At 40.8% G+C, this 288,358-nt stretch overlaps 3 protein-coding genes, 1 non-coding gene and 1 pseudogene across 13 annotated transcripts; 2 read left to right on the top strand and 3 right to left on the bottom strand.

Moving 5' to 3' along the window:
* Nucleotides 1–57,106: 57,106 nt before the first annotated feature.
* LOC124985804 (mortality factor 4-like protein 2) lies at nucleotides 57,107–76,057 on the bottom strand (annotated as a pseudogene).
* A 31,625-nt stretch (nucleotides 76,058–107,682) lies between these two features.
* Sec23ip (SEC23 interacting protein) lies at nucleotides 107,683–151,867 on the bottom strand. Of its 4 annotated transcripts, none has more exons than XM_047553548.1 (19): nucleotides 151,616–151,866; nucleotides 146,601–147,133; nucleotides 143,705–143,915; nucleotides 142,788–142,981; nucleotides 139,470–139,559; nucleotides 138,432–138,552; nucleotides 136,669–136,758; nucleotides 135,695–135,836; nucleotides 134,204–134,412; nucleotides 133,735–133,853; nucleotides 132,989–133,141; nucleotides 130,585–130,680; nucleotides 126,708–126,905; nucleotides 122,262–122,417; nucleotides 121,794–121,896; nucleotides 119,894–120,079; nucleotides 119,083–119,242; nucleotides 118,431–118,532; nucleotides 107,683–109,344 (listed from the first exon to the last, which is right to left on the bottom strand). In XM_047553548.1, the coding sequence occupies exons 1-18, from the start codon at nucleotides 151,776–151,778 to the stop codon at nucleotides 118,451–118,453; spliced, it is 3,006 nt and encodes a 1,001-aa protein (XP_047409504.1). In that variant the 5' UTR covers nucleotides 151,779–151,866; the 3' UTR covers nucleotides 107,683–109,344; nucleotides 118,431–118,450. The 4 variants fall into 4 exon arrangements, with proteins under 4 accessions (XP_047409504.1, XP_047409502.1, XP_047409503.1 ...); XM_047553546.1 differs by having other exon boundaries at nucleotides 119,083–119,245; nucleotides 151,616–151,865; XM_047553547.1 differs by having other exon boundaries at nucleotides 107,683–109,340; nucleotides 119,083–119,245; nucleotides 151,616–151,865.
* Nucleotides 151,868–158,955: 7,088 nt separating this feature from the next.
* On the top strand, nucleotides 158,956–195,696 carry Mcmbp (minichromosome maintenance complex binding protein). 2 transcript variants are annotated; one of them, XM_047551917.1, is made up of 16 exons: nucleotides 158,956–159,282; nucleotides 168,755–168,840; nucleotides 169,407–169,547; nucleotides 169,641–169,682; nucleotides 172,180–172,281; nucleotides 176,400–176,544; nucleotides 178,989–179,140; nucleotides 180,407–180,507; nucleotides 182,293–182,465; nucleotides 182,789–182,912; nucleotides 184,540–184,657; nucleotides 187,263–187,428; nucleotides 188,332–188,465; nucleotides 190,079–190,243; nucleotides 193,187–193,275; nucleotides 193,829–195,696. In XM_047551917.1, the coding sequence occupies exons 1-16, from the start codon at nucleotides 159,225–159,227 to the stop codon at nucleotides 193,953–193,955; spliced, it is 1,923 nt and encodes a 640-aa protein (XP_047407873.1). In that variant the 5' UTR covers nucleotides 158,956–159,224; the 3' UTR covers nucleotides 193,956–195,696. The 2 variants fall into 2 exon arrangements, with proteins under 2 accessions (XP_047407873.1, XP_047407871.1); XM_047551915.1 differs by having other exon boundaries at nucleotides 182,293–182,471.
* Nucleotides 195,697–196,299: 603 nt separating this feature from the next.
* Nucleotides 196,300–278,579, bottom strand: Inpp5f (inositol polyphosphate-5-phosphatase F). 6 transcript variants are annotated; one of them, XM_047551913.1, is made up of 21 exons: nucleotides 278,262–278,572; nucleotides 261,453–261,533; nucleotides 235,875–236,011; nucleotides 229,799–229,927; nucleotides 229,332–229,499; nucleotides 229,160–229,216; nucleotides 226,613–226,811; nucleotides 225,909–226,088; nucleotides 224,527–224,594; nucleotides 218,744–218,868; nucleotides 217,939–218,016; nucleotides 216,630–216,750; nucleotides 215,346–215,474; nucleotides 213,296–213,413; nucleotides 211,553–211,751; nucleotides 202,672–202,743; nucleotides 201,590–201,663; nucleotides 200,896–201,024; nucleotides 200,211–200,298; nucleotides 198,369–198,501; nucleotides 196,300–196,685 (listed from the first exon to the last, which is right to left on the bottom strand). In XM_047551913.1, the coding sequence occupies exons 1-21, from the start codon at nucleotides 278,356–278,358 to the stop codon at nucleotides 196,575–196,577; spliced, it is 2,493 nt and encodes an 830-aa protein (XP_047407869.1). In that variant the 5' UTR covers nucleotides 278,359–278,572; the 3' UTR covers nucleotides 196,300–196,574. The 6 variants fall into 6 exon arrangements, 5 of the variants coding, with proteins under 5 accessions (XP_047407869.1, XP_047407866.1, XP_047407867.1 ...); XM_047551910.1 differs by having other exon boundaries at nucleotides 196,300–198,501; nucleotides 278,262–278,571; XM_047551911.1 differs by lacking the exon at nucleotides 202,672–202,743 and having other exon boundaries at nucleotides 196,300–198,501; nucleotides 278,262–278,571.
* On the top strand, nucleotides 250,926–250,999 carry Trnar-ccg (transfer RNA arginine (anticodon CCG)). The gene has a single exon. It is a non-coding gene; the product is annotated as a tRNA-Arg (tRNA).
* Nucleotides 278,580–288,358: the final 9,779 nt, after the last annotated feature.

The raw sequence follows: 288,358 nt of genomic DNA, 5'->3' as shown, positions 1-288,358 counted from the left end.
ATGGCCTTACTGCGTGCATATCTTTCAATCTCAAGAACAGTTAGAATTCAGTATGCAATAACTAGATTTTGCTAGACTTAAAATAGTAAAATATGTAGATTGAATTTAAAAGGTTGAGGAAGAACTTAATTTTTTTTCCAGACACAAAAACCACCCTTCAGAGCACCCAAAGACTCACCTCTTTTTCCCAAAGTTGCCACTGCTGCCCCTGCACCCCTCATTTCTTAGCACCGTGATGTGGATAACAACCCAGTGGGTTGCTCTCTGCTCTCTGGAGAACAACCTCCCGCCAAACAGGTAAAGGACCCATCCATGCACCCTGCTTCCGGCCTAGCCCCCAGCAAGAAGCCAGGTGGGCAAGCCCGTGGTGGTCAAGCCTAATGAACCTCCAGGCCATCTGGGGGATTGCATCTACTTGTTACATGCCCTGCGAAACTTTTCCTGCAAACAGTTTGACTCCTCAGAATTGCCCCCAACACACGCACACAACCTCTACTAGGGATGGAACCCAGGGACGCTCTACTACTTAGCCCATCCCCAGCCCTTTTTATTTTCTATTTTGAGACAGGGTCTCTATAAGTTACTGAGGTTGGCCTCGAAATGCCCAGCCTCCATTCATTTCTTCTTACTTGCATGGTACCAAAATAGCTTTTCCCACCAGACCTAAAGAGAGGTTATTTTTTAATTTATATTTAACACTGGCCCCAGCTTCATTCTTAAAATGTTTCTTTAAATAAGCCCTAGCTCCCTCTCTACAGCATGATTTCTAACATTCCAAAATAAAATGCTATTGTTCACTGTGAGCTTATAGAAGGAGAAAATTCAGATAACTGAATCAAATATAGGATTGAAGCAGAGGGAAAACTTTGCCCTCCTGGGTTCTGTGGCTGGGCCTGAGAATTAAACACAAATTAAGTGGAAAAAAAATACAAATTTCATCTCCTATTTTTACCTGTACCCAGAAGCCTTCACAGGAAAAATGACCATAAGAGGTGATTAGGACAGAGAGTTCAGATAGTTTTTTAACCAAAAAATGTTTGTGATGTGACAAGAGTAGGTAAAGGGGCTTAGACATCGAGGGTGTCAAGTTGTGGGAAAGGGATGAGGAGGTACATGGGCAGCCACGGGAGGCAAGGTCGTGTTGGCGGGGACGCCTGGCAAGGGCTTGCTGTGCCAGGCACACAGAAGCCAAGGCAATGGCACCAGGTTTGTGCAAACAAAGAGTTTTATCGGAGGCTCTGAGACAAGACAGGAGGAGCGGTCAAATGTAAGGGGCTGAAGGGCTCAGATAAGGGTAAATAGAGGGCTGACTGGAGGTCACTAGAGGCCTTGTGGAACAGCCTGCTCCCCAGCCAGTCCAGGGGCACCTGTGGATAATTCTGGTAGGTCTTCCAGCTGTGGACGGCAACGCTCCCTTCTGATCTAGGCCCACGAGGCCCTGTATCCGTTCCACCTGGCTCCTCAGAGGTTTTTGGCTGCCAGGGGCTCTTAAGGTCATTTTAGATCAGGTCCAAGGAGTCTGCACCCGCATCCTGAAAAGCCATGTAGGCGTCAGTGGGTTTGTAAATACCAGTCCATTTCAGCATCAGCTCCCTGACTCTGAGGATAAGAAAGTTCTCCTTTTCCTCCTCAGGCAGGCACCTTTCTCCTGGAAAATTTTATGATCTGTTTTTAGATAGAAAGGGGGGTGGCATTCCAGCATCTGCTGTTTCTCAAGTGGCTTCATCTCAAAATAATCAACATGCTGAAGCTGTGTATTTAGGGTTCCGTGTTCTGAACCCCTTCTAGACACAGAGGAGAGCTGCTGACTTGTCTGGAATGGTGGTGAGGCAGGTCACCCCTGAAATCAGTGTTTCTAGGTTTAAATGTCACTCAGCTCCTTCCCAGCTGGGTAACTTTGCTTAACCTCTGACTCAGTCTCCCAATCTGTAAAATATTTCCAAACACAGCCCTTGGCCCTGAAGCAGCTGTGGGGACCATGGACTCCACATGAGCGGTGCGCACAGAAGAGCTCCGTGAACCGGATGCAGATCCAGGCTCTGAAGTCCATCCACCTGCCTGTGGGAGGAAAACCCACGCTTCCTGGAGCTTTGGTCTTAAGTTATGTTCTATCAGAAAATGAGACCCCAAAGTGAGGCGCTGCGACACGCAAAGCTGAGGAAACAGGCTCAGAACTCAGGTCTCTCTGATCTCGTCTTGTGTCTGCCCCCAGCGCAAGCAGGGCCTGTCTCCAGAGCTCCCGTATCTGTCTGAGAAATCCTCTTCCAAAGGAAATGCAGTTGTCTTCAGCTCTCTCTCTAGGAATCTTGTCACATGGACAAGGCAGATTGAGCCCCAAAGAGAGGAGACTACATCCTCCCTCCAGACTCTTCATCCGTTCTTGTGAGGGCAGCGCTGACATCACCTGGGAGACCTTTGCTCCAGCCGAGTTCTGCCCCCGTCTTCCCGTAGCCTGTCACTCCTCCTCCGCGTGCCTCTCCATGAACCCGGCTCTGAGAGGATCCCCAAGATCGAAGCAAGCAAGTGCAAATTTCAGAGAAAACACAGCAAATTCGATGAGCTCTTAGAAAGCAAATCCCCAGCTTTGCAGTCTCCCTAACCATATTGTAAATCCCTGAAAAGTGAAGAATCGCAACTTTTTAATCAAAATTTAATTAACACCTTACACACAATAAGCACTGGATGATTTGAAATATAAATGAAAAAAAAAAAAAAAAAGTGTGACCCCAGTCACCCAGGTACTGGGGAAACCGACTCCTCACTCATAGAGCCAAATCCTCCAAGCTCTTGCCCAAGACCACCCAGCCACGATTCTGCAGAACTTCAGTCCTACATCCCCTCCTCTTCTGTTCCCCCTTCCCTCTCCCGATTGGTATGTTTCTATTCTCTGGAAAATCCCCGTTGTGAAAACAGAGAATTCCTTTATTACAAGAATGATCCAGAAAAATACTGAAAAATGAGTGCCCTCTCTGCAGGGGTTCCTAAATTGGGGGTAATTATTTCCACCCTCTCCCACATCGGGACACAGCCTGCGGGCTCACACCAGGCATTGTTTCCACAAGCCCAAATCACAACCCTTCCCTGACAATCTCATCAAGATTTCATTTCACAGGAGCTCCAGGCTCACTCCATAATTTAGAAGTTGCTTTCCTACCAAAAGGAGCATCCTTTCCAAATCTGCCTTGAGGATTAAAATCCAAGGCCTTCACAGCTCACACCTACAAATATCAGAAAAGGTTCAAGTGGGGGGAAAGAAAGAAAAGGCTCAAGTGCCTGAATCCCAGAGATCTTGGATGCTGTTAAAAAAATTCTGCTGCCTCAAAGAAGACCCGATAGTCAAAACTCAAGGGCGTTGTGTTATTCCATTTAGCTGTTTAAAGAGCGTCGTTTGACTTTCCAGCATTGGGAATCAGCAGCAAACACAAAGGAGTTAAATTCAGTAGCAAACAGTACAGCAAAATTACCTTTATTTAAAGTAAATAAAAGCAGGGAATGTCAGGGGGCCTCTGAAAATTCAGACCTGAACTATGACATCACCACCTGAAGGATCAGAAACTGATATTCAAAATCAACTTAGAGAGAGGCCATCTTTGGGGACCAGGAGGGAGGAGGGCCTGGGAAGTCCAGGATCCACTTATCTGCCACAGAGTAAATGGGCTTAACACTCTCAAGAGTAAGGAGATCAAATAGGGGAGGACATTAATTAATCTAACAACTCTCTATCAAGCCCCCAGTTACCATGCACCAGGCACACACCCAGGTGGCAATGAGCAAGACGCATTCCTTGGCTTCGTGGAACTCATGGAACTCGCAGTCTGTAGGAATCGAGCTCTGGGGTGGGGGTGGGGCTGGGAGGTAGAGTGCTCCGGGCTCCATCCCCAGACCCCACGCTCTCAAAAATCCAACTCTAGGCTCCACGTGATGACTAAGGGTTTGTGGCCCTGTACTGAAAAAGGAAAAGCTGTGTAGCCTGGAGCACACAAAGCCCAGTGGCAGGAAGAGCAGCCAGCACCAGGTTCTCCGCGTGACGCAGCAGCACGACCCGACGCTTGCGTAACCGGGACCTGGGGCTGGTACGTGCCTGCTGTCAGGGTGGGTGTCTAACCCTCTAACAGGGGTCGGGCACCCAGCTCTCGCTGCTTTCTTCACTTCTGCACCCGGTATACAACGTCCTTGTCATGACTTGGCGTCCAGGTGGGGCAGAGGCCATTGGCTAATACTTACTGATCCCTTCTTAATACTTATGTCCCCTCCATCAAAGAAGAAAACCTTCTTATGCCTAACTGATTCTCACTTGCCTATAGTTTTCCAAAAATGGCCTATTTGGGGTGGTATATTCTAAGCCCCTTCTTTGTGTTGCCCCAAAGGCATAGACAAAGGTTTACTTAGGACAGCAGATATACACTCGAGGGAGAGGAGGGCAATCCCAGGCACCTCTGGGCAAAGCAAGGTAAGCAAGCACACTTGAGGGAGAAGGCACCATCTCCACAGGGAGAGGGACCCCCTTATTTCTTAATGAAGGAGCATCTAACAGGACATGTGGCCACCTGGAATAAATACCGCGTCTCCAGGTGCCCTCACGTCAGGCTTGTTCACGAGACTCAGTTCTGGCCAGTGTGAGAAGAGTCAGATGCGGCCTCAGGCTAGAACTCCTGGAGGAAATGGATCTGCCCTCTTCTCCCTTCCCAAGGCTGGAAAGCAGACACACTGAGGGGTAACCTTAGACCCACGGATAAGGCTATACCCTAGAATGATGAAAAAAAAAAAAATAGAAAGCTGGCCTTTAGGGTCTTCTCGGGGCTTGGACTTTATATGATAGAAACTAGATTTCTGTTGAGTTAGGCTGCTATGAAATTTGGATCTCTGTCTCATTCAGTTGAACTCACAACCCGATTGATACACTGTGTAAATTTTCCCTTACAGGATCTCAAGCGGAAGACACGCATGTTCATCGCTGTGGTAGTTCCTATTTCACATGACAAAGTAATACACTAGCAGTTGGTCAGAAAGCAGGGGTCAACTTTCCATGACCAGCCTTCCAGCCAGAGCTGCCAACAGTGTCCCCAGAGCCTAGCCTCCTGGGAAGGCCTCCTGGGACCAGCCTACCGGGACCAGCCTCCCAGCCTTAAACAGCAAAAGCAGCGCACAGAGCACAGAGGATGTGAAATTGCCCATGACGCAGGCAACAGCGGAGCCACCGGGGTGCCCACCAGGGTCTGCAGGACCAGAGCTGCGTCTCGTCTGAACAAGACCTGAGAGGTCACTGGTTCATTCCTTCCTTCTTTCCCTCCTTTCACAGCTGACAGCTAAGTGACTTGGCCAGAATGCTCACAGGAAGTGTGGTGTTCTTGCTAATCCATGGTCAAAAGAAAAGCTCTAGACAAACCTAACAGATTAAACGGAAGGACTCACAATCGAGGCAGCCCTCAAACCAGACGAGGTTCCGAGAGCTGGCCCCACAGTGTGAGCAGCGAGCTTTTATGGTCCCAACTCAAAGTAAAACTAAAAACTTACCTATTTGGCCACAGGTAGGCATTTGCCTCGTTTGGGTATGAGCCTGTGGATTGTGTCTAGTAAGGGTTAGATGGTTTCTGACTGGCTAAGCTTGGGTTTTGTTTTACCTTCACATTGAAGTGGGTTTGTGGGTGCTAACGCAGGCACCCCGGTGACAGAGAGAGTCTCAGGCTTATCCCCTCTTTATTTGCTTTAATAACACGATGCTGAGATGACCAACTTGTCCCAGTTTTGTAGAACTTTCCTGACATCAGCACTGAACATCTTGCATCCCAGAAATTCTTCAGTCTCAAGCCAACAGGGACAGTGGGTCACCCTACATGAGGCATCCCAGAGCATGGACACAGGCCTCCCTCTGGTCTCCTAAAATCCCGTGTGCATTTCCTTTATCTGTTGTCCCATTCTCACAATATATTGTGACCATAGCTGTGCACTCCACCCCAGCATGTCACAGTACCTGCCACCACCCAGAGTAACAGAGGGCTTCTTGGATGGGCTTATATTCTTGGGGATGCCTGTGAATTTCGCACTATTGAAAAGTCATCCTTGGTGAAAGAGAGACGTGCACTAGAGGGTCAGAAGGGAAGGGATTGACATATTCAGTGAAACACATTTGCAAGTTGGAAATAATGAGAAGAACAGATCAAATGGGAATAAAAAGCTTAGACAGTGGCATTCCAAAAACTACCATTTTGCAAAGCCTGGAGGGTTATTTCGATTTCTGACACTTCCTGCTGTAGAAGTCGGGAGCAAGACTATAAGGCAAATTATTATCAGGCATGCTTCAAAAGACAGAGATGCAAAGTCTGGACAGTGAGACAGACCATTTCTCATTAAAAATGGCTCTGAGTTCCCACCCCGCTGCCCTTGGGACCTAAATCAAGCAATGACTGTTGTCTCCAAGGTTGGCACCTGTTACTGCACTTTAGCACACCCACAGAGCTGTCCAGAACTTCTAATAACCCTGCAGCCAGGAGTTCAGGGAGGGCATGGATGCCTGGCCCTGTACTGAGCACATAACTGGTGTCCAGTGACAATCTGTGGATGTCACTGATATTTTCCCAGCCCCAGATAATCACTTTCTGGACAGGCAGGATAATGCAAGGGTACAAATCAAGAATTTGGCAGGATGGCCTCCCCCCAGAGGAGTGGGGGGGTCCACTTCCTGATCCATGAAATGGAAGATGTGAGGACTCAAGGAGTGACATGCCAAGTATCTGGTGTCCCCCTGGCATAAAGTACATGCCATGAAGTGTTGGTACATCTATGACTCTGGCAACGAGCTCTCTCCACATGGTAAAACTGAACGGCTCCAAAGCTTATTCACCAAAACATTAAGTAGAAAGGGTAAGGTGCAGAAGCATGGTCCCATTTATGTACGGAAGAATGTGAGGGTGCACTGGAAGCTCCTAGAACGCGGCCTCCAGAAAGGAGAGTGGAGCTAGGATAGCAGGAAGAGGGAGAGCAGCAGAGGATGCAGCGGGAAGCCATGGTCCTTCTCCTGACTCCTGTGTTGCTTCGATCTTCTGCAGTAAGAATGTAATCATGCCTCACTGGGCATGGTGGCACAGGCCTGTAATCCCAGTGACTCAGGAGGTTGAGGCAGGAGGCTCGGCTCAAGGCCGGCCTCAGCAACATAGCAAGAGCCTGTCTTAAAATACAAGGTAAAAAGGGTGGGATGTAGTTCAGTGGTACAGCGTTTGCCTAGCACGTGTGAGGCCCTGGGTTCAATTCTTAACACTGCCAATAATAATAATAATAATAATAATAATAATAATATCATGTCTCATTTGTGGATTTAAAAAAAAAAATGATCCCCCAAATCACGCTAGCCAGGGTTGCCCTACTCAAAACTCAACCACATCAGCACCATCCATCCGCCCAACATCTCCAGGGTGACTGTGGCATGCTTGGTCTCACTGGGCCCAGGCTCCTCATCCTGAGCACTATTGACACAGGGGCAGAATATTCCTACATCACAGGATGGTCAGCAGCCTCCCTGACCTCTACCCCACTACATCCTAGTAACTTCTCCCTGGTTATGACAACCAAAAATGTCCCCGATGCTGTCGAATGTCTCCTGGGGCTAACTCACCCTGGTGGAGAATTGACATTCCGCCCACTTTCTGAGAAAGAATCAGAGATTGCCACCTTTTTGAGGCACTGCGGCCTTGATGTCCCTTGCTGTCCTGCAAAGCCCAGCATGAGCCCAGGGCAGGAGGAGAGGCATCAAGAGAACTAAGCTGGGCCATGGGCTGTGTCTGCTCGTTCTTCCCTCTGAGAGAAGAGAACAAACCAACATCATCATCCACACCCTCTCAGTAAACAACCGGTCCCTCAGCAGACTTTTTAAAACGTTCCACGACATTTGGTTTCTACACAACCCTTCCCAGCACCTGCCTCTGCTTCTCTGCAATCTCAAAGAAAATGTCACCTCTTTCCCAGGGGTCCCAGGTAAGGATGATGACAGTTTACGTTTATATTGTCTGTGCTGCCGGGAGAGGAGGTGAAGAGCTGATTCACACGGAACTTTTGAGAAACCACTGGAGATCAGGGCATCAAAAGACCCTCTCCAGAACAGACTGGGTGGCTGCAGGGCAAACTGAGGACAAAGGTTTCTATCATGGAAAAGCAGAGAGCATCCCTTCTCTCCCCCTTCTCCCTCCTCCCTCTCACTAAAGGAAACTGAGCTAAGGTAGGACTCTGGGAAAGAAGCACTAAGAACTTCCTGAGATTCGGTCCCTAAGGAGGAGACACTAACCTGTGAAAGCAGCCCTCATGGCTGGAACCCCAGTCTGCTTCAGTTCTGCCAGAGGTAGGCAAAGTTATTCTCCTTCCTGGGCCTCAGTTTCTTCACTTAGGAAATGGAGTTAATCCTCTACCTGTTCTATTGACCTCATAGGATTATTCTAGGAAGTCGCTGAGACAGTTGTGTTGGCCTTTATAACCTGTACACAACCTCACATGCCTCTGTGGCCCTAGGATTCGACTAACAGCCATGAGCTTACCAGTCCCAAGGGATGAAAACAATGAGAGCTGAGGAGAGACACCTGGAGAGACTCACCTGGCCATGTGGCATGTCCCATGGAATCAAAGTCAAGGTTTCACCGAGATTCATAAGCTCCGGCATTACGACCTGTTTCCAAGACCTCCCTGTCCTCTCCCTTCAGACAGCTCAGTAAACCCTCAACCACTCAACGGGGATGAGAAGCAAAGGGAGAGCGGGAACCTTCCAGGAGACAGAAACTGCTTTGCTTGCTGCCTCATCCTTCTCTCCAAAGGACCATGGCCTCCTCTGACATTCCAGAGAGAACTGCCATATTGAAACCCCAAACTCCTAAATTAAAAACCCATGTCGGGGAAGCAGACACCCTATCAGCCACCCTCTTCCCCACACAGCCTCATTGTCCTGCTTCATTGTTGAGTTCAAGAGGCAGAAGCAAGGTTGTCTCACAGAGGTCGTCTGACTTGATAAATGGGCCAGGCAGGTGCAGAGGAGGCCACGGGACTCTGACTGGATGTCCAAGGCCGCCCTGCTCAGGCAGAGGATGGGAAAATGGCTCAGACTGCTAGAAGAAAAGTGTTTTTATATCTGAATGGCTGCAAAAGGATAGAATTTCACCTTTGTGAATGAGACTAGATATTAGACTACTAACAACCACCACTACGATTTCCTCCTAACAAAGTAAACCAGGTACCTGCTAAATGTTTTCCATATCTTCTTTCCTTTAATTCTCCCTAAATGAGCAGGCAGATGAGGACTCGTAGCCAAGAGACTTGCCCAAAGCAACAGCATCTGTACGTGGCAAAGCCAGGAGTTAAGCACGGATCTGTCGAGCCCCAAAGCTTGACCTGAACTACACCATGCACTGCTTTCAAGCTGCTGAGCTGTCTCCCCAGCTATGAGTTCTGGGCTACATGTCAGTCAGTCACAGGAGTGTAAAGTCACAGAGCCCACCCACCAAGCTATTTATTCAACAGTCCTGCCAGGGTTGATTTCCCTGATCTAATTCTTTGTCTTGGTCCTCTTCTAAACTCTATTAAGGGGTCAAGGGAGGGGTGCTAGACAGAATAATGAATCACCCTTTTGGAATGTCCTCAATCTGGTGGACCATGAAGAATTAACTCAAAGTTGTGTCTCTTTTCCTGTTACCTAAACATGTGCCAGGTGCAGTGACACATGCCTATAATCCCAGCATCTCAGGAGGCTGAGGCAGGAGGATCACAAATTCAAGGCCAGCTTCAGTTTTTAGCAAGACCTTATCTCAAAAAAAATAAAAAAATAAAAAAGAACTGGGGATATAGCTCAGTGGAAGAGTGCCTCTGGGTTCAAGCACAGAAAAAAAATCTCAGCATGTTATAAAGAAAATCAAAAGTAGCGTGGAGTCTTTGAAAAACTGAATGCAAAGAACAAACTTCTGGACAACAATTCAGAAGGAAGAGGGTACGGGAGGCTGGAATGTAATAAATCAAGAATAAAGCACTCAAAATAGTTAATGTCAATAACTATATGATGATAAATTTGAATATCAAGTTGAAATTGGTGACTGTTAGGCATAAATCACCAAAACAGACTCCTGAAGAGGTAAAAGAATGGAACAATATCCATAGAATTACTGGGGAAATGTGTCCACTGTCTACCACTATGGTAGGGACCTGGCCCAAATGTATTGGCCCATAGATTCCACCTGTCCCTTAAGATCATCTAATTCCTATTCTATTCAAATTATAACAGCACACAAGAGAAGATGAAAACAATTTTCTAAATTATTTTAGGAAGTAAGCCTAATCTTGATCCAAAACACATTTTTCTTAGAATGCAAAGAATTTTTAGCCCTACATTACTAATAATATGGATGGAAAAACCTTACCTTATATATAAACATTTTGAATTTGAACATATTTTTAGATGCACAATGAGCAAGTTAGGCTTATTATGGGAATCTTAAAAATGATTAAAAGTTTTAGAATCCTTTTATTAATGCAATTCAGCCTATCAATAGATTAAAGAAGAAAAATCCACATATCTATTTTTTGGGGGGTGGAAGATGTTACTAGGAATTGAACCCAGGGGTACTTTAACTACTGAGCCACATCCCCAGTCCTTTTTTATATTTTATTTAGAAACAGGATCTCAGTAAGTTGTTTAGGTCCTCGCTAAGTTGCTGAGGCTGTCTTTAAACTCATGATCCTCCTGCCTCAGTGCCCTCACCAGTCACTGGGATCACAAGTATGCACCACCGTGCCTGGCACATATATCTATTTTGATAGATAGCATTTAATAAAATTCTAAGTAAAATACAAATTTTAAACATCCTAAATTGATAGACTATTCAACATATACCAAAAGTAAACATCACAGTAAATAAAGACGTACCACTATCATTCAAAACTAGGAAGGATGCCTGCTATCACTATTCTTCAACATCATTCATGAGGTTTTTAAATTATAATTTATAGATTTTATTCCCAAAATCTAAGCACTCAACTAGAAACCTATTATAACAAAAAGCATTCAGTAACACAACTGGCTATAAGCTAAAAATACAAAAATCAAAGCTTTCCTTAGGTCAGCCATAAGAAATTAGAAAACATAATGGGATAGTTGATCCCTTCCAAATATTTAAAAATATCCATGCCAAAGAATAAGTAGGTAAAACAGAGGCTGAGTATGTAACAATCAAGAGGATATTAAAATAACTTATCGAATCGTTTCTTGATTTATTTTAATACATCCGTTTTTAAAAATTCTCATTGGGAGATCTGTAAACTGGGGTGACTCTGGCACTTTAAATTCCTACTGAGCAAACCAAAGCCCAAGGTAAACAGTAAATTGAAAGTAGAAACCACGTCGGAAACCATCAACTAACCTCTCTCACGAGGAACCTTCCACTCTAACAAACCAAAGTGTTTTCTTTGTCTTGCTTCTGCAAAAATTTTATCATCGTCCCTTGTCCCTGTCCCTTGTGGTCCAGTGCTACTCCAATTCATCAGTCACCGATTGTGCATATAAAATCCTTTTACGATCTGAATGTGCTTCAATTTTTCTCTTATCACAACACAGAATCAAAGTTTGGTTTTCTGTTTTGGTTTTGTTTTGTTTTGTTTTGTTTTGTTTTGTTTTGTTTTTTACTACAAGAGACCTTAGAAATCAACTAGCCCGACTCCCTTGTTCACCACTAAGGAAACTTACCCAACAAGATGATGCTCTTAAAGCCTACAAGAAACTGGATGAAAATTGGAATCCGCGCTCAGAGTGTTCTCTTCTCACTGTATTTTACTGCTTTCACTAGAGGATTTTAAATGCCAAAAAGTTTGTTCAAAATGCCCTCTGATTGAGAGAAATAATTTCCAAATGCTACAGAGATTAGAACAATATGTGATTGTTTTCTTAGGTACCTTAAATTGTCTTGGTGAAATAAGGGTCCACAGAGCAGAACAAATGGAATATGCTCTTCTCTCACACCAAACTGTAGGCAATTAGTGCTTCTCAATAGTCATTATACCTTTTCTGAAACAATAAAACCTAGTGACCGTGATGCCTGGTAGCAGATTGCTGAGCATCTCATCTGTAAACGTCCCAAAGTGTCAGTTTAAATCTGGGCACAGAATTGTGATTATAATAAAAAATGCTTTGAATTTAAAACCATCTACCTTCAACCATCTGGAGAAGCTCCTTTATTAAATGTGTTTCTAGCATTGGTCGAGTCTCATGATGATTCATTTTGGAGAGAAAGGAAATTCATCCCTGGCTCATAAACCTGGTTGGAAGGCCTTCCAGTCTGGGGTTTAGTAACAGCCTGAGAAGCAGAGGGTGAGAGCTGCCGGCTCTCCTGCATCTTTCTAAGATGGTCACCAGAGAGCCCAGGACCATCACAGTCTCAGATGCAGTAAAGAGTTAAAAGCAACTTACAAATCAACTCCAGAAAGAAAAACAAATCCAGGAAGAGATTAGCTTATATGAGCATGAGATTGCTACGAAGTGACAACAAACCCTATACAAATAACAAAATCTAAACACTTTCTCACCATCGCCTTTGTGAAAGAAAGGAAGGATGCTATTTGCATAAAAACCAAAGATACAGCCGTTCCTGAAAGTCTAAGTCCCAAGCGTTTAGCTCACTGTATTTTTCCAAAAGCATCAAACACAGTTTAGGGGCAGATGAGAAAGAGTTTGAACGTATCCCATACCGTCTCCTTCTGGGAAAGCCGCTTCTCCTTTTCTACATGCAGTTGCTCAAAAGTGAAGTCTGGAAACAGGTGCATTGGGCATTTGATGGACCTTCAGCACCTTCGGGTTAAGAGAACCCCAAATTTCCTTTGAGCAACCGCACTTTTCCAGTTCTCTCTCCCCTCGCCACTCCCTGCACCCCACAAACACACAGACACCATAGTCATATGGCTAGACCACCAGCACAGGCTCCAGGGAGACAGGCTGCCCAGGCAATCAGTGCCCTGGGGAGAACCGGACACTTCCTCCAGGAAGACCTATGTCAGAGGCCCCCTCTCCAGACTGGACCTTTCCTACCAGGGCGGAGTCAGAATGGCTCCCACTGCCGCTGGCGTTCATTGGCATCAGATCCGCTTCCACTGTCCCTTCCCATCTGCTCCTGATTTTGGAAGAAACAGGTACAGCAAAAGGAGAACATACTTCAAAGACAAACTAAGCCCCCCTCCACTGTACTGCCCGTACCTGGAGGAGGGGAAGAGTTTAAATCAAATATAGACGAGAGTTTCAACCTGGACAGGACTAAGTGGAAAGGAAGAAAGAGTATAAAAATTTGCCCAGAATTTTATTAAGGGCCAGGAAAAAGGAAATTGACAAAGTACAGCTAGAGGCAATGACTGCAAGAAATAAAAAAACTATTTATTGTTTATATTCCCACTGAGTTTGACAGGTCATAGATTTTTTTTTAAACAACAAGACCACAGGAAAACAAGAAAGGCCATCAAAAGGCTATAATTTTTTTTTAACTCTCAGAAAGATAACAGGTGGAGTTAGATCACTAGAAAAATCAGAACAAAGAACATTCTACCCAAAAGATTTGACACCAGTGAAGCCAATCCTGAGAGCCCCAGAGAACTCCAAAGTGGCAGAAGAGAAAATCCAAGTGCAGGAGGCAGTTGGGGGTTGTCAGAGAGATTTATCCAAAAACTGCATTCTAAATCACAGTGACAGATCTAATCGGGGGTGCCAGAAGCTGTTGAGGGAGGTGGAGGTGGAGACGGATTTCAAAGAGGCTCAAGGGGACTTTTGGAACTGATGGAAATGATTGCCATCTTGATTGGGATGGTGGTTCTATGGCAGAAAGACTGTACACCTAAAATCGGAGCATTTATTATCTGCGAACCATGCCTTCCTGAAGTTGACATTTAAAGAGAGAATTAAGAAATTGATGAACTAATTAAGAGGTATGGATCTTATTTGGATCCTGATCCCAATTATTTAGATAGGAAATTCCTAAAAAAAGGAATTTATAGAACAAACTTGAAAAGATGAACATTGCCTAAATACTTTATGACTTTAAGGTATTATTGCTGGTTTGGGGTGGGGGTGATGATGGTATTGTGATACGTTTAGAAGGGAAATTCTTATTTCTTAGATATTCATACAAAAGCATTTACAAATGAAAATATACAATGTGTGGGGTTTGATTTAAGGTTATTCAGGGAGTTGATATAATGGAAGGAGGAATACGGGGAGGAATCAAGATGGGCCACAAGTATAACGATGGGGTGATGAATATGTGGGGCTCATTATACTCTTTCCTTTACCTTTATACATGTTTGGAATTTTCCATATTAAAAACCTGCAAATAATTATATTTACATGTAAAGATCTAAAGGAAATTCAATATAGCATATTAAATTGGAGATGCTTTTTTAGAATTGATTTCCTTTTTTTCTCTATTTTCTATCTTATCAAAACTGTTTATGAAGTAAACACTGTAGGATTTTTTTCACTGTTTTAATTTCACCCATCCTTGAAGGACTAACTCAAGTTCTCTCTCCTCCACGAGCTTCCCATGACCCCCACCAAGCACCTGTGGAACCACCTGACCCCTTAGCACTTAGCGCGTGTTATCTTAGGTAATTCATTGCTACACACTTTTATTGTTGCAGCTCAGGAGGTTCCTAAAACTTCTCTCAGGTTTAATTTTTTGCTAGAAGGACTCACAGAACTCAGAAAGTCAGCAATCACAGTTGATTGAAGTGACAGAATGTAGTGAAGGAAGAAGACACCCAGGTAGAATCCAGAGGCCTGGCATGAGCTTGCAGAGTCCTCTCCCCCAAGGTCATGCAGACAATGCTCACTTCTCAGTGACAGTAGGTGGCAACAGGGATGGCAACCAGGGAAGCTCACCTGAGTCTCTGGTGTCCAGGGTTTTTACCGGAGCTTAGTCATGTAGACCCCTCTGTGGTTGACCTCCGTCTGTGGCCTCCAGAGGTTAAGATGATATGGAATAGCCCAGGGTCCCCATCAAAAATGACACTATGCTCCCGTCTGAATGCTTGTCTCCCCAAAATGCCTATGTTGAAACTTAATCTTCCATGTGAGAGTATTAAGAAATCAGGCCTTAAGGAGGACTCTGTCCTCATGCATGAGATCAGTGCCCTTATAAAAGAGGCTTGAGGGAGAAACAAGTGCCAACTTTGAAGAGCCCCCACCAAACATTGCATCTGCTGGAACTTTGATCTTACACTTTCCACCCTCCAGAACTGCAAGCGATAAATTCCTGTTGCTTATGAGTTACCCAGTGTAAGGTATTTTGTTAGAACAGCTTAAATGAACGAGGACACACTGTTAGCACACTGGTATGACCCAAGGCCTCCAGGTAAACAAGGACACTCTTCAGCAGGTAATTCCAGGGCTTAGTGGCTATCTCCCAGCAGTTGGGCAAGGGCCAAACCTTTTGGGGGGCAAGGTTAACTCTTTACCGTTCAAATATCTTCTCATTCAGATTGCAGGCCTTCAAGAGCAGAAAAATAGATTTCCTGAATTCCTATTACTTGGCACGTGCCAGGCAGAGAAAAGGAAAATGCTAGCATCGAGGCCCTTGCCCCATAGACACTTGGTGATGGAAGGCCGACCAAGTCTGCCCAAAGTGAGAGAGGCAATGGTTGGACTTTCCGTGATCGGAGACGGACGAAACCTGTAAGATGGGAAGAAAGCAATTCAGCCATCTGGGTGAAAAGGTATTTTGTAAAAGGAGGTAGAGCAAAGCTATTTGAACTGTGAGGCCTCCAGACCAACAGTGTCAGTGTACCTGGGAACTTGTAAGAGGTACAAATTCTAGGGTCCCATCACACACCCAAAGGCGGCTAAAATGAGGAACTTGAGATTTAACAAGCTCTCCAGGCAATTCCAGTCCACACTAAAATTTGAGGAACACTAGCACTGAGAACAGTCATGTGTTCTGAAACTGTCCATGGCAGGGAGCGGGACACACTTAGGGAGATGGGATTGGACCATGGGGAATATCCAAGAGAACTCTGCTCTGTTTTCACTCTTGACCCTTCTGGCACCAACGCGTGGGGCTTCCCTCACACCAACCCATTCTCCAACACTCCAGGTATCAACTGGGGATCCTGAAATCCAATTCCAGTTGAACACGATCCATCCCAGAGTCAGCAACAGACCCTACAGGTGTAAGGGCTCAGTGCCACGAGACTGCTCTCACTCCGGATGCCAGTCACAAGTATCGGGTTCCCGGGTTCTACACATCTCCTAGCTCGGCTATAAATTAAGGGTTCTTATGAATCCCTCCCTGGGTTCAATAATTTGCTTAAAAAGCTTGCAGAACTCAAGAGGCATTTTACTTACTTTTACCAGTTTATTACAAAAGATCCAATTTAGGAACAGTGAAATGGAAGAGGCACACGGGGCAAGGTTTCGGAAGGGTCATGGAGCTTCCATGCCCTCTCTTGGCACCTTGGTAGGGAAACTTCATTCTTTAGAGTTTTTAATGGAAGTTTTATTAGGTAAGCATGATTGATTAAACCACTGGTGACTGAACTCAACCTCCAGCCCTTCTCCTCCCCCAAAGTGGGGGATGGGTGTGCTGACAGTCCTGACCTCTAATCACGCCTTGGTCTTTCTGGTGGCCACCCCCAGACATAAGTCATCTCACCAGCATACCAAGCACATTCACCACCCTGGCCACTTCGAGGACTTCAGGAGCTGTGTGCCAGGAACCCAAAGGAAAGTCCAAATACATTTCTTATTAAGCCACAGGAACCCATAAAGAGCTGGTTGTACAGTTGGACACTTGGACACAGCAACCCCTGGAGCAGAGACATCATGAAGATCACAGCTTGAGGCTCAGCTTCACTCAGACACGTGAAGTTCACATAGTCACAGAGCTGCTGCCCAGGAACGCTGCACTCCCATGAAAGATCGGGGCACAGAGTCTTGGAACGGGAACAGAGACTATGTCAAGGTCTTTCAGCTTCCAGAATGAACCACGTTGTCCTGGTTGTCTGCTATCTCTCCTAGGAACCGAAATGGGCTCCTACCAAGTGTCACACTCTGATCTCTCAAACCAAGAAAAGAGTACCAATCAAGGGTGAATCGACTTAGCAATATTTATGAAAAATTAAGGTGTAATGTTTTATTAGTGGTAAATCACTATTTGGCCTGAATTTACAGCTTGGTTTAACAGCTCACTTTTCTCTCTCTTCAGGGTCTCATTTGCACCCAGTTTATTAAGAAAAATAGATAGGAGCAGGGTAATTTCCATAACAATGATCTTCTCTCATGCTGAAGACACTCTTAATCAAAGAGCTGACAACATAATGGACTGCTCGTTAGATCTTTCAAGAATAATAAGCCCCAGCCAAGTGAAGGGGTTCTGCCTGAGCCTGAAATCAAGGAGAGCACCAGCAAAAGTGCAAAGACTGTGGCCATCCTCCTGTCGGGGTGACGTACTTGGCATTTGCAGATGATCGCCAACTTTGCAAGCACAACAGCCTTAGCTTGTGATGCTTTATACAAGGAAAAATGAATGATTAATTTGGTGTTTTCATTAGGCAGCCTAAAACATGAGACTCACTGTATGTGTTTTAAAGAGGAGGTATCAGGAAATTAATGGTGAGTAAACAAACCATCCCAACACTCAGCGTCTTTTTTGGGGTAAGGGGGAGGAAGAGGGTACTAGGGATTGAACTCAGGGGTACTGGACCACTGAGCCACACCCCCAGCCCTATTTTCTGTATTTTGTTTAGAGACAGAGCCTCACTGAGTTGTTGGGCACCTCACTTTTGCTGGGGCTGGCTTTGAACTCGTGATCCTCCTGCCTCAGCCTTCCACACCGCTGGGATTACAGGCGTGCACCACCACACCCAGCAAAACTCAGTGTCTTAAAACCAACAGTTATTATTTCTCATACCCCTGGGAGAAAGGGGATGGCTATTCTCATCCAGGCTCAGCTGAGATGGCCGTGTTCTGCATGTCTCTTATCCTCCTGGGAGCGGCCGTGGTGCAATCTTCTTACAGCAATGGCTAAGGCACAAGAGGTCAAGCAAAAACCCACAAAGGTACAAGGATGAGGCCTGAACTTGACATTGTCTCTTCTGCTTCATCCTTTTGGTCAAAGCAAAGTAGAGCAATAAACCCAAAGTCCAGAGGGAAGGAAATATGTCCCACATCTATGGAGGACATCTAAATCACATGATTAAAGTACACAGATACAGAAAGGGTAAAAGTAGGAGCCAATAATACAATCAACAGGGAGCAATGCATTTTTCTATAATGCACATTAACTAAAATTCCCTGTGATTGGTGAGAAACACGCTCACCTGTCCAAACCCAAAGAATGGACTGAGAGACAAAGGCACAGAAAAAACAAGGCTTTACTTTAATTAGACCGTCTTGCAAGGTCAGGGTCTAGGCGAGCAGGCACCCCAGATTGTTATGATCAGCATTTTATTCCCTAATGTGCAAGGTGTGGGGTAACAATCTTCCGAAACTTGCCTAGATTTTACTGTCTCCTATCAGATTATTTAAAGAAAGACAGCCTTAGTTGTTCCCACCTCTCTTTGTTCTCTGGTGGTTGGTGGGAAGGCCTTTCTGGAATTGAGTGCATTATGGCACACATGAAGCTTATCTTTGTTGGTCAACCCGGCCCCTTTCCCCTTACCTCCTCTGTCAAGGGACTATAAATCTGTCACACTCTGATGTTAACTGCTGGTAACCACTTCTTCTATGTCTTCTTCGACTAATTTTCTTACACTCTCAGTAATTACATTTAAGAATAAATACTGTATTCTGAAAGTAGACCACTGGGCTTTCTATTTCTCACAGATGGAACACAGGTCCTTGGTTTGTTTTTGTTTTTGTTTTTTTTCTCAATAATGAAACTATTTCCTTAAAGGGAAAAGCATTTGCTCTAAATAATTTTTTTCAGCCTCATCTCTGTGAATGCCCTGGTTTACACAATTCTTCCATTGAAACTCAATTGGCCAAGTTACTGACTTCCAAATAGACCCTATATTATAACTCTACGCCTTGCCTTTGCTGAGAGTGGTTCTCAGTGTGGGCTTGCAGACCAACAGCATCAGCATCATCTGGAAACCTAGAAAGGCGAATTCAAAATCTTTTTCCAAGACATACTGGATCAGAACCTCTAGGGGTGGGGCCCAATAATATATATTTTGACAAGGCATCCAGGGGCTCCGAGGCATGGTTAAGTATGAAACCCCTGGTTTGCTGTACCCCTCCCGGCCTCCTTCCCTGAGGACATGAGTCTGCTCCTTTATTAAGGCCAGCAGAGATAACCCCATAGAATGCTTTGTGTCACCACCTTCCTACCCAAGACTTGCTTCCCTACTTCAGAGCCCTCACAGCGTTCACAATCTATTAAGGAGATACTTTTCTATGTTACTGTATCTTGACTCCACACACCTGTAGATGCTAATCAGCAGGCCATCCACCAGGGAACTGGCTCCTATCCAGCCACACACCTTACTTAGGGCCCAGCTTTGGGCAGGTGACTTGATCTCTCTGAGCCTCGTTTGCTCTTGCAGATCTGGGACGGATGGGACCTGCGCACTCTAGGACATTTATGCAAAAACAAAAACAAGTTAATGAATACAGAGTACGTGGTACGAAGCCTGGTCGAGCCTTTCCAGCATGACGTCAAGAAGGCTAGGGCAAGTGTAAGAGACCCGGATGTACCACCAACACATGCCACTAAGATTATTCTGAGCTAAAGGCAGTTGAGAAGTCGATGCAAGGCACAGCTCTGTGCCTCTCCCCCTGTTTGCCTAAAAAGCAAAACAAAAAGTTATAAATTTGTCCCTCCTCCCTTCTACCAGAAATGACAGATCACCAAAGCCAACTTTAGACCCTTATCAGAGGAGTACACACCACAAACTCGACTGACCAGCCTTTGTCTCCTGAGTTTCTCATCTCTCTGTGTTCCCACATCCTGCTGCCCCTAGAGATTCTAGTTCTTTTGCCTTTGTCTTGTCAGTTCTCCAAAAATGCATTTTTTTTTTTTTTTGTTAAAGATGCTAGAAAAGCCGGAGTCCTTTTTCCCTTCTGCCCCCAGCCCCAGGGGGATTGAACCCAAGGTTCTCTACCACTGAGCTACACCCACAGCCCTTTTTATTTTTTGAGATAAGGTCTTATCAAGTTGCTAAGGCTCAGCTCAAGCTTGCAATCCCCCTACCTCAGAATCCTGAGCAGCTGGGATCTTAGGCACGCATCACCATGAGCCAGAGTTCTAAGGAAAGTCTGAGATCAATTCATTTCTCCCTCAGTACCCACCTATCCCCCTCCCCCTATATATATCTGAGATACACATGTCAATAAACTTCTGTTTGCTTTTCTCTTGTTAATCTGCCTTTTGTGGAGGGATCTGTCCCAGCTAAGAACTGAGAAAGGTAGAAGGAAAAGAGCTTTTTCCTCCTCTGCACAGGACTCAGGCCTCTTCAGCTCTATTGGGGTGCCTGATCCAGGGCAGCTGAACACATTAAACCACTCCTTAAACATTTGCTCTGCTTTAAATATACTCAGAACTTCATTCTCTGGACTCCGGCTCCCTGAGAAGTTCAAGGTCTTCCCGTGCCATGCATTATTCATTCCCACTCCCTTCACTGGTCACGAGGGTAGAGCTCTGAAGGACAGCAGGCCCTGGGACATAATGGTCAGCCAGCTGACTCCAGTCCCTGGGCGCCAGTCTGAGAAATACAAAGCAGAGAGAGGCAAAGCTCTCCATGAACGTGGTCTCCTGACCCTCTTCCAGCTGGTTACGTTTGTTGCTGTTTCTGCGCTGGAGATTGAACACAGGGCTCAGCACATTCAAGACAAGTGTTGTACCACTGATCTACACCCCATCCTCTTGAACTGGACTTGTAAGAGGCAGCGAGCCTCTTGCTCTAGTGTAAGAAGAGTGGAGCTGTGGACGTTCAACTGTCCTGCCAGAGCCATGTGAGGACACAATGATTTCCTACGTGGGCATGAACTAAATGCTAAGTTATCCCATCTGAAATAATCCCCACTAAAGAGGGATGCTGGACTAGAGCTTTCTGAGATGCCCTAGAGGTTCAAGTTGAGAGACAGGGACTCAGACAGGGAGACTCAAAATGCCCTTAATGAGGAAAGACAGAATTCATTGCACCTAAGTATTTAGAGATGCAAACTCTGGTTAAAGCCATTACAGAGAAAAGATCTGTGTATTTAACCATAATTACTTTCATTCCACGCTAAAGAAATGCTAATTATGAAGACAGTTTTGTAAAGAAATCATTATGTGTTGGGGAAAAGGTTTAATCACTTCACATTTGGAGACAAAGGAGTCATTTGCTAGCAGAAAAAGCAGGTGCCAGAACCGGGTTTCTGGGGAACAACGTAAGTTCATTTAAAAAAAAAAAACTTATGACAATAGCCCTGCAGAAATATTTATGGCTTTCAGAAGGATGTCCATACACTTTTAATTGCAAGTACCAGAAAAAGAGCCAGTAACCAGTTTTTCATTTCAAAAGATACAGGTTGGAAGTGACAATGTTATTCTTCTAAGCCCCACGCTCAGATCAAGCCAGGGTGAACAGCAATAGTTGAGAAATCGTCCACCTTACTTTCTCATAATCCAATATAAGACCCACTCCCTGCCATCCTTCCAAAATGACCCCCTAATTTAAAAAATCCAAAGCTTTCACTCTTTTCTTTGAGCTATTCCTTCACTAATGAATGATCTCCCAATCGCAAGAGTCTAGATAAAATCATTTCAATTGTCCAGAGAACTTTGTTCTAGACAGGAAAAAACATTCCTCTCTACCCCATGTGTTCTCCCAAGTAAAAATGCAATTAATAAGTTGTTGAGTCTGTATCTACTGGCACCAGGTACCAAGCTAAAGGTTATATTCAAAGTTATCTCCCAACTGTATTGAACCAACAGATTTGGAATCACTCTAGCCAGATGTTAGACATAAGCACAGTTGTGTGTGTTGCCAGAGAGAAGGCTTAACTCTTCGTTTTTATGCAACCCAAGCTCTGCTTCACCTTGCTAGACTAACTGAAGATGAAAATCCATTCGGGTGATGCCTGCCCCTGGTCTGCATGCCTGTCACCTGCTGGAGACTCTCCTTGCATGTGGCACCTGCTCACCAGTGCTGTTCCCCAGTGACACATTGACTGGGCCCCTGCGTGATCATCTGACCTCCCCTACCAGGTCCTGGTAGTGCCTGTCAGTGTGAAAGGCCAAATACCTGCATTGATTAAGGGGATGACTTTATTCAAGTCATTGCTATAAGGAAGATGTCCATTAAGGTGGAACTCCTTGAAGGAAAGAGAGAGACCTGGGCTTTCCAGAGGCAGCGGAGTCCTCTTCCATTCTTATGACAGCCATGAAGAGGGTGGAGGTGACTTTCATCTTGGAATATGCTAGAACATATAAGAGCAGAGTGGTCATCTCCAGTAAACCCTTTCTCAGAACACAAAAGGGTAAGGGATTTCTCAATCAGCACTGGTTTTTGAGAGTATAGCACTCAGAAAAAAATCAACATTGTCACCAGTATCCGAGTCCCCACCATCTCACCAAAAACTCAATCGGCTCTTCTGGTGAGTGAATGACAGGGCTTTTACCTGCCACTCAGAGAGGAGAACCGACACTTAGAGAAGGGCTGGAACCCTCTGAAGGCGCTGGCCAGCAGGGCCCGCTCCCGCCCACCATCAGCACACCCGCCTCCCTCAGCTTGTGCAATCATGGTCTCTCCTGCCTGTAGATTCCCTTAAGCATTTGCCAAACAGAAAGCACAGAACTTGCTTTTATCTAGTTTGGAGACACTGTAAGGTTTCTTGGAGCCAGTTGTGCACAACCAAGAGTGGTGTAACGAGGTCTTAGAGGCTGCTTTGGCTCAAAGCCCTGACTCTCCATTGAACCTGCAGATGCCTGAAGGGTCACTAAATGCAGGCTAAAAGCTTGGCATCTCTGCCTCCATTTGCATCTGTCTCCTTTGCTCTGGGTCCTCTCCTGCAGTCACCTTGGTTTCCAGGAACAACAGGTCTAATGGATAGACATCTTGTGACAAGAGTCGAAACTGCCCCCCAACTAGCAGTGACATCACCTGTAAGGCCTCCCCTGACCCTTTCTGAGATGACTGTCACCTAGACCAGTTTGACTAAGACTGACGAACTCTGCAGGTTTCATGCCCCCTTCTGTTCCTCCCCTGTTTAGACTTGAAGCTTGTGTCCCTCCCACCAGAGACAGGGCTGAGAGTGCCTGACCCCTTATCTTCCTGATAGAGCTGTATTAAATACATTCCTTTCCTCCCCTCCATTACTTTTTTGGTTTGGTTTCTGGGACAAGTGGCCAGACTGATTCAGTAGGACCCTGAGAGTTGGGCCTCTGGCCTAGGACTCTGGTTATAGTAGGGGTCCCTTCCTAAGAGAAAAGAATTAAGATGACTGTCCCTCCGGTGAGGCAGGGCAGGCAAGGGCTGCCCCATGGAGGAAAGGCCTGCACTGGCAGGTCTGCCTCTGCTCTGAAGGACCTTATAGAGACCCTCCTCTCCTTCTCACTTCCTTTGGTGTGCTTCTGCTTGGAGCCACCACAGACAGGAACCAGAGTGTGTGGCTGGGGGGAAAAGAAAGGAAACCATTCAGGAGTAGGGTGTCTCTCTAAATGAAAGATGTCTCATTCAACAGGAGAGCTGCCCAGAGTTTGGGACAAATCCTATCATCAGAGAGGGTTTTGGCCAACTTGGCACTCCAGGACAGATTGCTCTTGGAAACCTCCCTCAGGAGAGGTTTATAGTGGGCAAGCACTCAAAATCTGAGCTCCCCATCCATACCATCACTCCATCTTCATCTCCTATCACTACTTCAGCAGACCTAGGAGCTGCCCTCAGGATAGGTTGCAAGTCAAAAGAGGGACAACGAATCCCCTAAAGACAGTCTTGGTGCCCACTCCTGATCGTCATGATTCAGTACCTTATCACTGACATCATCAGTACTTCAACAATCATGATTGGCAGGAACTTTCCTTCACAAATAAACCAAGGTTCTCTTCCAGTGGGTTCTCCTTCTGCCCGAGCTTGTGTCGGCTTCACTTCAAGTCCTGATGCCCTGACACCCCTGTGGAATGACGGCCCTCAGACAACCCTGACCACTAAACTAAAAGACAGCATTCCAAGTACGCACAGGCCATTGTCACCCGCAGGGAGGGTTCAAAATGGATAACTGAGCACACTAAAGTCCTACTGTCAGTATCAACTCTTTCAAAACCAAAATTGTTGGTTTTGTAGTCTGCCTCCAACTATTACATAATCACCAAAAAAATTAATTGAGCACCAACTGTATATGTGGCAACACTGGTCACTAAGATGTGACCCTTATCCTTACAAGTGATCTTCTGAGGTATGATTCACATACCATTACAGTCACTAAAAGTCGTTTCCAACTTTAAACCACAACTTTTTGACTAGCCAACCTGAACAGTGAATTCACTCACTGAGTTCCCTAGGAACTTGACAACCAGGTGATTTTAAAGAATAGACAAAAGCACAGTGCTTACAGTTACGAGACAACTAGACTGACGTGTGGCCCACCAAGGCCTCCCACCTCCCCACCTCCTCCCACACCTCCACCCCCCACACCTCCGCCCATGCTCCCTGGGATCCACCCACCTGGATCTGCCCTCAGTCCCTCAGCATCAAGCACTTCCTACTTCCGGCCTTTGCTCCTGCTGTGCCTCTTCCCGAAGGCTCCTTTCCTAGGTGTTTGCCAGGTCAGGGCTTATGCGGGTCACAGCCTCAGCGTCCCCTGCCACTGAGAACAACACTTCCTGTTGAGAAAGGCCCTCACCTGACATCATCCAAGACCCCACTCCCACGGCCCTCTGCCCCTCCCGGTTCTTTCTCTTTGTTTATCCACTTACTCTCCAGTCTCCATCTCTCAAGGCAAGGACTGTCTCTGTCCTTAACCCCCAGCACCGTGTGGGAATCCAGTAGTGCCCACAATGAATACACCTGTCTAAATGTTTTCCTCACTCAGATTTACATGAAATTTGGGTACCTGAACCACCCAACTCCCTGTGACTTTGAGCAGATCCAAAGTTGTTTTCTGTCCATGGGCCACCTCCACCAGCAGGTGTGCCGGCCTCGGAGCAGGCAGAGTCCTGGCCAGACTTTTTGCCCCCACCATTTTTTACCAGTGCATTACAGTTGCACATAATGGTGGGGTTTGTTATTATATATTCATACATGCACACGATATAATGATAATATAACAATGTAATTTGCCTAATATCCATCCCCAGTATTTCCCCTTTCCCTCACCCCCTCCCGCTCCTTGGCTCCATTGCTCTCTTCTACTGATCTCCCTTCAATTTTCATGAGATACCCTCCCTCCCTGCCTTTATTTTCCTTTTTTTCTCTAGCTTCCACATATGCAGGAAAACATGTGACCCTTGACCTTCTCGATTTGGCCTCTTTTGCTTAACATAATGGTTTCAAGTTCCACCCATTTTCCCACAAATGACATAATTTCGTTTTTCTTTATGGCTGAATAAAACTACATTGTGTATATATACCACATTTTCTTTACCCACTCATCTGTTTATGAACACCCAGGCTGACTTCATAGTTTGGTTATTGTGAATTGTGCTGCTATAAACATGGGTAAGCATGCATCACTCTAGTATGATGACTTTAATTTTTTGGGATAAATATCAAGGAGTGGTATAACTGGGTCAATATGGTGGTTACCTTCCTAGTCTTTTGAGGAATCTTCATACTGATTTCCATAGTGGTTGTACTACTTTAAAATTTCACCAATAGAGCTGGGCATGGCGGTGCATGCCTGTAATCCTAATGGCTCGGGAGGTTAAGGCAGGAGGATCGCAGGTTCAAAGTCAGCCTCAGCAACTTAGTGAGACCATGTCTCTAATTAAAATACAATAAAAGGGCTGGAGATATGGCTCAGTGGTTGAGCACCCCTGGATTCTATTCCTGTTACCAAAAAATAAAAAATAAAGGATAAAATAGAAATAAAATAAAATCCCACCAACAGTGTAAAGGTGTTCTTTTTTCTCCACATCCTCTCCAGCATTTATTATTGTTAGTATTCTTGGTGACTATCATTCTGACTGGTGTGAGATGAAATCTCAGTGTACTTTTGATTACTTTTCCATAATTGTTCATGATGCTGAACATTTTTTCATATATTTGTTGCTGGCCAGACTTTTGACTTCTCTCTCATCTTAGAAGGTCAGGCACCTTTGCTCCAGCCCAAGGTTCTGCCCTTGAAGGGTGACTTGGTCGATGCTACGTAGCTGCTTTCAGAAGACACACATCAGACTCACTGCCAGCCCACACTTAGCAACTCTTTCACATTTGAGAAAAAGAATGTTGATGGATGGCTGCCATTCATTCTTCCCTTTAATTTTAAGTGCCATCTTTAGAATCAGCCAGACACTTGGATGGGTAAATGGAGCCATTTTTGTTTCCCATATAAAAGTTTTTACTAAACTCTACCTTTTACTATTCTGTTGACCTACATAGAAAGATAACTGTGAGAAATAACCCTAGGAAACTCATTAGAACATATTATTACATATTCCATATGAATGTGTTTGAGGATATTATTTGCTGCTTCACACTGGGCTTCCTATTGAAGAGCCACGAGAGAAATTTCTCAGCTCCCTTGTAATAATAGCCATGCTTCTCTGAACCACAGGTTTCTTTTTAATCTTTTACATGCCATGAATCTTATTTATTCCTGTGCTTGGAGGCTAAGAAGCTCCTAGGCACACTTTGGGGGCCATACCATGAGCACTTAGATACTCATCCGACCCTGGACTTCATCAGATTTTTCATACCCTTATTTTCCTTTGACCCCAATATCTTTACTCACTTTTTAAAAAAATATTATTGAACTAAATGTATTGTTATAGAGGGTCTTATATCCATTCTGGAACAAGGTAAGGGATCTCTATAACTGAAGTTAAGATTTTGACAGTTTGATACCAATTTACACAAAACAGGGACATAGAGACACATTTGGGTAGCCTGACTTAAAATGTAGACCATGGAGCATTCCCAGGATGAAGTTCTGAGTTTCCTAGGGTTACCCCCAGGACTGCTGAGACTTAAACCTAGCCAAAAATCAAGGTCGTGTTCTGTTGCAAAAGATGTTCTATGACACCAGGGGTGAAGCAGACAGAGTGGTTTCCAATATAAGCACCAAGTCAAACTCCTTAGGTCAAATGTTTCCAGTTGCAGTTGTTGATTTGTGATAGAGCTGCTTCTTGCATGGTAACTCTGTTTTTAGTGTGCCTCATGTGTGTTCCATGCATCCTCCCCACGACCCCTATCCCTCACCTCCCTGACCTCCAGAAACCTTCTGTACATACCCTTTATCAATATATGCCCCAATATGGTTTGAATGCATGTATTGGAAACTTAATCTTCAAGGCAACACTGTTGGGAGGTGGGGCCTACTGGGATGTTTAGGTCATGAGTGCTCTGCTCCTATGAATAGATAACGTTATTATAAAAAGGTTCATGGAAGTGGGTACTTTGTCTTGCACCCTTTGCCCTTCTGCCTTCCACCATGTGATGTCAGCAAGAATGCCCTCACCAGGAAAATCTTTGCCACCTGCACCTCAGATAGAGCATTAATCTCCAGGATATGTGAAGAACTCAAAACACTTAACACCAAAAAACAAATAACCCAATCAACAAATGGGTTAAGGAACTAAAGAGACACTTCACAGAAGAAATACAATCAGTAAACATATATATGAAAAAATGTTCAATATCTCTAACTAGAGAATCGCAAATTAAAACTACATGAGATTTTATCTCGCTCCACACAGAATGGCAATTATAAAGAGTACAAATAACAATAAATGTTGGCAAGGATGTGGGGGAAAAGGTACACTCATACATTGCTGGTGGGACTGCAAATTGGTGCAACTACTTTGGAAAGCAGTATGGAGATTCCTCAGAAAACTTGGAATGGAACCACCATTTAACCCAGTTATCCCACTCCTTGGCATATACCCAAAGAACTTAAAATCTGCTATAAACACTGTGTTTATATCAGTTCAATTCACAATAGCTAAACTATGGAACCAATCTAAGCACCCTTCAACAGATGAATGGATAAAGAATATGTGGTACATATACACAATGGAATATTACTCAACTATAATGAAGAATGAAATTATGGCATTTGCTGGTAAATGGATGAAACTGGAGAACATCATGCTAAGTGAAATAAGCCAATCCCCAAAAAACAAAGGTCAAATATTCTCTCTGATATGCAGATGCTAACACACAATAAAGGGTGGGAGGAAGGAAGAAAAGTGATTCATTGGATTAGACAAAGGGGAATGAAGGGAAGGGAGGGAGGATGGGAATACGAAGACAGTAGAATGAATCGTGCATAACTTCCCTATGTTCATATATACATACATGACCAGTGTAACTCCACATCATGTACACCCACAAGAATGGGAAGTTATATTCCATGTATGTGTAATATGTCAAAGTATACTCTACTGTCACGCAAAAAAAAAATTAATAAACTATTTTAAACATTAAAAAAGAATGCCCTCACCAGATGCCTGCACCTTGAGGCTGAACTTCCCAGCCTCCAAAATTGTGAGCCAATAGATTTCTGTTCACCATAAATGGCTCAGTCTGTGATTCTGAGTTATAGCACCACAGAACAGACTAAGGTACCCCAAACTCTTTAGACTTTTCTCAAAACTCTTCCTTTGTTTTTCTCTGAAAATCAGAGGGCCTTGCAGGAGCGGTGGGAGAAAACCTTCCTCTGCCCCGCCGCAGGCTCTCCAGTTGCAGCTCTGGAAATTAAACCCACAAAAGACAGATTAACAAAGCAATAACTATCAGAGTTTATTAACACAGGCATACACAGAGGAAAGACTCAGTGATGAGTAACTCCAAGGTGTGGCTAGAACTGGGGGCTTATTTAGCAAGGTAATGAAGAACAGCAGATTTGTCAAGAAGTGACAAGACAAAGGGAAGCAAACTGTGGGAAAATAAACACTGGGAGAAATCAGCAGGAGATGAGGTTAATTTAGTAAGGTTGGCTTCCACGGGTCCACCTCACTGCCGACTTTCCATCTTTCTCATGGTCGTAAAGCTTCCTTGGGAGAGGGATTTACGGCAACCCTCATTTCTCTGGAGTTTCTGCTTTTAGTCAGATAAGGCAGCTTCAGGGAGGCTTCTTTCTGCTTCTGTTGATCTTCATTTGCCTCCACTTCGAAGTCATCCTATGCCAGAGTGGCATGTGTTGGGGCGACGTGATCACATTCCATCCCTGGAGCAGGGCCAGCATCTTGGGAAAGTTCAGGTGTGCCTTCCACATCCATGAATGTTGTGCAGGGAACATCCTCTGTGGCCCTCAGGAGACAGCTCCGGCAGCAGTCCCTCGCACTGATGCTGCTCTTCCTTCTGCACATCATGTCCCTGATAGCCTGGGATGTTCTTGGGAATGGAACGTCCGTCCATCATCAGACTTGATGGCTCCTCATGGCTGTCACCTGCCAAGCTCCCAGTCACTCCTCCCTGTTAACTGAAGATGGCAGCACCTGCCCCCACCCCCGTCCTCCCTCTATTGCCGTAATTACCTTCAGTGATTTCATCACACTCTCGGATACCCCATCCCACACCCTGGCCGCCCAGGTTTTTCTTGGATCTCAGCATCAGCATGCTCAGCGTCTCTCCTTGGCTGCCTCACAGCCGGAGTCGCTGGCAGTGACTGCATCACCTTCCACATCTCAAAGTCAAGCGTCCAAAGCTTTGGCCGTCCTCTGCTACCCTCCCACTCACCCTCTGTCCTCCTCCCACTCTAGGGAAGGTTTCCTGGTCCGCTGGCCCAACTGCTTTCTCACTATCCAGAACCCCCACCGTGTTAACCCCGGGCCTGCAGAGGAGCACTTCTGGAGAGACTCCCGCGCTGGGCACAGTGGACTCACTTCTGCTTTGTGACCATAAGTGTGAGCCGTGCATTCAACCCTGGCAGGAACTCCTACACCTCCCCAATAAGCCCCCTTCCCTTTCTCTGAGATTATATAAAGTGGAACAATCCAAGCCATCAGTGAGCATCGCCTGAGTTTCCCTGACTACTTCAGACAGTGACAGGCTACAAAGGGTCCAGTCAGAAATCACTCAGAATGGGTCCAGAATGAAATCACTCAGATTTCATTGGCCAGCAAGGGTCCTCAGTTCCTTCTGCATTCCTGGGGCTTCCTGGGAGCATTCACAGGTACTCTTGCATAGTCCTTTAGGGTTAGCCCTCCTTTCTCCTCTCAATGGTGTCTGCCACCCAAAAAGTCACTTGAGAAGTCAGATCCCTGTGGCTGGTCATGACAGGATGACCTTCAGTAATGCCATGACATGTATAGTGTACTGCTTGCTCAGGACCCCTCCTCATTCCCTGTCATCAATACCCCAGCCTGAGACTCACTCCACCTGGGCTCAGCTGATCACATCTTCCATTCCCCAGCAACAGTGGTGCCCAGGATTGGACATTGCCCCAACCCTGGTCACTCAGATCTCCTCAAAATGATTGGGAGGGGAAAGATCTCTTTCCCCAGAAGGTGTATATCTGAGCACGAGCAGCCATTTCTCCATCCAGGTAGAGGAAGCCAGTGTTCCAAGGGAAAGAGAGCTCAAGGACCATTATCCGAACCCTCACATCCACCCAGGCCTGAAGAGAGGCACAGGGACCCATTGATCCCCCTTCCTGCGGGACCTGGTTGGATTTGGTGTTCTTCCATTTGTAACCAAAACTAAACAGCATCATACAGTGAGTTGGTCATAGCAAAAGTGCCACCACTTGACATTCAGGCTCTGTTCCCCACCAAGGGCCAGGTCTGCTTGGAAGTCCTTGGAGTCTTCACCACACCCGAGCCACACTGCATTCCCACAGAAGCAAGGGTGGAGTGTCCCCTGCTGTACTAACACCGAAGAGCAAACGCACCCCAGAACCTCACAGGTTTCTACAGCTTCCACGGGTGGCCACCCTCCAGGAGACCAAGACCAAGTTCCTCATCTGAACTGGAGGTAAGTCCGCAAGGTGGGAGCCATGCTGTGCTCCAGGCTCTCCCGCAGTACAGCTCAACACCTCGCCCCTCTTCTCCCAGCAGCCGTCTCTGCCACCATCAACCCGGTGCCTGGAAGTGCCTGCCTTCCAGGTGAATGCATTCCGCCAGCACTCACCCACACACAGGCTTCCAAGGAAAAGGGCTGTGGTGTGTGTTGAAGGAGACCTTGAACGCAAAGTGAAGAAAATAACAAACAGAACAAATGAACAACCTACTTTTGCCTTCAAATGCCAGCCAAGAAATAAAAAGACTCCAGCCCCTATTTAAAAACATAGCCAAACTTCAATTTCACATGATTGACTCTGGTGCCCAGTTGGTTTCTGCCCAGTTCCGCTTCTGGGGAATTGCTCCTCCTCTCTCTCCAGAGGCTTGGTAACTAGGAACAGCCATGATCATGCAGGATGAGCCCAGCCCCACCAGCCCCTGACCACAGATCAAACCCAGAAGTTTGGAAGGAAGACCAAAGAAGCAGCTCATCCTCGAAGAAAGGAGGGAAGGAAGGGCAGGTTGCAGGAGTTGCTGCAGCAATCCTCCAGGTGCTGCATGCCTAGCCCTGCTCCGCGCCGAAGCTCCACGTGTCTCTGCGTGTGGGTTTGCGCAGACCCCAAGGAATTCTGTTTGCTGAAACTAGCTCTAGTGATATTTGTCACTCGCAACCAAAAGAGCGTTAATGAGAAGAGACATCTAACGAGGCAAAGATGGTTGTTAGTGGAACTTAAAATGAAAAGAGCAAAGTGATTCCCCTCCTCAAAAAAAAAAGTATGAAACCACATCTATGTCTATACAGGAGGACACGTGCTGTAGGGCAGGAGACCACCCACGAACCACAGGCACGGAATTCTCCAGAAAAGCTAGTAATGACCAGACGAAGGCAAGGAGCAGCTCCCCTGAGAAGGAAAATCAACACTGACCTGGGAACATACAGAAGGGGCCACCGATGACACGTGACTGGTGGAACCCAGTCAGCCACGCTGCCACCCAGAGGTCAGCCTCCCTTATGCTGTGCTGGAAAACTGAGTTGGAAAGCTGAGTCCCAGATTTCTCAGCGAATGACACTAATCTCAGGAAGAACCAATGAAGTGACAAATGGGAAGATGTTTTGCAAACTTACCATCACTCCACCAGCACCAAAGAGAGAAGTCGCCATCTAATTTCCCAATTGTCAAATTCGTCATGTGGAAGGACACAAGGAGAGAGAGGAACACCAATGAAAGAAGAGCCATTGCCTAAAATTAAAACAAAAATTATCAGTGCCTAGAATCCTGACCCCGTATTTCCTACAGAGCAGAACTAAGACCTCTGCACTATGGCCCCTGCCACCGTGCCTAGCCTTCCCGTCTGCACTCAGCAGCACCTAGTGTTCCTGGCTCAGTCACTACAATGCTCCCCCTGGGTCCCTCACGGTCACCTGCCAGTTTATCACTTTCCTTGTAGACAGATTTTATTTTCTTACTTTTTTTTTTATCACTTTGTTCTTTTCTCTTCAAGGTAGTCTAATAATCATCTTTGTTTCACTGAATGTCTCTTCTATCTAATTTTTTTTGGCTGTAAGTAGTAAAAAAAAAATCATTTAAAGTCAATTAAACAAAAAGAATACGTTGGAAGGATACTGCCTGCCCCTGCTCACCTGGCCCATTCACCTGCTTGATTCCTTGTTCTGTAAACCTCAGTTCATGGACTCCCCAACCCCAGAAGACAGCAGGGCCCCCTGGGTCCAGTGTCCCACCTCTGCTCCTGCGGTGCCTTCTGTAGTATTTTCTGCCACCTCCTCCACCTGTGGACAGGGACTCTATTCCCACTGTCAATACTCTGCATGACTGACTATGACAATCCATAAATGTTTTGGGGGCACATACACAAATTATCAAGAAGAAAAATCCTTGCTGGAGAGCAATGTAATTAATAGAAATGTAATGACTAGACGCTACTGTCACTGCACACATTATTTTAAAATTACTAAACAGTTGCTCTTGCCAGTGGAACCCTATCTCTTGGCTAGGGGGATCAATGGGTACCCAGTTTCAGTCAGTTTCACATACATTCTGCCTGCTTTCAGAGCCTTGGTACCCTCTCCTGCTGCAGAGCAGATTTTCCATCTGAGGTTGAGATTGTTCCATTTATCACTATTATGTTGTTCTGGAAGACCGCGCTCATTATTGTGGACTCTATGTTATCTGGCGACATAAACACTTAATTAGAAATCATCTCATGTTTCAGCTCACTAGATGTTTTTTCAACAATGCTTGTTACTTAAATAACAATGGTAAATACATTTTATAAGGACTGAACTAAGCACTTTCCACATAGGATCTCACTTAATCCTCATAATAATCAGGAATTATTATTGCCATTTTTACAGATAAGGAAACTGATATTTACAGAGGTCAAGTAACTTGCTAGATACTCTGCAGATATACTGTATCAAGAGAGAGAACTCAGAACCAAGCCCAGGCAATATGATTCTAAGTCACCCATTGGTGATGTCCACAGATGCCTATTACATCCAAGAGAAGCCAAAGAAAGGAAGGGGGGTGGTTGAGAATGGGCATGATCTGAACCCAGAAGGATGGAAAGAAGACTGACTCAAAGCAGATGACTACTTTTCATTATGTCCCTGACTAGCTTTTTGATTGCTCTAATAATATTTGTTTCTTTCATTATTCTCCTATTATCTGTCATAAGACTGGGAACTTGACCCTGAGGCTAAAAGTGAAGGAGAATGCATTATTACTCACTTCTCAGCTGGAATTTGACACAAGACCATATATCTAAGATCAGATTAGGAATCTCTTGAAAGCAATAAATTCGCACACAAGACCGCCAGTGGCAAAGCAAACCCCCTTGGGGTTTGTGCATTCTGCAACCCCTACAAGCGGAGAACGTTCCTCACCAGGACTCCTGCATTCTCTCAGGGCACAATGTGAGCTAAGTCCCAAGCATAATGAGGACAGGAAGCCTCTGAGGGCTCTCCTAGGCAGGAGACACCACTCCCCTTCTCTGCACCCCACCTGGGCTTCCTGATGGACTGACCCTAAAAATGTGATGCTCTAACAACATCCAGTGACCAGACAGCGGAGCCCACAATCTGCTTGACTAGTTCTCGTCAGGGTACATTCCTCCAATGGACCAGAAAAAGGAAAATCTCAAAAGTTCCGAGTCCAGGTATTTTAAATTAATGAAAAGAACATATCAAAATTTAATGGGAGAAAATAGGTCAGCTTTTATTTTTCATCAAGAAAAAGGTCTCGGTTGGCACAGCCTTGGAATGTACCACACACCAAAAAAGCATTGCCATTAGAGGAACTGAAACTGGGGCCTAAGGGGTCCCTCTCTGGTGGACTTCCCGTCTGTCTCCCTCAGTGACAGGGAATGTGGCTTATTTGTCGAATTTCATTATGATTGCTTGAGGAAAGTTGACCTGAAAAAAATCTATTGAAATAAAGACGAAGTTTCCTGGAAGTCAAGGACATAAACGGAAGGGAGTGTTAGGTCCCACCAAAGTCCCAGGGAATGGAGAAGATGACTGTCATGAACCAAGGCAGGGCGGAAATGCCGCTAATCCACGAAGGCTGCCCTTGTCTGAATAACCTTGAGAACCCAGGGAAGCAGGCAGGAAGGAGATAAAGCAAAGCATCCGACTCGCCGGTTACCAGGAGCTTTCTGCTCCAACTCCTGTAGACGAGGCTGTGCCCTTGGAGCCTGCCAGGCTGGGACCCTTCAAGAGCACGTGTTACCACCCAGAGTTGTCACATGTGGTCTTGCACCCAACTCCAAACTAGGGATTCAATAGAGGAAAGGCAGAAACAGCCAGAATGTCCATCGCAGACGGGTGGTAAACACAATGTCTACACATGCACACAATGGATACTATTCAGCCATAAAGATGGGGGCGGACCTTGGCAACTGTATGCTGAGTGAAATAAGCCAGATACAAAAGGGCACACGACTTATGATTCCATTGTTGTTGTTTTGGTGGTCATTCCTTTCCTTTCCCCACCCCCAGCTTTTTTTTTTTTTTTTTTTTTAACATTTTAACATTTTTAGTTGTGGATGGACACATTACCCTTATGTTTTTATGTGGTGCTGAGGATCAAACCCAGTGCCTCACCGTGCTAGGCAAGCGCTCCACCACTGAGCTACAACCCCAGCCCCTCCCCACCCCCAGCTTTATTGACAGACCAAATTGTACATATCCAAGGTATTTGATGAGCTGGTTTGATGTACATGTACACTGTGCAACGATTGCCACAATCAAATTAATTAACACAACCATCCCCACACACAGTTACCATCGGGTGTGGGGATGAGGATACTTAACCTCTGCTCTTAGCACACTTCAAGTAAACAATACAGTATTGACTATAACCACCCTGCTGTACCTCAGATCCCCAGAACTTATTCATCTTGTAACTGAAACAACACCCTTGGACCAACATCTTCCCATTTTCCCTAACTCCTCCCCCAAGCACCTGGCAACACTGTTCTATTCTTTGCGTCTATGAGTTCAACTTTTTCATTCTATACGTAAGTTAGACTACACGGCATTTGACTTTCCACGTCTGCTTGTTTCCCTTAGCATAATGTCCTCCAGGTTCACCCATGTTGAAACAAACGGCACAATTTCCTTCTTTTTCATGGCTGAATAGCACCCTATTCATTGTATAAATGTACCACCTGTTATCCATTCACCTGTTGATGGATTCTGGGTTGTTTCCATATCTTGGCTATCAAGAATAATGCTGAATGAATGTGGAGGTTCAGATACCCCGATTTCATTTCCTCTGGATATGTACCTAAAAGTGTTATTGCTGAATTTTACCATAGTTCTATTTTGATTTTTGAGGAATCCACACACTGTTTTTCATAGTGGATGTTCCAACTCACATTCCCACCACTAGTGTGCGAGGATTCCAATTCCTCCTCATCCTTGCCAACTCTTCCTATCTCTCGTCTCCTTTAAAACAGTCATCCATACAAATATGATGCTATATCTCACTGTGGTTTTAATCTGGATTTCTCCAGTGACTAGTGATGTTGACCACCTCTTCATATACCTGTTGGACCTTTGTACGTCTTCTTGGGAAAAAATATCTATTTGGGTCTTTTGATCATTTTTAAATCAGGGTGAGGTTTTTGTTCTGTTTTCACTATTGAGTTTGATAAGTTCCTTATATATTTTGGATATTAATCCCTTGTCAAATACATGGTTTGCAAGTATTTGTCCAATAATGTAGTTGCGTCCTCTCTCCCTGTCTCTCTCTCTCCCTTTCTCTCTCTCACATCTGCTGTGTTTGGTGGAAACCAAGGCCTTGTCCATGCTACCCAAGTCACACCCCAGCCTGTATTTTCACTTTCTTTTGCTTCCTGCGCTCTGAAGATTCTTAGTTTAATGTAGTTCCATTTATTTTTTCGTCACTTGTGCTTTTGCTATCTACCCCCAAAACTCATTTCTAGGAGCAATATTAAGGAGCTCTTTCTCCATTATCTTCTAGGAACTTTATGGTTTCAGGTTTTACATTTGGGTCTTTAATCCATTTCAATTTAATTTTCATATATGGCAGAAAGAGGGTCCGGGTTCATTCTTTTGCATGTGGATATCCAATTTTCCCAGCACCATATTGAAGAGATTCTCTTCTTGGTGCTCTGATGACAATGAGTGACCATAAATGTGTGAGTTTATCTCTGGGTTTATGTGGTTCCGTTTATAGGAAATATCAGAGTAGATAAATCTAAAGAGTCAGAATAAAATAGTGGTCAGGGACCAGAGAGGGAGAAATAGCAGTGATTTAATGGGTGTTGGGCTTCCTTTGGGGGTGATGGAAATATTTGGGAACTAGATAAAGATGGCGACTGCACAATATTGTGAATGTAATAAATGTCACTGAATTCCTCACTTTAAAATTCTTAATGTTATATTATATTCATTTCACCCTGATAAAAATGTTTCAATAAAACAAGGCATTTACCTTCTGTTTTAGGAACTGCTCTATGGAAATTTTAACCCCCACATAAGGATTAAGACAGAATGGCAACTGCTTTTTAAACAAAATTATAAGAGCTGACCTCCTGTCCTCCACATCACTCAAGAGTGAAGCATGAAACCCTTTGGATGGATCAAATTTTCCTGGGTAGACATGGATTCAAAGAATGGTGGGCTTAGTTAAGCAGAAAACCTCCCCGTTAGTTACAGTATTCTACCCAACATCTCCTATACATATTCTCCTAAAGGAAAAGAAAAATGTTAATGTTTCCCATCTTTCTTTAAATCTGTGACTTCGTGATATCTGTGTCCTGCTGAGCCCCATGGGGGTGGAAGAGCATGCTGTCCCACCACCAGAGAGGTTCCTCAGGTTCATGATGGCACCATGCACCACAGGGCTCATGAGCTCATCTGAGGACATCAACCTGCCTCCACGCTTAGGGTCCAATCCCTTCAGAAAAGGAAAACAGAGTTTTAACCAAATCAAGGGATCTGAAACAACTGGAAAGCTCACTTTGTGCTGACTCAGGCTTTATGTATTTGTTTTATAGCATCTCACAGAAAACCCTACTTGAAGGAAACACACCACAGAAAGCAGACACACTAATTATGGATCCCAGGTCACCGCACTTAGATCCTTCCCTCCACAGAAAGAAATGCCCTAGAGTTCAAAACTTCCTGACTTATAACTTAGTGCTGAGACTTTAAAATAACTCTATTGACCAGGATGAGAATAGCATCAAATTGCCTTAAGCAGGTTCAAAGTCAAATGGGAAGAAGAGACAGTGCAATTCTTTCCACACAAGGCAGTGGGGTGGGGTTGGGATACATGGACACGGTGTTCTTCCTTACACACACTCTTTTTCAGTTAAACATTTGCACAGGACAGTGGCTATAAAACAGACATATCTGAGTGCACACAGCAGCTCATCAACCATGATCCAGAGTTGGAACCAGGAGCTGAGCACAAACCACAAAGTTGTATATGTGGGACATCTTCACATAGAAATTCTTAGACTTTGCAGGAGGAAAATCCAATTTGACAGTGTTGATGGAAAAAGACACATGCCTATTCCAAAAACAAACTTGGCACCCATTTCAGAAGATGCAGTCACAGAATGCATGGTAATACATATACTATGAACTATCCAGGGTTCCCAACAAATCTGCCATTACCTTCCCTGAGAAAAAGGAAAGAAATAAGCCAAGGAATAAAACACTGTATATCACATTGGTAATTAGAAAATCAGGAAACACAACAAGTCCTAAGGATCAGATGCTCTCCTATTTACCTTCCTCTCCTCACGTGAGAAATTTCTGCACATACTCGAGAAGGAAGGGGGCCCATCAAAATGATAAGATACTGACAGTTTACCGGTTTTAGTCAGTTTTTTCATCACTGTGACCAAAAGGCCTGACAAGAACAACTTAAAGGAGTTTATTCTGGCTCATGATTTCAAAGGTTCAGTCCATGGTTGGCCAAGGTGAGGCAGAACATCATGGCAGAAGGGCATAATGGATGAAAGCAGTTTAGGGCTCAGCACCAGGAAGCAGAGAAAGGGCTCTGCCCACCAGGGACAAAATATAAACCCAAAGGCACGCCTCCAGGGACCTACTTCCTCCAGTCACATCCTACCTGCCCACAGTTACCACCCAGTTAATCCATTCCAGTGGATTAATCCACTGATTAAAGTTCTAGTAATCTAATCACTTCGGCACAAAACCTTCTTGCTTTTGGGGGACACCTCATAACTAAACCACAACACCACCTCTTCTTGTCTCTTTCTGCACCTCCACTAACACCAATGAACATGAGGAAGACAGAGTTTCACATTAATTCTTAACCAGAGACAACCTGAATTTGAGAATGCTCTAGAATGTTGCCCAAAATGTTGTGTTCTGTGCTTATCTAGAGAGAAGGTCAATAAGTTCCTCAGGCTTTCAGCAGAATCCCTGACTCAAAAAAAAAAAAGCTCGAGATTCATTATTTTTAAAGGCTCCTAGGAGAGATCAAATGACTGAGCAGAACCTAGTTTTGACTCAGCCCAGGGGTTGCGCCACGTTCACCATATTCAGACTCAGGTCTCCGGGAACTGAGAACTATTTTCACTCCACTAGATTAGCCCACCAGTTTTTGTTGTACCTACTCTCTGGGGGTGGAGCCAAGAATCATAAAATTGGAAACCAGGTCCCAAAAGATCAGGCACACATCAGTCAAGAGAATTCACAACACGAAACCCCATCAGGTACACTTTTACAGAAACTGTGCTCGCTCCAAGTTGGTCTTGAACTTGAGTCACCCAGCCCTCTGGAGACTTGAATTCAGATCAGTTGAGTGGGATAAACCTCTTAAGCCCTTCCACCTCCCTTGGTTTACCCGGCACCCATGCATATAGCATTGTGAGAAGATTACGATTTAAATTCACATCACATGCCTGCAGATAACAACAAAACTGAATTAAGTCATTAACATATTGTGCTTTCCCAAGACTCTAGTCTTGCCAGCTGCTACTGATTTATCTGGCACGATTCCAGGTAGGACCACTTCTGTTCCCTAGAATCTTCTCTGGCAGATTGTAGAGTTTGTGTGTCTCACCCACACTAACTCAGAAAGCATGTGTCAGATTCTCATGGATGCTGAGTCTGAAAAATCTTGTTTCAGCATGGAGAATGCAGGTCCCTTAGAGTCCCTCACCATCCTAGTCCCAATGTATTTCTTTCATTCCCAGAGAGTTGTCTAGGCATAGAGATGTTCAAGTTCACATAAATAGAAAACAGCCCTAGCTGTTCTGGGAAGTCAGCGACCCACTTTACAGATGAGAAAACAAAGGTGCATACATGCCTACAAAGCATCTTAGTCACACCCAGGCCAGCGTTTTCCCATTCCCCCAGAAGCTGTCAGTTACTCTGAACTATCAATCACAGCCTGAGTCAGTGCTAAGGAGAGTCCCTATCAGCCCCGGGTAAGACAGGGTAGCTGGCCACATTGGGCTTTTCCTCCCCTCACCTCTCTGTCCCTCCCCTTCCCACTGCTTCCCACCCCACACTCTCCCCAGGAGAGTGAGCATACCCCACCCCACCCTGGGGCAAATGCCCACCTCTTGGAGCGTCTCTGACTCAGGTTCCTTTGGGGCATGTTCTCAGCAACTTCCAGAGGAGTAAGACACCCCCACGAGCAGCCTTTCTTCCTTCTGTCTCCCTGCTGTGGTTCAGATACAGGCAGTGTCCCCAAAACTCCGAGTGTTAAAGACTTTTTCCCCAGGGTAGTGCTACTGGGAGGAGCTATGCACTTTTAGGAGATAGAAGGTCTTAAGTCACTGGGGATGTGCCCCCAAAAGGTGCTGTTGGACCCCATCTCTTCCTGTCTTTCTCTGCTTCCTGGCTCATGAGTGAGCAGTTTGCTCCACCAATGATCTCTCACCATGATGTGCTGCCTGCCAGACACACTGTGGGTTTAATCTTGGACTGGAACCTCCAGAACCATAAGCCAAAATAAACCTCTTCTCTTTATAATTTAACTGCCTCATGTATTTGTTCTAGTGATGGAACACTGACTAATACACTTCCTGAGTAAAAATGTGTGCATCTCAGCAGCGGTTTTTGAAAATCGACCCTCTATAATTGGAGCAGAGTGTAAGTCTATCTTAGATGCTCCTGCAGCAGCGACTGTGACTTTCAGCACAGGCAGCAGGGCAAATGCAAATCCCCTTCATGCATTTAAGCCATTTGTTCCAGTCTTGCTCCTGCCAGCCTTTTCTATCAAATGCAACACTGTGTTTTTGGCTCCTTTTACTTTCTCTGCCCCAAATCCTAAGGGAGCTATTAATGAATGGAGAGTTGCCCAGAGAGCAGCAGCCACAGGCCAGCAGAGACTGCAAAGCTAGAGGACTTCCAAAGGAGTCCGGCACTGGTGGCAGGTGGCACTGCATAGCTGTACAGCAGGACCAACGACCCAGCATCATGACACCTGGTGGCTCTGTGCTGTCGCCTGCAGAGGTTCCCTAGAGTAACTGAGTAACAGCCACAGGGCCCTGAGCCTTGCAGCCTTGCACCGTTGTCCTGGACAGCAGTTCACACCTCAGCGCCATCTGCTGGTCACTGTTTGCGCATGAGTTCATCTCTGGACGTGGGGGTGATTAGAACAGCAACTTCTGGGGGACCGTGGGGAGCCCCGCTTAGAGCACCGCCTGTAAGAGTGAGCGCTGTAGAAAACGTTCACTAATTCCACACATTCTGGGTCCCCCCACCAACACGTGGCACTGGGGATTGAACCCAGGGCAGGGAGCATGACTGGCAAATGCTGGCAATTAAAGTACTAACTGCGTCTCCGGTCTTCTCTGGTGTCTTGGGCTGACCCTCTGTGTCTATTGTGTTCCTCAAATCACCAGACCTGGCTGCATTTCACTCCATAAGGGCACACGGCTATGACACAAGGCATTCTCACGCCATTCACTGACCCCGAGGAGGAAAACCAGGGGTTTACTCCCGGGGACAGACGGGCCCACGGGGTATGCATCCTTCTCTGATCACGAGCACCTCAGCCTCCGCTGTCATCTTCACTCCACCAGGAGGAACCTGTCCTTGTGCTCCTCCTTAGCCGTGAGTTTCAAACTTCCCAGTTTGGAACAGAAGCAGAGCAACAGAGCATGGATAACACAGGGAAGTAACTGGACTGTGACACCAAACTGTCATGCTGAAGTCCAGGTCCCCATGACCTCAGATTGTGACTGTACATGGAAACAGGATATTGCAGCTCTGATTAAACTTAGATGAGGTCATACGAAAGTAGGGTGGGCCCCTAATCCAACATGACTGGTGTCATATAAAAGGAGGAAATTTGGACACACGCATTCACATAGGGAGAACGTCATGGGAACACGGAGAAAGATACTGGTGTGATGTGTCTACAAGCCAAGAAACCCCCAAAGATGGCCAGCAATCCACTAGGAGAGAAGCCTGGAACTGATTTTCCCTCACAGCTCTCAAAAGGAACCAACCACACTGACTGCTCAATCTCGGACTTCTAGCCTCCAGAGCCATGAGTAATATATTTCTGTGGTTTAAGCCACATGGTGGTAGGCTGCTTTGTTGCAGCAGCCCTAGCAAACTGATACATTCTTCCACAACAAGAAAGTATAGACCATAGAGAATGTATGACCCTCAGAGGTAGATATTCTTGGATTTATTCCACAGAGATTTTTGAGCACCTGCCCTGAGCAGACACTGCATTTGGTTCTAGGGCTACAGCAAAGAGTAAAATCATGGCCCAGCCATACAGGTGCTCAGAGCTCTGAACTGAATTCCTTACAGCCAGGGCAGGTGCTTAGGAAGCATTGGAGGAGCTGCTAAAGGTTTAGAGGTGGTCCCCAAGGGTCTGCATGTAACCAGTAATAGTTGTGCATGTCTGAGGAGAGCCAGTGGTGGCCAAGGTAGCAGAGCAACATCATCAGGAGTCTGGTAAAGAGGGAAAAGGCACCTGCCAGAACTGTGCCCACAACCAGTGTTGAAGATGCAAATATGTGAGGATGCATTATCTCTTAGCAACTGGAATGACATCTTCTCCTGTTGCAAAGCCATTTTGCTAAGAATTTGGGTGACTATGGTGTAAGACCCCCAAAGTTCTGCTTCAATAAAACTATAGGATCACTAAACCACTTCTGGATGAAGACAGGGTTTTTTTTTTAATTTTTTTAGTTGTAGATGGACAACATCCCTTTATTTTGTTTGTTTATTTTTATGTGGTGCTAAGGATCAAACCCAGGGCCTCACACATGCCTGTCAAGAGCTCTGCCACTGAGCTACGGCCCCAGCCCCCAAAAACAGGTTCTTTCTTTTCTAAATTTTTTTTATTTTACTGGTTCTAATTAGTTGTACCTGACAGTAGAATGCATTTATACATTTTGATAGATTACACATAAGTAGAGGGCTTTTAACTGCAGTTTTTCATTTGGCTGAGCAAGTTAGCTTGAGCCCAGCGTAGGGAAGGAAAGAGCCCTCTAGTGGTAAGGCAAGAGGCAAGAGACTGAAGACAGGCCAGAGGCATCTAATCAAGATTTTTAGGTTAGTTATTGGGGGAAAGGGGTAGTTAAATTTCTCCTTTGGTGGATGATGACACATAATGGGGGGTGGGAGGGGTTAGTGTTAGGGTTAGAGTTAGGGTTAGGGAGGGGGCAAGAATGGAGGAAGGAAGGACTGTATAGAGGGAAAAGAGGGGTGGGAGGGGTGGGGGGAAGGGAAAAAACAACAGAATGAATCAAACACCATTACCCTATGTAAATTTATGATTACACAAATGGTATGCCTTTACGCCATGTACAAACAGAGAAACAACATGTATCCCATTTGTTTACAATAAAATAATAAAAAAAAAAATTTCTCCTTTGTTTCCAGAATTTTCTAGTGACTACCCATTGCTCGTTGAAGTGTGGGTAGGGTCTCGGCTGGGAAGCCCAGTGAAAAGGACAAGAGGACAGTGAGAGCTGGGTTAGCCCTGAAGTTATGTCTATAATCACTGTGGACATGTGCACAAAGAACGCCGGCTGACTCCGTGTAAGAACCATCCCCAGGAGCAACACACTTCAAAAGCAAGCAGATGCTACTGGGCCATGCTCTCCACGGAGCATTAAGGGAGCATCCTGAGAAAATGCCACGTGGCCAAAGGCCAGCCTGTGGAACAGTCTTCAGCTAACTGCAAGTCTTCCTCCTGAACTGGTGTTGGATGTCCTCAGTGTTTCTCTGGCACGCATTGAGATGATCACACAACTTTTCTCCTTCCATCCATCATTATGATCATTTCCACTAACTGATGTTGTAATCTTAAAACAAAACCAACTTGTTCATGATGTACACATTCAACTGATGCAAATCTGGCTTGCTAACATCATCTGTAAGATTTTTGTAATTATGTTAAGTGACTTTCCTTTGCTATTCAGTCTTTGTCAAGTTGTGGAGTCAGAGATATACGGCTCTCAAAAAATAGGTTGTGGATTAGTCCCTTTTTTCCAATATTCTAAAATAACTTAAATAAAATTGGGATTATTTATTTCTTAAGTGTCTAATAAAAAATCCCCTGTAAAGCCGGACTTGGTGGCATATGCCTGTAATCCCAAAACTTCGGAAGTTGAGGCAGGAGGATCACGAGTTCAAGGACAGCCTCAGCAACTTGGTGAGGCCCTAAACAACTTAGCAAGACTCTCTCTCAAAATAAAACATAAAAAGGACTGGGGATGTGGCTCAGTGGTTAAGCACCCCTGGATTCAATCCCTGGTACAAAAAAAAAAAGGAAAAGAAAAAGAAAAAAAGAAATTCCCAGTAAAAACCATCAGGCATATCCTCTGTGGAAAGATTCTTAACAAGTGGCTCAATTTCCTTAAATTATAAGACTGCTCGGTATCCTCTTTCTTCCTGAATCAGTTTTTTTTTTTTTAATCAGTTTTGGTAGGCTTTATTTTGCTCTAAATTTTTCCATCTCATCAAAACTTAATTTTATAAGCTTTAAGTGTTTTATATATCTTATTATATTTTAATGTCTGTACTTCTAACAATTTCTATTTTGAATATATTTGTGTTTCTTTCTTTTTCAGATCATTCTCCCCAGAAGTTTGAAATTAGTTTGTCAGAAAACCAAATCAGCTTTGCTAATTCCATCAGCAGTGTTTTCTGTTGTCATCATTCTATGGTTTTCTATTTTGTTCAAGTCTATTCTTAGCCAATTGCTTTCATCACTTTGGTTCTCCTTTTGAGTTTATTCCACTATTCTCCTACTAAATGAAGTTCTACTATTGTTGGCTCATGACTCAATATTAACATATTAAATAGGATACAGTGCCATACAAATAAACTATTATTTTACTTCAAATATAGTGTGATATAAATATCCTATCCCGAATTATATGAAATATTTAATGCTATGAATTTCCATCTAAGAAATACCCTACATGTTTTGCTGTTTTGTTGACTCATGTACCACCCACCCAAGGAAGGATGGGGCAGTTTGCTGCGTAAGGCTTCCATCAGGGTCTTTGGGGTTTACATCAATGGTCCCCACATGCCATGGCAGATCCCACCGCTTGCCCTCCCCTTCTTACTAGCAGACCTCAGTACTGTTCAGGAATCCAGTGTCCACGGCTCCAAGGGCTGTCCCCAGCTCCGAGCGGCAAAGCCTGAGTGGTCACCACTGCAGGCACCCAATTCCCTGACCAGTGATGGCTACAAACCTAGGCCTGTAACTCAAGCCTAGTCACTGGGATTTGGGAAAGTCCACTGGCGTAGATGTGGGAGAATTCAGAGAAAGGATTTTCTTCCCACTAGGAAGAGATACAAGGGAGAAGATGCTGCTGCTCTTCTGCATTTTATTACCTTTGGATGTGGGCACCCGCCACCCCTGCAAAGCTCTGGCATAACTCTGAGGAAACGTTAAGCCAGAATGGCAGAGCTAAAAGCTGGAACGCAGCAGGGACTCCATGCCGATGCCCGGCAGTAGGTAAGGTAAGAGGCCCCTGATTGTTTCAGGGGCAAATAACCATACCCGGTTCCATTTGCCAGGTCTTGTCATTTTTACCTGAAAATGTCTCTCAGGTGCCACGAGAGACCAGCCTCTTGGCTCCTGGGTACATTTGACAGCACTTTTTCTGTGGCTTTATGACGCGGTCTTCCAATGCTTGCAATGATTCAGGTAACTGGCAAGGACACATGTTACAGCTGTGTTGCTTTTGTCATCTTCAGAAAAAGCACATTAATCTCTGCTACATAACCTTGAAATGATTTCACATACTGACCCTTTGCGACATGATGTTTTTGTTTTGGAGTCTGTGTTTCTGCTTTGTTTGGACGTATTGTTCTCATATGTGAGAACCTGGAGTGAACTTCCCTTCCTTTTGGGAATGTGAGGCCACACTTCGTCAGACCCCGTGCTCCCGGGCAAGTTGTGACCTCAACTACTGGACTTCAAGGGACTTCTGAACTCCAGGGTTTGACTGATACTCTCAGAGCTTAGGCTGTGACAAGCCACACTCTCGTCCGCTGCATCTCCACATGCCCAGAATTCGGGCTTCAACAGTGCCACACCCTATCAGACCTGGTGCTAATCCCAAAGCCTCACCTGCCAACACAAGCCCCACCCTGCACATGGAGGCACCCCACGTGCCCTCCAGGATCCTCCCATGATGCTCAGGTCAGCTTCTCCCAAGAACCACTCACATGAGGCCCACCACGGACTTTAACTACACTCTGCATCCCACAGTCTTCTATCCTGCCTGAGCAACTGGACTTCAGTAACAATGGAACTCACTCACTATGTTCTTACACCTGGTCTACCAAGTGTCTTCCCTGGGTGGCTTGGTCATGGCGTTCTCCTCCTCTTTAACTTTTGTGAATCTGAGAAAAGTCTGTATGGCAACAAACCATGGGATTCGTGAAATTATACTTCGAGTACTTCCTTATCTCCACCATAGCAGTATTCTACATTGTTCTTTTGTTCTTAGGCTCCCAAGAAAACATTTCTTTTGTAAATTCATATTTAAATGGCAGATGGTCAGAATCAACCTCTGGGAGGAAAAACAAAATTAACGCAGTGAGATGGAGCTTGTACCTGCCCTTCTGATGATCCCAAGCAGACTCCTGGAAAACCCCATGGCAAGCAGGAGTTGCCACACAGTCTATGAGCTGGGAACTGTTCCTACACTTGCCTCACAACCAGCCAAGGTCAGACAAGCACACTGGAACGGTCTTGGCCTGCAAATCACTTTTCTGGGAGATAACATTTCCATTATATGACCTTTTCTCACAAAACCTTAAACCACTATCTTTGGTTTGTATTATTAAGTGCTCTCTGGTTGCAAATGACTGAAACATCATCTCAGATTAGTTTTAAAAGGCAAAAATGAGGAGCACAAATTTAATGACTCACATGAGTAAATCAAAGAAAGGGTGTCTGTGGGTGAGGATTTAAACCATTGGTCCTATCTCTTCTCCTCTCTCTTCCTTTCTCTGCACATCAACTCCATTTCATTCTTTCAGGTGAGCTCCTCTGTAAAGCTAGACCCAGGGTGGCCAGCAGCTCCATGGTGATCACACAGACACACAGAAAGAAAGGAAGGTGCCCCCACCAGGTCCAGCATAAAACTCTCAGTGGAAAACTCTCTGACTGGACCCAGCGGAGTGATGTCATTATCACTGGACCAATCACTGAGGGAAAGAGGATGCTATGGGTTGAATTCAGTACCTCAAAAAGATATGTTCATGTCCTCACTTCTGGTGTCTGTAAATGTGACCTTATTTAGAATGAAATGAAATTAACACAAGAAACACTATAGAAAGTATAAAAATACATGGAAATTGATTAGAAAATTCCTCGAATCAAATGAAAATGGAAACATAGCTTACAAGAAGAATATGTGGGATACAGCAAAGGCAATTCTAAGAGGGACATTAATAGCTGTTATTGCCCACATTAAAAAATTAGAGAGAACTCAAACAAATAACCTACTCATGTATCTCAGGATCTTAAAAAAACAAGAATAAACCAAACCCAAAATCAGCAGAAGGAAAGAAGTAATCAAGATTAGAGCTAAAATTAATGAAACAGAGACTAAAGGAAAAACAAACAAACAATGAAATAGAGTTGGTTCCTTGAATAGAAAAATAAGACTGATAAACCCTTAGTTAAACTAACAAAAAAGGGGAAATTTTCAAATTAATAAATTTAGAGGTAAAAGGGGGGATTTTACAACAGGCACCACTGAAATCCAGAGGCTCATTAGGGACTATTTTGAAAACTTATATTCCAACAAGTTGGAAAATCTAGAAGAAACTAATAAATTTCTAGATACATATTACCTGCCAAAATTAAACCAAGATGATAAAGAACACCTAAAAGATCAATAACAAGCAATGAAATTAAAGCAGTAATAAAGACTCCCAACAACAACAAGAACAACAAAAAAGCCAAAAAAGCCCAGGAATGGACAGATTCACTGCTGAATTTTACCAGACCCTTAAAGAACACATAACAATGCTCCTCAAACTATTCCATGACATAGAAAGGAAGGAATGCTTCCAAACTAATTCCACAAGACCAGGATCACCCTGACAACAAAACTGGATAAGGATACAATGAAAAAGAAAGCTACAGACCAACATCCTTGATGAACATAATAACAAAAATCCTCAATAAAATACTTTCAAAATGAATTCAACAACACATTAAAAAGATCATACAACTTGATCAAGATGGTTTCATTTCAGGAATGCAAGGATGGTTCAATACATGCAAATCAATAAATATAATACGCCATATAAATAGAATCGAGAATAAAAGCTACATGATCATTCAATAGATGCAGAAAAAGCTTTTGACAAAATTCAACATCCCTTCATGATAAAGCCCTAAAGAAGCTAGGTATAGAAGGATCTTATCTCAATATAGTAAAGAGTATATATGACAAACCCAAAACCAGCATAATAATGAATGGGGGAAAGCAAAGCATTTCCTTTGAAATTAGCAACAAGACCAACCAAAAGGTCCATTCTCACAACTTGTTTTCAAGGTAGTACTTGAAATTTTATCCAGAAGAATAAGGTAAAAGCAAGAAATAAAAAGGATACAAATAGTAAGGGTAGAAGTCAAATTATCCCTACTTGCAGATGATAGAATCCTATACTTAGAAGATCCTAAAGATTTCACCATACTATTAGATCTAATAAACAAATTCAGCAAAGTAACTGAATGCAAAAATCAGCATACAAAAATACACACCAATGATGAATCCATTGAGAAAGAAATCAAAAAACACCTATGTTTACAATAACTTCAAAAAATAAAATACCTAGGAATAAAACTAAGCAAGGTAGTGGAAGACCTCTACCATGAAATTACAGAACACTGAAGAAAGAAATTGAAGAAGATACTAGAAGATAAGAAGATCTCCCATGTTCATGGATTGACAGAATTAATATCATTAAAATGACTATATTACTAAAAGCAATCTACAGATTCAATACAATCCCCATCAAAATACCACTGACGGTCTTCACGGAACTTGAAAAAAAATCCTAAAATTCCCATAGAAGAACAAAAGATCCAGAATAGCTGAACTAATCCTGAGCAAAAAGAGCAATGCTAGAAGTATCTAAATACCCAATTTCAAAATATTTTATAGAGACATAATAACAAAAACAGCATGGTACTGGCATAAAAGCAGACACATGTATCAATAGAATAGAATAGAGGACACAGAAATAAACCCACACAACTACAGCCATCTGATCTTGAGAAAGGTGCCAAAAACATGCATTGGAAAAAAGAAAGCCTCTTTAACAAATGGTCTGGGAAAACTCAATACCCACATGTAGAAGATTGAAACTAGATCCCTCTCTCTCACCTGTACAAAAACCAATTCAAAATAAATCAAAGCGTAAGACGTAAAACTTTGAAACTGCCCGAGGAAAACACAGGGGAAACATTTCAAGATATAGGCACAAGGAACAACTTCCTGAATTAGACTCCTATAGTTCAGGAAATAATAGCAAGAATCAATAAATGGAATTGCATCAAATTAAAAAGCTTCTGCACAGCAAAAAGGAAACAACAGAGTGAAAAAACAGCCTACCCAATGGGAGAAAATCTTTGCCAGCTACTCTTCCAATAGAAGAGTATCCAGAATACATAAAAAATTCAAAACAATGCCAAAAAAATCATTAAATGAGCAAATGAACTGAACAAATGCTTCTCAAAAGAAGAAATAAAAATGGCCAATAATTATATGAAAAACTGTTCAACATCTCTAGCCATCAGAGAAATACAAATCAAAACCACATTGAGGTACCACGTCACCCCAGTCAGAATGGCAATAATCAAGACTGCAAACAACAGTAAGTGCTGCCAAGGACACAGGGGAAAAGGAACACCTATCCACCACTGGTGGGAATGTAAACTGGAACAGCCACTATGGAGTATTATTTAGCCATAAAGAAAAGCAAAATCAATTGGAGATCTTCGTGTTAAGCCAAACAAGTCCCAGACTCAAAGAAAAATATCACGTGGTTTCTCTCATATGTGGAATTTAGAAAAAAGAGGACATGAAAGTGTAAGGGAGACCGTCAGAGAAGAGGAACAGGACCTGGGGAGGGGGCTAGAGGATGGATGGATGTGATCAAAGCCTGCGACAGCGCGTCCAGGTATGCCACAGCGGAAAAAAAATAAAGCCACACCCTAAAGAACAGAGAGCTCGCCATTCCTCCAGTTGCAAGGTAAGACGCCCTGGCACAGCAAGCCCAGAGCCACCACGGCAATACATACAGTCGCCGTCTTTGGCCAGATTTCTTATTTGCAGAGACAAAGGAATGTGGTTTTGCCTCAGAGAAAAATGTTTATTTCTTCTTCCAAAGATAGTACAGAATTTCTTCACTTAAAGCCAGGACTGTACAAGCCACTACAATTTGAACAGCTTTATTCTTTAAGTAAAGATCGAAGTAGCTTGATTTGCTTTGACACTTGGAAGCTCATGGGATTCATTCAGTTGTGCAATTCTGCTGTAAGAAATATTTTATTAATTACACCAAGGCACATAAAAAATTAAAAGTTAAGTTCCTGTGAAGCACATATTCTCTGTCAGTTACCTCTCAGATTGAACCTTTTATTTCCACAATAAAATTCAAATTATTCATCAAATATAATAAAGATCTACTCCAATGAATTGAAATTAGTTGTCACTTTAATGTGCTTTTAAACTATTTTTAATTGCTAACATGACTATAGTACATGGTCCGTTCATAGATGGAAAAGTGTTACTTATAAGGAATAATCTTCAAGCAGGCACCATCAGAGGGTCTTGCGCTTAAAGATTCTATTTCAAGGGAAGCCCTACTGCAGTTAGAATTCTAATGAGCCACACAGACAGAATCCTTTAACAGCCTGAGCAGCAAGGAAACTTCTCCACAACCACATTCACTTTTAAAATGCAGACCTTGCAATCGAATATTAAAGGTAAAGGAATCAGTCTCATGAATATGCATTCAGACCAGCCAGCCAACAAAGCATCTTCCAGACATTATTCATAATAGCCCAAGTGCTGCTTTATGTCCTCCATGTACACCAACAGCATTAACTGTCCAAACACCCTGTGGGTGGGCACTACTGTTATCCCCCCCTCCATTTTACAGAAATAAACTCAAAATAGAGGCTACAACACTTGCCCAGAATTCTGGTCAAGTAGGTGGCAGAACATCAGGGTTCTAACCCAGACTGTCCGGCACCAGAGTCCATGATCTTAACCTGCCTGGGACACAAAGACCTGACAAGGTCACTAAAGGGTGGTACGACACTTTGATAAGATAAAACCTCCCCATGTGAGGTGATAGCCAATGGTGTCTGATGGTGTATAAGTGAAATGATTAGCACAGAAATCAGTCCTATTGATCAGCGAGGTGTTAGACACCAATCATAGTGTCAGGGAGGGTGGTACAGGAGGTGAACGGGGCCACCCCAGAAGGACAGTCAGGACTGGATTAGGATGAGCAGCATCCAGGTGCTCCAACCAAGAGACAGTCACAGTCTGTCTCTTCTTTGACATAGACAGTCATGTTTCCTTTCACACCGCTGGGACCAGAGCCCACGGGTCACCAGGAAACATTGCACAACCATCCAGATAGTAGCTACGAGCCCTCGTAACTAGGGTGGGCAACTCATTCTGGTCTCTTTTAACACTAACATCCTGAGTCTGAGAACCCTTGGTATCCTGGGCAAAGTCAGATAGTCACCCACCCTCTTTGTTCAATTCTAATAGGATAAGAAATTTTTTTTTTTTTTTTACCATTCTTTTTTTTTTTGGAAATTATTTTTAAAACAGTTGAAAACCAAACCTATGCCACATACGTTTACAGGAAATAAGGTGAGCCCTGGTGACAGATAATTCTGTGCATGAATTTGACTGGGCTAAGGGATGCCCAGATTGCTGGTACATGATTTCTAAGTGTGTCTGGGAGGCATTTCCAGAAGAGACAGGTGAGCTCTAAAGTGAATAAAGAAGATCACCACCACCGGTATGGGGGCCTTGTCCAGTCCACTGAGGCCCAAACAGAACAGGAAGGAGGAGGAAAGGTGAATTTTCCCTCTGCTTCAGCTGGGACATCCCATCTCTTCTGCCCCTGGATGTCAGTGCTTCTGATTCTTGGACCTTCATATTTGAACTTGGATTTACACCACTGGCTCCCCTGGTCCTCAGGCCTTTGGACCCAGACCAGATTTCCTGGTCCTCCAGCTTACAGAAGGCAGATCCTGGGACTTCTTGGCTTCCATAGCTGCATGAGCCAATTCCTATAAGCATTTACCTCCCGTTGGTTTTTCTTCCCTGAAGACTAAAGCACTAACCGCTGAGCTTCTGAGACCACCCCATAGAGGCTGTAGGAGCTTGGGACATCACCTCCTCACTCCACACCCAATTTCCCCACTGTGAATTTAAGGGTTTGAAGTTAAGTTCACATTCACAGCTAATACCCAATCTATTATTCTTGAGTTAACATCAGTGTTAGAGGAGAGCCCCTGACACAAACATACCCTTAAGCACACCTACACAAAGTGTGCTTATTTAGGGGAAAATTTACGCTACACGTTATTTCTCACTTAAGATATGAATTAATTTGAGGTATACTATAAGATGAATGTCATTCTTGGTTTTTGGCTTTTAACCATGATTCTTCTAGATTTTTAAATGTTTCCTAATTGTATAGTCAGTCCTAATCAATTTTACAAACAGTGGGAAATGCTTTCAGATTAAATTAACTGCTAAAAATCACAGGATGCTTCTGGTGAGTAGCGGCCATTAGCCAGCCAGCTCAGGAAAGCAGCCCCAACCAGGAACTCTCTGCTCCAAATAAGCGGGCCCCCTGTTGACAGATTACCACCCTGCCACTGAAGACAGGAGTAGAGTTAGGGCAGCGGATTGATTACTAAAGGGATGCAGTAGAGAACAATTCAAGTCAACAAAAATTTATTGAACATGTAGACCACAGGGAGCGTGGCTCAGCAAACATGACCAAAATAGAAGCCACTCCACTCTCAGAAGTAAAACAAAATGATTGTGAAGTGTATCATGTGACCCACTCACCTTTCACCTGTGCCCTGCAACGGCTGCACGCTTGCTCTGTGCTTCCAAAGGAGCCCAAGGCTCGCTGGGCTAATCACGTCTTTGTTCCTGAAGCAGGCCGTGCGCTCTAGGAAGAGATTGAAACTAAGGGCTGACGCCCTTCTGACCTGACGCGGCCTTGTTCTCGGCTCCAGGATTCAACCTACTTACATGGAACGCAGGTGGCAAATAAAAGCACAATTATGTTGTCCTATCCACTGAAACTGGGATGCATCACGGGAAGGGACTCCTAGCCCAGGTCACACTGCCAGTCAGAGACAGAAAAAACTGGATTCCAGGCATCTGATAAACAGGGCAACAATTTTTTGACTTTTCACATCAGCAAGAAAGGCACCTCCTCCTTCTCCACTTGGTAAGATTTTCTGCAGTGAGATCTCCATTTAACCCCTAACATGTCATCTGTGATGGGAGCAAGTGCTAATCTCCCACCATTTCAGATCTCCAGGTGCAGGGTAAATATCCAAGATTTAGTTTACATACCCCTAAATACAGAGGCACCCCTGAGTTTGGTTACCACAGAGCATCCCAGGAACAACTTTATAAAAAGAAGCTCAACTGAAGGTTTAATTCCAGAATAGAAATTCTCTTCCCTGCACATGGAATTGTCCATGTGATTTGGGAGGCTCCAAACGGTCACTTAACCATTGGCTGCTCTTTTATTAGAGTTTTATTTCTGAGGTATCTGAGGCTTTTCATTCTCTTGTTGTATTTTCCCAAACTCCGTCTTTTAAGGTAGTGTGGTTTCTGTGGGAAATAAAAAAAAAACACAAATAAATGAAATAGAATGCTGTCCAGAACCAGACACACACAATATGATCAGTCATAGTTCAACTAAGGTGTCAGGGCAATTTATTGGGCAAAAAAACAAAATTCACAACAAATGGTCATCCATGCAAAAAGACAACACACACACACACACAAATCTCCACACTTTACCTCACATTATACAGAAAAAAGTAACTCAAATGGATCACAGACCTAAATATGTGAGCCAATCCTATATAACTTCTAGAAGAATACATAAGAGAAAATCTTAAGGATTTTGAGTTAGGCAAAAATTTCTTAAGACACAGAAAACAAGAACTATTTTTAAAACTTGATAACTCGGACTGCATCAAAATATAAATCTTTCTTTTTTTTCCAAAGCTTTATTGAGGTAAATTGAAGTATAAGAAAATGCACATATTTGAAGTATGCAATTCGATCAGTTTTGACATGTATGTAGTCAATACAATCAATATAAAAAGCATTTCCATTACTTTTTTTAAAAATTTGAAATCATGCAGACTATTTCGTACATGATTATTCCATAGAAATCAATTACCTTAAGATATGTAGAACCCCATCCTCACATGTCAGCTATTTCAAAATTAAATGGCACACTTACAAATATCTCAGACGTCAAGGAAGAAAGCACAAGAAAAGTAAATGAAAAGTGCTTTGAACTAAGTGATAATAAAAGTTTAAAATATCAGGATCACTGGCATGAATCAATACTCAGATGAACATTTGTAACAAACTACTTGTATCAGAAAGAAGCTAGAATAACAATCAAATTATTTTCAAATTATGTAGTATGAAGAAAAATAAGAGTAAGAGCAGAAATATATGAAATAGAGAAGAAATAATACAGCTAAAATTTGATAAAAATCAAACAAGCCTAATCAAGAAATAAAGCAAGAACACAAAAATTAGTATCAGTGGAAAGGGAGTTATCAACCCTACAGATGCTAAAAATTGTAGGCCAACAGATGTGATAGCTTACATAACTTGGTCTATATTAGAGAAGGATCCATGTGCTGCTGAGAAGAAAGAGTATTCAGTCATTAATGGATGAAATATTCCATATATGTCTATTAAGTCTAAATTATCAACTGTATTTTTTAGTTCTATAACTTCTTTATTTAGTTGTTTGGAGGATCTACATCCAGTGGTGACAGAGGCATGTTAAAGTTACCCCATATTGGACTGGGGTTGTTGTGGCTCAGTGGTAGAGCACTTGCCTTGCATGTGTGAGGCAGTGGGTTCGATTCTCAGCACTACATGTAAATAAACAAATAAAATAAAGGTCCATTGACAACTAAAAATATATATATTTAAAAATAAAATATAAAGTTACCCACTTTATCTAATATGAGGATAGAAAGTCCTGCTTGTTTACATGATCCATGTGAGTGATATGTTTTTTCCCATCCTTTCACCTTCAGTCACTGGATGTCTTTGCCTATGAGGTCTCTTGGAGACAGCATTTTGTTGGGTCTTGTTTTTTAATCCAATCTGCCAATCTGTGTCTTTTGAGTGATGAGTTAGGTCATTAATGTTCAAGGTTATTGAGATATGATTTGTATTCCCAGGCATTTGGGTTTATTTCTAGTTTTCAACTTGAATTGGTTTCTCCTTCAATTGACTCTTTTTTTATGTAGTTCCTCCCTTTGATGGTTTTCACTATTTTTTTTTCACTTCATCCTCATGGAATATTTTGTTGAGAATGTTCTGTAGTGCAGGCTTTCTAGTTGCAAATTCTTTTTTAACTTTTGTTTATCATGGAGGGTTTTTATTTCATCTTCAAATTTGAAGCTTAGTTTTGCTGGACATAGGATTCTTGGTTGGCATCCATTTTCTCTCAGAGCTTGGTATATGTTTTTCCAGGTACTCCTAGCTTTGAGGGTCTGGGTTGAGAAATCAGCTGAGATCCAAATTGATTTCCCACTATACGATCTGATATTTTCCTCTCACAGCTTTTACAATTCTATCCTTACTCTGTATGCTAGGCATTTTCATTATAATCTGCTGCGTTGTGGGTCTGTTGTAATTTTGTACATTTGGGGTCCTGGAAGCCTCTTGTATTTGATTTTCCATTTCGTTCTTTAGGTTTGGGAAATTTTCTGACATTCTTTCATTGAAAAGATTGTGCATTCCTTTGGTTTGTATCTCCACACCGTCATCTATTCTGATAAATCTTAAATTTGGTCTTTTCATGTTATCCCATGGTTCTTGGAAGTTCTGTTCATGGTTTCTTAACATCTTCTCTTTGTGGTCAACTCTATTTTCAAGATTATATATTTTGTCTTCATTGCCTGATGTTCTGTCTTCCCAGTGATCTAGTCTGTTGGTGATGCTTTCTATTAAATTTTTAATTTGGTTTATTGTTTCCTCCTTTTTGAGGATTTCTGCTTGGTTTTTTTCTCTCTTTTCTTTTTTATCAGAATCTCTGCCTCTTTATTGTAGTGATCTTTTATTTTCTGTATTTTCTCTGATTTCATTTTTTTTTTTTGCTTTGAAATTTAGAAACAAATTTCATTTAAGATCTGAAATACAATTCTTAAAATATCAACTTTTCCCGGAAATTGTGGCTACACAATAATGCACTGCCTCTATCATGTTAGGACGTGCATTAGACTCAAATACAAAAACCATGAAACAAACCACCATTCTTCAACAATTTGAGCAAAGATAGAATGCCTAAGGAGCAACAGAGATGGATTTGCAGAGGATGGGATGTTTTACTTCGAGCACCATAAAAAAAAAAAAAAAAAGAGCACAAATCCATGGGTTTTGGGATATATACCTTAGGTTGAATCTTTGGCACTAGGAATCAGGGCATCTTGTCAAGTAGCATTTAACACATCAGAAAATTGTGTAGTGTCAAAGGGACAGAACCACCAGCATTCAAGCAATGTTGTCAACTAGGCAATAAAATGTTCTACTGAATGTTTCTTCTTTGTCTAATTACTGCATACACTGGTAGCAACTTTGAAATGAAAGGAGTTTACACTCCTTTTATTTTGTTTAAACAGAACAGAAAACAAACTGAAACATAAGCCCTGTTATACATTAACAATTTTCAAGAACATCAATTATACAAGGAAAAGACTAAGAACAGAAAGTGTTTACAGTACCAGACGTAATAGTGAGTGGTCAGTAGACACCCCCCCCAGGGCTTTGTGCTTATACTCAGCAGAAGTCCCTTTGTAATCACCGCTAGTGAACAGAGATGCAGAATTCCTTACCAGATACTTTAGGAAATCATGCAGATAACCCAGCAATAATGCAAGCTCTTCTCTTCAAGGGACATAAAAGCCAATACTGCTCCAATTCTCACAAACAATCTCGGTAGGTGTGGTGCTCCATAAATCTGGGACATGGGCGCATCAGGGTGGGCCAAAAGGATTTTGGCATACTGGAGCCTCCCAAATTTGTAGAGCAGCTGAGTGCCCAACATCACATTGAAATACTCTTTTATTCCTGCCACAACTTCATTAACCGCCTATTCCTTGTTAGCAACATCCCCTTGTGATGTCTCACAATTTGCATACTCTTCCAGAATAGCATCTACATTCTTCTTAGCAGGGAACTGAAACAGCTGCTTCTACCTGGTTACCAAGTCCCAGTCCTCGACAAGTCATGGTTTTAATTCTTCAGGAATCCTCAGTTTAACTTCCACTCTATTCTCAAATGCCTCTTCACTTTCCACAGTGGGGTCTTCCCAGGCCCTTTCCTTCCGTCGGGGCTGGGGTGCTTCGCTGGTACTGCCTCCATCTCCTTTTCCAGGAGTCTTCCTTTTGTTCTTTCTTGTCCTCCTCACGGATCCCGAAGGGAGGTTTTCTGCAGAGCCACCACCCCCCTTCCTGGGAGAGCAGACTCAAAGCTTCTTTGACTGTGGACCAGCTGTCTTCTTCTCCTAGAAGGCCCCTCTCATCCTACTGCCCTGCATGTTGCTTTGGTTTTTCAAAGTTGTCTTCTCTGGAAGATTGTTGTCCACGAGTTTGAGAACCCTGCTTTCTGGAACTCACTCAACCCTGTTTTTATTCCAACCAACAATCTTCCTTCTTTCCCTTCTAAGAACTTCTAGTGATTTCCCAGATGAATCTTACAGATCTTCTGGGATGGTGTGGAAGAAGGAAGTGGGAGACACAACCCCAAATTCTATAATCAGATCTCCTGATCCTTACTGTATGGCAAACTTGGCTTTTCTGATGTTGATCTGAAACAAGAATCCAGTTCTTTGAGCAGCCGACCACTGCCATTCCTCCAACTGCCATAATCTGATTTCATTTCTTATACTGTCCTCTACTTTGCAGATCAGTTTAACTATGTACATTCTAAAGTCCTTCTCTGACATTTCTTCCATTGTGGTGTTGATGGATTCTGTTATTGGAGCATCTCAGTTTGTATGGGGTGATTCATTCCCTTGCTTTTTCATGTTGTTTGTGTGTCTACCCATCTAACACTATGGATCTGAGGTAGTAGAGTTTCTACCCCGTGGACTTATAGTGTCCCTGAAGGCTTCCAGCACCTCATGTTTAGGGGGAGACAAAAAAATAAGAACAACCGATGCAAACATTATACAGAATTATAAATAGTTCCTACTATGACATCTACAATATTAATTATTGCAATAAACAGAAATGATATGTATGATCAGTTATTGCCTACAATAAAAAAAGCAAGATTGCAAAAGGGTTTATAATTGCAAATGGTGAACAGGGAGAGAATGGAAGTGATATAGAATGTGAAGATTATGAGGGGAAAGAAGAAAAGAAGTAAAAATTAAAGGAAGAGTGAAAGAGACAACAATTGAGATTGGTTGTTAGCAGAAGAAAAGAGAATATAGGGAAACAGGAGAAAAATATATATGCTACATATATAAAAGAAAAATTATACAAAGAAAAATATATACAGTAAAAATTTTTTTAATTAAAAATAAAAATAAAAGAATACAAAACAAAACTAAAATATACTCATCAAACATACTAGTTCACAAAAAACTAATCCACAAAAAAATAACTGACTTCAAAAATGCTACAAATGAGAAAAACAAGTATGAATATCTATAAATGTCCATATACCATTACCATTAAGGTCACAATTAAACAGAAAAAGAATTTTTAAAAAAATAAAGATCTGATGAAGAGTTAAAGAATGATTTCCACCGGCGTTCAAAAGATTCTGTTTCTCTTCTCAGCAGTCAGGTCCACCCTTTGGATTGCTAGAGTGAGACCAATCTGCAGATTTTAAATCAGCACACCTCCGGTACTTGCTAGTCCACGCTGGAAAACTGTACCCCAGGGATCTGCCCTGGGTTACAGTCATGTGGTGGAGGGACCCAATTCTTAGTCCCCTATATCACCTTCGGACCCACATTTCCTGGTCTCAGGTCCAGTCTCCAGACAATATCTCCCACCCCACCCTTCCAAGTTCCCGGCCGGATGCATCTCTGCCAGCTGGTCCTGCAAGCAGTGGGATTGGAGGCGGAGGGCTAGAGCCAGGTGAGTTTCCACAACCAGTTGTCCCCTGCGTAAGCAAACCTCTCTCCACATTTGGTTTCCTCCTGGTACTTAAGCACACTCTATGTCATGCAGTGTATGTTTACTGGGCCTGTAGTTCGGGCCAAACTCGGGTTCACCAGGACTTGGCCCTCCGCAAGCCACCTGAAGAGATGGCAGCTTCCTTCCCCAAACACAGATATTGTGCAGTGTGTTACAGGTTTGCCAGGCGATGTCCTTGATCTCTAAATGCTCTACACCCAGACATGCACTGGGGCCTCCCAAAATGTGGGTTCCTTTAATTCCCTTATCCCTCCACTATGCTCACGGAGGGACCACTCTGGCTGGTGCTTCTGGCCAAACCACGGCAGTGGCTGTGCCGCTGGGGATTTCTTCCCTATTTTATTGTATCCCACCTCCTGAGCCCCCGATCTGCTTTGAATGTCCAGTTTTAAATTCCAGTAAAGTCCCCCTGCTTTCTGTTGCCCACCTACCTTGCTGAGAAGCTGCCTGTCTGCTTTCTTGGTCTCACTCCATGAAGTAGCCCGGAAAGCGACCTCCTCTATTCCACCAACTTGAAAACCCTCAAATATAAATCTTTCGGGCTGGGGATATAGCTCAGTTGGTAGAGTGCTTGCCTTGCAAGCATAAGGTGCTGGGGATCCCAGCACCACAAAAAAAAAAAAAAAAAAAAAAAAATATATATATATATATATATATGTATATATATATATATGTATATAAATCTTTCAAGAAAACACTGCTAAGGCAATAAAAAAGGCAAACTGAAGACTGAGAGAAATATTTGCAAAACTTATGTCTATCTAAAATATATAAAAATATTTTTTTCACATTTTTACTGGTGTATTATAGTTGTACATATTGATGAGATTTCTGTTACATATTTGTACATGCACACAACATAACAATATAATTTGGCCACTGTCATTCCCCAGCACTTCCCCCTCCCTCTACAACTCCCAACCCATGGTCCCTCTCCTCTACTGATCTCCCTTTGATTTTCATGAGCTCTGCCCCCACCTTTCTCTCCTTTTTCCTCTCTTGCTTCCACATGAGAGAAAACATATGACCCTTTGCTTTCAGAGTTTGACTTATTTCACTTAACTTGATGGTCTCTAGTTCCATCCATTTTCCTGCAAATGCCATAATTTTATTTTTCTTAATGGCTCAATAAAATTCCATTCTATATAAATACCACATTTTCTTTATCCATTCATGAATTGATGGACACCTAGGTTCATTCCATAGTTTGGCTATTGTGAATTGTGCTGCTATAAACATAGGCATGACGGTATCACTGTAGTAAGAGGACTATAAAGGATACTTATAATTCAATAATAAGATAAATGGGCAAAAAATTTGAACAGACTCTTCGCCAAAGAAGATAAATGATGGCAAATCAAATAAGCACATGAAAGTGTGTTCCACATGACTAATCATCAGAGAAGTATAAATTAAAGTCACAATGAGACACTGCTACACACCTACTTGAATGGCTAAAATTAAAAAGACTGACAATAACAAATGCTGACAAAGGTGTGGAGCAATAACACTCTCAAACTTTGCTGATAGGGGTGTAAAATTACATACTTTGAAAAAAAAAAAGTTTCTTATAAATTTAACATAGTGCTAATATAGAAACCAGCATTCCCATTCCTTATTATTTACCCCCCAAAAAATTAAAGCATATGTGCACATAAAACTTTCATGCAAATGTTCAAAGTAGCTTTATTCATACTAGACCAAAATTGCAAATAATTCAATGCTCATCAATGGATAAACAAATTTTGGTATATCCATACAAAGGAATATGCTACAAAAAAATAAATAAACTACCAGAACACACGACACAGAATCTCAAAAACATGCAGAATGAAAGAACCCGGGTACAAAATACATGTCCTGTATGATTTCAAATATTTGAAATTCTAGAAAATGCAATCTAATCTACCTGACAAGAGCAGGTCAGTGGCTTCCTAGGGCCTGAATAGAGAGAGGGATTGACCATAAAGAGGCAGAAGTCCCTTGAACCTGGTGGAAATGTGTATCTTGATCATGGTGGTGGTCATAATGTATACATTGATCAAATTCAAATTGATGGTCTATTTCATGTAAATTTAACTCAGTAAACTTGATTTCTCGTCTAAAAAAACTTACAGAAAACGAAGCCTTACAATGCATAAGGCAACAAATTGAAACTTTCTTCCTGAGGTACTCAGAGAATTAGAAAAAAAAATTAAAAGGTAATTTTCATCCTGAGTCTTTTTAATGCCTGGAATCAATGTGAGGTCACAGTGAGGACCGCCGACTTCCGCCAGCACGACTATCTCTGGAAAGGGCCTCCCTTTCCCATCCCTTACCCCCATCTTTGGGTAAGATTTCAGTTATCAGCTAATGATTTAGCAGGAATTGGTTGGTAACCATGCAAGAGGGCAGGCTTTAGAGAAATGGAACAGAAGGAGGAGAAGAACTATGGTTTTACCTAAAGGGTTAGGAACACAACCCATGCACTGTGGAGAGGAAGGTTAAGAAGCAGAGGGGAGAGAGAAAAAGCAGAAAGGCACATCCTCCTAGCCACTCAGCCACTTGCAACCTGGACTCGGGCCGGGAGGGAGCAAGGAACCCCGCAAACCAACAGTCCAGAATAAGCAGCTCTGGCTGCCTAAATCAGGGCTAGCTCTACAAATCACACGTTTTCTCAGGTCCACCCCAACTTGTACAGAGCCGCAGATTAACAGTCCAAGCAGAGGTACGTGTTCGTTATGCCTCAATACAGTTTTTAAACCAAGCTATCAAAACTGCTACATGAAGTGCTTTATCTTCCACTTTTGATAAGTATAGCTTCATAAGGACAATAACAAAACTACATGTAAAGTTAGGTTTTCATGTAACTAAAAGTTGGCAAACCATCCAACAACTAAATTTGTTATTGCACATCTAGATGCTTTATTAAGTAATAAAGGTATTATACATCATTCACAGATTATATCTATTTCAGAATTTTTCTTAACTTCATTTCAGTAAAAGTATAATTATAATTTTATAATCAAGATTTTCATAGCTTGTATTGCATTGATATAATGCCTACATTTTTAAATAATAAAAATGTAATATTCAAAACATACAAAACTAGAATGAATTTTCATCAAAAGGGACAAAATAAAAAATTTGATTTTGAAAATGGAAACACTTTTCATGCTTTCAAAATAGTTTATTTTTTCTAAAATATTTCAAAATGTGTGTGTACACAAAATATAAATTTTAATGAACAAATATAAAATTTTTAAATCAAGAGTTATTAAAGCTGGGGTTTTATTTAAGTTTTTAAAAGTATAATTGAAGCTTATTAAGTATATTTTATAGAAGAAAAATTACTCCTAATTCTTACATTCAATTTCTACCTGGTTGCCTATGTAAAGAGTAAGGATCACATTTAGTGCTCATTATATTTAGACCTACATAATTACAAATTTAAGAATAATATGCACTATTTTAATGTTGCAAATTACTCCTCAGCTGCCATGTGTAACTACTGCAAATACTGCACTAATTTATGAGGACCTCTGGAACCAAGAATTGGAACACGAAGCAAAGCAAGAAAATGAATGCTTGGCACTATGGAGAAACAATAACTCTTTATGCAAAAATCTATTGCAAGTTAATTAAAGATAAATTAATTAAATTGTCTTTTCTTTACCTCAGTGCTCTGCAGCCCAAATCATCCTACTCTCCCAGGCAGACCCAGCACACAGCAGCACTCAGTACTCTCAAGGTCATGGCGTTTGGAGGCCATTGCCTTTGTTTCAAGGACATAGGGCGGCAGACAGCCAGGAGCATTGCCCTGGAACCTGAACAGGGGCAAGTCCCCAAAGCAGATGCTTAGGGCTGTGAGTCATACTGCACCCAAAAGGAGCGCTTCTCGGTGACAGAGCTCCCTGTTAGCTCTGTGACATCTGTGTGGGTGTGTGATATGCAAGACTCTCTAAAGCCTAAGACTCAGGATACCCTTTCTCCAGGTCCAAAGACCGTACCACTTATGATGTCTCAAATTTTTCATCTGACTATATCCACTTTTCTGTTGAGATCTGTTAATTTTTAATTATGCAAGTAATGTATGAACAGATTGTTTTCAAGATTATTTCAACATTGAAGATAAAGCTAAATGCCACCTCATCCATCTACCCCACTCCATTGTTAGAAGTTTGGCTACAACAAACCATGGAACCAGTCTGGGTGTCCATCAGTGGATGAATGGATGGCGAAAATGTGGTGTATCTAGGCAATGGACTTTTAATTTGTCATAAAGAAAAGTGAAATTGTGTCATCTGCAGGAAAATGGATGGAACTTGAGACCATTATGTTAAGGAAATAAGCCAAATTCAGAAGGTCAAGGGTGGTATATTTTCTCTCATGTGTGGAAGCTAGAGTGGAAAAGGAAAAAGAAAGGTAGGGAGTAGTTGAATGAAGAGCAAAGGGAGATCCAAAGAAGAGAGAGGAAGGGGAGGGGAAGGAAGCAGGAATGCTGGGGAGGGATGTTAGCCAAACTGACCTGTTATATCATGTGCACGTACCAACATGTAACAACAAATCCCACCATTATGTATGACTATTATGCACCAATTTAACAAAAAAAAGAAATTTGCCTACAAGTTCTGTACAAATCTTTCTCAATGCATTACATTATAGTGGTAGCTAAGGCTCTGTTACAGACAACACTCTAAGCATTACACCCAGTCTTTTCATCTTTTTCAATCCTCATAACAACCCTCTGACAGCTACTGTACATACATGTACTCTAATGTTTATACATACATATTCTGGAGTGACATGTATGTTTAGTGTTGTACATAAAGTTTAGTCCTGAAATGTTTCTGTTCTCTTAAATCCTCTCCAGACCTGCTCGTGTTAGCATATTTAGATCATGGGTCCTTCTAAATAACATACTTCCTTCTTAATTCTGAATGTATGCAAATTTTGCTTTGGGAGGAAAACAACAGTTTGCTAAAGACCTTCAGAATTTCCCATTGACTGAGATTTCTAATTTCTTGATTTCTAATTACTTTCAGCTTCTGAGAGACACAGCAATTAGCCACCAGGTGAAAGGTTAGCTGCACAGCTGGCCAGGGAAGAACCGCCCACCCTGTGCAAAAACTCCAGTTTGCAGTGCAAAATTTTTCTACCACTAGAGATATGACAGTTCTCCAAATGAGAATGAAAAGAAAAAAAAGGCCAAAGTCACACCAGGCTACTTCAGGGTGATTTTCTAAAACATACGTATGAAGAAGCAGAAATTGCAATACCCGTGTGATTATTCTTTAATTGGAGAAGCCCTGCAGCCGCTGCACTAAATTCCTCAGGGGCCAGCGTTGGCCGGGCTAGCCCTCCGCCTCCTGCACCTACTGTCCCTTGCCATCTGTGCTGGCAAGTGCTCCCCCACATTCCACTCTGCTCCTTCCTCCTGCCCACTTCCACTTGCTTCTTCGCCTCACAAACAGATGTAGTCCTCTCACCTTGACACAGGAAGGAAAATTCGTCTGTGTTATTTAACACTAATAGGTGAGCGACTGGCACTTCCCCTTGGAGAACTGTCCAATGGATGTCCTGTTTATATCTAAACTGGTCCCGTTTGGTGAATTGGGGCTCCTTTGGGGACACCACCCAAACGCTGCTTTTTATTGCTGTCAGTAGGAGAGACTATCCAGCTCATTAGTATTTATGATGCATCAAACAAGATGAGACCAGAGAGTGATGCAAAGCAGAGCTGAGCATAAATAAACAGATAAAGTGAGTGTCAGGAGAGAACCAAGGTTGCGGGGACCATAAACCTCCCAGCAAGAGATGGAGGGGTGCTGGGGGGTCTGGGACACAATATGGGGAGATTTAATGAGAAGGAACATTTTTATCCTTTCTTCTTTGCAATAGCAAAGTAGAACCAAGCTCCTTTACAAATCAGGGATTTGGTTTTAGCAAGCAAGAACCTTTCTGTCTCTTCCTGAAAAGAAGCAGCTGGATGGTTTTCCACATTTTTATTTGTCCCCATGTTGACATAGTGGGGGCACCATCACCCAGAGTCCCTTTGGAAAATAAAATTCATGAAATCCTCATCCATGTAGGTCTTGTCTCTAGGGAATCCTCTATAGTTTTGTGTTTTTTAATTTTTTTTAATGTTTTAGTTGTTTATGAACCTTATTTTATTTATTTATTTTTAGGCGACGCTGAGAATCAAACCCAGTGCCTCACAAATGCCAGGCGCACTCTACCACTGAACCACAACCCCGGCCCTCTAGAGTTTTAAGGTCTCAAAAACAGGTGTGTGACATCCACCCCAGTTTTGAAATATAGTTCCAGTACAATTCACTTAGTTGTGCTAACTTTAAACAACAAAAAACGAGGTGTCGGCAGACTATACGGATGCAAATTCATGGACAACTCTCCCTAGAACACCTACTAATCCTCCTACAGCCTGATGCCCTGCCCTTTCCACCCATGCCCCTCCCATAGGCTGATGCCCCGCCCCTCCCACCTATGCTCCTCCCCCAGCCTCTGATGCCCCGCCCTCCCAGAAACAGGCTGTAGATACAGTCTCTTACAATTGGATGAATCCGCTGACCTCAGTCTGCCACAGCCCTGGAAAGAAGTGCGTGGTCCACTCTGGCGTGTTCACACACCAACCCCAGGCTTGCCAGTGGGCAGAATACCCCACTGTGCCAGAAGGCTGGTCTTTCCTGAGAAACTGCCATTTCTCTGGCAGCAGAGCCAAGCTCTTCCCTCCTTTCCCTCCCATCCTTTCTTCCCTCCCCCAGCTTTTTTTTTTTTTTTTTTTTTTTTTGAACTGCTGTAGAAGTTCTGGCACAAACGCCCTAGCTACAAGCTGAGCAAATGGCCCCTCCACTGTGTGCAGAGCACAAAGGTAGCCCAAGGCTGCGGCTGCCCACTCCTCCTTAGCTACCTCCTCCTAAGGTAACTCTCAACACAGGAAGCCAAACTGCTTCCTAGACAGGGGAAAGCAGCCCCCTGCACAGGTGGTGACCTGCTCTAACTGGAGGGGAGCAGGAATGGTCACCCAGCCCCTGGGTAGGGACATATAAGGTGACCAGTCAGCACAGATAAGGGGGAAAGTCCTAGAATCAGGTGTGTCTATGTCCCAGTTCAAGCCCTTTCACTCACAAGCTGTGAAATCTGAAGCTTCTCTGAACCCCAATCTCCTCATCTCCAAGGTTTGGATAAGGGCATCCCTAGCTGATTCCTGGATCTGCTGTAAGAATCAGTGAACTAGGGCGTGTGAACCCTTTAGTGCTCCGTGAAAATGTGCTGCTGTCATTATCCAAGCAGCAGACAGCTGGGCAACTAGAACAAATGTGAATGCAAATGTACAAGAGACCCCACATTCCAGGCATGCAGTCTGTGCTGCAGACTGAGAGTGAACAGAGGGTTATTCCTAGGTCCTGTAGAGCCCAGAGGCTGCTGGACAGGACTAGAGGAAGTGCGTTCCGTGGGAGAGCTCAGGAACCATGAGCTTCTGGAAGGAGTGGCAGGTTTGTGCAAATAAAGTCCACCTTAAAGACTGGGGCTCCTCCTGCCCTGAGGGCTTTAGTCTGCCTTACAGGAACTTGCCAGTACCCAACCCAGTTCCTGACAGCTGGGTTCAAAGCAGTCCCTGATTGGAACATGGAAATCTCCCAACCCATTCCCTCTGTTCCTAGAGGACAGTCTGCCCACTTTGTAGTGAAAATGTTAAAGAACTTGCCATGGTCTGAATGTTTGTACCCAGGCCCCCAAATTCATGTGTTCAAAACCTACACCCCAGGGTGATAGTTTTAAAAGGTGAAGCCTTGGAGAAGATATTAGATAATGAGGGCTCTTGCCTTTATAAATGGGATTAATGCCTTGAAGAGGTCCAAGAGAGTCCTCTGTCCCTTCTACCACATGAGAACATAAAGGAGGTGCCATCTATGAAGAACGGACTCTCACCAGACACCAAATCCGCTGGCACCTTGCCATTTTGGACTTCAGTCTCACGAACTATAAGCAATAAATTTCTGATATTTATAAATTCTAGTCTTCAGGTATTTTGTCATAGCAGCCTGAACAGACTGAGTTGGGACCCTTCTCAAAATTTATGCTGGGGATGCAGGACTCTAAATTGTTTTAAAGATGTCGCTGCTAGGGCTGGGGAGATAGCTCAGTTGGTAGAGTGCTTGCCTCACTAGCACAACGTCCTGGGTTCAATCCCCAGCACCACAAAAAAAGGGGGGGGGGGGGGACAAAGGTGATGTTACTAAAATACTCTGTTTAAAAATCAGTAGGTCCTGGGGTTGTAGCTCAGTGGTAGAGTGCTTACCTAGCATGGATGAGACCCTGGGTTCAATCCTCAGCACTGCAAAAAGAAAGAGAGAGTTTCTGGGTTTGGTTCTACATTTTAACAGACTATATATAATATTCTGATATAAGTAGCCCATGGAGCATAGTCTTTGAAAGACATTAAAACATGATTCATGGCTGAGTGTGGTAGTGCATACCTATAATCCCGTCTACTCTGGAGGCTAAGACAGAAGGATCACGAGTTTGAGGCCAGCCTGGGCAAGTTGGTGAGTCCCTGTCTCAAAACTAAAAAGGACTGGGAGCCCAGGCGAGGTGGTGCACACCTATAATCCCAGGAGTTTGGGAGAATGAGGCAGGAAGATTGCAAGTTCAAAGCCAGCCCCAGCAACTTAGCGAGGCCCTAAGCAACTTAATGAGACCCTGTCTCTAAATAAAATAGGAAGAGGGCTGGGGATGTAGTTTACTGGTAGAGTGCCCTGGGTTCAATTCCTAGTAAAAGAAAGGAAGAGAAATATGAAGAAATTAACTAAGGAAGAAATTTCTCCCTATTCAGGTAAGTGCTAAAGAGAAACAGAAACCAAAACTCGTTTCTAAGGACCCTAACCTAGGGTTTCTCCAACAGGTTTCCAGGAGAAACATAGAAGATCTCCTTCTGGAGCTACACCATTAGCCTGAAGGTCTTCCACCGTACTCCAAAACATCTGCCTCCAAGAAAACAGCTAATTCATCTTACCTTTCAAAGTAACTTTCTTTATGCCAAGTCATTATGGAAACCAGTAGAAAGAAATGCCTTTCAGACCTTACCAATTTCAATGTCTCTAAGAATAGCCTCACCTTTAACCTGTCCTATTCAAGACTTTGAAAAGTGCTACATTTCACAGTGATTTATTATTGTGAAATAATCCAGTCATTGGCTTCTCAATGGGACTGGAGAGTTTTTCTTTTCTCGCTTTTCCTTTTTGGTACTGGGGGTTGAGATGCTACCTCTGAGCTACATCCCCAACCCTTTTTATTTTGAGACAGGGTGTCACTAAGTTGCTGAGGCTGTCCTCTAACTGTGATCCTCCTACCTCAGCCTCCCAAGTCGCTGTGATTACAGGAGAATGCCACCACACTCATCAAGAGTTTTTCATTTAAATAAATTCTTTTTGTGGTATCATTAATGAAATTTTATGTATAAACCACTATCTTTATGTACCCTTTCAGAAACCCTAAATAATTGCTAAATAATAGTTAAAAATTATTCAGGAGAGGAGGAGCTGTGTGGCGAGTTGTTTGGACTCAGAACGACCGCTTCTGAACACTGGGGGGTTGCCTGGAGGAAGAGGAGAAGTGCGGCGGGTCGCTTGGTCTAGGAGTGACTGCATCAGAGCCACAGGCGGTTGCCAGAGGAGGAGGCCAGTGGTGAGTTGTTTGGACTCAAAGCGACTGCTCCTGAACACCCGGGGGGCTACCCCGAGGAGGAAGAGGAACAGGGCGGGTCACTTGGACTCGGAGTGACTGCCTAGGGCTACAGGCGGTTGGCGGGAGGAGGAGACACGAAGTGAGTTGCTTGGACTCCTAGTGACTGCGTCGGAAACCGGGCGGCTGTCTGGAGGAGGAGGTGTGTGGCGGGTCTCTGGGTCTCGGAGCTATTGTATGGGGCTCCAGGTGGCAGCTCAGAGGAGGGGCCGCATAGCCAGGCGATTAGGTGCAAAGCAGGGTCCCAGGACCAGCTTCTTGCTGGAAGAGCCGCACAGAGACACGCCTAGGGGCAGAGCGAAGTTTCCAGACTGCGGGCAGATTCTTTGAGGAAAAGCAGCCTAAGGAGATTCCTCTGCGAAGGGTGAGGCTCCCAGGCCCAGGAGGTAGGTCCGGGCTCCTGGGAACGTTGCAGAGGAAGGCAGCCCAGCCCAGGCGGTAGTTGTAGATTAAGGGGAACCTCTAGGAGGGGAACTGACCAGTGAGACCTCCCCACCGGGTGAGTCTTCCCTGCCGGGTGAGGTTTTCCCACAAGGACGGTAAAACCAGAGACACAGGCACAAACAGGCCTTGCCTCAGCCTGCAGCCTAGTTCCCCGTTGGATGACCATTGGTCAACAAGTGGAGGCACCTCTGCCCACTATCAGGGAATATACCCCACCTGAGGGTCACCATCCCTAGAGAGGCAGCTTCCTTGTGGAGCACCGCATTATCAACTTCCTCCAAGACTGCAGGCTACTGAAGGATAAGAGGGGATATACTAGCAATCTTCAGGGACATTATAAGTCAATTGAGGAAATCTGCAATATCTTAAGGACCCACTGATTCCTGAACAATATGAGAAAACAAGGGAAGAAAATGCCCCAAACAAATCTAGATGTTACATCAATAAAATCCAACAACAGCATGGCAGAAGAAATGACAGAAAGGGAGTTCAGAATGTACATAATTAAAATGATCAGGGAAGCAAACGATGAGATGAAAGAGCAAATGCAGGCATTGAATGATGAGATGAAAGAGCAAATGCAGGCATTGAATGATGAGATGAAAGAGCAAATGCAGGCATTGAATGATAGCACCAATCGACAGTTAACAGAGCAAATTCAGGAAGCAAAAGATCATTTCAATAAAGAGTTAGAGATATTGAAAAAAAAACAAACAGAAATCCTTGAAATGAAGGAAACAATAAACCAAATTAAGAACTCCATAGAAAGCACAACCAATAGGATAGAACACCTGGAAGACAGAACCTCAGATATTGAAGACAAAATATTTAACCTTGAAAACAAAGTTGAACAAACAGGGAAGATGGTAAGAAATCATGAACAGAATCTGCAAGAACTATGGGATATCATTAAAAGGCCAAATTTGAGAATTATTGGGATTGAGGAAGGCTTAGAGAAACAAACCAAAGGAATGAACAATCTATTCAATGAAATAATATCAGAAAATTTCCCAAATCTGAAGAATGAAATGGAAAATCAAGTTCAAGAGGCTTATAGGACTCCAAATACACAAAATTACAACAGACCCACACCAAGGCACATTATAATGAAAATACCGAACATACAAAATAAAGACAGAATTTTAAAGGCTGTGAGAAAAAAGAACCAAATTACATTCAGGGGGAAACCAATATGGATATCAGCAGAGTTTTCAATCCAGACCCTAAAAGCTAGAAGGGCCTGGAACAACATTTTTCAAGCTCTGAAAGAAAATGGATGCCAACCAAGAATCTTATACCCAGCAAAACTTACCTTCAAATTTGATGATGAAATAAAATCATTCCATGATAAACAAAAGCTAAAAGAAAGCCAGCATTACAGAACATTCTCAGCAAAATATTCCATGAGGAAGAGATAAAACACAAAGAAGCAAATCAGTAAAGGGAGTAATTATCCTAAAGGAAATGTCAAATAAAGGAGGAACCAAGTTGTGTCAAAAAAATAAATAAATAAATAAAATTTTAAAAATGAACCAAATGACCGGGAATACAAATCATATCTCAATAATAACCCTGAATGTTAATGGCCTGAATTCATCAATCAAAAGACATAGACTGGCAGATTGGATTAAAAAGAAAGATCCAACAATATGTTGCCTGCAAGAGACTCACCTCATAGAAAGAGATACCCATAGACTAAAGGTGAAAGGATGGGGAAAAACATACCATGCACATGGACTCAGCAAAAAAGCTGGAGTATCCATCCTCATTTCAGATAATGTGGACTTCAAGCCAAAGTTAGTCAGAAGGGATAAAGAAGGACATTTCATACTGCTTAAGGGAAGCATAAATCAGCAAGATATAACAATCATAAACATCTATGCCCCAAACAGTGGCTCATCCATGTATGTTAAACAAATCCTTCTCAATTTTAGAAACCAAATAGACCATAACACAATAATACTAGGTGATTTTAACACGCCTCTCTCACCACTGGACAGATCTTCCAAACAAAAATTGAACAAAGAAACCATAGATCTCAATAACACAATCAATAATTTAAACTTAACAGACATTTATAGAATATACCATCCAACCAAGAGCGAATACACTTTCTTCTCAGCAGCACATGGATCCTTCTCTAAAATAGACCATATATTATGCCACAAAGCTAATGTTAGCAAATACAAGAAGATAGAGACACTACCTTGTATTCTATCAGATCATAATGGATTGAAGTTAGAAATAAATGAAAGAGTAAAAAACAGAAACTACTCCAACACCTGGAGATTAAACAATATGCTATTATATGATGAATGGATAACAGAAGATATTAGGAAGGAAATTAAAAAATTCTTAGAGGTAAATGAGAACAAAGAAACATCATATCAAAATCTCTGGGACACTATGAAAGCAGTACTTAGAGGAAAATTTATTTCATGGAGCGCATTTAATAAAAGAAGTAAAACTCAACAAATAAACAACCTAACACTACAGCTCCAAGCCCTAGAAAAAGAAGAACAGACCAAGACCAAAAGTAGAAGAAGACAGGAAATAGTTAAACTGAGAGCTGAAACCAACGAAATTGAAACAAAAGAAACAATACAAAAAATTGACAAAATAAATAGTTGGTTCTTCAAAAAAAATAAACAAAATTGATAAACCTTTAACCACACTAACAAAGAGAAGACGAGAGAAAACCCAAATCTCTAAAATTCAGAATGAACAAGGAAATATCACAACAGACACGACTGAAATACAAAACATAATTAGAAGCTATTTTGAAAATCTATACTCCAACAAAATAGAAAATTTCGAAGACATCAACAGGTTTCTAGAGACATATGAATTGCCTAAACTGAACGAGGAGGACATACACAATTTAAACAGACCAATTTCAAGTAATGAAATAGAAGATGTCATCAAAAGCCTACCAACAAAGAAAAGTCCAGGACCAGATGGGTTTTCAGCTGAGTTCTACAAAACCTTTAAAGAAGAGCTCATTCCAATACTTCTCAAAGTATTCCATAAAATAGAAGAGGAGGGAACCCTCCCAAACTCGTTCTATGAAGCCAATATTACCCTGATACCTAAACCAGACAGAGACACATCAAGGAAAGAAAATTTCAGACCAATATCCTTAATGAACATCGATGCAAAAATTCTCAACAAAATTTTAGCAAATCGCATACAAAAACATATTAAAAAGATAGTGCACCATGATCAAGTGGGTTTCATCCCAGGGATGCAAGGTTGGTTCAACATCAGGAAATCAATAAATGTCATTCACCATATCAATAGACTTAAAGTCAAGAATCACATGATTATTTCGATAGATGCAGAAAAAGCTTTTGATAAAATACAGCACCCCTTCATGCTCAAAACACTAAAAAAAATAGGGATAGTGGGAACATTCCTTAACATTGTAAAGGCCATCTATGCTAAGCCCATGGCTAATATCATTCTAAATGGTGAAAAACTGAAAGCATTCCCCCTTAAAACTGGAACAAGGCAGGGATGCCCTCTTTCACCACTTCTTTTCAATATCGTCCTTGAAACTCTAACCAGAGCAATTAGACAGACCAAAGAAATTAAAGGGATACGAATAGGAAAAGAAGAACTCAAACTATCCCTGTTTGCTGATGATATGATTGTATACTTAGAGGAACCAGGAAATTCCACCAGAAAACTTTTAGATCTCATAAGTGAATTCAGTAAAGTAGCGGGATATAAGATCAATGCACATAAATCTAAGGCATTTCTATACATAAGCGATGAATCTTCAGAAAGAGAAATTAGGAAAACTACCCCATTCACAATAGCTTCGAAAAAAATAAAATACTTGGGAATCAATCTCACAAAAGAGGTGAAAGACCTCTACAGTGAGAACTACAGAACACTAAAGAAAGAAATTAAAGAAAACCTTAGAAGATGGAAAGATCTCCCATGTTCTTGGATAGGAAGAATTAATATTGTCAAAATGGCCATACTACCAAAAGTGCTATACAGATTCAATGCAATTCCAATTAAAATCCCAATGATGTACCTTACAGAAATAGAGCAAGAAATTATGAAATTCATCTGGAAGAATAAAAAACCCAGAATAGCTAAAGCAATCCTCAGTAGAAAGAGTGAAGCAGGGGGTATCGCAATACCAGATCTTCAACTCTACTACAAAGCAATAGTAACAAAAACGGCATGGTATTGGCACCAAAATAGAAAGGTGGATCAATGGTACAGAATAGAGGACATGGACACAAACCCAAATAAATACAATTTTCTCATACTAGACAAAGGGGCCAAAAATATGCAATGGAGAAAAGATAGCCTCTTCAACAAATGGTGCTGGGAGAATTGGAAATCCATATGCAACAGAATGAAACTAAACCCATATCTTTCACCATGCACGAAACTAAACTCAAAATGGATTAAGGACCTCGGAATCAGACCAGAGACCGTGCATCTGATAGAAGAAAAAGTAGGTCCAGAGCTTCAACATGTCGGCTTAGGACCAGACTTCCTCAACAGGACTCCCATAGCACAAGAAATAAAAGCAAGAATCAATAACTGGGATAGATTCAAACTAAAAAGCTTTCTCTCAGCAAAGGAAACTATCAGCAATGCAAAGAAAGAGCCTACAAAGTGGGAGAAAATCTTTGCCAATCATACTTCAGATAGAGCACTAATCTCCAGAATCTATAAAGAACTCAAAAAACTCTACACCAAGAATGCAAATAATCCAATCAACAAATGGGCTAAGGAAATGAATAGACACTTCACAGAAGAAGATCTACAAGCAATCAACAAACATATGGGAAAATGTTCAACATCTCTAGTAATAAGAGAAATGCAAATCAAAACCACCCTAGGATTCCATCTCACCCCAATTAGAATGGCGATTATCAAGAATACAAGCAACAACAGGTGTTGGCGAGGATGTGGGGAGAAAGGTACACTCATACATTGCTGGTGGGGCTGCAAATTAGTGCAGCCACTCTGGAAAGCAGTGTGGAGACTCCTTAGAAAACTTGGAATGGAACCACCATTTGACCCAGCTATCCCACTCCTTGGCCTATACCCAAAGGACTTAAAATCAGCATATTACAGAGATACAGCCACATCAATGTTCATAGCTGCTCAGTTCACAATAGCCAGATTGTGGAACCAATCTAGATGTCCTTCAATTGATGAATGGATAAAGAAAATGTGGTATATATATACAATGGAATATTACTCAGCCATAAAGAATGATAAAATGATGGCATTTGCAGGCAAATGGATGAAATTGGAGAATATCATGCTAAGTGAGATAAGCCAATCTCAAAAAAACAAAGGACGAATGATATCGCTAATAAGTGGATGATGACACATAATGGGGGGTGGGAGGGGTGTTAGGGTTAGAGTTAGGGTTAGGGAGGGGGGCAAGAATGGAGGAAGGAAGGACTGTATAGAGGGAAAAGAGGAGTGGGAGGGGTGGGGGGGAAGGGAAAAAAATAACAAAATGAATCAAACAGCATTACTCTATGTAAATTTATGATTACACAAATGGTATGCCTTTACGCCATGTACAAACAGAGAAACAACATGTATCCCATTTGTTTACAATAAAATAATAAAAAAAAAATTTCCTTTGGAAAAAATCCTTTTTTCACTGTATATTCTACACTGAATTCCTTTCAGTTGCTTTTCCTTTGGATAAGAATTCATCTCAATGCTAATATTTGCTCTTTTTAAGATGATATATATACCTTTCTCCAAGATAATGTTTGCTTTGTCTTTTCATGTAATTTGCTCATTGTAAGAAAAATACAAAAATTAGATGCATAAAAAAAATTATTCAGTACTTCATGAGATGAGAGATCTAAGTCCTTGATGTGTTTTGATTTATTAATCTTAGGAAGAACTTTGCAAGCTAGGTACCCTTTTTTCCCGTTTTACAGGTGAGGAAAATAAAGTTCAAAGAGGTTAAGTTTCCTGAATACACACAATGGTTAAGTTGTAGGCTCAGAAGTCAAACACAAACAGTTCAACCCTGGAGCCTACGCTCACATAGAGTGAGGTGCCCTGTAAGAATGGAACTTTTATTATCAGCGAAGAACAGCTGACGATAAAAGAGGAAACTGAGGTCCACAGCTGGTTTGACATTCTCTTCAGGATCTCCAGATGTGGAATAATTGAGATAATTTACCTTTGAGAGCCACCTAATCTTAGCCTGATTGAAATTTTAAAATTAAAGCAGCTTCACCCCAATGGACCCAAACAGAATCCATTAATTCACAGCTTCCCACACTTTCGTCATTTCTGTACCATCAGCATGATTTTTGCCATATTCGTATAGCTGAGTATTCACTTAATATTTTCTTTTAAATCATCTACTGTATTTCAAAAGGATTACAGAATATATCCGAACTCAATGGTTTGGTGTTCTGGTTGTATTTTTTAAAGTTCCTTTAAGATAAATATATAGCCACTGAAACTTTAAAAACCATTTGCAGATCCCCTAAGATTATTTCTGATTATACTACTGGCAATATATAGCAAAGTTGGGATACACTGAAATTAAAAATCTGTGACTTCTAGGACTATGACAAAGACTAAGAGATCTGTCAGAAGGTCTTTATTGGAAATCAGAATTTATCTTTGCCAATAGAGACAAACCCAAGAAGAAGTTCAACCCAACCATCTGTGACTTTTAAATACCAACTAACTGCCATGAAGGATTATGAAGAATTCAGTGAGGTCACAAGATACAGCTTTTGTGACCTCAATGCATGGCTTGTGCTCGCCTTAAGTGTAGTACGGCATATTATTAGGAATTAGGCCTTGTTTGGAATTCTATCTAATTGCCAAATATCTGAGTTGAGCATGAAGGTCATCTTTCCACTGCCTAACAGAGGGCAGAGTTTTAAGGTCACCTCCAATCTGGGGACTAAAATACTGACTGGAACCTCTAGACTCTGGTGAAAAGGAATTTCTTTAAAAAAAAAAAAAAAAAAGCTTTGATTATAGTGTGTCCCCCAGAGACTAGACCATAAAGGAGAAAAGGCAGGAACTATAGCCAAACTCTATTCACTCGTTTTTCTTATCATCTGTATAGAATGAGACTTCTTCACAGTTCTGAGAGTCTTGAGAGCTGGTCGATTCCCCAAAAGAAAATAGTGATGAGCCAGAAAATGGGTTAGCAGCAGTCTGTGCTGCCAGCCCCAAAGCCACAGTAAATACATCCCCTGCTGGCTCACGGCAGTTTTAGGGCGCACTGAGAAGCAAGAGGCAGAGGTGCACGCTACGGTGTAGGGAGAGCATCTGAACTCATCTTTTTCTCTAGAATTGTCACCTTGCATGTCACAAAAAGCAGTAGACTGTAATAATGGAGAAAGGAGTTCCACAAGCTTTTAGTTTTATAATTTATGCTACCATTTTACTCTGTTCATAAAGGTGAATGACATCATAACACAAATCAATTTAGGCTAAAATTCCTGTTAGGAAAGTAAACATAACCACTGATATTTCCATAATAAATTTAATATTCATTCAGCCTTTTTACAAGACCACGGAATTCATTTCTTAAACCAAAGTTTCATTTGCATATGTTAAAAATACATCTAGAAGAACAGTTAACCTTTTGTTTTAAGGGCTTTAAAGTCAGCCCATCAGTCCTGTTAAAGGGTGAGCAAAGGGGATTTAATGAGAGAACTCATCTGATTGGCCAGTAATTCACAGGATACAGAAAAAAAAAAAATAAGGGCTTGGGGATTTCAGAGAGATGTTTTACAAATCTATGAAAAGACCACATAACATGATGGGCAGTTTTATCACCCTTACCTACAGTGCCCAGATTCCAAGTATTCCACAGAAGTGGGTTTTTTCCACCGGCATAGGGTTTTGAAAAATTGACTTAGCTGCTGCATTTAACAATTGGAGGATTTCACATAAAAATGTGGGTTTCCAACTACACTAAAAGTGTAATTTCTGGCAATGCTACGCCCACCTTCCAGCATGTCACCAGTAGGTGGAACTGCCCTGTGAGAGTTCGGTTTTACCCACTTCCCCAATTTCATCACCAACCCAGACCTGCAAGTATTTGAATTTGCACCCCCTGCTAGGGATCCAGGACCTAATGGCAGCTGGTAACAGAATCGACAGCAGGTTCTTCTATTAGTAGTGGGGCCAGCGCTAACACTTGCCACCATCTCTCTTGGGAGGCAGGTGGCATCTGCAAACAATGTGACAATAAGATCATCAGGATCCTTGATGCTTCCAGAAACTTCTACAACCCTTCACACAAATTAGGAGCCAACTCAGAATCTATCTGTCCAGAGTTTCCAAGAGGCTTTTCAAGTGCAAGTTTGATACACATACAAACAAACGTGCGACTATAAAGGTAGAGATTCAAGACATAGCCCATCTTCAATTTCTTTCATTCAACTTAAATACCGGTAGCTCCCTTTAAGCAAGCCACCCACCACACAGTATCACTGTGACCAGGTGAGAATTCTCAAGCATGGTGCCAGCACTCAGGGAAGACACGAAGGACCAGCCTCCTCCCAGGGTCCTCTGCAGGCATCAGTGAGAAAAGTCTTTTCTCCCAGAACAGGGTGGGCTTTTGCTCCCGATTCACGTCCTGGTAACCGTCCCACTCCATCAGGGTCAATGACATCACAGGGCACCAGCTGGGAATTCAACGAGTGGCTGTGGCCTGTTTGGCACTGTGAACCCATTAATTAAGCAGATCAGACATGAGTACAGGGAACGGGAAGAAGATATTGGAAATCTATGACTTAGTGGCTGCCGGAAAGAATAAATGAAAAAGGTAATTTGCAGAAGGCACGCGTGTGAAGGAAATGTCTGGAAGGATGCACACCAAGTGTCAAACTGACCCTCTGGGTGGCAGACAGGGAGCCGTAAGGATGAAAGGCTGCCAGTTTACACAGTCTGCTCCAGTTACTTATGTTTTCTAAACTGAGCCGGAATTGCTTTCATAATTATAAAAACTTTCTTTTCTTCTTTTGGTACTGAGGGTTGAGCCCAGGGATGGTGCTCTAGCACTGAGCTACATCCTCAGTCCTGTTTTTTTTGTTTTGTTTTTTTGTTGTTGTTGTTTTGTTTTGTTTTGTTTTGTTTTGTTTTGAGACAGGGTCTTGCTAAGTTGCTGACGGGCCTACTAAGTTGTGCAGGTTGGCCTCGATCCTCCTGCCTTAGCCTCCCACCTTGCTGTATAACAGGTATGCGGCACTGCAACCAGCTATTAAAAGTCTTAAAATAGAATATTTGAAGTGTTAAATATAAAACATTCTCATAAAATGTATGTTATGCATAGAAATACATTTAGGCATAGGAAAAAAACTTATCTGTGGGTGAAAAAACTAAAAGTTATTATTTTCTTTTCAAAAGTGTCCATACCCTCCAAAATTTATGCTTTTATAATCTGAAGAAAAAAAGTAATAAACTTTAACAGGGAATTTTGAGATGAGTCTTAATTGTATCTTAAATCACCTCTCACCTCCTCTTAGTTCCAAAAAATTAACTGAAATCATTTGAGTTTTTATTCGTCTCTGCCTCCCTGATTTTCCATATCCTATAACATTCAATCACAAATGTGATTAAGTCACAGCTTCCTGTCTAATGACAACATCTATTGTGACCAACAAATGACAACATGTCAAACAGAATTCCAGTGTTAGGATGCTCAGAAGTAACCCTTTCCAGGCAGCTGGTTCCTAAACGTAACTCCCCAGTAACCCCAGTGTCCACACCCACCATGTTCTGAAGTCCTGCCACGCAAAGCAAACGTCCTGCTGAAGATGACCACAGACCGTTTAGGTAGGCTGCAAATCCCCGGAGGAGGCCCTATGTTGTGCTAGACCCCCATCTGCACTGTGGAAACCCCCAAGTCTTTATCTGGGTGTATTCTGGGTAAAGGGCGCATGCGGGCTGGGCTGGGGATGTGGCTCTGGAGCAGAGCACTTGCTGGCATATGTGAGGCCCTGGGTTCATTCCCCACCACACACACACACAACACACACACACACACACACACACACACACACCGCACACATGAAAGAAAAAAAGTAGTTCGACAAATTTGCTGAGCTCCAGATGATATGGCTACCCTCACTCCTGAAATCTATTACAGGGTGCAACAGTTAATTTTATGTCATATTGAAATGGGCCCTGGGGTGCCTAAGTATTTGGTTAACCATTATTCTGGGTCTGTCTGTGAGGGTTTCTGGAAGAGATTAGGATTTCAATGTGTTGACTGAGAAAAGCCACCCCGTGTGGATGGCACCGTCCAGGCCACTAAGGGCCTAAACAGGACAAAAGGCAGAGGCAGGGAGCATGGCCTGACCGCTTGAGCAGACAGCTCTACCCTGGGCAAGGGCAGCTTCAACTCCGTTGCTTGTGGCAACACAAAGGCCAAGAAATGCACAGCACAAATGTAAGGGGACAAGCAGACGAGGATGGTGGGAACAGGAGGGTAAGAGGATAACTATAAAGTGAACCTTCTGCGCTGACTCCCCACAAGCTTCCTTTGCCAAAAAGCAATCAGACTGAAGCCCTACCTGGCCTGAGGGACAGGGAATGTCACATTCCTCAACAAACTGAGGCAGCCGGTGGAAGACGGGGCAGTCAGAGTAGGTAATGAATGACGGAGTGAGAAGACAGGGCTGGTTATCCAGGAAAAGACAACAGGGGAGCAGGAGGACCCTTTCCTTATCTCCACGACCAGTATCACAAGGACACAGCAAGGGTTGTCTGGAACTGAGGGGTGCTCATGGTCAATCAAACCTCCCCAAAGATCCAAAAGGGTGAGAGAAAAAGAACCCAAGCTGCCCAGTGCCCATGCCTGGCACCTGGGAAGGGGGAGTGCAGAGCAGTGGCAGGAGTCAGCAAGTGGCCAACCCAAAGAGGGGGAGATGGCAAAGCAGAAGAACCCTGAAAATGCCCAGCCTGCCCAATGAATGTGATTGAAAAGTCCCTTGGTAGCTGGAAGTGACCAGTTGACATTTTCTTGCATCAGGCAAATGAAAGCTTAAGATCCGAAAATAAATGGGGGTGGGGTGGGGGGGTAATTATGTTCCTTCCATAGCCAAGTCTACAGGGAGTGTATCGCTCGGGATGGAACAGATTTTGAGACCCCGTCTCCCCGTTGTGATTGGAAGTATGAAAAGCCCTACCTCAGGTGAGAGCCGCCGAGAGGTGGGTGCGAGGGCCCGTCCCGCCTCTGCCCCGCCAGGCAGCAAGTCCCTGGAAGCGCGGGCGCGGGCGGCGGGCCTGCGGTGCCACACACAGTCTGTGGACCTGGGACTCTCCTGTGTCCTCATTAAGTCTGCAGCGACTGATTTGCTTGCCCGCCCCCTGGGTGCCCCGTTGATTTTCCATCCTAGGGGCAGATCTCACCGTGTTCCTGATTTAGAACTTGATCTAAATAAGATCTCATGTGTTCCTGATTTAGAACTTGATCAAGTGACCGTGACGGAGTGAGCGAGGCTCCGCAGAGGCCCCTGTCCTGGCAGGAGCAGGAATGACCCGGTCCAAGTCATCCCTTCCAGGCTGAGCGGACCTGGTGCCTGGGAAGGAATCACCCAGACTCTCCGCCCCTTGGCAGGGTCGGGACTCCTGCGAACCCATGTGCCTTGGCTCTGGGTGCCTCCACCTAGGTGACGCCCTCTTAGGAGTTTCCCACTCTAGCTGAGGAGGGAAAGGGGACATTTCCCACCCTGCAAGTGTGGAGAAATGGCCAGGACGTGGGGATCCAGGGTTCTATGGTTGGGCACCTGCAGCAGGGTCGGTTCTGGCTGTCACCCTGGCAGGCAGGGACATCTAGGGAAACTGTTCCAAACAGCCTGCTACTGGCGCGGGAGGGAGAAGAGAATCCCCGGGCGAATGTGCAGTACCTTCACGACCCGCCAGGTCCGGTGGGGGACCACGGACAGGGGTCACCTTCTTCAACCTCACTTTCCTTGACGGTCAGAGGGGCACAGGCACCTTCCAGGGCTTTGGTGGCCCAGAGAAGCCCTCAGTGCATGGCCGCTTGGCCCATCTGACAGCAGCCGAATTCCCCAGGTCCTTGACGCGGAGGCAGCCCCGGAGCAGAGGTGAGGCCAGCCTTCCGTGCTGTTTTACGTACACCCCGCCCCCGAGTCCCGTCTCACAAAGTTGCAGGTAACTATTTCCCTCAAAGTAACACAGAACAAGTCGGGGGGATTTTTTTTTTAGAAACCCACTTCAAAAGTTGCATAGTAGATGGGCGTGATGGCACACACGCCGTCATCCCAGCGGCTAGGGAGGGTGAAGCAGGAGGATCCCAAGTTCAAAGCCATCCTCAGCAACTTAGCGAGAACCTCTCTCAAAATAAAAAATAAAAAGGACTAGGGATGTGGTTCAGTGGTTAAGCACCCTTGAGTTCAATTTCCCAGTACCAAAAAAAAAAAAAAAAAAAAGTAGTAATTTATTGACCCTACTATATACAGGATATTGAGCAAGTGCTTTATAGATCTAGTATGATCCTAAGATGCATATATTATTTTACAAATGAGGACAAAGAAACATATTATTAGCTGTCTTATACAAGTAAAGTGAAGAACTAGGACGTTGTATCATTAATAATTACAATAATATGTATAGTATGCACTTCTCATACACCAGACATTATTTTGTGTCCACATGGTAAATAAAAATATAAATGTGGGGGTGGATGTGACTGCCCATCTGTGAGCTTGAGACACCAGAGTCATGCCACTCTCAGAAATTCTGGCACCCTGATTTCTAAAGCACTCATAATTTTCTCACCCAACAAATGCAAACTCTCCTTCCTCCACACCCTCAGAGCATTTCTTGGCCTCTCCTGTGGAATTTCTCATATTCTGGCTTAGAGTACAGTTACTGGGCTGAGTACCTTGAGAACTACATGGTTAAAAAGCAGATCTGGCTGCTGGGTAAGAGGCTCCTCAAATGGCAATGCTAAAACAAGAGGAAAATTTGTTTCCCCACCACATAATGGTGCAGTGGCAGAGGTGGGACTGGAGGGAGGCTGTGCACCACAGCCTCATGCAGGGATTAAGGACCTTCTGTCTGTGCCTCTGCCATCACCAGAGGGCCGCCTTCATCTGGCTACAGAGGCTCAACACCTTGACTGTGATCCAGCCAGTAAGAAAGGGAAAGGTGGCAAGGGGAAGAGAAGCCCCTGCTTTTAAAGATAGAACCAAGGTTAAAATTCTCTTACTACTAAGGCCTACAAGGGCGCAAGGTATATGACCAAACACTCAACACCACTCATCATCAAGAAAACACAAATCACAACCACAATGGAATAGCACCTCCCCCCAGTAAGAACGGCTCTTATCAAAAGGACGGCTGGGGAAGATGAGGAGAAAAAGGAAGTTTTGCACACGGTTGGTGGGGATGTAAATTCGTACAGCCATTATTGAAAACAGTATGGAGGTTCCTCAAAAAAAGTTGAAAATAAAGCTACCTTAAGATCCAGCAATCCCAAATCAGAATTCAAAGAGCCAAGGGCACTCTCATGTTTATTGCAGTACAATGCACGATAGCCAAGAAATGGAAACACAAGTCTGTCAACCGATGAACGAGTAAAGAAAATGTGGTCAATCTGGAGATACGGCTCAGAGGTAGAGCACTTGCCTTGCATCTCCAGGCTCTGGATTTGATCCCCAGGACCCTGTGCATGCACGCACACATACACACACACACACACACACACACACACACACACACACAAGACAATGTGGTACACAAACACAATAGAACACTATTCTGCCATTAAAAAAAAAGAAAAAAGAATGAAATCCTGTCATTTGTGAAACATGGATGAAGCTGGAGTTCATCATGTTAAGTGAAATAAGCCAGGCATAGAGAGACAAGTATTTCATAAGCTCTCTCATGTGTGAAATCTAGAAAGGTCCATCTCATGGAATTCAGAATAGAATGGTAGTTACCATTGGCTGAGGAGAGGAGAAGAGAGGGAGGACTGGGGAAAGTTGATAAATAAAAATGCTTATTAAAAATATTTTACTAGTAGTAATGAAAGAGAGGACATATACTAAAAACAGTCTGGATGGAACTGGAGAATATCATGCTAAGTGAAATAAGCCAGTCTCAAAAAACCAAAGGCAGAACATTCTCTCTGATACGTGAATGCTAAGCCACAACAAGGGAGGGGAAGATTAGAAGTTCACTGGATGAGACAAAGGGGAATGAAGGGAAGGGAGGAGGGATGGAACTAGAAAAGATAGTAGAATGAATCAGACACATCTTTCCTATCCTTAGATATGAATACACAACCAATGTAACTCCACATCATATACAACCACATAATGGGATCCTAATTGGAACAAGTTATACTTATTCTATGTATGTATAATATATCAAAGTACACCCTACTGTCATGTATATCTAGAAAGAACAAATAAAAATATTTGTCAAATGTCAAATGTCAAATGGTCATGTCTTAGAAAATGTATTCAAAACCATGTTATGTGTATCCAATACAATGTTTCTTCATTCAATAAATATGTATGAAATGTCTCCATGTCAGATAATGAGCTAATCATTAGAAAGTCAAAGCAGGGTTTTTATAAATAATGAGTAAATAAATGAAGCAACCCCTTTTATGGGAATAGCAATCTGGAGGTAAGGCCATGAAAATTTCAGGAAGTCAAATAATTTAAAATAGGAACACAAGTAATTTCTTCCCATAGAAGGTCGTAGATAAAAACAGACATATTTAAAGCTGAATTTCCTGTGGCTTGCTAAAAAATATGGAAAATCAATTATAAAGTAAACAAACAGCCCTGATTTATCAGGCTATACTTCTACTAGCAAAATATATTGCAGAGTCTCAGTCCTGAATTTTTACTGTAACGACTTTTTCTGTATTTGACTCTGAAACATATTTTTATTTTTTCCCGATACCAAAGAAAACAAAACAAATTGTCACTGCATTTAGATAAATACATGGGTCTAAAATTGAATTCTTTCCATGTCTTCTATAAGATAAACATTCAAGGGATTTAATCTGGGAGAGGAGCCAAAAGTCCAACTCAAATTTATTATTATTTTTAAATTATATATAAGCCACTGCACAGAGCCTTTAATAATAATGTCAGCTGAGACGCCCTGGAATACATCACTATTTTCGACCACAGACATCACCAACTCAGCTTTTCTCACTTCCCAAATTCCACCAAGATTTATTCCACCTTCTTCCCAGATGTGCCATCACCCCCCACCACTCCCCACCATAAAAAGTCCAAAACATAATTTGCTTTTAACCTTTTAACTAAAATGCCAATAGTAATTGAAGAGTCATAGTAAAGAATGAACATTTTAGAGTCAAAAGTTGAGATGATGTTGAGTTTCACACTGAATTAAAATGCAGTTGTATTTAATTAGAATAAAGTTGGGTTTCAGGTTTCAAAGAGGCAGAGATGAGTCAGGAATTTGTATTTTCCTCCCCCGTGTTCTCGGCTTGTGTCGTCTTTCTCTGCTGTGAACATTGCTTCTAAGAACCCTGACTTAATTTCTGCCCTCTCCCTGGCACACACACCCATCTGGCTTAACTAAAAGGAATAATTGATGCCCAGGAACCAAATAAGACTTATCTATCTAGGGGAGACAGAGTTCCTTAGAAAGAATTTTGCAATTCTCATTTTATGTAACAATTGGATGGACATTTATTTAGCTAATACAGATAAAATATAATGCACCTGGCACATAGCAAATAGTTACTATTTGTTTAGGAGTTACTGTAATTACCACACAATTCTAAGTCCTCTGAAAACTGCAACTCATTGGTCCATTAAAAATACTTAGGGAGCTGGACATGGTGGTGGTGCACACCTGTAATCCCAGTGGCTCAGAAGGTTAAGGCAGGAGGAGCACAAGTTCAAAGCCAACCTCAGTAATTTAGCAAAGCTCTAGGCAATTTAGTGAGACCTGTGTCAAAATAAAAATCAAAAGGGCTGAAGATGTGACTCAGTGGTCAAGCACCCTTGAGTTTAATTCCTGGCAGGAAAAGAAAGAAAGAGAGAGAGAGAGAGAGAGGTGGAGGAGGGAGGGAAAAGGAAGGAAGGGGGGAAGGAGAGGGAGAGGAAGAAAGGGAGGGAAGGGAGGGAGGGAGGGAGGGAGGAAGGGAGGGAGGGAGGGAGGGAGGAAGGAAGGAAGGAAGGAAGGAAGGAAGGAAGGAAGGAAGGAAGGAAGGAAGGAAGGACAGGAAAGAAAGAGAGAAAAACTAGGTACAGTGGCATATGCCTGTAATCCCAGCAATTTGGGAAGCTGAGACAGGAAGATCACAGATTCAAGGCCAGACTCAGCAACGTAGTAAGACCTAGTCTCAAAAATAAAAATAAAAAAGTCTGGGGATGTAGCTCAGTGGTAAAGTGCACCTGGGTGTAGTTGTGCCAGGCTGACTCAGGCACAGGTAAGGATGTGGAGTCAAGACCCTAGACTCGGGGAGTTGGGTGGAAGCAGGCTTATGGAGAGCAGCCTGCAAACTCGTTTATTGTGGGAACAGGTATACATTTTATAGACTTCTTGCCTAATCACAATGTGCCATGGGGGATCAGACCACCAGGCTCCTATACGGGTTCCCTTGGTAACACTAGGTCAATTTGGAGCAGTTGTTTACTTTCCTAGGTGGGAGAAGCAGAATGTTCCTTCCTGAAAGTTTACACACTTGAGACATTCACTGCTGCCAGCCAAGAACTAGGATTTCTCCCAATACCTGGGTTCAATCCCCAGTTTAAAAAATTAAAATAAATAAATAAAAATATTTATGGATCACTAACTATATGTGTATTCATTCTGCGTGGTTTTATAAAACAACAGCTATGTCTCAGGCATTATGTTAAGTTTGCAAAAGCAAACATAATCCTACTTTCATGAATCTATGGGTGACTGGGGAGGAAGACATCAAACACTTGCTATTAAGTATTGGAACCTGTATAAAACCTGGGTCCTGTGGTTCAATGTCCCAGCAGCGTCACAGTCAAGGAAAAAAAATTCAATGAGCAAAAGTAATTACAATATAGCTCAGCTCTCTGTCAAGGTCCTAAAAATTAAGGAAACATTGAGAAACTGTCACAAACTGGGGAGACTGGGGAGATGTGAAAACTAAATGCAAGCAGGGCCCAGTGTCATGCACCTGTAATCCCAGAAACTCGGGAGGCTGAGGCAGGAGGATCATGAGCTCGAAGGCAGCCTCAGCAATTTAGAAAGACCCTCAGCAACTTAATAAGACCCTATCTCAAAACATAAAACTACAAATAGAAAGGGCCAGGGATTTAACTCAGTGGTAATGCACCCCTGTGTTCAATTCCCAGTCCAAAAAAAGAAGAGAACAACTAAATGCAATGGGACCCTGGATCAGGTCCTAGAACAGAAAGAGGATATTAATGGGGGAAATGGTAAATTTGATTAAAGTCTGGAGTTTGGTTAATGGACCATGGAGTTTGGTTACTGAAACTGAACATTGTCAGTTTCTTGATTTTAGCAAATGTACAGTAGTTCTGTGAGATCTTAACCAAGATTAAACTGGATGAGGGGTGTATGGAAACCCTCTCAACAATCTTTAACCTTTCTGTAAACCTACAATTACTCCAAAATATAAAGTCTGTTTAAAAAAAAAAAAAGGCTCAATCATTATTTGAATTCTCAAAAACAGACAGCGAGGGCTGGGGTGGTAGAGCGCTTGCCTAGCACGTGTGAGGCACTGGTTTTGATCCTCAGCAACACAATTTAAAAACATATATATTGTGTTCATCTACAACTACAAATTTTTTAAAACCACAATGATGTCTACATACAGTCCATAGTAACATTTATGAAAGTCTCGAGTTCTAGTTTAATTCTTATATTAATTATCTGTTGCCATGTATCAAACTAACCCCAAAGCTGGAAGCTGAAAATACCAAACGCTTCTCCTCCGACACCATGTCCAAGAGCCAAGTGACTGGAGTAGCTGAGCTGAGCCTGTCTCCAGGTCTCAGGAAGCTGCGGTCCAGTTGCAAACATCTCAAGCTTCCGCTTCTGAATTTACCTGTTCACATAACTTCTCCTAATTTCCTAATGTGCCTCCTGCTTTATTTTGTTTTTCCAGGCTGACTTTCAGGTGTTTTTCTCTGCATTCTAAAAACTAATTTTTTTTTCACTCATGAATGTTATAAATACATCTTACTAGCTGTCACCTATCAATTTGCTCTGATGATGGTGTTTGCCTTTCAACAGCAAACAGAAAAATCACTTGTTAATTTATTAAAATCTATTTTTTCCTTTAGTGAATGTCCTTTAAGGATCCCATTGTGTTTGTCAGCTTTCCATCACTGTAACAAAATACCTGAGCTAACCAACTTAATAAAGGCAAAGGTTTATTTGAGCTCACAGTTTCAGAGGTGTCAGTTCATGGTCACTTGGCCCTGTTGCTTTGGGTCTGGGGTGGCATAGTACATCATGGTGGAAGCATATGATAGAGGAGGCCCCTCACCTCATGGCAGCCAGGAAGCAAAGAGAGAGGAAAAGACAGAGGCCCCAGTATTCCCTTCAAGGCACACCTCCAATGACAAAACTACCTTCCATGAGGACCCACCTCCTGAGGTTCTGCAGTCTCCCAATAGCACTGCAGGCTGAGGTCAAAGTCTTTGACACATAGGCTCTTGGGGGACATTTAAGATCCAAACCAGCTGGGAGTGTGACTAGTGGTAGAGCACTTGCCTAGAATGCACGAGGTCCTGGGTTTTATCTCCAGCACCACCACACACACACACAAAAAAAAAAAATTCAGTTTGCCTGGCATGCATAAGGCCCTAAATTCAATCCCCAGTACCACCAAAAAATAAATAAGCAAAAGTGTAAACCCTAGTACCAATTAATGAATACTTCACCACCCAAGCGCAAAAAGAATAATCTACATGTTTTCCAATAGCATTGTGCTTTATCTGTAAATTTCAGTCTTCTCATCCACCAGAAGTTGACTTTTGGATATTGAATGAGATGAGGATCCAACTGTATTTTTCTCCCAGAGGATGACTCAATTTTCAAAAAATTATTTACCAAATATTCCACCCTTCCCTATCTCTAGAAACTACCAGTTTTTCATATCATAGAAGACCTGTGTCTAGAGTCCTCCTCCTCCTTGGGACTGTTTTTATGTGGGACTCATAATATTTGTTAATGTCTGGTAGCATGAGTCTCCTTTCTTTTTCCCAAAAATGTCGTAGTTATGCACGAAGCTTTATTCGTCCATCTCATTTGTAGAATTCATTTATTAAGTCCTCTAAAAATACTCCTGGAACTTTAATTGGAGTTGCATTGAATTTATAGACTAATTAGGTGAGAACCAACAGTGTTTTAATGTTGTGTTCCCATCCACAGCTCTTCATTTATTCATATCTTATTTTATACCCTTTAATAGAGTTTCAAATTTTTCTTCATAAAGGTCTTGAGACTCTTTATTATGTTAATTCCTAAAAAATTTATAGATTTGTAGGATTTGGGCTTTTTTGCTGTTTTAGTTAGTACCTTATTTTCTCTCACATTTGTGAATTATTTCTAGAGTGAAAGAGTTAATTAATTAATATTGACTTTTTACCCCCAAAGTTTGCTAAGCTTTTAATTCTCATTAGTTCTAATGCTTTGTTTATTCTCTTCAGTTTACTATGTAAATTTTCATGCCATCTAAAAATAATGACAATTCTGTCTCTTCAGTTCAGAAGACTGTGACTTAAAGACAGAAATTCATTTGTGTCACAGGTAAAGTCAGGATGGAGGAAATTCAGTTGGCACATAGCTCTGCGGCCATTCAGGACCCAGGTCAGCCCACCCGCCTGGCCCTCCCGCCTCAAGTTCCACAGGTCACTCCGTCATAATGTCCACGTTCCCTGCAGCAGGACAAGGGAAGGCCTAGGAAGCTTCATCCATAGTTCCTCTCCTATTTTCAACCCGCTCCCCAAAACCTAGTTTGAGATTTTGAAGAATCATCTATCGATTACTTAGTTTATGTCCCTGTTTCAGGAATTTCTTTTCTCTTGAATTTACTCAATTTTCTATTTCCTGGGTACTTGAATTGAAAGGTGAACCCAGGTATTTTCTATCTTTCTTGTTTCTAATCGTATTCAAACCATGAACAGCCCCCTAGCGTGGTTTGAGTTGTGGCAGGTGAACACCCCGTGTCCCCTGGATTGCCATTCGGCTGAGAATGTTGGCTTTCCCCTCGTGGTAGGAAGCTTCTCACTGGGCCCTGTGATTCCTGCTTCCTGGGACTCTGACCTCATATAATCCCCTGTCCTTGGTTTGTCCTACAGACTTGTTTCTAGAACAGGACACAGGGGATGAGATGTCCCTTCTGAGATTAAGTCACAAAAGACTCTGAGGTTCCTTAGGCCACACTCCCTCTCTTGCCCACTCAGATCTTGACATGTGAGAGGCGTCCACAGAGCAGGGAACCGGCAGCCTCTGATCGGTCACCTGCAAGGATCTGAACTCTGCGAACCGTCTGAGCAAACCTGGAGAAAGAACCTTCCCCAGTGCAGCCCTAAGATGACCGCAGCCTCAGCCCACACCTCGACCTTGAGCCAGGGCGCACGGCTAAGCCGCACCTGAATTCCTGACCCACTGAAACTGAGATAAACACATGGTGTGTCCTCTGCCCCCGAGTTCGGGGATAATCAGTTACACAGCAATAGAGGACGTATATATATCCCTACAGCATCTGTAGCCCAGGAATTAGTTAGTGTTCTGGAATTCTTTCGTTAGTCTTCTGTGTTCGTTTTTCCTTTTACCACTGTAACAGATCACAAGCTTCGTGGCTTTAAAACAACCCCAAATTTTTATTGTTCTGGGGGTGGGAAGCTGGACACAGGTCTCCTGTGGGCTGAAGCCCAGGTTGGCATGGGTGCCCTCCGTCCGCAGGCTCCAGGGAGGAGGATCCACATCCACTTTCCTGCTCCTTCGGTTTGTCAGCAGAATTCAGCTCCTTGCTGTTAGAACGAGGAGCCCCGTTTCCCTCTGGCATTTCGTTTAGCCGAGGACCCAGCTTCCAGAGGCCACCCACCCTCTTTGGCCCACAGCCCCCTTCCTCCTCCTTCAAAGCCAGTAATGGTAGGTGGCGCCCTCCTCACAGGGCATCTCTGGCCATCCTTGGTAGCCACGTGCCCTCCCAAGGGAGGGAGGCTCTCTACTGGAGGCCCCTCGTGGTGAGACTGGGCACACCTGCCTAAGCCTGGCTGCCGGGGTCCAGCTCTAGCAGCAGCCGGGGGTCGAGGTGGATGAGAGGCCTCGGCACGGTGGAGAAACAGCACACGGAGACACCAAGTGTTCTGAGGCTGAATCTGGATCTTCATTGTTCACAGAGTCTTTTTGTATGTTTTTTCTTTGGTATTGATTACATCATTTTATGGTTAATACAAGGAAATGTTAAGTAAAAAATCTTCAAGAGTATAATTAATGATCTTATTCAAGAAACATGTTTTTACTGTATGAGAGCTAAAAAGAAAAACAGTTCCCAGCAAGGTAGAGGGCACCATGCTCCATTTAATTTTAATTTCCCTGAAAGAATATGACATTAAGTTTCTGTAGAAGTTACCCCTTCCAAAAACTCTAATGTTAGTTATTAACAGTAGAATGTTTTTTGTTATTACTAACAGAATAGAGGAATCAGCTTATAGTTAACATTTATTCTATTTCATGTACTCAATGATGGACTAAAACTCTAACTAGACATAGGAAGAATACAAATTGTACCTATGATTAACCTATTTATTTATTAAGTGGGAAAAATACCCTTAATCATAAACACTAAGAAAGCAATGAAGACCAAACACCACATCAAAGCTCAGAGGAATACTCTCACATACTTATATTATATATAACTTTTAGAGAATTTTGTATACTAAAAGAAATCACAGGCTCCTTACAAATTTGAGCAAATCATAAGTGCTTATTTATGATTTCATCTAAGTATTAATATTAAACTTTATTGTATGTTATTTTGTGTCCCAACACCATGAAATCTCCCCAGTATTCTCTATAATCTGAATCTAAGGATATATTGATTATTAGTATTAAAAGCAACTGCACATGGAGACATGCCACGCCTATGGCCCCCAAGAGGGAGGATGATTTTTCAACAGAACGGTGCCAAGTGTTGAATGCTCTGCTCCAACAGAACTGTGTCAAGTGTCGGAGTGGTGGGAGATAGATGCGGCACCCGGCCACCCCCACCTTCTCAGCCTCAGCCTTCACCACATCTGCAAAGCCACACGAGGTAACAGATTCACAGGTTCTGCGGATTTAAGCACAGGCCCTTTTCCAGGGCTGTTGTTCTTCCTACCACATCCTGATGCTGATTTATCATTTTCTTATGTTTCCACCACAACACAAAGTTTATGTGAAGTCATTTCTCTCAGATTCATGGAGATTTTCTTTGTGACATCATATATGAGTAGTTTGGTGTCTGTTCTGCTTGTACTCAAAAGAATACATTCTGTTTCTTGAAGGTGAAGTTAAATTTATCTAATGTAAATTAAGTAATCATGTTATTAAACGCTCCTGGGTCCTTAGGGTTTTTTCTTCTTTATGTATTCACTTTCGAATACATAAAATATATTATTAAAATATATTAAAATTTCCAACTGCAATTCTTGATTTTTCTGTTCTCTTGTCTTCATTTTACCACAAATAGCTTTATAAGCTGGGTGTGGTGGCCCACACCTCTAATCCCGACAACTCGGGAGGCTGAGGCAGGAGGATTGCAAGTTTGAGACCAACCTCAGCAACCAGTGAGGCCCTAAGCAATTTAGCAAGACTGTGTCTCAAAATAAGAAATTACAAAAGGACTGGGGATGTGTCTTAGTGGGAAAGCGCCCCTGGATTCAATCCCCAGTACCAAAAACAAACAAACATATAGCTTTAAAAATTCCAAGGTCTAACGCTAGGGCATGTGTTTAGTCTGGTACCAAGCTGCTGAGGTTTAATTTCGGTTTTTGTTTTTTGAGAGTTTTTTTGTTTGTTTTCTTCCTACTTGCAAAGTACTTATTTTCATCTCTTCACTGTGCATTTGCTTCTCGTTCCATTTTGAGTGTGACTTCATGGAGTGAACTGCTGGGCCTCAGGATCCTGCTGCTTAGCACACCAGCGGGTCTCCGACATTCCACAGCCATCTTTCTCTCGGGACCCCTGCTCTCAGATGCCAAGCCCAGCTCACCGTGATTCTCTTAGGGCTGCCTGCTGCTTGGCTGCTGATTGCTCTTGGGTAGACAGGACCCCCTAGGCCCTATACAGTGCTTGTCCAGGTGAGTCTGCAGTGGAGAGATGGATCCTCAGCCGAGGCTTTCTGGGCTTGAGTGTTCTCTGCCCGGGACCCCTCTGCAGTGGTGGTGGAGAAGGTTCTGCTTTCCAGGAGATGGGCACCCAATACGTGTGCATCCACTTCCCTGCGTCTTCACCTGCTGATTTCTGACCTGCCGTGGACTGTAAGTCTGGGTCCGGCCAGATAAGCCAGGTTGGCTATGGCTCTGGGAGGCAGCTCTTTCTGCACACAAGGCAATGTGAGGGGAAGACAGAGCCTCCCCAGAAACCCAGTCCTAGTCCATCCAGCCTCCGACCTCCTTCTCTGCCCAGGCCCAGACCTCCTGCCCTGGACTCACACTCCCCTCCCCAGGGAACAGAAGGTTTATAGCTATTATTAACTTTAAAATCTGGTAGAGATTTCTCAACCAAGCAGTCAATCGTTCTTTTTGACAGCTACGCCAGATCCAATGGCATGGAGGGACGTGTCAGGATTTCTCTAGCCATCTCCCTGTGACAGACGTTGAGACTGTGCACGCTCTTCGGCCATGAGCTACAGCACTGCGTGGAATAAAACAGAGAGTCTAAACAACGGGGGTATTGTGGAGGGACCAGCCCGGGCATTTAATTTGCAGAGTGTTTCCCAGTAATTTCTTCCCCCTGCTGCTGTTTCTTCCTGCTGCATTTTTATTCTCCTGGAAGCCAAATGTCGATGCTTTATATTGCAGTTTGCACATTGTTCAGGGTCATTTTAGTGGTTGGAGTTATGCAATAAAATAGAAAATGTACACTCGTGGAAGTCCTGAAAGTTAATAATAGCTACAAATCTCCTGTTCCCTGGGTGCCTTCTATAGCCCCAAGTGCTGAGCCAGCAGACGCTGGGGATTCTCAGGCTCAACACAATCCGCCGAGACACCTCTTGCTTTCACTGCAGCCTAGTCAGGCCACTCCGCCCAAAGCTACTGATACCACAAAAGGCTATGAGAACTTTTTCTTCAATGCTCTATAGTTTTCAAAATTACCCAAAATAATTGAAAACAGGGACATTTATACAATCGCCAAGAAATGGTAGCAACTTCAATGTCCATGGATCTACGAAGGGACTAACAAAATGTGAATTTGTACAGTGGAACAGCAGGAGCCTTAGAAAGGGAAATCCTGGCACCTCCCACAACACGCGTCTACCTTAAGGACGTTATCTAGATAAAATAAGCCAGTTGCAGAAGAACGTGTTGTGCACTCACCTGAGGACCCGTGCATCTGCTCACATCCACAGAGACGGGAGGAGGGTGTTGCCTGAGGAATAGAGGGTACGATGCGTAAGATGAAGAGCTCTCTGGCTATTAGCATGTACTTAGTGCCACTGAACTGGACACTTAGGAACAGTTAGACCGGTAATTTTACATCACGGTCGTCTTTCTGTTTAGGCAGAGCCCTCCCTGATCCAATCATTTCCCCCAGGGATCCATTTTCCCACAATCAGTGAAGAGAGGTGCACAGGAGAGAGCTCATCATGAGGATGATGTTAGTGAAAATGAGAGTTCACAGAGTCAATCAAGCTGCGACCCAGGCTGGGGCTGGGCTCCTCCCTCCTCCCACTGGGTCCTTGGAAATCTCGGGAAGGTCAATCAGCTCTGCATCTCACACCTGAGAGCAGAGGCTCAACACATCCCAGAGGAACCACTGACAGCTGTTAGCACCACCGAGAAGGAAGGAGAAGGCAGATGGACGCACTGAGAGTCAATCAGCCCTTCCAGGTGCTAACAGGAGCAAATCTGCAATTGTTAAAAACAGAACTCACAACAGGCCAAGCTACAAAATACTGCAAAGAGGCTGTAAAAATCTACTGGAGAAATATAAACAGGATAGGCTAGCCTTTGACGGTAGGAGAAATGTATTTTTCCAATTTTATGCAGTATATTACATTATAATTTAAACTATATAAACATGCATTTACTTAATGAAGGAAAACAAGGAGAGAGTAGAATTAATTAGAGTAAAATACCTAGTGCGTATGGATGTAGATAATTATAAAAATATATACATAATTCACATGAAGATATAAAAACTTATATATAAAAAAATTATTACCCAAGTAATAGTGGTCAGGTTAATAAGCAGTTGAATCAGGAATAGAAGGTTCAGTTCATGGAAATTGTTAGGAAAGAATTTTCTGATAGACAAAATGGTGAATTTTATGCATCCTTGTTTTTAAAAGGCAGAAAAAGGAATCAAACTTAAGTTTGGTCTGAGTTGTAAACTTATATTATCAGGAAAAAAATCTTTTACTGTATAGAGGGAAAAGAGGGGTGGGAGGGGTGGGGGGGAAGGGAAAAAAATAACAAAAATGAATCAAACAGCATTACTCTATGTAAATTTATGATTACACAAATGGTATGCCTTTACGCCATGTACAAACAGAGAAACAACATGTATCCCATTTGTTTACAATAAAATAATAAAAAAAAGATAAATGAACTGAAAAAAAAAATCCTTTAACCATCCAGGTGGTTTATTTGATCCTATTTCTCTAGCTCTTTGTAAACTTTTCAAACTTACTGTTTACTTCTTCCTTTGAAGGGTAAAGCTGGCCAACTCTGGTACATACCAAACAGATTAATTTTTAAGCTTTCTTCTCTGATATAAAATGTACACCATTCATTTCTTCTCCTTTCATGTGCAACTCCCACTGGAGCAAACGGGCACAAAGATTTTGGAGAAGGCTCAGCTATTATTAGGGAAGAAATAAGAGGCTGCTGATGAGCCTGAAGGAATGGGTGGAGGAGATTTAAAAGTAACCCCACCCTGAATGGGCTTCTCTGTCAACCGCGATCCAGGTGTGAGCTTATTTAAATTCCATAGCAATCCTAAAGAGCAAGTAAAAGTGGTAATCTTTGCTGTGCAGTTTGGGGCACTAAAGCTTTGATTGCCATAGCACAGTAACACAGACTGAGTGACTTAAAAGACGAGGTTGATTCTGGCTCATGGTTCTGGTCCAGTGTTGAGGGTCACACCTGGTAGTGGCCCTGCTGGCAGAATCCCAAGGCCACACAGGGTTTCTCATGCAGGAAACAGGGTGTGTGTGTGTGTGTGCGCGCGCGCCCGCTGGTCTCTCTTCTTACAAAGCCACCGGGATTCAATCAAGGGTGCTCACCCTTGATGACTTTATCTAATCCTAATCTCTCAAAGGCCCTACCTCTTAATACCAAATTAAGCATCCATCTTCTTACTATCTCACAAAGGGGATTAAATTTCAACACATGAACCCTTGAGGGACTCGGTCAAACCATAACCAAGCCATAGCACCATTTAGGTAAAAGTCCATGTAGTAGAAGTAGTGACTTCAGTGATTTTAAAGTCGCCCAGGATTTTACCATGAGGAGTCTTAATGTCTGCTTTGCTTTGCATTTATCCAGCTTCTTTAGTGCTCCACCAGTTTTGGACAATCCTCTTTATCCCTTCAACTACTGCTTCTGCCCTGTTCTCTGTCCTCCTTGCTTTCAAGGTCTCCAATTACACATATTAGACTGTCACTATATTACGTTTCTCATACTCTTTACTGTGTTTTCTATCCTTTTCCTTTCTGTGCTTCGGTCTATTTCCTTCTGACCTGCCTTCAGTTCATTATTTCTCTCTTCAATTGTGCCTTTCCTGTTGTGAAACCCACTATTGAATTTTTAAAAATATTTTTTAGATATTGATAGATCTTTATTTCATCCATTTTTTTTTTTATATGTGATGCTGAGAATCGAAACCAGTGTCTCACACATGCTAGGCAAGCGCTCTACTACTGAGCCACAAGAATTCACTACTGTTGAATTCTTATGTTCTGTTATTATATTTTTCAATTTAGAATTACTATTCAGTTCTTTTCATATCTCCAGTTCTTTAAAAGTCTCCACATTGTCATCTAATTTCTCCGATAATAGTAATCAATTACTTTTAAGTCTGTGTCTAATAACTCCAATGTCAGGATCTACTGTAGATCTGGTTTTATCATATTTTCTCTTTTGGTATTCAGCATGTACATTAGACATTGTGTGTGAAAAACTGCAGAGACAATTTGAAATTCCGAGTGATACAAAATCTTCCTCCCCAAAGGATTTGTTTTGCTTCTTGCAGGTGACTTGGAGAAGGGTAGGTTTCCTCAAAACAATCAAGGATGAAGCTGAGGGCTGGGGAGATAGCTCAGCTGGTAGAGTGCTTGCCTCCTAAGCACAAGGCCCTGAGTTCAATCCCCAGTACTTGGAAAAAAAAAAAAAAAAAAAAAAAAGGGGTGAAACTGCTTGAAGTCTGAGCCTCAGTCTGTGGGATGGCTACTCTACTGCTGTCAGAAGTCCAAACTGGAATTCCAAGGTACTTAACCAGAGTCCTTCCGCCTTGGTATACCCCAAAATATGATTTTTGTACCCCAAGCCCCTAAGCAAGCCAGAACCCCTACTGTCACCTCTTCCACCTCTTAGTCACCACTTTCTGCCTCAGAAGATTAAGTGGCGGCCAACTCCAGACTTGACTTTGCTGTCCTCCCTTCTTGTTCTGGAATCTTGGCCCCTCATGTTTTCACTTCCTTGGTGGATCTCTTCTACCATTAGATAGTTGGGGTTTTTTGGGTTTTTTTTCCCTGTATTTTCTGTATTTTGCTTTATTTTCTAGGCAGAGGGCTGGTATACAATAAGCTAGTTCCCTATTACTGAAAGTGGAAATCCCCGTCATGGTATTGTAATGAAAAACGAGCTGAGCTGAGAACTTAATTGGATGGGGACATAGTGAGAAGGAGAGGAGACTTCCCAGCAAGAGGAAACACTGGGTGAACTATTCAGACCTCTCCCTTCTCCTTCCGGATGCCTAATTTAGATTTAAGAAATTCTAAGAGGTAAATTAGAGGAGCTGAACAGTTTTGTGGGGGAAATAATACCTAGAGCCAATAATTAGTTTTTCTGAAAATAAATTTTTACGTTCAAGGGAAATTTTCATTTTAAAGTAAGACGAAATAAATGAAATGCCACAGACACTGCAAAAAGGAATTTAAAATATTACTAACACTAGCTACATGAATCAGACCAAATATTAAAATCAGACATGTGCACCTGAATGAAAACAAATAAATACAATACAAATCACGCACAGAGCATAAACAAGATAATTCAAAACTTTCCAAAACATAGCGCCTTTCCAGAAGACTCAGGCTGGCTCAGAAACGGCCCCTGAGTTATGTGACCATATGTGAGAGCCATATTTAAATGTCACTCACTGGCCAATCCAGTTTGTAGATTTGGAAGCAAGGTACAACTTTTTGATAAACTGTCTCCTTCTGACTGAATCTCTCCTTCTGACTTGAAAGCCACAGTAAATGGACCAGAGTTCTAGTAGGGAAAAGCTCACGGAAGGTACTCACTTCCCATAACTGATTGCTGCCCCTGATTCTGCTTCTGCTGCTGCCCCTTCCCCTTCCCACTTCCGGTTCCCCTTCTTTCCTCTCCTCTTCTCCCAGTCCCTCCTCTTCCTCCTCTTTTTCTCCTTCTTCTTGTTGTCTGGTTCTTTAGGATTCATTTTTGACTAAAAAACAGGTCACTTTTTACTGCCTAGCTAGGTAGCCAAGGTCTAAATCAACATTAACATAGTTTTGGCAGACACCAATGCTGCCATTCGGGGACAGACCCTTAATGAGCTTCAGAGGGGATGTGCAAAGCCTCAAACAAAATCCATTCAATAAAGTCCCATTTCATTAGCAACTTCTGTTTTATTCAGCCTCAGAGAACTCTTATACATTCTGTGGTTGCATTTCAAACCGGAGTCAAATGTTCACAGGGCTTTCTCTGAAAAGAGGTTCATCAAAGGGTGAATCCATCAACACATCTATCTTCTATCCATACACACACGTGCACACACACAACTGGAAACAACCCAAAAGTCAAACAATAGAGGGCTAAGTATTGATTTCATGGAAGATTTTATTTTTAGTAACAGAAAAATTTCAAGATCTTGGAACTAGAAAAAGCAAGTTTCCAACATTATAATGTGATCCCATTTGTATAAGAAAAAATGCAAAATGAGAGGATGGAATCTATTTTATTCTTATTTTCTCACTTATACTTTTTTGCATTTTCCAAATTTTTTAATCTAACCTGGTATCAGGGTTTGTTCTGTAGCTACCTACCTAAGGTACCTCTCAGAGTTACCAATCATCAATAATAGATTTCCACAGAGAAACAAAATAGGGCCACAGAAAGAGGACTGAGGCAGAGCAGGAAGCTTGTAATCAAGTCCCAGCCTCACCCTCACTCCTGCCTCACTGCCCACCAGCCACACGGCCCCCGGGAGCCCCCTGCTCCCCCCTGTCGGATGGAGACCACCCAAGGATGTGAGGGACAACACGTTCAGTTGGCTTGATTTGTTTGGTGCAGGACTCCTAACAGCAGGTTGTATACCATAATACGTATGATTTTTCTTTGCCAGCTTAAAAATGAGAAAAAAAAAATTCATGTGGAAAAAAAATAAAAATGAAAATTACGAAAAAATGGAGTTCTTCATCCCTGTCCAGCTTTCCTCCCTTAATGAAGGTGCAGAGCAAATGAAATGAAGTTCATGAATACCATCTGCAAAGCAGAAGTGCTTTTCTTTTTTTTTTTCAATATGTGGTGCTGAGTACCGAACCCAGGGCCTCACACATGCCAGGCAAGTGCTCTGCCACTGAGCCGACTCCAGCCCCAGAAGTGCTTTTCAAGAAGAGGGATCATCGGCCACTACTAGAGAGGCTCTTCAGGTTCCTGTGCAGCTGTGACTCCAGCTCCCAAGGGTCAAGGCCGTGTGTTCTACGTGGGGTGAAACTCCTGTCTGCACTGTGCACCTGCTGCCCCACACGTGAGCATGGCAACCTATAAGAGGACCAAGGAGGAGAGCGGGACAGGTGGGTAGCACCCAGCAACAGAGAGAAGACAAGACTTTTACAATAACCATCACAATGAACACACCCTCCCCAGGTCCCGGGTGGCATGTGATCCACGGAGACCAGAGGCAGACAAAGGCAGAAGCTGCTGTGCAAGCCATGTCCACCAAGGAGGGATGGGCTCCCCCTTTTCAGCTGCTCACAATCTCCTCTCCCTTCCAAATGCACCGATCACCAGAACATCGATCGTCTTCTGGAGAGATGTTGTCCAAACATGGGGAGAACAGGAGAAAAACTTGTAAGTGAAACTTTGAAATTTCATCTCATTTTTAAATTTCTGCTCCCTCTCTCTACTCTGCCTACAGTTTCACCACTTAATCATTATGTGATCCTGGACAAGCCAAGCCACTTTTCTGACCTGTTCCCTCACCTGTAGATTGACTCTGGGTCACTCCTGCTGCTAACATTGGAGTGAGGTATGAAGTAGCTAATCAGTTTTAGACTCAGGTGGGATACACATGGACTTGCACCCAGGAGACTGAGACTCCAGTCTTGGACGTGTCATTATCTACAGCTGTGACCTCCTGCTCCCCTCTCAGATCACCTATGATTCTAAGGAAGACTCCTGACCCCACTCCAGCCCAGGATCAGCTGGACCTGTCCCCTGTTCTTTCAGACCTGTTTACAGGCAACCCACCTGTTGTCACTGTGGAGGGACGATGCAGCTTCTGCAGAGCGCTGACTATATAAATCGTACTGCCAGCCTGCCAAGGACAGAGGTGCACCTGGATTTTCTGACAGAATCAGATCTACACTGATCTGATCCATCTATGAGTTTTTCCTGTCTGATACACACCTGTGGCCAAGACTAGAAATGACAATGATGAACAATATACAGCATACACTCATCTCTACCCATTTTTTAAAGGTTATTTCTAAAAATGTGATTACTGAGTTAATAGATATGGACTATTGTAAGACTTTTGATACATTATTATGCCAAATTGCTTTCTGGAAAAAACATACCAATTAATGTCCCTACTAGCAATGTGAGTTTATTTGCCCATCTTTTTTTTAGTACCAGTTAAACTGGGCACATGCCTATAGTACCAGCACTCAGGAGGCTGGGGTCCAAGATCACTTTAGCCCAGGAGTTAGAGACCACCCTGGTGACATAGAGAGATCCCTTTACAAAGGGGGAAAAAAAACCCACAGTTAAAAAAAACCCACCTTTTTAGAGTTTACTTTACATTTTTGAGATAAGTAAAGAGAATGAACATTTTCTTTCAAGTTTACTGGATTTTTCTTTTCATATTTTTAAGTTGTTAAAAAAAAGTTCATCATGATAAAAATGTGAAGACAGAGCCTGCAGAATGGGAGAAAATTTTTGCCACCTACACCTCAGATACAGCATTAATCTCCAGGATATGGAAAGAACTCGAAACATTAACACCAAAAAAAACAAATAACCCAATCAATAAATAGGCTAAGGAACTGAACAGACACTTCCCAGAAGAAGAAATACAATCAATCAACAAATATACAAAAAAAGTTCAACATATCTAGCAATTAGAGAAATGAAAATTAAAACTGCACTGAGATTTTATCTAACTCTAGTCAGAATGGCAATTATTAAGAATACATGTAACAATAAGTGTTGGCAAGGATGTGGGGGGAAAAGTACACTCATACATTGCTGGTGGGACTGCAAATTGGTGCAACTACTATGAAAAGCATTATGGAGTTTCCTTAGAAAACTTGGAATGGACCCACCATTTAACCCAGTAATCCCACTTCTCGGCATATACCCAAAGGACTGAAAATCAGCAAACTGTAGTGACACAGTCACATCAATGTTTACAGAAGCTCAAATCACAATAGCTAAGCAATGGAACCAGACTAGGTGCCCTTCAATAGATGAATATATAAAGAAAATGTTATATATATTTATATATCTATATATACACACACACAGACACATATACACATATACACGCACTATGAAATATTACTCAGTCTTAAAGAAGAGTGAAACTATAGCATTTGCCAGTAAATGGATGGACCTGGAGACTATCATATTAAGTGAAATAAGTCAATCCCAAAAAACCAAAGGCCAACTGTTTTCTCTGATATGTAGACGCTAACACACAACAAGTGTGTGAGGGTTGGGAGAGAGTAGAAGTTCATTGGATTAGACAAAGGGGAATGAAGGGAAGGGAGGGGAGTTGGGAATAGAAAGACAGTAGAATGAATCTGACATAACTTTCCTATGTTCATTATGAATACACAACCAGTGTAATTCCACTTCACGTACAACCACAAGAATGGGAAGTTCTACTCCATGTATGTATATGTCAAAATACACTTTACTGTCAGATATATCTAAAAAGAACAAATTGAAAAAGAAATTCATCGTGAGAAAATCTGTGAAGCAGATTTCATTGGTTTTGAACTCAGGGTGGGCATGAATGTACTTGGACTTCCAAGCAATTTCTTCCATAGCTAAGTACATGGGAGATAATTCTAGACATAAAAAGTGACCACTTTCAAGCTGGTTGGAACTTGTACTACACAAATCTAAAAAAATCTATAAAATATGTTACATATTCATTTCCCTTTGGGTCTTGGCAAATGGAAATTTAGGTCCAGTTTACTGCACATGATCGCTCTTGCAATTCAAGAAAGTCTTCCGGAACTTTCGGATATGCCAGTGCAGAGAATTTTGATGTTTTTCTCTCAGCCCTGAAGAAAGCAATGACGAATTGGGCTCTAAGATCCAGCTGCAGACTCGACTTAATTCTCTGCATATATGCAGGACCACGTATGAATTAGAGATACCCAAGGATCCAGGAACCTTGACCTTGATGTGTTTCTTCTGAGGAGACATATTTCTCTTGAGTGTCAATGTGATCAATTCGACACTCATCCCATTTGACAACAGTTGAGCTTAACAGACTTATTTTCAGTTAACAAAATTATTGTCATTAAATAGAGGATAAAACTGTTAGGCCCAGGAAATAAAAAGTGATAACAGAAGGAGTCATATACAGTGATCCAAAGTCACAGACATACAGACCTGGATGTTGACAAAACTCATTTAGAAAAGGGAAAAAGGTAGGACGATCTAAGGAGTGTTTCTGAAATTTGCTGTAAAATGAAAAGTGGCATCAGGTAATGAATTCTGAAAAAAGTTAAAGGTATTCTGAGCTGAAATGAGAAGGCATCAAAAAAGAACAACACAGAGGAGAGAGTCTATAGAATGGGGGGAAATCTTCACACAGCACCTCAGATAGATCTTTAATCTCCAGGATGCATAAAGAACTCAAAAACTTAACACCAAAAAAAACAACAATCAATAAATGGGCTAAGGAACTGAACACTAAGGAAGTGTCTTCTTCACAGAAGAAGAAATACAATTGATCAACAAATATATGAAAAAATGTTTAACATCTCTAGCAGTTAAGAGAAATGCAAATTAAAACTACACTGAGACTTCATCTCACTCCAGTCAAAATGGCAATCATCAAGAATACAAGTAACAATAAAAGTTGATAAGGATGTGGGGGAAAAGGTACACTCATACGTTGCTGGTGGGACTGAAAATTGGTGCAACCATTATGAAAAGCAGTATGGAGATTCCTCAGAAAACTTGGAATGGGTCCACCATTTGACTCAGTTATCCCACTCCTTGGTTTATACCCAAAAGACTTAAAATCAGCATACTACAGCAATGTAGTCACATCAATGTTTAGAGCAGTCAACTCACAGTAGCTAAACTATGCATCAGCCGAGGTGCCCTTCAACAGATGAATGGATAAAGAAAAGCAGTATGTATATACAATGGAATATTACTCAGCCTTAAAGAAGAATGAAATTATGGCATTTGCTGGTAAATCAATGGAGCTGAAGAATTTCATGCTAAGTGAAATAAGCCAGTCCCAAAAAAGCAAAGGCTGAATGTTTTCTCTGATATGCCGATGCTGATTCACAAATAGGAGTGGGGGTGCTAGGGAAGAATAGAGGTGCTTTGGATTGGGAGGGGAGGGGGAAGGGGGCAGAAAGGGTAGTAGAATGAATCAGACGTTATTACCCTATGTGCACATATGATTACCAGACTGGTGTGGTTCTACATCATGTACAACCAGAAGAATGAGAAGCCATACTCCATTTATGTATGATATTGTCAAAATGCATTCTATGGTCATGTATAACTAATTAGAAAAAATAAAAAGAAAGAAATAAAAAGGGGAACTCTGAGCATGAGTGCGTGTTCCTGTTCCAGGACTGGAAAGAGCTGCTGCCCAGAGCTGAAGGAAACAAAAGGTCTCCCCCTTTCCCATGGCAGAGCGCTGGCCTGGTTCAGCCCCCAGAGCCACAGAACATAAGAGCAAGTGGAAGGAGCCTTTAAGGCATAGCCAGACACAAATTGCAGGAAGTTCTAATGCAAATGACAGGAAAGGGACACTTCAAAATAGGCAAATTAAGTCTCTCTAGTCAGAGCTATCATAGGTATAAGAGAAGCAAAAACAAATGTCTTGACACAGGTAAGCTGGAGGGGTTCAATCTTTCCACAGAGAAAACGCTCTACAACAGGTTTTCATTCAGATGAACATAGAGCACCAAATCCAAATCCCTGAAGTGAATTGTACTTCCCACCGGCAAGGCCGCCTCCCCGGGTGGCAGCATGTTCTAGAAGAGGGCAGCTTCTTTCCTCAGCAGCCGCAGCCAGCGGGGCATTGCGGAGCACTGGAGAGCAGAGGCTGAAGGCGTCATTTACATCTCTAGCTCCGACGCAGTTCACGTGGGCCAAGGTGCAACTGAGATCAAACACTTCCGCCCTGCAGTGCCTGTCCTCGCTGGGGAGGGTGCAGGAGCGCAGGGCTGCGGGGGCCAGCGGGGACGGAGGGAGGGAGGGGTCCTTTTCCGACTCTGGCTGTTCCTCCCCTTTAATGTCCTCTGAGGACAAAGAATGAATGAATAACTGCACTGTTTCTACAGAGGGAGTAGAGAGACTGCGGAGCAGACAGGCAGGATGGAAATGCTGGACCCGGGGTATGGGGGTTCGGAAAGACCTGAGGATAAGCAGAGGCGTCAGGATGGATGGAGCCAGAGGACGCCCAGCTCCCAGGGCTCAGCAAGCAGAGGGTAGAAGTGAGAATGGAACCACCAAGTGCCCAGGGATGGGGACACAGGCCAGGGACTTCCTGTGGTCTTTTAGAACATCCTACCAGGCATGGTGGTGCACACCATAATCCCAGCAGCTCGGGAGACTGAGACCGGAGGATCACAAGTTCAAAGCCAGCCTCAGCAACTTAGTGAGGCCCTAAGCAACCGAGCAAGACCCTGTCTTAAAATTTAAAAAAAAAAAGAGGTCAAGAAATGTGGTCCAGTGGTTAAATACCCCTGGGTTCAATCCCTGGTACCAAAGAAAGAAGAAGAAAAAGGAATAAAAAGAATGCATTTATTCTCACTTTTCAGTCCAAAGGGTAGTCATAGAAAACATGGATCCTGATCAGAGGTTTCCCCCTCTGGCACTGAGGATGGAACCCAGGGCCTTGCCCATGCTAGGCACTCTACCACTGAGCTACATCTGCAGTCCTTGGATCCTGTTTAAAATCATATTTTAAAACCTTCATTAACACAAGGATTTTATCCCCACATTAAAAAAAAAGTACTTGAGGCAAAACAGCAAATAAAAAGGTATCTTTTGAAAAGACTTTTTGCTTGTACAAAAAAAAAATTCCACTGCCTAGGTGTTTGCAAGAGAGGCAGGCAACTTGCAGTATTCGAAAAGACACCTTGGCAGCAGAGGCGCCCGTTGTTCTCATTTTTGGGTGTAAGCACACAGGTCCTCCCCTGCAATGCCTTGCAGCCCTGACAGGACAGCTCGTCTACCAACTACTCTGAGCCTCGGTCCTCTCATCTATAAACAGGGCAGATGCTAACTACCTCGGCCCAGCTTCTGTCACCATGATGGGAAGGAGCTTGAGCTCGCAGGGCCTGGAACACAGCGGACACCCAACAAACCAGAGTCCCCTCCCCAGCTCTGTTCACCTGCCGCAGTTCCGAGGCAGAGTGTTCTTCGGAATAGTTGAGCAACCTCAACTGGCGAGTCTACGCTGGAGGGAAGCAGAGGCCCGAGAGAAGGCTGGGTGTCGGTTTCAAGAGGCGCCAGCGCCTTCCAGCACCCCGCTCGACAGTGAATGCTATCACGCAGCCACCAGAGAAAAAGCACCACTGGAAATGCTTTTAAAATTGTTTTTACAATTTTTACAGCTCGTTCTGCACTTCACTTCATTTCTTCAGTTGCCCCACGTGTGACGCCTCCACCTCAGGTCTTTCCACAGGTGCCCCTTCACCTGGCCTCTGTACTTACCTTTTAGGCACCAGATACCACCACTGACCTGGGAGAGCAGCACAGGGGTGCATTACGCCATCCGTGTGCTTCTGGGCGTGTGTACACATCACGTCCCTTAATAAGGTCTTAGAAAGGTGTTCGTCAAGGGCTGGGGCAGCTCGGCAGCAGAGCGCCTAGCACCACAAGGCCCTGGGTTACACACACACACACACACAATCACTCTGTAACACAAGAAATGAAGGAACACAGTGGGCCATCCCAAGTAGACCAATTCCATGTCCTTGAACCTGAGCTGCAGTTCAACTCACCCTCCTCCCAGGTGGCAAAACTGCCAAGAGCAACCTAGTTCCCACCAGACAAGTGCCTGGCACACACTGCGGCCCAGCACCAGGTGGCGAGATGCCTCCAGAGGCCTGAAGCCACAGAACATGAACAAAGGCCATCATCCTGGCTTGTCTGGGACAACCTGACCTCCAGGACTCTTCTTAGAAGTCACACCAGGTTACCATGTCCTGGTCATCCCCCCAGGACAGTGGAATCTACTCTAATGCTCATTCTTGAGGGTCCGTGTCAATCACACCTTTCAGGAAACACACTTACCTCAGAAATAACCGCAGCCTGTGTCATTTCCTTCTCTTTTAATCATGCTGTTTTGACAAAGCATGTTTATCTGCTTGGATTTGAGAAGCACACGTGACTGTCAGACTGGGAAAGCCACGGCCACTCGTATACCTACAGCATCAGCTAACTCGCCAGGCCCGAAGTCCCGTCAGTTTTAGGATTCTTCTCCTCAGAGTTCAGATGCTAATGTTTTTAAAGTTTTGTCCCAAACTGTACATGAAACCCTTGCAGAATGACTAAAGGCTTGACCCCCACCCCCACCCCTGGAAGACAAGAGCGTTAATGGTGATCAGGGACCGGGCAAGGTCCCCGGGAGGGGCGAGCTGCTCTGCTTGGTCAGCTGTTCTCCTCTGTCTGCAGGCTGAATCTGAATGTCTTCAGTGGAAGGGTCCTGCTGCTTTTTAAAACCCTGCACACCACCCAAAGGGTCCTCTCAGGTCTCTTTCAGGTGTTAAATCATGGTTTTGACTTTAACAAGTATCTGGAAAGTTCCCTACTCTGGAAGACGCTCTGCTAGACATGGTCCTGACAACAGTGAACAAGACTTGACTCCAGACTCTGCCCTCAGGGGACCTAGAATGTTTTTGTTTTTTAAAAGACTGTACAGTGATGGAAAAACAGGTCCTCAGACAGGTTCCAAAAATTCTATTGTTTCTTCAGGTATTAAAATGAAATGGGAAGAATCCAGACACTCCGCTGGCACATTTCTCCCGTGGACTCTGGCCCAGGAGGCCTCCCCTCCACCCACCACTCAGAAGGCCAGCAGAACAGAACAAAGGAAACCCACTGTAAGCTGAAAAATCAAACAGGACTTTATTAAAATATACATAAATAACCCCCATTTTTCTTTATTTCATCAGTACTGGGGAGTTAAGTGAAAATTAAGTGAAAAGCAATTTGTCCTGGCATAGAGAAATGAAGGCTGAAAGGGCGTCAATAAATCTGTGTTCCAGCCCAGATCTGCCACTATCAGTCTGGGAAGGCCATTTAGCGTCGTATCCTCATCTAGAAAATTGAGGCGGTTGCAATATATGCCATCTGGGGCCAACTGCGGCTCCAAAATTTTGCTGTTCTCATTCTGTTATTAGCAGCAAGTTATGAAGTTCCTGTATTAACTACAGATATAGTAGAAATAGAAAGGGAATGACACGGAACTCACGGGTGGTGGTTGTTGTTTTTCAGTACTGGGGATTGAACCCAGGGGTGCGCTACCACTGAGCCACGTTCCCAACCCTTGTTAATTTTTTATTTTAAGACAGGGTTCTCAATAATTGTCCAGGCTGGCCTTGAACTTGCGATTCTTCTGCCTCAGCCTCCCAAACTGTTGGGATTACAGGCATGCACCACCATGCCTGCCTCAAAGGAATACTATTAAAGGAAGACATACGAATACAGAAGTTTGCTGCTTAAAAAATCTTGGATGTTACTGTTTTATTCACACCAATTAGAATATATATATACACAAAAATGTGTATCATATGTAGCTTTTAAAAAATTCCATGTTCCATGAGAACTATGTAAACAATGTAAAATGTTTCTACTATGTAACAAAAGAAGAAAATCACCATGTAGGATTAGGAAAATATTTAGATAATTTGATGGTAAAGCAAAGTCTAATATTACAGAGCAGTCTTTTCTTGAAGTCGCTTTACAGCCTAGAAGCAATACATTTCATACTTTCAAACACTTTGGTATAAGTGAAATTAATACAAACCAGACACAAAACCCTCTACTTTGGTTCTCACATTAAGCACAACTTCAGCAATGAGGCAACTGCCCGCTCTCTCCGACGACCAAATGAAAACCTGCCATTTGCTCCCTCCTCCTAATGCAGGGGGGCACTCCCAGCCCACCATCGCAGGACTTCTGGGAAGTAAGAGCACTTCACAACCAGGCTTCACCACACCACAGACCCAGCTTGAACTGTAAGTGACCTTGGTCACTTCCTCTTCACAGAGAGGACCCTTCATCAAAGCAGCTCAGAACCACAATTCACACTGAAAGTATAACATGTTTCTTGAAAATCATGTTACTATAGTTTCTCAGGAAGTCCATACTTGAATAAAAGAACATACTGCGCTAATAAAAAGAAAAATGTAAGTTTAATAGCCCACTGACGGTAGTTTTTCAGAAACAGAAATAACCATTTGCATGCTACAAATATTTCTTCATTGAGCTCACACTTAACTTTGACAACTAAACAACTAAACAGATCTGAGGATTTTTTCATTGCATCATTTTTATAATTACATTTTCTCATCCATACTGTCCAAATGCAGTACTGATTTTTTTCATTGCCTTTTCATTCCATGTACTGTCTTCTGAACGAACCCCACATCTGAGAAATGTGTGTGTGACTATCGATGCATCACTTTCCAATCATCTGTCACTGCAGCAGACTGGGAACGTCCTTGGAGGGTTCTTCACCAAGGTGATTTATCCCGGGACTTTCTGTGAAGAGAAGAAAGTCTTAAAAAGAAAACTTAGTAAACATCACAAATGTACAGTGAGAATGTAATATAACAATGCACCGTGGCTCCTTTCTGAAGGGGCTGGTGCTCAACCTTCCTGAACAAACCCTGCAGACAGCAGCCTGAGAGCGCACGGCTCAGGCATGCCATCCAAAGGCCCCAAGGGCACAGGTGCCTTCAGCAAGTGGACGAGCACAATCATCTTTGTAACAAAGTAAGTATGGAAAATGAAAGACAAAATCTTAATTATCACTCAGGTTAATTTGAGGCTTTTAAAAGAATTTTTAAAGAATAATTCTGGAAAAGGAATAAAAGGAAATAAACATGAAAATATTATTTATCTTAACTGGTCTCTGAATGAATCAAGCATAATATTTTCAATTATTTTATTTATCAGTTTAGTATTAGGAACTTAGGTTCTAGACTAAATTTTATAAGCAAGTACATGAGGAATAAAGGCAGAGTGAACAAATCCTGTGTGAGATAAGGCCCTAAGGTTTTCTTAGTAGGTAACTTCAAATCCTCAGATTGCTTTTTTTTTTTTTTTTTTTTTTGAGTTTTGTTTGTTTTGAGAAGGCAGATAGAGTCAGGAAAACTTAAATCATTTCAAAATTGATTGGCGATAAGAGTCAAGACTTTGGTATACTGAAAACTTGTATTGCCAGGTGTTAAAAAGTATAAAATTACCATTATTAACACACCACAGAGCATGCCACTGTTTTACGTACCACAAAAATGAAAGATACCCAGGAAAGAGGCTTGAAGGAGTCAAGCTTCACAAGAAGTAGGGACATCAAATGGCCACAGCCATGATGAGACGTAAAAAGAAAAACCCTCCATGCAAAAGGGATAGTGAAAAAGCCTCACAGCTCTTCTTCGACATGAGACAAGGGAGGAGATTCCCTGAACATCAAGTGGTACCCCTGCCCACTCCACCTGAAGATTCTGGGGTCTGGTTCACACTAGCAGCAGGGACCAAGAAGCTCAAGGAGAAAAATCAGCCTAAGCAGACGTAGGTGGGTAGTGCCCCCAAGTGGCTGGCACAGGTCAATGCATGCCCTCTTAGAACCCAATTCACAAACAGCTAATGTTAAGATGCATTCCAAACTGAAGATGTTAAAATAGGGAATACATGACTTGAAATCAATGAAATATGATGGTGAGATAAATAAATCAACAGAAGAGACCAAAAAGCCCAGAAAATGGGCTAAGAGTATAGCTCAGTGGTATGGCTTACCTAGCATGCATGAGGCCCTGGGTTTGATCCCTAGCACCACACATGCATACGTATATACAAGAATCTGGAAAACAAATGCCAATGATAAAGGGTGCATTATTTAATATATGGCACAGGCAAAAATTATTAAAGTAAGAAAAAAGTTAAATCCCTCTTGAGACCATGTTCTTGTAAATTATAAAGTCAAATGAAAAAAAATAACAAAAAGAAAATAAATATCTAAGTAATAACTGATCTTAAAAAATTGGACTACATTTTCTAAACATGCTCCCTAACTTGCCCTACAACTCTAAAGCATAAGCAAAAACAAAAGGCAAATACTGAACTGGAAAAAAATATTTATAATGATAAAAGGTTAATATCTAGCACAAGAAATAAAAAGCAGGAATCAATAATTGGGATAGAATCAAACTAAAAAACTTTTTTTCAGCAAAGAACACTATTAACAATGTGAACAGAGAGCCTACAGAGTGGGAGAAAATCTTTGCCACACATACTTCAGACAGAGCACTAATCCCCAGAATCTATAAAGAACTCAAAAAACTCTACACCAAGAATACTAATAACCCAATCAATAAATGGGCTAAGGAAATGAGCAGACACTTCACAAAATGAGCAATCAACACATATATGAAAAAAAAGTTCAACATCCCTAGTAATAAGAGAAATGCAAATCAAAACTACCCTAAAATTCCATCTCACCCCAATGAGAATGGCTATTATCAAAAATACAAGCAACAACAGGTGTTGGTGAGGATCTGGGGAAAAAAGTACACTCATACATTGCTGCTGGGGTTGCAAATTGGTGCAGCCACCCTGGAAAGCAGTATGCAGATTCCTCAGTAATCTTGGAATGGAACCACCATTTGACCCAGCTATCCCACTCCTTGATCTATACCTCAAGGATTTAAAATCAGCATACACAGTGACACAGGCACATCCATGTTTACAGCAGCTCAATTCACAATAGCGAGATTGTAGAAGCAACTTTCAATAGGTGAATGGATAAAAACACTGGTACATATAACAATGGAATATTATTCAGTCATAAAGAAGAATAAAATTATGGCATTTGCAGGTAAATGGATGGAGTTGGAGAATATCATGCTAAATGAAATAAGCCAATCCCCAGATGATTTCTCTGATAAGTGAATGATGATACATAATGGGGAGTGGGGGCAGGTAAGGCAAGAATGGAGGAAGGATGGATTGTGTAGAGGAAAATGAGGGGTGGTGAGGGAATGGGGGATAATGAAAGATAATGAGACAAACATCATCATTACTCTATGTACATGTATGATTGCACAAATAGTGTGACTCCGTGTACAACCAGAGAAATTAAATGTACCCCATTTGTATACAGTGAATCAAAATAAATTCAAAAAAAGAAAAAAAGGTTAATATCTTTAAAAATCATAATTATAAATCAGTAAGAAACAAAAGTAGCCTACCCCACACTTCCAGAAAAGATATACAGGGGTCAGGAACAAGCAATTAACAAAAGAAGAAATACAATCAGGCAGGTGTCATACACCAAAAATGTTCAACTTCACTAGTAATGGAAACGTAAGTTAAAATGATACAACAATCCTAACAAGTGGCAAAATTTTTAAAAACAATAATACCCAGTGTTGGCAAAGGTGCTGAAAAACTGCCACTTACGTACTGAAAGCAGATGTAAAAACTGAGCAGCCTTTCTGGAATGCAAGTTAGCAAAAAGTATGAATCAAAAACCTTGCAAAATGCACAATGTTCCTAAGTCTAACAATGCTACTTCTAGGAACTCATCTCAAGCAAAAGGTCAGAGGTATGCATAAAGTATGTGAAACTACATTTCAGAATTATATTACGTGTTAAAGGAAAAATTTGGAAAATCGCCTAAAACCCAACAATGGGGGATAAATTAAGTATTTTAATAAGTAGCAAAACTATAAAATGGAATGCAGTGCAACTATTAAAATATGTATCACAGAAGCACTGTTCTCACCAGTAATAAAATAATCTAAATGCCTATCAGTAGAGGACTATTTTAAATAAATTGTAGTTCAACATTCAACAGAATACATTACAAAGAATGAGGCAGTTGTTCTCTCTGACTGAAAAGATCTTCTTCCCCTAGACTTCCCCCGGCTCACTTGATCCAAGGCCACTTTACCAGAGGATGTACCTGGCCCTCTTCTACACAAGAGCAACTTGCTCCCACCCCAAGCACACTACTACCCTCCTTACCCTGATGCACTCTCTGGCACACTTCAATTGTTTACTGTCTCCCCTGGAGGAAATAAGACCCTTGAGGGCAGAGACTAGTCCACTGCTGTGAACTCCAGTGCCTGGACTAGTGCCTGGCACTTCGTAAGGCACTCAAAAAACCACAAGATGGATCCATGGACAGATGGATGGGTGCCTGGATAGATGGATGGATGCATGCATGGATATACGGATGGACAGATGGTACCCGGATATGAAACACTCTCCAAGATACAAGGTAAGCCCCTTGCATCACTTTGCCATCATTTGCCTTTTTTAAAAACAAAAAATTTTACTGTGTGTAAGCAGAAGTATGGAAGGATACAAAAATAAGATGGTCCTTCTGGGCTGGGGTTGTGGCTCAGTGCAGAGTGCTTGCCTCCCATGTGTGAGGCACTGGGTTCAATTCTCAGCACCGCATATAAAGAAACAAAAAAATAAATGTCCATCAACAACTAAATAAATATTTTTTAAAAGATTCTTAAAAAAAGATGATCCGTCACTTCTGTCACTTCAAAAAGCTAAATCAAGGGTTTATATAATCCATTCAGAAAAGCAAACAAGCACTGCAACTATACCCCAGACCCACAAACACACACAAACGCACATGGTATAGACTGATGTGGGAAAATTATACAACATCTTAAGCAGAAAAAACAAGCTATAAAATAGCAAACAATTAAAACAGACTTAGAAAAACTTTAACATTTTTGTTTGGTAAGATTATGGGTGGTTTCTGCTGCTGCTTATTCTTTCCGGTATTTACTTTCTTTGTTTTGTGTGTGTGTGATACCCAGGGGTACTCTACCATAGGGTCCTAGCCCCAGTTCTTTCTTTTCTTTTTTTTTTTTAATTTTGAGACGGATTCTCAGCAAGTTGCCCAGGCTGGTCTCTAAAATGCAATCCTCCTGCCTCAGCCTCCTAAGCAGTTGGGGGCAGGCACATACCATACCCAGCTCTTTTCTATAGTCTTACATCTCAAGGCCTTAGAAAAAGAAGTAAAACCAAAACTAAAATCAGCAGAAGACTGGAAATAATTAAAATCAGAGTCAAAGTCAATGAAATTGAATTTTTTAAAAAATCCAACAAAATCAACAAAATAAAGTTGTTTCTTTGAAAAAATAAACAAAATTGATAAACCCTAAGCAAGTTAACCAAAACTCAGATTATTAAAATCTGTGAGAAAATCAGGAACTATTTTGAAATTTTATACTCCAATAAATTAGAGAATCTTGGAGACATCAATAAATTTCTAGAGTTAACCTACCCAAATGTTATCAGGAGGATACAGAAAATTTAAACAGATCAATTTCAAGTAATGAAACTGAAGATACCAACAAAGTCTACCAACAAAGAAAAGCCCAGGACTGGATAAATTCTTAGCCAAGTTCCATCAGACCTTTAAAGAAGAACTAACACCAATCTTCCTCAAATTATTCCACAAAATAAAGGAAGTAACCCTTCCAAATTCATTCTATGAAGCTAGTATCACCCTGATAACCAAAACTAGACAAAGACACATCAAGGGTAGAAAAACTTCAGACCAATATCTCTGATAAACACAGATGCAAAAATTCTTAATAAAATACTGGGAAACCACATACAAAATACATTCAAAAGACGATGCACCATGGTAAACCCTGCGTTCATCCCAGGGATGCAAGGTCGGTTTGACATTCGGAAATCAAAAAATGTAATCCACCCATAAAGAGACTAAGGTTGCAGTACAAGTCACTGTTGTGACTGCTGTTGAAAGCAGCTTCAAGTGCACACAGCACTTGTTTCACAGTGTGACAGCACCGACCAACTCCATCTCGGGGCGTGCCCTTGCCCGGCATGACCTCAGCAAGCCACACTCCTAAAGGCACCATTCTCCAACCAAATCCTCCCATTCCATCTTCCAATCACTGCCTGGGGTGTTCCCCACTCCAGTCTCTAACCTCTACCTGCCACCAACTCTCTGTCACCTCCCATTCCTATCCCGCTTATCGGCTAACTCCTAACCCTGGCAAACTTAAATTCCTGCTTGCTCTGAACCTCTCCCAAGCTGCAGAACATTGCTTGAGAAAAGTCAGGCAAATGTGCCAACTGAACTCACTTCAAATACATGACCAAAATACCAAATTTTGAACTCACTTCAAAGGTATGACCAAATACCAAAATTCAGGCCTGCAACACAACCCTAATACCCTCGGCTGGTCAATCCCCTTTCCCACAGAGATGATACCATCTGCTCCTCTCTCCTCCAAGCTCTCAAGCCCGCTACTGGTGACGACCTTCCTACACACTTCAGAGAGAAAGCTGAAGCAACCCCAGAACCCGCCCCCTCCCATCTGCCATCTGTCTGAACCCTACGCCCTTCTCCAGGGCAGGGAGGCTCCTTTCCCAAGGCTCGACGCGCCACCTTACACTGCCCCCTGCCTCACACCTCACTCCTTCCCAAACACTTCCTCCCTCAAGTAGCCCCTCACACACTTACGTCATCAATTTCCCCCTTGGTACTGGGGTACTTATTCCCGCTGGCAATCAGCACACCTTACTACCATCCGCCGCCCCCCCTGCCTTACTTCCACACTGTTTACAGCAGAGCTCCTTCCTCACTAATCCCCCACCTCTTCTCAACCACCTAGACTCCTGCAAAGACATTAAAACGGCACTGGTCAAAGACCAGTGATGCCCCATCTCTTCCTGAATCCCATGGCCAGTCCTCGGTCCTCTTCTTGTCTAACCTCTCAGCAGCACCTGACACTGACTGAAGCAATCTTCCCTCAGCTTCCTTGAGATCACAAACCCCTGGGTTTTCTTTGACTTCACTGGCTCCTCCTTCTCCACCCGTAACTTATTCTAGGTGAACTCACCCAGTCTGCACTTCAAATGGCAAGTAGAGGCTCGTGACACCAAAGTTATCTTAAGCCGAGCTTTTCTCTAAGCTTCAAGCCAACATCATTAACTACTGACTGGACCAAACGAACTACTCATCCCCACGCCCCACACCCCGCCACACTGCTCCCACCACAACCTTGCCAGGGAAATGCACGTCGTCCACCCGATTGCTCACGTCAAAGCCCTAAGAGCTATCTCGAGTTCTTCTTTCCCCCATATCCCCCAGCAAATTCATCAGTAAGTCATGAACTTCTCTTCCTCCAGGACAGATCCCAGTGCAACACCTCTCACTGTGGCTACACTGTGCCCGAGTCAGTCACCACCAGCCTCTTAACTAACCTCCCCGCTCCTTTCTGGACCCACTAACAGGACACCCTCCACCCAGCACCCCGCAAGCTTTCTAAAGAGAAACCAAATCATGTCACTCCTCTTCTGAAAAGCCTGCAGTGTTTTCACCCCACAAGAACCTGAAATCAAACCTGCCTCCCTCTCTGACCCCTCACCCCCCACTCCGCCTTCACTTACGCGTCCAGCTACACTGTCTGCTCCCCCAAGACCTCTGCAGCTGCTCTTCCTGCTGTTGGATTGTTCTTCCCCGTCCCCTCACATGTCCACCTCCTTCTCACCCAACATTCAAATTTCAACTCAAATGTCATCAACCTCAGCCAGGCATTTCCTGGAAATAACCCCCATGTTATGGTTTAGATGTGGTTCCCCCAAAAGCTCATGTGTGAGATAATGCAAGGTTTGGAGAAGAAATGATTGGGTGATAGCCTTAACATAACCAGTGAATTAACCCCTGATGGGGTTAACTGAGTGGTGACTGAAGCCAGGTGGGGTGTGGCTGGAGGAAGTGGTTCATTGGGGGTGTGGCTATGGAGTATATATTTTGTATCTGGAGAGTGGAGTCTCTCTCTCTCTCTCTGCTTCCTGATGGTGTGAGCTGCTTCCCGTTGCCACGCTCTTCCACCATGATGTTCTGCCTCACCTCAAGCTCCGAGGAATGGAGCTGGCTTTCTATGGACTAAGACCTCTGAAACAACGAGCCCCTAAATAAACCTTTTCTCCTCTACAATTGTCGTGGTCGGGTCCTTTAGATGAAGCAGCAAAAAAGCTGACAAAAATAACCTAGTCACCCTCTATCACTTCCAATTTAATCTTTCCCACCAAACCTACCAATATTTGAAATTGTGCATTAGGGTTCAGGTTTACTGTCAATCTTCTCCCTGTAGAAGGTAAATCCCTTGAAGGTGAGAATGCAATCTTGTTGACCACTCATCCCCAACACAAAAATGGGTGCCTGACACACAGCAGGTACTGGATAAATATTTGTCAATCAAGTGAAAATCTGGACTGTGATAAGCTTCTGACATTACATTCAGTTTATTTTAATATTATAATATCAGAAATGGTGGGAACTAATAAAATAATATATGGTGTGATTATGAAATGGTTTTTTAGACCAAACTATTCTGTTGACTAAGACTTCCTAATATACGGCATTAAAAAAAAAACACTGAAAATTATCTAAATGTTCACTAAAAGGAAACTGGCTAAACAGATGGCACTCAGTCAGACAATGGATTATACACAGCCAATAAAGAGAACGACAATGTCGCACACACGCTATCGGAATGCCAAGCGAGCTGCCTGGCTGATGGAAAACAGCCAAGGTGCAAGACAATATATTGAATGAGATCCCTTTATTTTAAAATGCATGAATATTTACTTGAATATGTGCAGAAAAATTTCTCTGAGGAAACCCCAGTGAAAATGGTTACCTCTCTAAAATGAGAAAGTGGAGGCTGAAGGGAATCTTCATTTGTCATTTATACCAGGAAGCCAAAATGTGCTAGGAGCTACTTTTGATTTTGGCAATGTAGAGGTCAGCACTTCATATTCCACTCTTTCAAAGGCTTTAAAATTTCTAACTTTTTAAAAGTAATGCATAATCTAGGGATGAAAAACAGGTATCCAGTGTCTCAGGAGGACAGTTAGGAACACAGAGCATGGCAAAAACACAGACTGGCTCATGCACCACAGACTTACCCCTCTTCTCTATTTCTTCCCTCTCTAAAGACTGGGAACACTTACGAGTGTCACCTTTATTAGGTGGACATGGGACTAGTCCATAGATGTGAGTCCATAGTCTGGCCACACTTCTGCTTTTCGAATTTAAAGGAACAGGCAAGGTAGATGCTGCCCTGCTCCTCCTCATTCATGCCACGGCTACAAACACGAAGACTGGAACTACGGGAGCATCTCATAACCATAAGACAGCAGGAGCTGACACTGACACAGGAAGACCCAGCATTCCAGGGGTTTAACGGCATCATTCAACAAAGGAACCGTTCCTGTCACTGAAGAAAATTAAACTCCACTCGCTTAAAGTGTTGTAAACTGAGTAATGGGACCTATATACCCAAAAGAATTCTTAACTGACATTCCCAGGATCTGTTTTTTTAAAAAAAAGCTAAATTCTATGAAGATTTGGAAAAAGGTTAAAATAAATCAGAAATACATACTACAAACTAATTGCCTTCCTTACTGTCTATATTCTGAATTTAAACAAAACAAACAAAAAAAATGCCTCCGAGGAATCAGAAAAGAGTAAAGAGAAAATCATAAGTCAAAATCAGCTCTATACAAAAAGAAAGGCAAACATTTAAATTTTTTATATATAAAAGAGATAAACTCACACAGTAAAATAGAAGTCGGATCAATGCTGCGGCTGCTCTGGACTAATGTTCATTGTTCGATAAATTTCTTTAAGTAGTAAGAGGGCAGTATCTTCAGATTCCCTACCAAAAAGAAAACCATATTTACTTAAGAGACAATTAGTAGAATTAACTCTATGCAAAAAGGTGGTAAATGCAGTTCAGTTGTTCTATTCAACTCTAACGAGAGCAAATGATGGCAAGGCAATGTGATCTCACAGCTAACCTTAAAAATTACAGAACAGTCAAGCCCTTGATGAAGTCATGGGGAAGAATGGCTTTCCCAAATCCACACTCCCACTACGAAAGACTCCTAAAAAACACTGTGCAAGTACCAAAGATCTCTGAGTAAAAGTAGGTGACATACTGCCACCTTGTGGATAAATTATGCAGTTTAGAAAGATTATAACAAGTTGGAAGCATATACTGCAAACCAATTCCCTTTCTTAGTATCTCTATTCTGAATTTTTTTTTTTAATTAAAGGAGAAAAAGAATGATTTGGGATATACAGGAGTTGGATTAATAGTCCATGACAAATATTGAATCAGTAAAAAAAACTCACTAAAACTAAACTGCTGCTATGTGCCAGCACCTAAAGTCCACTCTAATGTTAACAAAGTGAAGAATACTTACCAATAGCACAAATGACTCTGAAGAGCGAAAAGATATTCATTAAAACTCTCTATTGGCTTTTCTTGAAGAACGTAATCAATTCGGCGGCCTCCGTTTAACATTCCAACCTTTCCTAAGTAGTCCTCATCCTTGGAAAAATCTGGACTTTCAACAATCTTTTCTGCTAGAATTTAAACCATTTCAATATCAAAGTCAATCACTTAATCATTATCCTCTGACTTTAGCTGACTTTCTGGGCTCAATGAGAATATGGCTTGACACACGTAGCAACTGGGGAGCTACCAGGCTCACTCCCCATTCCTCCAAAGAACAGGGAGAGAGAGAGGAGAAAGAGCCAACAGCTGACAGAAGTTGTGGAGATAAGGGATGAGAAAGCATTGCAGAGAGAAAGGAAATAGAATTAGAATCTGAAAGTCAAACACATCATGGCACAATGACCTGACATTGCATATGAAGTCTATAAGGACATAATTAAACAACAGTATCAGGAAGATAATTTCTTTGAGTCTTTAAAATGCCTGAATACAAACACTTCTCAACTCTGATATTCCATTCTGGCCTTAAGAATCTCAACAAAATGTTTAAAAGTTCAGTAACTAACAATTAAAAACCTAGTTAACAATGAATGACATTGGATTTTGAAGTAATACACTTGATGGTATAGTTTACCATGACAAATTCTCCTTTATAGGAAGGGTCTACACAATTTCACAAAACAGACTAGCGAAGAAAAGCATCATTAAGTAATTTACAAGTGTTATGATTCATATAAAACATTTGTACTGGAAAATGCCTCAAATGTCAAATTTACCTTCAACTACTTGCTTTTCTTCTTCCTCTTTGATTTGGTTGGCAACTTTCTCCAATTCTTCTTGCAACTGAGTTGAAGAGGTATGAGCGCGGGCAAACTCATTCAGTGTCTGCCAAGCACTTTTCAGAGAGCTAATAAAACCCTGCTTCAAATCAGATCCCATTCGAGAGAGACTTTCTTTCAACTCTAAAGAGATCAAGATGACACATCAAGTTAATCAATCACTGGGTAAAATTCCATGTCACAGAAATTAAGACTCTCTTCAGAGGATCTGAGTGAGAATCTGTTCTCCCTCCCTTAAACCCAAATATACAGAATATCTCCATCAGAAAGTCCATCATGATAAAATGCTGTGATGAATCTTATTCTGTCGTTTTTTATCTTTATTTTTTGGTACCAGGGATTGAACCCAGGGGTGCTTAACCACTGTGCCATATTCTTCTGCCTCAGCCTCCCGAGTCCACATCCACATCCCTATTCCTTTTTATTTTTTACGTTGAGACAGGGTCTCATTAAGTTGCTTAGGGCCTCACTAAGTTGCTGAGACTGTCTTTGAAATTGCAAACCTCCTGCCTCACCCTCCAAAACTGCTAGGATTATAGGTATGCACCACCATGCTCAGCTTGTTCTGTCATTTTTTTTTCATGACTAAACTTGATTCAGCCCAAGTCTATAAATTTCCCCTATCCAAAAAAAGTTTAAATATTTCGAAAAATAAGCAACATTCATATGCACTTTTTATTGGAAGTTTTTTAAAAATGGGCCCATGAGACTAATAAAAAAAAAAAATCACTGCTTTTCTAATTTGTAATAGTGAAATGGTTTTGAAAATTTAAGATTCTGATATAACTACAATTTAAACATCTACTTTAGAAATAAAGAAATCCCTGTTCCCTCATTATTTCTCCTCTTATGTAATAATCATATTTGGAACTGAAGGTCTTTAGAGTTATCAAATTTCTCATTTTAATTTCCAAAGAGTAAATATCTTTTAAAAACCATGCCACTAGCCAATCAAACAAAACACTAACCACCCACCCTTCTTGTGTGTGTATGTGGGCTGGGAATTGAACTGGGGTGAGGGGGCACTCTACTACTGAGCTATATACTCATTTATTTTTTAGACAGGGTCTTGCCAAGCTGTCCAAGCTGGCCTCAAACTTGCAGTTCTCCTGCCTCAGCCTCCTGCATAGATACAAAAAAACTTTTTTTTTTTTTTTTTTTTTTTTTTTTTTTGGTACTGGGGATTAAACCCAGGGGTACTTAGCCACTGAACCACATCCTTCTGCCTCAGTCTCCTGAGTTGCTGGGATTACAGGCATGCATCACCACAACCTAGCAAAAAACACTTTTAAATAAGAAGACATGATCACTTCTCCTTTTTTTCTCCATGGTCCCAACTCTTCCACTCAATCTTTTAAGTCTAGGAATAAGACACAAATTAACAAGAATTATCAAACTATTAGGCTAAGTGACGTGTGTGTGTGCTGGGGACGGGATCCAAGGCCTCACAAAAGCTAAGAATGTGCTCTACCACTGAGCTACTCCCAACCCTGCCATGGGAATTTTTTTTAATAGGAAAGGTATGTCTAGTTAGCAACACTCTTCTTGACCTACACAACATCAAAATCACATTAAATGTTACTCTTCTTCTCACTTTCAAAACCTGCAACCAAATTATCAAAGTCCAATTTTATCTTATCACTTTATTACTAATGTAATCCAAGAAAAGGATTCATTCAAACTTCTTTATACCTCCTCCAAATTCTTTCTTTTTCTGAACTAAACAGATATTTAGGTAGTATTAATTCTATCAGAAAAAAATTAGTATTAAAATTTTCATAATACATTACAGATTACAAGATATCAGGAATTACAAGTTTTTATATTTGTTTCTTACCCAAATGAAGTCTTTTTCTGCCTTTGTGATGTGGAATAAGGACTGCTTTTAGATCCAAATCTGGAACAATCATAGGTTCTAATCTATATGCCACTGGATCAAGCTATAAACAGGAGAATTCAAAAGTTGTTTTGCGTTATATACCTTAGTTGGGTAAGAAAATAACTGGCAAACCAGAGATTGACCTTTTTCTTACTCCTTATTCAAATACTGGCAATTTTAAGATTTCCAAGTCTATAGGTAAAATTACTTTGCAAGCAAAGTAACAGAATTATTTCTTTGAACAAGGATTTCTGGCAGAAAGGTTTATTAGAAAATATCAGACTACATCTCTTAGGACAGAAGACTAAGTCCTACAAACTCAAGATTAATATTAATTTCCAAGAAATAAGAACCTGAGAACCTATTAGGAAAAAGGGACAGGCTCTTCATCTTTTTCAAAAGAGAAAGAAAATTCGGTTTACTCACAGGATGATAAATATTGAAGAATCCTTTACAAGTAGGAAGCCTGTAGTTCTCGTCTATCCTATCCACTCCTCGGATGGTGAGAAACATACCAACTGGAGATCCCAATGCAAAGAAAATCTCTGGTTCAAAGTCTAATGAGCTGTAAACAACAGAAACCTAGAAGAAAGCAGATAGCAACAAAAGATCATTTCAATAACACAAAATGCAAAATTCTTTGGGATTTTCAAGTGTCCTTGCAGTTGTATTTAATTTAAACACACAAGATGCTCTTCATGGATAGTTGTTGCTGCCATAAAGGACTAGAAAAATCTCCTTAAAATCTTCAGTCTACCACATCCTCTGGCTACAATTTTATTTACTGTCCAGTATAAGAAACCCAGTATGTAAGTATGACTGTAGCAATTATGGTCATAAATGTGGTTAAAACTGCAGAAATCTGGAGTCATACCCCCTGGGTCTGAATCTACTCTTTACTCACTGTATTAGGCTTTGAGTCTGGAATGTGCTCATGTGTGGAAGGTCTGGTCCCGGTCAGCAGTGTGGGGCTCCAAGGTGAGGCTTTGGAGAGTGACTGGATCATGAGGACTCTGACCCTGTCAGTAGGTTGGTCCACTGGTAGGTTTATTACCTAATGGCATTACTGGGACGTGGTGGGAATTTTAAGAGGGAGCCAAGAGGAAGAACTGGGTCACACTGGGGACTATCCTGAAAGGGTATACTCTTGTTCCTGGCCTCCTTCCTTTCTCTCTCTGCTTCCTGGTCATCCTGAAGTCAGCAGCTTTGCTCCACCATGCCTTTCTGCCATTCCCTGCCAACATGATACTCTGCCTCACCAAAGACCCAAAAACAATGGAGCCAGTCTAGCAAAGACTAGAACACCTGACGCCATGAGTCAAAATAAATATTTCCTCCACTGTCGCAGGTATCTTTGTCACAGTAACAAAAAGCTAACACACTGTGTGACCTTGGGCAAGTTAACCTCTTCATGAGGGCTACGTCTATTATAATTTCCATCCTTTCTAGTTAAGGCAAATTCCTTCAGTCAGAAAAATGACTTTCCCTGAAAGATTGCACACAATTGTTCTCTCAAGAGAAAGTAACAATTGTATAGCTCTTCCATTTCCTTCTCAGTGGCAGGACAATGTCTTTTTCATTTTAGTGTCTTGAGCTTCTACAAAGAACAATGAATGGCATAACACAAGTGTGCAACAAAGGTCCACCAAAAGGAGATAAGGCAAGACTCACCATGCTTACTTCTCAGATGGAGAGTGTGAGGTATGTGACTCACCCAGGGGCACATGGCCAGTGAGTGACAGAAAGAAGACAGTCCAGCACTTCTAACTCCAAATCCAAGGCTCTACCATGCTGGGTGACCCCTACAACCATCTGGACATCATAACCCTAGGTTTGCCTATTTGCAAATGCAATAGTTTGGTTCTCCCACACAAAAAAAAGAAAGGTAGGGTTTAAAAGAAATATATAAACTGAAAAAACATTTACAACATATATGATAAGAGCAAACAGCATTGATATATACAGATTTCTTAAATATTAGTAAAGAAAAAACAAATCCAATAGAAAATAGGCAAAAAAACCAGCAGTTCACAAAAGAAAAATGCTTTAAAAATCTATAAGAAAATATCTAACCTCTCAAGTACTCAAAAAAATATAATGTGATACTATTTTCCCTACTGGTTTATCAGAAACATAAATGAATTACTAAAAAAAAAGGTAAAAACCTATTTTCATTCGATCCCCAGCACCCAAAAAAAACCTATTTTCATGTAAAATATTTATTTAGAAGTAAGTTATTAAAGTGAAAGTGCTACACATTTTTACAGGAGAATGGGGGCTGGGAGTGTGGCTCAGTGGGAAAACCCTTGCTGAGCATGGCTGAGGGAGGTCCTGAGTTCCACTCCTGACACGCCAAAAAAAAGAGAGAGAGAGAGAAGAACAATTATGCCAGTACTGGCAAGGGACAGATGAGGGATCTGCCAGTGGAAGGCAAACAGGTACCTTCCAGAAGTATAGAAATTATCAGAATTTTCATGTGCAATCTTTTGGCCCAACTACCCTGCTTCTCCCAATTTAACTGAAAGGAGTAATAAAGAATATTCACAGAAAGTTGGTTTTTAAATGTTTATCACTGAATTGCTTGTGTGTGAAAAACAGCCATGCACGGCAGTGCAAGCCTATAATCCCAGAGACTCGGGAAGCTGAGGTGGGAGGATCTCAAGTTCAAGGCCAGCCTCAGCAACTTGACGAGACTGTCTCAAATTAAAAAATAAAAAGGGTTAGGAATGTAGCTGTGGTACAGCATCCCTAGGTATAATGCCCAGTACTGTAAACAAAGAAAAAATAGAATAAAAAATGGAAAATTGCCTAAATGGTGCAATGCTATAGGCTGAACTTGTGTCCTCTCAAAAAAGATAAAAAGTTCTAACCCCCATTACCTTAAAAAATAATCCTTTAAAAGGTAATCAAGTTAAAATGAGATCACTATGATGGACCCTAGTCCGATACGACCAGTGTTGTTATAAACAGGGAAAAGAGACACAAGTTCAACACACAGAGGAAAGGATCTCAAGTTCAAGGCCAGGGAAGAGACAGAGAGAACGTGACATAAAAATGGAGGACTGGAGAGATGGTCTATAAGCCGAGGAGAGCTGAAGACAGCCTGGAAACCACCAGGAGCTAGAAGACACAAGGAAGGACTTCTACACGGGTTTCAGAGGAAGCATGGCACTGCAAACAACTAGACTCGGCCTCAGACTGTGAGATAAATGTCCACATTCAAAGCCACCCAGGGGCTGGGGATCTAGCTCAGTTGGTAGAGCACTTGCCTCACAAGCCCAAGTCCCTGGTTCAATCCCCGGTACCGCAAAAAGAAAAAAAACAAAGCCACCCAGGATGTGTATTTGTTTTGGCAGCCCTTGAAAACTAGCATATCCAGTAATAAGGAAATGACAGAATACATAATTATCCTTCCACTGATTAAAAATCCCAGTAGTCATTTAAAATGAAGTTCTGGAGGCATATTTACTTATATGGGAATATACTTATTATACACTGTTTGAAAACAACAGGATGTTTTAATAAAATACTATATGTAGTATTTTCTCATTTTGGTTAAAATATATATGTAGGTAAATGTCCAAACGAAAGTCTGAAGGCCTTGCTCAAATAATTGATGGTATTTAGCTGGTTTCTGTGCTTTCTGGCCATGCATGATGTACACTTGTGGCTATTATTTGTATAGTCCAACAACTCTTTGGTTACAGATCTTGCCTGCCTGCCTCAGTGCACCAACCACAGAGGTGGCATGTGACCTGGGCTGTGTCAATTTACAGCCATGTCCCAGGCTACCAGCTGGTCCAGAATGAACTCAAACCAGGTCAGTCAAAATCACTCCTTGGAATTTCCCTAACTGGACCAAGCCGGGTAGATTCCTTTTCTTTTACTGTCCTAACACTATAAGGAGATGACTCCAGTGTCATGAACAAGGTCCCCTCCCAGAGAGGTGTGTCCTGAGAATCCTAGCAGCTCACAGACCTCTATACTCTCGGCTCTCAAAGAGAGGTGAGAAAACATTTGCCCTTTATTTGTTAATGTCTGATAAGTTTGCTTATGTTTGAAAAAGAGCTATTTTTTAAAATGCAACCAGTAAGAATGAAATGGGCTTAAAATTTTAAATGAGGTAGGGTAAACACCAAGTTGCGTGTCTTCATGAACTAACTTGTGATCTACAACTGTAAATACACTAAAAGCAACACTGTCTAAAAGGACTTTCTAAGCCAGTGAGATACAAGTATATGAAAGCATAATATAAAATGCAGCATTATCAACTACTTGATCAATTTTTATAAGAATTTTGCCCCAAAGCAAGAATTGTGAACACTAGAAAACATAAATTGAGTGAATACAGCACATTTCTCACATAGAAATTTAGGTATAATCTGAACATAATTTTCTAACATAGTCACTTCTGATTAGTGGTAATGAGACTAATGGGATAAAATGGTGAGTGTGGGGCCAAGCACAGTGACACATATCTGTAATCCCAATGATTCAGGAGGCCGAGGCAGGAGGATCACAAATTTGAGGACAGCCTCAGCAATCTAGCAAGACCCTATCTTAAAATTAAAAAAATAAAAAGGAATGAGAATATAACTCAGTGGCAAAGTGGCCCTTGGTTCAATTTCTGGTACAAAAAAATAGAAAAATTATGAGTGTTGGAAAAAGTGAAAGTTAATTTCAAAAGGTAGATGATAGGTTCTATAGAGGTTCAAACTCTTACTATGAACATTATAAAAAGCATAAAATAGTAGAAGAAAATCGGTTTTCTCCATACAGTCCCAAATAAATGTTATATAAATAGTTAAGGAATGTACAGCCAACCCAAATGATAAAGATGTTCTCATTCCAACATAAAAAATGTAAACTCACCTGTCCAGTGCCAACTTCAAAAGACTCATAATCAATGTGCACAGAAGAAACGTAAGCACCAACTGGAAGTTTCCTCTTCGATTCACTAGATTCTGAAGGGATAGATGCCATTTCTTTAGTTTTCTGAGCACTTTCATCTTGTCCTTTTGCTGACGCAGCCGTCATTGCCTTCTTTTCTGATGCTGCTTTTTTCTGTTCCTGTGAAATACAGAAATGTCACAACATAATACTGAAGAAAAGTTCAGTTCTCAGTTATCACTGGAAACCATGCTACCTCAATATTAAGGAATGGAGAGTAACACAGGCGTGACACGGCACTGAGGCCATGATAAAAATGTCCTTCTCAGACACATACTAACCATTCAGGGAAAAAATGCCATGACATCTATAATTTACTTTAAAATTCTTAAGAAAAAAAGATTACAAAAGAAAAAAGTAGTTTACAGCTAAAGAGTTAAAATTAAATTGAAGTATTGGCTCCCCCCACTAGTACTGGGGATTGAACCCAGAGCACTACTGAACTACACTCCAGCCCTTTTTTGGTCAATTGCCCAGACCAGCCGGGAACTTGTGATCTTCCTACCTCAGCCTCCCAAGTAGTTGGGATCACAGGTATGCTCCACCATGTCCAGGTAAATACTGTCTATCTTGATGAATCCCTAAAATACTCTTTTAAAGATTTGCAATTTTATGTATTTGTAGTGCTGAAACTCAAACTCAGTGCCTTGTGCATGCTAGGCAAGTGCTCTACCACAGATCTACATCCTCCAGCCCCTCAAAAACATTATTTTAAGTATAACAGGGCAGATACAGAACAAATACTATAACCAAACATCGTTGATTCTACTTAAATGAATTTCTAGAAATCAGGACAGTGGTTTACGGAGGGAGGGGTTAGCTAGTACGCAGCATGAAGGAGCTACCTAAGAGATGGGTGTGTTCTGTTTCAGGTGATGATTACACAGGTGAATACCACCATCAAAACTTACTGCACAAAACTTTCAAGATCTATGCATTTCCATCAACAAAAGCCATTCCTGGTGGTAACTACCTCCTCAATTCGGCAATGCTGGGGGAACAGAAACACTTGTCATGGGCAGTCATCTATTCTGTAGGTTTCAGAAGCCCTAGAGAAAGGTCTCTAGGTCTCTAGGTCTGGTCTCCAGGTCTTTGGGTTTTGTTTTTTGTTTTGTGGGTATGTCTATGAGTGGTGCTGGGGACGAACCCAGAAGTCCTTAGCCCTGAGCTACATCCCCAGTCCCTTTCCTTTTTATTTTGAGACAGAGACTTGCTAAGTTGCTCAGGACCTCACTAAATTGCTGAGGCTGGCCTCAATCTTGCATCCTTCCCACTGCAGCTTCCTGAGTCACTGGGATTATACGCACATGCCAAGCAACTATGTTGACTAGTTTCTGAACAGACTGACTAAACAAATAGTTGGTCCAACTAGTCTATCTGCTAATTAATTCTAAATACTAAGGAATCATAAATCCAACTGGTTAATACAAGAGACAACATAGAAAAATGAAAACTCAGCCAGCTTTTAACTGATTCCATCATCAGTGTTTTGGAAGGTTTGATTAAGAGATAAGACCCCTGTCTTTGAGGCAGCATAAGTTTAAAGCTGAAATCTAAAAAGAGCATTTTCAGGGTTCTTCAGCTTAAATATGCTTCTCACTCAGACTTACTACATATTATACTCATAGAACTTAACATTCTAAATGGCTAAAGGGAACCATTTAGATCATAAACTGACCTATTGCCAGAGCTATTTTGCTCCCCTAAAATTATATGCAATGTTTTTCTAAGTGAATCAACATATAAATACTTAACTAAAAACAATGTCAACCCTAAAAACTATTACTTTTCAAAAGAAAATCACTAAAACTATTTACAAAGGAAAAACAGCACATGGGACACATATATTTTGATCTCTTTACTATAAAATAATTGGCTGATTTTGGTCCCACTGTTTCAGTGACATTAAGTCAACAGGACACCCCATATCTTATCTTGATCTGGCAACACAGCACAAACAGCAGCTCAGCCAAGAACACACCATGGTTCATCCAAAGTAATTACTTCTGAATATAAAAAATAAGATCACATTACAGATTTTCATTCATTTCAAAACATTTTTATAATGTCATAATTTATACATCCAAGCAACTGTAGTTTCTAAAACAGGCTCTTAGAAATTATTCAAGAACTACAGAACACTTTTCCACTCATCCTTTTTTACAGAATAAAATTAAGGGTACAATGGAGGGCCTGAAGATACAGCTCCTCTGGTTTCAATCCTGACCTGGGGAGAACTGATCAGCAAGTCAGTGCTGACTGCTGCCTATTTAAAAACACATGCCTTTCACAGCTGCACTGCTGTCTGGTAACCACCCGTCTAAGAGAGAATCCAACTTCACACCTGGGAGTGGGGCCTTTGGAACCTTCCTTCCCTCTCCTTTTCAGCTGTAGGGAAACCCTGCCTGCTCTTGGAAGGTCTTTCCCACATCTTCCCCGTCCTCAAGCTCCAGTGTCAGCACTTTGGGGAAGCATTCTCTCACCAACCACAGTCCCCTCTCAACAACCAGGACTGCCACCCCTGGCCTGGTCCTGGACAGTGCAGAGAGTACCCTCATATGTTGCACTTGTGGTCAACTCTCTCCCACTAACTGGATGGCACACTTGTGGTTCATCTTCAAATCCCAAGATTCGAGCATAGTGTCTGATCTAAAAGATATTTAGTAAAATGCTGACTCGATTCCCTAAGCTAATCATCAAAAATTCATTTCTAATCAAATTTCAATAAAGAAGTGGTATATCCAAAAATAACAGAATCTGAGAAGACCAAAAGAGGAAAGGATCAGGGCTGGGAGTGTGCTCAGGGAGAGAGCACTTGCCTAGCATGTATGAGGCCCAAGGTTCAAGCCCCAGCACCGTGACAACAAAAACAAAGGGATTAGGACCATCAGAGACCATGCTGGTAACAATAAAAATAAAATGGCCACCTATTGTATAATTTTTCTAACTAATTAGAAAAATCTCCACAAAATTAATTTGATCAATAAATGAAAATCAAATAAAAACAAGTTTTTCCAAGGTTTGTTTTTTGTTTTTTGTACTGGTGTAGGGGGGTAACCACTGAGCCACATCCCCATCCTTATTACTTTTTGAGACAGGGTCTCACTAATTTGCTTAGGGCCTCACTAAGTGGCAGAGGCTGGCCTCAAACTTCTGATCCTCCTGCCTCAGCCTCGTGAGTTGTTGGGATTACACGCATGCACCACCACATACAGCTGTTTTTTTCAAAACGCTCTTTAGTTGTTGCTTTATTGTGCAGTAAAATTTGTTGTTTGGTTGTTACTTGGTGAGATTTCAGCACGCGCTTCCTCACCTCTCTAGATGGGGAGATAGAACAAGAAGCGAGTAGCTGCCACAGGGAGAGCTCCACAAGCACCAATTCTTGCTCACTCCAACCAACCTCTCCCCCACACTTCAGAAACAAAGGGATCAGAGGCCAGAGAAACTAAACCCATTTCCTATGAGCGTGCAGTTAACAAGCAGCTGAACTGGGAGTCGGGGCAACCGACTCATCTATTTGACCAGAATGTCACCAGTTTTGTACTGGGAAATCATTGAACACCAGTTTTAAAACAGAAAGCCCTGTGGCCTGGGAAGCCTCAGTCCCAGGAAAACCAGGATGGCCAGTTGGCCTGATTTGGATTTAAACCCAGTTCTGACCAACTCAAGTCTGGGTTTCCATCAGTTCCATGACCATGCTGTAGATGTGAGCAAACTAGCTTGCCTAATCACAGAAGTATTAAACATTTCTAAAATAAAAATGTGCTGCTCACACAATGAAAGTGGAAATGAACCTTACCAGTTTGGCTGCTTTAAGTTTCACAAAGTTAGCTATCTTCTTTCTTGGTCCAAGGGGTATTCCCATCTCCTTCAGGTCATCAACTGTACACATAAGCTTTAAAAGAAACAAACAAGCACATTATTAATCATTCTAGAGATAGGCAAACTGAAATGAGAATGTGAAAATTATAAATGACATCATCTAAAGCAACCTAAGAGACAGCCAACTTTTTTTTTTTTTTTTTTTTTGGTGGGGGGTTTACCAGGGATTGAACTCAGGGGCACTCAACCACTGAGCACATCCCCAGCCCTATTTTGTATTTTATTTAAAGATAAATCTCACTGAGTTGCTTAGCACCTTGCTTTTGCTGAGGCTGGCTTTGAACACGCAATCCTCCTGCCTCAGCCTCCTGAGCATGTGGGATTACAGGCATATGCCAACACACCTGGCTGCCAGTCAACTTTTAAAAGTTAATATCTTTGTTTTTAAATAAGAGATTAGTTCAAGCTATAAAACCTTACCCATCTACCTAAAACATTCTATTATTATTATTTTTTTTTTTTAGTTGTCAATGGACCTTCGTTTATTTATTTATATGTGGTGCTGAGAATCAAATCCAGGGCCTCACACATGCTAGGCAAGTGCTCTACCACTGAGCTACAATTCCAGCCCACTATTATTTTTAATAGAAAATACATACATGTTGTAGCAAATTCCAAAGCTACAGTCAAACATATAATAAAGTCATTTCCCTCCATCCCTGTCTCAACCACCCAGCTCCCCTCTCAGCAACAACTGCTCAAAATTTGCTCTCCTGCAGAAATATTTTATGTGCACACAGCATCCACATGTATATTTTTGTGCTTGTGTATGGAGCTTATATACACACAGCACTGAACTTTATTCTTTTCACCACACATATCCAAGAGATCGGCATCCCTGTGACCACCTCATTAATGCACCTGCTGCCAGGTGTGTCACTCCACTGGGTTGATGTCCCCTTGGCTCCTACTAGCGAGCACGGAAGGTGTTTCTAAGTTTTCACTATGTTACCAATAGCTCTGCATTATGTGTCCTCATAGATAATCTTGTGTGAATATTTTGCTATAGAAAATATTTCTGGCAGTAAAATTGGTAGAGCAAAGGGTATTTTAAAAGCTGTTTATTTCAGAGTTGGGTGCACTGGCACATGCTGGCTATAACCCCAAATACTTGGGAGGCTGAGGTGGGAGGATCACTTGAACCCAAGAGCTGAAGATCAGCCTGAGCAACACAGTGAGACCATGTCAAAAAACAATTAATTAATTAAAAGATGTTGCAGGGCTGGGGTTGTGGCTCAATAGCAGAGTGCTTGCCTAGCATGTGTGAGGCACTGGGTTCAATCCTTAGCACCACAGAAAAAAATAAAGTTATTAAAAAAAAAAGATGAGCTGGGTGCAGTGCCACATGCCTGTAATCCCAGCAGCTCTGGAGACTGAGGCAGGAAGACTGCAAGTTCAAAGCTAGCCTGAGCAAAAGCAAGGTGTTAAGCAACTCAATGAGACCCTGTCTCTAAATAAAATACAAAATAGGGTTGGGGATGTGGCTTAGTGGTTGTGTGCCCAAGCTCAACCCCCAGTACCAAAAAAAATAATAAAAATTTTTTAAAAAGATGTTGCAAAACTGACCTCCACAGAAGTTGTACATGCTCACCGATAATACATAACAGAACCTATCCCTCCTTATCCTGGCCAAACAGTCTATTATAAATCTATTTTTGTCAAACTAAGAGGCTTTAAAAAAAAAAAAGGCACTGCACTTTTAATTTGCATTTCTCTACTGAGTATTTATATGGTAAGAAGCCATTGGTTATTTCCTTTTCTACAAATCATCTTCTTATATCCTTTGTCTGTTTACCTATTACTTTCTTACCAATAGCTTTGCAGAAGCTGTGAATACTAAGGAAAAGGAGTCCTCTATTTGGAACATGTGCTTCAAATAGCTTTCCTCGTCCACCCTCAGCCTGCAGTGTAGCTGTTGGCACCTGCTGCTCTGCACTGTTTTCTTTTATGGCTTCAGGATTTTGCGTCATACGTAGAAAAGCCTTCACGCATTACTGTTTGTTAATAATTCTCCTGTTCTTTTGATTTTTTGGTGGGGGTGGGTACTAGGAATTGAACTCAGGGCACTCAACCACTGAGCCACACCCTAGCCCTATTTTGTCATTTATTTAGAGTCAGGGTCTCACAGAATTGCTTGGTGCCTCACCGTTGCGATTACAGGCCTGCACCACTGTGCCCGGCTCTTTTTAATTTTTTTAACATTTAGGTCTACCTATCAGGAATAAATTTTGACATAAGCAAAATTTTAAATCATTGTTAGTTTTCAATCTTACACACAGGAAAAATAATTTTTAAAAAATGAATCTAATTAACATCAGTACCAGAGATTCCATATCGATCTTTTCCTTCTCAAAAGTGTTAACATATTCAGAGAGACTAAGCACTTCCAGAGTTTCTTGCAAAGTTAGGACTTCTTCATCCTCAACATGGAGGTCACAGGACTCATCCAAAGTCAGTTTTGATTCCTCATGCACCTTCATAAAAAAAAGGGGGGCAACATTACAAAGCTTAGAAAAACGCCCATAAAATGTCTCCTGATTACAGAAAATCTTAAACAATTTTGCCCTATCGGCAAATCCTAATTTTAGGTAGTCTGCCACCCAGTGCTTGAATGTTTCAAAACACATAAACTCAATAAATTGCTTGTGTTCCTATTTTCTATAATTTTCTTTATATTCTTAAAAATCATAAACTTATACATTTACGTTTATAATCCATAAGGGAAAGAGAAATTTTTAAAATAAGTCATATGACTCCTTTATACTTCTGAACCTTCTGATAAATAAAAACAGTTTCAGAAAACAGTCCAGGGCTGGGGAGATAGCTCAGTTGGTACAGTGCTTGTCTTGCAAGCACAAGGCCCTGGGTTCGATCCCCACCACCGCAAAAAAAAAAAAAAAAGAAAGGACTGGGGTGTGACTCAGTGGTATTGTACCCCTGAGTTCGATCCCCAGTACTGCAAACAACAATAATTAAAAAAAAAAAAAAAAAAAAAAATTAAAAAAAAAGAAAACAGTCCAGCTTCAGCTCTAAATCTCAATGCCAACAGGGTCGTGTGCAGACATACCTGCTTGTCCTGAAAATGCGGCTGCTTCACAACTCCATTAGCAACAGCAAGAGGTCCAGGAGACTTTGAGAAATTCAAATCTTTTTGATTAGATAGGATATCAAACAATATTAAAGAACCTAAGAAAAAGAAGTATTTTGCTTTATAATGTATTTGCTATGTGCTTTTATAATACTAAACAAAATTTTTTATCAAAGTCCCTAGGCAGAAGTTATCCAAAAATTACGTTAATCAAGACCTGATAATCAATATTCTTGTTTTATCAAACAGCAGAATAAGTTAAAATATATGGCATTCCTATGTATTAAATGTGAGGAAAAAAGGCAGAATCTAAACTCGAAAGTATTCATTTCTGCCCTTTATAGAGGTTAAGATGTGTAATTCAGTTCTGTACTAAGGATGTTATCCACAACAAAAGCAGTAACAACTTAAAGATTACATTTACAGTGTGTATATTTAACAGCTTTACCTAAACTGTGACCAGCAACAGAGACTCTTCCTTTAAAGTCTGGATTCCGACTCATAAAGAGTGCATGGAGACGGTTTATTTCCACACTTACTTTCTCCACAATTGTCTGACAGTAGGTGGGGCTATTATAAAATAAAATATCTAGCAAGGTCTCATTGGTAAAGTGACGAAAACGACCAATACTTGGCAAAGTGATTTTCTTGATATTCCTGTTTAAAAAGGAAAAAAGTATATTGTCAGTACCTTCGATCTAAGGATTTTTAAAAGTTTAAATTCTTATCTCTGAAAACAGAGTAAATATGTATAACTAATTAATACATTATTAATTTATCAGTTCATAAATATCACAAATTATGAGTTGATTCTGCAGGTAGAGTTATTATACATAAACTAAGATAAAGCAAAAAAGTTGTTCATGTCTATATTATGAAATTTGGGATTCTCTGAAGAGATGCTACACAAAATATGTTATATGAAAAGATTTTTATTTCATTTTTACTTCCAAAAAATGAAACTCTAGACATCTGACAAAAATTATGGGAAGAAAATGTCACATGGAGTAAGAAAGGAATTACATGGAATTAAAATCTTTCCTGATTTGAGAATGACCAAACTGTAGTTCATGAACATCCACTGAGAAAGAAAATGCCATCATAAAACCTATCACTGAAAGAATGCCGTTTGTAGGACTGGTTTTATTAAACCATGTGCCCTGAAACATTATGATGTTCACTAAAATTCAGATGTTATTAACCTCTGTGCCAGCATTAATATAACCCACATTTGTGGTTCTCAAATGGGCATATTCAAAATTGAGTGGGGTGTTTTTATTTATCACAGTCCCTGGTGAGCACTGCTACCATTTAGTATCATTCAGACTAGAGATGCTAAATGGTCTACAATGTAACAGTGTTGTGCAACAAAGAACCATACTATCATGAGCATTCTCCATTGAGAAACAATAAATCTACATCAGTGGTTCTCAACCAGGGTGACTTTACCCCCTTGGGACATTTGCAATTTCTGAAGATATTTTTGGTTGTCACATGGTGAGGAAGGACACATTACTATTATTTAGCAAAGGATGCTGCTAAGCATCCTAAAATGTACAGGACAGCACCCGGTCTACACCATAGACTTGTATTTTATAAAATCAGCTTAGGGGCCAGTGGGATAGCTCAGTGGTAGAGCATGTGCTTAACCTGCTGAGGAATGGGTTCAGTCCCCAGCTCCAAAATTTAATATCAAAACCAGCTAAATTTCTTAGATTCTCTTAAAAACACACACACACACACACACACACACACACACACACACACACAGAAAAATGGTATATAAAAGGTACAGCCAGTAATCATATGTCAGAGCAAGTATGTAATTTTTTTAAAAAAGAAAAACATTTGAAGTCATAATAAACCACTTCATATTATTCTTTAAATTCTGAATCTAGGTTTGACTATTCTGAAAAACACGTTATCAAAATCTACAAACCTGTCAACGCCTGTTGCATCCCCACCCAAGGCACTATGCCAGTGAACTGGAAGGAACTCCACTCGGCTGACTTTCCCATCATCTAAAGACTTCTTGAAATGTGTCTGCAGCAATTTGAGAGAAACCACCCTAAAATCATCCACTTAAAACAAACAAAAAAAATCAAACATAAAATTAAATTGATTAAACTGTCCTACTTTTGTAGCTAGTTAGCAATTATATCAAATGTCAGCTTTTTCAAACATATACTTTTTTTTAAATGATGACACAATTAGGAAAAAATAACCAACTTTTAGGAAGCTCTTTTAACTTTTAATTGTTTTTAGAGGAATGTATAAATGCCTGAAAAATAATTAGTTTAAATGCCACTACTAGGGGGCAGCATGGCACAATGAGTTAAGACCAAAAGACTAGAATCAAAACTACCTGCTGTAGGATCCTGAAGCCAGCACCTGTTACTGACCATGACACAAAGGAACTGAACCTACCCTTAGGTCTTAAGTTCTTCACCCAACAGTGGGGATAACAATGACAGCACCTACACCCCACAGGTTTATCTGTGTTAAATGATAAACTACATACAAGGTACTTGTCATATACCAGGTAGTCATAAATATGAACTATTATTACACAGATATAAAAATAAACCTTAAAAAAACTTAAGATTTATGTGTTCATTAAGTAATTTCTCCTATAAATCAGTTCAGTGCACAGGTGCTCCAAGTTGCTGGAAGTACCCAGACAGAGGCTGTCTGTCAGAAAGGCTAAATTACTTCTAAGATCCCTTCTAATTCTTCATAACTCAGAAATTTATGAGTTGTTTATATCATAAGAGCAAATCAAGTATAAATTAGTATTTCCCACTGATATAAATCTCTTACCACTCTTTGGCAACAGGAACTAAAAATGAAACTTAACAGCTCTTCTATTAGTTCTCAGATCATTGTATGAAATAAACTACGACTAACACTTACCACATTCAACAATGCTTCTAAAGCGTAAGTCACACACAGGTCCAATACCATGCACCATGAATACTAAATGGTCAACCTGAGGCATTTCCCCTATTTAAAAATAAAAATATATACATACATAAAAACTGGGAATTGTTTGGGTTTTCTTAATAGAAAAATTCTTGATATTCCTTTTGTCATCATAAACTAGCCAAAGAAATTCATGACTCTTCCAAGTCAATACAAGTCAATAAGCTTTTTTTACCCTCTACCAAATCAGAGCAATTTTTCCATCTTGCAAGTTAACAGTGCACTAGACTGAGAGGGGGAGGAAGCAGGCTCTACCTGTTCCCAAAGACTATTAGTACATGGTAACCAGCAGTTTTGTATCCATGGAAGCTCCATAATGCTGTGATCATTTCAGAATTCCTCAAGGCAGGGTGTACAGTGGTAAAGTATATGGTTGGCATGTATGAGGTCCCAAGTTCAATTCCAGCACAAGCAAAGAAAATAAAAATAAAATACACCCCCCCAGAACACCACGAACTTGGAGAAGCAAACTCTCAATATAAAACTTCAAGAGGCTGGCAACATAGCTTAGCAGTACAGTACTTACCTAGCATTCACAAGTCCCTGGTTTTGATCCCACTACATAAAAACAGTATTAAAACTTTCAAAACTTTCCCCAGAACCCTATACTTTGATTCACAAATACTACAGGAATATTTCCAAGTTAAATCTATCTTTTTTCTATACTACTTCATTCAGATTTAATAACACCCATTTAAATTTTTAGTAGACAAAAATTAAATATGTAATTATCAAGATAAAACCCACTCTCCTTTCAAAACCAAAGCATGAAAAATAAAACAGGGGTTGGCAAACTATAGCCTTCAGGCAAATCCTGCCCACTACCTATTTTTATAAAGTTTTATTGGAACATAGCTATGTCCATTTGTCTACATACATCCTAGAAATGTTCTCACACTACGATGGCAAGGCTGAGTGGTGGCAAGAGTCCACATGGTCTGCAAAGCCTAAAAGTCTGCCAACCCCCACACTAGAGTAATATAAACCAGTGATGCATGAAAGCACAACCCCAAAGCTCAGTTGATTCTTAACAATACATATTTTAGAATCTACATTATGTGGTGTACATATCTTCAACAGAATTCCAAATTTATTTATTTATTTGCTTATTTATCTTGGTACTGGGGATTGAACCCAGTAGTGCTTCAGCACTCAGTTTTATCCCCAGCCCTTTTCATTTTGAGACAGCATCTCACTAAGTTGCTGAGGTTGGTCTTGAATTTGTGATCTTCCTTCCTTGGCCTCCTAAATCACTGGGATTACAGATGTAAGTCACCATGCCCAACTAGTTATATATTCTTATTTTTAAAACTTTTTCTGGTACTTGGGATTGAACTTGGGGTGCTTTACTACTGAGTTATATCCTGAGTCCTTTTATTTATTTATTTTTTTTTTTTTGAGAAAGGGTCTCACTAAGTTGCTGAGGGTCTTGCTAAATTGCTGAGATTGTCTTCAAACTTACAATCTTCCTGCCTCAGTTCTCCTAAGTCACTGAGATTACAGATGTACACCACTGTGCCTGGTCAGAATTACAAATTTAAAAATACAGATATTGAAGTATTAAATAAAAAGATATGTGTGAAACTGATTCTGCACGCTACAGCAGCTAATAAATTTTTTTTTATTTTTCTAAAGAATGATGTTCCAATAGAGATGACTAAAAAAGACTCCACTCCTAAACAAACTACACGCACCATCAGGAATTTCATCAAGGTTGTCGTCAATCCCACGCTTTACAACCCTGGGCCTGGTCTGTCCATCCTGCGTGGTCCCCCACTCATCAGGCACTGAAGAAGGCTGGAACTGAACAATAACCTTCAAGATACAACAGGATTATAACAGAGCTCAATGGCACATTCTTTTCCATGGCGGGTTAACCAATGTATTTTAATACATAAAAATTATGCTCTGTAGTACAGACATCTTATAATCAAGTTACAATATTTAAATGGCAAAATTTCAAATTAATTTATGAATTCGGTCTCAACTATAAAAACTTAAAAGTCAAAAACCACCACTTTTCAGGAAGAAATCTATTGTTAATTCAACTGATTAAATTCAACCCTATGCCATCCAGAAATTCCTCTTTCAAAAAAAAAAAAAGAACATACACATAATTATATTTATTTGTGTTTGTGTAAAAAACAAAACGTTAGGAGTATGACCACCAATGGGGAGAACAGAGTAGGAAGTTCTTATTTTTCACTTGATACTATTTTATACTATTTAAATTTTGAGAACATATGAATATGTTTTTATTTGTATTTATATTGGTATCAATAAGGACTACAGAAATGGATAGGTTGAGTTACTTTTGTTTCTTTAATATATTTTTTAAATAAATGAATAAAAAGTCTATGTTCTCAGAAGCTACCATGTGTCAAGTCCTGTTCTAGATACTTTTGTGTAAATTATTTCATCTAAAATTTCATATGGAAGTAACAGTACTGCAGCCAAGGACCTAGAGATCAGAGAAATTAAGTGTGGTCAATCAAAGAATTAAAACACTACTAATCAATTATTTTTTAAAACAAGAAAAGTTTATGGAGACAATATTTTTAAAAAGCTAGCATACACTTTTACTTGAAAAGTTAAACCATCATCAATGGCAGATAAGCAAATTATGGACCCCAGGAATAAAAAAAGTTTCCCTGAAAAAATTACACCCACATATATAGCCAAGTATTATTAAAATGAACCTAACAATTTAATATCTTCAAAAGCAGCATTACCTTTGGATTGTGCATAACAATGGTCTCTCCACTTGGAAACTCTAATCTGCGGTGCCACTGATTTGTGGTTACAGCTTTTTTATATTCTGCCTACAATAATGGAAAAAACATATAATCCAGTATGACAAATCTGTATCACACCAATAAAGTGTGGCAAAATGAAAACTAGGATGGTGACAAAAATAACAGCAACAGCAGGCTCTGATTAACTGTAACTCTACTTTTTAATTACTTTATATATAATTACCTCATTTAAGTAATTACTCTCAATCACTCCTAAATATTATTGTCCCCATTGTATAGAGAGGAAAACCAAGGTTTTGGACAGTGAATTAGTTTCCTAGGGCTGCCATCACAAAGTACCATAAACTGGGTAGCTTAAAACAAAATTTCTGGAGACTAAAAATCCAAAATCAAGGTGTCAGGAGGGCTTTGGTCCCTCTGAAACCAGGAAAGAAATCCTCCTTGCCTCTTCCCAGCTTCTGGTGGTTACCTACAACTTTTGGCATTCCTGGCTTGCAACAATCTCCACTCTCTGCCTCCAAAGAGGCATTCCCCCTCTGTCTTAACATGGCTGTCTTTTTATGAGGACACCATATTGATCAGAGGTCTGCCATACTCAAGTATGATCTCATCTTTACTAATTACATTTGCAGTGACACTATTCAAAATAAGGTCATATTCTGAGGTACTGGAGGTTAGAACTTCAACATATGAGTTTTGGATGGAGGTAGAAGGAACACAATACCAGGCATTTTAAGTATTGTACACAGTTACTTTTAAGATCATTTAACCAAGCCAGTGTGGTAGTGCACACCTATAATCTCAGCAACTCCGGGGCACTGAGGCAGAAGGATCCAAGTTCAAGGCCAGCCTCAGCAACTTTGTGAGATCCTAAGCAACTTAGTGAGACAGTCTCAAAATACTAAATACATACATAAATAAAGGGTTAGGGGGTTGGGGCTGTAGCTCAGGGTCAGAGCACTTGCCTAATACATGTGAGGCACTGGGTTCTATCCTCAGCACCACATAAAAATAAATAAAGTACTGTGTCCATCTACAACTAAAAAATATAAAAAATTAAAAAAATAAAGGGCTAGGGAAATAGCTCAGTGGTAAAGTAACCCTGGGTTCAATTCCCATTACCACCAAAAAAAAGGCTGTACAACCAGTGAGCAGCAAATGGTAGAACTGTGGTTCACTCCATCCACAACTAGACTGTGCAACCATCTTCTTACTCTTTCTCCTCCTTCAGATACACTTCTCTGCTTTCTGCAGAGGTCTGAAGGCTTCTTAGAGAGAGTTCTAACAGGAGGCAAGAGGAAAGGAATCCTCACATACTTAGTTTATAATGTATGGTTAATTTTGTTAGTCATAAGTATAAATTGCTATAGTATTTTCAAAAAATTAGTAATGGGCTGAGGACACAGCTCAGTCAGAGAGCACTTTCTTAATATGCATGAGGCCCTGGGTTCAATCACCTGTACAGCAAAAATAAAATAAAATAAAAAATTAGTAACTTATTATTCAAGAATCATGTCAAAATACATCTTTCTTTTTGTATCCTGGGCAATCATTCAGTAACAATTCCTCTTCATCAGGATCCTGTACTTTTTGACCTTTTTCATTTATTTTTAATTTTTAAAACTATAATTTTTGAAAGACCACAAACAAAAATGGAAGAAAGAAAAGCTTCACCATCTTAAGAATTATCTTGGGGCTGGGGATATAGCTTAGTTGGTAGAGTGCTTGCCTTGCAAGCACAAGGCCCTGGGTTCGATCCCCAGCACCGCAAAAAAAAAAAAAAAAGAATTATCTTCACTTCATATTCCCTTTTAATACATAGCTTTATAATATGTCTTGCCTAGAGAATAAGATCACACATGTGATACGTTCAATTGATCTTAATTATCTTTACTAGTTTGCTCTTTCATCTAAAATTTAGGGGCAAGGTTGGGTCCAGTGGTGCACACCTGTAATCCCAGCAAATTAGGAGGCTGAGGATTGCAAGTTCAAAGTCAGCCTCAGCAACTTAGCAAGGCCCAAGGTAACTTAGCAAGCCCCTGTCTAAAATTTTTTTTTAAATAAAGTAAAAAGGGTTGGTTGGGAATGTGGCTGAGTGGTTAAGTGTCTCTGGGTTTAAAAATTTTGAAAAACTGAAAGGGGGCAAAAAAAAAAAAAAAAGCAAGATACCCATACAAAAAAAAAACCTGTAATTGTTAGAAAAAATTATGTATATGGATAGATAAAGAATGATCTAGAAAACATTTTTAAAAGGTAGAGTGTGATTTGAAAGGGTAATAAGACTGTGGTTAAATTTTTTATTATATGTTCCTCAAGGGAAAAAAATTATTAATTAATAATGAGATTTAAACAGTCAGCATCTAAACAAAATACATGCCTTAGTCCTTGCTTAAAGTCATTCAAAAACAATTAACACTTTAGAGGTCTAAGTGTTTTTTACAAGTTTTAAGAATTACTAAATTAAATATATATATATATATATATATATGTATATATATATATACACCAACTAAAATGTTCTCTCACTTCCCAAGTATGCAACTTCATTTAACTTTTCAAATATTTAACACTCAACAATTCTACTTAATGAATTCTAATTCTAATTCTAATTCTTAATGAATAATTCTACTTAATGAAGTAGAATTATCATAATAAATTGACACAATTATATACAATGAGTTTTAACCACAAGTTTTTTGGGTTTTATTGTATTTCACGAAAATACAATAAATTCACTAAAATTCTTGGACTGAACCCAGGAATGTTATACATTTCCAGTTCTTTTTACTATAAGACAGAATCTTACTAAGTTGCCCAGACTGGCCTTAAACTTGCAATTTCCTGCCTCAGCCTTCCAAGTCTCTGAGACTATAGGTGTATGCATATGTGCCCAGCTATAACCACCAGTTTTAAGATGGTTGTCCAGTGATATCTCTTACTATTCTGTTTCATATTTATCTTCACAAATGAATTTAATTTCAAGCTTTTACTAAATATTAGTATAAAAATGTCTATATGCCTGGCATCTATTGTTAACATCAAATCCAGCAGCCTAAGTTCTTTTGAAGTTTTGATAGAAACACCTTATTAGATCTGTGACGTGCCCCTGAAGAGCATAATCTGTCCTTAGATGTGGAGACTACGATAAGCACTCTGCAAATGCTGGCACCACTTCAACAGCCATCTTTGTAACGAGCATGGAGACAGCTCCAGTGAGTGATGTCACACAGGCTCCGATGCTTGCAGGGTTTGCATGTTTTAAAGAAAAGCGTTAAATGAATAAAGCACTCATACCTCTAGTTTTTCACTGAACTCCTCTGTATAGGGAATAAATCTGCTATCTGTGTCCCCCTTGTAAAACCAAGTACAGCGTCTCACTTCAGCAGGCTCCTCCTCCCAGTACACGGCTTTTCTCATTCGATCATAGAGGTAGACATCATAGCGCCCTCCATCTGTGCCTAGGATCACACTCTCAGGATCTGGCTGGACTAAAGAACAAAGACCACATCTTCCCCAACTGTTATGAGGCATATTTAAAAGTGAAAAAAGAGAATACAGTGACTAATCAAAACTTAAAGACTAACAACTGAGCTCATTTTTATTTAAAAACAGAAGTTTAAGACTAATCTGTACTGCTTAAAATTATGACTCTTTTTAAGTAGAAAAGAAATAGCCAGGGAAAACTTTAAAAAATGTGATCACAAAACAAATAACTGATGGATTTTCTTTTTATCAAAGCAGTAAATAGTTATAAACAGCAATGCTCCAGGGAGGGTGTTGCCAGAGTTAGTTCGTGCTCTCAAGTCCCATGATCAAATCACATCAGGATAAGCAGAGAAGCATATTTCTACGTACTTCCCAGAGCCTTAAGGCACTCCTGCGCACCATCTCTCTAGATGGCTATAGCAAGCAGAAATCCAACACCCACCTGACCAGGCAACAGTTTTTTCACAGAGTCATCTTCCAGAATAAGAATCGCACAGAAAATGCTTTTACATGCCCCTCAAAACTACAAATGAATAAGAAAAATAGGAAAACTGAAACTTGGATTATAAGAACTACTCTACTTCTCAGGTTTAAAACACCTTTAAACAAAGAATTCACTAAACAGGACTTCAAATACCATGCTCAGCTAACTCATGATTTTCATTAGTATCACCATCTTCATTCCTTCTCTTCCTTCAAACACATGATCCATAATAGGTGCATACCTGAATTGTAGATTTCTTCAAGATTCGAAGAGTCAAACACACTGAAAGGCATCCATAGTTGCTTGTATTCTACCTCCTTGCAGTAAAACCAGTGGGGTTGAACAGGTTCATATTGATTTTGAAGTACAAAAGGAGGTGGTCCTGGCACAGAGGGAACCGCAGGCCTAGCAAGTACCTGCTGCTGTGTTGGTGACTGCACTGAAGGAGGAATCTAAAGGGGACAACAAAGAATGTCGTGTTGATCCAAAAGAATTACTTTGAATATGCTTCAGACTCAAACTGACTACACAAATATTTGGTGTAACAACAATTACAAAAATTTACCAAGGATGTATACCAAGTGTTTGTTGTAATATTATATTTCATTCAAATGTTGGTATTCTTTAAGGTCATTAAAAATGTTTTAGAAAAAAATTTAGTAACATATGTTCACAAAAACAAAAACTATTTTTTTAAAGGATACAGTATCCATATAGGATAATAAATGCTAGAGAGATGTAGAAAAAAAGGAACACTTTTACACTGTTGGTGAGACTGTAAATTAGTAAACTATTATGGAAATCAGTATAGCATCTAATCTTTTGAGGAGCCTCCATACTGATTTCCATGGTGGCTGTACTATTTATAGTCTCACCAACAGTTAGAAGAGTTCGTAGCTGACCCAGCTACACCACTTCTCGGTAATTACCCTAAAGTCATCATATTACAGTGATATATACACATATCCATGTTTATAGCAGCACAATTCACAACAGCCAAACTAAGGAACCAGCCTAGTTGATCATCAACAGAAGAATGGATAAAGAAAATGAGATACAGATACAAAATGGAGTTTTATTCAAACATGAAGAGGAATGAAATTACGGCATTTGCAGGAAAATGGTTGGAACTGGAAACCATTTTTAACCAAAATTTTTAACCATTTTTGAACAAAGTAAGTCAAACTCAGATTAAGGGTCATGTGTTTTCTCTCATATGTGAAAACTAGCGAAGAAAAAGGCAAACAAAATGAGGGTGGATCTCCTTAAAATCAAAGGGAGATTGGTAGAGGAAAGGATGAGGGGCAGGGAGGGAGGAGGGAAGTGCTGGGGAGTGATATTAGTCAAATTATATTGTTATATTGTGTGCACGTATAAATAGGTAATAAAAAATTCCATCAATATGAAACTATAATGCACCAAGAAAAAAATGGGGTTGGGGGGAGGCTAGTGATGTGGCTTAATGGTTAAGTGCCACTGGGTACAATTCCCAGGTCCAAAAAAATTTTTTAAATAAAACATAAATCTGGTTACTTTCCAATGTATGATGAAACCCAACATTATCAAGAATTTGTGAATTGTTAGGGTTTAAATAATAAAGTGGATCTCCAGGACGTAGAAGTAGCTTAGTGGTAAAGTATTTACCTAGCATGCATAAGGTCCTGAGTTCAAGTCCTAAGAAAACAGATATCCAGTAGAGATACTGCCATTCTCTCCCACACTGGGTTGGGTTCTTAATCCTTTTTGTTTCCCTTTTTATTTTATATAGCCTCCTCTAGAAGTCAGATGAACAATTAGTTGGGAAAAAAAGTATAAAGGAAATTCAAAAAATTTATCCAAGGTAAAATGTTATTCTACTACCCTCTTTCAAATAGAATTTAACTAACTGGATCCAAACTCCATAAATATCAATTACTGGAGAAATCAATTTTAGTCCCTATAATTAAGTATTCTGATTGAATAGTACAATTAAGAGATGAGAAACCAGCACTCTGTTAAGACAATAATTGCCTCCACTCTCATGTGTTCCTAGGTGACATTTATGAGGAGTATTTTACACTAAACTCTGTGAATATTGGCCTGTACTAACTCACTGAAATCAATTATTACCTCAATAAACAGGTAATGTAAACTTCAAAGCATGTAACTTACAAAGAGTACCCTTTGAAATAAACAGTGGTATGAATCTGACCCCCATGGAGGACAAGTGGCCACATGAAACTTTGATTTCAGCATCCTCCATGGCTGACAGACTATACACCCAATATTTCCAACTGTACAGACCTGCCCTATGTCTAAACCATAAAAGTAAAAATCTGTGACAGCTCTATTTTAATTTCTAAAGGGTTAAATCTAGAGAGTCTAATAAATAGTTGTAGTTTTATCTCCCACCTGGGGCACTCTAATACCTGCTAAACAACCATGACCCCTTCTCCCTCCCGGGAGAAGTCTGTATTATTACTACTTTTAAATAAAACCTGCTTTATATGCTTGCAAAAAAAAAATAAATAAAACCAACTACGAGATCTTTGTTTCCTGTTTGATGTATATTTGTGCACCCCTGTGTATTATCTCCTGTTTCTACATATATGCTTGTATTATCTCCTCTTTCTACATATGTGCTTGTATTATCTCCTCTTTCTACATATGTGCTTGTGTCCATATTGCACAAAGTTGGTTTATGGATAAATAAGTACTCATAAATTTCATACATGGATCCAAATGCCTTTCAGTTCATGTGACTTAAATAAAACTTCAGCAAAAAGGGTCAATGTAAATTGGTTAAGAGTAATATCTCTGAAATTACTAATTCACATTTTTCTAGGTGGCCAGTGAATCAAAGCACTAACTTCTATAAGATGTTTGAAGTGGAATGTCCATTGCTTTAAAGGATTTTTCTTTTTTAAGAAAAATTTGCTATGAGTTCCCCTCTTGTCTTGTGGGAGTTCTATCTATTCACAATTAAATAAATCCTACTCCATTTACTTTTAAAAACAACAAAGTGTACCCTCTGAAAATAACTTGTCCTCATATAAATTGTAAAATACACAAAGTTCTTTAAAACACTGGCCAAGGTAAGAAAGAAGAAAAAAAAAAAATTAGAGTGAATAATTAGGACATAAAACCAGACTACATACCGGTGGCAAAGATCCTGGAGGCATCTGGTACATCTGCACAGGGGGTCCAGAGGGTGGAGGGTGAGTGGGATGGCCTGGTGTTTGGCACTGTTGCAGCTGTGGGGGTGCAATATATGGATTAGCCCTGCTGCTGACAGGGGTATGGCGATATGGATTGTATCCTTGTTGGGGGGTTCCTTGGGGTGGGCTCCCAAAACTTGAAGGAGGGAGACTACTTGGTTGAGAAGGCAGGTAAGTATTCATTCCCATCTGTGAGGAAGGTGGAGCACCATATTGAGGCTTCGCAACAGATGGTGGAAATGCATTCAACACATCTTGGGATCCAGTTGTAAAAGGGAGAGCAGTTGGGGGCTTGGAGAATGCGGACTGTCCAACCGATGTTGCTGCAGTTGTTAAGGGTGACTGTCCAATATTCCCAAAAGGATCACTACTGCTTGATACCTGAGAGAAGTAACTAAATGTCTGTGGGGTGGATGTGTGAACAGAAGTCTGACCCAGAAAGCTGTCCTCCTCACCCACATCTGTGGAATCCTCTGAAACAGAAAAGGAGAGCAAAAGGTTTAAAGGATTTTCTAACATTCTGTAGGGATGGTTCTGTAAGGAAAAATCAGCAATTCTACCTCTTTTGTTGTTAATCTGACTCATATTTCTGCTTTATAGGGAAAAAACACTTTTTTTCTTTGAAAATTTTTCTCTTTGAAATGAAAATATAAGAAAATCAAAGGGAGGAAAAATATAAAATTAATTTATAAGCCCACCTCCCAGAGGCAATCACTGCTAACACTGTTAATATTTTAGTCTATACCCTTTCATACTTTTTAAATAAATGTAAACAGTTAATATTTCATAAATATATAAAGGTGTATATATAGGTGCTTTTAAAAACAGAAACAAAATCTATACCTACAACTTTTACATATTATTTTAAATCTTTTCTCTCCCTGGCAAAATATGACTCAAATGTTATTCCATCACCCAAATGCACATAATTTTACTTCTACAGTCACGAGAAGAAACTGAAGTACACATATTAACTCTGTTAACAAGAAGAGGTGTGTCAGGGCTCTTAGTTACAAAGCAATTATTATACAAATGAATATATGGTATGTGCATTCCCAAAGAAAAATAGGTCAACATTAATTTCCATCCCTAACATCGTACAGTGTCACAACCAGATAATTAGTCATTACAGAACACCAGATCACTACAAAAGTCATTTTTCTAACTAAGGAAGTTCTCCTCAACTCCTTTTGCCCAGTTTGCTCTTCATCGTGTGTATTAACTCAAATGCTTTTCTTCTGTTCTGGTACCAAGTCGTAAATAAAAGCATTTTCCCTCCACATGACTTAAAAAGCCCACCCTGCTCTTCCTTACTAAACTTCCCAGAGCCCTGAGCTTGCAGTTTTTCCCCACTTCCTCATCTCTCCTATCTCATTCCCCCTTATCTCCTACTGCTGGAGAGTCCCCAGAGGGTGGACTCTCCCAGCACACAAGTACACTGTGGTCCCTGCCCTTAGAGACCTGCCAAGCTTTGCGCTCCTCCGTGACCTCTGCTGAGAGGACCCATGGGCTCACAGGAGATTCTGCCCTGAGCACCCAGGTTGCTCCCCTTATATTTCACACACGCCAACCTAATAAGACACTCCAATATTCAGGTTTGGACCATCATCCGAAAGACTCAAGATTATGGCATTAGGGATTAAATCTTTTGGGTTATGGTCAGCATGATACTATTTAAAAGATTCCTAAAATTTGTTTCTTTGTATAAAAAAAAAAAATCCTTCCTGTTCAAGACCCTTATCTTTCTACTTTTCTGATGTGTTTCCTGTTCCCACCACCTCCCCTTCATCTTCCTGTGAACCTTACTTGGATTTCTCTGTATTTCTTAGTTCATTTCCCAACAACGAAAAGTTGGGGGGTGGGGGGCTCTGTGGAATCCCACTCTTTTAAAAAAATTTGAGATTAACCTGGTCCAAGAAACATTTTTCTAATTAGTGTCAATCAAAAATGAAATGACAACATACTGCTAGCCTCACCTGTTTATTTTTTCGGCAGCACTGGGGACTAAACCCAGGGCCACTGAGCCATGCCCCAGGCCTCAGGACACAATGTTCATGAGCAGGCTCTACTAGGACTCTCTCAACAGTCTCTAACCAAGACTGCTGTGTTCCAGAAGCTATTTTCCAGTCACTCCCTCAATATTTGACAGACACAGTCACATATGCTTCAAATTTATTAGGTTTAAAACTGAATTTATCTTGACAACTCCATGTCCTTTTACCAGTTCTCACAATCTCAAGAAGTTCACCAACAACATCCAGATTTCAGCAAAATCCTTGAGTCTGTCACACCCTTCCTCTAATACCCTACATTCAATCAGATGCTCATTCAAGAAATATTTATACAGCACCCCATATGTGCGAGGTACAGAGCTTGGCCACCCAAATTACAACTCTTATTACAGTCAGTCTTATTCCAATAGAATCTAAGAAAACTTTATCTTCCTGAAACACACGTCTCATTTTACTGCCTTGTTAACATCCTTCAAAGGCCTCCCACATCCCATGGTAAGAACTACAAACTCCTTAATACAGTGCTGACAGCCCACAGACCACTAGAGCCACTCCCCTATAAACACTCTAGTCACGGTGACCTACTTGCAACAGGGAGCCAGAGGACAACAGGAGATGGCAGAGGGGAGAGGTCCATCCTTGTCCTGTCTGACCCACCACCACTCCTGCCAAGCCTGCAGGCTTTCTCACTCTCCAGATGCCCTCATTTCTATGTACCCTTCAACACTCAGCTCAACTATCACCTCCTGTGAAGCCCTGAGACCTAAGGAACATCCTCTCCCCACTCCACCAATTGAGACCCACTGTGTTCACAGCGGCCTATCGATCCCTGTTTCTAGCTGTTCTAAGCCTGTGTTACAACTGCTTACCCAGGTTGGCATCTGTGTATACATAATGTACTGTGCAGTCATTGAGGGAAGAGCTATCTGCACTTCTGCATCTCCCCGACATCTGGGACAGAGCCTGGCAAATAGAAGTTGCTCAATCCATGTTTGGTGAATGTATGAAATTATTCCTATGTGTCTTTTTTACTGATACGATTAACTGTTGCTTCCAAGGAGACAGGTTCTTGTTTACCTACAGATAGGCTCTAAAAGAATCTCTAACTATGAAATGTTTTTTGGAGGTGGAAAAATACTTGTTATGAAATTTTAGTTCTAAAATCTATTCATGTTCTCACACACACATAAAAAAGTTCAGCCAGACACAGTGGCACATACCTATAATTCCACTACCTGGGAAGCTGATGCAGGAGGGTAACAAGTTTGAGGCCAGAGTGGGCAACTTAAGTGAGACACTGTTTCAAAATAAAATAAATAAAAGGGACTAAGTAGCTCCATAGCAGAACACTTATCTAGCATGCTGGAAGCCCTGGGTTTGCACCCCATTACAGCAAAAGCAAATATGAAAAACAGTCTGTCTTCAGGAAACAAGAATTTTAAAGACAGATGCAGTTACTCTACAATGAAAATGTCTACCATCAATTGACAGTGACACACACAAACCAAATACTGTATAGTGAGGGCAATGGACCCAAACCAAACTATACTTATGGAGCACAGGATTATACAAAAACCTCAGGCTTGGCCTTTTTTACTCCTAGATCCTCCCACAGCACTCTGCTCCAGCCGTGCTGGTTCTTCACCAAAGACAGCAATGCCTAATCTTTCCACCACACTGTCTAAAGGAGACATACACTTTCCTGATGCTCACCCTCTCATTCATTTGACAAGTATCTGCTGCATCGTCTACAGAACTCCAAGCACTAGGCATATATGTACTAGTGAGTAAAACCAAGACACTGCTTTCATGGAGCTTATGTTTCTAGTGGGGGAAAATAAATATGTGTATATGTCAGGTAGTGACAAGCACCAAGAAGAAACAACACAAGAGAAGGGGAACCTTTATGTACTGCTGAAGTCTTTCTCCACTTCTCCATGATGCTGTCCTTAGTTCTTCAGGCAGGAATAAATTATTCATTGGAAAAAAATTACCACTTAAAGAGGACCTATGTGCTAAACACTAAACAAGATCCTGAAAATAAAAAGGTAATTAATTAATGCATCAAAATACACTAGAGAGGAGAAAAGTATTTAAGTCACAGCTGCAAATTTCAACAAGGCTCAGTCTAAATGAAGAGGCAGACATGTTTAGTTTATATTGACATTGCAAGTGCCAGGCACTATGCTCAGTGTTTTATAGAAATTAAGTCACTTCTCTGAACATATATGAAAACTGAAGCACAGAGAGGTAAAGTAACATGACTGAGGTCACAGATCGTGTTACTGACAGGGCCAGGCCTGGAACACTGCCTGTACTACTCAACACTATGGTCTTGGTTATGCTATGTAACCACCAAAAAGCAATCACCCTGGACATTACTACAGATATGAGCAAAAAGCTAGCGGTGCACATAGGAAGTGATGCGCTACCTTGAAACATGAGGAATACACCGTGTCTATACTACACATTTGCAAATACTATACATTTACCCTAGGAGGGGGAGATGTCTATCCTAGAAGAGAGTCTCTTGTAACCCAGGAGTCTCCGAGTAGAAGAGGGCCTACTGTTCTGCAGAAGAGGGACACGTCCACACTAGAGATAACTCACCGTCTCCTAGGAGACAGACACCCCACTACATCCGGAGTCTCCTAGGAGGTCGCCTCGCCGTACCCTAGGAGAGGGCGACTGATCATCTGCATTCCCTGCCGGCACTCAGCCCACCAGTAGTTGTTCGCCGGGGATCAGTGGAAAGCCAGCGCACGAGTGCCCGGCACTGTGACCACAAGCCAGCCTCACCACCGGGCCCCGCCCTCTCCAACCTGGCACTGCTGGCACTGCTGGCCCTGGCAGGCGCCCGGAGCGAGTCGCCGCCGAGCGAAAGCCTCGCGTCCCGGCCTCCCCGCACACGCCCGCCCCGCGGGAGGGCCCTCCACCTCCTACCTCCCGGCAAGAGCAGGGAGGCCGGGGACGCGGCGGCTTGGGTGACTGGGATGAAGGGCACGTTGAAGCTCAACTCCGTGGCCGAGGAGGAGAAGAGTAAGTTAGTGCCGGACGAGGAGGAGGAGGCGCCGCCGCTGCCACCGTTAGGCTTCCTCTCGGCCATGGCTTCGGCCCACCGTCCGTTACACGTCTCCGGGAAGCCGGTGCAGCACCACCGGCCGGAAACCGGTCACCCTGGGGGCCAGCGCACTTCCGCACTTGCGCACAGAGGACGGCTCAAGAAGAGGTTGTCCCGTGGCCCTCTCCCTTCGCCTAACCGCGTTGCCAGAAGTCAACATGGCGGCAGCGGCTTCAGGCCCGAACCCGCACGTGACTCGCTCGATTTCTGCGCAGGCGCAGCTTGAGATGTGGGCTCCAGGCTGGAGCAGGGCAGTGGGATCGCGGACGCTGCGGGCTTCGTATGAAACCGCAAATTGATGCTGAAAGTCACGGATTGCGGGAAGCGCTCTGGGCTTCCTGAAAATACTGAAGGGATAGTTCAACTGGTAAATAATTTGGAGGGACAGAGGAATACCTCAGGACAAGGTAGAAGAGTGCCTCCCAAAGGAGGGCGGGAGGAAAAGGTAGTGGAAGCAATCGCAGCCAAGGGGAGCCAGATTCTCCTGTTCTACCGCCCGCCGGCCCTTCCGGACAGATCTGAACTGAACTCTTGTTCGCACCAAAATAGAAATAGTAAAACCTTTGACGTTTTTAAGACATAGGGAGAAAAATGTTTAAAAAAGAAAATAGGGACTGAAATTTAAGGATGTGACATTTCAAGTAACGTTCTATATGTATCCACAGTAGTCTCGACAAATTGAATCTAAAATGCAGTGTAGATAACTTGGACATAATTATCGTTTTTTATAGTTAGATGTTATGAAAGAAAAAGTAGCATAAGCAGTCTTTGAACTTCTTAGGTGGTGGGAGAGGGAGATGAGACCCCAAAAGAAACGGTAAAATAATGAAACACATCCCCAGCAAATTACACCTATATAAAAACTGTTTGTTAATTAATTAAATGACTACTAAATGTACTGCTTATGTTTTTAAAAACCAAACACTAGCTAAAACAATAGGATAGGTTTCATTTAGTAATAATTGTTGCAAAAGGGATTTCCGGCTTGAACAGAAACCAGCCTTATTGAAACAAAATGTTCAAGACTTTTTTTCATTAGGTACTAGGGATTGAACCCTTGGGCCCTCCACCACTGAATTACATCCCCAGCTCTTTATATTTTTAATTTTGAGACAGGTCTGCTAAATTGCTGAGGCTGGCCTCCAGCTTGCAATCCTGCCTCAGCCTCCTAAGTCAATAGGATTACAGGTATGCACAACGCAACTGGCAGTTTGAAATTTTTAAGGGCTGAGTGAGCTAAGGGAAAGGCACTGAGACTTGCAAAGAAGGTTGGTCTTGCTGATTAGGCCTTCTGGGCTTGTTTATTGGTGCTTATCCAGAGGAGACACGATTCTCCTAGTTTCATGACAGAAGGTGTACATTAGAGCAATGTATTCACAGAGTGAAAATTACCAATCTCCTTGAATGCATACACTTCAAAGGGTCTTTGTGAAGACAGTTCCAGATGGTAGAAGATTTATATCTGAAAGGGGCAGAAGGAGAATTTCTAATTGCAAGCTTTCCAAAGTAACTGTTCTAATTAATGGTTCAGGGACCTGTCTATCACCAGGTTTTGGATCAAAGAAACAGTAAGTAGGACTGGGGTTATGGCTCAGCAGTAGAGAGCTCGCCTATCATGTGTGAGGCACTGGGTTCAATTCTCAGCACCACATAAAAATAAGTATATAAAAATAAAGGTGTCCACCTACAACTAAAAAATTTTTTTAAAAAAATAGTAAATTCTGGCAGTATTGGGCTTTTCTCAGGCAGGCATTTTTATTATTTTTATTTATTTATTTATTTTAGTTGTAGATGGACACAATATCTTTTTTTTTTTTTTAATGTGGTGCTGAGGATTGAACTCAGTGCCTCACATGTGCAAGGCAAGTGCTATACAACTGAGCTACAGCCCCAGCCCAGGCAGGCATTTTTAAAGGGCTATAGTTATTCTAGATACATGACCTCAGCTTGCTAGAAGCCATGCTACGGGTTGGTCAAGGACAGTCTCTGTCATTATAGGTGGGCAAGGCAGTGTACTAAACACCAAGGGAACAGTGGGTATAAAATAGAGACTCTTTGGGGAACTTAGTCTGGTTAAGACAGACAGCTAAATACATAATAACAATAAACTAAAATGTAATAAATAATATAATGCAGAATTTCCTAAAGTGTGTTACCTAGAACCCTGACATCGGGTAAGGAGGTAGAATCTTTCCATGGAGAGAGAGCAAATATCTTGCACATCAGACCATCAACCAAGGACCTGCCCAGTCTAGAGTGACATGAAAGGCTTCCCTGAAGAAGAAAAATTAAAGTTGAGACCTGCAAGACAAAGGATAGATGTTAACTGAAAAAACTTAGGGAATGAAGGATTGGAGGAAACAGAAACAATTTTACATGAAGGAGATGCCACATTTGAGGGTTAAGAGAAACAGGTGAAAGACTGGCTAGAGCCCAGGAAACAAATGGGAGAGAGTTGGGGGATAAGGATAAAAAGTAGACAGAAGCTAGATACTATTGTACAGTCTTTAGAGGGTACTGGCAAAAGGGAGTTGAAGGATTCAAAGGAGGATGAAGATATAATAACACTTGTTCTGTAAAAAGTTCATTCTGGCTTCAGTGTAACAAAGTCGCCAAGGAAAGGGCAACCCTGCAAGTAGGAAGAGTAGTTGGCTGACTTTGGGAGATCAGGTGAGCAACCATAGTGGTTGCAGAGGAATGAACAGAAATAGAATAATCTCTTGGGAAAGACTGAATAGATGCATTTCAGTTGCTCTTTCTGAAACTGTTGAAAGCACAAATAGTTTCTGTTTTCAAGCATAAACCCATTAAAGATGAGTTTTCCACAGCAACAAGATTTTAGAAGCAGCAGCAAAGGTAGATAAATGGCAGAAAAGGTGGACACAATGGTGCACACCTGTAAATCTCAGCTACTCTGGAGGCAGGCGGATTGCAAGTTCCAGGACAGTGTCAGCACCTTAGTGAGACCCTGTCTCAAAAAGGGTTGGAGATGCAACTCAGTGGTAAGGCACCTGCCTAGCATGTGTGAGGCTGTGAGTTCAATCACAAGCATTCAAAAACAAGAAAAAAAAAAAAAGTTAAAGGAAATATTCAGGAAAAAAAGAAGGATAACAAAATTAAAACTCAGTAGAAGGCAAATAGATGTGATGAATTTCCCCCAAAATAAAGCAAAAAGCAGATGGGAGATGGGGGGGAAATGTAAGAAATTAGAGTACTAGCAAGGCAATTCAAAATCTGAATATTAACAGTTCTGCTAAGAATAGAGACAGAAGATGCAGTGAAAGGAGTCATATTCTTATTCCTAGAAATGAAGGAGTGTCCAAATTGAAAGGGTTCAATACCCAGCACAGTAGTTGAAAAGACTCACACCACAGCACTGGAAACAAAAAGATCTTATGGGTCCCCAAAAGGTACAGTCAAATGCAAAGAAATTCAGCTCCCAATATATTTACCTCTCAAGCACACTCTTGATGAAAGCAACTGGGAAAGGTGCTGTAGAAAAACAAAGGACAATCTTTCCACATAGGATACAGGAAACATGCTCTCTAACACAGATAATGAAGGTACTTCAAGTTCTTCTCTTTTTTTTTTTTTTTTTTTTTTTTGGTACTGGGGCTTGAACCCGGGCACATCCCTAGCCACATATATAAATATGTGTATATATACACATACATATTTTGAGACAGGGTCTCACTAAGTTGCTGAGGCTGGCTTTGAACTCGAGATCCTCCCGCCTCAGCCTCCTGAGCAGCTGGGATTATAGGCATACACCACCACACCCGGCTTGTTACTTTTTTAAGAGACTTAAAAATGCAATGGCTCAATCAAAATAGAAGTTTGTGTCTCATTCATATAAGAGGACATATTCATGACCTTTTGGTCACTAATATTTAGGGCTTCCAGGCCAGCAGGAAATGATCAGAGCAGTCCTGGGACAAAGGTTTCATCTTAACAAGTGGGTGGAAGCTGCCCACATCATTTCTGTTCCATTCCACTGGTGAGAACAGTGGCAAAAAGTCACTCCTAGAAGCAGGAAGAGCTGGGAACTTGAGTCCCCACCTGGGTGACCACATCCTAACATCCTATGAAGGAAGATTAGGTGGGCAAATGACAGTCACCATCACAGTCTGACGCTGGCCACCAAATATGCACCCATCCTTTTCCCAGACAATATACAGGTGCTTCCTTCCCAAGGGAGGCAACCAGGCACATAGGGCTCAAAAATGCAGGATCTTTGGGTGTAGCTCAGCTGTATTCAATGGTTCTGGGTGCAGCTCCTCCAGTCCACTGGATTATGACTAAGTCCCCACAGGATAATGGTAGAACAAGAACAAAGCAACTGCAATTGCAATCAAGATCCCATTAGAAAAAAGGAGAAATGGAAAATACAGCAACTACTGTTCCATAGAAACAACTGAATCCTGCTAAGTATAAATTGCAAATGCTCCAAGCTCTGATAGTGGAGAATTTTCATGGTCAGTCCAGGCTGCCTCTGGTTCTGGCCTCTGGAAATGACTTCCTAAGTTCTACATTTCTCCAAGGGCCTGGCTCTGCCTGCTGCCAGGTTTCTTCTAGGCCATACTCTTTCATAGCCCTATCTGAAAGGGCAGTGGGAAGTGTGTCTTCTGTGGGGTTCTACAGCTCTAGCATCCTGTTTCCATCTGGGACAAGTTGGGGACCCTAGACTTGCCTTAAGCCTTAAACAGTTGCTGCCTCTTTCAGGCCAGAATTCTGGTATTTTATTTCCATTCAGTTCCATGTTCCTCCTCGGACCCAAACTCATATCTGTCAAGGTAATGGGATTAACTTGAGGCCACCTAAAACAATGGGTTCAGGTGGGGGCTTTTGATCTGATCTTTTGGTTTCCTTGAGTGTCAAAAGACCTTTGAAAATGCCTTTGAGTAAGAAATCTTACTTCCTATGGGTTAAATATCAAATCGATTGACTTACAATCCTGTGAGACCCCAATATCTCCTATGATGTCCAATCTGATGGGCACTAACTACCTGTGGTTATTGAGACTAGAAACACACTATCTGAACTGAGAGATGCTCTAAGTTTAAAATATATACTAGATTTCAAAGACGATAAAAAAATCCCATTAATAGTTTTTAAATTGTTTTTTTTTTCAAATTATATTTCTGATAGGTTAAATATATTATTTAAATTAGGGCTGGGGAATGTAGCTCAGTGGTAAGAGTGCTTGCCTAGCATGCATGCTCTGGGTTCAATCCCCAGCTCCACACATTTCAAACACAAAAACCTAGCATAAAAACACTCAGAATTAAACACTTCTTCAGGTCTTCCTTTCCTTGTAAAACACATAAGCATGAACTCAGAAAGGTAGAAGGGATAGGTATTTTTTCTTTCCCACACTTGCCACTGCTGAATTGATATCAAGCTGCAAATCAGATGAAGCAAATCTGAAATTTAATGATTTAAACTCATCTTTATGTCACAACTTTATTGCATGTTACTGGGCACCAATCTAAAATACAAGATTTCCCCCATTTAGCACCAGGGACTTGGCAACCCTTTGCACTGAGTGAAGGGTGTTTGTAGTCCCAGACTTCACACTTTTCTCAGCTCACTATACTCACAAGGGACAAGTATATAACACAGTATGTCAATAATGAATTCACAAGAGCAATTCAAACTACCTCTTTTATCCTGAAGTAAACCAGAATGTCACCCCCAAACATGCCACTCTGACATAAGAGTTATTGAGTTGAAGGCAAATGAAAAGCAGACACAAGAAAAGTTCCCTGCCCATCATTCACTGAAAAACAAGACATAAAGTTCCAAAGGTGTCCTTCCTCCCCTGTCTACCAGGAAGGTCAGAAAAGTTTAGACTCTTATCAGGACAAAGATGGTAAGACACACAGCAAACTTCAGTAGCTGAACTGTGTCTACCTTTAATCTCCCTCATCTTTACTTTCCCAATTTACCCTAAAACTGTTTTCCTCTGTCCTGTCATTTCTCCACAAAACTATTGTTCTTTGACAAAGATGCTATATAAACCCAATTCCAAAGCACTTACTGGATTACGTTAATCTGTTTCCCGCATGTATACATGGGACATACATTTTCTCTTGGAGCAAGTTTGTTAAGGGGTCCCACTGGAGAACAGGAAAAGATGAAGTTTTTTTCCCCTCCCCTACAGCCCTAAGGAGGACTTCAGGCCCAAAGACTGCTTCGGGGTTCTTGTTTTTGCGGTGCTGGGGAGGGATCGAGGCCTAGTGCAAGTTCCAACAGAGAGCTTCTGCCCTCCTAAGCGAGCTCAGTTCTTCAGCGCCCCACTTTCTGTACTCCATTGGGATCATGTACCCTTTTCCCAGCTGAGAAGATGCCTGTGAGGAGACACGGTTTTCTGAGGCACGTTCCTGGCCAAGGCAGACAGGAGCACCCCTGAATCTGTCCTGTGTCTCCTGGGCAAAGGGCGACTGCGGGGCAGCGCTGGCACACCCTGGTCGTGAGGGCGCCCGGCCGGGCGGCGCGGGGTGCTCCCCACCGCTCCAGCTTCACGCCTAGGGCTGGGCGGCGGGGGTGTGGGGGCGCCCGCCTCTCTACAGAAACCGCCCTCGGACTCCGGCCCGCACGGCCGCGGAGGGCGCGCGGGTTCTTAGGCGTGCCCTCATCCAAAGGCAGGCCTCCCTCGGGGCGCCTCCGGCGGAGCCACTGCGGAGGCTGCACCGCAAGCTCGAGGCCAGCCCGTGACCGTCTCGGAATTTCAGACGGATGCAGCTCGGTGGTACGGCGCCTCTGCGTTCAATGCCCAGTCCCCACTCACTACCCGTCTCCCCAACGGGATTTGGGGCGGGGCGCCAAGGAAAAGGGCTGCCACCAGCAAAAAAAAAAAAAATGAAGCAGGACTGACAGCCAAGACTCCTGCACCCCTGACTGTGCCCGGAGCTGACGCTGGGGTCCCCTTGGCCTTCTGCTTCAGGGCCCTAGCGCAAGGGCGCGCGCTCAGCTCGCGAGCCGCACTCGGGCGTCCCCGGCTCCGGGCTGGGCGACAGGCGGCGCCGCGCCGCGCGACCCGCCCCCACCTGCCCTTCCTCTGCCCGTCTCCAAGATGGCGGCGGCCCCGCCCCGGGAGAGCCGGCCCGCCCTCCGGCCCTGCGCGGGGCCGCGCCGCGCGCCCCCGCTGCCCCTCCCGCGCGAGCTCCACCCAGGTCGCAGGCAGCGCGGTCGGCGGCGGCTGTTTCCCGCCATTGTGCGAAGTGGAGGCTGGGGGTCCGCGCGCCGCGCCTGCAGGTCGCTAGCAGCTCCTCCGCAGCCGCCGCTCCCGGAGGCCGGGCGGCCCGCGCCCCGCCGTGCGTGGGAGGGCGCGGGCGAGGAGCGCCGAGCCCCTGACAAGGAGCTGGGCGCCGGCCGCTCGGCCCGCGGAGAGCTGCCGCCCGGGCCGCGCCGGCCCCGGCCCTCGGCGAGATGCCCTGCGGGGAGGACTGGCTCAGCCACCCGCTCGGGATCGTGCAGGGCTTCTTCGGTGAGTGGCGCGCCGGGGGCGGGCCGGGCGGGCGGCGGAGTTGGCCGGGGCGGGCCGGCCGCGCGGCCCCCACGAGGGACCCCGGAGCGCGCCTGCGGCCGCGGGCCTGGCCGGGACAGCCCTCCCCGGGCCGCGGCTGCAGGTGCCTCCCACCTGCCGGGCTCGCGGCGCGGGCGGCGAGGCGCAGCCGCCAGCACTTGCCGTGATTGACGGCCTGGCTCCGGCTCGTGGCCCAGCCCCGAGTGCCGCAGACTCAGACTCGGGGAGGTCCTCGAGCCCTGGGAGGGCCCGCGGAGCTGTGGCGAAGGAAGCCACCCTGCCTGTGCTAGCCTGCAGGATATTTCAAAACTTCCGGTGTGCCGGGGGAGTGCAGGCTGCCTCGCACCGAAGTTGACGCTCACCCCTGGTTGCACACATCCTCTCCGTCAGAGATAAGATTCAATGTTGTGGCTTAATTTTTCTGTTCGGATGACTTTACAACCCGTCTAGTCTTCTGTGTGCTCCTGTGCCAGAGCTAGCAAGAAATGTTGAACTTGTTCCATGAGTTTCTACATAGAACGAGCTGAGAACGCTGCAGGCGAGCTCAGTAAATTTTAGTTGCAATTGCTGTTGCTACTTTTCTGCGAAGGGTACAGGAAGAAAAATGTAGATCTGTTTCTCGTTGGCTGGGCCTTGATCCCCACCCCCTTCCCTAGTGCCTTTGCACTTAGGAATGGTGGATTCAACCAGAAATCACTGTTAGATAGCAACACCTGACTCTGTAGTTAGTTTAGAGTTGGAGGGCCCTTAGCCTATTTGAAATGTGAAGGACTGGAGGTATAATTCAGTGGTAGAGCGAGTGCTTAACATAGGCAATGGAAATGGTATCATGGGAAACAGACTAGAAAGAAACTAAATAATTCTCAGCAGCCCAAACCGATGACATAGACTGTATTAACGTATTTCTTAAAGGAGGGCTCCTAGTGCTCACTGGCAACTTTATTCATGTTATCTCTAATTCTAACTAGTGTGTGATTTCCCAGGCTGACGCCAAAGGCAGCAAATTAGAAGACTGCCTGGGTGGACATCCAAAGTATAGCCAGCGAACACTTCCAACTTGGTAAAGAAGAAATTAAAAACTGTATATTAAAAGAAAACATGGAGTAGGGGTATATCTTGGTGGTACACCCTATGCCTAGCACGTCCAAGACCTGGGTTCAATCACTGTGTAGCTGGCCAGGGTTCTTGAAAAGGGGATCTACATTCCTTCACTAAAACCTAATAATTGAGCCAGGCTTGGTGGTGCACAGGGTAATCCCAGCTACTCAGGAGACTGAGGCAGGAGGATTGCAAGTTCCAGACCAACCTAGACAACTTAGGGAGACCCTCAAGAATAAAATGAAGAGGTCTGGGATGTAGTTCAGTGGTAGAGCACTTGCCCAGCATGCATGAGGCTCTGGGTTCAATCCCTAGTACTGAAATAAATTCTAGTGATTGATGTTAATAATAATGAATATTAGAATCACTAATTGGTGTTCAAAATAATGGCTCTATGGGGCTGGGGTCGTGGCTCAGAGGTAGAGCACTTGCCTAGCATGTGTGAGGCCCTGGGTTCGATCCTTTATAAAAATAAAGGTAAAAATGGCTCCAAAATGTTAAGTGAAGATTGAACTGTGGTACAGATACATAGATAGATTTTAGGAAAAATCCTTCTAAAGTAAAAAGATTTGGTGTTTAAAGCATTAATTCAAGATTCTAATATTAGAAAATTCATTTATGGGAAATACCCCGTTCCCTGGTGGGTTAATAAGATGATTTAAAATTTGATACAGATTTGAATGTGTTTGTATCAGAGTTTTGTTCCCTAAGTGTGTGATCCTAAGCACATCTGATCTTGGTGCAGAAAGAGTATAATTTGGTTATGAATACTGGGTTTATAGTATTTTATAAATTTTGTGGATTGTTGTGGGAACTTGAATTTGTTTCCCCCAGGATGTCTTGTCCCAGTATGGTAGTTTTTTGTTGTGGTGGTGGTTGCTGCTGCAGCACTGGGGATTAAACCCAGCACTGTTGTACCACTAAGCTATGTTCCCAGCCCTTTTTTGTTTTTTGTTTTGACATAGGGTTTCACGCTAAATTGCCTTAAACTTGGAATCTTCCTGTTTCAGCCTCCAGAGTAGCTGGGATTACTAGGATGGTAGGATGTGCCACTTTATCTGGTTTGTTTTGGGTATTGGGGATTGAACCCAGGGGTGTTTTACCACTGAACCACATCCCCAGCCTTTCTGTATATTTCATTTAGAGACAGGGTCTCACTAAGTTGTTGAGACTGGCTTTGAACTAGCAATCCTCCTGCCTCAGCCTCCTGAGCCACTGGGATTACACGCATGTGCCACTGCGGCCAGTTTCTTTTTCTTATTGAACAGAAACTTAACATCATTTTCACCTAGCTTCTCCAGCAATCATGCACATTATTCACTGAAACCTGTTTTCTTTCTGTAAATGTTCTTCAGTGGGGTCCTCTGAATTAGTCCTCTGATTTGTACCAGTTGCTTTTTTAGACTTGTTGCATAGTTGTCATCATTGGCACTTTTCCCCCCTTTGTATTCATGAGCTAATTCTGTTCTTCTTGGATCTCAAATCTTCCTCTTCGGTGGATTCTTCTTTTAAATTTTAAGATATTTTTTAAAAAGTCGATGTGAGAAGAGAACAAGAGGCACCTTGCATATTGATAAAAGTCAATTCATCAGTGACAGGTAGAGCTTAAAAACACACGAAAACTAGCAGAAGTGAATGAAGAAGTGGACAAACCTGCCGTCGCAGTTGGAGATTCTACTACTTTTCTCTCAGTTCTTGTGAGACCCAGCAGATAGAAAATCAGCAATAGAACTGCAGACCATCGGCCAAGCAGGTCTGCTTGACACTTGTCCACCTGATGGCACTGTAATATGTATCCTGTTAAAGTGTACCTGGGACCTGGTTCACCAAGATAAACCATATCCTGAGTCATGAGCCCAAGATCAGAAAAGTTCTAAGACATTAAGTCATCCAAGTGTGTTCTCCCATAGTATAAAAGTAGATTGGCAATCAGTAACAGAAAGATAACAGGAAAATTCAAACTTGTAAAAATACACTCCTAAACAATCCATGACTCAAAAGGAAGTCTCTAGGGAAATTTTTAAGTATCATAAACTACACAAAATGAAATCACAACAAATCAAAACATCTAAGCATAGTCAAAGAGGTGTTTAGAGGTGTTACATGCATTAATTAGTAGAGAAGAATAGTTTCAAATCAATAATTTAAGCTCCCACATATGAAACCAGAAATGGGACAAAGTAAACTCAAGTCAGACAGGGGAAAGGAAATAATAAAGGTAGAGCAGAAATCAAGAATTGAAAACAGAAGAAAATGAATGAAACTTAAAGTTATTCTTTCTTGTTTTTCTATTCTTGTGAAACCTAAAGTTATTTATTTGGGCCAAAGACCAAACTCAGAGCCCTGCATGTGCTGGGCAAGTCCCGTGCCACTAAGCTAAATCCCCAACCCTCCATTTCTTTTTAACGTCAGTAAAAATGATAAACTTCTAACCAGACTGGCAAAGAAAGGGGAAGACAAATTACCAATATCAGGAATGAGACTAATAGAAACATCTGAATGAATATGAGTTCAGCAACTTAGATGAAATGAACCAGTTCTTTGAACACCACTGTATCAGCTTCCCATCTCTACTGAAACAGGTTAAAACAATAGGAAATACAGTTCCGGAGACCAGAAGACTGACATGGGTCTTACCAGGGTAAACTCAAGTTGTCAGCAAGACTTGCGTTCCTGTCTGGAACTCTAGGGGAGAATTTGTTTCCTTGTCTTGCTGCAGCTTCTAGAGTCTGCCTGCATTTCATGGCCTGTGGTCCCTTTTGTTCTCAAAGTCAGTCAAGTTCTCAAGTTTTAGTGTTCTGACTTCCTCTTCCATTTCCTCCTCCTACATTTTAGGACTCTTGTGATTGCATAAACCCACCCAGATAATCCTCCTGTTAAGAGAGCTGTTTATTAACTTTAATTCCAACTGGCTACTATTATAACTTGGCTCTGGAATGTCCCCCAAAGTTGATATTTTGAAAGCATTGCCCCCCTTACTTTTAGGCAACGAATGAATCTTGAGAGTTCTGATGTCATCAGATGGATTAATCCATTGAAAGCTGAATGAACTAATGGGAGGTTGGGACCTAGTTGGAGGAGGTAGGTGGGGGCAGTTTATCTTCTCCCTGACCTGCCTCCCTTCTACTTTCTCCTCCTCTTTCCCTCCCTCCTTTCCTCTGGCTGCCATGAACTGACAGCCCTTCCTCCATGATATTCTGCCTCACCTCAAACCCAAAGCCATGTAACCAACTGACCGTGGACCAAGTCCTCTGAAACCATGAGTCAAAGTTGGTCCTTCTTCCTCTGAGTTGTTCTTGTTAGAGATTTTGGTCATGGTAACAAAAAGCCAACTAACACAGCTACGCTCAGTTCCCTTTGCCATGTAATGGATAGTCACAGGTTCTGGGAAGTAGGACTTGAACAAAGTCTCCATCTGCCACAACCACAAACTATCCAGACCCACCCCATGATGAAATAGAGACGCATCCCCTCAGCCCTTCTTCTAGAACCTCTGCCATGCTTTCTATTTAGTTATCTCATAGAGTAGTTATATATGTGTCCTTTTGTCTGGTTTATCTCACTTAGCATAATGTGTCCAAGGTTCATGCCTGTTGCTCTAATTGTGCACAAAAGATAATTGAGGATGTTCTTTTCAACAAAGATAGTTAGACATTTTTATGCAAAAGTATAAATTATAACCAAAACTTTGTGTCTTATATAAATATTAACTTCAAAAGAGGACAGAAGACCTTCAAGTCCTCAGGTTAGGCAGTGAGTTCATGCATGACACCCGAGGCACAGTGCAGGAAATGTCTGATAATTAGGGCCTCATCAAAACTAAAAACTTGTTCTCTGCAAAAAATACTTCCAAAGACCAGAAGAATGAAAAGACAAGTAGTAAACTGGGAGAAGGTATTTAACAAGCATTTATCATATGAAGGACTTGTATCCAGAATATGAAAGAAAACACAGTGGTAATTAGCCCAGCTTAAGAAGGAGCCAAAGATTGAAGTAGACTTGCGTAGTCATTGACCAGGGAGGATGTAGAGCCACCTGAAAAAGCTCAGCATCAGGAACTGCAAGGGAAATGCACATTTAAGCCATGATGAAATGTTACACACCTATTGGAGCAGCTAAAATCTGAACAAAAACGGGCCTGGCGGTGCACGCATGCCTATAAATCCCAGCTACTCAGGAGGCTGAGACAGGAGGATTGTAAATTTGAGGCTGTCTTGGGCAACTTGGTAAGACCCTGTCTCCAAATTAAAAGTAAAAAGGGTCGGGGATGTAGTTCTGTGGCTAAGTGCTCCCGGGTTCAATTTTCACTACCAGGAAAGTAAAAATTTAAAATAGTGATAATACTAAGTATCGGCAAGGATGCAAACAACGGTGTATTGCTGGTAAGAATGCAGCATGGCACAGCCACCCTGGAAACAATCTTTACCAGACACTCAACTGTGCCGTTCCTGGACATTAACCTAAAGAAATGAAGTTCTGTGCACAAATGATTATAGTTGTTCACAGTGACCCAAACCTAGAGAGAGCCTGAATTTTCTTCAGCAGGTGGGTGGTTCACCTGTGTAGTAGAATACGACTCAGCTGTGATGGATGAACTGTTGATGTCCGCTTGTGCTGCGGTGCCCAGACCACCCATGCTTGAGTCCGTAGAAGGTCCTGTGTGACCTAGGTATTTGCACTCGCGCTTACGGTGGATTGCCGCAGAGTAGTAAGGATGCACCGCCTGCCAGCGTGCCAGCCCACCAGCCCTTACTCGTGGAATCCTCCTGGATTGGTTCCCAGCCCATCACCAGTCCCCAGTCAGGTAACAAAAAGGGAGTGTGAGGTAACCTCTGTCACCTCCCTCAAAAAGAGGGTCCTGTGTCCATAAAAGGGAGGAGGGTGTGCTAGTCTTGCAGAACTACATATTCTCCCTGCATCGTGCGTATCCTGTTACTGCCTCCACCTCCAGCAGCTCCGCGTCCCAGGTCCTTGCCAGGCCTTAGGAATATAAAGGGTGTCTGTGGATAGAGAATTTGTGACTGGCTTTGGAAACTTCTCGAATGTATATGATCTCATCTGTCTTTTGTTCCTGGACTTTTTTCTCTTCCAGGCACTTAGTGCCCCAGCTGCTTGACTTCCTGGTGCTGCCCATCCTGTGCTCTGAGTACCATTACGGGGTCTTTCCTCGGAGTGCTGTGCGTCTAGAATGCCGTTCCTTTCCAGCGTCGCTTGTGGCGCCTCTTCACCCCTCTCAGGCTCTGGCTTGGAGAAGCCCTCTCTGAGATGTTTTCATCCGCATTAGTTTTTCTTCTTTGCTTTTAGCTGCTGTTCTGTCCATGGCTTGTCTTGGCTGTAAGTTCCTTCAGCTGTGTCCTCACAGCATCTGGCCCGGGGCTGGGACATAGTAGGATTAAGTAATTGACAGTTGTTACATTCTAGTTCTTTTTGAAGTTATTTGTTCCTTAGTTATCTAGCATTACCTTGTATTCGTTTTGTTTTTGTGGTACTGGGGATTGAACCCAGTGACAGTGACCTTTTACCGCTGAACTATATTGCCAGCTCTTTTCATTTTTTAGGAGTTTTTTTTGGGGGGAGGGCGGGTACTGGGGATTGACCTTTACCACCGAGCTACAGCCCCAGCCCTTTTTTATTCTGATTTTGAGACAGGGTCTCACTAAGTTGCTTAGGGCCTCACTTAGTTGCTGAGGCGGGCTTTGAACTCTCGGTCCTGCCTCAGCCTCCAGAGTTGCCGGGATTGCAGCTGTGTGCTCCATGCCTGGCCATTACTGGAGGGAATTGTATGTGTCCCCATGCAAGTGACTGAGGTCACTCACTGCTCCCGACTCATTTCTTATGCGGCTTCCTCGCCTGCTGCGTGGTTGTGCTCATGCTTCTCACACAAATGTAGTCCAGTATTGTTGGGGTGGCAGTTGTGTCTGTGCTTGTCTTTGCTTCTTCCTTTCCTCCTTTTTGGCAACAGCAGCAGCAGCAGCATTATTTTGAAACAGGGTCTCACTGTGTTGCCTGGGTGGGTCAGGTGAGCGTCTCACCTCAGTCACCTGAGTAGCTGGGACAACAGGCTTGCGCTCTCTCTCCCAGCCCCCAAGTCGTTTCTTTATTTTTTCTTACTTTTGCTGTGCTGTGGATCAAACCCAGGGCCTCGTTTATGTGCAAGTGCTCTACCACTGGCTACACCCTCAGCCCTTTAGGGCCTTTTAAAATGAATCTCTAGGTCCCACCCCAAGAGTTGCTGATTTAGTGGGACTGGGGTGACTGCAAAGCCTGCATTTCTCACAAGTACTCAGGTGGTGCTCAGGATGCTGGTCAGGGAACCCACTTGGAGGCCCTCTGTATTAGAGTTGAAGTACCTGCTCCTGCTTCTTATTTAGAGCTGGTCTTTGCCCGGTTAAATAAAAGTGTTTGGGAACCCTGCTGAAGCATGGTGTTTGCAGGATTCATTTGAGTATTTCTAACAGAATCAGCTGTGCGATAAGTATATACAAAGTTTCTTTACTCTACTCCTCTGTAGCACTTGGTTGATAAATGTAAGTGGTGGGAGGATTTGACAGCTGTGAGGTTTGGTAGGTTTAGTTTACATAAATCTGTATTCTTGCCAGGCACCGGTAGTGCACACCTGTACTCCCAGAAGCTCAGGAGGCTGAGGCAGGAGGATGGCAAATTCAAGGCCAGCCTCAGCAACTTAGTCAGATCCTGTCTCAAAAAGGGCTGGTGGTGTAGCTCAATGGTAAATCACCCCCTGAGTTCAGTCCCCGGGACTGCCAAAAAATTTTTTTTAAATAAATTTGTATTCTGTGAATAACTCACTCTTTGGTCTTTACCATTTCCTATAAGGGCCTCCTGCAGTTTACTTATTAGTTGTAAGGGGGAAATAATAACTATATAGTAGGAAAATTGGCTATCACTTTGGGTGATCCATATTAACACCAGTAGCTGAGAAGATGATCATCATCTCTCCAGATGCCAAACTTAAGAAAGATACTTCACTTATATAGCAGCATAATTGGTGTCCAAAGACAGAATGACAAATTTAAAGATCCTAATTGACTTTATCTTCAGTTCTATGAGTGGGCAATACTTCATGCCATAGGATAGAATATGTATTTCAGAGGACTAAGAAGAGGAGGTTGTTTTTATAGACCAAGAAAGACTGAAGAAAGCAAAAACAGATGTGTTATTTCCAAGTTACCTTCCTAGTAATTTGGGGATAGAGAAGCAAAACAATAGAAAACTGATTGGTGAATGTTAGGTTGCCTTAGGTTACTTATTTTATTAGGAATTAAAATAGAAGGAACTTCATTATCCTGCCAATTCTAACTAACTTGTTTGGGAAATTTAGCTGTCACCTCTTCCTCATGATTTCTTGCAAGGTCAGATAAGCACTTAGCTAGGTTTTGGTAACATGGAACTTCAGCATGGGTTACTCCATTTTGGTTTTCAGTCTGGTCTGTCGTAGGAGCCTAGTCCAAAGCAGTGGCTTCCCAGAAATTTTAGCATTGATCACTCTTAACTGGAATCTCATCACAAGGAAACATCAGGCAAATCCAAATTGAGAAATCACTTTTTACTTAAAGGGCCTGTATTCTTAAATATCAGTGTCATAAAAGACAAAAGATTGAAGAATTTCCCAGTTTAATGGAGATTCGAGAGACCCAATAGCGAAATGCAAGATGATCCTAGCTGGGTCCTGGATGATTGAAGGGGGAAAGGTGCTATAAAGAATGTCATTGGGTCAATTGGAATGTGGATTGGTAGGTTAGATAAAAAAGTATCAATTTTGAATTTTCCGAGCTTGACATCAGAACTGTGGTTATATAAAATAACCTTAGAAAACACACACTGAAATATTTAGAGATTAAAAATCTTTGATGGGTGCAACTTAAAGGTCAGAAAGATGCTTATGAGAGAAATGATAAAGCCGCTGGGGTAAGGATGCAGGTAGGTGTTCTGTGTGCTGTTTCTTGGTGCCACTTATGAGCTTTAAAACTTTCTAAAAAGTTTACAAAACCACTCTCTGCTCTTCATCTCAGGGTAGTTATAAAGTTTTTTTTTTTTTTAATTTATGTAAAAATACTTTGAAAAACAGATTGCTTCACAAATAATGGGAAGGCACAGCCTTGCCTGGGTCTGCTGGTGCCTCACTCTGCAGGTGCTGGCTGGGGCGTGAGCAGCTGCTGAGTGCCGGGTGAGTACCTCAGGTGCACTGAAATCAGTCTCGACCGCGGCAGCAGGCTTCAGTTGTTTCAGCTGGGTGGGCTGGTGTGTGATGCACCTGAACGTGGCCTGTTTTTATCTTATCGTACCTTTAGATTTGAAAACTATATTTCTCTTTCAGCTCAAAATGGAGTTAGTCCTGACTGGGAGAAGAAGGTTATTGACTATTTTAAGGAAAAGCTGAAGGAAAATAATGCTCCTAAGTGGGTAAGCTCACTGCTGTTTGGGCGGGGAGAGGATTGGGCAGGCTGCAGCTTAGCACCGTAGAGCCGTAATTCACATGAAGTTTAAAAACAAATTAATGTGTACCTCTGCTCTGAGTACTTCGGTCTCTTTTGCAAGCTGTTTGAGCAATCAAGTGGTTCTACATTGTGCCTCTAGGTGGCAGTAGCTGACTGTTACTTCCTAGGATAATCTGGTTATAAGGGCATCTATTAATACCTTTGTTTTATTACCTTCAATTCAAAAGAATCAGCATGTGTGAGTTTTAAAAGGGCATCTCATCAAAGTAAATGCCTTTCTACTAACTGAAACATGTTCAGAAGAACAAGCAGCCTTTACATTATGGTGAAGAGTTACCTTGCAAACTTGTAAGAACTTGGAAAGTTCTTTCATTCAAGTTATGTTGTGTTGACCATTGAGATCATTTAACTTCCTGGTAGGGCTTGATTGTGTGTGACAATTTGTGTAGAATTTGTGTCTTTGATTATACACACGTTTAATGATTTATTGGAAGGATATTTTGTTGATTGACTTGATTGTTTTCTTTTAAGGTACCTTCGTTGAATGAAGTCCCCCTTCATTATCTGAAACCTAACAGTTTTGTGAAATTTCGTTGCATGATTCAGGATATGTTTGACCCTGAGTTTTACATGGGAGTTTATGAGACGGTTAACCAAAATACAAAAGCACGTGTAGGTATTGCTTTTTTTATGAAACTTTATACTTGTGATTTGTGGTATGAACTCCATTAATATAATACTGTTATCCTTTGTTTTGGGTTGTAGGTTCTTCATTTTGGAAAATACAGAGATGTAGCAGAATGTGGGGTATGTATCCTTAAGACATATATAACATTTTTTAATAAGAATTTTTTCCCTAAACAGAGAATTCATGATTCCTTTCGTCAGTCTTTAGTTTATTTGACTTGTGTTTAAATAAGTTCCAAAACATCAGGTGAAAGCTGTGCAAGGTAGCACACACCAACTATTTGGGAGACTGAGGCCAGCCTAGGCAACTTGCAGAACCCTGTCTTAGAATAAAGACAGGGTTGTGGCTCAGTGGTACAGTGTCCCTGGGTTCAATCCCCAGTGCCACCAAAAAATATCTTGTGAAAAAAACTTTTTTGCTTCATTTTTCTGATGTGATCATCATCATCTTTGTGGTCTTTTTTCCTTTTTCTTTTAAAAATCTCTTAGAAGATAGACTATTTTAAATGACAAAGTTCTTTTCTATCCTCAGTATATACTTGATTTAAAAATTACTGGTTATGATACTTTTTAAAAACGAAAGTGAAAGATTAATTTAGACTTTGCAGTTGCTCAATTAAATATAATTATCCTCTTTTCTCAGGAGAAGAAAATTATTTTTTTATTTCTGTTCACTTTTTCATATTATTTATTTATTTAATTTTGCAGTACTAGAGATGAAACCCAGGGTGCTCTACCACTGCGCCACACCCTCAGCCCTCTTTATTTTTTATGTTGAGGTGGGGTCTAAGTTGCAGTCCTCCTGCCTCAGCCACCCTGGTAGGTTACAGGCCTGAGCCACCATGCCCACTTAGCTATTTATATTATTTGTTTACTTTTGTGCTGGGGATTAAACCTAGGGCCTGGCACATGGTAAGCAGGGGGTCCACCCTTGAGCTTCACCCCCAGTTTAAAAATAGCATTGTTTGGGTTTTGTTTTCTTGTTTTGTTTTTAGTAAACCTAAGCTTTTCATTGGAAAGAGGTAATGGGAGCTCTGACATCAGTAATGGGGATAAGAAAGCAGAGTATTGGGTGTAATTAACTCTTTTGAAGTAGAAACTTACTAGAGAAGCTGTTGAAGTGGGGTCCTGGGAAATCTGCATTTTCTTTGTTTCTTTGCATTGCTTTTTTAATGCAGAGTTAAGTCGAATGACATTCTGACACCTGTGCAGCGTGCCTGGCCCAGCTGGAGAAGGTTTTAAGTTCATTTCACATTTAATGGTGAAAATAAATTGGTTCACCAGAAATGTCTCCCATGATTTGCTATGTGCATTTTTATGTGTTTCTATTGCAACCCAGATTCTAATTTTCAACTGTGGGAAAGAAAGCAAGGGTCACAGGTGGGGATTTCATGGTTTTCTTGCTATCATTGTTATTATCAGTGTTTATCTTTTAAGCCTTGTGACAGTGTTGGGGGATTAACCAGGTGAGACCTCTGTGGAGTTACCTACGTTCTGGGTCTGCTTTATAGGTCCAGAATCTTAGTTTTAGATTTCGAAAAGGACTTTTACATTCCAGGAGTCTAAACTCCTACTTACCTAAACTTCAAGAGATTGATTTTTTTTTGGGGGGGGGGGGGTTCTGGGGATTGAGCCCAGGGGCACTTTACCACTGAGCTACATCCCCTGCCCTTTTTACTTCTTATTTTGAGACAGGGTCTCACTAAGTTGCTGAGGTTGGCCTCAAACTCGCCATCCTCCTGCCTCATCCTCCTAAAGTTGCTGAGATTACAGGTGTGTGCCACTATGCCCAGCAAGAGATTGATTTTAAAATCCTATTACCAGCCTGTCAATTCACAGAATTTGTTCCTGATTGAATAATGGATTCTAACTTAGTGTGCAGATGTGACAGAACAGCCCTAATTTGGAAGGTTACCACAAAAATTAGTGAACTCATATGAAAGATGGTGTTTTTTTTTTGTTTTGTTTTGTTTTTAATCTCCAACACAATGAACTTCAGGCCTTCCAGTATCTTTTCTTCTTTTAGCGTGTTTCCAAAGGTAAAAGACCATTTCTAATGGGTCAGCTTTATCAATGCTGTGTCCCAAGTTTAAGGAGTCCTAACACATGAATGAGACTGCTGCATTAATACGCAGCTTTCCCCTGTACCCAGCGGTGTACTGTAGCTCAGGAATCCTGGCATCTGGAAATGGGCTGAAGACTGAGGAAGACTGCCTTTGTGACGCTGCCACACACTCAGGGTTGTTCATGCGCTGCGTTTCTCTTTCCACGCGGAGGGCCTTGTGCATGCCAAGCACACGCTCTCACACTGAGCTGCACCCCAGCCCCCTGCTTTGTCTTTGAGAGGATTACAAAGGATTAATTTTGTAAGCTGGGGACTGTGTGCTATGGATAGGAGGGAGGTGCTTTGATTATTGCATTTGAAATGAGTGTCAGTTTCTTTTTAAAACTGGTTGTTTGAAAAAGGAAAAAAAATGGTAGTTTTGAATTAGTTGCTTGTTGATTAACTTTTATGGTGACAGTTACTAGTTATGCAAATAATATGAAAATGTAATTGCTAATTTTAGAAAATTGTTTTCTTAATAAATTTGCAAAAATTCTTTTGTGTACATCACAGCCTCAACAAGAACTTGATTTAAACTCTCCACGGTCTACAACTTTGGAAAGACAGACTTTCTACTGTGTTCCAGTGCCTGGGGAATCCACGTGGGTCAAAGAAATATCCTTTACCTGAACTAGTTGCGTCAAATGTCTCCTAAATGTTTCTTTAAATAAAAAGACTACGATTCAGATTTCAGGTTTCTGGTCTTTCTGCTGGCTAGCTGGGGAAGAAAACAAACTTTTACTGATTATTTACAATGTGTGGCTTTATTTTAATAACATATAAAACAACCTAAGTATTCATTACTGAGAAATGCTAAAATTACAATACATTCCTGTAATGAAATGCTGGTAAAAAGTTGTAGCTAGATTAATTTATTTACTGAAAAAATACCATGATAATTAGGTTAAAAGTAGTTTCAGATTAGAGTTCTGCTTTTCTGAAGGGAAAACAACATGTTGGTTCTTTTAAGAGGAGATCGCGGAAATCTAAGTCTCCTTTTTATTTATTGGTTGGTGATTTTTTTTTTTTTTTTTTGGACGGATGGAGATCAAGCACAGGGCCTCATGCTGGTGGGCAAGCCCTTGACTCACAAACCTGGGCTCCACCCCTCGCGTTCCTTGGAGTGTCCATCTCTTTCATCCTCAGGAATGTAGGCTTTATTTAACTATTTGGCAGAACTGGGGATTAAACCCTGAGCATTCTCCCTCTGAGCTCCATCTCCAGCTCTTTATTTTGCCTCTTTTCTTTTTTTTTAATTTGTGGTGCTGGGGATTGAACCCAGGGCCTTGTGCATGTGAGGCACTCTACCAACTGAGCTATATTCTTTTTAATTTGCAAAGGGGTCTTGCTAAATGGCTGGGGCCGGACTCAAACTTTTGATCCTCCTACCTCAGCATCCCAAAGTAGCTGAGATTACAGGCATTCAGCCTTGCTAGTGATTTCTTAAAGAACCAACTCTTCAGACTCTTCTGTTTCATGGATTTCTACTCATTAGAGTCCCTTCCTTTGGGTTTTGCTGTAATTTTTGTTTTAGCTTCTTATTTACTCAGATTATTAATTTTAGATTTCCCAAAATTAGCAATTAGAGCAATAAATTAGTCGCTGCTTTAGTTGCATCCCACAAATTTTGACTTGTCATTTTTACTGTCATTCAGTTCAAAACGTTTTGTGACTTCCTCTTGATTTCTGCTGTGGTCTTTGACCCGTTTACAATACGGCTGTTCACATGTCCCCTCCCATTCTTTGTGAGTGTCACGTCTTTTCTTTGTAGTTTGATCATAGAACCCATAGTATGTCACTGTTTCTGCTTCAAGCACTGTTAGGTGGTTGGGGTGGTGCACACCTGTAAGCCCAGCCACTTCGGAGGCTGAGGCAGGGGAATCGGAGCTTAGCGAGACCCCGTCTCAAAATAACATTAAAAGGACTGGGGTGTAGCTTAATATTAAAATGTCTGTGGCTTCATCTCTAGAACCAAACCAAACCACACAAAACAAAACAAAAAAAGCAATTGTCTTCTACATAAATTAAGAGAAAATACACCTTTTATTGGTGAACACGTTACCATTTCCCCCTCTCTCCCCCTCCTCCCCCCTCCCTCTCTTTAATGTAGAATTGTTTCCCTTATTTTTTTCTTTCTTTTTTTCTTAGATATGTTCTTGGTGAATTTTCTCAGTTTCTATTCAACTGAAAATGTCTTTATTTCAGCCTCATTGTTGGAGCATATTGTCACTGGATTTAGAGCTCTTGATTGACATGCAGCGTCTTAATGATGCTGCACCATTGTCTCTTGGCCTCTGTTCTTTTGATGAAAGGTTAGTTGTCATTCTTCCTGTTCTTGTATAATATGTCTTTTGTTTTTCTCTGGCAGCTTCAAATACTCTTGGTTTTCAGCACTTGAACTGATGTACGTGTATGTTTTGTGTGTTTCTCTTGGTTGGGTTTTGTTGAACTTTTTGGCTCTGTGGATTGATACTTTTCAGAATGTTTGGGCAAGTTTTGCAGGCATCATTTCTTCTCATAATTTTTCCTGTCCCAGGCTTCAATGTTTTCTGGAGCCTGGTCACATGATTGTTTGTCTCCTTGATATTTTATACAGGTGACTTGGACTCTGTTCACTTTTGACCCCGCCCTGCTGCTTTTGGGGGTAGTACCCAAGCTCTTGATTATGCTGACAAGTCCTGTTACTGAGCCCCTGTTCATTGTTGATCTTTTTCCTGTTTTTGCTTTAGTTTGAACAGTTACTGTCGACTTGTGTTCAAGTTCACTGGCTTTCCTCTTATATCCAGTTTCATGTCAAGCCCATTCAGTTTGCTTTTCATTTCAGGTATTTTATTTTGGGGTTCTAGATTTTTCATTGTTTTCAGTTTGTCTACTAATATTCTTCCTCTTTACTTTTTATTTCTGCCTTTGGTGTATTTTATTATTTAGGTACTGAGGATTGAACCCAGAGATGTTTACCAGTGAACTACATCCCCAGCCCTTTTTATTTTATTATTATTATTTTTTTGGTACCAGGGATTGAACCCAGGGGCACTTAACCACTGAGCCACATCCCCAGCTTTTTTTTTTTTTTTTTTTTTGGTTGCTGGGGATCGAACCCAGGGCCTTGTGCTTACAAGGCAAGCACTCTACCAACTGAGCTATCTCCCCAGCTCCCCCAGCTATTTTTTATATTTTATTTTATTTTATTTTATTTTATTTTCCCCCCATTTGAGCGGCTGGGATTTGAACCGTGGTCCTTACGCATGCTAGGCAAGTGCTCTCTAAACGGAGCTATTTCTTCAGCTCCTTTTTTTTTATATTTTTATTTAGAGATGGGGTCTTGCTGAATTGCTAAGTGCCTCACTAAGTGGCTGAGGCTGGTTTTGAACTTGCTATCCTGCCTCAGCCTCTAAGGTTAGCCACTGGAATTACAGGCGTGCACCACCGTGCTCAGCTCCTTTTTATTTTTTATTTTGAGACGAGGTCTAAGTTTCTTAGGGCTTCACTCAGTTGCTGAGGCTGGCCTCAAGCTTGATGTCCTCCTGCCTTGGCCTCCTAATAAGTAGCTAGGATTTCATGTATGTACCACCACGCCTAGCCTATCTTTGGTTTTAAAGTTGTGTGATATAATTGTGTTGTAGTACTTTCTCTGCTCATTCTAATATCCATTCTAATATTTCTATTGGCTGGTTTTGATCCTGATTATGGGTCACATTTCCCTGCTTCTTTTTATACCTAAGGATGTCTTATTGTAGGCTGTGAGGAGTTCAGCTTTCTGTCTTTAAGAATGTCTCTTTTTTTTTTTTTTTCTTTTTTTTTTTAAACTGGTGAAATTTTTATTAAATCCACAGAAGGAAAAACCATTTTGTGAGGGACTGGGGATGGGGCCACCAGGGAGTAGGAGTTAGGCCACCAGGGTTGGGTGGGGATGGGATGACAGGACAAAGCTAGGCTGCCAGACCATAAGGGCCCCAGCTTCAGGGGCCATTGTCTCATTTATTTCTGACAGGCAACTTTCTGGATCACTTCGATCATGTCAAGGTGTGCTTGGGGATTTGCTGAAGTGGGCATAGAGCAGCCCTTGGTGCATGGCACAGTCTTACTCATGAGGTATGCCGTGTCTAGGTCTCTGAAGGTCTGGGGTGTTCAGTGTTCAGCAAAGTCCACTTCTAGTACTTTCAGAGTTTCCATTTCATTCTTGGGCAACCAGCAGCTTTTTCTGTGAAGGGTTGAGGAATCTCGGCTGATGATAGAGAGCCAAAGATACAGATGGAAACTGTACAGATTTCTGCATCTCTGTCTACAGCTGCTTCCTGTCTAGTACTTTTCTGTTCTGTGAGTTCAGTTGCTTCGGTAGCCCTGAACGAAGTGCTCTGTTGCCTCCATCCTGGGAGTGCAGGGCCTCCAGGCCTCTTTGCTGCACTTAGGGAAATGCCTCCCACAGAGAGCTGCAGGGAGCGGGCTTCACCTGCTGCGCATCGCCCCGCGCGCGCCTTGTAGCCCATGACGATCCTGTTGTTCAGCGGCTGAAAACAGTCGATTCACTTATTTTGTCCAGTTTGATGGTTGTTTCCAGTGCGGGTGGGGGGCATAAGGTTGATACTTGTTCATTTTCATGACCCAAACTGGAAGACTAGCCTCCTTTCATTTTAACTGAATTACCAAACCACTCATCTTTCATTAATCATATAATTAGCATAATCTAGCATATCTCTCAATTCATGGTAGTCTTTCTTAACCATTCATTTAACGCCTACGTCAATGCAAACCAAGCTCGGGTCAGCCCCTCGACCTCCTACACTCCCAGTCGTCACAAGAGGAGTTACGAAGATGATGAAGACATGGACCTACAGCCTCACAAACAGAAAGACCAACACGCAGGTGCCAGACAAGCAGGTAGTGTGTCCCAATCGGCTTGCTGTAGATTCCTGCTCCCTTGCAGTAGACTCATTTTCTAAATTAATTGTTGCATGATGTATTTATAGATTTATGATCTGGTAATGACGTGGCAACCCTGCTTCAACTTTATCAGAGTTGTAGACAGCTTTAGATCTGGGGGTGTAGCTCAGTGGCAAGGCCCTTGCCCAGCGGGCAGAAGAGTTGATCCAGTACTCTTTGCTCAAACCACGCTTCGTAATTGAGCAATTAGACATCACTTAGTGAGAAGCAGCTGCTTTAATGTACGTTTTAGAGTCTCAAGTGGTAGCTAGAAAAGGTCTTTTCTGTCTTCATTTTTATTTTTATCCCAACTCTTAAGTAATATGGAAGCTTGGTACTTTACTCTAAAAATGACTTGATTTCTATATCTGAAACATTTTTCTCATATTCTTTTTGGGATTTTCGTTTAATTTTGTAAGATTAAAAATATCAAAAATATGAAATTGTGATAATACTAAATGAATTTGTATTTTTTTTTATTTGTTTTTTGCTGTGCTGAGGATTGAACCAGGGTCTTGTGCTTGACAGGCAAGCACTCTACAAACTGAGCTATATCCCCAGCCCTTGGTTTATTTTTTAAAATGCTTAAAATATGGTTAATTTTAATTTGAACAAGGAGACCGAAAGTTGACATTTTCCTAGTGATAAGAGAATTTCAGAATCACTACATACCATTATTGATTTCTCAACCTTCATGAGCAGTGAATTTCTTTAACATGGCAGGTAGATAAGTTTATCTTTTTGTCTCCTTTTTGTATGCTTACTTCCTTTAGCACCTTTAATCAGTGAAAATTAAAGGGAGAAAACAATTGAGTCTGGTTGATCACTGCAAAATTGGATTGAGAGAGCAAATTTAACTAATGAGTTTTATTTAAGTTACTTTACCTTATGAACTCACATTTGTGAATTGCATTAATGCTGACATATTTTAATGTTGTAAAAGTTGGAATTGCGACTGTACAAATGTGAAAATATTCTTTCTTCGTTTGCCTCCGAGTTCATGCAAATTACTGGTGTATTGAAGCAGTTCATGATGTGTTTGGTCCAGGAAATGGTGACCCAGGGCTGCAGCAGCAGATGCTCCTCCTGTGTCTCTGCTTCTTATTCATGTCCTGCTGCGGGGCTCTTTATACGTGTACACATTGTTTATGTTAAGTCCAGCTTGTTGGTTTCCAGGCAGTCTTTCAAGCTGTTCATGTGTTTAAACTTATTTTGAGAGAAGTGTAGAGTTGGACACACTTGTAAGAAGTAATATAGAGGTCTGCATACCCTCAGTGGTCACGACATCTTGCACGGACCTTAGTCTAGTCTGTCAAGCTAGTTTGGAACTCACATTTTTGCACGTGTTTATTTATGCACACCTAGTTTGTTCTCAGCAGTTTATTACCCAGCTCTCTCCTCTTGCCTCTTAATGACCATCCGTGCCACCTGCCCCCAGCTCCCTAGCCCTGGTAACCACAACTCTGCCTGCCTTCTCTACAGTGTTGGCATTATAAGAACATCATATAGGGGCTGGGGAGATAGCTCAGTTGGTAGAGTGTTTGCCTTGTAAGCACAAGGCCCTGGGTTCGATCCCCAGCACCTGAGGAAAAAAAAAAAAAAAAAAAAGAACATCATATAAATGGAATCATATATTATGTAAACTTTGTAGATTGGCTTCTTCCATTCAGCATAAGTCCCTTAGAACCCATAAAAGTTGTTGCATGTATCGGTAGTATATTTCTCTTTTTTTTAACATATATTTTTTAGTTATAGATGAACACAATACCTTTATTTTATTTATTTTTATGCAGTGCTGAGGATTGAACCCAGTGCCTCACATGTGCGAGGCAGGCACTCTACCACTGAGCCACAACCCAGCCCCAGTTTATTCCTTTTTGTTGCTGAATGGTATTGTGTGGTACAGCAGGCTACATTTTGATTCTGATTAGTTATCAGCCTTAACTCGTAACCACTCAGAAGTGCCTTTTAATGATCTGTATATTCCCAATAATTAGTCTGATTCTTGCTTAGTGTATATTAATAAATATATGACAAATGAATGTATTGCTTTTTGGCTTTAATAGAAAAGAATTGTGTTCTCCTAAAGAATTCTTTCATAAGTAGAGCGTGTATTCCTTGGATCAGACATGTCAGAGCAGCCGTAGTGAATATTAACTTCTTAAAGTGCTTCTGTGGGATTGGATGGGAGCAATTTATTGCCATTTTATGGTAGGAAAAGAAATTTAAATTTCAGATCCGTATTTTTGTTCTCTTTGTCAGAATGCTTTTTGAAAACTGTAGCGACTTGAACTTTTTGAGCTAAGAAACATCATTGTCAAACTTGAGAGGCACCTTGGAATGTTCTTTTTTGCCAGGAGGCTTTGGCAGTGACTAAGTGCAACGCTGTTCTTTGAACTTAGGGAGTGCCAGTGGCCTTCAGTGGTGTGGAGAACCAAAGCGTTTAGAAACTGAAGCTTCCTCCGGGCAGCACCCGAATTCCCTGCACCTCTCTTCTCCTTTTGATCTGAATTTCCCACTGCCAGGCGAGAAGGGCCCTGCCTGCCTTGTAAAGGTAATCAAGCCTGTCCCAGCCCAGACATCAGCGGGTAGGTTTCGTGTCTCAAAATTGAAATGGAAACCTCTTGGCATTTAGGTGTGTTTTGCTGCTGTAACAAATGACCGCAAACCTCAGAGTCCCACTCTTTTACCGATTTGGGCTGGGAGTCTAATGTGCATCTCGCTGGGGTCAGTTCCTTTCTTGAGGCTCTCAGGAGCATCTGGGAGTGAGTGTGGTTTCCGCCTTATCCGGCTCCTAGGGGGGCTGCAGCCTTGGCTGGGGCCCTCTGGAGCTCCGTCTCGAAGCCAGCACCAGCACACCTGCCTGTTCTCATAGCCACGTGTCCATCCAACCGTCAGCCAGAACGTCCCCTCTTAAGGACTTGTGTGGTAGCGCGGGGCCGGCTCACACTCCAGGCTAATCTCCCCGTGTCAGGGTCTTTACTCACACTTGGAGTCCCCTCTTGCATGCACGGTCACAGTGACAAGGAGATGGTCATGAAGTCTTTGAGGGGCCCTTGTTCTGGCTACCACAGCATTCTTAAAGGATAGAAGAACAGCAGTGGAACAGCTTTTTAATTTATATCTACTTCCTTCCTATTGTCATTTCTGACATACCTATTTCATTTTTGCCATTTTTTCCTTCTCATATTAAAACCCATTTCTCACTTATTTAAAATAGAAGAAAAATATTAAAAATTTGTCCTATCTTGCTTATTCTGATTTTTCGAACCTGATAGGTAAACAAGTGAGAAAGTTCAGAAATGGTCCCTGAGTGTCTCCATTCATGTTCGTTTTGGCTTTCGCTTAAGTGGTTCTTTGGTCTCACAGCACGGGGACTGAAATTCCCACATTCTCCCAAGTCCTGCTTGCATCCCATCTTGATCAGTGAGAGCCTTTGACAAAAGCCCGTTTTAACAGACAATTTTAAAAGTTTCTTATTGTTGTGAAAGATCTTGTGGCCATGCCGCATTCTGTATTAATCCCCTAAGTGTGGCATGGTTTCTGAGTAAACCTAACCCTGATGATCCCGGAGTCCTGGGTTTTGGTCTCCTTCTCAGTTGGCAGGTTTCGAGATGACGGGTGCTCCAGCTTCCGTCTGGGCAGGCCCTTTCTGTGGAGTGGGTGGCCCGTTGAAACAGCCCTGGTTGGTTCGGTTTTTAACTTGCCAACTAGTGGTGACTGCAGGCGAGTGCCCCTCCTGGTCTCCTCTGTGAAGTACCCGGATCCGTGTCCCGACCCCCTGTGTCAGCGCCCCTGGTGTTTCCTGTGGTTGCTCTAGGTCTACGAGGACTGGGACGGTTTCAAAGTGAACGACGTCCTCGAGTTGTACGGCGTGCTCTCTGTGGATCCCGTGCTGAGCGTCCTGAATACCGATGAGAGGTGAGTCTGTTTTCTCTGTTGTGTGAGTCAGTTTTTATTTCGATACAATTTCACACATTGAGAAAAGTGGCAGGATAGTCGAGAGAATTCCCTGTGCCCTCCGCCCAGCTCGCCAGTGCTCAGTGCTCCGGTCCTGGGTGCTTTGCCGCTCCTTCGTGCTCTGTGTACGCAGATTTGGGGAACAGGTGACAATAAATTGCAGACGTCAACTCTTTTTTTGGTACTACTTTGTACTAGGTATCGAACTCAGGTCCTCTGCCACTGAGCTTCAACCCCAGTCCTTTTAAGCTTTGAGATAGGGTCTCCCTGAGTGGCCCACGCTGGCCTCAGTCCCACCATCTTCCTGCCTCAGCAACCGGAGGAGCTAGTGGTTGTTTGGTTTCAGAATGAGGCTGTGTAGTTGCAATTGTGTTTCACAGTTCCTCAGTTAACTTCTCTGCAGTTCAGTGTGATTTCCGTGATTCATTTCACATAGGGTCATTTGTGTCTGATTGTTTCACCTTGGTTTTTTCTCCTTCCTTATTGTTTTGATTTAAAAAAAAATAAGAAGAAGAACATTGACGCTGTTGACAAATCAGAGCATCTCGGGTGCTATTCCAGCCATCCGCTTCACACACACCCCTGCCTGCCTCGACCCACCCAGCTGGTTTATCCTTCCTATACTTCTTTTTTGCAAAGATGCACTTTTTTTTTATTACTTGTTTTTTCTTCCATAAAAGGAAGCAATTGTATATGTGCGCATTTGTACTTCTAATTTTTTTTCATTAACAAAATGTGGTACCATCCAGATCGTCCTTATTATTTTTTCTTTTAATATTTCCCAAAGAGAGGACCACTATTCCCTGGATACAGTGGAGTTCTCTTGTTGAAGACTAGATATTCATCATGGTCTGTAGAGGAAGAACTTAACATTTTTCACACTAGAAAAAATTGTTACAAAACACATTTTAAATAACTTGAATGTAACAATCTCTTAGTAACAGTCCCTAAAACTGCTTTTCTTGGCTATTTCTGGCTGTGAATACTTTCTCCTGAGTTACTGCTTAGCTTAGAGGTGGGAACACAGACTGGGACCAACTGTGGGTTGGAATCCTCTTTGGCCCCTCAGTGACTGTGTGACCTCAGGCTTGGTTTCCTCATTGTAAACAAGGATAGTCGTGAGCATTTCTTGAATTTGTGTGCAGTGTTGAATATTGTGCATTATGTGGTACAGTTAGAACAGTCAATTTTAAAACATTTTAGTCATTCATTTATCTTAAAATAAATCCATCATATTAATTTATTTAGCAAATCTGAAAAATACATGCTATCTTCATGGCTTTTCTGCTCAATATTCAAGGAAGATATCAGGTAAGAATAAAATTTAGCAAAGACAAATAGCAAGGTAGGGACAAATGATTTTTCATACACCAAAAAATAGTTACTGGATGACTTTTTGAGAAGACCCCAGTTTTGAAATATGCAGTGAACTATTTGATGTTTCAGCTGGTAGTTTCAGAATAAGAGTGTGTCAAAATAACCTTATGAAAGACATCCTGTAACCCATTGATGGCAGTGCTAATGACATCATGCTGAGTGTAAAACATTGATCATGAAGAATGGAATAAATCCATTCTATCATACTACCAAACTGGCCTGAAATCTCAGGGGAAACAGTTAAGAATGAGGTGCCACTTTCTGCCCTTAAGGAGAGGTACAGGTAGAAGTAGCCGTGGCTTGAATTGTAATTTTGCCTTCAGATAATGCACCTGATTTTCACATCCTTGCAACTGGTGTCCAACACAGGGATGCTTCTGTGTTGCTGGACCCCATGGAGTGCACAGACACAGCAGAGGAGCAGAGGGTACACAGTCCTCCTGCCTCCTTGGTGCCAAGAATTCATGTGATTTTAGCCCAGAAGCTGCAGCACATCAATCCGTTGTTGCCCGCCTGCCTTAACAAAGAGGAGAGCAGAACCTGTAAGTGTAAGTGAGCCACAGACTCTTCCCTCGTGTGTCCGGAGCTGGGTGTGACCTGTGCTCGGTGGCACTGAGTCAGCTCCTCCTCCCTCGGAATACCTGTTTCCTGTAATGTCTGTGCTTGGCCCCATTCTCCTCTTGTTAATTCTCTGACCCAGAGGGAGTGGAAGAGGAGGTGAGCTGTCGTCCCCGGGAGTGCCCTCCTTTGTCACTTAGCGGCTAGTGTTCAGGTGCATACCAGTTACCTGCTGAGCTCTGAGCTCCTTGGCGCTGAGAGGCCCGAGGAGCTGGCATGCTCTGAGTGACCCTCCTTCCTCCTACAGTCGTGTCGGCCTTCATGTCCGAGTTGTCTCCGGTCCGAGCAGAGCTGCTCGGGTTCCTCACTCACGCGCTGCTGGGAGACAGCCTGGCTGCCGAGTACCTTATACTCCACCTCATCTCTGCAGTGTAAGTGCCATCCGTGTCCTGGTGGGGGTGAGGACCTTTCGGTGTGGCGTGGAGAGTGGAAGAGCCAGGAAGGCTCTGGCGTACTCGCGGGTTGCAGTTTATTAGGCTTCATCATCCACCGGTTCAGTGTTAAGTGTTAGGCCACATCGCGGATTCTTTGTTCCCCTCGGTTTCACATTTATTTTGATTATGTCCCCTGAATGTTAGAGCCAGAATCAGATAAAGGGCCTGGCTGATGAGTAAAATGAGCTGCTGCTGCTTTGTTTGCAGCGCTGGGGATTGAACCCAGGGCTTGCACACACACGCTAGACTACGGAGCCGAATCCCCGGCCACTTTTTACCTTCTGTATTCTGTTTGCACATCCCGAGGCTGTGATTCTAAAAAACAGTCAACAAGTTACTTCGTGTGCACATTTTAATTTATACGTTGGCATTGGCCTAACCCCTTGATTCCACTTTGTTTCTGATTTCAAAAATAATGTGCTCCTTCAACAAGTTCCAGGAACTTGAAGAAGAACATAGCAGTCATCTGTCATCTCACCACTGGGAGATAATCTCAGTTACCATTGTGGTACTTATTCGTGTTTTTATGTTTATATATGTATATTATATATACCAATGTACTTATCAGTTATACTTAGATCTGTGTGTTGCTTTTAGCATTTAATACATATAAAACATTTTCCCATTGTAGTTCTTCATGAACTTTTTAATGGCTGCACACTGTTTCATTTTACAGTTGTGCTATACTATAACCATCTCCCAGTTTTTCTTTGTAGTAACCACAGCCTTGCAGCAAACAGCTTGTGCCCTGTCTTATGCTCCTCTGGTGGGATCTGAGATAGTGGTATGTAATGATTGAGAGCTCAGGCTTTGGAACCAAACTGCCTGATTTTGAATCTTGGCTCTATTACTTCCTGACTAGATGAGCATGTTACAGGTTGAACATCTCTAATCCAAAACCCCGAAAGGCTCCCAGCTCTGAAACTTTGAATACTAGTAGGCTCCATCTCAGATTATTGAGCATTACAGATTTTGGATTTCAGATTATAGGTGTTTACCCAGTAAAGTCTATGCAAATATTCCAAAATCTGAAGTATTCATGGTCTCATGCATTTTAAATAAGGGATACTCCAACTATATAAGTTCCGTACCTCAAGATTTTTATTCTGTAAAACAAAGATAATAGAACCTATCCCAGAATGTTTGGAAATTACATTAGGAAGTGTATAAGCACTCAGAATAATATTGGCTATTAATTTTATTTGTGGTTATTCTGATAAAATAGCTAGACAAATTCCAGCTACTTAAGGCTGAGGCAAGAGGATCGTAAGTTTGGGGTCAGCCTGGGAACCCTATCAAGACCCTGTCTCAAAAAAAGAAGGGTCAGGTTGTAGCTCAGAGGTAGAGTGCTCCTGGGTTCAATTCCCAGTACCACCAAAAAAAAAAAAAAAGCTAGCCTGAATATTATTCTACACTTTTAATGATAACATTAAGCTAATTTTTATTTGCTTTTTGAATGAAACCAGGAAATCACTTCAGTATCTCATTTATTGATTTCTTTTTCTTTCTTTCTTTCTTTCTTTCTTTTTTTTTTTTTTTTTCTTTTTTCTTTTTTTTCCCCTAGATATACAAGAAGAGATGTTCTTCCACTAGGAAAATTTACAGTTAACTTGAGTGGTTGCCCACGGAATAGTACCTTCACAGAACACTTATATCGAATTATTCAACATCTTGTTCCAGCAGTAAGATCAACATAAATACTCATCATAAACCTAACGCACACCAGAAACCCTTCTCATTGTCTTCCATTCAACCCACATACTCAAGTTTGAGATTTTAATAGATGTCACTTAAGGGGAAACAATACCTGCCAAGTTGCATGATTGAAAGCGTGCTCGCTCTCCTAAATGTTCCACTTTTTTTGCTTTAGCACCAGTTTCTGTAAGTCTAACAATTAACACAATCCCAGTAACTCCCTTAAAATTATATTCTCAGTCAATGTCAATTTGTGCAATTTGGTGTCCTTTTGCATTAAAAACTTAAATTTAAATAAGCTCTAAATTATCGGAGCCTAATTATTTTAGCTAAGTTAATTAAAACAAAACAAAACAAAACTTTCTCTTCATTGCCCCAGTTTCAGTTACTGTTTGGGAAGTTGAGCTTTCTTTACTTGCCAGGTGATCTGGAGTACAGTATTTGTGTGTGGTAGGATCTTGGGAACAGGGGAATTGCTTCTGATACGTCATGCGATGGAAAATACCGATCACCTCTTGCTTTGGAAATACGAGAGGTTGGTCTGGATCAGTCACTAAACCAGTCTATTGAGTGTCTCTAAGAGCTTGTGTTCTTGTAGGCCGTTAGGAAGCAGCAGCGACCAGAACAGACAAGCCTTTCTCCCTTTGATTAGGTCCTAAGGATGCAGAGAGCTGTTTCTTTGTTTTGTTTAGTTTTGTTTTTGTTTCTGTTTTTTTATGTTGGGTGCATTTATCATTAATTTCCCACAATTTAGAAGTAAAACTGAAATTTTTAAAGTAATAATTCATTAGAAATAATAACATTTGAATGTGTTTTTGTAAAAATAAGTTTTTTCCCAAATCAAAAAAATTAATGATAAAAATGACCTTGTTTTACATTTTTGCAAATCTCTTTAATATCTAAATTAATAGGAGACCACTAGATCTTTGTGTCTCTGCAGTCTGTTGTAATGTGATATTTTGATTTTTTTTTTGAAGGATAGTTGGAACGTGTGATCTAAAATTTTATCAATGAAATTTTCATATTCTGCAGTAAAATTCATTAGTCTTAATCTTGCATATTGAAAATGTCTGGGTAAAAACATCATAATTTTAATCTCCTAGACCCCATTAGAGGGTCTTGGCAATTCCCTAGGCCCTATACCACTTTGTGTGTGTGTATGTGTATGTGTGTTACTAGGAATTGAACCCAGAGCAGAGGCCCTCTACCACTGCACTACTCCCCTACCCTTTTTGTTTTGAGACAAGTTCTTGCTAAGTTGCCCAGGCTGGCCTTGAATTTGAGATCCTCCTGCCTCAGCCTCCTAAGTTGCTGCTAGAATTATAGGTGTGAGCCACCACACCCTGTTCTTTACCACATTTCAGTAATTATGGAAATAGATCCCTTGCCCTCGTGGAGCTTAAATTTTTGCGATGGAAGACCAACAAATAAATTAATCTATGGTATGTCATTTAAGCGCCCTATAGAATAAAGCCCCAGGAGAAGGTCCAGGATAGAGCTGTCAACATACACAGCTTGGGTAGGAAAAGCCCAGCTCCCAGGTGCATCCTGACAGACCAGGGGGAAGTGCAGTGACGAACCTGGGGCTGCTTAGGGAAGCGTCACCCTGTGCAGAGAACAGAGGCAGAGCCTCCGAGGAGCGACGTGCTTGGCATGTGTGAGGAATGCTAGTGGGGAATGAGCCCTGGGGAGACCTGGAGGCAACCCAGGGCCACTCAGCTGGGAAACCAAGGTTCCAGTCGCTCATACCTAGGGCACAATGAGCACTGTTGAGAGAGTGCTGTGTGAGGAAGGTGCTAGAGGTTACAGCCTGCTGTGAGCTGTTCTCGTCTCGCCCCTCTGGTAGGCCTCTGCTTTTTCACTTTGCCCTGTCCCATCGCCTCGTGCTCCTGTGTCCAGCTAGCACCTGGCTCTTCACCGTCTTGTGTAGCTTTCAGCACAGGTTAAGTGCACATGGCCTGCCTCCCACCCCACCACGCATGCTGCTTTACAGGCTGGAGAGGTAGAAACGTGAAGTGCATTAAGGGCAGGGCCAAGGGGCGCTGGGAGTGCTCTGGCCAGACGGAGGCAGCAGTGAGCTCTGCAGCATACCGAGGTGGCTCAGTGTGCACTGCTCCTTGGATTTCCTTTCAGCAGCTTGTTCAGAAGTGTCTGCAGTGGTCTATGATGGATAAATATGATTTGAATCTGAAGGGCATAGTGGAAAATGATGAGCTTTTCTCTTCCCTCCTTGATGAGTAAAATACTGTGTTTTGCTAGCTTGTGTTAGGTGAAGAGCTAAGCTTTGGGTATTGATACACACATGTCAGTTGTCTAACATTTGTTTCACTGACAGAATAAAACTATTCCTTGGTTATTGACTGAGACATTTGAGAATAAAGCAACTTACAGAATAAAGCAGCTTACAGAGTGAGTGAAAGTCTAACACAGGAAATAGATGCATTTTTGTGTCTCAGACTTCCAGAGGCCATGCCATTACTCCCTTAGAAATATATAAGATCGATTCTATCCGAAAAAGTGTTTGACTCCAAATACATATCATCTTAAAGTAGGAAACTTCAATCCTTGCTCATTGGAACATTTCCGTTGCAGTCCTTTCGTCTGCAGATGACCATAGAGAACATGAACCATTTGAAATTCACTCCCCACAAAGACTACACGGCCAACCGCTTGGTCAGTGGACTCCTCCAGCTGCCCAACAACACTTCCCTCATCATCGATGAAACTCTCCTGGAGCAAGGGCAGCTGGACACCCCAGGTATGCACGTGGACGCCCCTGCCACCCTTTTCTGGTTAAAGTCAAACCTGGTAATGATTTTTTTCAAAAGGATGTCCATGGACAAAGACAAATTCACATTTGAAGCATATTTAAGGAAAAGACTTTGTGCATCGGATTAAAGCAGATGGCACAAGCTGCACCCACTGTTTTGTCCTCACGTTTTAAAACAGCACATCAGCACAAGCAGCTTCTTAAAGGCTGAAGTGGGAGGAGGTTTTGCCTTTAATCTGTTACCTCACAGGGGAAGTATAGAGAAGATCTTGTAAAACATTTGATACCTCCCATTGAACTTTTTAAACATTTTGCAGAGAATCTCTGAAAAAAAAATATTTAATGGATCAGATGGTTTGAACTAACTCAGTTATGGGGCATGTTACAAAATCACAAGAAAGTGGAGTGCCTTGTCTGCTCAGGTCAGGAGAAGTAAGATGGCACTGTGCTGGCGAGCAGTTCAGGAGGTAAAAATAGGAGAAGCAGTACTGCAGGCTGGGTCACTTCAGGCAGAGGTGAATATGGGCCCAGTCAAGTTGAGTGGCCTTTATGTATAGAAAGCTAAGACCTCTGAGTTCACTGTAGCCCTGTGACCACACTGCCTAGGAAGTGACCCTACTACTGGGATTCCATTTGTGTCTGGTGGTGGATCAGACACTAGGCATTCGATTGAGTATTCCTGGTCCCAGAAAGTTCTGGTGGACCTAACACTGTCTGGGAAGCTTATTACCTAGTGAACATTTACTTAGTGACATTTGGCTGATAAATTGGTCAGCACCTCATACTTTTTATTTAAGCAGCAGAAACCTCATGTCTATAATCTTTGTCAGTGAAACTTACGTTTACATGATTTAGATCAAGTGACTGAAAATTATGTTCTTACTCTTCTAGGTGTTCATAATGTGACTGCTCTGAGCAACCTAATAACCTGGCAGAAGGTGGACTATGACTTCAGTTACCACCAGATGGAATTTCCCTGCAGTATCAATGTATTAATTACTTCAGAAGGGCGCTCACTCCTCCCGGTAAGATGAGTCTTCTTTTTTGGGCTGGGGAGGACGGTGGGTTACCAGGGACTGAACTCAGGGACATTCGACCACTGCGGCACATCCCCAGCCCTAGTTTGTATTTTATTTAGAGACAAGGTCTCACTGAGTTTCTTAGCACCTGGCTTTTGCTGAGACTGACTTTGAACTTGAGATCCTCCTGCCTCAGACCCCCAGCCACTGGAAGATGAGTCATTGTTAAATGAAGAGAGCTACATTTTCGATTTATGTTGGTGTTGCTTCTAAGTTATATTTCTTCAAGAAATCATGACTGCTGTTTATTAATAAGGGAATCAATTATTTTGTTCCTGCCTTGGGACAGAAACTTAATGTCTATCAAGAAAGAGGCGTCAGCAAGTCAGGATCGCCCAGCTGTTGGTACAGACATTCCCCATCTGAGCATAAAAAGTAAAAGCTGCCTGCAGGTGGATTAACATCCAGACTTCTGCTCTGCTGTCTTTGTCTCATTATCTTCTGCCACTTATATGAGAAATATTTTAGCTTTCCTTATTAAATGTCCTTAATCACCTGGTAATGAATTGTATGCTTTATGGAGTGATAAATGGCTGATGGAATGGCTGATGGAGAGGTTTCAATTCTGAGGATGCTGAGAAATACATCCCAGGTGTTTAAAAGGTGTATAGCTGCTGTGCAGCGTTCACTTGTAAAAATGAGGAATAGCCTTTGACATTACTCAGTTTTCTGTGGAAAAGTACAATAAAAAGTTCAGTTGGCCGGGAGCGGTGACACCACCCCTGTAATCCCAGCGACTGGGGGAGGCCAAGACAGGAGGATCATGAGTTCAAAGCCAGCCTTAGTAATAGTGAGGTGCTAAGCAACTCTGACCCTGTCCCTAAATAAAATACAAAATAGAGCTGGGGGTGTGACTCAGTGGCCGAGTGCTGCTGAATTCAATCCCTGATACCTCCCCCCCCCCAAAAAAAGAAAAGTTCAGTTGGCGAGGAATGGTAGTGGCATGCCTATAATCCCAACAACTTGGGAGGCTGAGACAGGAGGATCACAAGTTAAAGAATAGCCTGGACAATTTAGTAAGACCCTGTCTCAAAAAAGAAAGAAATAAAGGAAAAAAAAAAAAAAAAAACTGCCTTCTGAGACGGTCCACATTTTTATGTTTATTGATACCATTAAGTTTTTGCAGTCCTGGGGATTGAATCACCACTGAGCTGCATTCTGAGCCCTTCTCTTTTTTTGGTACCAGGGATTGAACCTAGGGGTGCTTAACCCCTCAGCCACATGCCCTGCCCTTTTTTCTATTTTATTAGAGACAGGGTCTTGCTGAGTTGTTCAGGGCCTTGCTAAATTGCTGAGGCTGGCTTTGAACTCTGGATCATCATGCTTTAGCCTCCTAAATCGCTGGGATTACAGGCATGCGCCACCATGCCCGGCAGGAGCTAACCCCAGTGATAATTGCTGTGTAGTTAGTGTGTATAAATCATATTAAAAACTGATTTCCTTTCACACAAGTAAATGCTATTTTCTAATTCCCTTAGGAGCTGATAGAGGATGCAGCCTCTGCACATGTAGATTAATGTAGGAATTTGGAAAATACTGGGTCCTCTTTCTCTTCTTAGGCAGACTGTCAGATTCACTTACAACCCCAGCTGATCCCTCCGAACATGGAGGAGTACACGAACAGCCTCCTCTCAGCCGTGCTGCCTTCTGTGCTCAACAAATTCCGCATCTACCTGACCCTTTTGAGGTTCCTGGATTATAGCATATCTGATGAAATAACCAAGGTTCGTTCACGTCACATCAAGGATTTCCCTGTGTTAAATTGCAGTGTTTGACCAATTTACATTTACTGTAATTACAGAGGGGGTAAATTTGCTCTTTGCTTTCTATGTCTTTCCTTTTTCTTCCTCTACCTAGTCTTTTGTTTGAAATAGATGTGCTTTTCTGATGTCCCATTTTAATTCCCTTGACTTTTTATTTTCCCCATAGTTGCCCAGGATCTAAAATTATTAATATCCTTTTTTTGGCAGTGCTGGGGATTGAACTCAGGGCCTCACACATGCTAGGCAAGCACTTTTCCCACTAAGCCTTATCCCCAGCCCTTAATATCTTAATTATGTAATCATTTAGGATTAATGGCCAGCTTAATTACAATAATATACAAAAATTTGCTTCATTATAATTTGTTTTTCTCTGTCATGCTGTTGTCATCACAATCCCACCCTTCCTCACCGTTGCTCATTGCTCTATGCACCTGTCTTTAAAATCAGGCGTTTCTACTGCCTGTGTATGTAGAGCACAGTCGCCTATGCCAGTGCTGCGGGTTTCATCCGTGGGGTCATGTTATTGTCTCGCGTCCTTTCATTTCAGCCTAAAGAGTGCCTCTTGATGTTTTTTGTAGGACACATCTGTTCATGAGAAAGGTTTTGCTTATCTGGGATTACCTCCCAGGCTCCACACCCCCCACCCCATGTACTGGGATTGAACCCAGGGACACACTACCACTGATCTGCATCCCCTCCCCTCACTGTTTGAGATAGGGTCTCTCTAAGTTGCTAAGGCTGGCCTCAAACTTGTGATCCTTCCGCTGCAGCCTCCCGAGTCACTAGGATTACAGGTGTGCGCCACTGCACCTAGCCAGGATTGTTCTCTGTGAGGCTGATTTTGCTGGATGTAGAATTCTGGTTTTTGTCTTTCTTTCAGCACTTTGTGTCTTGTCACTGTCTTCTGCCTCTGTCCTGTGGTTTCTGGTGACAGGGTCCTTTGTACAGGCTTAGACATTTTCTACTGCATTCAAGGTTCTGCGTGGGTTGTTTTGTTTTTTCAATTATTATTTTGTGTGTGTGCGTTGCTGAGGAGCAGATCCAGAGTCTCAGATATGCCAGGCAGGTGCTCTGCCATGGAGCCTCAGCTCCCACACCAACCCTGGGCTTGCGTTTGCTCTTCTGTGCTTGGTGAGACACTGTTCTCATATTTTCCTTTAGTTTATACAATAGCCCCTCCCCCCTTATTTGAGAAGGACACATCCCAAGATCCCCAGTGTGAGCCTGAAACCATAGATAATACTGGACCACGCATATACTTTTTTCCTTATACATTCCTCTTTTATACAGGATCTGTATATTAAGCACAACAAGAGATGAACAACAGTTGATAAGGGGACATTTATAGCAGTATACAATAATAAAAGTTCAGTGAAAGTGGTCTCTCGCTCAGCTGCCACGGAGCAGGTGGTATACAGTGGGAGCATGCTGAACAAAGGATGATGTGTCCCAGCAGGACAGGGCAAGATTTCCTCGAGACTTAGGATGGCCCACCATTTAAAACTGGTTGTGGTTTTGGACTGCAGGTAACTGAAATATTGGTAGAACTATAGTTAATGATGGACTACTGTATGTGGTCTCCTTTACTATGAAGATATTTAAAATAACCAGTTTAAGGTCTTTGTCTAGTAAGTCTAACATTTGGGTTTCTTCAGGTAGTTTCTTTTACCTCCTTTTTATTCTCAGTTCATGGACTGTACATTTATCTTCGTGTATCTCCTGATTTTTGTTGATAATCAACAAATAATTTGTTCAAATAATGTAATGTGGCACCTCGACTTTAGAAACTGGATTCTAGGGTTTGTTGGTTAGTGCTTTTAGATTTTTTTTTTTTTTTTCCCCTTTTCGAGAGGCTAAGGATGAACACTTTGCATGTGCTAGGCAAGCACTTTACCACCAAGCTACATCCCCAGCCCCTGCTACAGACGTTTCATTCCTCAGCATTTCATTTAAGGGTTGTTTCCTGTGATCATTATATAATGCATCAGGTAGCCAAGATGATTAGCACTTGCTTCTGATGGTTTTTGTTTTGGTACTGGGCATTGGAACCAGGGGTGCTTTACCACTGAGCTGCATCCCCAGTCCTTTTTATTGAGACAGGGTCTCGCTGAGTTACTGAGGCTGGCCTCGACTTGGGATCCTCCTGCCTCAGCTTCCCAGGTTGCTGGGATTACAGGTGTGTGCCACTATGCCTGGGCTTCCAATTATTTTGAATAAATGCTCTGGGGAAATAGATTGTTCACAATGTGCAGGATCCAGATTAGGTTAACTAAAGACAATGTTGCCAATGGGTTCTTCCAGGGAGCCACCAAATAGGTCAGATCATGGCAGTCCTCTGGCAGTGGTGCTTTGAAGAAACTCTGGCCCTGTTCTGTGCGCTCTCTCGGCTGCCACAGCTGTTAATTTTTGAAGCTCTCACCTGGGTGGCGGGGGGCAGGGTGTAGAATATGGGAGTAAAGCAAGTTGAAATGCCACAAAGCTCACCTTTCTTGCCCAGAGTCACCTGTTTTTCTTCCATAAATGCTCCCAAGGTTGCTGCACGGGTCTAGTTTATTTCCAGAGGTTTAGAAAGCTGATTCCGGTCCCTGCTGCAGTTTTCACCAGCGTCACTCCGTTCAGAGGCGTCAGTTGTTAAGCAGATTACTAACTTATTGTTTTGCCTTCTCAAATGGATCTGGGTTTTATTCTGTTGTTTCATCAGGAGCGTTTTTCTGTGTGAGGTTTTGGCTCTCCATCCTTTTTGTCATCCATGTTCTCATCTGTCTAAGAGGCAGAGCTGACGTTCTCATTTTTATATCAACCAAGGTACCAAGTATCTTATTCCTCACAAAAATAATGGTTTTAAAGTGCATTCAAGGAAGTTTTGAAGGAACGCTTCTAAAGTTCATTTACTCTTTAATAAAGGCAGTTGAGGATGACTTTGTGGAAATGCGGAAGAACGACCCTCAGAGCATCACTGCTGACGACCTGCACCAGCTGCTGGTGGTGGCACGGTGAGTAGCGCCTGCTCGTGTGCTCGGGACTGCCTCTTCCCAGAGCTGTGCCCGGGTCTCCCGATGTGTTTAGCAGTAATTGAGACAGACTTCTAAAAACAGATGAGTATTTTTAAGAACACCATATGAAAGGGCTCGCCGAGGGAATTTTGTTTGGCCGGTCACATCAGTGGAACAGGCATGCTGCCTGTCCTCCAGTCCTTGCTCTTCAGGGAATTCCTCGTAGGGTCTGACGTAACTCTTGACCTCTGTGTAGGTGGTATTCGTCTCCTCACTTGGAGTGGGGTGGTGGTGGTGTTTTGTTGGTACTGGGCATTGAACTCAGGGGCACTGAGCCACATCCCCAGCCCTTTTTTGTATCTCATTTAGAGACAGCGTCTCACTAAGTTACTGAGGCTGGCTTGGAACCCTGGATCTTCCTGCCTCGGCCTCCCTGAGCCACTGGGATTACAGGCGTGCACCATTTGGACTTGTTTTTAACCATTATTCCTAGGTCTTAAAAATCGTACTATCTCAGCTCCAGACTTAAATTTGTTTCTGTATTTCAAACCAGGTTTCTGTCTCTTAGTGCTGGCCAGACGACGCTGTCAAGAGAGCGATGGCTAAGAGCAAAGCAGCTCGAGTCTTTAAGAAGAAACAGGCTTCAACAGCAAAAATGTGTGAACGGAAATGAACTGTAAAGTTCTGATACCCGAGGAGGATAATGAGTAGTGTAACCACGTAATTGTAAAATTCAAATGTCATTTATACCAGTTTTATACATAATTTGTATCAAAAACCAATGACTTTTCCCGAAATCAAGCCTGGTGACATCTGAAGTTTATATGATACTCAGTGAGGGCTTTTACCTCACTGATTTTATGGAGCTTTTGAAGTTTGTTTTATAATGATATAAATTAGTAAAGATGTACAAAAATGTATTTGATATTAAAAGTTTAATATTGGTAAATGTTGCTGATTATACCTATTTCCTTAGCTGCAGCTAAGTCATAGACCAGACTCTGTTCAAATGCTAATGTTAACTTCATTTGAAGAAAACTGTTGTAATTTCAAAGTTGGAGGGGTTGTGCGCTTCAGATTTCTGTCTTTCCAATTAACAGTGGATTTGAGTGTGTTCAGTAGTCCGTTTGGGGAATGGGCATACTTGCTAGATTCACCTGTGAAATCCTATAGTACCATTTCCCAGGTGTTTGGCCACACTTATTAACAACTTGGAAAACTAGCCTTGTACATGGCAGTGGTTCCCAGATTTTGCATTTCATGGACCAGTAAAATTCCGAAAATTTGGGACAGGGTTGCCAATTTATTTTGCCAAGTAATCTGAAAGAAATCATTGAGGGTACTTTTTTTTTTTTAATTAAAGGACAATCTCAGAATAAGAGATAGTCTTTTAAATGGAATAAATATAGCATTTTGAAGAATGCTATATTGTCCTTATGTTTCTCATTACATCCCAGTGCATTTGGGAACCACTATTTTATGGGACTCACTTAAGGGAACACAACCTTACAAAGTTTTACTGAAATACAAACTAAAAAATCCAAAATAGTCAATTTAAAAAAAACAAAACAAAACAAAAAACAACGGTGCTGGGATGGAAGGTAGGGCCTCTCACCTGTGTTAATAGCTGCACCACAGCACTATATCCCCAGAAGAAAAAAAATGATTTTAAATTTTCCTAATAAGTGGCATTTAGTTGCTTTAAAGATTGTATTGGATTTTGACCTTTTCATAGAAGTTTATCAGTTAGTTCCAAATGGTAGATGAAGTATCTGCTAGTCCAGTAAAGACCCCATGCACGGTGTGTTTTCCCCAGACCAATTAGTTTTGATATTCAAATTTTTAAAGGAATGAAGTATTACCCATAGGTAGAAAGCAAAATAGTATCATTGTGGCAACAAGAATCTTCAGAAGGGTTAGACTGCTACTTTTTTAAGCTGTCAATGGTATATATAAATCTAGTAACTTACCTCATTGAAAACATCAATTAAATGAGTCCTTAAATTTTTTTCATGTAAGGAAGGCTTAAATTGACATTGGTTTTAACCAAGGAAACAGGGTCAGCCTTGAAAAATCAAGGAATTCATTATGCCTAATGAAGGGAAGTAAAAATTAGTTGTTCTTTTCCTACATTTAAATCTATTTTTATAAACTAATGTAAATAATGTTTATATTAGAATTCTAACTGGTTTTCATTTTTATAACTGGTAGACTAGACCTTCCTTAAACTTTCAGAAATAAAATGAAGGCTCAGCTGAATCTGAGGAAAAACATTCTTTGTCCTAGAACAAAGTAGATTAGTTTCCATGTGTCTGATTGTGCCAATGTAAATGACGATCTACCAAAGAAATCATAATTTTGCTTGATCTTACAGAAAGTTCCCTTGAAAGAAAGTAAATAAAATTTCCCAAATGATCAATACCTTGGACTGTTTTTCATGAAGTCTGTAAGATATGATCTATGTGGACAAGCCCTGTGTTTGCTTAGAAAAACATTACAGGGTGAATTGAAGTTTGGGAGGTGGTGCAGAATGGTCTCCTTCCCACTTCCCACCCAGGCAGATTTCACACTCAAGCCTTTTGAAGCACTTCTCTCCATTGCCTAGGAACACATTCAAGTTTGTTGCTCTTATTAAAGGCAAGACTATTATTAATCCAACATGAATATGTCCAGGAAACTAATGTTTTGAACATTGCCTTAATTTTAGTTTTCAAAAATCTCTTTAGAATTCATTTCTACTAAACTTTAATAGGCTTATTTTCTTACCTGATCTTGGCTTGTGGTTTTACTTCTGTTGTGGAACAGACACTATCTTCAAGACCAAGAAAAGTTGGTAAGAACAGAATAAAGCATTCAGTTTTGAATGTTTAGAATTTAGAGTACTGTTTGATTCATTTCATCATTTTCAAAATCATGAGAATACTTCAAAGTGAGATAACAGAATAAACATGCAGTTAACAAATTTTCATTTGTGAATTATTTAAAATCAAACCTTAATAAAATATCAAGCAAGGAAGTCTCATACACATTTTAAATTACAATGGTACTTTATTTTAATAGTCACAAGATTTGACACTTCAAAAAAAACACCACTAATAAATAACAAAAGTGGAATGCTTATTAAAGTCACAGTAGACATAATGTTCAGCCGAGAATTGCTTCAAGATACCGGAGAAGCCAATACTTGCTGGAATACGCTCCGCAGCTTTCTTACAGTCTGGGTTATAGAGGCCCCAGTTCTTTGTGGTCAGTATGGTCATAAAACCAGTTTGAGCACAATTGTGCTTCAAACTAAATTTTCAATAGTTGTGACAGTCTGCACAAGATGTTGAGGAATGCCCCCCTGGAAAAAGGTTAAAATTTGAAAACTTCCTTCTAGAATTTTCAGTAGCCAATATATTCTTACATCCCTGAAAACAGAGCAAAATGAAATTTTAATAGATACTGCCATTCACATCTGATGGAATAGATTTATCTTATACTTGATAAGTCTACATTTTGGGGAGTATAGGCAGAAGAATATATTCAAATTAGAACGTGGGGAATATCAGGATCAAATGAGAATACATTTCTTGACCAGTGTCAAAAATCCTCAAGTTCATAGAAAGTGGTTAATAGCCATCAAAACTAAACATAATTTTTTAATATCCGATGTTTCTCCATACTGGTAACATGAAAGTCACTAAAAACTAAAGTGTATAATCCACCTTGTAGAGGTAATACACAGGAATGAACTGACACAGAAAACTGCTAAGCTTTTAAATGGGTCTACCCCTTTGTGTCTGCTTCCTATATTCCATTCCCCTCTTCCCTCCAAAATCCAGTTCAGGTTGTCCTAAAGTGACCTGTTACAGAACATAAACTGATCAGGTCTAGAGTCTAGGATGGTGGATTTCTACTCTTGACTCTCCATTTTGGAAAGCTCAGGTCCAGACTCCTTTAAAACCCTTCCCGATAAAACAATTTGTGATCCATAGATTAAGACAATATAAGTTAAAATAGCCTAATATGTGAAAACTCCTTTTTTGAACTTTCAAATAAAAGCCACAGGCTTCTTTGTGGACAAAAACCTAAATCTGAATTATTCGTGTCTGGCATTGTGTAAACATATTTTTAAGTTCCTTTTGCTGCACTTCGTTAACTACTTCTGGCTCTGCAGGACTCTTCTGAACTTTCGCTACTGCCAAGTTTATGCCATGGGTTAACCCAGCTTGGGTAATACTAGCAACCTGGACCATGGAGCTGCGAATCTTTGCAAAGGGAGAGACTGCTCTGCTGCTACTGCTCTCTGAAGGGGACGGAGTCATATGAAGCCCTACCTCAGGTTCCAACATGCCTGAACCAGAGCTGGGGGCCTTCTGAGACATGACAGAGTGCACTGGTTCAACGGACAAAAACTGTGGGCCTGTCACAGAAAAAGACACGTCTAACTGAGACGGTCGAGAAGGTATTAGTTCTGTTGATTCTGATTTAGTTTCTTCAATAGAAACTTGATTGGTCATTTGATTTCCTTCCTTGCTAGCTTGCTGAGACACACACCTGATCTCTGATAGTTCTGTCATTTTGTTTTGTGCATCTTGCACGAATCTGTGGCAATAAATATCCACAGGCTTGGCAAAACCAGTCAATATGTGTATGCTATCAGCAGAAGGACTTTTCTTCAAAGGAGACACCTGGCCTTTCCCAAGCCCACTTCCGTGAGCAACAGTAATGTCTGAGGGAGCATGAACGCTAACATCAGTGCTGCTGAGAGACTGGGATCGACTGCCTAATCGAGGTGCTGAAGCAATAATACCACAACTAGGAAGAACATAATCTACTGGCCCTACGCTCTCTAAAGAATTAGCTAGCTGCCTGTCTTCATCAGACTTGGAATTTGTAAGGAATTCATCAGAGTGGTATGAGTCATTATCCGAAGACATGTCCCCATCAGACTCTGCCTGAACCTTATTATCCATCACTCCTGAGTTTTCCACAGTCTCAAGACTACTATCTGATTTCCAAAGATTGACTTTTAAGTTTGGCTTTAGAAAATTAACTTTCATTTCAGGTTTTGTGAAGTTTCCCAACTTTCGTAGGTTGCCAATATTTACATTGGATTTGGTCTGCTTCACTTTTTGATTTAGAGATGAAAATTTGCTCATTAAAAAATTCTTCCCCTGGGCCAATGAGCCTTGGTTTTGAGACCTGATACCAATGATGTCTTCATGAGGCTTACTGCTCTTCCTACAAATTAAAAAAAAAAAATGTAAATTCCCACGGAACCCAATATTATTACTATCCAATAAATGAAAATGCTTTGCTAACTTAAATTGGTTCTGATTCCTTAAAAACTGCATTCTTTAATTGATAAGTCAAGATAACCTCTTGGATTTGACAATAACAATGATGTCCAATAGAAATATGTGAGCTACATATATAATTTAAAATCGTCCAGCATTCACGTTAAAAAGTCAAATTAATTTTAACACTTAAGCCCAATATATACAAAATATTATTTCAACATATAATCAATATTCAACAATGAATATCTTACTCTTTTTTTGTCCCAAGTCTTTAAGACAGCCAAGGTCTAGTATTGTAATTTCAGCAGACCTGAATTCTGACTAGTTATATTTCAGAGGCTTCATAGCTCCCACTTGTTGAATGCTTTCCATTCTGGGCAGTGCAGGTCTGAACATCCACAATCTCACCTTGCTGGCTACAGGCAGGAACCTGCAGCACCTTAACTACAACTGTCCACATTCTGGGGGGGCTGAATTCATGTAGAAGGGGAGGGAAGATGGAACATTTCTACTTCCTTATGTTTCCTGTGGGTTACCTAAAACTATTTTAAAAGATCTGGGATATTTAACCTAACTTAGTGTCTCCTCTCCTCCACCATCCCTCACAACTGCTATAAATAAAGACTTTTGCCACAAATGTCTCAGCACATACATCTGTGCTCTTGTTGGTCATGCAGGACCACTGGTCATGAAAATACTGCAGATAAAACAGAAGGTTATAGAGCTATTGAAACAACTGTCTCCATTAACAAAAGACCCCAAATTTTTCCTCTAGGAAATGAAATGGCTTTCTTCCCATTAGAATGTGACAATGAGGCCTGACTGGTATTCACTAGGATCCTGTAAGCATATTGTTTTCTCTATAGAGTACTTAAATTTGCTCCCTCTCTGGAATTAACCAAGTATTAAATGTGAGCATCAGTAGTAGTATGCATGGACATCATGCCCTCCCCTCCCTGCAATATCATGAACTGTGAAGCACACACTAGTGCTGTGGTGTCCCTCCCAATAATGCATAACCTCAGCTTAATCATGACAAAACATCAGTCAAACCTAAACTGAAGGATCCTCTGCAAAATAACTAACCAATGCTCTTCCAAAAACATCAAATTATGAAAGATAAGGTAAGATAAGGAACCAAGTTTAGAGCAAACTACTGACAAGACAACTAAATGCAATGTGGGATCCTAGAAACAGAAAAAACACTGATGAAAAGGCTGGTGAAATCCAAATAAGTCCTGTACTTTTATTAACCGTATTGTGCCAAGGTTAACTTGTCTTTATTTATTTAATATGGAGGTATTAGGGATTGAATCCAGGGCCTCCATGCTTACTAGGCAAGCACTCCACCTTTGAGCTTCAACCCCATGATAAATGTTCTATGAGGATGTAAAATGGTAACATACTGGGAAGCTGAATGAAGGATACATGGGAACATTGAATTGTGTGCAACTCTTGTATAAGTCTAAAAATTATCTGAAAACAAAATTTAAACAAACTAAAAAAGTACTACTTTTGATCCACAGAAACTTCTAAATATGAACACATTAAAATAACGTGGTTTTCCCCCATTCCTCTTTTTAAAGAACTAAGACCTTGGATAATAATGTCTTTATTCTTGGGACAAAATCTTACAAGTGGTATATTCACCTCTCAAGTTTTTTCTCGATTATAGGTACATCCAATCCCATGGCCTGTTTCGTGATCTGGAGCATCTCTGCAATGCACTGAAGGGTATCTGAAACCCAAATATAACCACTTAACAATGTTTCCAAAACATACTAAAAATATAGCAGCTTGAATTCATACACATTTAATTGAAATATGTGGTCATACACTTAAAAACTGTTACTTATTCACTAGTCCCCCACTAATCTGAAATGTTCTAAAACAAATTTTAAGAGAAGAGAAAAAGGGCAAGAGAGCTAATAATTTAGAATTAAAGGTTTGTTGTAACTCATATGTTTGTCCAAGCACACTGTACCAGATGCTGAGTGAACAGCCATGAACAAGACAGATGAGGTCTCTGCCGGCTAGCTAAGAGGGGAGCAGCCAGGGAAAAGCCCTGAAAACATAATGGCTTTTTACAGAACTAAACACATTAATTCCCACCAGAACACCCTTTGTCCCAAACTACAAAATCCATTCAAATGAATTTCCTGTGATCCTGGGAACAGAGTCCCTATTTACAGGTCTCAGATCACAAAGCTATACTCTGGATCAGATCTTATTAACAAACTTTCGACATCATATGTAATGTTCCTATTTCCATTTGGAGTCAGAAGAATAAATATAAAGTCATTGCTGAATATTTTAATAGTTTCCTCTTTTTTACCTTTTCCATCTTCATCTGGATTACGCATTACAGCTCTCAGTGTGTGGAAATAACCACTTGCTTCTTTATATCTGTAGTACAGTCGCATGCAGGAGAACTTTGGCTTACCAAAGAGTGTGGGTTCAGGACCTAAAAACCCAAATGAATACATGTAAAGTCATATCTTCCACATTACATTTACTTTCTTCTGTCACTTCAAAAAAAATCAACAAACATTCATCCACTAGGTAGGTAGCTCATTTTCACAATCTAGTGGGTTGTTTTTTTTTTTTTTTTTTTTTTTGTGGTGCTGGGGATTGAACCCAGGACCTCGTGCTTGTAAGGCAAGCATTCTACCAACTGAGATTATATCCCCAGCCCTTGTTTTCACAATCTAAATGAGCATGTGCAAAATAAAAGCTTATCACGACCATTTGATTTGATGAGACTAGAAAAACTCTTTAAGTCTCAATTATTTAAGCTTTCTTCATCCCTGGAGTTATCTTCACAAGGCAAAAATAAAAGGAACCCAGTTACTATTATCAGACGGTATCTATCACTACCCTCTAAGACTAGAAAGAAGTCGGAAGACAAAGACTACTTGAAATAGCCCCTTCTGGTTTCTAACAGATACCGTACCAGTCACTTAAAATAATCTGACCTACACTTGGAAGCAAGTGTTCAATTCTGAGTTGGTTAGTATGTTAAAATTTACCTATTTCTATTTTTTCCAGGTCTTCTAGACTCAGTCGTTGATACTGGTTTACTTTATCAACTTCATCATCATAACTAGGAAGAGAGAGTAAAAAGAGGATTACAATCAAAGGCATATTTGGCTTGTTGGCTGAAATGTAACTACCAAACTACTACATGCAGTTAAAATAAAATCTTCCCCCGTACAATATCGTCTGGAGTAGAGTTAAACATAATAAATATTTTCAACACTAAACAAGAATAACATATATAGTTTAACAGCTAAAAAAAATATTGGTTTATAGATCTTACACTAAAAAAGAAACCAATTATAAGGCAAAAAAAACTTTGTTTTACAAAAAGTTTTATAAAACAAAATCTAAAACCTAACCTAAAATGAAGGCAAAACACTAAAAACTATTTAGAAATAATACAGCAGATAAATCCTATATCCTAAATCAAGAATGAAAATTCCATGTGATCTATACCAACAGGCATCTGGAATGATGACTAAAAAATAATTCAAACAAAGCCAAAAGTAAGTGACTATTTACTTAGAAAATATAAATTAAAATTCAATTCTGGTAAAGTATGAGAAAACAAATACTTTTATTTTGCTACTGGCATTGTTAACTGATAAGTCTTTCTGGGGATGGATCTGACAATGAATCACAAAATCACATAATTTCATGACTCCTTTTAACCAAACAGAAACTGGTATGTGCACACAGGCACAATTTATCTGTACATGAATAGCTGCCATCATTCACAACAGCAAAAATCTGGAGGTAATTCGATACCTAACAATAGGGAAAATGCTTACTACGGTATAGTGATACAAAAAATGATATATGGCCAATAACAATAAAAAATAGAGTATATGAAGATGTGGGAGATATACAGGTAATACTACTAAGCTAAAAGAACAGTGTGACTCTTAAAAAACATGAATAATTCTTAAATTTTTCAGGGTGATAAAAGACTTCAATGAAATTTGTAATAAAACCATATTCTTTAAATATTTTTGCTATGAATTCTAAAAAAAAATTTATTCAAATTAAAAAAAAAAAAAACTGAAAGCTCAAAACAAACAAAGCAACTTACTAGGCCACGTAGTAGGCAGAGTTAGAAAGCAGTAACAGCACATCCACATCTCTGTGAGTAGCATCAATGAGGCTAAACAAACATGACACAAGTAATTAAATATTTTCATCTACATTTTTGGCCAAGCGTAATTCTTACAGTAGAGTCACTTATTACAAAAGATAACCAAACCAGTTATAATTCTGGAGTTAAATGTAATGCAATTAATGCATTTGGAAAAATTTAAAACAATAAGAAAAAAGATTTGGGAAATCGGGGAGGTGGAAAGGAGGTCTGGATCTGAGAAGTCCCTTCCCCAAAAAGAGGGAGCCAGAAAAGGGGAGAGGGAGGAGTTCTCAGGGGAAAGAGGATAATTGGGGGAGGGGGAGTTGGTAGGCGGTTAGTGGGAAGATAGAAAAACCTAAGATTGAGAGGAATCGTAGATTACCTCATCATCTAACATTCAAAATAACACTGCACATTTAGGGTATTTTACACTTCTGTAGAATACATATTTTCAAAGAGTTTTACACAAATATTTATGTGCAAAAACGGAACAAATTCAAGCTACATTCTATTTTTTCACTATTGAACAACTAAGTCTCAAAATACAAGTTACAAACAAGATGAATGTTGATGGACCATGAAACCAAAATTACAGTAAAATGTACATCATTGTAAAATTAATAAGGAAATGGTCAAAGTATAAAATCTACAAATTATTGACAAATAGTAGGAAGAATGTGAACTCAAATGAGAATATTATCTTAACATCAACAGCATTTCCAACAAAAGGTGGAAGTTAATCTGCATTCCCGTACCCGGTCTCCAAATTCCATTGGAAGAGTGGACATTTCTGTCTCAAGATTTCATAACTAAATCTCCAGACCTTATCAAAATGCCAATGGAAAAGTAAATGGAAAACAATAGGGAAAAAACATTTGTGGCTGGAACTACTTAATCTGCGTAAGAATGAGGTCATTGTTTAACGCTACTGCGGGTTTACTAACATCTTGAACTGCAGTCTTCCACATCCGCAGCACCTTGTTGCAGCATGACTAGCAATCTGAACAACAAATGCACCTCAATTTTCGCCCAACGGAGTGAAGAACAGGGTAAGAGGTCAGAACCCAATGAAACAAGCTGATTCTAAGAGCCAAAATTTGAGCATTAACCAATTAATGGGAAAAAGAAAACCACATATTCAACGATCCAAGGAGCTTCATTGAGAATAACACCGAGTAACACGGCAAAATGCAATTTAATTTTATGCATCTATACTTACGTGCATTCAGAAAATTGTTGCTTGAGCCAAGCCATAAAAATTACATCACGACACATATTTTAATATGAAATAAATTCTACTCCTAGTAATTAGTGTTACTTTCATCCTATCTTCCTATTTTGGCATTAATATTTACATCAGGCAAACATGATCCTCAGTCAAAAACATTATGTCCTTAATGAAAAGCACTTGGCACGTAACAGGCGGTCGAAAAATGTCGGCCCTCCCCCCACCCGCATTTTTACTGAAGTCTTAGCTGCAGTAAATACTTAATTTCCCTCCCCACCCACCCTCCCCCTTAAAAAAAAAAAAAAGCCACGTTTAATACGAACAAGAAAGAAAAAGAAAGACCCCTTAGGTGCTTCCCCACCCCCCACGTCTGCAGCCCGAGGAAGCTGCTCTACTCATTTTTGTTTTCCCGCCACTGAGGCAAACCCTCCTTCCACACTATGAAGACAAAAATCGCCAGCACCACATGCAGCCCGACCACCGCGACAATGGTCGCGTAGAAGGCGCTGTCTTCAGGGGACATTAACATCAGACTCTGAAAAAGAAGTAATTTACAGGAAAAATACAACCCCACAGGAACTTTAACCATAAGTCCTGCAAAAAGGAGAAAAATCTTGAAAGTCATGGCCAGAACGCCGTCAGACTTGGGCTCCGCAGCATTAGCGGCGGCAGCCCGCTGCGCGGTTGGAGGAGGCCGGTGGGAGCGCGGCATCGTCAGTCGGTCCGTCCGTCCGTCTGTCCGTCGATGCCTCGAAGCTCTGAGTCAAAGCCACCTGCACCCAACCTCGCGCCTGCAGCAAATGCGGAGAATGCGGCAACTGCGATGCGGCCGCGCCAAGTCACGCCCAGGGGACACGTCTGGCTTCCGGCCGCCCACTTCCGTCCGCGGCTGGTTGGCAGTGCGCATGCGCGCCTTGCTCTGCGCATCCAGCGCCCTCCCTGGAGGGCACAGACCCCAGCCCGGTGGGGGAGGGGCGCCGGGTGGTCGGCTCCCGCGATACTTGGCTCGCGCCTTTGCAACGGTCGCGGGGCGGGGGACCACGGCCGCAACTGACCCAGCAACAAGGGACCTGATGGACAGTGGGTGCTCCGTGGCTAATCACTCAGCGAAACCTGGTAGGGGCAGCTGCCTTGGGTGTCCAGAGGGCGAGCTCAATAGAGCTGGAACAGACACTTGGCTTTGTGGAGAAGCTGGAGGGCCCATCTACAGTTCCCCGCCCCCCTTCGTGTCCTTTCAAATTTAAGATCCTCTTTCCCACCCTCACCAGACTGCTGCAACAACTGTGGGCGGGAAGGGAGATGGCGGGAAAGGACACAAAAGGTCTGAGAGGTCTGCCCCTTACATGCAGGGGCTGTGTGAGAAGGCCCCGTTACGCTGGACAGCTCCTGCAGGGTCCAGGAGGAAGGGCACCACAGCCCCCTGTCTCCAGCCAGCCACTGCATACCGCAACTGTGCTGCGGCAGGGATTGCGGTTTGGCAAAGGAGGCACTGTCTCGCGCATAATTAAGGGGTGCCAAGAAAATCACAGGATACCGTATTAGTGCAAAACTCTTAAAAATCAAAATTATTGCAAAAATATGATGAACAAGACATCAAAAAATTAAAGACAGTATCGGCTTCTACATTTGCACAATCCTCCCTTATTTGCCTGACTTGATCCCAGCCCAGATCTTGGTAAATCTTTATTTACAACTCAATAAAAATATAAATTTTACTATTTAAAAATAGGCGATGGATTTGAGTAATATTTTTTCCAAGCCAGATACAAAAAGAGCCAACAAGCACAAGAAAAAAAAGTTAACATTTGTCATTAGGGAAATGCAAATCAAAGCTACAATGATACCATACTTCAAATACACTAGGATGACACTTAAAAAAAAAAAAAAAAGGAAAATAAGTATGGGTCAAGTCTGGAGAAATTGGAACCTTCATACATGCTGGTGGGAGTATGAAGTAGCACAGCCACTGTGGAAAATATTTTGGCAGCTTCTCAAAAGTTAAACGGAATTACCAAATGATTTGGCAATTTTATGCCAAAATACACACTTAAATGAACTGAAAACATGCTCAAACAAAAGCTTGTATAAAAATGTTCATTGCAACATTATAATAGCCAAAATATGAAGATAATCCAAAAGTTGTGAACAAAAGAAAGAATAAAATGTAGTATATCCATACAACGGAATACTATTCAGTTACTTTAAAAAATGAAGTTTATGTCACAATGTGGATTTATCCTGGAAAACGTGCTAAATTAAATCAGCCAGTCCCAAAAGGTATTATTCCACTTATATAAATTGTCAACAATGGGCAAATCCCAAGAGACAGAAGAAGATTCATGGTGGCTTGACTGGGACCTGGGGGAACAGGGAAGTGATTAAAGAGTATGGGGCTTCTCTTTGTAGTGATGAAAATATCTTAAAAATAACTGTGCTGATGGTTATACAACTCTGAATATACTATATAAAAAAACACTGAGTTGTGCATTGAATAGGTGAATTATATGACATGAATTATATAGTGTTTAAAAAAAAAACAAGTTCAGGAGTGGATGGGTGAAGCGGCAGACACATGGTGACTGCTGAAACCCCAAGTATAAATGGTTGAGCCCTCTACCCGCTGTGGATTCAGGCCCTAAAGCCACACCCAGAGCTACTTCATCTTCCACTGGGGGTGGCCAATTCTGGGTTCTTATCTCCCAACTCAGCTGATGGACTACAAAGGTTCTATAGAACACAACTCAAGAGCAGGTTTCCAAACATCTCTCATCGAGAGAAAGGGATAAACTACACCATCAAGAAAATATTGGCAAGAAAAATGAAAGAAAAATACCAGTGGCAAAATTTTTAAAAACTGTAGTAGTATCAAAAAGAATGATATCAGTAAGATATATTACAGAGGTATTAATAAGGAATTCTTTATTTTGTGTACTGGGAATTGAACCCAGAGGCACTTAAGCACTGATCCACATCCCCAGTCCTTTTTATCTGTTTTATTTTGAGAGAGGGTCTTGCTAAATTGCTGAAGCTGGCTTTGAACTTGCAATCTTCCTGCTTCAGCCTCTTTAGCCGCTGGGATTACAAGCATGTGCCACTGTGCCCAGCATAGGCGTTCTTAATTTTTTAATCAAGATGGACATTTTAACTGTTAACTTTGAAGAGACAAATGGACACATGAAACCCACTGGAGAGTAACCTACCTTCAAGGAAATTGTAGTAATAATCTGAAAGAGGTAATGGGTCTACAAATGAAAAAGTACCATCTTATGGGGGGCAGGAAGGCAGAAAAGAACACTGAAAATAAGTCAGACGCTGGTAGTTTCTGCTCTACTCCATCCTAAGCCAAATCCCAAACCTAAGCCCCAAATTCTCCTGGGCCTCCAAAAGGGGCTCATGTTGGCAAAAGCCACACAGTGATTTAGTGCCTTCCATTAAAAAGAAATATCAAGACTTCTGGTAGGCAGACCCTGTCCTCCTATCCTAGCCAATAAGCTAAAACATGATCTGAGAAGCCACCAGATCCAAAGTATCGGCCCATCCACCTCATCCTATCCCAAAGCTTCAAAAAAAGCAGTTTCCAGGAAAACAGTAACAACAGGAACCCACAAAGACCCAAAAACCTGACATGCGGCCAGTGCTTCAACCATTATGAGACACAACCAGTCTTACATAGTCAGCCTTAGAGGAGATACTTCTGGAGAGTCTCAAACTTTAGCTGCAGTGCCTTGAAAATCAACATATCATTCCCTCAGACACTGATGTTGTCCTGGTTAGCAATGGGACTCCCCTCACACCTCTGCCTTAGACATGAGGCAGCTTCTTCTCTGGATCAAAAAGCTAACAAATAGAACCATCAGGCACTGACTGCATGTTAGTGGAGAAAATACAAACTTTCACAGTAAGACAGGGAAGGAAGCACCTCAGCAGATGATTCTTGGGTTGATAGGAGATCCAGAATCTTTCAGTATTCCAAAGGTCAAAGAGTTACCAATGACTCTGATACGGATGGGTCTATTCTGTACACGAGAAGATGAGAATGAGGATGGCAGTAGAGGCTTTGGCAAATTAAAAAGGCAAAGGATACTCTTGCAATCACTTGATAACCAACCATCTAAGAAAAATTTAGAGACCAAATACATCATGTAATAACATCTGAGGAAGAGAAGGGTATGTGAGGACAAAGTGGAACCTAGTAAGGAGACTCAGCAAGAGGCCCACACCTGAATATGCCCTAAAACAAAAGAATGAAAGAGTAAAACAAGAAGAAAAATATAACTAAAAGGCCAATTCAACAAAAAGCTCAGCCTAAGACCATAGTGACCCAGTTACAAGCATGAAGTATCCTATGGCTTAATGAGTAGAGAGAGATCACTATTCCCCTGGCTGTAACTGCCAGACACAGAAGTCCTACAAACAAGGCAGCAGTAAGGACAGAATAAATGTGGTGGTGCATGCCTGTAATCCCAGAGGCTCAGGAGGCTGAGGCAGGAGGATTGCAAGTTCAAAGCCAGCCTCAGCAAAAGCAAGGCACTAAGCAACTCAGTAAGACCCTGTCTCTAAATAAAATACAAACTAGGGCTGGGGACATGGCTCAGTGGTCTAGTACCCCTGAATTTAATCCCTGGTACCCAAAAAGAAACAACAACAACAAAAAAAATGAACTTAAAGACTGCCTTGTCTATCATGAAATGTAAAACTATATGGAAACATACATTGATGGGGGTAGTACCACTTTCAAAAAACCTGATAAATGCATTAAATTTGTGTGTTTCACCTTAATTTGCAGTGAAAGAAGATTGGGCTCTATTTTGGAGGAAATGACTCCCCATCTGTATAGCCTAAATACAGTAAAAAGGAAAGGAAAAGGATACTGTGACCCTTGCTATCTACCCTTTGTTATCAGTAACAAGCTTTTCTTCAACACCAGGAGCTTTAATCAAAGATGAGCAGAAGACAATTACTAGTTCCCTGTTATCAGAAAGCCAAATTTTATTGCAGGACTAAAGGGGAATGAGGAGCATAACTATATGCATTGGAAAGGGGTCAAAGTTAAAAATTAGGAAAAAAAAAAGTATTTCATATCATATTAAAGAAGAAATGCAACACAATTGTATTCCTAAGGGATAAATATTTGAAAGCTGAGAATTCAAGAGATTTTTAAACTCTAATTATGCAACAGTGACTTTTTTAAAGACCTGAGCCAACAAGACAATTCTTATTTCACCATTATTTTCATGATTCCAGTTGTTACAAGTTATCAGTATTTTCATGAACCTTCCAAAAGGCTTCTAAGGACTTTTTTTTTCCTTAGTTTTTTTGCGGTACTGGGGATCGAACTCAGGGCCTTGTGCTTGCAAGGCAAGCACTCTACCAGCTGAGCTATCTCCCCAGCCCATCTAATGACTCTTAATAAAGCACTGTTATCCAAATTTTGTTGCAAGCTTCATTTAAATAACATAGTTATACATACTTTACATTTTTAATACTCCTTACAGGATACCAACTTTCTACAAGATTTATAGAATTTGGATAAGGTAATTCAGTCATAGTATTTATTTAGGATTCATAAAGCCCTGGGTTTGATCACAAGCACCAACACACACACACACAAAAGTAATTAAGTGATTACAGGATTGGAAATCAAATTAGATGTACATGACCCTATAAAATAGTAGCCATTATGAAATAAACCTCTTGGGCTAGGGATGTAGCTCAGCAGTAGAGTGCTTCCTTAGAGTTCACAAGGCCCTGAGTTCAATCCCCAGCACCACCAAAAAAAAAAAAAAAAAAAAAAGGAAGAGGAGGAGAAATAAACCTTTTGATTTTCCCCAATTTCAACTATCCCAAAATAGAAACAAAAATACTTTAATTTTTTTTAAGTTGTTGATGGACCTTTATTTTTATTTATTTATATGTGGTGCTGAGAATCAAACTCAGTGCCTCACATATGCCAGGCAAGGGCCCTACAACTGAGCCACAACCACAGCCCAAGAAAATACTTTAAATAAGATTGACACCTTTAAAAAAATTGAAGTACACGGTTAAAACTCAAGCAAAATGCAAATGTGATGCCTGCAGTATTTCTTTTTTTAAAATATTTATTTTAGTTGTTAGTGGATCTTTTATTTTATTTATTTATTTATACATGGTGCTGAGGATTGAACCCAGGGCCTCACGCATGCCAGGCAAGTGCTCTACCACCAAGCCACAACTCCAGCCCCATGCATGCAGTATTTCTGAGTGAGAATTAAAAATACTATTTTTTCTGTGCTGCATTAAACTAGATCGCTCCTTTTTAGAAAAACAACTTAAGTACATGAATCAAAATATGTTAAACAAGCCAAGCATGGTGGTGCATGCCTGTAATCCCAGCAACTTGGAGGCTGAGGCAGGAAGACTGCAAGTTCAAAGCCATCCTCAGCAACTTGAGGAGGTCCCGTCTTAAAATAAAAAAAAATTTTTAAAAAAGAGGCTAGGGATGTGGTTCAGTGGCTATTACAGTAGGTTCAATCCCTATTACAAAAAAATAAAAATGTGTGTGTGTGTGTTTTTAAAATTTATTTTTGGTACCAAGATATACACACACACACACACACATATATATAATTTTATTTTGTTTTGTTTTTTAACAAATGGCTTAAAAGAACACAAATTCTTTGCTGAGGCATGTGAGGAAAACCTCATCTCACTTTAAAGGTACACAAATTCTATCCATATATACAGTACTTATTATCAAAATGAAATCTTCTATAAGGTTAAAGTCATGGAAGGTTTGTCTATGAAGTCAATGTCACTTATATAGATATAAATACTATCTTCATTTGATTATATTTTCAAGCATATTTTAATGTCCCTTTTATTAAAAATACATGAAATGTGTAAGATAAAATCTTGAATGTTTTATTCTCAGAGGTTGGCCTAAAATTTCCTAAAATGTTTCTGATTTATAATATTGAAGATTATCATTTTAGATTTCAGTCTAAAAGCAAGCATTCAATTTGGTAGATCAATTTAGAGTCTGCTATTCAAGATATTTTGAAGAACCACTTGAAACTGGATGCTTTTTGTTTAAAAAATGTCAAGTATTAGTTGGCCTATTTATTTTATGAAAGGCTAGGACCACTTTGCATTCGATAAAAATAAAACGCATCGCTTGTATTTTGTTGCACTCACTTATGTGCATGGATACAATAAACTTAAGACTCTGGAGATGGCGAGGGAGAACCCACACTGTCAGCTGCAGGCTGCAGTTGGCCAACATCAATTTTTTTAAAATATTTTTTTAGTTGCAATCAACCTTTATTTGTTTATATGTGATGCTGAGAATCGAACCCAGTGCCTCACATGTGCCAGGCAAGACCTCTGCCACTGAGTCACAACCCCAGTCTGGCCAATATCAATTTTTAAAAATCAAATTTGTATTAAAATATTTCCTTTCATTACTGAGTTTTTTAGCACCCCCTTAATTTTGCATTTTAGTACCTTAGCACCATCCTGTACTAAAAATTGCCATGCACCATGCATCCATGCCCACAGCTAGCATTAATTGTGACAACTTACCAATATCAGGTCAAGGAGGTTACTCACCAGGACACCATTTCAACTCACCTGGGGTCACAATCAATGAGGGCCCAGCCCCCGTGGAACTTCTCATCATCAGGCAGTAGTAACTTCATGTAACTTTGTAAGAGCTGACTAATTAGTTCCTGGTGGCTTCTCTGATTTTCTTTATGCAAAGCTTCATGCTCTTTCTCCTTAGTAAATATGGAATAAAGATCTTCTGTCACTGGAATGCCTTGCATCAAATCTAGGGTGGAAGTGTTAATATCTTTTATCATCTTTGTTTATTAAAATATGCTTTTAAAAACAAAGAGAATATAAGACCTAAAACTCTAGGAAGAACACATAAACATAAATCTTTATAACCTTTGCCTAGGCAAGAATTTTTAGATATGGCACCAAAATCATAAGTAACAAAAGAAAAATATGACAATCATCAAAATTAAAAACTTTTTGTTTCAAAGGGCATTATCATGAAAGTGAAAAAGAACTCATTTATCTGGTAAATCTGTATACCCAATATATAAAAAACTCCTATGACTTGATACTAAAAAAAAAAATTTTAAACGTGGTGAAAGATTAGTATAGACAAACTTCAGGACTTCCTCCTGAAGGGGCATGCTGCTGAAGCATTAATAAATCATTACAATTCCATTCACTATGAAGAAATGTGGGACAGTGAGCCCTGAGATAGCTTCTGGGAAAGAATCACTGGCCCTACAAACAGAAACAAGAAATCAGAACTGCTACTGGCCTCTATCTCTAAACCTTGAAGAAAACCAGCTTCAGAATCAGGATAAAGCTGGTGGGATGAACGGCTGAATTAAAAGGAGGACAGAAACTGGGTTCTCAATGACATAACTGAGTTGCTAGATCAACCACTAGATGCAAAGGTATCTTTTTCTCCCCTAGAATAAACTGTTAAAAATCAGATTCTCAAGTCATAGCATGTACCACCCCCACTCCCATCTCTGGGAAATGAATCAAATTTCTTTATACCAGATTTCTCTAATTCCTAACTGACTACTGTTTAGGCCACCCTGGTATTTCATGTGTGCTAAAAAAAAAATCAAGTTAAGAAAAGAGAGGAGGGGGTTAAAAAGATTCTCATTCAATTCAAGATGTTGCATTCAATTCTAATCCAGAACATACTGCATGTACCCTAATCCTTAATTTTCCTTTAAAAATCCTCATTTTTAATCCCTAATTTTATGAAAATTAAAGATATGTCAATATAATGCATATACTTTATTGTACAATCTACCTCCCCATTTCCTCTTCTACGTATTGATGAGTTGGTTAGGATGCTCTCCAAATATGGCACTCTAGTAACTTGTTGAGCCATGTTTATGGAAGAAGATGTGTATTTGTCCACAAGAAGAACATAAGACAAATGCTTTATGGGAAAACAAAACTATCTGGTTACACCACTCAGCCTTGAGTAATGGGAAAATAAACAGAATATGCAGTTTTCAGTTGTTGAGGTTTTAAGGCAACTTATTACACACTCCAGGAGCTTCAACTCTGCCTTATGTTACAGGAGTAGCAAACTGACATATATGTATGAAAACAGATAGTTTCTTTTGTTGCTCCAGCCAAAAATATCTGTCAAATTTTAAATATTATAAAAATTTGAATTTGATTTATTTATGTTCAATATAGAAACACAAGTATATTACAAAACATGATTTACGTTAATGAAGTTGGTTTATGTAAAATTTTAGTCACACAATAAAATGAGGAAAGAAAATAATAAATCTTGAGGGGAAAAAAAGCAGTTATATTCCTTACCTATAACAGCTTGCCTATAAGCATCCTTAAACCGATTAAGGTAGTACCTATTGGCTGAATTAACTCCATCTTTCATAACTCCTGCTAATTTCCTTTCTCCAGTTCTTGTAAAGTCACCCTGTCAAAGAAAGATATTTTGACAATTTATTCAGATATAAGAATATTCTCAAAATCAATTTTAGACTTTCATTTCAAGACTAGATTGCTAAAGACTTCTATAATTTCCAAATCATAACTTTGATAATTTTCAAATAGTGCAGTTAAATTATTTATCAGTATTTGACTGATTCAAGGATATCAAATAATTAAATATGCTATTTATGGCACCAAGTTTTCAGTTAGATGGTACTGTAGGGTAAAGTCCTCCTTGGTAATTTGTAGAATTTCTAGAATTTATAGGTCAAAATCAATAATATAACAAATGTTGCCAGGCATGGTGGCACACACCTGTAATCCCACCGGCTTAGGAGGCTGAGGCAGGAGGATCACAAGTTCAAAGCCAGCCTCAGCAATGGTGAAGTGCTAAGCAACTCAGTGAGACCCTGTCTCTAAATAAAATATAAAATAGGGTTGGGGATGTAGCTCAGTGGTCAAGTGCCCCTGAGTTCAGTCCTTAATACCAAAACAAAACAATAGATTTTCAAGCTTCAAACTGGTATAATATTCAAAAGCCAAATTTCTGATATTGGAAAATGTGGACAGTTCCCTAGAATTTACTATAACAGGATTTAACCAGTGTGTGCATATATGTAGAAGAGTAGAAAGGAAGACCAGGGGTTTCCATTGTTCACTGGCATGTACAAAAATCCAAAAAAGATTTAGACTTCTCTTGTTTCTCTTGTTTTTCACAACAAACATGGCAGAGTAGGTCCACAAAGAGACAGTAACTTACACTTAAGGCAAGAAAGATATATTCTCTTTCTTTCCCCATTCCAATTCCAATATTTCTAGCCAAGATGAAACAGGCCTTGTCGTCAAACTGACAATTTAAGAAGACCATGCTCCCAGTTAGTCCATTCTTGGGGAATACTTGTATAGCAACAAATAGGTATTACAGAAGACAGAGGCATAAACATGAATCCCAAAGAATTTTAAAATCAAAGTGTTTGGGGGGCAGGGAAGCAGTATTATCCTTTAAACAATAAAATATATAAGAACTTCTAAAGCTAAAGTTTCTCTCAATTATTAAAAAGTTTTTATATTTATCATTCATCCAAAAAGGTGTTTGTTAAGCCCTTGATAGTACAATTTGTTAAAAGAAATATCCTGAGATGAACTATTACCTTGAAGGAAAATTAACATAAACCTAATTTAACTAATTTGACTACTTCCTATTGCCCACAAAGGACAGCATTTGGTTCCCAGAGACTATATTTACACTTAAAATTCTAAGAAGACTAACTATGTAGGATCATCAAAAGACATTTAACAATAGAAAATAATAAAGTACTTCTCCAGCACTTATTTTGTATCAAGGACTGTTCTAAGTCCTTACAAGCATCAAGTCTATAATTCCATGATGACCTTTTGCAATATGCCTAGACTCACTGCAAATGAGACAGCAGCTAAGTGACTTATCCAAGGTTACAGAGCTAGTAAGAGGTAGGCTTGGGATTCAAACTCAGCAAAGACAAAGTATAATATAGAGACCAAATCCTGCCAGTAGATATGCTTTGTTTTATCTGTACACAGTTTTAAAATCCATTCACATAAAATTCCAGATTTCTAGACTCCCTTGAAAAACAAAGATATGGCAACAGAGGACCTCCTAAGGCAACAGTGAACTGGCCCCCTCCAGAAACAGCACATGCTCTCCTCAGTCTACCTCTCTCTCCGATCTGATGGTAATCTGCTAGAGTCACATTACCTGGCAGCTCCAGCAATGTGAATGAATGCCCTCTGCCTTAGTCAAACATTCCAGAAAGGAATAAACTACACAGACCTATCATCTGCAGTCTAGACACCTTTCTCTCAAAAACAAAATTGATTTTAAATCACAGTCTAACTTGTGTCCCACAGAACAATCCGTATGCTTGCTGCACATACTTACCTTCAGAGCAGCTGTCCCAGCGTACTGTCTGCTAATGGAGTCACCATTGTTAGCCCACATTATCTGGTAGATTCGATTACATTTTACAGGTAATGGTTGCTCCGGGAGCATCACACCTAATTTCTTCAACTAAAACGAACACATTGTTAGATTGAAAACCATAGCATAAAATGAGTACTGTTAGAAAAAGGAAACATACTGACATACATTTTAAAAATGTTTTCTGACATTTTAAAATAAAACACTGTTAAAAGACAGATATGAATTACTATAGTTGAATAAATATAAGGAAATAATGTTTTATTATAATTTGGGGGAGGGGGCAGGGTTTATCTGGAATTTGAATCAGGGACCTCCTCTTGCATTTGTTATAATTTTTAATGTATAGTCTCACGCTATTATATTTTAAATTCTTTGTTTTAAATTTGCCTATGAAGTAAAACTATCAGAAAAGCACAAAGGAACAATAATATTAACAGTAGCAGAGTAGTGAGTGCCCAATAAATGTGAATTCTACTCTAGGGATGGGGTTCCAAGTTTTTTCACATGAGGTTATCTCATTTACTCATCATAACAAACCTATACATCAATACTTTCATTAAAAGATGATAAGACTCAGGTTTGAGAGGTTTACGTTCTACGGTGGAGTCAAAACCTTAGCATGTGATACAACAGATTCAGAAGCCTGGCTGTTCAAGCACTACATAAGAGAAAAAGGTTCAGTGACAAGGTTGTATCAGGAAAAACAAAACACAAAAATCTAGAAACCATGCTGGGTATTTTCATTTTGGGAATTATTTACTTATCGCAGTACTGGGGATGAACCCAGGGCCTCACACATGCTGGCCTCTGAACTGAGTTCCTCCTTCCTCAGCCTTCTGAGTAGTTGGGGTTACAGGTATATACCAGCATACCTGGCTCACTTTGGGGATTTAATTTTCAAATTCATTCACTTTGGGAATTTGTAATACAGGGACTTATTTGGCTGTTGGAGGGCTAAAAGTTCTAAAAAGGAACACTGAGGTAAGAAAGATGATGGAAAACAATGAAAGAAACAGCTGCCACCCCATAGGGCTAGGAATAGAAGGGTAGCCACTTTATACAACTTATTTCTTGGCAAGTTTGTGGTTTTCAGGTTTTATGCAAGAGTGATGTTTGTATTTTATAAATGTTCCCTAGAACATCTGGAATTTGGAAAAAAAAGATTTCACGGCTTATTTACACATGAAAAAGATAACACTTAAAGATGATTATTTAGAATGAAATGAATAGACTCCAAATTACCTGCTGTTCCATGACCACTCGTGCGATGGCAGCTTGGACCACATTGGTACGATCCAGACAGTCCATGCAATTAACTCGAAAAATCCCTTCTTGTTTACATATTACCCCAGCTTGATCAACCCTTTTCAGAAACAGTATAGGACTATTTTACAATTTGAAATACTTTAACACATTTTACAAAAAACATGATTTTTTTTTTTGGTGGAGGGTACTGGGTATTGAATTCAGGGACACTTGATCACTGAGCCCCATCCCCAGCCCTATTTTGTATTTTATTTAGAGACAGGGTCTCACTGAGTTGCTTAGCACCTCACTTTTGCTAAGGCTGGCTTTGAACTTGCAATCTTCCTGCCTCAGTCTCCTGAGCCATTGGGACTACAGGCTCAAAAAACACAATTCTTTAAAGTATAACAATAACAGAGCAGCGCTAGTTAGCAATGTTCTTGGAATATCATTATGTGTGCCAGGATATTGAGTCTTTTGTAGACAGTATTGTTAATATACACAATAGGTTTGAAGTGACAAAATTATCCCCATTTTAGATAACAGCAAAACTGAAGTGATTTTTCCTCAAGTCCTATAACTACTAGGCAGAGCAGAGAGCACTTGTAACACCATCTCCTTCCTCCCCTTTTGATTCAAGTAGAAATGCATCTACACTATCTGAAACAGACTAACCTACTTTATCGCCTAGTGAGGAGTCATGCAGCACGTCTTGTTCCTCAATTTCTCTAGCCACATGTTTAGTCTTAAAATCAAATCAAATGTTCTTTCCTGTCCTTTAAACCAATTTTTTTTTTCTTCCTACATCCACCTTGGGTAGACTGAGAATAATTTTCCTTCTCTGTTAATTTTGAAGTACCTGAAAATTCAGTAACTTTAAATCTTCTCTCCCATGGTAGAGATGATGAGAAAGAGAAAATGTGTACCACAGAGCATGAAAAGGAATAAATGGATGTCCTTCAAGAACAGTACAGAGCATTTTACTTCATTTTGCCCAACCACCTGACATCTGTTCCCTGTTCAAAGTTAACACTGCCTACTGATCAACAATATTGTCTTGAAAAGAACAGAAATTGGGAAGCAAAATAAACAAAACAAAAATGCTTTCTCATCATGCTGCTATTATTTTAAAGTTTAGTTGTACTAGACAAATGATTTCACATGACCAAGAATTTGTCTAGTACAATACCTTTTTTGTGTGTGTGTGGTGCTGGGGATTGAACTCAGGGCCTTGTGCATACTAGGCAAGCACTCTCCCACTGAGCTATATCCCTAGCGCCAGAATACCTTCTTATAAAATACCTACCAACACCATTTCATGTCAAGAATAATGTCATAAATGGCATCTGTTAGGGTTTGAACATTCTCAAACTTCATTCCTCGACTAAAATCCATGGCAAAAGAAAGAAAATAAAAACAAAATTAGGATATGATATTTTATCTTGGAAAAATTAAAGCAATATGTATATGTGTTACTACTCAATCTATTACATAGCTAATTCTATCACTGTTTATAACTAATCTGCATTATGAAAGAAAGCACATCTAAAGAAAACACTGAAACATATTACACATTTCAGAAGCTTCCTTCACCACCAAATCTCCAATATCTAGGAAAATTAACCCAGGTTAGAGTCAGGAATATGGTGAAACAAAAATAAAACAAAACCCCAAAACAACAGAACAAAAACAAAAACACCTTGCTTTCAGAATACACAAATTAAAGACAATTTCAACAAGATGCACCAATTGCTGTTTTCCAGAGCAGATTCTAGTAAAGTTAGTTCATAGTGTAACTAACAGAGTATGACAAGATTAAGTAAGAAAGCTCTGTTATTTCTGCTAGTTGCTAGGCTAGACCCAAGCAGAAAGGAAATGCTCTTCAACTGGTGTGATCAAAGCAAAAATAGAACTCTTAATTCTGTTATTTTAGAACAATTAACTGAGAATTTTTAGCCAAAATAAGGTCTATATGAAAATCAAAACAAATGATATTCTTTGCTTAGCAGAAATTTTTCTTCCTAGTAATGAGAAGAGAAACTAAGTCCTTGTGTTAGCATCTATGAGTACCACTGTAACTGCTGAAAACTGAGCTCAGGAAGGTGTCTTACCAATGCTCATGGAAGTCAAAGGAAACATAAGTGAGCTGTGAGTTGTTGAAGAGCAGCACTTGTTTCAAGTAAGCATCCCCAATAACCTTCTCTCTTCCTGCCTGGTCTACCAAGTTAATAATAACCTGTGAGAGTGAATAAAAAGAAAAAAGCTATAATTAATTATGTAGAATCATAATGTGATTTTTTCATTTTTTAGTTGTCAATGGACTTTTATTTTACTTATGTATATGTAGTGCTGAGAACTGAACACAGTACAACACACATGCTAGGCAAGCGCTCCACCACTGAGCTACAACCCCAGCCCACATATGATTTCTTAAAAATTTTTTTGATTTTATTTGTTCTAATTAGTTGTACAAGACAATAGAATGCATTTATACATTTTGATAGCTCATACATAAATAGAGTGTAATCTCTCATTTTTCTGATTATACATATTGCAGGATCACACTGGTCATGCAGTCATACATATACATGAAGTAATAATGTCTGTCTGTCTCTACTATCATTCAAATGTGATTTTTAATGATTTATTTGAAATTGTTTTGGAATTATTCCACAACCATGCCTAGAAATTAATCCACTCAAACATTAATTTTTCCTATGAAATTAAAATTCCATTTGTTATATAAATTTGGGTTTATGAGAACTAAATCAATGACATTAATAGCTTTTCTATAAATTTGCAATAGCCAATTAGAATGCACAAGGAAAACATGGTCCAATATTTATAACAGCAAGTATTTTAAATGTCTAGAGTAATTTTAAAAGAAATAAATAAAACCAACATACTGAACATTATAAAACTGCTGAAAAACCAGAAATTTAAAAGGTTAAATGGATATCTATAAAGGGTGCAATAAAAATTATTGTACAGAAAAAAAAACTGCTGAAATATATAAAAGAAAATCTGAATAAATGGAGATATGTACTATGTTGCTGAATGGCAAGATTCAGCATTATAAAATTGTCAAGTCTCCCCAAGTTAATCTGTATACTCAATAATCTCAATAAAAATCTGACCAGGATCATTTTATGGACATGAAAAGTTAATTCTAAAGTTCATTGGGAAGAGTAAATATATGGAAAAAGTTTGGAAACTAATAATAAAGAGGACTTTGCCCCACTGGAGAGCAAAATATGTTCTATATAGCAATTTAAACTGTGAAACTGGAGTAGAAATAGGTAAGTGACTCAACAGAACAGTGCTGAAGGCCCAAAGATCTAAGTCCATTGAGAAATCTAAGATACACTAACCATACCACTATAGCAAATATGGACTATTCTATCAATGGTATTGGAATAACTGTCTATCCCCAATGGTATTAGACAATTATCCCAATGCCACCAGGATATATGGGGGGGGGGGCTTACATTAGCTCTCCGCATCTCATTAATTATAGATAAAATAAATTCTAGACACATTCTAATCGAAAATTTTTTTTGAGAAAAACAATTTAGATGAATGTTTCCAAAGGTTTCCCATATGTTTCATAGGTTAGGACATGACTTTTCAAGCACAACATAAAAAGCAGAGGGCGTAAAGAAAAATACGGACGGGTGTAATAAAATTTTTAAACCTGTGTGCCACTGACAGTACACGCAAAAGACGGAAAAAAAAAAAAAAAAGACTACCCAGGAGAATATGCCAGCAACATGAAAACCAAAAATATATAAAGAATGCAATAAATCCAATAAGAAACCATTGGATAAATTTTTAAAAAAGACTATATAAAGAGCCAATAAATGTGAGGTTACAGTCTTGTTAATAAATAAATGCAAACAGAAAATGAGTTTTTACCTACATGTAGGCAAATATGAATACTGAATACAGAAAGCATTGGTGAATGTTGGGAAATGGACACCAGTTTCCATTGTTCCTGGGAGTGTGAACTGGGTGTGTGCTCTTTTTGGGGAACAACAAAGTGGTAGGTCAAATTTAAATACACATACTGTCTGATCTAGCAATTTTATTTCCAGAAATTTATTCTACAAAACACACAAGAATTCCAAAATATATAGAAGATGTTTTCTGGAGACTTTTTATAATAACAAAAATAACTAGTAAAACAACTAGTATATTCTAAAGGTCTACCAATCGATAAATGGTTAACTAGTAGCCATAAGATCTTAAGTGAAAACAGATGCAGAACAGTATGCATGGTATGGCTCTCTTTCTGACTTAAGTTTTGAAATGTGGATAGGCATGTTTTAAGGTATTTTCTAATGCAAATGACAAACCACTGACTCAAATCAAATCTCCGGGACAAGTTTGGAAGTAGCACGGTTCCAGAATGGCTAAATTCAGAGGTTCCCAGTACCACCAAGGACACTGGTTCTTTCTACCTTTCCCCTCCCCACCCCGAGTACTGGGATTTGAACCGAGAGTACTTTACTACTGAGCTACACCCCCAAATTTTTTATTTTGAGACAGGGCCTTGCTAAATTCATGAGGCTGGTCTCTGACCCTCTGGAATAGCTTGGATTAAAGATGTGCACCACCAGGTCTGGAATTCTTCCACCTTTTTTATTTTATCATTCTTTCCATCTTTTTTATCCTACCAATATATCAGTTAAGACTCTGGCTAGTTTCTTCACAGTCTTGAGATAGCTGCAGCAGTTCCACATCAAATCCTGCCACAACCAGGATTGGTTCCTGTATCTCTTTTTATTAAAGCAGGAAATCTTTCCCCAGCAGCCTCCCAGGGGACTTCTCTCACATCATACTTCATTGGTCAAATCACCAATGAACACAGAGCCCCATGCCTAAGTTAATCACTAGCAAGAGTAATGGTGCCACCACAAGTGAGTCAAGCCAACCAAGGGCCCCATCACCCTGGAAAGTAATCACCCAGGAAAAGAAGGCAGATAAGCCAACACTGTTGGGGTACTATTAGAAATCAGAATATGTCTGCTCAATACAGACATCTATAAAATTGATGTGAAAGTCAAAAGGGAGCAGGGATAAGTGTGCGTTATTTTTTCTGCGTACATACATACCTCGGTATTGCTTCATTTTTATGTTTTACATTTAAAATGTGTTCTATTCTTTGTAATGCTACTTATAATTACAAAAATCACTAAAAATGAACTTACATTGTAAGAAGTGCAGGTACAGAAAAGGCCAAATCCTTTTTGACCACAACACAATCCCACAGCCCTCCTTGAAGATAACTCCTCTATCAGTTGGATATGTCCTTTCAGCTCACATAATTGCTTTTTTGTATACATGTGCATGCCATATATGTGTGTGGATAGGTGAACAAGAACTACATATATGTAACCAACATAATTTTGTTCTGTTGGATTTTTAAAATAACATACCACGTGCTATTAATAGGTTTTTCTCTTGTTGCTCCACAATGTGATTTTAAGATCTTTCCATCTTAGTATATGTAGATCTACCACATTCATTTGAAGCAAAATTTATATGTGCTGTATTTTATCACTGTCCTCCTGATGAATAACTGTTTTTTTATGCTTCGAAGCATGTTTTTGTATGTCTCCTGGATTGAATATGTCTCACTCAAAATTTAAATTTTTCCTATTCAAGTTTCATTTGCTCTACATTCTTGCCAAAACTTGGTATTTCCCATCTTTTTTATTTTAGCCATTATGGTATGTGAGTCATGATTTTAATTTGCATTCCTCTGATGATTAATGAAGTAGAACATCTTTTCATGTATTTTGACTTCTTATATATTCTTTTGTATGAACAATCTACTTGACGCTTTGGTTCAACTTTCATTTGGGTTGTACATCTTTTTAAAAATATTTTTAGTTGTAGATGGACACAATATCTTATTTATTTTTATGCGGTCCGGAGGATCTAATCCAGTGTCTCACGTGTCCTAGGCAAGCGCTCTATCATTGAGTCACAACCCTAGCTCCTACACATCTTTTTAAATAAATTTATAAGAGCTTTTTTTTTTTTTTGTGTGTGTGTGTGTGTGTGTGTGTGTGTGGTGCTAGGGATCTGAACTCAAGCCTTGTGCTTGTGCAGCAAGCACTCTACCAACTAAGCTATATCCCCAGGCCCCTTTATAAGAGCTTTTAAACATATAAGAGACCTTTGTCTTATATGTGCAATGAAAAATCTTAAACATCTTCTCCCACTTTGTGAATTTTCTTTTCATTCTCTAATGGTCACTTTTAATGAACAGAAGTTATTTCAATAAAGTCAAATTTATCAACTGTTAAAATTATTAAAATAATTTAGGACTTAAAAAACTAATCATAAAGTTTTAACAAATGACACATAACATATATAATAGTATTTTCACATTTATAAGTTAATAAAGTTGAATAATGAATTATGGTTTTAATAAACATGAATTTAAAGTCAAAGTCAAATCTATTAATTTTTCATATGGTTGTTTTTTAAAAAATAACTATTTCCTTATGTGTATTACCCCTTATTAAACAGTTAATAAAATATATGCTATACAATTGTATACTGAAAACATGAGAAGACAATGGCTAGTGCTCTTTAAAGTTCTATTTTAGACCCAAAAGTCAGATGTTCTATATTGCCTTCTAAAAGATTTATTTTTTAACCTTTCACATTTAGATCCATAATCTATTGCAAATTCATTTTTATATAAGGTATGTAGGACACAAAAAGAAAAATTACTCTGTTAAACAGTATGTTTTAATTAATAACACCATTGGAAATGTGCCAAAATTGTGCTTCTGCTAATGATATGTGAGCGTTCTCTAAAACTCAAATGCCTTCATCTTGTATTATCATGTTCCTAATTTTTTTCTACTATGAGAATTCCTTCCTGAGACTTTGAGAATACGTGAAATTTACATATTAATTTGGGAAGAACTGAAATCTATTCAGAATTGAGCCTTCCCTTCCAGGAGTATGATATTTTCTCTCCATTTACATTAGATTTTCTTTTGTGTTCTTCCACAATTTTTTTCTTTTCCACATACATTTTATCTTTTTGTATGATTACTATATTTTAGATTATTTCTTCCTATTTTATTTATTATTACTGTAAGATAAATGCATCCCATGGCATTACACATTCAGAGTGGTCTCACCACTAGTAGATGACAACATTGCTATTATATATTAATCATATTAAAATTATTGAACTTGTATTTTACTTAAAAGCTTTCAATTGATTTTGGATTACATGATTACATTCCTACATGTGAGTGTATGAATACTTATGAAAGGTTATTGGAGAAAAAAAGATACTGAAAAATGCATATCAAATTGCTATCTCTAGTAGATAATAAGAGGTAACAGAGTAACTGAGAGATGACTTTCATTTCTTAGTCTAGATACTTCTTGGACTATTAATAATTAACTGATAGCAGCTTCATCTATCTTATCCAAACACAGTCTAAAGTAACTGACTGGAGTCAACGTGGTGGCACACACCTATAATCCCAGCGACTCCAGAGGCTGTGGCAGGAGGATCACAAATTTAAGCTCAGTCTCAGCAACTTAGTGAGACCCTAAGCAACTTAATGAAATCCTGTCTCAAAATTTTAAAAAAATAAAAATTTTTAAAGGGGTGGGGATATAGCTCAGTAGTAGGGCACCCTTGGGTTCAATCCCCAATACTGCAAAAATAAAGTAGTTGACTCAATAAAGATTTTTTAAAAATATTCTTAGCTTATACATGTATTTTAACTTCATGACAATTGCTGCTTTGTTTAATTATGAATAGTAAACCATACTTCCATGAAATTTAAAGAAATAGAAACACAGTCAATTCTACAAATAAAGGAACATTTTACTACTACATATCAAAGCCCACCTGTTTTTTGTAAATTTTCAGTTGTTCTTCGAAATGGGCACAGAAATAGGCAACAGTTTCCTTTTCACCTACAAAGAAGTGATACAAAATCTATTTTTCCTTCCCATGTTTAAGACAAATTACTGTCTATTCCATCTTTATTCTTACTTTTAAATAATTTATTAACAACTCAAACATAAGATTGTCTACCCATCATTTTAAAATAAAACGCTAAGTCAAAGATCTGTGATTGTTTTTTCCGATTAGACTAAACTAAAACACCTGAAAGTGCCAACTGTAAGATTATGACATTTAGTATTTATATATCCAACCTATTTCTCACAAAAGGTTTCATGTGACTTATAATTTTTAAAAAATCACTCTAATACAATGATAAAAACTGAGGTTTTACTGAATTCTCACAAAGAACAAAAATTAAGGCTTTTTTGGTTTTGTTTTTTTGTGGTGCTGGGAATTGAACCCAGGGCACCTTGTGCATGCGAGGCAAGCACTCTACCAACTGAGCCACATCCCCAGCCCACAAATTAAGTTTTGAGAAAAAAAATACTATAAGAAAAAATTTAAAGAAACCTCATTTAGTAATCTAATTAGATAAAAATGACTTAGCTACTGCAATGCTGCAGTTAAAATACTGGAAGAAAATGAAATCCTCAATAAAAAATACATTTGAGTAAAGTTATCTCATTGATTTTTGGTAGATTTCAACTATTAAGCTATTTCCTGCCTCTACAAATATTGACTACATATACCCTTTTTTCAAAGTTAAACATTCAAAAAAGCATTCTTAGATGAAACAGCAAATTAAAATCTGTGAAATAAGCTATATTTGCTTTACTGTTGTAGAAACCTTTTCATTTATTTATTTGTTTGGTTGGTTGGTTGGTTATTTTTGTGGTACTGGGAATTGAACCCAGGGGCACTTTACCACTGAGCTACATCCCCAGCCCTTTTTATTTTTTATTCTGAGACAAGGTCTCACTGAGTTGCTCAATCGGTCTCAAACTTGCCATCCTCCTGCCTCAGCCTCCCAAATAGCTGGGATAACAGGCATGCACCACAGCACCCAGTTTGGAAAAACTTCTTAATGTTAAATAAATGACTTAGTTAACTATTACTATCCTGTGATTATTCTATCACTTTCTACTATATTTCACAGTAAGATAATTTGTTTTTGTTTTTGTTTTTGCAGTGCTGGGGATCAAACACAGACTTTGTACATGTTAGGCAAGTACTTTACCACCAAGCCACATCCCCAGTCCTAAGAGTTATCATTTTGAAGGAAGTATCTTGCAAAGTAAATCTAAACCTATCAAGTATCTAATCTGTAAAAAATTATTCCCTCTGAAATCATCATTTGCAAACCAAATAATTGACATGCTTACTTTTGTCCAGCCGAGGTCTTGGATTATATCGATACCCAACCTGGCTCCAAAAGACAGGTACAGAGCCTCGTGTTTGAATAAATGACAGGGTATGATTATGAACATGAATTAACTGCTCAGTCTCCACATAATTTGCAACATTTCCATTTTTGTCCACTCCTCTTCGTTTATAGCGCATTCCTGAATGAAAATTAAAACAAAAAATGGTAACATTTTAAAAACTTTTAGTCTGACTAAATGATGCTTCCTAATCAAATGTATGTCTTCCAGGAAAAATCAACTTACCCCAAATCATAACTGTATGCATTATAGTTTTTAAAAGCTGAATCTAAACTAGCTCCTCTAAACTGAAAGAGAAGGGTTCCCCCAAAGACACTAGCACTTAGGAAGAATTTACCACTGGGGTACAGGCTGTCAGTTAGAATGCTAATATTTAAAAGCATATCCCAAGTAGACTTCCTTCTCTTCTGTATATACAAATCTCCTTTTCTACCTCATTTTGCTAACTCTCCTCTAATCAATCCTCCTCAAAAATTAGTTCCTACTTACATCTTACTATTACTTACTTACTATTTAGAGTCACCAAGCACTTTGAAGCCAACTGTGCTTCCAAATTCATGACTGTCATCAGCATTTCAACATATCTGCAGATTTTCCATTCTTCTTTGGATCTGATTTGTATGCATTCATAGCCCTCTACTCACCTGCTCTGTGCCTACTCCGTCGTGAAATGAGAGCCACTAGAAATCGTGGGTGAATGTCATCTACACAGGTGGACTCCTGAGGGGGGGTCTCTGGGCTGCTTTTCTCATCATCAGATGATTCATTATAATTAACCACAAGTTCTTCAATCTGCACAAAACCTTGGATAATGGGAATAATCCAAAAGTCCACATCTGGTGCCTGAAAACAAAATGAACAACACATTATTTATCTTCTGTATAGCACTGCTGCTTTCTTAAAGGCTAACAAGAGTCAGCACATACTTGTCAGCTTATTATAAGCAGAAACCTTCCATTCTTCACCCATATTTCTGCTTATTGAACACTAATGGAGGAAAGAAAGAAAAGAGGACCTTTCCTTTTCTTTGAAGTGTTCATTCAAAAGGAACTGAGAGGGAATGTAGCACAGGAGCCAGACTTCATGGGTACAAATTCAGGCTCCACCACTCACAAATCTGCAGAAGGAAATCACCCTCACTGTGCCTTAACGTCCTCCTCCATGATAGGAATAACTAATACTTCATAAGGTTATTGTGAAAGTTAAGTGAATTATATATGTAAAGTGTTTAACACAGTGCCTGCCATAGAGTATTTCACAAATGTAACTATTGTGATTATCCCTCTTGGTACAGAAAATAAGGCTTAAAAATCGATTTTTATTTTTCCTTATTTTTTGGAGAGGGTCTCACTATGTTGCTCAAGCTGATCTCAAACTCCTTTACTGACACAATCCTGCTACCTCAGTCTCATAAGCAGCTGGGGCTATGGGTATGTACCACAACATCCGTATCCTTAAAATTTTATTTTCAACTCCCAAATGCATTAAGGTTTTAATAAAATACAGTCAACTCTGATCATATTATTATAAAACATATAGGTCCAACTTATTTTCCAGTGTAGAAAAATGCTTCACCAAGCTAAAGTCCAAACAGTAAATGAACAACCACCAAAAAAGCCCTTTTTTCCCTCATCATAAGTGCTAGGGATTGAACTCAGACCTCACACATGCTAGCATGCTAGGCAAGCACTCTACTACTGAGCTACAGCCCCAGCCTTATATGTCTTGCTTTAAAATGTCATCCAACATAATTAGAGTATTGATTAGAGATTTCCTATTTTCTTTCAGAATAAGAATAGTCAGACTTCTCAACTGACAACATGCAGAGAATAAAATAAGGCTCCAGAGCCGAAATTGTGGCTCAGTGGTAGAGCACTTGCCTAGCATGCATGAGGTGCTGGATTTGATCCTCAGCACCACATAAAAACAAATAAAAAAAGGTATTGTGTTCATCTACAACACCAACAAAAAAGGCTCCCGAAAGCTATGCTTAGTTCTATGCTCTCTCTCATCTTCCTAACTGGACCCAGCCTCAACCTCAGCATCAGTTTCAAATCCACCTTTTTCTATAACCAGGCACTCCAGGTTCCATCTCACAGTTTTGTTTTGTTGCTTTGTTTTGTTTTGTTTTAGGGAGCCTCCAGAGAAGATTTCAGGAAGACAGAGGTGAAACAGTGAGGTGACAGGTCTACCTGTATTCATTATTCTTATCACCATTTTCACTATTTGTGTGTTTATTCTAGCAATAAATGCAAGACTCTTGACAGGAACAGAGAAATGTATGTTGCCAAATGTCACTTAAATTCCAAGTATCAGTTTTAAGTGGTAATGTAAAAGTTTTTTGAAAAAACTCAGCAAAATGTAACTCAATATTGTCCGCATACACTTCAAGTACTCATTGTACTCCTGTCACTGGGTTTTGGTGGTCATAGTTTAATCAGCTTCATAAATAGAGGTGAGAACAATCTCATACTTCATTCTCAATAGAGGCATGATAGACACCTTTCTCAAGACACCACTAGATAAAGTGAAATCATTTATTCAAACACACTAATGGAAAGAAACAGAAAGAAGGAAAATTTCTGGAGGTTAAGAAAAAGATAATATATGATCCCTATTTGGCTATTTGCCTGCTTTGTTAAGTATCCAAAACAGTAAGTGGCAATAGCAAAGCTTTAATAAATATTTGGTGAATAAACTATCTCTGGATGGTCATAATTCTCCAACATACCTAAAAGAGTGAAGGAAGAAATTGATTATCAAGCCAGAAAGAACCTCTAATGAGATGTAATTATCTCATCATGTTCTGTGTCTTCCCTGAATCAAATACCGGTAGTATTAAAATGGCCTTAGGAATTTAACTATTCCAATTCCCAGATGAGAAAAGAGAGGGTAAGAAAAGGAAATAAGTGGTATCACTACAGGAAACAGGGGCTTCAACATCTGAATAGGTACAAACAAAATACCTCTTCACAGGAACTCTTAGGACATTAGTTTCACAGCCTTGTATTAAAATTATCTTATGGGAACCTAGGCAATGGAACTGTAAACTGTCTTAAAGGAATGCCTTGATTTTTCCTGATTCCTTTCCATAGGGGAAAACACAGTGAGATTTAAAAATCCATCCAAATGCAATTAAAAAACATTCGCTAACAACTGTAACTTAGGATACTTAAGAAACAACTACTCACACCAATCTCAGTAAGATCTTGTATCATATATTTATTCCAAAAAAATCGGTCATCAACCTAGAAAAGACAGAGGAACAGCAGTTCAAAAACACATTATTTCAGTTTTTCTATAAAAGACAAAAGGGTCGGCAATTGTTCCAGAGGACAAACCCTGCTTCTATCTGACTTGTACCTTTTGCCAGAGAGGACGACTGTCCTTCTTCCCAGTGCTCTGCCTCTGCACCGAATTGGTCAGGTCATAAGTCAAGCTATAATAAAAGGATTCTGAGTCCATAAACATCTTCAGCAACTCCTCAAGTAATCTTCTCTCCAACTTCTCCTTTTCTTTACTTTCCTTAACCTGTAAGAAGTTAACCTACTATTACTACAGAAATTAAATGTAAACTATATGAGTAAGGCTGGGAGTACAGCTCAGTGACCGTGTACAAGGCCAAGTTCAATCCCCAGTACCAAACAACAAATAAAAGTAAAGTATGTGGTTAATGCAAGACTTCCAAGTTAGAATAATCCCAAGAACAGGAGAAGACACTGCTTCAATAGAACAAATAGTATGAAAATAAATTTACTGGCAGGAATATTACCCCTCAATTAATTAATTAATCAAAGATGAATCAAAACTCATATCTACTAAACTCTTACTTTCTTTTTATTAGGAGCAGATACATTGGATTTAATATGTGTAAAGGTCTTCAGTAGAAACTTTGAGTCATCAGGAGATGGTATAATCTTCTCTGGTTTGTTAATCCCAAAATGATGCTTCTTACAGAGCTAAACAGGAAGAGAAAGATGATTCATTACTAATTAATAACTGCTTGATAAATGTGTCTAAAAGTGTAGAATTGAATGCTACTGATCATGCATGTGGGTTAATAGTACATCTCAAGAGTTACTGAAACAACCAAGTAGACCAAGTAGATAGAAAATAATTGTTTCAATGATTAGAAAACACAGTAGAGATAAATCACAAAGAAAACAGAGAAGGATATATTTAGGATTTAGAGGCCAAAAATTCAGGTTAGGACCATAATTACAATAAATTCTTATCTAATATAATTGCAGAATAAAATGTGCTGGTTGAGGTTAGTAACACTTTGACAATTGACATCTAAGAATAAAAATTTTGCTAAATACACATTTGCTATGCTTCAGGGTCATTACCAGAATCTGTCCTAATAGCCCCTTTCCTAACACCCATCAACATGTTCACATGTACCAGAATCTCTTTTAGATCCATTTCAGAGCCCTGAATACACTCATTGAGTTAGCAGAGTACAGTGTCCTGTCACTGGATTGTAAGGGCTCTAGGCTGACTCTAAACTGCACTGGCAGTGAGATGACAACCTCCTCAACTCTGAAAAAGGATAAATGTCCTCTCTCTCAGAATGTGTCACTAATAACCACTTCCCGTTGTCTCATCTTTTGGTCCCCATGGTGCCAATCTCTCTGGATTCTCCCCTAGCTCTGACTGCTCGTGCTCAGACACCTTTGTTGGTGTTGGGGTGTGTGTGTGTGTGTGTGTGTGTGTGTGTGTGTGTGTTCCCAATGTTCTATCCTCAGCTCTTTTCTACTTTTTCATGCTGTCTAGAAAGTGTCACCCTCTTTCCACATCTTAAATATCACTATGTTGAATGTTACTCTTTCACTCTGAGCTCAAAATCCTTATAATAACATGCTCCCCTCACTGAGGGACTAGATACTAGTCCCTAAACCTGATCAACATCTGTTTCCCAGATCTTATTCCTTCTCTGATATGCCTAAACCACCCAGTGGATCACTCAAGCAACAAAACTCTGAGTCATCTTCCATTATTCTCCTTCCTAAAATCTCTGCTATCAGCCTCACCACTTCACGCCCATTGCTAATAGATACTTAATCTTTTGCCCTGGCTGGTATTTCTCAGTGGAAGCAGCCAACAGGAGATTCTTTTTTTTTTTACCCTTGGTGGTGCTAGGGATCGAACCCAGGGTCTTGTGCATCCTAGGCAAGCACTCTACCAATTGAGCTATATCCCTAGCCGCCTGCCCCTCCGCCCCAGGAGATTCTTGATGAAGAATTTTCGTACTTGGTATAGACAATCTAACAGCTGCTTTCATGAGCTGAGGAGCAACACCTGAGCTCGTGGTCTTTCAGTACACTTAGCTACAGCTCCAGGCTCCCAGCTCCCCTCTCTTATGAAGCCCTATTTGTTCTCTTATCATGCACAACCAATTTCCACCTGCTACTGCCTGCTCTGGATCCAGCCTTGAAAGCCTATGACTTGAGTTTGATCTACTACTCCATTTATGGTCCATGAAGATCCTCCTCCTAAGCCTAGCAATGTTGTTTTTGTTTTTATTTCTTTTATCTACTCTTATCCAGGACTTGTAACAAAGTTGATATAGGCCCATCACCCTTTAACTTCCTTTTCCACGACTCCAAAATCCAAAAAATAACTCTGAAACCTGAAAGTTTATTTTAAGTTTATTAAAACTCACTTAACAGGGCTGGGGTTTTAGCTCAGTGGTAGAGTGCTTGCCTCACACATGTGAGGCACTGTGTTCAATTCTCAGCACCACATATAAATAAATGAATAAAATAAGGCCCATCAGAACTTAAAAAAATGTATTAAAAAAACTCACTTAACAGCAAAACATGCCCTGAACTGACATGAACATGAGGATACTGATGATCATCACTTACCACCTTACTATGAATATTCATATGATTCTCTAAGAAATATCAATGTGTTATACTGTAGGATAATGCTCCACACCCACTGGGTATGTGGATAATGCATGGAATGACCTTCTGAAAACACCAAAAAAAGAAAAGAAAAGAAAGAAAAGTTGAATTCTAAAATAAATATGGCACCAAAAGGTTCTGATAAGGACTACAGATCTGTATAATAAAGCAAAAACTAAATCACCTTAACCAGGAGTCTTTCTCTATCTCTTAAAACTGATTTTTCTAAGTAGAAATTCAAAATACAAACATTTTCAATGACTACTTTAGAATCTCCTGTATAGTTACTTTTAGAAAATAAAGTATAGACCATAATGTTCTGAAAAGGGTAGTCTGTCCTGCTAAAAAACCGGGATGATAAGTTTACTTCTCAGGAGCCCTTCCAGTCATAGAATGATTTGTTTAGACATAGCCCTCAGAATCACAACACACAGCACCGGCAGCAGGATCACCTTCCAGAGGCCTAGCCAGCTCCGTGCAGCATGTGGTTAGGTCCTCATCACAACTTTGGTAACACCTGTTCTCAAAAAGAAACCCACCACCATAGGCTTCACGTTACAATCTCCTAGTTTTTCTATTACTCTTGTAACTTATATTTCACAATCAGGATTTAAGGGCTGATATTGCTGTTGTTACTTAAGAAAATAAAAATAAAAGATTTTACTTTAAAATTTAGTATCTACAGTCACCTGGAAATAAAATTTTAAACCAAAGTCTGATGAGAAACGAAATACAAAAAGATATATTTATCTATTAAGAGGCAATAGATACAGCAAACAAGACATGAAGACACGGAACATAAGACTATAAAATTTTAAAAGGATATATTTTCAAAGAAACAACATAAATTATTTCATTCTCCTTCATTTGAGTCCTACAGATTCTTTATACCCTTAAATAGATTTTTTTTTTTTTTAACTTGGTACACTGCTTTGCAAAACATTCTGGTAGTTCTTAAAAAATGAAAACACAGTTATCATATGACCCAGTAATTTCCTTCCTAGGTACCTACCTATCCAAGAAAAATGGAAACAAATGTCCACCAAAAACTTGCATGCAAAATTGTTCATAGCTGCATTATTCAAGACAGTTAAATAGTGGAATATGTCCTTCAACTGATTATGAATTTTTAAAAAGATGTAGTTTACTCATACAATGGAATATTATTTGGCAATAAAAGGGAATAAAGTAATGATGTGCTACAACATGCATGAACTTGAAAACATTAGGCTGAGTAAAGAAATCAGTCATAAAAGGTCACATACTATATAATTCCATTTATATGGGATGTCCAGAATAGACAAATTTATAGAGACAGAAAAGAGATTAATAGTCACCTAGGAATTTGGGAGCTTGGAATCTAGGGGGAAATGAGGAATGACTGCCGTGAGTACAAAGGTTTCTTTGGGGAATGATAACAAAATGTTCTAAAATTGATTGTGGTGATGGTCACACAATTCTGTGCATATTCTAAAAAACACTGAATTATATACTCTAAATGGGTGAATTATAGTACGTGAATTTTTTTTTAAACTGGCAATCAATCATATACCTTGGGTAAAAAGGCAACTGAAGCAGAAAACTAGAAATTCTATTAATACCGGACTCTGAAATAAAATTGTTTCTGCTCCAATTACAGAAGACAGACCAGGCTTTAGCAAATTTGAGAATGCTGCTCACACTAAAGAGCCTGAGGGCACTGTTGGAAAGAATGAAAGCAGCAGACCACTCAAAGTGATACACAGATATCCAAATTAGAAAGACATGCTACACGAAGAAGACACAGAACTAGTTTTGTTTAACAAGTTTTTTACATGCATAAGTATGTATGTTCATGACAAATGAGTTCAGTAGAAAAAATATATAAAAATGTAAAACATAAAACTTATTATGAAAATTTTGAAAATAGTATTTGTACTCCCAAGAGCATGAGGTAAATGGAAACAACCATTAAAACTCACAGGAGTTTTAATTAGAATATTAACAAGAATTATTTTTAAGTGGTGATTTTTTTTTCTTCTTTACAATTTACTGTTTAATCAAGTTATTAACACATACCAAATGAGGACACTGGAAAAAAATGATTAAGCTTCTAAAATAGAGTATTATAGAAACTGAAATGGGTACCAAAGATTTAAATTAACATGTTCGAAGATTAGCAGGAAATTTGTGATTTTTTTTTCCAGGTACCGAGGACTGAATTCAGGGGCACCCCACCACTGAGCCACATCCCCAGCCCTATTTTGTATTTTATTTAGAGACAGGGTATCACTGAGTTGCTTAGCACCTTGCTTTTGCTGAGGCTGGCTTTGACCTAGAAATTCTCCTGCCCCAGCCTTCCAAGCTGCTGGGATTACAGGTATACACCACCACACCTGGCAAAATGTGTGCTTTTTAACATAGCTCGTTCTTTGCCCTTCTTGCTGTTCACTGTTGAAAGCTCTTTTACCACAAAACAGGATTAAAAGGAGAGGGGAGAAGAGGCAGAAGTGCAAATATCAAAAATTATCATCTCTTGAGAGACAGATGTACCAAACTATTCACCACGACAGATTCTGAAAATACTTTATGGTTATTGTCATGGATAATTAGCAAGAGTCATTACATTAATCCAATTCCTAACATGAACCAAAATCTTTGATGACCTTAATGAGTAGTATACTTCACAGTCTGACAGCTGTAAAAACACTCAACTATCACATAGGGGAAAACCCCATTTCCATTTTTATTAAAGATAATCTCTTTCCCTTAGATTATCAAGAAAAGTGTGAATAAAGAAATCCATACAACTTTCATAATATTACATTGTGTTTAAAAATTCCATGTAAAAATTATTTCCTAACATTTTTTCTTTACCCCATCTATATCAGACAGATACTAGTTTCAAAAATGTTACAGACTGGTGGTCATGAGGAATCTGAAAACCTCCCTGAAGAGTCCAACAAGGGTCCAATCTTCTCTGGATGAGGTGCACTACAGGGCTGGGAGTGCCAAATATGTAAACTGACGACCCTGGCAAATGGACAAGATTCTGGGTGAGAAGTTCCCTCCTCCAAATCTGACTACCAGAGACTCCTGGCTTAATATTCAAGCCTAAGTGCCAAGGGCTTTATTATCTTTTACCTGTTGTTCAGGTAACTGGAAGGCAGCTCAGCAGAGGGATACAGAACCAGACCACCAGAGTACCAGATCCAGACCCCACCATGCACCTGTCACATGACTTAACCTTTGCCAGACTTCCTTTCATTATCTGTAACAATGCCCACCATATGATGGGGTGGTCCTAGGGACTGAATGTAATAATCCAAGTAACACACAAAGCTTGCCCAGCACATCACACAGTAATAAAATAGGCTCTGCCCAAGTGATGACAATTCCTACACGTCAAATTCCCACACCAATAGCAGACATTATATAAATGCTATTGGAAGAAGCACCTTGTGGCAAAAAACAGATGCTGTGAAATCTATTATTCTGGCCTTAAGTCTCTCTACTTATGGGCTTGGTTTCTTCCAAGTGGTTTTCTGTCTTTTGCAATTTGCTTAGAAATTTTTCATGAAATATAAATAAAATTTTTAAAAAAGAAATACAAGTGAAAGAAGAGAAAGTAAAAGTTAAATCTCCCATTCTTGACTTCTCTCCCCCAAAATCAGGAAATTTTTAAACTGTATTGTGCAAAGCACCAGGCCTCCCTAGAAGTAGAAAGCAGCTTCTTCAGAGAGGTCAAGTGGGCACGTCCCCCAATGATCTCCAACCCCAAACACCACCCTCAACTAAAGGGGTCCAGTTTGCACGTGTCTTACATACTGGATTTCACAGTTTCCAAAGTAAGGGTTCTAATACTAAAACGCACTTTGAAAAACAGAGGATTAAACTATTTTAAAGATATTATCCAGCTCTTAAAATGTATGTTCCTCATCTATTGAACCAAATCCTCATATTTCCTACTTCATTTCATTAGATTCCCATAAAATTTCCCTTGATTTCACCTTACCTCTAGCTCCAGATCCTGAGGTTCCATTTCTGAAAGTGACAGTACAGCAATTTTGGTAACTTTACAGACTTCATGGTCTCCTGGGAGTTTGCCCACCAGTGCTTTCTGCCGAATTAGAATAAGCCACCATGGGAGATCTGAAAGAGAAAAATCCTATTAATGTCTGGTATTTACTGAGTGCTACTGTCCTGGCAAATTGAAGGTGAATGACCTAACAATAACAAAAAATGTATCAGATATGACTTTTTAAAGTAAAACACAACAAAGATACAAAAATGGCCCTTAAACATGAAAAGATGTTAAATCTCACACCAAAATGTAAATTAGAACAACACTGTGAAATCATTCTCACTCATTGGCTCAGGGATAATTAAATGTTGTGACAAGACATTTGCTGGTAAGGCTATGGGGAACCCAGCGCTCTCTCTCATACAACAGTGCCGATGGGAATACCAACAGACACAACTCTTCTGAAGGGAAATTTAGCAATACCTAATGACACAATATGTGCACTTACCTTTTAACCCAGCAATCCCACTCTTGGGAATTTACCCTGAAGATACACCTCAACAACAAAAGTATACACTCTCCAGCCTATTCATTGCAGCAGTCTGTAATTGCAAAATACAGTATAGGAACAACCTAAGTGCCCAGACACAAGAGAGTGGTTGAATAAACTATGGCACATCCATACAATCAAGTACTATGCAGCTATAAATAGGCCATTTTGCTATTTGTTATTATTAAACATTAACTGAGGACCTATGGTGTGCTGGGAAATTCATCAGACATGGATCAAAGTTACCAGCACCTAAGGCATAATAAACCAAACACAAAATAAAGTTCATGATTCATAATAAACAGTTGAATGTCAATAAATTTTTTTTGCAACTGAATATCAAATGTTCTATGAACTGATAAGGAACGATTCTTGAAGGTATTATTAGGTGCATACATCTGGATATATTGTTAATATATGTAATGTGACTGTTATGGTTTATATATGAGGTAGCCTTCAAAAGCTCACATGTGAAACAATGTAAGAATTTTCAGAGATAAAATGATTAGATGAGAGATATAACCTAAACAATGGATTAATCCACTGATATGGATTAACTGGATGGTAACTATAGGGAAGTAGGGTGTAGAGGAAGTAGGTCACTGGGGGTATGACTTGGGATTTATATTTTCTCTGGTGAGCAGAGCTGTTCTACTTCCTGGTTGCCATATTTTGAGCTGTTTTCCTCCGCTATGTCCTTCTGCCATGATGTGCTACCTCGTCTTGGGTCCAGAGCTATGGAGTCAGCCAACCATGGACTGAACCTCTGAAGCCTCCTCTACATTGTTCTTGTCAGGTCTTTTGATCACAGCAATGAAAAAGCTAACTTAAAAAATGGCTATACAGTCAGGTTCTACACAAAGAGTTTCAGTCTATGACAATGGTCCCATAACGGAGCTGAAAATTCTTATTACCTAGTCATGTCATAATGTTATAGCTCAACATGTAGTAACATGTTTGTAGTGATGCTGGTGTAAAAAACCTACTATGCTGCTAGTCACATAAAAATATAGTACATACACAGCTAGGTGCGGTGGTACAGGCCTATTAATTCCAGCTATTTGGGAGGCTAAGACGGGAGAAATATATGTTCAAGGATGGACTTTGTAACTTAGTAAGATCCTGCCTTAAAATTTAAAAAAAAAAAAAAAAAAAGGAAGGAAGAAGGGTTGGGGATATAGCTCAGTGGACAAACTATCTCTGGGTTTAATCCAGTAACAGAAAAAAAGTTTATATGGATCAAGTGCAATTATGCACAGTAATAATACTTGATAATGATAAATGGACTATGTTACTAGTTTATGTACATACTATGCTATAAATCTTATCATTATCTGTTTGATTTTGTTTTGTTTTGGTTTTGGTTTTTTGGCAGTGCTAGTGATTGCACTCAGTGCCCTGTGCATGCTAGGCAAGCAAGCATAAGAAACTCTGGAAAGGTTCACTAATAATAAAGTTTATATATTAATAAACATTATTATTATGCATAAAAATCTCCATTTCTGCATAAAAAGGTTACCACAAAATTCTGCACCTAACATCCTGGACACCTTTCCACCACAGTACTTAGAGAGGGTCTTCATTCAGTTTTTAAAAATATCTGCATAATATTTTATTGTACAAAAGTACCATAATTTATTTAGCCTTTTTTTCAACTTGTAGAATTTTAGGTCACTTCCAATTTTATACTATTATAAATAATGCTACTGGGGAAAACTTGGTGCATATGTATTAATTCTTGAAATGTATCATATGAGTGAAAAGATATAGCTATCTGGAGTATTGTTCAAAGCAATAGTCAAATTATCCTAATGAAATGAAAAGGGAAATAATACATTAAACACTGAGTTGTTTTCAGGCAAATTAATTCACTTTAGAAAAGCAAACAAGAATAAATCCTCATGGGAAACAACAGTAATCTCTAGTCTGGGAATTATTTTGCTTTAGGTGAATAAAACACATCACCACTACCACCAAGACTGAGAAGTCCAGCAGAAATGTGCCTGTTAAGTTACAGAATTAATTGATCCAAATATATTTTTTAGACTTTGAGTTTTTAAAACAAGACAAATATGAAAGTACAGCACCACTACTGTTTAGCATCCCAGTATACGTCAGGCAAAATTTTATGATAAAAGTTTAAAAAGCACCAAATCTATTGTATCAATTTACATTACCCACCATGAAAAGAAACTTGGTTATGCTTAAGTTGCTATGTTGAGATTGGGATACACAGTTTTACAAAGAATCAATTTAGCAAGGTCTGGGGGCATAAAGACATTTTTTCAACATTTTAACATATAAAATGGGAGGGAGTCAATTTATAACACTGCTCCACTAGGAAAAGAAAGACAAGGAAATCTGACTTCCCTAGCAAGATAAGGAAACTGATTAGGAAGCAGACATCTTTTTTTCAATATAATTTTTAGTTCTTGATGGACTTCATATTCTTTATTTATATGCTGTGCTGAGAATCAAACCCAGTGCCTCACACATGCTAAGCAAGCGCTCTACCACTGAGCCACAATACCAGCCCAAAAGCACATTCATTGAAAAACATGACCAGTAGGGCAAGCTAAAACAATAGCTCTAGAAGAGATTCAACTGCTTGCTCTATGCAACAAGTGACTCACTTAAAGGGAATGAGCAACCTTAGGATAAAAATTTTGATTTTGTTCTAGTCAGGTCCCAAAGAAACAAACCAACAGAATATTTGTAGATATATATAAGAAGAGATACAGGAATTGCTCAAGAGATTACAGGAGCAAAGAAGTCCTTCAATGTATCATGTGCAAACTGGAAAACCAGTAAGACTGGTGGTATAACTCAGTCTCGTTCCCAGGAAGTCAACATATAAGTCCCAAGTCCAATTCCAAAGACTGAAGAACCAGGATAGATGAAAGGTCTGAGAATCAGGAGTTCCCATGAACAAGAGTAGATGGATGTCCTGTCTCAAAGAAAGAGAGAATTCACCCTTCTCCTATCTTTTTGTCCTATTCCAGCCCTCAATGGATTGGATGATGCCTACCTACATTGGTGAGGGTAGAGCTATACTCAGTCTACCAATTCAAATACCAGTCTCTCGTGGAAACACTCAGCAGACACACCAGAAAGAATGTTTTAATGTCTGGGAATCCTTTCCAAGTTGACACATAAAATTAACCCATCATATCTCCCTACTCATGACCTCACCTCTAGGAAGTACTGCATCTACATATTTCTAGATGAGGTTATTCATCCTATTGACATACAGAAAAGATAATGTATTTATTCAACAAGGTATCTCCAGCAATCATTTTGATTAAATGTTAATGATACAGGCAATATATAAATACATTCCACTTTTTAAAGGTTTTAAACATTACTGATAAAACTAAATTCCCTTTGGCCACTATCCCTGACTCTATAGAAATTCTTTAATCTAATCCAGATCCAACTGTATTAATTCTCTCATATAAGCAGAAGAGCAGAGACGGAGAGTAAATGGTTACCATTCTTGGCATTAGTCCTTTTAATTTTCCTTGAGAGTTAAAATGACTTATAACCATTACTTATTGTATAGGTTGTATTTTCACTGCCCTTTTGGAAACTTTCTAATTTCTCTCTCTACAAACTTTCACATTATAAACAAAGGTAAAAATAAAAAGAGAAGGTGTGTTTGCTAATGATTGTCACATTTACCTACTTGATGTGGCCCAGTACTGCAGGCTAGATTCCTGAGGCCAATGAGTTACCACTCCTAGACCATCAAGTAAGTACTCAACTTCCTCAACACTCACACAGTTGTGTGATTATCATGGCCAGCACAGGAGAATTTATAAGAACAGGAGAATTTACAATTATAATGACATGCCAATAAAGACTAACCCAAAGACAAGGTAGACCTTGGCTACTCCAAGTCTTTTTGCAACAAAACACTCAAATATGATTTAATAAATAAATAAAATTTATTTATTTAAAAGATAATAATTATTCAAATAAGATTTAGTTTGTTGCTCTTGCTTTTCTCTCCCGACTTGCTTTCTTTCTCCTCCTCACCTTCCACTCTCTCTAGTGCACCCCCTTTCTCTTCCTTTCTCTTTTCCTCTCATTTTCTCTCTTACCCTGCAGGGAGACACTCTGTTTGCTTAATTAAAAAAAAAAAAAAAAAAAAAAAAAAAAAGATTTAGCTTGTTTAAGGGCTTCTGAAGCTTATGCCTTAAAGAGCCACAGAAGTATCTCTGCATTTGCACCAAGTGCTGGTAAGAAAGAGATTATACTCTGCTCACCTTCCTTCTTTTGTTAAGTTGTCAGTAAGAACACCTCATGTTTCTCTGTCATTTCAAACTGATATCTAAACTAAAAAATGTAAACCAAATGACTCACTGTTCTTATAGATTTTGAGGTTATGCTTAGATGCATATAATTTTTCTTTTTCTTTTTTCAATGCTAAGGATCAAATCTAGAGCTCTACCACTCACTCCAACATGAGCTAAATCCCCAACCCAGCTGTAAAATTTGTTAGATCATTCTAATGACTTGAACATTGTTATTTTTTTAAACAATTAGTTTTTTTTTTTAAATATACATATTTTAGTTGTTGGTGGACACATACTTTTATTTTATTTTATGTGGGGCTGAGGATCAAACCCAGGGCCTCACACATGCCAGGCAAGTGCTCTACCACAACCTCAGCACCTGAACATTGTTATTTTTCAAATGTCTCTATATATGCTTTTCGCATTATAGTCTACTTTGATATTAGCAAAGCTGCATCATTTTCACTAGGTTAATGTTTGCAAAGAATTTTTTAATTTTTTACTTTCAACTTTTCTATATTTATATACCATATAAAGTGTCTTGAAAGCAGGATGTAGGTCGATTTTGCTCTTTCATATGAAAATCTTTGAGTTTTATATATGATGTCATTACCAATGTTTAAGAATCATTCTTCCATTTTAACTATTTTTCCCACTCATTCCATATATACCTTTCTTGACTTCTTTTAAGTATTTAATATAATTATTCCATATCTCCACTTTATTAGGCTTTTATATCTTTTATTACTCTGTTAGTAGTTAACTGTAGGAGATGAACCCCAACTTACACAAGTCTAATGTAAATTAGTATTTTTTACCAGTTCCTAGACAGTGAAAGGATCTTAGAATACTACCTCTTTTAACTCTAATGTTGTTATTGTTGTGTATTTTAATTCTACATTAAATTTAACACTGTATGGATCCAAATTCATTTACATTTACCACCTTACTTCCCCTTTCCATTAATCTTCATCCCTCCTACATCCCCACACTACTTGAAGAACTCTAGTAATTTTTTCTTTTTTTGAGTGGAGAGACACTGGTAACAATTCTCTCAGTTGTTACCTGGTTCAAAATGTCTTTAATTTTTGAAGACAGATATTCTAAACAGGTAATCTGAAGATATCATTTGTTTTCTTCTTGGTTTCCATTGTTTCTCTCAAGGCTTATTATACACCTTTAATATCTGTTTTTTTCTTTGGCTGCTTTGGGATATCCTATTTGTCTTAATTTTCATCCATTTTAATATGAGGCACCTAAGTGTAGTTTTCTTTATATTTTCCCCTTGGGATCAAAGGCCTTGAATCTGTGGCACTGTCCAACCAATTAGTTGATTTTTGGAAAATTCTTGGCCATATCTCATCATACATTCTAGTTCATTGCTGAGCTATACCTCTGGGCTATGGATGTAGGTCTAAGTGGGCCACTTGCCAAGTATGTGGGAGGTTCTGGGTTCAATCAATCCACAGCACCACCAGGAAAAAAAAATTTTTTTTTTAGTTTTTTTTTTTTTTGTTCGTTTTAAATTTTTTTGTAATTTTAGATGGGCAGAATGCCTTTATTTTATTTGTTTATTTTATGCAGTGCTAAGGACCAAACCCAGTACCTCACCCGTGCTAGGCAAGCATGCTACCACTGAGCTACAGCCCCAGCCCGATTGTGCTTCTTGACCTCATTTTAAAAATATGCGAAGTAGTCAGGCACAGTGGTACATGCCTGTAACCCCAGCAGCTTGGGAGGCTGAGACAGAAGAATCAAAAGTTTGAGGCCTGCCTCAGCAACTCAGCGAGACCCTAAACAATTTAGTGAGAATCTGCCTCAAAATAAAAAATAAATAAAATTTAAAAAGGGTTGGGGATGTAGCTCAGTGGTAAAGCATCCCTGGGTTAAAGTCCCAGGACCCCTCCCCCACAGAAAAAAGAATTGGATATTTAGCCGAACCTTTGTTTTTCTGGTTTTTGTTTCGTTTCTTGTTTTGATAGTACTGGAAATGACAAGGATGCTTTACCACTATATCCCCAGTCCTTTTTATTTGAGACAGGGTACCACTAAGTTGCCTTGGCTGGTCTCAAACTTGTGATCCACCTGCCTCAGTCTCCCAAGTCACTGGGATTACAGGCATGCACTCCTGTACCCAGCAGCTAAAGTTATTTCTAAACAAAATGTAATGGCTTTGCTCCTCCAGACTGCTTAAGAAAAATTTAAGCAGACAGACATGACTTAAAGACAGAATTGTTAAGGAAAAAAAAAAAAAAAAGAAGAAGTCAACTTAATGATTTGAAAAAATTTCAGCCTATCCATATCGTCCAAATGAGAAAATACTAATGGAATCAGTATTGCTGTGAACGACAGACTTAATCAGTCACCCTAGCAAGAAAACTGCCAGTTTGAGCTTAAGGGGAAGGAGTTGAAAAGGAAGAAAGGATTACTGTCAGACCTTTTAGATTTTACAAGACAACCACAGAGGTATCTGGCTGAGGAATGTGCACTGTTGTTCAAAATAAGGGAAAAATAACCTGTAGGTGATTTGAAGATCATCAGGTTGTATCCTTGGTTTCAAGAGAGGACTACTGACTGACTTAACAGGCCAGATAGCTTCTACCCAAAGCCATGAACAAGCCCACCCAGCAGAGCCCTAGGGTTGCAACCCTTCCTGGGTAGAATTGTGGAGGCAGGACCTTCGAATAAGTAGATCTGAAAGGTGGGGCCGTCTACCTTAGTAAGCTTAGGGTACAGAATACTAAAGCCAAAGAGGATTATTCTCAAGCCTTAAGATCTCAAAGAGTTTGCCTCATAGTTTGGACTGGTTTCATTACCCCTTTCTTCTTTCTCTTTCTGGAATGACACTGCCTATCCTATGCCTTTCCCCATTATTGAATTTTGGAAGCATGTAACTTGTGTAGTTTCATAGGTTTACAGTTGAAGAGCCATTTGCCTCAGGATGAATCATATCTTAAGTCTCATACCTGATTTAGATGATATTTGGATGAGACTTTGGATTTTAGAGTTTACAACTGATGGTGGAACAAGTAAGATTTTGAGGGCTACCAGGATGCAATGTATGTATTTTGCATGTGAAAAGAACATGAACAGGGAGGGATGGATGGCAAAGGTGGAATACCATAGGCTAACTGTTTGTCACCCCCTAAATTCATATGCTAAAATTCTAATCCTCAATATATGGCATTAGGATGTTGGGCCTTTGGTAGATGACTAGGTTATGAAGGCTCTAGCCTCACAGTAAAAAATCAGTAACCTCATAAAAGAAAACTAGAATAAAATAAAATAAAAACAAAAGAGAACCAGGAAAGATCCTTTGTTTTCTGCTGCCACGCAAAATCTCGTGAGAAGAGACTATGTATGAACTAGAAAGTAAACTCTCATCAGACACCAAGTCTCCTGGTGGTGGTTTTTTTTTTTTGTTTTTTGTTTTTTGTTTTTTGTGGGTTTTTTTGGTGGTGCTGGGAATTGAACCCAAGGCCTTGTGCATATGAAGCAAGAACCCTACCAAATGAGCTATATCCCCAGCTCAAATCTCTGGAAGTCTTTTAGACTTCCCAGTCTCCAGAACTGGAGAAATAAATACCTGCTATTTATGTCAACCGATGCATGGCAAACATAGCAGAACTATATACTATTATATTAACATGCTATACATTCTAAGAGAAGCTAAAACTGGGTTATCTTAATAGCTTATCCAAAAACAAATTATGTTCCAATTTGAAGGAGTCTACCTTTGTTTTTTTTAAGGAAAAAAAAAAAAACAAAAACAAAAACAAATCTTTGGTAGGAATTTAAATTCAGTCCTAAGTGCACATAAAACCTACTTCATTGATACCTATTACATAAGCTATTAATTGGCCATTAGTACTTTTATTTTATTTATGTATGTATGCATTTATTTTGGTACTGGGAATTGAACCAGGGGCTCTTTACCACTGACCTACATTCCCAGCCCCCCACTTATTTTTTTTTTCTTTTGAAACAGGGTCTCAGTAGGGTTACTTAGGGTCTTGCTAAATTGCTGAAGCTGGCTTCAAACTTGGGTTTCTCCTGTCTCAGACTCCCAAGTTACTGCGATTACAGGAATGCACCACTGCACCTGGCTCAGTTTGTACTTTAAATGAATATAAGCACAAGTCTATACAGTAGGTTTTCTGCAAATATGCATGAATTTAAATTTCTAATGAAAATATGAATTCATGCTATATTAATGCAATATTTTGTTTTATATTTAAAGTCATTTCTATTTTTTAAACTGTAAGAAATGCTTTTTTTCCTAATGTTAGTAGAGTACCATATTATCCCTGATATATTTCAAGAAACACCATACATCAATTAAGTGAAATAACAAGTAACAATACCACTACACCATGCTATTTTTTTTTTTCAACGTAAGGTATAAGGTCCAAGGCTTAGCATCTATGCAGCATTTTAAATTCTTACCATAAGTTGCTTTTCCACCCTAGAGGTGTACTTACAGAGGAAACACAGAGTTAAAATGTAACCTCCCGTTCCCACCTCCCATTAACCACCCCACCGGAAAATCCCCTTACTTGTCCTAACAGTTCATGGTGTAAGTTCTTAGGGGAGCAGCTCACAAGAGCTCATGGGACCTTACGCAAGCCGTCCAAATCACCCCATAAAATACCCCAGAGCTAAGTTTTTCCTGCTTCTCTGTCTTTTCCCGAGTGATGGCCTTTGTCAGACCTTGACTGGCAAATAAAACTTTCTATGTGTGGATCTCCTTGCCAGGTTTCTGCATTGCTCATCCACAACACATTTGCCTTTCATCAGGTACCTGGTTACTAAAAGTACATCACTTGCTGTCAGTGACTAAAGCTAATTATTATACATTTGTTCATCTTCCACACATAGTAGCTATTCAGTATTTCTTGATGGGTTGTTCTGTTGCTTACTTGCTTTCCTAAGTATGGGTTTACAGAAAATTGATGACTCATGGGGAGAAATCTAAGTTGAGCCATTTTTAATAGGCTCTATTTCAAAAATACCAAAGGATACTCAGTTTAACCTGTGAAGTTTAGAACTGAAGTTAAATCCCTAATAAGAATATGCCATAAAATTAAATAATCTACTATACTGTATAAAAATATAAACTCTTTTACATATAAAAAAATAGGAAAGTAAAAAAAAAAAAAGAGAGAGAAAAGGTGCTGAGCACAGTGGCACACTGCTATGATCCCAGCTATTCAGGAGGCTGAGGTAGGAGGATAAGTTGGAGGCCAGCCTAGGCAATTTAAGGAGACCCTGACTCAAAATAAAAAGCATGGAGGATGTAGCTCATTGATAAAGCAATCCTGGGTTCAATCACCAGTACTAGAGAAAACAAAAAGTATTTAAAAACTAGAAAAATCTAACTTCTAAAGTATCACTGGGCAAAATGATTTTCTATATGAAAGTACATTTTCCTGGCAACTATACCTTATACCCCTAAATTGTTAAGTTGTTTTCTTAAATGTTTATTTAAAAATTACATACTTTATTATATTATACTATATTACATACTTCCCTATTAAACCCCAGCATACTAAAAATAATCAGAACTTTTATTCATGACTCAAATTTTATCATGAAGACAAATTGGTGCTTTGAAAAGGGGCATAAGAATGCTTCAAGGTTGGAGTAACCAGTTCCTACACAAATGGACTCAAGCCCATTGCAAGTAACAAGCCTAATAACCAAGTCAATTAAGCAATGTGTTGCCCTCAATAACTGTTAGGGGGAAGACTAAGTGAGAACCTACTCTGTTTTTTTTTTCTAATTAATACTCTTTAATGCTTCGTCAACACTTTTAAAATAAATTGGTTACATATACATACAGTTGACCTTTACTACTCACAGATTTTTACTTTTGAATCTCCCTACTTGACAAAATTTATTTGTAACTCCAAAATCAATACTAGTTACACTTTGGCAGACATTCATGAACACACACAGAATACTGAAAATTTGAGCCACCTGATTCATATGTTCCTAGATGAGGTCAATTAAGGCAATGCTCTTCCAAATGAGTGTCCACCCTGTAAACAAGTACCCATTTTCCAGTCAATTTAGTGCCATAAATTCTGTATTTTTATACTTTTTGTTGATTTTGCACTGTTTAAAATAACATCAAGCTGGCACGGTGGCACACACCTATAATCCCAGCAGCTTGGGAGGCTGAGGCAGGAATATTCCAAGTTCAGAGACAGCCTAAGAAACTTAGGCCCTAAGCAACTCAGTGAGATCCTGTCTAAATAAAATTAAAAAAACAAAAACAAAAAAAGGCTGGGGATATGGTTCAGTGGTTAAGTGTCCCTGAGTTCAATCCCTGGTACAAATAAATAAAAAGTAAATAAAGATAAAATGACATCAAAACATAGTGTTCAATGCTATCTATTGTTTCTAAGGGCAAGAAGGCTGTGATGTGCCTTACAGAGAAAATATGTTAGATAAGCTTCATTCGGGCATCAGTTATAATGTTGGTCATCAGTTCAATCATCATCATCAAATCAATAATACATATTAAATATCTTTAAATAGAAACAGACATAAAGCAGGACATGTTGGCACACATCTATAACCCCAGCCACTCAGGAGGTTGAGGCAGGAGGATCACAAGTTCAAGGACAGTTTGGGCAATTTAACAAGACCCTATCTCAAAATAGATAAATAAATAAAGGACAGTGGACAGAGGCACATAACTCGAAACCCTGGGTTCAATCCCCCTGCCAAAAAAAAAAAAGAAACAAACATAATATAAGTTCATATGTTGACTGGTTGATCAAAATGTGATTGATGGCTAGCAAGAACCTAAGCCTGTTTCTCATACAAAAAATGGTTCAATACTCATCAATTTGGAATTTGTCGTGACTTTATAGAATATAACTGCTTCAGATAATGAACACCCATTATACACACAAATACATGTGTGTGTTGGTGAAAAATTTGATGATTACTACAAGGATTTATGCCACTGCTTATTGAGAACTTATTATGTTTACCAAGAATCCTCTTTCTTAAGTACAGTTAGCCCTAATAATAATTTGATTGAAATTATTTCAAAAAGTTCAATAAGATTAAAAAATCCAGTAATATAAAGGAAGGAATAATATAAAAAGCAACCTTATAAACAGTCCATGAAGTCATCTTATCATATCATAACCTCTTCCTGAGGTTAAAAACCAAATTTTTGCTACTGATGCCATAGGAAACACTGGAGAAGCTGGGTACAATGGCTCATGACTAGTATCCCAGAGACTCAGGAGGCTGCAGCAGGAGGATCCCAACTTGAGGACAACCTCAGTAATGTATGAGACCCTGTCTCAAAAATAAAAAATAAGCCAGGTGCAGTGGCCCACAACCTGTAATTCCAGTGGCTTGGGAGGCTGAGGTAGGAGGATCTTGAGTTCAAAGCCAGCCTCAGGAAAAGTGAGGTGCTGAGCAACTCAGTGAGACACTGTCTCTAAATAAAATATAAGATAGGGCTGGGGATGTGGCTCAGTGGTCGAGTACCCCTGAGTTCAATCCCTGGTACACAAAAAATAAAAATAAATAAATAAAAGGGCCAGGAATATAGCTCATTGGTAAAGCCCCCTTGGGTTAAATCCCCTGTGTGTGTGTGTGTGTACATACAGAAATAAGTAGCATGCTTGTTAAACAACACTAAGAGAGCTCAGAACTATGGGTCACATTATACAACTAGACAAAGTACTGTTACTCCAGGGAGACTGAACCAGCTGTAGCAAGGAGATTGGAGCTCAGATCAGAGTCAAGAGCAGTGAGAAATTCTAATGCATAAAAAACTGGAACAAGCTGAGAGGAGCAAAGAGAGAAGAATGGACCATTCAGCACGTGGGCTAGGAACTTGGGAGAGAGTAAAGTGAACAAGAGGGAAGTGCGCAAAAAAAAAAAAAAAAAAAAAAGATGAGAAGATGCCAAAGAAAGTAAATCCAAGCTGGGGCTGTAGCTCAGTGGTGCAGTGCTACCCTAGCACGTGTGAGGCACTAGGTTTGATCCTCAGCACCACATAAAAACAAACAAAATGAAGGTATTGTATCCTTCTACAACTAAAAATACTAAAAAAAAAAAAAAAAAAGAAAAAGTAAAATCCTCTCACACCAACCACTTACCTGCCTGCTCCACAGGGCCCTGCCAGGCGTCTGTTTCTTTCTGATGTCCTTGAGGAGTAGAGTTTTCCAGTGGCTTTATAGGCAAGTACTAAAATAATGCTAGTGCCACTCAAGTCACTCATCATTGAAATATACATTCCTTGTCATTAGTGCCATAGCAAGAAAGTCTCCATAGAGATCAGAAGACCAAATCAATTCTGAAATCATATGCAAATGTATTTTACCATCCAAATGACTGAGACACCTTCACCACTTTAAAAGTGGAGAAGAACAGATGGTGAGTACTATTTATTGAATGAGATCTACTTGAGTGAATTTTGTCTGTGATTGTTCAGTGCTATGAGCAGTATTCACTTAACTACTAAACAAAGAGGACTCCATTGCCAAATTAATCAAGACTTCTGTCAATTTTCTCCTCAAACTATTTCTGAATATATCATGGGATATATATCTCTGCAATGATATATCTTTACTTTTTAAATTCAGATACGTTACCCTAATTGAACTTATCCTTCCTTTATCTTCACAATGCATTTTAACTTGAAGAGCTTTTATGGTCCATTTAAAATCTCAAGCCTAAAGCAAGTTTTTTCACAGATGTCTGTATGGATATATGGCTATACTCTGGGCATTACACAGAAAATAAATGATAAAAACTTATCAATGATGTGGGCATTTGCACAGCTATATACAAGGCCATGCACCATCTCTCCTCACTCCCCTCGCCTCTCACCCTTCCCACCATCCTCAACCCCTGTCCATCAGCCCATAACCCACATACTCAAGTCTTCAGGCCTCGAGTCACCATGCCTTCCTTAGGATGCCTTTCATCCAGGACCCCAACACTACCCAGTCAGGCCCACAGTACCCCATACTTTTTTTTCAGAAGCTTAAGTCTATAATAACAAAACTGTGACTGGGTGATTAATGACTGTGCTCACATTCAAGCTCCAAGCCTGGAAGCTTCAAGTTTTGTTCGCCCTCCTGCCCCTGTGCTGAATGCAGGCGTTGGCACATAGTAAGTACTCATATCTTTTAAACTGATACGTACTTACTGAATATTTTTGATAGCCCCTGCTGTGGGCCAGCACACAGGGACACAGCAATGTGGGCAAAACAGACAAAAAGCCTCTGGTCCCTGTCTTGGCAGAGCTTATCCTCAGAAGGGAGCAGACAAAAAAATTACATGTAATTACAATTGTGAGAAAAATTTTACTATCATTCTTACTTACTCCTGGAACATAAATTTTAAAATGTTGTTTTTTCTTGGAGTTTCACTTTTCTATCATCTATTGGTACATTACATATCCCTCCTACTTCTGTTCTCATATTAATAAATTTCAACTGGCCAAACAAAGCCAGACACATTCAAGCTGATAAAGACCATGTTATAAACTGGCTGAAAGCCAGCAAATGTCTGAAGAAACCTCACAACATAAAAAACAGGTCAAAGGTTCTAAATGATATTTTCTCAGCCCTAGGGTTAATAGAACAATTTTTTGGTACAGTTTGCTTAAAAGAGTGGGCAATTACTAGTCCATGGTTGTGATAACGCAATGTAAACTACTTTATGTGGGCTGGAGATGTGGCTTAGTGGTAAAGTGCTTGCCTGGTATGTGTGAGGCCCTGGGTTCGAGACTCAGAACCACATATAAATAAATAAAGGTCCACTGACAAACCTCATTGCAAATCTATTGGTATACTGCACATAATAACTGAACTCATTCTCTTTTTTTTATTACAACAATATTGTTAATGTCTTCATAGGGGATATTTGGTTTAGGGACTGCATATTGTCTGTACTAGGTTCTAATATCTGATCTCCCCTTAAAGAAGAGGTCACTATAAGCCTATAGGGGGAAACTGCAATGCCCCAGATCTGCACTGCTAGAGGGGAATATATGTGACCAACATGAAAAAAAAAAAAAAGGGAAGAAAACGTTCCAACCAAACCTAGATTCTATATTAAAAGAATCCAGTGACAGCATGATAAAAGAAATGTCAGAAAAGGAGTTCAGATATACATAATTAAAATGATTCATAAAGCAAAGGATGAGTGGGCTGGGGATATAGCTCAGTTGGTAGAGTGTTTGCCTCCGAAGCACAAGGCCCTGGGTTCAATCCCCAGTACTGAAAGAAAAAAAAAAAACTGCCATAAAGCAAAGGATGAGATAAGAGAGCAAATGCAGGCAATGAATGATCACTCCAATAAGCAGTTGAAAGAGCAACTGCAGGAAGCAAAGATCATTCAACAAAGAGATACAGGTTCTCAAAAAACAAAAAAAACAAAAAAAAACAAAAAAAAAAAAAACAGAAATCCTTGAAATGAAGGAAACAATAAACCAAATAAAAACTCAATGGAAAGGCATCACCAAAAGACTAGACCACTTGGAAGACAGAACCCTCAGACAATGAAGACAAATTATTTAATCTTGAAAATAAAGTTGCCCAAACAGAGAAGATGGTAAGACATCATGAATGGAACCTCCAAGAACTATGGGACATTGTGAAAAGACCAAATTCAAGAATTATTGGGATTGAAGGCATAGAGATACAAACCAAAGGAATGAACAACCTATTCAATGAAGTAATATCAGAAAATTTCCAAACCTTAAGAATGAAATGGAAAAATCAAACACAAGAGGCTGTAGAACACCAAATGCACAAAATTACAACAGATCCACACCAAAGCACATTATAATGAAAATGCCTAACATACAAAATAGGATTTTGAAGGCTGCGAGAGAAAAGCATCAGATTACATAAAGGGCGAAACCAATACGGATATCAGCAGAATCCTATACCCAGCAAAACTACCCCTTCAGATTTGTTGTTGTTGTTGTTAAATTGTTTTTAATTTTTTTTTTTTTAAGTTGTAGGTGGACACAATACCCTCTATTTATATGTGGTGCTGAGGACTGAACCCAGGGCTGCATGCATGCAAGGCAAGCACTCTACCACTGAGTCACAACCCAGCCCCTAACCTTTAGATTTGAAGATGAAATAAAATCCTTCCATGATAAAAGTTTAAAAGAATTTACAATAGAAAGTCGTTACTACAGAACATTCTCAGCAAAATATTCCATGAGGAGGAAATGAAAAACAACAATGTAGGTCAGCAAAGGGAGGAACTAACTTAAAGGAAAAAACCAATCAAAGGAGAAACCAAGTCAAGTTAAAAAACCAAAAATAAGCCCAAATGATTGGGAATACAAATCATATCTCAATAATAACCCTGAGTGTTAATGGCCTAAACGCATCAATCAAAAGACATAGACTGGCATATTGGATTAAAAAGAAAGACCCAACAATATGCTGCCCTCAAGAGACTCAGCTCATAGAAAAGGATATCCACAGACTAAAGGTGAAAGAATGGGAATACCATGCACACAGACTTCAGTAAAAAAGGTGGGGGCTTCCAATCCTTGTATCAAATAAAGAGGACTTCAACTCCAAAGTTAGTCAGAAAGGATAAAGAAGGACATTTCATACTGCTTAAGGGAACCATAAATCAGGAAGAAATAACAATCAAATATTTATGCCCCAACCAACAGTACATCCATGTGCATCAAACAAATCCTTCTCAATTCCAGGAATCAAATAAGCCACAACATGATGATTCTGGGTGACTTTACCACATCGCTGTCACCACTGGATAGATCTTCCAACCAAAAACTAAATAAAGAAACCACAGAACTCAATAACACAATCAATAACTTAGACTTAACAGACACATATAGAATATTCCATCTATCAACAAGCAAATACACTTTCTTCTCAGCAGCACATGGATCCTTCTCTAAAATAGACCATATGTTATGCCACAAAGCAGCCCTTGTAAATGCAAAAAAAATATATACTACCTTGTGTTCTATCAGATCATAATGGAATGAAATTAGAAATCAATGACAAAATAAAAAACAAACTAATCCAACACCTGGAGACTAAATAATATGCTATGGAATGAAGCATGGATAACAGAAAATACAAGGGAGGAGATAAAAAAAATTCTTAAGGGTAAATGAGAATTGCAATTCAACATATCAAAATCTCTGGGACACTATGAAAGCAGTACTAAGAGGAAAATTCATTGCATGGCATGCATTCAAGAAAAGAATAAAAAAGTCAACAACTAAATGACCTAAGATTACAGCTCAAAGCCCTAGAAAAAGAGGAACAGAATAACAGCAAAACTAGTAGAAGACAGGAAATAATTAAAATCAGAGCTGAAATCAATGAAATTGAAACAAAAGAAACAATTCAAAAAATTGACAAAAGAAAAAGTTGGTTCTTTGAAAAAGTAAACAAAATAGACAAATCCTTAGCCACACTAAAAAAGAGGAGAGAGAAAACTCAAATTACTAAAATTCATGATGAAAAAGGAAATATCACAACAGACACCACTGAAATACATAGCATAATTGAGAAGCAACTTTGAAAATTTATACTCCAACAAAATAGAAAATATAAAAGACATCAACAAATTTCTAGAGACATATGATCCTCCCAAACTGAACCAGGAGGACATACACAATTTAAACATCAATTTCAAGCAATAAATAGAAGAAGCCATACCAACCAAGAAAAGCCTGGGACCAGACAGATTCTCAGCTGAGTTCTACAAGACCTTCAAAGAAGAACTTATACCAATACTCCTCAAAGTATTCCAGGATATAGAAAAGGAATGAACCCTTCCAAATTCATTCTATGAAGCTAGTATCACTCTGATACCAAAACCAGACAAAGACACATCAAGGAAAGAAAAATTTAGACTGGTATCTCTGATGAATATAGACACAAAAATCCTTAAAAAAATTCTGGCAAATCGCATACAAAAACATATTAAGAAGATAGTGCACCACGATCAAGTGGGGTTCATCCCAGGGATGCAAGGTTGGTTCAATATCCAGAAATCAATAATGTAATTCATCACATAAATAGACTTAAGGTTAAGAATCATATGATTATTGCAATAGATGAAGAGAAAGTGTTTGACAAAATACAACACCCTTTTATGCTCAAAACACTAGAAAAAATAGGGATAGTGGGAACCTATCTCAACGTTGTAAAGGCTATTTATGCTAAACCCACAGCCAACATCATTCTTAATGCAGAAAAACTTAAAGCATTTCCTTTAAAAACTGGAACAAGACAGTGATGCCCTCTTGTTCACCACTTCTATTCAACATCGTCTTTGAAATACTAGCCAGAGCAATTAGAAAGACCAAAGAAATTAAAGAAATACAAATAAGAAAGGAAGAACGCAAGCTCTCAATATTTGCTGATGACAAGATTCTGTATTTCGAGGATCCAAAAAAAAATCCACCAGAAAACTTCTAGACCTAATAAATGAATTCAGCAAAATAGCAGGATATAAAATCAACACACGTAAATCTAAAGCATTTTTATTCATAAGTGATGAATCATCTGAAAGGGAAATGAAGAAAACAACTCCATTCACAATAGCCTCAAAAAAATAAATAAATAAATAAAGCACTTGGGAATCTAACCAAAGAGGTGAAAGATCTCTACAATGAAATCTACAGGACATAAACGAAAGAAACTGAAGAAGACCTTAGAAGATGGAAAGATCTCCCATGTTCTTGGATAGGCAGAATTAATATTATCAAAATGGCCATACTTCCAAAGGCACTATACAGATTTAACAAAATTCCAATTAAAATCCCAATGACATGTCTAATAGAAATACAGAAAACAATCATGAAATTCATCTGGAAGAACGAAAGACCCAGAATAGCCAAAGCAATCCTGGGCAGGAAGAGGGATGCAGGAGGTATCACAATACCAGACCTTAAACTCTACTATAGAGCAATAGTAACAAAAACAGCATGGTACTGGCACCAAGATAGACAGGCAGACCAATGATACAGGAGAGAAGACATGGAGACATACCCACATAAGTACAGTTAACTCAAAGGTGCCAAAAACATACAATGGAGAAAAGATAGCCTGTTCAACAAATGGTGCTGGCAAAACTGGAAATCCATATGCAATAAAATGAAATTAAACCCCTATCTCTCATCCTGTACAAAACTCAACTCAAAATGGATCAAGGATCTAAGAATTACACCTGAAACCCTTCACCATGAGAAGAAAGAGTAGGCCCAAATCTCCATCGCATTGGCTTAGGACCACACTTCCTTAACAAAACCCCCATAGCACAAGAAATAAAAGCAAGAATCAATAAATGGGATAGATTCAAACTAAAAAGCTTTTTCTCAGTAAATAAAGGAAACAATCAATGTGAAAAGAGAGCCTACAGAGTGGGAGAAAATCTTTTCCATGCACATTTCAGACAGAGTACTAATCTCCAAAATTTATAAAGAACTTAAAAAACTTCACACCAAAAATACAAAGAACCCAATCGATAAATGGGCCAAGGAACTGGGCAGACACTTCACAGAAGATATACAGGTAATCAACAAATATATGAAAAAGCGCTCATCATCTCTAGTAATTAGAGAAATGCAAATTAAAACCACCCTAAGATTTCATCTAACTCCAATTAGAATGGCTATTATCAAGAACACAAGCAATAATAAGTGTTGGCATGGATGTGGGAAAAAGGCACACTCATACATAGCTGGTGGAGCTGTAAATTGGTTCAGTCACTCTGGAAAGCAATATGCAGATTCCTCACAAAAACTTGGAATGGACCCACCATTTGACCCAGCTATCCCATGCCTCAGTTTATACCCAAAGGATTTAAAGTCAGCATACTATAGTGATGTAGCCACATCAATGTTCATAGTCGCTCAATTCACAATAGCTAGATTGTGGAACCAACCAAGATGCCCTTCAATTGATGAATGGATAAAGAAACTGTGGTATATATACACAATGGAATATTACTCAGCCATAAAGAGGAATAAAATTATGGCATTTGCTGGTAAATGAATGAAGTTGGAGAATATCATGCTAAGAGAAATAGGCCAAGCCTAAAGGCCGAATGTTTTCTCTGATAAGTGGATGATGATACATAACCAGGGAAGGTGGCAGGGGTGGGGGAGAAGGAAATTTGGATGGTGTAGAGAAAAATGGGTGGGAGGTGGGTGGGGGAAGGAAAGACAGTAGAATGAGACAGACAGTATTACCCTATATATATATGTATGATTATACGAATGGTATGAATCTACATTGTGTACAACCATAGAAATGAAAAGTCGTGCCCCCCCAAAAAAATAAAGAAAACTTTAAAATTCTTCCAACACATATATTTTAAAGGGGTACACAGATTATGAAATCTAATTTCCATTGCTACTAATATTTTACTATTAAAAGCATTACTTTTTACAGTGTCTCACAATGGAATTTTTAGTGATCATCATCATTACAGTTTTGACAAATACAAACATCAGAAAAATAGTCCAACTTTTAAATTTTTTCAAAATTGTATATTTAGAACTTAGGTGGTTCTCTAAGAGTATCTAACAGCTCTTAGGATCTTAAAAGAAAAATGTTCATATCATTGTATACTGCTTACTAGAACCAAGAACTCAGTGTGTTTCATTAAATCCTCACAATAACCACATCAAGGAAATAGTATCATCTCTGTCTTACAGACTACAACTGGGGTTTAGATGAAGTGCTCAGACCCAGGGACACTGTGGGGATCTTTCAGGATTAATCCACCTCTGCAGTGGGCACCTGGTCAATGACATTTGGAAAATGACCTATCATACCACGAATGAAACAAAGGTAAGAAACAGGAATCAGTAGTATTAGATCAGAGGGTATTCTCTTTGAAACACTTTGTAGTGAACATTTCAATGGACATTAGGTTCCTGTTATGGTCTGACCCATCAAAATTCATATGTTGAAGTCCTAATCCCCAGTGTCTCAGAATGTGGCTGTATTTGGAGATGAGGTTTTCAAAAAGGTAATTATGCTGGGCTGGGGCTGTAGCTCAGTGGCAGAGCACTTGCCTAGCACATGTGAGGCACCAGGTTTGATCCTCAGCACACATAAAAATAAACAAATGAAATAAAGGCATTCTGTCCATCTACAACTACAAATTTTTTTTTTTAAAAAAAGGTAATTATGTTAAAATGCACTCATCAGGGTGGGCTCTAATCCAATACAGCAAGTGTTATTCTTTATAATATTAGGAAATTAAGACACACACAGTCATAGAGGAAGACTGGGGAATACAGTCACCTATAAGCCAAGGAGAGAGGACTCTATAAAGAAACCAACCCTGCTCACACCTTGATCTCCTTGACTTCTGACCTCCAGAATTTGAAAAAATAAAATTCTATTGTTTAAGCCAACCAGCCTGTGGCACTCTGTTCTGGCAGCCCTAGCAAACTAATACCATTCCTAAGTCACGAGAGCCTGCTACATGCCTCAGAGCTTAGAGTTCAGTGACAATCAGGAACAGTGGCACAGCTCACCCACGCCATTTTAAGACTGTCAATGACATTTGTTCAAATTTATGTTCCCATCACCCTAGGCAAGAACAAAATTTGTGCATTAATATGTAGAGAATCAGTAGGAGGGAAACAGGAGTGAAAGAGAGTTTAAGCACAGACATTTTATTCCCTTCCTCCTCTACCCAACAAAGATAAGATGTTCCCATGGGGAAATGCCCCCAAAGTGATCTGCTCAGTTCTGAAGCAGCTCCTTCCGGCCAATCTAACCCTCAGCAAAAGTGTTAGCACACACATGGAGAAGATGGGATGAGGCATCCTTGGAATAGAGGATGACGGGGAAAACAAGAGGAGAAAGATGGAGGCTCAAGGGCAAGAAGCTGGGGCAGAATGACAGAGAGGGCTGCAGAGGGAAAGAAGGAACAACAAAGGGCCCCAAGAGGCTTTTTGCTTCCTCCAGGTTCCCTTTCTTCAGAAACAAACCTGTTAAGTGATTTGACAAGGTCAGGGGTTGGGGTGGGGGGATTTGAGGATTGGGACAGTGAGAAATTAAAAGATTTTCCCTGCCTTTCCTTTTCTATATTTTCTTTCTCCAGTTCACTCTACTCTCCTCCACTCCCTCTTCAAAAACATCCCCCACAGGTACTTTCACTGCCTGTCAACCTCCTATTCTGGGATGAAAGAAAAGCAAGGAAACAGAGGAAAAGGACGTATAAATGGGGGTTGACCACAGATGCCCATACATACACTGCATCATAAATTTAGCAGTCATTAATTTTATATTTGTACACTGCTGATAGGAGACTACTTTCGGGTTGTCTGTCAAGTCCAAACCCTCCTGCTCTGACTGCCACTCCCACCTCAGGGGAGTGGGTCTATGACACACTTAAGGTGACCAGGGAAGGCCTTTGATTAAGTTAGGCCAGTAAGTCTCTTTTCTAGAAGTCTGAACCAAACTATTCTTTTTGATTGCTGGTCAGTCTCCACTGATTACAGATGTTGGTTTGAGGCACAAGGGTACATTTCATAAAAAAAAGATTTTTTTCTGAAATGTACAAAAACAGAAAAAGCACCCCCTCCCTCCAAAAAAGAATGAAGGAAATGTATAGGGAGAGGTGATGATTAGAGACCCATTCCAAGAAATAATCTCAGAGTCTGTACAATATTCACTTGCAGCTTTGGTCCCTTGGATTCCTTATAAAAATTTGTTTTTGTTTAACCTGCTAGGTTTGAATCACAAACAGTCTTGATAAAATAGTGGTTTTCAATTTATTAAGAAACTTCAGGTACATGATCTCATTTGAGATACACAATACCCTACAGAAACAATGAGAACAGTACTTGTACTCTTGTTTTACAGTTTAAGAAGTAGAGGCCCTTACACTTTGAGGTCTGTCTTCTTGGTACCTAGTCACAACCCTGAAAAGATGTCCAGGCTATCTAGAAGAGGGAGGAGGACCCAATGAGAGGCCCGGTAAAATGATACCCATAGACAGGCCACATGAAGGTAAACTGAAGCAACCTGGGCAAACTCCCAGGTGAATACTGTTGCATGAATGACCCCAGCCAACAGAAGAGACGAGAAGAACAGAAGAACAGCTTAGTCAGACCATCATGAGATATTATGCATTATTCTTTTGAGCCATAGCTTTGGGATGGCTTATTACACACAACACATAAATGAAACTGTTAAGTAAGTTCCCTTATATCTCAAAGCTAATAAATAGAATTTGAATCCTGGTCTCCTGACTGATTGCAGTGATTTATTCACTGCTCCAAGATGTGACTGAAATTAAAGAAAAATAATTCAGAAGTTTCATACATGTCATTTAAACAATAGAAAATGAATTTTAGCTCAGAACATCCAGCTGTGAAATTATCCTGTCAGCATGTAAATGAATTAAAAATATATGTATGTAAATGTGGACAGGTAGGAGAGTGTTATTAAAATACTTAGCCTGGTTACAGAATGACTAAATGCTTTTCTCCTCTGTGTCGAAAGAATTTTTTTAAAACCTACCAAAGACAGAGTACACAATGCTCAAAGCAGTATTATTTCTAATGGGGGGGTGAGGGAGAAGAAGAAGAAAGAAACAATTATGCAATGACAGGAAAAAGGACAAATCACGATATATTAATATAATAGAGAAAATATGAAATTCTAGTTTCATACATGAAAATGAATAAACCTCAAAAACAAACAATAAAAAGTGAAAGAACAGTCAGGCACAGTGGCACACGTGTAATTCTAGCTACTCAGCAGGCTGAGGCAGGAGGACCACAAATTCAGGCCAACCTCAGCAACTTAATGAGACCCAGACTCAAAATGAAAGAAGGATGGAGATGAGACTCAGTGGTAGAGCATTTGCCTAGCACGTTCAATATCCCCAGTACTCCAAGGGCAGCGAGTAGGAGGTAAAGAACACAAACAGCTTGATGTCCTATATAAAATCTCCAAAACATAAAACTTAACATATTTAAGATTCAATATGTAATAAAAGCAATACTAAAAAATCAAAGAAATGATAACAAAATTCAAGATAGTAGTTTTTTGCCAGGAATGGTAGTGTACACATGTGATTCTAGCTACTCAGGAGGCTTAAAGCAGGAAGAGCACAAATCTGAGACCAGCCTCAGAAATTTAGTGAGCTCCTGTCCCAAAACAAAAATAAAAGAGGGTCAGGATGTAGCTTAATGATAGAACCCTCACCTCTGGGTTTAGTCCCCAGGACCACACACCCAAAAAAAGGCAGTAGGTTCTCTTCAAGAAAAGGAAATAGAACACACCTGGAGAAAGGTACAAAGAGGGCTCCAAAGACACTAGTCATATTTCATTTCTGAATTTGGATGGTATATATACATGTGTATTTTAGAGCAACCTCTACTGCACACATGTGATAACTTTTGGCATTTATAAAATATTTCATAACAAAAACAAATTTTAAAACACAACCAAAGAATCTGGCAAAGGAAAATTAGACTGTCCCTGGAAATACGTGCTTTGTAATTCATATAATCAACTTAATTTCCAAATGCATAATAATTTTACTTTAAAAGAATAAAAGCTGGGTGCAGTGGTGCATGTCTGTAATCCCAGCAGCTTGGGTGCTTGAGGCAGGAGGATTCAAGTTCAAAGCCAGCCTCAGCAAAAGCAAGATGCTAAGCAGTTCAGTGAGATGCTGTCTCTAAACAAAATACCAAAAATAGGGCTGGGGATGTGGTCAGTGGTCTAGTACCCCTGAGTTCAATTCCTGGAACTCAAAAAAAAAAAAGGGCAGGTGGGAGTCGGGACTAGGGGTGTGGCTCAGAGGTTAACTGCCTCTGAGTTCAACCCCGGTACAAAAAAAAAAAAAAAAAAGGTACATTATAGAGATATACAGTACTCCAGTTACACTGCAATAATGACAAAGCCTCCCAAAGTTCAGAGCACATATTAAAGTTGATACCAAGGCAAAAATGGGCATTTAAATATAGTGCTTAAAATATTTCCTTTAGCCTTTTTTATATACCCACCTGTATAATATTTGTATTTTCTCACCAAAAAAATTCCCTCTGAACCCACAAAACAGGTCCGCACTTCCAGATGAGGCCCCAGTAAATGACCTTGACTTTCCCTAAAAAGTCCCTAAAAAGAGCACACTGCATACTAAGAGACATTCTCTCCCCTGGCCAAAGCCAACTCTATCAGGAGCAAGCAGCTGACCCAAAGCCGCTGAGCACAGGCTACTGGTTCCCAACCTCTCCAGGTTTATACCTACTGTTTTCTCCCTTGAAGTCAATGTACTTGCTACATCTTTCCTCCACAGAACCCACTACAATTCTCTAATAGTTATATATTTATTTCAGTGATTCATGTCTTTCCTAAATTATAGCTCCATGAGGATAACAGAGGGTCAGTTTTGTTCACTCTTGTGTCACACCAACTACCACAATTCCTATCACGCAGTAGGTCCATGAGGTTTTCTTTTAAACCAAAAGAATGAAAGGATTGTAATATCAAGCCTCCATTTCTCTACCTCCTTTTCTCTAAAGCTTTATTTTTATTTCATTAAACTTACATATAAATATATCCACTTTGAACAGACTCAAAATTTAGACAAAGGAATCAAAGCCATAGCATAACCTACATGTATCCTCAAAGGGGAAAATGTCACAGAATGCCACATTGAATTTGAAAGTTTAAGATTACAGAAACATACCTGAATGAAGTTGAATTTTCCCAATAACACCTTCTACCAACCCCAAACAAATGGGATTCCAGGCAAGAAGTAGATCAGTAGCTAAAATAAAATAAGAAGCAATTATGAGAACTTGTCACCAGAAAATGTATCAAAACAATATAGTTAGCAGCATATTTAAAAAGAATCAATGTTCTTGAAAAAGCAGTTATAAACATCCAGCACTGAATTCATTATCACAAAGCAATTTGTACAAAGCATTAAATCTGAGGCCTGAACAAGGCTTCTGATACCAGGAGAGCTCCAAGGGGAGAAATTACTTGAGAACTACTGCCCAGATGGAAAGCAGTATCTTGGCGCCCCTCAGTGGAGGAAAGAGCTGCTACAAGAGGGCAAACGGAAGGAACTGCTCAGTCCTATAACACAGGGCCAGTCCCAGTTCCAAAGACAAGGCCTGAAGAACCACCAAAGAATGGTCTACTTAGTGAATTACACTCTGCTAAATTCCTTTTTTCAAAGGTGCTTACACCAAACAAAGCAAGCCACTGCTCTTTTATACGACTTCTAGGGCATAAACAGTAGGAACCATTTCTATTTATTGAGTGCCCCTATGTGTTGGATTTCTCAATCAGGGTTCTTCATCTGAAGCAGAGAATGGATCATGATGATTTTGGAGGCTGTGTTCTCATTTCTCAAGGGAGAAATGCAATAATAGCATGTAACTGGTACCATTCTAGATGCGCAGGAGCATAGTAAATCGTTACACACAAAGATGCCCAAGGACAACAGGGCTTAATTCTCTTGTAGAACCCAGGTTGCAAAAGGCTGTTAGGTGCATGGTGAGAAATGTGACATCTGTGGTTGGTAGTTCAACAGCTGGAAAAGATTAGCAAGAATGAAAACAATATTTCTCTTGGCAGAAAATTAAAACTGCACCTCAGTTATTACCATTTAGTTTTATTTTAGTGAATCTGATATTTGGTCTGTAATTTACAGGATAGTCATATATTTAAAAGCTAGTGTAGTCCCAAATTTGTTTGAATTTTGACTACTGTATCTTAAATGTCTTCATTATTACATTCAATGAGAGGCAAAAAGGTTGACTTCACTAGTTTTTTGGTTGTTGTTTTGCAGTGCTGGGGACTGCCCAAAGCCTCATGAACACTAGGCAAATGGTCTTCCACTGAGCTATACTCCCAGTCTAACTTCATTTTTACTCTGAGAATTATAAAAATAAGGAATTGATTTTTTTGGGGGGAGGGGTAATCAGGGATTGAACTCAGGGGCACTCAACCACTGAATCACATCATCAGCCCTGTTTTGTATTTTAGAGACAGGGTCTCACTGAGTTGCTTAGCGCCTTGCTTTTGCTGAGGCTGGCTCTGAACTTGAGATCCTCCCTCCTCAGCCTCCCCTGAGCTGCTGGGATTACAGGTGTGTACCACCACACCTGCCTAAGAAATCGGTTTTTTATGGTTGTTATATATATATTTTTTAATGTCCAATCCTGTAAACTTTATGAATTAGGTATGAGGAATTCTGTTTCACAGATGAGGAAACACACACTTAGAAAAGTAACAAGGTAAAGTTATACAAAGGATGGGGGCACGCTACAATCAAAGGCAAGGTCTACCTGACTCAGGACTGTATTCCAAACCAACCTGCTAGAGTGCCACACCCAGAAACTACATGAAACTTATCAGACAAGAAAATTTAAATAACATTAAAGAAATTATCACCCCACTCCTCTGCACACCACCCAGAGAAATTTATTTTGCTACATTTTAGGTCATGTAGTTTGCATGCCAACACACAATACTATAAACACAGTATTATAATGTTATAAGTAATATTTCACAAATATAGTATATTTTCTCACTTCTTTGAAACAGTCTTCAAACTGGAATTTCATGGTGTCATAACTTTCCACTTAAGGAAGTATTACCTCACTCTTGGGCATTTAAGTGATTGCAAGTTTTCCCATTACAGAAAACACTGTGATAAATAATGAATATTATGCAGATGTTTCATTTTTCTCCTAACTCAATGCCCTTTTTGTATCTTCAGCATTTTGAACTATGTGAAATCATCAACCATTCAAAAAAATAATATTTTTAACTTTAAAAAGGAAACTAGAAAAACTGTGAATATGACCTTGCCATGGTCTAACGATTCAAAATAAGCCACTGAGGGCTGAGGTTGTGGCTCAGTGGTAGAGCACTTGCCTTGCATGTGTGAGGCACTGGGTTCAATTCTCAACACCACATATAAAGAAATGAATAAAATAAAAGTCCAAAAACAACTAAAAGAAATATAAAAAAAAAAAAGTCACTGATAAATGTCTGAGGTCTAGAATAAAAAACAGTAAAACCCACTATGACTGAGTTCCTGATGGAATGGTCAAGAAAAAATGTCTAGTTATAAAAATGAGAGGAGGCACTGAAGGAGGAAAAGAAAGCAGAGCCAGGCAAGGCGGCACACACCTGTAACCCAGCAGCTGAGGGCGAGGGGTAGGTGCTGAGGCAGGAGGACAGCAAATTCAAAGCCAGCCTCAGAATTAAGCAAGTCCCTGCTTCAACAAAACAAAACAAAAACCAGCTGGGGATGTGGCACAGTGGCTAAGCATCTCTGGGTTAAATCCCTAATAACAAAAAGAAAGAAAGAAAGAAAAAAGAAAAAGCAGGCAGAGATGATGAAATTAAAAGTACAGGTGTAAAATCTAACCTTGCAATAGAAGGTGTTATTTTTTTTTAATCCTATGCCTGAAAATCATAGACTAAATATAGAAATGGAGAAGAGAAGCAGATGAACATATCAGATGGCCCTGACACAGTAAAAATAGGAGTCAAAGTCATCTTTGCTTTATCAGGGGGAAGGACAGAAAGGTAACAGAACCCTGGAAACTTGGTATGAGGGAGTTTGGAAAGTCAATTTGTAAATATTCTGTGTGTGCTTATATACGTGTATTTAACTCAGGGTTTTCAAGAGTAAGGGTGTGTTAATCCATTTATGGGTCATGAAGTCAAGCACACACTTGTAATCCCAGCTATTCAGGACACTGAGGGAAGAAGATAACAAGTTCAAGACCAGTGTGGGCACCTTTATAAGACTGTCTCAAAATAAAAAGGGTTAGGGGTATAGCCCAGTGGCAGAGCTCTTGCCTAGCATTTATAAGGCCTACCCTCCTCCACCCCAGCATCCTGGTCCTCAGGCATCCTGGACTATGCACAAGCTGGGTGTGGAATGCTGCTCCTCGCCCACTTCTGCCTGCTCTGCATTCCAGCCTCGGAACAAGGGTCACTAGTCTTCCTGGACACATTCCCCTGTCCACCCACCCAGTAGGTCTGACCAGGCTCTCTTGTTGGCTCCCCTGAATACAGTACAAATTTCCATCTCAGCACCTTTGTTGTTGTTGTTGTTTTTGTTTTAGTGTATCTAATTATTCACTTGGCTGTCTCTTTGACTGAAGAGGAACTCATTAAGAACAGGGAACTCACTGAGATCTGTTCTATGTTCAGCTTTATGTTCCCAGTGTGTGATACATAGTAGCCTCCAAAATGGATGGGTAATTATCGTATGACACAGAAAGAAGCAAACTGAAGAAAGATCATTTGCGTTTATATAACCAGGTTGGAAGTATTTACTATTTAAAGTAGCAAAAGTTAAACTCATTTAGTCTATTTCAGATAAGGAACATTGAGGCTGGTAGAGATAAAGTGACCACCCTACACACTACCCCGCTTGTTATCCTCAGAACACAATTTTCCACTTTCAGTTCAGGATTACTCTTCCTAACACATACCTAACACTGTCAGTTTCCCTAGCAAATATTCTCTGGTGTTATATGCTCATATTTGCATGGGGCCTTCAGCTCACCATCCATCATTCCAGATGCCCGTGCCAGAACCTAGGGGACACCCAAAATGACTTTTTTTTTTTTGGTACTGGAGATTGAACCCAGGGGCATTATACCACTGAGCTACATTCCCACTCCTTTCAATTTTAGACAGACTCTATGTTGCTGAGGGTTCCACTAAATTGTTGAGGTTGGTCTCAAACTTGCATTCCTCCTGCCTCTGGCTCTCCAGTCTGAGATTACTGGCATGGGACACTACACCCTGCTCAAAATGCCTTTCTTGTTCACCAAGTCCTCCTGATTCTATCTCCTCAATATCTGATGAATATTATACTTCTCTCCACCCCTAATACCACTGTCCCAGTTCAGAGACAAAACCTTCACCCTGTGGATCAAAAAAGTTGTTGTTGGCCTTCAACAGACTGCTTGACACACAACAGGCATTCAAATACTTATTGAATGGAAGGAGAACTCAACATTTTGGTACTGCTGAACCTGGAGGCATAGAGTAAAGAGCCATAAAAATGAAGCTGAAAGTAAAGTGACCAACTCAAGAGGACAGGAGTTGTTTCCTACAGGAAGGTCAGATCTACACTTAAGATAGAATGCCAAGACAAGTGTGAACAGGAAGGATACGAGAGGGCAGGTTTGAATCCAGATGACCAGTAAGTATGGGCGGTGTGGCCTGGGGCTGACTCTAGAATTGAAAAGCTGGACAGAATCAAGATGTTCTGACATGACACGGACACAGACTACTATGTTTATGTATTGGGCAAAGAATTCTAGCTCCACTTGGATCTCTAAACCCCTCCTGACTTCAGTTTCCTCTTTTGTAAATGGGAAATCAATTTAATTTATAGGGTTTTCATGGGGATTAAATGAACTATTAGAAATACCTGGCAAAATGCCTGTCACATTATAAATATCAATAACTCTCAGCTCAAGTTGTGATATGTGTATGTTATTTAAAACTCAAGAAGGGAGGTTTGGTGCACCTTGCTGAACTCCCATGACTTTCCTTTCCGGTACACTGCCTGCCACACAACAGACACTTCAAAATTTGCCATGTGCACGCATCTATAGATGATTTTAATCTGCTCCTCTTCACTAAGGAAATAAAACAAGTTGGCATTAGAAGAATCTGTATAGAGGACATATGTAGATATTAGTCTAGACATGTACAGAAACTAAACTTAATAGCAGACACCCTGTCCACAATAGTAATGGTTATTCAGGGGACAAAAGGCTTTGGAATGGAAGTGACCAATGTGCAAATACCCTCCTTCCACAAATAAACAAGTAACTGTACTACTCCAAAAAATGTATTGTTTTCTAACCTTTCCCTCAGCAGATATATGCTAATATAGTATATAAATTCAAAAGGGAAATATTTTAAAATTTAAGATTATCAAAGTTATCTAGTTAGAAGTAGAGTTGCTTACAAATTACAAAAGTACAACATTTTAGAAAAATGCCAAATTATAATTAGTGAAATAATAAAACAACATACACCCAAAGTTCTAAATACTTGTAATAAGCCTAATTGTTTGACTCATTAGGTCAACATTTCCACTCTTCAGATCTATTTGGCAGCACACAATTTCTATTTTCATATGCCCTCCTCTTCCTGGTACATAAAAAACAAGTGATTAAGTACTACTGTGTGCCTGCAGAGAGCATGAGTCATTCATTCCAAGATCCCAGAGTGAAGGCATTCCCTCAACCCAAGAACAAGCTTGGGTTTTACACAGCTAAAATTTATAGACAGTTTCACCTGTGTCACCTGTGTCTTTTAAAAAAAAAAAAAAAAAAAAAGTGCCAGCGTATGCGTAAGTAATCAGACCCAAGTTTCATTTCCTGCTGAACACAAAGGATATTGCTCTGAAAAGACAAATGTCAATACCAAAGTCAAACAGATGAGAAGAGTTTCAGAATGAGGAATTGAAAATTCCAATTGTTAGTTCATCCATGTTGTAATTCTCAGAATTTAATTAATCTGGAAAACAGGTTAAGAAATAATTTTATTCAGGTGCCATCTTACAAAGTTTAAAACACATTTCCTTGAACTCTCTAATGGTAATTATCTCTCCAGCAAGCTAAAGAACTAATTCAATTTAGAAATTCTAGCAGCTGGTGATGTCCCAGTGTGAAACTTACCTCAATGGTTGTCAATCTGGGCTGTTTATTATCATCTAGAAGTTTTAAAATACTGATGCCCTGGGCTCCGCTTCTCAGAGATTGGTTAGGGTTAAGAACCTAACACAAATATTTTATTTTTTCATCTCCCCTATGTGATTCTAATTTATAGCCAGCTTGAGAATTACTGGTTTAAGTGATTAGAGGTCGCTGGGAAAAACTACTGTATCTGTAGTTTTATCCCATCCATCTGATTCAAAGATGACCACAGCATGTATTACACAAAAGTTTAAAGTTGTGGGTTAGGGAGATAGCTCAATTGGTAGAGTGCTTGCCTTGCAAGCACATAGGCCCTGGGTTCAATCCCCAGCACCACAAAAAAAAAAAAGTTTAAAGTTGTACAGTATCATAAACTGCACAAGGATCTCATAATACAAGTTCGCATTAAAACTGGTCTAAGCTACCAGAAGGAAATACACTTCAAAAAATAACTCCCAGAATACTTAAAAAGATGAGGGAGCCAGGCATGGTGGTGCATGCCTATAATTCCAGTGACTTGGAGGCCACGGCAGGAGGACCTCAAGTTGAAAGCCAGTCTCAGCAACTTAGCAAGACCCTGCCTCAAAATAAAAAATAAATTAAAAGGGCTGGGAATGTGGCTCAGTGGTTTAAGTAACACTGGGTTCAATCCCCCGTATCCAAAAAAAAAAAAATGTGGGATACCACCTAGGAAAGGAACTCCTCAATAATTTCTGGACTTTTATATTAAGATAGGGATCTAATTACCGTGTAGCAAGAGAGTCACAAAAAGTTTTGATCATCCTGAAGGAAAATAGAAATTGCTTTCTAAACTCTACAATATCCCAAACACAAAACTATAATGATTTTCTCCATAATACATTTAAGTCCTATTTGTCACATCTCAAGAAAACACCAATGCAACTCAAAAAAGAACAGAAGATAACTAAGAATTTTATGAAAGGTTTAGACAATGTAATTAGGATTTTTATGGGTATGGACTGAAGGAAATGTATAAAATTATGAAACGTATGGACTTTACAGTATATTCATAATACCAGAATAGGAGATAAACACATTTAAAAGATAAAACATGGAAGTATGGCTTAAATTTACAACTTTCAGAAGTCATTACCTTAAGACCCTGGATAATAAATTCATAATACATCACGCCGACAGGCACAGTGGCAACCCACCTGTCTGTCATCCCAGCAGCTCAGGAGGCTGAGGCAGAGGAGGATAACAAGTTCAAGGCATTCCTTAGCAATTCAATGAGACCCTGTCTCAAGTAAAATGATAAGGGCGGGTGTGTAGCTCAGTAGAAGAGTGCCCCGGGGTTCAATCCCCAGGAAAAAAAAAAAAAAGAAAAGAAAAAGAAAAAGAAATGCAACATATGCCATCACCCAAGAAACACAGCAATGTATTGGGATACACCTACACCTCACCTTTTGCTCTCCCAAAAACTTACTTCATTATCACTTTCAGAAACAGGATTCGGAAAGCTAAATCAAAAGCACAGAGAAGCTAAGTATTGGTGTTTCCCCCCTCACTTTAGAGTTATTAACAGAAATGCATAACATTAGCACTTGCATCATGAAGTAGATGTGACCTTTCTTCCAGTTGATGTTTAAATAATTGCATAGCTTATCCTAAAAATTTTGTTCAAAACTCATTTACTCTCCTGCATGTACAATTACTTGTACAGTCATTCTGCCACCATAGGTTCTCACCAATAAAGTTCTGCCTTCAAATCCACCGTCAGGTCAGGTCTAGGATTTGCCACTTTACTTGGCCTCAAGTGAACTGCTTCCAGATCAACAAGGATCATGTATAGAGTGGAGAGGAAGGGGAAAAAAACATACTATATCTTTATTCAGTGCAGTAAGGTACTAGTCATTCTTTTTTTTTTTCCCCCCCAAAATGTATTTCTGGTAAGACAAAAGAAAGGTTCATAGAAGTCCAGGGCTTTTCACTTTTATGGACTGATTTAATCACAGACTACTGCTAGAAGGCACTCTGGAGTCTAATCAAGGAACACCTTTCTTCCCATTTTATTAGGAAGGAAAATCAATTTTCACCATTTTGGAAAAAAACACTAAAGATCTCAAACCTCAAGACCCAGCTCAAGCTGAGTATGGTGGTGCAGGCTTATAATCCTAGGGATTCAAAAAGCTGAAGCAGGAGGATCGCAAGTTCCCAGGCAGCTTCAGCAATTTAGTAAGACCCTCAGAAACTTAGTGACGCTGTCTCAAAATAAAAGGGACTGGGGAGCTGGGGTTGTAGCTCAGTGGTAGAGCACTTGCCTAGCACATGTGAGGCACTGGGTTTGATCCTCAGCATCACATAAAAATTAACTAATCAAAGGTATTGTGTCCATCTACAACTTAAAAAAAATTTAACTAAAAATAAATAAAAATTGAAAAGACTAAGGATGCAGCTCAGTGGTAAAATGCCCCTGGGTTCAAGTCCCAGAACCAAAAAAAGACTCAACTCAAATCTCCCACAGAAATCTGTCTGCTAAGACTCTGTGCCATATCTGTCTCTCTATAATCCTGTATGTCTCCTCCAATGGACCACACCTACAGTGACGGCAGTGTCTTATCCATCTTTTCACTTCAGAAAGTGCCTACTCCAATCAATGTTTGCTGAAAGAATAAACGACTTTACAGAATTTCAGACTTAATGTAATTTGGAAGAAGAATGAAATCTATTACTTAAATTAGACTGCAGGAAGGGTGGGGGATGCTATTTCTTCAAGAAAAGGGCATACCTGAGGTCAGGGGTGGTGGCACATGCCTAAAATCCCAAGATACTTGGGAGGTGAGGCAGGAGGATCACAAGTTCAAGGCCAGCCGGGCAATCTGGCAAGACCCTGACACATTTTTTTTTAATGGAGCTGAGGATGAAGCTCTATGGTAGAGCACCCCTGGAGTCAATCCCCAACACAAGAAAGGAAAGAAGGAAAGGAAAGGAAAAAAGAAAAGGAAAGGAAGAAAGAAAGAAAAGAAAAAGGGAATATTTGAGAGGTGCAAAGGGAAATAAATACCACCACAGCTAGAAATGAATCCTGGAAAGAACACTAGCAAGTCATTACTCTGCTATATATACTTTTTGGTCTGCCTACCATGGCTGTCCCTGGGAGAGAAATAAGCTGGAAATATGAAGAAGAATGTTTATATCTGACATAAAAGCAACATTTAAAGATACTGTACATCAGTAATAGTATACACACAAACTACTAAAATTGAAAGTAAGTACTGTGGAATTTTTAAAAATTTCCTAACATTTCAGTTAGATGTTATAAAAATGTCTCAAATTATACATATTGATAATTGCAGAAACTGAAATTTGAAGTTCAGTGTAACTTAAAAACTGTTTCAAAGAGAAAAAAAGTAAGTTGCTTTGTTTTTGTTTCTATTGAGCCCAGGAGCACTCTGTGTTGCTCAGTCACATTCCCTAGCCCTTTTTATTTTGAGACAGGTTCCCACTAAACTTCTGAGGCTAGCCTCAAAACTTGCAATCCTGTTGCCTCAGCCTCCTGAGTCGCTGGGAATGCAGGTGTGTACCACTGTGCCCAGCTAAAAGAATACACAAGTCATAAAGAAAGTGTCCTTTAAAAATCCACTATCAACTTAAAGAGATGTACAGATAAATCTGAAAGAAGTTGAAATTAAAATGAAGTAATTTGAAAGAAAAAAAACACAAGGAACACTTGACCCAAAATTTACCTGTATTTCACTGAACCATTTTTTACCAAAGAAAGCACGAACAAGCCTGTCATGGTAACACATGCTTGTAATACCAGTGACTTGGGGGGGTTAAGGCAGGAAAGCCAAAGTTTGAGGCCAGCCTTGGCAACTTAGTGAGACTTTGTCTCAATACAAAATTAAAGGGGCTGGGGGTGTGGTTCAGTGGTAGAGGACCTCTGGGTTGGCAGGGACAGGAAGGGAAGGGAAGGGGAAGGGAAAGGAGAGGAGAGGAGGGGAGGGGAGGGGAGGAGGAGGGGATAATATTTTGTGAATGGAAGCACTTCCCTTGGGGGTCTTACAGCATCCATAAAATGAGTCATCCTAACAGAACATGGATTTATTTAAGACACCATTAGTATTGGTTGAGTACTCTAATATCAAATGTTCAGTGTTTATCCTCACTTTAAAAATTTTATACATTAATGTATTAGTCAGAACTATTGATAACTCTCATTTTTCCCCTATTTTGTTAAACATACTGATTCAAATGTTCCTTTCAGCTCATTTATAGCCAGTTGACACATAATGATTATGACTGAGCTAACAAACAATTATTTGTTAGAGGCTCTGTGACATTGCTGTTACCTCTCAGAATTATATTTACAAGTCTAGATTTAAAAGGTTAGTGCTTTAAAACATTTGAACAGAAATATTAGTTTGCAAAAGACACAGAGAGACAGTAACACAGCTTGTAAAGATCTAACACATTTAAAACCCCATAAAACCATGCCAAAATGAGGTTAGACTATGATTCTGAAAACGCACTGAATCAATAGCACAGTTGGACTGGTTTGATTTTCCAATAGTCTAGCACCTATATACAAATACATTAGCCCATTCCATCATATATCACAAAGACCAAAGTGTCAACAGCAATCTTTTTGGCATAAGGGCCAGTGTGTGGGTAGGGACGGGGGAGTATGGAATAAAGACGTCTATCTGTCCCATTTATTTCATTCAAAAGATTTATTGAATTCTACAGGCTTAAGAAGTATATTTCTCCCAGACCTCAATAAAATGGCAATGAGAAATTAAAAGAGTTGTTTGTTTTTTTAAGGTGGCACAAGAGGCAGTGTTCTAGTCTTCTGTTTTTTTTGTTTTTTAATATTTTTAGTTGTAGGTGGACACAACACTTTTATTTATTTTTATGTGGTGCTGAGGATTGAACCCAGTGCCTCACACATGCTAGGCAAGCACTCTACCACTGAGCCACAACTCCAGCCCTGTCTTTTGTTCTTACAGTCACCATTTAGTCCTCCCAATATGCCCTTCATTGCTCAAAACATATAGGGTAGATCAGGAACTATAATTATTTCTTCATTCAATACAACTTTTTCAGAAGACCTGCTGAGAACCAGGTACTACAGACCCACTGATGAGCGTCCTTCTCTTTCTCCACATTGGGGCTGTTGCTAGGGTGGGCAGGTGGAACAAAGGAGACCCCTGCTGCTGGGCATCATGGAGCAGCACCAAAGCAGCCAGATTCCCAAAAAGACCCCAGTGTCAGAGCACCTTGGGTTTCTGGCACCTATAGGTTCTACCCTACAAGGGTTTGATGATACTCTCCTCTAAAGCCAGTTTTTGGTGGGGCCTGGCCAGACAAGTAACTAGGAACCAGGAATTCTATAAAGGTCCCTCCCATCTTGAAGGTGCTCACCTTAATGGTTTTTTCTCCTCCATTCTATCTCTGCTTTGCATGCTCTGAAAGGTTGCCCCTGAAATTAGATCTAGGACTCTTGCAAAGCTAGACTGAGAAAGGCTTCAGGTTGCTTATCACTGGAAGAAAACGTTCACATGCACTACATATCAACGTTTCTGCTCAAAGATCTACCCTACATCTATGCTCTTCCAAACTGTAGATGTTCTAAAAACTTGAGAAACCTGATAAATTGACCTGAGCTGGAAAACCTACTAGCCAATCTATTACATAACAACATTCCTTGTAACTATATAAACTAATTTTGCAAGAAAGGAGGCAGGGCAGGCATAGGATCAGAGAACTGGCAGTCCCATTGTCAGCCTTTTCATCCCATATGGTTCATTCTTCACTGTGCTAGCTTTAAACATTTGGGGGGCTATTTTATATATATGTCTATATATAGGGTACTATAATAATTATGATAACTAAAGATACATTTCAGTTATTATTCATTAAAATATAAATCCCACAATCTTGTAATCCAGGAGGTAGAAAGGTTTATAAACCATTTTTGTAAATTGTGAGGAAAATCTGGCTTTGGAGTCATACACTGGGTTAGAAGTCTGGTTCTTCCCTCTTAATTCTGAGAAACTAAACAAATTACTTCTTTGTGCCTCAGTTTATTCATCTATAAAATGAGACTAACAAGGAAACCTTCTTCCTGAGTTTTACTGTAGCGCTGAAATAATACATATAAAGGATTCAGAAAAATACTTCACAAATAAAAGCTGTTTTATTAGCTAATAATCCAGATTAGCTGGGTTGACAATGTAAATAACAAAATACATACAAAAACATTCACTGGTCTGTAAAACCTGATTACAAAAATTGCCAGTCACCGTAGAAAGTCACCCTTAGTCAACTCTCAAAAAAAGGGGGAAGGGAAGACAATTTTGCAAAGATGAGTTTTTTCTGTCTTCAAATAAAAAAATGCACAGCAAGGCATGATATTGCATGCCTATAATCCCAGTTACTCAGGAGGCTGAGGCAGGAGGATTGCAAGTTCCAGACCAGTCTGGACAACTTAAGGAAACAGTCTTAAAATAAAAAACAATCCCTACTACCACATACACAGACACACATGCACACACGAGTACATACATATAATAAGTGCATGCATGAAAAAATGTATATACTTACTTAACTCAACTGCTAGCCTTAAAATATGGGGTAAAAAGTAGTAAGGAATATAAAATTACTAAGTCTTCCAAGAAACTGAAGACCAAAGACTTTGGTTATTCAATAATAACAAAAATGATTAGAATAAAATTTTAATGTATTTAATAATTAATTTCTCAACTAAAATGTCCTATTACATTTTGCCATGGTAATTTTTCAATTTTTAGCAAGCAATTTTTTAAAAAGGTAAAGATCAAAAACTTTTTTAAAAGTAAAACCAATTACACAAAACTCTAAATATTAAACTTAATTTCATAACATTCCTCAAGATAAATATGGATTTCAACTCCATAACTGTAATTTCTTTCTTTTCTTTGCAATGGAACCCAGAGCCTCACACATGCTAGGCAAGTTCTCTGTCACTGAGCCACAGCCCAGTTCTTTTTTCAAATTCTGAGACAGGGTCTCACCAAGTTGCCCAGGTTGGCCTGGAAACCCCAATCCTCCTGCCTCAGCTTCCTGAATAACTGGAATTAAAGGTGTGTGCTGGCCTATAACCACAATTTATTATTCAAAGTTAACTTCAAATGACACAGAAAACAATACTTTCATTATCAAAACTTAACTAAGAAGAGAAGGAAAACATTTTTATTTTTGTGAATTCTGATAGCTAGTAAACTCCCTCCCTGTGGGGGGGGAAAAAAAAAAAAAGAATGTCTACTGGTATTCATCATTTAGAGTATCACATTTCTATATATAGTTCATATGCTCATGAATGTTGTGTGTATGACAGATGCTTTGAGATCTTTTCATGGTCACTCGGTCTCAGAATAGAATAAGGCAACACAGAGCAGTAAATTATATAACACTGCCATATCAGACAAAGCCACAAGGGCTAGTAGAAGCAATTTTAAGACTAAAGAGATAAGATTATATCACCATTCCCCAAAAGTGGATTGTGTTATATTCATTTTTTAAGTCTTTAAATTACATTTCTTATTCTCAGGCATTAAACTCTACTCTCAAGAAACCACTGAAAGTGCACACAGCACTGTGTCCTTTTCCTGGGAGAAATTAAAACAACTTCAATATTTTTCTTTGCTGGTTATTACCTTGCAATAGACATAAACATCTATCAAAAAGTTGTGCTATGCCTAAAAGCAGACTACTCCTTAGCCTTAAAATTTTTTTTGAAATATCAGAAAAATAACAATACTCAGTTGTTTAGCTAGAAAAAAAAAAAATGAAAGACCTTTAACAGCATTAAAAAGGAAAACAGGAGAACCACCAAAAAAAAAAAAGAATGAAAGAAAAGAAAAAAAAATTTTAAAACAATGCTATAGCAGTCAAGAAAAAAATAAACAGAAGTACTCCTTTCTTCCTATTTCCTCATCCAGCTGGACAGAGATTTTTCCACCCCAATTAAAAAGATACTCAAAACAGCCTAAAATTAGTAATAAGCAAAACACAGCATCTTCTTTTTAAGGCAAAAATTGAACTCAGAGAAAACCTTAACTTAAGTTTTATTCAGCTCAACCAAAAACGCCTTCTGTGTTTTAAGCATTCTAAAGCCTAGAGACACCAATGTGAGTAAAGTAGTCCTTACCCTGGGGAATACACTGTCCACTGGGACAAACTACCACTAGTCGAGATGGCATATGCCTATAATGCCAACTACTGGGGGAAGCTAAGGCAGGAGGATCACGATTTCAAGGCCAGTCTAGACAACTTATCAAGACTCTCTCAAAATAAAGGGTGAGGGACCCTTTATTTTGATACAGCTCAGTGATACAGCGTTTGCCTAATGTGCAAACCCTAGTACTGAAGGAAAAAAAAAAAAGTGGTAAACTATTATTACATGATGTAGTAAGGAAGGGCAATTGTGGAAGTGTGCATTAAGTATACAAAGTACCTGGAAACACAATAAAGGTGGCCAATAACTCTCTGCCCCAGTCATAAGGGTTAGGTGAGCACAAGGTGGGGATGGCTCTGGAGTTGGGTCTTTCACAAAGAGTTAGGCAGAAAAAGGGGCTGAGAGTAACAAACATTCCAGGTTGAATGTCATTTTAACATTAAATATCATCAATACTTATTCTTCTGAAGTCTCTAGGAAAAAGAAAACTCCTGTTTCAGCTATTCAAAAGGTACATGTAAAAAATCACAATGTCTACAAGCTTTTTTGGTCTTATAATGCTGCTGTGTGATAAAGAAAAGGGCTTGGTCAGTAACCTATTAAGTTGAATAACTAATAGGAAACAACAAAAATTGTAAATGCTGTCCCTACGACAATAGCAAAACTGGTCATAAAAGTTGGGGGGGTCCAATAAAGAGAATTTTAAACAATTCCATATGTAGCATTTAGTCAATTAAAATACCATTACTAAATAACCATACTTAGAAAGGATATTGAGTACTAAGCAAGATAAATTTTTTGGTAGAGTAGAGGGATTCTTCACTCACTGGGAACATCCAAAGATCAAAACAGTCTATTACTTCCAAAACATAATGGCCTCTTCCTTCCTATAGGTTTCTGCTGTATTGTAATCTGTGGTCCCCTACATTCTAAAATGTTAGATAACTACAAACTACCAGCTGTTTTAATCATTAAACAAGTTTTAAATTTGCATTCTGATATGGACTCTAGATAAAGAGTAATCCAAACCACAAGACTTAATCCAAAATTTAGGTCCCCGTGATCTGTTATAGTTGAGAAAACTAAGATGCAGAAAAGCTGGTCCTGTCCAAAGAGTTCATGATGATAACTTCCATCCAGCTCTAAGAGTTCAAGCTCTTTGACTCCAAGAAGTTGGCTTTTTTGAAAACCTGGAATTTTACCCAAATTTGGAGGGGGAGGGAAGCCAGGTTAATGATCAAATCTGGAAAAGAGAAAATGACAGAAGACAGGGCAAAATTATCTATCTATAAATTATCTATCTTGTCTGTGCCAAGATCATCAAGAACCTTATGTAGATGCAGAAGTTTCTCCTCCATTCTGAAAAGAGGAAATAAACTGTAACAGCAAGAAAAATACAGGCAGAGTGTAGAAAAGAAAAAGTTTTCTGACAGAATGGGAACTGCCCTGTTATCAAGTATCCCAACTTGTCTCTTAGTCACACTGCTCCCCACCTGAGAAAGAGGATGCCGCCACCTGCGCGAAAAGGTTGCTGTGGAGTGGGATAAATATATTAAAGGGTATGTCCTTGGAAACTAAATGGTGATAAGCTGATCTGAAAAGCTCAGTTGAACCTTTCATACTTCTCAATTTATACCAAGTAAATCTTTTGTCTAGACGCATGTACAAGAATTACAAGTCATCGTCAAACGCTTTGGCTCTCTCTTTAAAGAACTCTATACTCTCACTTTTCCTAAAGTGAACAGATCGTGAGTGGTTAAGAGAAAGAACTGGCCGGGCGCGGTGGTGCAAGCCTGTAATCCCAGCGGCTCAGGAGGCTGAGGCAGGAGGATCACAAGTTCAAAGTCAGCCTCAGCAAAAGCAGGTGCTAAGCAACTCAGTGAGACGCTGTCTCTAAATAAAATACAAAATAGGGCTGGGGATGTGGCTCAGTGGTCGAGTGGCCCTGAGTTCAATCCCTGGGGGGGGGGGGGGAAGGGGGGGAGAGAGAGAGAGAGAGAGAGAGAGAGAGAGAGACCCGACTGTAGCCGACTGTAGGCTCTCTGAGGGCAGGGGCGGCTGTTGAGCCCGTCTGCAAACTTTCCTCCAGCAAACGGAGGGCTGTAGTCCTAGGCTCCTCTAAGGGCCTAGGACACCCAACCATGGCCACAGAACTTCGTGCGCACCCGAATTCTTCAACACGAACTGTAATACTAAAATCGAGGACAGGTGCCTCCACCCAGAGCCTACCAGGCAGCCACCGCCAAGCCGCACTTCAGTAATAAGCACTAGGGACACGTGGACGGCAACAGAAGGTTCCATGGAACCGAGTGGAACTGGAACCCAGAACCTCCGGCGGAGGGCGGCTGGAGCAGAACTCCAGGGGAGGCCCGAGGGGCTCCGCGCGCCGGCCGAGCGGGACCCCGGCCCTTGCCCAGGCCCCGACGGCGCGGGACACGCGCGGGGCGAGGGTCGCCGGCCCTTTCTCCTCCGCAGAGGGCAGGGCCGCGGGCGCCAGGAAACTGACAGCCCGCCGCCGCCGCCTCGCCCGCCCGCGGGCGGCGGCCCTCGGAGGGGCCCGGCCGCGCCCCCTCCGCTCCCGCCCGGCCCAGGGCGCCCCAGCCCGCGCCGCGCGCCTCACCCGGTCGGAGCTGGAGGCCGCCGTCGCGGCGGCTGCACCACAGCGCGCGCTCGCCCTGCTGCAGGATGTAGTGGTCCTTGGCTTGGAAGAGCTCCATGCCGGCCCCGCGCGCCGAGGGAGGCGGCGGCCCCGGCGGCGGCCCGCGGGGGGCGCCCGGGGCGTCCTCGTCAGTGCGACCGCCAGAGCCCGCGCCTCAGGGAGTGGCCGAGGGCCGGCAGAGCCGAGCAGCTGGCCGGAGGGGCGCCCCCGGTGCCCGACCCGCCCGAGGAGAACGCGCCCCGGCGGCGGCGGCGGCCGAGGAGGCCTCTCCCCCAGCACCTCCCCTTCCCGGGCTCCTCCCCGCGCCTCCCCACCCCCCCGGCTCCGCCCTCCCCGCGCCTCCCCACCCCCCGGCTCCGCCCTCCCCGGGAGCCTCCCCCGACCCGCCGGCTCCACCCCTTCCCTGGCTCCTCCCCCGACGTCTCGCAGGCCCCGCCCTTGGCCCCGCCTCGACTGTCCGGCTCCGCCCCTCCCTTGTCTTCCCGCCGCGTTTGTCCTTTCCGATCTCACTGCGGGTTCGCTTTGCTTTGTCCGGAGCCTCCCGGGTTTCGCCACCAGCTCCTCCCCCACGGGCTCTTTCTCCTCCCTCGTCTGTGGCTCCGGCTCCTCGGCTCCTACCCTGGCCCTTCCCTCGGTGGCCTCGGGCGGACCCCGTGAGCCCGTCTGAGTCAGGCTAGACTGGCTGCCCGCCCTCCCCCGCGCGGCCTTCGGGGCAGAGGCCCACTCACTGTTCCACCTTTCCTTGCCTCGGGTTATTCGTTCCTTCCTTTAGCCTCTTAAAGAACCGGGCCGAGTCCCTGAGTCCCCCTCCTCCCCGGGGCACCCTCCCTTGAGACCCCGAGCGCCCGCAGAGACCGAGCCTAGTGAGAGCAAGCCAGAGTGTGACCCAAGGGGCTGGCTAGAGGGCTCGGTCCTCAGCCTGCGTGTCCGCTGAGCACAGGCGTCTTCAGTTTGGGCAATTCCTGTTAGAAACTTCTGACGTTTGACAACAGCAGGCGTTCAGTAAGTGCACATCAACGAGAAGGATGAAACAACAGAAAATACACAAGTGTTAGGAGCACAGGGTTAAATGGTGAGAAAGTACAGGAGACCATTGTGTCCGATTTAAGCAGGATGGGTCTGAGGATATTTCATGCAGGGAGTCAGTTAATGAAGTGGAAGGCATGTAGTTTGGCAAGGTTAAGATGGCCAGGTAGTACCTTGAAAAGAATGGATTTGGGGAGCAAGACCCCCAGTTTCGAATCCAGCTCCAGGTCTGTCCAGCTGTATAATCTTAGGGAAGTCTTGGTCTCAGATGGCAATTGAACTAATGACCTTTAATTACACTCCCTGTTATATAAACCAGTGAGTCCCATCTCCTGCCTTTTCTAATGCTTTGGAAGGAAATGGGAAAAAAAAAAAGTAGGTGATAAGAAAAGGGAGGTAATGCCTTTCACCTTCTGCTCAAATAAAAAATGAGAAGGCCCCAAAACAGGAAGGACTTGCATTTCTAATTATTCCAATCCACGCTAATTGCATCGTTGAATTTCCATAGCAGAAAACAAGTACCATGACAACAAAAGGTCCTGGAATCTTTTCCTGTAAGTAGTGTGCCTAGTGGGCTGCCCAGAACCTCAACCTAAGGATCAGGATGTTGTGCTTAGTGATGTGATTTGGACAAAGATAATGAGGATAAGAAGAAGTTTCAGAACCATCAGCTTCACATCTATTGTTGAAATCAGCCATATGTTGTCTTTCCTTAGCAAAAATGAGTAATGAGAAAAACTTATGAAGACAGTATGTCCTACAAATTATTTCATTATTTTTAAAGAACCACATGAATATGAAAAAAAAGCAATGTTCTTTAGTTGATTAAAACTTTCCCCTGATTTCTCTTGGTTTTGGGAGGTTTCTTTCCTTTTTTTGAGGGTGGTGGTACTAGGAATTGAACCCAAGGGTGTTTTACCACTGATCTACATCCCCAGCTCTTTTTGTTTTTATTTTGAGACAGGGTCTTGCTCAGCTGCTTAAGACCTCACTAAGTTGCTGAGGCTGGCTTCAAACTTGTGATCCTCTTGCCTTAACCTCCTGAGTCACTGGGATTACAGGCTTGCATCACTACACCCAGTCATGAAGGGAACTTTAATCAGTGTAGCTACAACAGGAAAACAAAGGACCCATGTTTTTAAATCCTGCCTTCCTCCAGATGTTTTAAATCATTGATTCCAACCCTGACTACCTATTAGAATTACCTAGGAGTTTTTCAAACATTCCAATGCTTGGACCTCAGGCCAATTAAAGTAGCATTTAATTGGGGATGGGTCCTGGCATTAGTATTTTTTCTAAGCTTCCCAGATGATGCTAATGTACAACCAAGATTAAGCACCACTATTTAGAATGAAATTAATTAGAAAAATCTGCCTGACAGCAGCTTGAAAGAAACAGCAGTCAGTCTTTAATGTCACTGTATGGAGTTGGTCACCTATAAATCCAGAGTTAAGCAGAGTCCTTAGTGTGGGAAGCCATCCTTATTTAGCAGAATCAGACTAGGTTGAGCCAGGGGACGCACATGTCTGACTTTTAGGAACTGCCGGGAAGCATGTGGCACTGCGTGGGAGTTGTTCCCTGTCTCCTTCTTAGTCTCCCTAAGACAATGTCTCCCCTAACTCCACCTTATCCTGTTCATCACAGAAGCAGCCCCTCCCATTCTGGGCCCCTTTACCTGTGTGTCCATAAATAAAAGAGAGTTGGGCAACTCCATGTTGTTAGAGGCCAGAGCTGGTATGGCCAGACCCATCACGCCCCCTCTCATTTAAAAGGCATATTGGCCCTTCTGTATTTATTGAGTAGATAAGTTTTTGGGGTAATAGAAAAACTGCCAACATCATCCTCCGGCAGTTAACCCTTTTCTCGTCCACGGGGGACATGCTGAGAGACCCCCACACCTTAGGAGAGAGGGAAACCTGGCAGGAAGGTGCTCCTATAATCTGTGTGACCCAAATATAGACTCCTGTCTCAGTGAAGCTCCAAATGCAAGTTCAGTTTTGGGGTCTGCAGAGCTCTGACTAGGCTGATGAAAAGAGAAAATGCTTTGTTCCCAGCACAGGTTGCATCCCGTCTCCTGGGACAATTGCCTTGCCCTGCTCCTGCAACTTCTCCCTCCTGACCCATCCCTCCATCCTTGGCCTGTGGCTATGCCAGCATTCATCAGCCTCTTCCAGCTTTCTAATTCAAGGTCCTCCTGCCTAGTGTCATCCAGGTTATAATGGAGAGTTCTTGTGACACTGTTCTATTTTTTAAACATTGATGACCATTAAGTATATTACTTTTCTTCTTTTACACATTTGGCATACTTTTACTAATTTAAGTATATTCATTAAAGAGCTGGGTTCTAGCCGGTTCTGTGTAATCCTGATCAAGTCACTTAATCCCTTTCAGTCTGTTTCCTTATTAAAAGAGATGATCACTAAGAGTTCTTCCAGCACAGAAATCAATGAATGTGAGGAAATGTGTCCACATGCATAGTTAATCCTACACAAATAATGATGTTAAATGACCCAGCTCTGATTATCCTTTTGGCCCTTCAATGTCCAGGTTTGTTTTTATTGTTGTTGTTTTGTTTTTGCAGTACTGGGAATGGAACCTAGGACCTTGCATACCAGGCAGGTCTCCCACTGAATTACACTGGCACCCCTCAGTGTAATTACTTATTTAAGTTTATTACTTATCTCTGAGGTTTGGGGGTTCTGATTAGACTTTGGTGTCCTCTAGTGACGTTTGACTTTTAGCATCATCTCCTAGCTTCTATGTTTAGCTATGAGAACTTTCTTCATTCTTGTCTGTTCATGAGAAACCAGCTGCTATTATGCTATTACTTAGGTTAGCAGTCAGGGTGGCTTAACTTTAGGGTTAAGGGCCCACAACACTGTGATGATTAATTTTTTAAATTTTTTATTTACTATTGTGTGGTGCTGGGGATGGAACCCAGGGCCTTGGAGATACAAGGCAATGGCTCTGCCACGGAGCTATATCCCTAGTCCATGCGATGGTTAATTTTATGTACCAACTTGACTGAGCTAAAGGATGCCCAGAGAGCTGGTAAAACATGGTTTCTGGGTGCATGTGAGGATGTTTCCAGAAGTGATGAGCATTTAAATTGGTAGACTGAGTCAAGAAGCTGTCCTCACCAATGTGGATGGTCATCATTCGATTCAGTGAGGGCTGGAATAGGACAAGAAAGCAGAAGAAGGGCAAATTAGCTTCCTGTCAGAACTGGGATAGTGACCTTTCCCTGCTCACAGACAACTGAGCTCCTGGTTCTCAGAACTTTGGACTTGGACTGACTGACAACACTCGCTTCTCTGGTTCTTAGGCCTTCAAGTTTGGCTGAGAGTTATGCCACGAGGTTTTCCTGTTTCTCCAACTGCCAGGTAGTAGATCATGGGCATTCTCACCTTCATAATCTCATGAGTTAATCTCCATAATTAATTAATGAACACACACACACACACACACACACACACACTGGGTTGTTTCTCTGGGAAAACCTAGGGACAGAATGCAAGGGACTGCATATTTATGTCCTCCCCATTCCCCAAATTCATATTTTGAAGTCCTACTGAGGAGGTGACAGAACTAGAAGGCCAGGCTTTGGGGAGGTAATTAGCTCGTGAATAGTATTAGTGCCTTTACAAAAGAGTCCTCACTGAGGTGCCTTGCTCCTTCAGTCATGTGAGGACACACCAAGAAAACAGATGTCCATCTATAAACCAGAAACCAGAAAGGCCCCATCAGACACTAAATTTGCCAGCATCTTAATCTTTAACTTTCCAGTCTCCAGGACTGTGAGGAATTAATTTCTGTTGTTTATGAGCCACCTTGTCTATGGCATTTGGTTGTTAGCCAGAACAAACTAAGGTGCAAACCAAATGTTTACATTTGGTCAATCATCAGCCAAGTTTTCATGGATTTATCTGTCCCCTCACATGATTTTATTAAGGATACCTGGAAATTGTAACAACTATTTTGGAGCCCTTTGACATATATGAAATTGTTCAGTTAAAAAGCATCATAGACCAAAGGGGGAAGTATCTAATACGGAGACTGTCATGTAGGTCCAAAAGAGAGAGATCACTTTTAAAAGACCATCTGCTGTTCTTTAAGTACTGGCTTTTTAATTATAAAATTGTCAAGGACCTAAGTTATTGTTTAAACTACCTTAATAATTTTTTCACGCAAGAGTGTGATAAAAAGAGAAAATGTTTCCTGCACCTGATGTTTCTTCTCTCTCCTTGCAGAGGGAAGATAATTAACTTTTTACAGTAATTATTTCATATTTGTCTAAGGCCAGCTGTCTCTCATAACTTCATTTGTTATGCATTTACTTTTCAATTTTAAAAAATGATGATTTTTTAAATTTAAATTACATAGTTCTAAATAAGCTAATGTGGCAAAAATGCACTCTAACAGACATGCCGTTAAATAGAAAAAAAACCTAAATTGCAGAATATAATTTTAGAGTATCTCACTTAGGGTTTTTAAAAAGGGAAATGGGGATGAAACTACAGTTTTATAATCCCAGAACATTTCTGAAACAAATCACAAAGTGTGGTCATGTTGGTCAGGTACGGTGCCACATGCCTGTAATCCTAGGGACTCAGGGGTTCCCAGTGACTTCAGGAAGCTGAAGCAGGATTGCAAGTTCAAGTCCAGCTTCAGCAGTTTAGCCAGAACCTAAGCAACTTAATGAGAACCTGTCTCAAAATAAAAAATAAAAAGGGCTGGGACTGTAGCTCAGTGGTGAAGCACCCCTGGGTTCAATCCCCAGTACCCAGTACCCCCCCCCCGAAAAAAAACTGTGATTGTCTTTGAGGAATAGGAATGGAGATGGGGTGGCAGTAAGTGGGAAGGAATCAGGAATGTAGGAAGGATGATAGAGACTTTTCCTTTGTATGTTATATTCCTGTATACTACTTTGATTTTTTTTTGATAATTTGCTTTTAATGTTTTAAATTTATATATATTTTAAAACCCTAGGTAAGTGTATATGTGCATATATGTCTCATTCCTGCCCCACATTCAAAGAAGGCAGTTTATTAACGAAGACTGTAGAACCTTCTGCCTTTGCAAGCTGGAAGTTCAAGGGCATAGCTCTTTTGTCATTCTTCATACACTGCTTAATATTTTTGAGCTTTCCTAACTTAAATGCTGTCAAAGAATGGTACAACTGAGTATGTAAGCCACCTTCAGATGTTGTACACCCTTTTAAATGGAATATAAAGAACGGAGCTTTTTCCTACCACCTTCTCTTAGCTACAGCAACAGTGTGGTTCATTCTGCAACTGCAGACTGCAGTTCTCAGGCTGATGGCCTGTCAGGGCCTGTACCATCACAAGTCAATAACAATTGTCAAAAAATGCCTTCTGTTAGATTGGGTTAGAGACTTTCTTCAAACAATGCTTTGCACTGCATCAGAAAACAACAGGGAGGAAATTATTCGTGTAGCAAGTCCATGCATCCTTGAAAAAGCTACCCAGTCGATTTTGAACTTCTTGTTTCTTCTCCCTCTTAAAGAAAATAACATCTTACAGTGTTCTGCCATTTTGTAAGAGCAGCACTTAGTGACAAGGAAATATGGGGTTTCGGTTTTCCTATTACTGCTCCAGTCTTTCCCCTCAATTTTATAGCATTCCTTCTATGAGCCTGAAGAACACAGTAAAGGGGGTGGCCTGGGTGGGGTGTGTTGGGTGGGGGTGTTTAGATGGCTCCTCACTGGATGAGTATGGAGGGGGTGGGGGTGGGGTGGCAGTGATTTTCCAAATTTCCAAGATAATGCTTTTAACTCTGAAGGGTAACCAGGAACCTGCTGCAAAAATGTGGCAAATACATTTTTTTCAAAATGTGGCCCTCACTTTAATTTCAGGAGTAGAGTGTTGCCACTGAACTTCTCAAGTATGGTAAGAGCTTAACCCTAAGTGACAATCCACTCCCAGCAGTACATACTTTCTCATTGCTATTCTCTGGCTTAATCGGTCTGGATTCTAACCTACAGGCATGTTTATAAAGCTGCAGCACAAACGGTTCAGTCCAGGCCAGCATTGAGCTAATAATAATAATTTTTTTTTTTCAAAAAGCCATTTATATAATTAAAAATAATGTGAAAGAAACTCAAGTGTTTTGTGTGTATTTCTCAAATACTACAAACCCTCTGTATATTTTTTAAACCTTATTTCTCTTCTTTTCCCCTCTGTCCTATAGCACAAGTACCCCACCATCTCTTCTCTTAAAATTCTACCTGGCCTCTTTTCCAGCTCTTTGTTGTGGAATCTCACCAAACCACTGAGGCCTTGGCAAGTCCTGGCCTTCTTTGGAGGTTGGGAAAGGGGAAGTTATGGCACAAAGCTAAGGCAGAGGCTGGGGAAGAGGGAGCCTGGGCATCTCAGCCATGCACAAAGCCGGCCCCTTCACTGCAGTGAGCGCGGCTTCCTCTTGGGAGTCAGGAAAAGTATTCTCGTTCTGAACAGGAACAAAATGTGGCCAATAAACAATTTTATTTGGGGCCCTGACATTCGAAGTCTGCAGACTAGTCTCTAGACTTCTCCCTGGTGATTTCCTGACTGGAACTGAGTCTGGTTCAGAGGAGGACAGCAAGCTTCAGGGCCTGGGAGCCGCCTGCAGAGATGGCTGAGCAGGCTCTGAAGCAATTCCCCAGAGCCTCACCATTCCTGTTTACTGCTGACCCTGCCTACTAGGAGCAAATTACTTACTGGGCTGCCTGTGGAGCGTGGCGGCGCGAGCCCAGCCGGGGCCAGGGTGGAGACAGGTAAGCTGGATCGATGCTTTGGCAGGCAGCTGAGGTGAACTCTGTCAACTGGCCTGGTCTTGGTCTCCTCCACTGCCCTCTGCCCTGCTTTGGTAGGCAGATTGTGGATGTCACACACATAGACACACAATACTGCCTAATGTCACCAAGGTCCCGGCCCACGCCCCTCGCCATTAACCAGCCAGTATGCTGAGACAAATGTCCCAACTGTCTAATGTCAGTTTCCCCTATATAAAATGGGAGAAAATATAAAATTTTCTTTTCGGGGTTCTTCTCAGGATTGAATGAAGCAAAAGGCTTTGAGCCAGGCATGGTAAAGCACACCTGTTATCCCAGTCACTCAGGAACTCAGGAAGTTGAGGCCGGAGCATCGCAAGTTCGAAGCCAGCCTGGGCAACTTAGTGAGAACCTGTCTCAAAATAAAAAGGGCTGGGAGTGGAGCTCAGTGGTAGAGCACCTCTGGGTTCGAGTCCTAGTACGGGGGGAGGGGGCCTTTTCAAGGGTGTCCTAAACTATAACATGTTATGAAAGTGTTGTTTTATGATTTTCTTAAAAATCTACTTTATGTATAAGGTTTTCCCCTGGATTCCCAAAGACAGAGGATATGCCCGGAAGCTAATGAAGCTCAAACTTGAAGATTTCTCTTTGTTGTCCAGAGCACTAATTCTGAATTTATAATTTTGTGTTCTTTTTGAGGACCCTCCATATTTGAAAGTGCTCTAGGAGCCAAGAGCTTTGATCCCAACACTAGCATAAAAGAACTTTCTGTGCTTCTCCCTCCCAGGAGGACTTCCTGCCTGTCTCTTCCTGATTTGTCCTCCTCTCTTTGACCATTCGCTTGTATCATTTTAGCCCCTTCTCCTTTTCTGAGCTTATACTCACTTTCCGCTCCTTCCAGTTTTCTCATGCATTCATGATTGTGTAGCTGGATGAACACACACGCTTCTACGGGGAGATAAATTTAGAGGTTGGAAACTGTATGTTCAGACATGGCACCATTCATCCCCATGACTCAGGCGGAGCTATTCCGGGTTGATGTGGAACCCTGAGAGTGAAAATAGCGCCGGGAAGAATCTTTGATTCAATAATGCTAGGGTTGTAGATTTTCCAGGAGTGGATTCAAAAGTACTACTAATAGGAGGGAAGTGCTTTTATGTGTGACGTTAGACTGGATTGTCTTAGGAAGAAATGCAGTACTCAATGGCAAGGTGTGCTTGTCCTTGGGTGATTCATGAGAAACCTGGTCATGGTCACATGAGGACAGGGTACTGCTGCTGGGGGCAGCAAGTTACCACAGTCTACCCCCAACCAAGGAGTCCAAGCTTATAGCCCCAACCTAGAGACATCAGAGCTAAATTGGAAGAGATCACCGGATTCCTGGGGAGAGAAGGGGCAGATCCTAAACTGTGGGCAAGGGTAGAAGTTTCAAGGCAGGAGATGGGACTTGTCACACTGGAAGGGGGATTGAAGGAGTGCAGGAAATAGACTAGAAAAATAGGTAGTATCCATTCAGAATATTCTCTGAAGACCTAAACTAGGAGGGCTTGCCCCAACCCACCCCAACTCCACTGTGAGTGGTAGGAGGTAAAGAGTAAGTTAAATGAAGGTAAGTTTTCCAGCCCCGTCACTGTATGGCTTTATCTGGCATGTTAATGAAAGTACCATCTAAACCCCTGTGACTAACTAAACAATGACCACAAAGATATTAGGAACATGTAGTTGCCTATGTGGAAAGTGGTTTTTGAAAATATGATTCGGGATTTTAACCTGAATTATCCAGGTGGGCAGGATAATTGCATGGATTATCAGAGGGAGATCTGACATACACAGGGGCCACCATGTGAAGACAGAGTTGAAAGAGATGTGAAGATGCTGGCCTTGAAGATGGGCGTGGTGTGGCCAGCAGTCAGGGCTAGTAGCTACCAGAGCTGGAAGAGGCAGGGAATTGATTCTCTCCTAGAGTCTGGAACAAGACCCTGTCGACACCTTGATTTTGGCCCAGCAAGACTGTTCGTGAACTTCTGAGTTCCTGGACCATATAAAACAGTTAAAATGAGTGGTTTTACCTTACCAGGCTTGTGGTAATTTGTTACAGCTGCCATAGGAAACGAACACAACTCTTATTAGAATTCTGTATGTGTTTAGCCTGGCTTCTTGTCTCAGGTGGGTAATGATTACCTGTTGGTCACCAAGGGAGAGGACCTTACATGATGGTGCCCTCCTCACCTGGAGGGGGATATATTCATGTGCTAGGGCT

Source organism: Sciurus carolinensis, chromosome 5, assembly GCF_902686445.1.
Source record: "Sciurus carolinensis chromosome 5, mSciCar1.2, whole genome shotgun sequence".
In the NCBI taxonomy this organism is placed as follows: domain Eukaryota; kingdom Metazoa; phylum Chordata; class Mammalia; order Rodentia; family Sciuridae; genus Sciurus; species Sciurus carolinensis.
This window is presented reverse-complemented; position numbering and strand designations above follow the sequence as displayed.

Coding starts and splice junctions, on each gene's coding strand:
- Sec23ip (XM_047553546.1), bottom strand. CDS start 151,778: ATGGCCGAGAGGAAGCCTAACGGTGGCAGCGGCGGCGCCTCCTCCTCC. Junction 142,982..143,704: donor TGAAGAAATCTACAATTCAG/GTATGCACCTAT, acceptor TTTGTTCTTTAG/TCCAGCCAGATCCTGAGAGT. Junction 121,897..122,261: donor TCTTCAATATTTATCATCCT/GTGAGTAAACCG, acceptor TCCTGTTTATAG/CTTGATCCAGTGGCATATAG.
- Inpp5f (XM_047551910.1), bottom strand. CDS start 278,358: ATGGAGCTCTTCCAAGCCAAGGACCACTACATCCTGCAGCAGGGCGAG. Junction 218,017..218,743: donor TTTGACTTCCATGAGCATTG/GTAAGACACCTT, acceptor CATGGATTTTAG/TCGAGGAATGAAGTTTGAGA. Junction 201,025..201,589: donor CCTGGAAAAAATAGAAATAG/GTAAATTTTAAC, acceptor TTGGGTTTTTAG/GTCCTGAACCCACACTCTTT.
- Mcmbp (XM_047551915.1), top strand. CDS start 159,225: ATGCCCTGCGGGGAGGACTGGCTCAGCCACCCGCTCGGGATCGTGCAG. Junction 169,683..172,179: donor GAGATGTAGCAGAATGTGGG/GTATGTATCCTT, acceptor TGTACATCACAG/CCTCAACAAGAACTTGATTT. Junction 172,282..176,399: donor AATCCACGTGGGTCAAAGAA/ATATCCTTTACC, acceptor CATTCATTTAAC/GCCTACGTCAATGCAAACCA.